General features: G+C 39.4%; 8 protein-coding genes across 8 annotated transcripts in view; 5 read left to right on the forward strand and 3 right to left on the reverse strand.

The window, feature by feature from the left end:
* Positions 1 to 30395, forward strand: part of LOC139717663 (calsyntenin-1-like) — a 79502-nt gene extending 49107 nt beyond the window's left edge. Inside the window, exons 3-14 of the mRNA XM_071629169.1 lie at positions 5759 to 6100; positions 7301 to 7558; positions 16557 to 16723; positions 17468 to 17579; positions 18231 to 18421; positions 19019 to 19128; positions 20239 to 20438; positions 21341 to 21520; positions 22080 to 22225; positions 22960 to 23107; positions 23902 to 24071; positions 25385 to 30395. Of these exons, the coding sequence (XP_071485270.1) occupies positions 5759 to 6100; positions 7301 to 7558; positions 16557 to 16723; positions 17468 to 17579; positions 18231 to 18421; positions 19019 to 19128; positions 20239 to 20438; positions 21341 to 21520; positions 22080 to 22225; positions 22960 to 23107; positions 23902 to 24071; positions 25385 to 25540 (2180 nt within the window). The 3' untranslated portion in view covers positions 25541 to 30395. The remainder of the gene's footprint in view (positions 1 to 5758; positions 6101 to 7300; positions 7559 to 16556; positions 16724 to 17467; positions 17580 to 18230; positions 18422 to 19018; positions 19129 to 20238; positions 20439 to 21340; positions 21521 to 22079; positions 22226 to 22959; positions 23108 to 23901; positions 24072 to 25384) is intronic.
* Positions 30396 to 37390: 6995 nt separating this feature from the next.
* Positions 37391 to 40529, reverse strand: LOC139717655 (2-phosphoxylose phosphatase 1-like). The gene is made up of 2 exons (XM_071629162.1): positions 40439 to 40529; positions 37391 to 38774 (listed from the first exon to the last, which is right to left on the reverse strand). Exons 1-2 carry the CDS (start codon positions 40527 to 40529, stop codon positions 37528 to 37530), a joined length of 1338 nt encoding a protein of 445 aa, XP_071485263.1. The 3' UTR covers positions 37391 to 37527.
* A 37063-nt stretch (positions 40530 to 77592) lies between these two features.
* On the forward strand, positions 77593 to 90645 carry LOC139717656 (solute carrier family 25 member 36-A-like). The gene is made up of 7 exons (XM_071629163.1): positions 77593 to 77717; positions 81664 to 81843; positions 82679 to 82756; positions 87386 to 87486; positions 88839 to 88905; positions 89349 to 89614; positions 90017 to 90645. The coding sequence occupies exons 1-7, from the start codon at positions 77668 to 77670 to the stop codon at positions 90211 to 90213; spliced, it is 939 nt and encodes a 312-aa protein (XP_071485264.1). The 5' UTR covers positions 77593 to 77667; the 3' UTR covers positions 90214 to 90645.
* A 16065-nt stretch (positions 90646 to 106710) lies between these two features.
* Positions 106711 to 118927, forward strand: LOC139717658 (OTU domain-containing protein 3-like). The gene is made up of 9 exons (XM_071629164.1): positions 106711 to 106804; positions 109287 to 109620; positions 110720 to 110868; positions 112612 to 112724; positions 113705 to 113830; positions 115611 to 115754; positions 116388 to 116487; positions 117386 to 117570; positions 118345 to 118927. The coding sequence occupies exons 2-9, from the start codon at positions 109304 to 109306 to the stop codon at positions 118513 to 118515; spliced, it is 1305 nt and encodes a 434-aa protein (XP_071485265.1). The 5' UTR covers positions 106711 to 106804; positions 109287 to 109303; the 3' UTR covers positions 118516 to 118927.
* A 7366-nt stretch (positions 118928 to 126293) lies between these two features.
* On the reverse strand, positions 126294 to 134213 carry LOC139717659 (sperm-associated antigen 7 homolog). The gene is made up of 6 exons (XM_071629165.1): positions 134095 to 134213; positions 131316 to 131472; positions 130388 to 130472; positions 129661 to 129750; positions 128916 to 129075; positions 126294 to 126805 (listed from the first exon to the last, which is right to left on the reverse strand). The coding sequence occupies exons 1-6, from the start codon at positions 134174 to 134176 to the stop codon at positions 126657 to 126659; spliced, it is 723 nt and encodes a 240-aa protein (XP_071485266.1). The 5' UTR covers positions 134177 to 134213; the 3' UTR covers positions 126294 to 126656.
* A 1770-nt stretch (positions 134214 to 135983) lies between these two features.
* Positions 135984 to 139848, forward strand: LOC139717660 (DNA-directed RNA polymerase II subunit RPB4-like). Its single transcript, XM_071629166.1, has 4 exons — positions 135984 to 136050; positions 137999 to 138179; positions 138847 to 138948; positions 139732 to 139848. The coding sequence occupies exons 1-4, from the start codon at positions 135984 to 135986 to the stop codon at positions 139808 to 139810; spliced, it is 429 nt and encodes a 142-aa protein (XP_071485267.1). The 3' UTR covers positions 139811 to 139848.
* Positions 139849 to 143923: 4075 nt separating this feature from the next.
* Positions 143924 to 193046, forward strand: LOC139717661 (nucleolar complex protein 2 homolog). The gene is made up of 17 exons (XM_071629168.1): positions 143924 to 144001; positions 146304 to 146451; positions 147004 to 147255; positions 147813 to 147929; positions 149628 to 149739; positions 150298 to 150385; positions 151301 to 151379; positions 152676 to 152786; positions 153805 to 153918; positions 154651 to 154839; positions 155772 to 155911; positions 156660 to 156771; positions 157816 to 157929; positions 159357 to 159458; positions 187039 to 187182; positions 187923 to 188036; positions 191673 to 193046. The coding sequence occupies exons 1-17, from the start codon at positions 143940 to 143942 to the stop codon at positions 192279 to 192281; spliced, it is 2607 nt and encodes an 868-aa protein (XP_071485269.1). The 5' UTR covers positions 143924 to 143939; the 3' UTR covers positions 192282 to 193046.
* A 4549-nt stretch (positions 193047 to 197595) lies between these two features.
* On the reverse strand, positions 197596 to 231754 carry LOC139717651 (uncharacterized). The gene is made up of 12 exons (XM_071629158.1): positions 231670 to 231754; positions 218116 to 218580; positions 216730 to 216741; positions 213382 to 213516; positions 212658 to 212834; positions 206363 to 206469; positions 202298 to 202593; positions 201368 to 201735; positions 201079 to 201164; positions 200060 to 200331; positions 199138 to 199283; positions 197596 to 197874 (listed from the first exon to the last, which is right to left on the reverse strand). Exons 2-12 carry the CDS (start codon positions 218515 to 218517, stop codon positions 197596 to 197598), a joined length of 2280 nt encoding a protein of 759 aa, XP_071485259.1. The 5' UTR covers positions 218518 to 218580; positions 231670 to 231754.
* Between the last annotated feature and the right edge of the window lie 39155 nt (positions 231755 to 270909).

The following is a 270909-nucleotide window of genomic DNA, read 5'->3' on the forward strand; positions in this document are numbered from 1 at the left end:
CTTGATTTTAATAGCAATCTGGACATTACACAACTTTTACAGGTTGTTTGCACCGGCTCAGAGATATTCTGGTTCAATCTTTTTTATCATAACATTTATTGTGTAAGACAGTCAACTAAATGTGAGAGCAATGTCAAAATAACTCTTCAGAATAAGAGTAGCTTTTCACTGAATAATCAAAATTTACAAGTAAGTGAAGTATGACTGCATCAACCACGAATTCGATGAGCTTGAATGGATAAAACAGCATATTAGCCTGTAAACACTGGCTGCAGCAATTGATGGATAGATCTAGATAACGATGCGATGATGAATGTCAATGTATTGTAACAGCATGGGTAGATAGGAACATAGTATACAAATATGCAGGAATAAATGAATTTTTATAGATTATGATAAATGAAGTACAAATATATGTTTTATAATGTATTTCATATAATCCTTTGGTGTTATCACAAGATTTTCAAAGAAAGAAGGTGCAGAACTGGCCAATTAAAGTATCCTGCTTTCGCGAAGGCATATGGAGAAAAAAAAAATGATGCTCTCGAGTAATTGCGCCGATCGTGGTGCAGACGATTCGTTGATTGATTGTGACACCGAGGAGCTGTGTTTCGGGGGAGAGGAGAGAGGTCGGGAACGGGGAAGGTCGGCCGTAGTGTCCTGTTCTAGTCAAGGACAGGTTCGGGGGTAGAGTCATTGATTCAGAAATTGGCTGTGACGGACAAACACTTGGGGAGGGTAGAGATTTTGGATACACACATACACACGCACACACAGACAAATATGTATATCGAGATATATGTATATAGGCCTATATATATATATATGTAGGGCCTATATATACACACACACACTCACATACTCACACATATAATGTACATACATACACACACACACACACACACACACACATAAATGCACATATATATGCACATGCATATACACATACGCATATATGCAACACACACACACACACACACACATACATGCACTTACCACACATGCATCTCTACACTTACGTATCTGCATGCAGAGTTAATATCTGCAACTCATGAAAAAAAAAAAAAAATTGGAAAGGTCGTGCGTGGCAGAGCATGTGAGTCTGACAGTTAAAATTGTTATGCAGGGAATAAACGGAAGAAGGAAGTATGGTGGTAGAAAAACATAATAACAACTGGAAATTCAAGTACAGCAATCCAGCTATGAAGGTGAAGCTATGATAGAGCAAGTTCCTTGTGACAAAATTTGTTTGTGTGCTTTAGTAGAGGAACAAATAAAAGAGGCAAAAGAAACTGCTGTCATTGAAATCTTACTTTGATGTGTTGAGGGAAGTATTTGTGGAAGCATTGTTTGTATAAAAGTATATCTTGGATTTGACTTCCATATATGTGAGTATATATATACCAATAGCATATATATATATATATATATATATATATATATATATATATGCACACTCACATATATACACATACACATACACATAGTACAGTGTTTTATGCATCTATCAAGAGAGAATGCATAAGATCAAACACCAACTTCCTAACACTCCTCTCTTTATTTTCTAATGCGAGCATATCATCAGATTATATAGAGATAGAAGAGTTTGAAGATTGACAAGTAAATGGACGCTGGAGGGGGGAAGATGCAGTAATGAAGAAAAAAAAAAAAAAATATCGAAGGAGAAAATCGTCTAGCCACCGGACTTGAAGTGGGAGCGTGATATTTACTTAGTGGCTGATACGCAAAGAGACGTTGGGGTACTTGGACAGAAAGTGGGTCTTTGCCCAAACAATGTGTCTTTAGATGTATGGCGAGTTTGTTCCTACCCTTCCCCTCCCATCCCCTCCCCCCACCCCTCTTCGTGGCTTGTTGTCGTGGCGATGTTTGCATCCTCCTTGTAGGTTGAACTTGTTGCTTTTAGGTCCGGTAAGAGGACCGTATCTTCCCCATCAGATGAAGTTGAGATGGAAATTGTGTTGACTAAGTCTGTTCTTGTGAATAGTCTTTATTATGCAGACCCTTTTAGTGCTCCAGTGTCACTCAAGTCCTGTATATTGTTGCTTTTAATGGCAGAGCACTGAATTTGTCTGTGTTATTACTGTTTGACAAGATTATATCAAGATATTTACTTTGACTGTATTTGATGATTTGTAATGATAACTTGAAAGGAAACAAAATTGTGTGTGAGGAAGTGTAAAAGTAGGAGCAGAAGTGGGTACAATGTGACATTTTTTTCTAAAAATTCATGGAAGTGGATTTGTCATGGTTAGTTCCAGTTGAGGTAAAAATGCTTGTGGGATACCTTCCAGTTCACATGCCAAGTAGTTTCTCTCTCAATAAACATCCTAGTTAATCTCGCGGTGCATTAATGCATCTAGTTTGTCAAGACTAACTGTCAGATGCTTCACCCTCCTTCCACTTGGCAATGTATACCAGGCATTGCCAAAGAGTTGTAATTTGTTAATGACTGCTACTAGAGAGATAATGGGTGGATTCGACATGTACGAGAGATTACAGACTTGCCCTGTCAAGGTGCCAGTTGATTGGGCCTTTGGCATAAAGCAGCTGTACCCTTGCCAGAACAGTCGTGAGAATGATACCTTGATAACTCACTGACAGTCCAAAGTGTGTTGGAGGAGCATTAGCAGTACATAGAACTTAGATTAAGAGATTAGCCAGGAAGGTTCCATCTGTGGAAGGATGTGTAATTACAGTTATAAGTAGCATCCATGTATATTTGTCAGAGGCAAAAAGTCACATGTACATCGTGAAGCAATTCTGTGCATTCCTTTGGTATGTATGACACATGATTTATCCACATTCATTTGTGTGGAGATACTAACAGTACTTACCCCCCCCCCCCCCTCCCCAGGCAGCCTCCAGTGTCAGTCCTTTTTTCACCCTGCAGGAGTTTTCTCTCTTTTTCAGTAATTACTATCAAAATATTGAACAGTTCTTTGAATTCTTCTTGGATAATATTTGTAACTAGAGAAGAAGAAATAAGAGAGAAGTAATTGTAACTTTTACATCAGCCTAGTAGAGAGTTACAGTGATATGGATGATGACTTAGTGAGGATAAATGGTTAATACAGTCATTGATCTAAAATGTGAACTCTATTGGTTTCACAAACCCATGACAGAATTATTAACATATGACATCACACCCTTATCTAATTTGCATATGTGGTTATACCCATTATTGCGTTTCATGAAAATATGTTAAATGGTACTGATCCACTGATTTTTTCTTTTTATCATCCAAGCTAAATTCTGCCTTTCTGTTTTCTTGCTTGCTTATCAAATTACATTCTCCAGTGTCACTTTAACTGTGAAGTGGCTCTTTACTTTAATTTCCCTTTCACCTTCTAGTGACCAGACTGTTTTGGTTCAGAATTATGAGTGTATATTAAATGGATCATCCAAAATTTGTATATCAATCAGATTATGAGTTGGAATATGTCCCATTGCATTAAAGGTGTCATCTGAATCCACATTGTTGTCATGACAAGTAGTCTTAGTCATAGCCTGTGTGTTGTGTATTGTCTTTTTTTTTATTCATCTCATTTGCCAGCTGCCATTTAGTAATTTCATAATAAAGTCAATCCCAATCAATTATTTTCAGTTAGATCAGTATCAACCCAATATTGCATCAGACTAAATTTGGATATTAGCTGCTTTATCTGAAATGCAAACAATTATTTTTTTTTTAATTTTATTTGAACTATTCCAGGCTCTTTTTAACAACTGCAACAATAAGCTTAGGTCTGAATGTTGAGACTGTGTTGAAGTATGCCCAAAGTCAGTTTTCATTAGCTGCATACTGTGTGGAGGCTTGACCTAAGGCTAATCTAAATTAGTCTGTGATGAAAAGAGCTGTGGAGAACTTGAGCTGTATTTTATTGGAAGAATTCAATTTCTTAAACCTGTTAGGGTTAATTCTCCCGGGCCCTTTTAGAGAGGTGGTTGAAGAACTATCAAATACCACAATTGATTGAATTGTTTGATTAATCGCTGGGATTTATGCCATTGATGGTATCTTTTGGAAGATGGAAAAAAGAGATGCGTTCACCAGCTGCAAGAATATGCCTGTAAGAATATGCAAAAAAAAAAAAAAAAGAAGGGCAACTATTTAAACAAAGTCATTGCAAAAAATTGAAAACAGACAACTTGTAGTATGAAACATTTTAGTGCATTTGTGCAGTGAGAGTTTCTGACTTGAAATAGAAAATGTGTGAATATTTTCTCTACTAGGTTTTATGGATATAGACGTATCATATTGCTGGTGATGAATCACTGCATAGCAAGTTGAAAACCATAGGAGCTTCGGTGAATTGATTTATCGTGAAAAATTGAATATGTAAAAAATTCTCCCTTTTATGTGAAGTTACAGCACAAAGGAAAAGACATGAATCTATGTTAGTGTATATCAATGATATATACAGGCCTCTAAATCATTCAGAGAGGTCTTTAGTCATTCCACATGAAACTAGTTTTAATATGTATTTCTCTGTGCATTAAAAAGGAAGAAACATTTACATTTTTGGATTAAAAGCACAGGCATGAATTAGCATCAATATCCAGGGCACTGATGTGCATTAACTTAGAGCAGTCTCATGTGAGAGACCATGGTGATTTGGTAAGGATGATGTTTTGTTCAAAGGCAGAGTCCTAGATAAAGCGTGATGAAGAACAAAAAATGTATTCATGCTGAACAAGGAGGAGTCAAAATAATGTAATATACTCATCTATTTGTTTGCCATCTTATAATATATATATTTTTCTGGGCTCATGAGAGAATATTCTGTACTTTGAAAGGTATGGTATGAGTTGTCATGGATGAGTTACTTAAATGATACATGAGAAAGATTTCTCTACCCCCAAACCACCATCATCCATCTTCATCTTGGCTCATCAAGGGAGAGCATTCTCTTTCCGAGATCAAGTTTGTCCGCATCCTCGGAGCAAAATTTGCTCTCAGAATCATCTCACTAATGATGATGCTGTATATATAGAGCTCTGCTACAATGTCTAAAAATTGCCTTGTCAGTGCTACCCTTCCTGAGATAGAGGGGGGGGGGGGATGTCATTTTGATGTGCTGTCATGGAGATGGGGACATCACCTTGGTCAATTCCTGGCCACCCTCAGGTGTCGAAATCCATCCAAAAAAAAAAAAGTTTGTCACCGTTTTTTATTTGATAGTCGGTGCGCTTAATGTGTCAACCCACGCTGTCAACCGAATGAGGTGGAAACATGTGTATTCATCTCAATTATGCAAACATGGTGAAAAAAAGAAGAAGAAGAAGAATTAAGCCTCTTCCTGGCTTTCTGAAATATTTCCTCCAGTTATGTAGTCGATACTGTGTTTTTGTAACCATCTTTTCCAACCTGATAAGCCGACTAGCAAGACATTTCTTAGTTTGCATGGATGATTCGCTCTTTTGCTGATGTCTAGGAATTTGAAGGAGTGACTGGCATATTTTTCTTTTATAACAATGAATCTCTCCTTCCCTTCACTCATGGTCTAGAAACCTCTGAATCCTTCTGCTACACTGATTAGATACCTCTCAGGCAGGGTAACACTCAAACATTTTGAAGACGTGTGTATGAATTCACAAATAGTTGTTACAAATGTGAACATGGCCTTTACACTGTAACTTATTTTTTTTCTGAGGTCAGAAAATGCTTGTGATTATGAAATTCAGTTTTGCTTGGTAAGAAGAGTTAATCAGCGTGATGTTTTTGTCGTTCTTGCAGGTCGTCTTTCTGCCGTTGAGCCACTGACATCAGAGGGCGGCCCCACCTACACCCTCCACGTTCAGTCATGCGACTGCAGCGGCCTGTGCAGCGACACGGTGCCCGTCAACATCCACGTGTCGCAAGAGTGCCAGCCCGGATGGAAGGGGGTGCCCAAGCGCATGGAGTACCCGCCAGGCTCGCGGTCCGTCCAGCTGGCACCCAGGGCCTACCTGGACATGTGCGGCCGCCTCGCCTGCAACAGCTCCTCGCTGATGACCACCGTGGCGCTGCAGACTGACCACATCGGGTTTGGCTGCGACCGAGAGACGTACTCCACCCAGTCCCAGCGCACATTATGCAGTGAGTACTGAAAAATGAAAATGAAAATTGTGGCAGACATTTTCAAGTAGCCATTGATATGCAAGTAAGATAAGTGACAAAGGAATTTTTCTTTCAATTTTGAATACAACTCTTAGTGATTTTTTTTTTTTTGGAAATTGAATAAAACTTAATGGGAAAATCAGTGGCATACCTTATTTTTTTTTATTATTTTGTAAAACATCACCCCACCCCCTATTGAAATGACACATATATGTTTTTGTGTGTAACTTTTTGAAAGCTATTTTTATATGAATCAAACTCATGGAAATATGTGTACAAACAGGTGAATGACTAGAAGAGGGCAGATTGAGATGTTGTTAAATTGAGATGGATTTTTCTTTTCGAAATTTTGTCAGTGAGACTCGAACAGTAAAGAAATCTTTATCAGATGTGCATTTTCCTGACGGACGAATCCGCAGGTTGTTGAACGTTGTCTGGCCATAACCTCGCTGACCATGAATGACTGTTTCAACTTTGTGGAAGTGAAGGGATTTGGCAAGCCAGACACTGATAAGCTCTTGAAAAGGCCATTCCCATTTGCAGATGAAATTTGATTTATTATGATGATAATGATTCTTCCTTTTTTTATGTGTAGAAGTGCAATTCTTGTAACTGGTATCAAGTTGGCTGTGGCATGTCTGAATGTTGGCATGGACTCAGTTGCATTAATGCATCAATATGTCATGACTATTTGATAAAAGTCAAAGAAGATTGAGTTACAAGGGAAGAATGAATCTTCTTTTTTTCATCACATTGTATTGCTCAGTTAGACAGGCTATTAATTGTCAATTGGACAGTTTTTGGACACTGGCTAGAAGTTCTGACAGATGAGATGAGATGTGATATGAACAAAGTCCAACAAATTACATTAAGATTGCTGTGTGTCTCATATAACACCTCATTTCGTAAAAGGTTTTTGATGATTCCGTGATGATTCTAATGCATGACTGTCATGATCAGATTGAAAGTGAGCAACAGTAGCAAATGTTAGAAGTGGCCAGACACCAGCAGGTCACTTTGAAATTGGACAAGTGACTGTAAAACAAATGCAAAGAAACAACATTAAATGCTTGTCATCATTCAAACATTAAGATTTTGATGAAAAAGAAACAACAACTATGTCCTTGTTTTTGACCTCTGACCTTTCATTGTATGAAATGAATCATTTTTGATACCCAGATGCCGAGGCGGGTAGCTACGATCTTCTTCCCCGCCCCAACGCTGGCGAGCAGTGGACCAAGAAGCTGACCACGGACACAGGCAATGAGAGCGACCAAATCTACCAGTTTGACGGGGTGCAGGATGCGGTCATCGTTCCCTCCCAGTTTGCCCCGCCCGACAACCTGACGGAGCGCTTCTCCATCTCCTTCTGGATGAAACACCACAACGTGGTCGGCGGCGAGCAGGAGTACATCCTCTGCAAGACAGACAGCAAAGGTGAGAAAGTAGACTGGCTCCCAACATCAGGCAGCATCAAATGGGACTATCAGAATTGGAAAGGGGTGTATTTGGGGGGATTGGAGAGAATGTGGCCAGCAATTGTGGTCCCTCATAATGATAAATGTCTTTTGGGATGCTTTGAAGTGGAGTTGGTCTTCAAAAGTCTTAGATTTTCAACTTTCCAAACTCTCTCCAATTTTACAATACACCAAAGTAGCAAACACATAACACACTCACACACATACCCAAATAGAAAACAAAATCCACTCCTATGCCTGTAGTACGAAATTCCAAGCCATAGCAAAATTTGAATTAGGACTTTAAAAAGATAAACCAAACAGCTCCTTTTATTTAATTGTACATTACAGGTTAAATTAGGAGCTCTTGCAGCACAGCAGTATAAATGCACATAGATTTTGTGATTCATAGATTGATATAAGTTGATATAAGTGGATGAAAGGGCAATACGGTATTGCTGACTCCTGCCCCTCGGGTAGGCATGCTATGCCGCAAAGTTTGGTTCAAACGTGACTCTCAAGTTACGCACGTCCAACGTGACTTTGCCCAGCTGTCAACTCGGCGGCCCTCCACTATTTTTGGCAACGTCGGTGTCTGGGTGTGGACATCCCCAAATCTCCCCTGAAAATGTCGGAAACATGGAGTGCGCAAAGTGGTCGGGGAGGGGGGTTGAATTGTAATAAGGATCTTTTGGGGGGGGGGGCCCTTTTGAATAAGAAATTGACTCGTCTGCCGTACAGCAGGGGTAAAGCTACCAATGCAAACGAATCACTTCCTAGACTTGTGTCTGTCTACAGGTGACATTTACCGAATCAATGCAGCGGGCAATTAAGCTGTAAAACTTTCGAGCACATTCGAGTGCCGATGAAATCTCTGTTGTGATTTACAGCTAGTGAGATCCTGCCACGTCGGAGGGGGGGGGGGGTGTGGGGTGAGGCCATACTGATTTGTGCATTACTTCACAGGGTGTTGCTCTCTTGGAGGGGAGCTGTAAATCAGCCGGATATCGACAAGAAAAACGTGTTCGTGCTTTTAGCTTTTAGCTCTAAAGGGATTCCCGCAATCTGCCCACCGTGCATCGTGGCAATTTGTCACTTCCTGAAACACGTTGGGTCGTCCTCTGAATCAGATCATATTTGGTTTGTGCAGAAACATGTCTCCCATGTTGAAAACTTGATGAATAGAAGGGATATAAATTGTCTACACAAACATGCATGACACACACATAAACACACACACACAAATGTTCACATGTGTGTTGTCTTTTCAGTTGCATGTTTGGTGTAGTGTGTTTTTTGTTTAATGAGATGGGCGACACAGTTTTGGCATTAAAAAAAGCCAGTCATTTCCCCCACAAGCTTCCGCCCAATGAAAGACCGATGTCTGTCAGGTGTGGAATAGTCTGACATCAAGGCTCATATAATTTTTTTTTTTTTGTGCACTACCCATTACCCACTCTTATGGTTTTATTTTTGTATCTTTTTTTAATTCCTCTCATTTGTTTCTTTATGCCCAGAGATTTAAAATAATCCAGTATTCTCTGTCTCGCTTGATTTCATTCTTTTTCTTTTTACTATTTTTTTTCGTGTGTGTGCATATTTTACCCACATGTGGAGTGTTTCCATTAACATTGTCTTCTAAAGACTGACTGCAATTGAAAAGATGTGAATATACTTCTTTCTTGCTCTAATCATTTTCCGTCAGCTGTCATGCAATTGAAAGGTAGTGAATAGATACGTCTTTCTTGTTCTAATCATTTTTCATCAGCTGTCAGGCTTTAAGGCCATCTTGACCCGAGTTGCCACTTTGAGAAACATCCCAACTTCCTGCATTGTTTTGCTCCCGTGACACTGACGAAACCTGGCTCTGTATGTTAGGTCGTTTTCAGGAGTGTTGTTTTTTTTTGTTACAGTCAAACCACAGAGTAAGCCTCAACATATGGTGCTCACCTGGACCAAATGAAGTTCTTAGACTCTTTGTTCTACTTTTCCTTAATTGGGAGGGGGGGGGGGGGGGGGAGGGGGAAGGGAAAGGGAAGGGAAGGGGAGATGAACCCCCACCCAACCAGAGCTTTGTCACACATGTTAGCCAGCATATAATCACATCTGGTTGGCCCACTTTTCAGTTGCATAAAACTGTTTTATAATTCCTCCCCCACTCCTCCTCCTCCCCTCTTCCCCTCCTCCACCACCTCCCCTCCTCCTCCTCCTCCTACTCATTATCCTCTTCTTTCTCCTTTCTTTTCACGCTCGCCTCTTTCTAAGCACCAGCTCCCAAAATGGGGGATGGGTAAGCGCGCAGATGGGAAGAATTTACCATGGTCTGTTGACTTCACATTCACCGGGGAGGGGATGTTGTGTCCATGGGAACGGGATTGCCGAGGATTCCGACCAGACGCAGAGTGCCTGTAATCTTGTAATCCCCCCTCCCTACGCTGCCAACATGATAGTGTCATCGGCAGAAGGCCCTTAAAAACATTTACATGCCCCAACGGAGCAAACAAACAACCCCTTTTGGCATTACACCCACAATATTTGCCCTACAATTTTCCTGCCATTTCTTCTCTAATCTTATAGGGCCAAAAAAAAAAAAAAGTCTTCTGGTGGATGCGTTTTTGAGAGAGATTACTGTTGGAGGTAATACACACACTGCTTCACCTCACACCACTCATGATATTTAGCTACCGACAGTTCGTGTCACAATAGGTAGTGAAGTACACCGACCCCAATATACAAGTTTATCATTTGGCAGTAAACATTGTGGTTTGCACCAACAACAGTGCCAGTTAAATGTTCCGTGCTCTTCATCTGCCATGTTTGATTTCCTGTATTTTCATCACGGTGACTCAGGACCATCCGCAACGTCAGAAAAATTTGCAACAATGCGACAAGGAAGTTTTTAAGTTGTCACTTTTCTTCTCTCTAGAATGCAGTTGGAGAAGTGTGTGAAATAGATTCGTACGTTGGCACAGTGACGTTTCACTTTCACTTTGACTTCAAAAATTATAGAAAAAAAATCTCAACACGGCTGTATATTTGGCAAAAATATGCAGTATACTCTCTGACCAATTCTTGAATAACACAGGAGAACGTTCCTTCTTGACTTATGTCAGGAGTTCTTCATACTACAGTGAGTGCCCACAGTGTTCAACTGACATTTTACTGTACTCTGAACTCAACACTCAGATCTTGATACTTGACTCCCAGTAATCAAATATCAACAGTAAATCTCAGTTCACATTTTTTTCTTCCCGAGAACTGAAGTTCCAACACGTCATCTCAAAGGTTTACTGCCGTGACAAACCTTCAGAATTCATCAATCTGCAATGAACAATGTGTTGGAACGAATAAAGACTAATCTCCTTCTAACTTGCTCAGTCCTGGCCTCACCAAGAGGCTGTACAGTACTAAAGCAGTTGCAGTGAAATTTCATGGAAATTGAAACGGTTTATCCTAAAAAGAAAGAATTGAGCTACTTCAATATTTTTCTGATTCAGGCGTATCGTAAAATTGCAAGCGAAATCTGTAATGCTTGCTCTTATTCTTTTTCTAGTTGTAAAGAAGGTATGGTGTAGGATTTGTGATGAAAAGTGTATACACCGTAGAAAGAAGAGGTGGTTTGTTTTTATTTCCTGGGATAAATTCGGTGCTGTAGAACAACAAAACAAAGCAAAGCACATTTTCAACCTGCCAGACTTTTCATCTTCTTTGATTCTCTGAATATCTGCGAGGTATTCACATGACCCAAAAGTGCCTCAACCTCGTATTACGTAACCAGCATACCAGCAGGCTGGTTTCTGTCACTTTTAAGGAAGTGATGCGTTTAGCTGGGAGAGTTCGTCCGGCGGTGATGGGCGAGTGCCAGTCTCTTTTTTTGTATTGTGTAGAAAAGTCTGTCAATAGCTTGTCTCGTGCCTCCTAGTTGTTGTTTTTATTCCCTTGTTTCCTTATTTGTGGAAGAATTTATGAGAGACAGTTATTTGCGTCGATCTCAACAATTGGAATCACAGTATATTCACAAGACAGGCTCTGCTTCAATGCACAGGTTTTGTTGTTGTTGTTGCGGGGTTTTTTTTTCTTTACCTCTTCTGAAATTTCTTGCTTGGTAGAAATGGCAGTCCTGAATGTATCTTTCCTGAGTTTCTTTGGGTCTTCCAACCATCTACTGCCGCCTTCTGCAATTATCTGTAGTCATGTGATCATCAATTAAGCCCATGTGTTTGATGAATTCATCCATTTTGCCTGCAGCGTGTGATTTCGCCGTCGACATCCATTTCACATTGTTTCGTGATGCTAACCTCACTTCACAAGCATTAACCTTATCACTTTCCATCAGTTTTGCTGGCAATGCTGTATCGACAAGCTGTTTGCCGCATTCGAGAACGATGTTGTTTTGACGCTTTGCTGTAATAGAGCAATAACACTTAAACAAATCGTTGCAACGATAGACGTTTAATCACACCTTCTCTATGTAATTGTTCTCTCAGGGAGAAAGTTTGGTTTAAAAAAAAAGGTAATGACATGAATAAATCTGGCTGTACTGTGGGTGATGGGAGATAAAAATGCAGCATATTTCTGAACACTTTAGATTATAGATTATATTTCAGACATGTAGATCAGCATGCTATGTGCTGCTATGGAAAAGTCATCTATGTTACATGTTGGATATAACTCTTGTGCAGCAAGCATCACAACAACAACAACAACAAAAGACTTAAAATAAGTAACAGTCTCTAGCCAATGATATGTCTTATGTAGGTAATAAAAATATAGCACATACTGTAAAATGAAGATGGTCAGAACTTTGACCAGTATCTGTGTCTAATTTTGCTACAGTTTTCCATGTCAGCTGCTCAAGCCCCCTATTTCTGCTACAGCTATTCAAAATGACTGATGCTCACGGGGTGAATTCTCCTTTAATGATGTCACCCTTGACCTCTATTTCTGTGTGTGTGTGTTTTAAGTCACCAACCATCTGCTTCCAAAATCCTTAGAGTGTGTTCTTCCATCATAGCTACCAACCCCAGCATCCACTCAGCATCTCAAGTACATCTTGATGCGATCAGCGCCGATGACGGAGCAGCTGTTCTGAAATATTAACAAGCTTCCCCATTACAAGATGTCGAAGCTTTGCAGCCTTTTCTCACACCAAGTGCTCTGCTTTTTTTTTTTCTTTTACTGTCGTTAAGTTCCATCCAGTAGATCTCAACAGGAAGTAGATCTCATTGGTAGATCATTATTCACGTTATTTGTATCTCCTGGGGTCTTGAGTAGGTATTTTATAATTGTCATGGAAAGGCAGAGGGTCGTAGTGAGGGTAACAACTTTTATATGTCAGGAACGGACCAGTGAGAGTGGTCAGAGAAGAATGTGTAGCTAATCGATTATCTATGAACTTTAACTATATGTTCACTGTAGGCATGTGGGATTTTTAGCCATGGACATATAGGGGCCTTATTAACTTTGCTCTGTGTTGAGTTGTCAAAACTTGAGATCAACAACGTGAAGGGATCTCTGCGGTTTAAATGTTATTTTCTGTTACCAGTAAACCTGCAGGTTGTCTACAAGATTTTATCCAGAGAAAGAAATATCAAACAAGAAAACAACAACAAACTTGACAAGTGTCATTTTAATCTTGTTTTCCTATTGGTAGATGAGAAAGCTTACCACGTTTGGGGGGAATGCACTCTACAAAGCTTTGCTTCTTCAGCATTCTTCCCTATCTCCTGCATTTTCTAAACTTCTGAATGTTTTTTGTGGTTTTTTTTCTCACCCTATCATTTGTTTATCCATAAATATAATTTAATATTTTGTAATGTTGATACTTACATGTACTTATGTTTTATGTGGAAAAAGATGTATAATTTACAAGTTCTGTTGGACATGGAAAATAAATGAATGAATGAAAGCTTGTCAACAAGATTTTCTTTTAGAAAAATCCAAGCTAGCAAACAAACAGAACAAACTTCACAAATGCCATTTCCATCTCATTTCCCTAGTTGAAGATGAAAAGTCATGAAGTGTGGGAATCTATCATTAATGAATGCACTTTCTGCTTTGTTGCAACTCTAAAAGGAGTGGATTTTAGGTTCGAGGAAATCAGCAATGTGTAATCATGCCCTAAAGACTAATGTGACGTAAATGAATGCTTGGAATTCCCCATACACAGAAACACTTCCACAGACAGAAAAGCTTTCAATTTCAATTCAAGCACAACTAAAATCAGTGCATTGTCTCATACCTTGGTATTCTGTAAATAGAAAGGGGGGTGGTAGAGTAACGATCTGTATTCATGAGGGTGCATTAACGTTTGATTTCCCCGTCTGTATTTTTCTTGCCAGAACGAAAGTAAAAAGTGCTTGATTTGTAACGCTTCCTTTGCACATGGGAGCCGTTTGCAGATTAAATGTTTTTGTGTGCGGCAATATCAAATCTGTTCCGAGCCATTTGCACGCCCACTTAGGATTTTCGTAATACACAGACTTTCGCGTTGCCACCGTCCTAATTCTTTTGACGTGTGTCAAGGGAAGGGGATATACTGGAAGGGGGAAGGGGATAGTTAAGAGCCTATAGCATCAGCCCAAAGTTACATGCACGGTAGTCATGCAAGAAATTTTTGTGCGGTTATCCACTGTCCTTCAGACTTGATCTTACAGTGTTTCAGCTGCCCACTCAGCTTCTCCCCCCCCCCCCCCAACTGCAGTCCAAGGAAAAACTAGCGGCCTCCATGTGTCACAGTGGCTAGATTCTTAGACCTAGTGTGGAAAGTTGTTTTCCCACGTAAGACAAGTGTATAATCAAGCTTACACTCACATTCATGCACTCAACACACCCACTGCAAATGTGGTTGATAGATTTTACTACATGACAAAGTGAAGAGGGACAGCAACAGAAGCAGACGTATCATGTGACAAGCACCATTGACCTCATAGATAAAATGATGTTTGAGTTCGTCGCAGTCAGCTGTCCGCACATCCCTGTGCAGAGAGATTAGCAGCCGCGATGATGCGTCTTCTGAACATATGCAGCATTCGATAATACAACGCAGCTCTTCTAGACACGGATGACATGATTGTCAGTGTTGAAGGTCGAAAGCGATGCGATAACCGTCTCTTAACGACAGCAAAATTTTTTTCCCTCCCTCAAAGGCAGCGATAAAGACACAGTAGCTGCTTCCACGTTGCACTGTAATTAACCTTCTCCCCGTCAATTAATTGAGCGATAATGACAAAGACCTGACGGTTTGCCAAGCAAATGAGCTTCTTCTCCCATCTCTCGATTTCTTAAAGGAAAAATCCAACCTTTCAGGCTTCTGCCCTTCACCAACCTAACCCCCCCCCCCCCACTCCATCATCATTTCTGCTAAATCTTACCTGTATACATGGCAGACGGTATCTAGAAAAGATACATCAAGTTCTGATGACAAACTCTGTGTGGTTTTAGGGGAGTTGATAGAATTCATATTGAGTAAACTGATAGATTTGTCACTTGAGGTATACAATCCAGTACCATGTATTGAATCTTGTAATATTTTTTACCTCATATTCATTGTTTTTGGACTTGAAGCCATATGAAGCTAAAGAAAAGCAATACCTTTCTTCCAGACACAAAGTCCTCCCATACCCCCCCCCCCATGATATGCAAATGAAGGCAACTGTATGAAGAAACAAGAAGAAAAATTATGAGAACCCAGCTGAGGCCAAGATAGACTGATACATCGAGAAATTTACAAGTTGTGTTATAGTATTTTGCAGTAGTTTGCACTCTGTCCCTCTGGTGGTAAAGACAGTGTAAATGATGATTGGGCATTAAACATACCATACAAGCAGCATGCGCGGTTATGATAATGTTGCCCTACGTCCGACATGTGGGATGAAACAAACCCACTTCAACAAGACATACTGGCCTTGTTGGAAATTCTAACACTTAGTAACAGCAGCAGAAACCATTTTTTTTTTTTTTTGTCATTGTAAATTGGCTCTTTATATTTCTCATTGGAATCTCGCTGCCAGCGTTTCTCTATATGCAATTACTGCAAACACCTGTCTGACACAGTTACTAGCCACAGACTCTGCATTAACATGAGGAATCAAATGCCTCCACTCTTCAGAGCACTGACCACAAGAAAAAAATGCCCTGGGCATGGATAGGAAATGAGAACAGAATGACAATCATGTTTCAATTTCACAAAACTTATTTGGCCCTTCCCCCTCCCCCCCCCCCCCCCAAAAAAAAAAAAAAAAGAATGTAGACATACTTGCCTCATATCCAATAAAATTACATTTGTATATTTTTGTGGAAACTGAAAGATTACATGCTGAAGAGAGCTTCTCGTCCTGTTATTGTCATTAACAATGTATGGATCCGTTGCCATCAAATCTTAGTTTCCGTATGTCTGCAGAACTTGTCAATTTTTGTCCTATGATGGACACGTTTGCACAAGAAACATCTTAAATAAGGCTTTGATGGCATGACTGCAGTTGGCTGTTGACAAAAATCTGGAATATAAGCCAAAAAGGTACACCAGCAGTATTGCAAATCTGAGAACATATTTGATTGTGGTTGCTTGTTTTATAATCAATTATTGAATAATAATCAACAAATCAGGCCATAGCAGTATCTATCCATCTTCTGTGGGAGAATGAATCGCGTGCAATGGGAAATATAAATGCTAGGGCATGATAAATCATCATGTAACATTCTACTTAACCGCTACTAAACTGGGAGGGCTTTTGAGGAATAAAAGTTGGGTACTCTGGTCTAAATAATTTTTCACTTTTGAGCTAAAAATACTCCAAAACAACTCATTATCCTGGCAGACTGTGTCAGACAGACATGTTTCATGATAGACCTGTTCGATATATTGCAAGCCAATTCCAAATGATGGGAGATGAATTTTGAGGAGTTCTGAGAATCACAGTTTTACCTTTAAAGCAACTCCTTTTTTCCATCTCCTGCAATCAATGTCCTCCTTCCAGGGTCAAACCGACACCATTATGGCATCTACATCCACAACTGCCGGCTGGTCTTCACTTACCACCAGGAGGGGGGCGATGGATTCTTCCCCTCCCAGTACCGCTGGAAGCTGAGACAGGTGTGCGACCAGGAGTGGCATCGCTATACCCTCAACATGGACTCATTCCAGGTAAAGGAGGGTTGGGCGTGGCTGTGTACCCCTTGTGGTGTCCCTCTGGGGGTTTTCCAAAATACTCTTCCAGCTTACTTGTATAGATCTCCTTTTGTTATATATTTTTCTTTCTTTCTTATTTTTCAAATTTTTATTACAGTTTAGGAATTTGAAATAAAAGGATAAAGAACCACACAAAATATGATACTGCGATTTTTTTTTTGGGGGGGGGGGGGCATGACATTGATATTTGTTCTTTTTTTTACGGGGTTGGACATTGGGTGGGTGGTTGCCCCCTTTTTTTTTTCATGTGATTAAGATATTTTCTTACAGATCTTGTAGATGTGGAGACTTTGCACAAAGTGACTGTGTTTTACAAAATTGTGATATTTGAACAATTCTGATCCAAAAAGAAGCCTCACCTCTTTTACAGATTGTTGCAATATGAATATATGTGTATGATCACTTTGAAGAATTCATAAAGAATTAAAATTACCTTGAGAGCTACTGTTAAATTATGCTACGTTTTCAATGATAAACTTGCAGATATTTTTTAACATTGTCTCTGATTATTGATTAAGCATGCCAGCAAGTACATGTAAACAGCATAAAACTTATTCTCAACACAGAAAAAGAGCTTTTGGTCTTGCATACTAGAGTATAACTGCATTATGACAGCCTAATTTTAGAATATGCATGTACACATACAGTCTATCATATCAGAAGAAGCCGACTGAACTTTGACCATTTTCCGACCTACAGGCAACCCTTTACATTGACGGTGAGGCCCAGGTCGATCCACGGGTCAGTGAGGACTGGCCACTCCACCATTCAAACAACCCTACAGCCATCACCGTTGGAGCATGCTATAAAGGTGAGAATCGATTAGAATGTATCCTGCTCATTGAGTAAAATGAAATGCAAGGAAATGGAGATAAATATGGAGGCAAGCATTCTTTATCCAGTGGAAAATTATTGGCTACCTTTTGCAGGTGAAGGTGCTTTGTTGTATCTCAGAGGAATGCCACCACTAGATGAATATAATAACTTTCTCTTCTTCAGAAGAAAACCTAAGTGAAAAAAAAAGTGAATGATGTTTTTCATCTAATTTACTTGTAGGCTGGATCAAATTTGTATTGATTCTTTCAATATTCTCAGCATATTTCCCCCTCTGTCGATTTGAAAATGCATTTGGTAAATTATCTGTTCCTTTCATGTGTAACATGGAGGGGATTGGGAGGGGGGAAGGGATGGGGAGACATTGAAAGTCATATGCATGTGATGTTTAACCTTGCCAAAGTTTCTCTTACAGGAGGTCAGAGAAAATTTGCTGATGTTCTATCAAGGCGTATTCAGGAATGCAAATCTATCTGTGTTTATCATCTGTGTTTTATTATTTTGTGGGCATGGGGAATCACCTCTCTCTTGTCTTAAACCTGATGGATTAAAAACACAAATACAAATAAAGAGCAGTAGCATATTATTATATTCATGTGATGATGTTTTGTCTTAATCATTCTCCCAGGAGCCCAAAGCAAGTTTGCCCAGTTTTTCACCGGCTACCTGGCGGGCCTGAGCATCCTTCCGGGCCAGGTGGAGGCCCCCGAGGTGGTCTCCTGTATGGTGCGCTGCAAGGAGGGCCTGTCCTTCCAGGTCGGCAACCTGCCCGTCAACGTCGCCAGCATCAACACCGCCCACACCAACCTCACCCTCACTGTGAGTGAATTATGTTACTTAATATCCTCTGCCCCCATCCTCCCCTGAGAGATGGGAGCCGTTGTTTGCGGGATGCTGTACGTGTACCGTCACAGCAAAAGTCGTAATCAAGCAAGGCATATAATGGCTCACAATGAGTGTGAAATGCAGATTTATTTTCTTCTATGCAATCAATATATTATCAAGTCGTGATATTCATATCAAAACATTGAATAGTTACAGAGTTTTATATTAAAGCAATGCGAAGATGACACAATATCTCGTAGAATATTATGTAAGGTAAATTCACACTTATCATAAAGAATTTAAACTTCAACAGAATTTAAACTTTGACTGATGCATATATTTATGATCCAATGGCAAGACAGCTCACCTGACTTAACGACCCCTGTGATCGAAATGTTCAGATGGATGCTTGGCAATATTTAGGTGAGAATGATAATAGCAGGGCCCTGGTAGAAGATAGAGGGGGCATTATTATGGAAGAGGCTGCCATGGGCAAACAAGTTTGTAGTAGTGCTGAGAGTCAGCCCCAGGAGACATTCTTGTTCTCGAACTGTGTATTCATTTTTCACCCCATTTTTGTCTCGTTTCCAGGGCAAGCTGACGGTAGAGTTTTCCAGCGTCCTTCAGCAGGTGGCCTACTTCAACGCCAGGACATTCCCCACCCCAGGTCGTCGACCTCTTACCATCTCATCCAAAGCAAGGTGTGTATTAACCTGTTGAACACTAGTCTTGAGTATATTCAGGCAGGTGTCTATGGGAAATGCATGTTATGGCAAAACCAGTTCATCCTTAATGGGTTAAAGCAAGACCCAAGCCAGCAGCCTAGTCTCTCACATTCAGGCTATGGAACATGCCCCTCACCCCCCTTTACCATCCCCATCAAATTTTAGAATTCATCTTACAACTTGAAATAAGTTGGGTTCTGGCTTTCCTTTTGACAGTTATCAAGTATTAAAGAGTCCTGAGTGTAATCAAAACATTATGTTTTACATCTTTTAAAGGCTGGATATTCATCTTTTCTGTTTAAGGCCTTCACTTCTGTATCAGATCCATCTGATTACAGAATGTGTTGAGGATTTCTCCCCCCCCCCCCCACAATTTTGATGCTCAGTGTCACACTCTGGTGTTGAATCATTTTCACTCTCACACTTTATCTAGCTCTACAGGAAATGGATAAGGAAGAGATAACATTCACTTTACGCAATGTGATGAACCCGATCATTGTATAACTTGTATAATGGAATTGACTACAGTCAGTTAAAATATGTTATATGGCCTCTAAAAGAGGTTATTCCACACTATCGTCACCCTCCATGTACATATGATACATGCAAGTTGTGCTACATATACATTGTATTATGAATTACTCACATTCAGTGTGTTGCTAAAAATTATTACAATACTGCAATCATTGCCTTTTCAGCCCCACCATGCATAAAACAACAACAAAAAGCGGGGTATTTTTTTCATTTCACACACCCTGTGTATAGATCAGTCTAATGAAATGCTTGATTTTGCATGCTAAAAGTTCTTCTTCTCCAGCTCTCCATCCTCCCCTGACCTCAGAAGGAAAAATCAAAATACAATGATAGTGATTATAACTGATATCAGATGGTATTTGCAATGAGATCCACATTCAAGCTGGTATGAATCATTGTGACAATTTTGTCAACACAGCTAGTCCTCCCACAAAAAACAAAACAAAAACAAAACAAAACAAAACAAAACAAAACCAAAAACTGAAAAGGAACACAGCAATTTGCATTAAAAATTTCTGCCTCACTGTCTCCGTCATCCCCTGCATCCATCAGCTGCAACGGTGTCGACATCAGCATCCCGGACGTCTCCTCCTACGTCATGGTCCTCCAGCCCCACGAGCCCACCATCAGCATCACCGGCTCCCAGGCCACATCCCAGACGGCCGCCACCCTCAGCGCTGGCATCCAGCCCTTCAAGACGGTCACCATCGTCAGCGTCATGTCAGAGGAGGAGGAGGAGGAGCTCGGAGCAGGTAAAGAGGGGATTACCGGTACTTGGGACTATGATGATAATGATGATGATAATAATGCCAGTGTAAAAGTAATATAAAAGTAATGATGATTGTTGTCGTAGTGATGATGATGAGGATGAGGATGAGGATGAGGATGAGGATGATGATGATGAGGATGATGAGGATGAGGAGGAGGATGAGGAGGAGGATGATGAGGATGATGATGAGGAGGAGGAGGAGGATGATGAGGATGATGATGAGAATGATGGTGATGATGATGATGATGATGTGATGACGATGATAATAATAATAATAATCATAATCATAATATTGATAACAGTAGTGATTAAAATGATGACAGTGACATTATTGCTACTAGTTATGATAGTGGCAATGATGGCGATATTGATGGAGATGATGATAATAAAAGCAATGATGGTGATGAAAATGATGATTATAATAACACCAACAACAGCAACCATATTGATGATATTGGTAGTGCTCATAATGATGACAATAATTATTATGATGACAACAGTAATGATAGCAATATACTGAAATGAAAAGATTCCTCACAAATTCCTCTTTTGTCAGTGCTTTTATACCATTAAATTCTTTTATCTGAGATCTACTACCCATAGAATCGGCCACCTGTCTGTCTAAAGTACTGTATGCTATTGTAACCCACTACACTCAAATTTCTTATAATAGCATACTTCAGGCAGACAGGCGTCAGGTTGTATCTCGTGAATGAGAATCAGTTATGATTCTCATGATCAAACTTGTGTATGAACATGAACCAACATACAATGTATACTGTATGTGATGCATAATGGATCTGCAGTGGGATATATGAGATTGGCAATTGTCATTTTTTGTTTGTTTTAACTTAATTTGAAAAAAAAAAAACACAACAACAACAGAGCAACAGGAAATGACTGGTGAAGATGCCCCCACCCTGCTGACCCACAACCTGGACTCCTGCAGCTTGCTGAGTAAGAACGGCCCACTGGCTTCTGGGGAACTGCTGACCATTCCTCAGGCCATCCTTGACCAGTACCAGCTCACTGTCGTACACTCACCGAAGGGAATGGTCATCAAAGGTATAGACTGACTGCTTTGTACGAGGTCATTTATCAATTTTTTTCTTGAATGATTAAATGATTTGCATAGTATTTATTAGTGTGAAGTGACGCAGTCAGGTCATGATAGTACCTGCACCTGTTGAAACTTTTCATCAATGCGAGTTAGAACATTTGGAAACATGAGATTCAGTATGTGAGACCAACTACGGGACTAAATAATTATGTGGGGCCAAGCAATGCAATATGTGATATAGAAATGAAACCAAAGCAACAAAAAAAAAAAGATAAAAAGGAGAATAATGATACTCAATTAATTTTAAAAAAAAATCTGTATTGAATTATGGTGTACTTGTTGACCTCCGCAATGTGTGAATGTTGAGGTTGAGGTTCAGAGTGATTGAGCGCAATTTGCTCGGAAATTGTGAATTCCAGCAAATGTTGACGGAAACAGATTTGGGTGGGGTAGGGTGGGATAAGGCAGGGAAGGGCGGGGAAGAGTGGAACAGGGCATTGGATTGGGAACTACCTGGCACATGTAATGCGAGTCTTTACTCTATTCCTCTCTCTCTCTGTACAGGTATTGGGGAATTAAAGACATACGAGTCGATTCTACACCAGGTGACATACATCAGACCCAGTAACAGCAAGTTCACCGAGCAGACCCTCACACTGCACTGCACAGAGCTCAACGGAAGATTTGTTAGCAACGACTTTGACTTCAGGGTAAGATGCCTGTGGGGTAGGGATGGTCACAAACATTGAGGGCGCTCTTCATATCATGGTTGTACAGGGTCAAAAGGTTATCCCAAGTTTTCAGCTCATATTTTCAGATTTTCTAATCTGATCCTTCTGCACTTGTTCCTGCTCATTGATTTGAAATGGTTTTGAGTTTCAAATGGCAATGTTTCCCGGTTTTCTTATTTCTTTCATCTATTATGTAACAGCTGTTTCAACTTCCATTGAAGTAGCCATTTATGCAACAGATTTGGAGTGAAATTATTACTTACGTATGTATTCTCTGTTTCATGATGGTTACATGATGGTTTCTTACATGGAATTTTTCTTTTTTGATAAAGACTGAATCTTTACTGCGTTTCATTAACATCCCACATTATTGCTTCAAAGGTTAGGGACTATACTTTATGTCATGCATTGCATATCTAAATGGATGGAATGCTACGTGTCACTGTGTCTTGTAAAAAGAATGACTGAAATTTCCACACTCCTTTTAGTTACGAATTAGATAAACTTCATTGAATATGGGAATGATTCTTACTTCTACTTGGCCGCTTTTTGCTGTACTATTCTTATATGAGTCTGATTCAGTATGTATTCCGTAGTTTTAAACTAGTTCAACATGAATGGATAAATGTTCTAGTTTGCCGAGCCAACTGTGTGTTCAGTCTAAATACTTAATGTAACCTTTTATCTGGATTGGGATGAATTTGCCATTGCAGATTCAAGTCCTTCACCAGGCCGTACGAGCTCCAAACAAGCCGAGCCACGCCAAGCAGTCAGTCGTTTTCAGTCACAGCAACGTCAGAGTGCACGACAAACTGAAGGAGAATTCGCCCAAGCACATCGCGTCGAAGAGCGCAGTTTCAAGTAAGGGCATTACATGTGTATATAGCTCCGCATCAGGTGTTTGATGTGACCACATATCAGCGGTGTATCTATCCATAGTCCTATGATTTATCTGTTACAATTGACCACTTGTTTGTCGATGGTCAATGGTTTCAGCAGTTGAGATTTCTTCAGCTTTATGTATTGAATTGAATTGAATTGTTGAATTGAATTGAATTGAATTGAATTGAATTGAATTGTTGAATTGAATTGAATTGAATTGAAGCCATTTTTTCAGAGATTTATAAACAATATATGTGTTCTCAAATAAAAGCTCGCTGTCCAGAAATTTGAGCTCCTGTGGTTAACCTTGTCTGTACCATTGGCAACCTTGTCTGCATACAGTGTTGCTAGAATGTAAAGCTGACAAGACATTAATTTAGTGATGTACCAGACCTTCTTACCTCAGTGAGTGGAAAATGTTGTATTGAACCATTCCAACAAAGTGGTGCAAAATGTTTGAGAAATGCTAATCTCGTTAAAGACCTTTGCCGTGTTGCATGAAAGTTGAGATCAAGCGTAAGTCAGAAAATCAAACATTTGTCTCTGAATACTCAGTTCTGATCGGCTGATGCCTGACTTATGCTTGACTTCATCTTTTTCATGCAGCAGGGCCCTGACCAGATTTAGCTCATGACATTAACATTATGGCTGAGTTTGGGGGTTCAATTTGAAAAAACAGAGGAAAACTGGTCTGTAAGTTAAGGTGTACATTCATCAGTATGGAAGAGGTCACTGATGACGTTTTCAATTACCTGTCTTCGCCCCACCCTTAGGTACTGCCATGGCCATCGTGGTCGTGCTCTGTGTCGGCTTCCTCCTCTTCATGATCGTGCTCGGCGTCTTCCGCATCTACGCAGCGCACAAAGCCAGCCGGAACTTCGATGGGCAGGACATGGACTGGGACGACTCCGCCCTAAACATCACAGTCAATCCTATGGAAGGGGTGAGTTCATGGAGGGTGACAGATTGGGGAGGGGGTAGTTTTGGGGTGTAGGGGGTGACCTTGTAGGAGGCATGGGAGAATGGATGATGGATGAATGGCACATAACATTACAGTCATTCCTATGGAAGGGGTGAGTTAGTGGAGGGTGACAAATGAGGGAGGGATTGTTTTGGGGTGCATGGGGTGATCTTAATGGGGGAATGGATGATGGACGAATGGCCCTAAACATCACAGTTATTCCCATGGAAGGGTTGATTTTTTGTTTGTTTTTTTGTAGGTGAAGGGTGAAGTGAGGGACTGGTTTGGGTTGGGGGTGTAGGGGGTGACCTTGTTGGAGGAATAAGGAGGAATGTTCAGTGAATAGCCCTTAATATCACAGTTAATCCCTTAGAAGGGGTGAGTGGTGGAGGGTGACAGGTGGTGTGGGGGAATTAGTTTGATTGGTGGTGTAGGGGTAACTTGAATGATTTTGCAGGTGATCCTGTAGAAGGAAGGGGCGAGTGGTAGAGGTTGACCTTGTTTGAAGATTTGGGTTGGGGAGGGGGGGATGGGGTGGATGGGGGATTGGTTTAGTTTGGGGGGTTTTGGGTTTGGGGTGACTGAATGATCATTTAGTTTGCAGGTGATTCTGCAGAAGGAAGGGGTGAGGTGGTAGATGGTGGCCTTGTTAGAAGGGGGATGATAAATTAATGGCCCTTAACATCATGATCAATCCTGTGGAAGGGGTGAGTGGTGGGGATGACAAGTAGGGATTGATGTGGTTTGGGGTTGTAGGGGGTTAATGAATGACCCTTGAGTTTGCAGCAGGTGTTTTTGCAGAAGAAGGGTTTAGTTGTTGAGGGTGACCTTGTTGGAAGATTGGGGGGGGGGGGGGGGAGAGTCGAGGTGGGGATGGATGAATATCCCCTAACATCACAGTCAATCCTATGGAAGAGGTGAATGAAGATGATCAAAGTGGTGCTGTGCTAAGTGTTTTACTTTGTATTGTTTGTTTTTAATCATGGAGCATCAGTCATTTGAGAAAAACAAAAGAATCCAAATTTCTGGCTCTATGGACGTATATGTGAGTGATTCATGTCTTAATGGACTGACTTATGCGATGTCATAGGTGGCCTGTCGGCAGAGAATACAAATTGACTTAAGACAGACTCATGCAAACCATTAGCATGTAGTTCTTACATTTCATGTGCATTCAGTTTGTGAGAATGTGTGAGTGAAATTGTAAATTTGCCATAACAGTTCAGATACCATTGTAACTGACTAATCTTGATGTTTCTCCATCTTGCTCTTTTTTTTTTAAAATCTACCTGCAGCCTGTTGCCACGGGCGATACAGACGAATCTAGCGAAGACGACGACGAGGATAGTCTGGAAGACGAAAGCTCGAGTTCAGAAGAGGAGGAGGAGGAGGTGGAGGTGGAAGTTAAAGGAACACCGCTAGAATGGGACGATTCCACCCTGAAATTCTGAGATTAACTTTCTTTCTGTGTGTATTCCCCAATCCCAACCCCACCACTCTATTTCCTTGCCCCTCCCCTCCAATCCACTCATACAATCAGAAAATTGTCTCTCTTCTTTCTTTTTTTTTGAAGATATTCTTGATTCTTTCCTTTCCTTCTTTTCAAGTCTGCCTGATATCTGTTACCCCTTTTATGGTGACAGTCCACTTGAATTATGAAAACTTTTTCGAATCTGCGTGTGTCCAGTTCATAAATTATGTATGTAAGTTGATGTGGATGTGGTGAAATCTACATTTTTTTTTTTGCACATTAAAAAAAAAGGCATTCAAAAGAGCTCAGTATATCTTTGTAAGATAAAATTGCTACTTATCGATATTATTTTACTATTGCATAAATTTGTGTGTGTGTGTGTGTGTGTTTCATGTTCTCGAGTACACGCAGTGATTTTTGCAGAGACGAGTGATTTCTGTGTTTTAAATAAAAAACAACAACTCTGACTGTGCTACGAGTTTTTTGAAATGTGTTTTTATAACAATATTGGAGCTGCTGTACTGGCTGAATAGAGGTTTTATCCAAAGAAGAAATCAGCTATACCACGTTAACTGACTGAAGTTAGATGTGATTTTCCTTCATTAGACCCCTTTTTGCTAGTTTTCATTCTGGGGCAAATAATATGTTTAGCGATGGTGGTGATTTCTATGACCTGTTATCTTTTCAGTATACCTCATATGTGGCTAGCGAGAAGTAGCTACTTTTTTTTCCCCGTGCATCTCAGACAATTTTGTTCACGTTTTAAACCTATGTCTAGGCAGCCATGTACCAATGCCATGAAATTCGATTCTTTGGCGATTTTTTAAAGACTGTAAATCAATTTTTGACCGATTCTTCTGTATCAACATTATTTTCTTTTGTTTTTCTTCAAAGAAGAGTATGGATGAGATGATGTTGTTTTATTTTATCTTATTCTCTTTGTAAATTATGCTGTACTACAAACATGTAAGGGAGAGAAAAAAAAAAAAGCATTTCTATTGTTATATGATAAAAGTGTATGATATTCCGTAGCTAAGGGTCTTACAAAATATAATGCAATAAGAAGGAATTAAAATGATGAAGCGATCAGAAGCCAGAGTAAGAGAGCTGGTGCAGTGTATGTTCTTACCGTATTAAAAAAGAAAGAAAAGCTGTTAGCGTAATATATTGACATAGTGACTGGTCTACTGTAGTAGTGCAGAGATGTTGATTTGTCGAAACTAATGTTGCATACTTGATTCAGCTGTGGTAGCCAGCTCGTAAACAGTCTCAAAATATCAATCGTATCCACCTCTGAAGGGACACTTAATCTTTTTTTTTTTTTAAATTCTGTGTAGGTCGTTTGAGTGAAATGGACGTGAAGATATATAGGGTATATGTTTAAAATTGTACGATGCATACAGACCCTCCCGTGACCGTTTATCTGCGATTTGCGAAACGTGATGGAAGGCGGCAAAAAAAATCAATTTGCTGTGTCTTGTGTTTAACCCAGTAGAGACCGCTACACTGGTCTGTCTGTCTGTCTGTCTGTCTGTCCCTTCATTTCGTGTTCACTCATCGTTCAGACTTGTGATTAGTCGTCATTGCCGCCGCTTTGTTTGTTTGTTTCTGGTGCAGTCTGTGGTGAATTTTTTTTTTTCATGCCCACCCTCCATCCTGTTGTATTGTCACCCACTGTTCATGGTTTGGTCTTTACACATTCTCCGGAGAATAAATGAGTGGAATATATTTGGAAAGTTGAACAGAAAGTATTATTATTATTACGTGGAGAATTTGCTATAAAAAGAAAGAAATAACTGTTCTGGATTACATTTTGTGTTGATCCTATTTTTCCAGCTATCTTAGCCATTTTGTTTGTGTGTTCAAAGATGAAAAGAGTTGATAGAGCTATTGTAGATGAATAGCCAAGTTTGTCTATATATGCCGTTTGGGAGTTTGCTTGGTTTTGTGTATTGTTTTGATGTTCTGATGGGTTTCACACGTGTTGATATTTTTCACTATTCCGACTCTGTGTGGGAAAAAATGTGGCAGATTGTTATTAAGTGACACCTCCTGTCGTTTATTTTTTAGCACACGATAGAACACTTGTGTAGCCCTGATGGCACGAGAGAGATTTTAGCCATAATCCAAATCACTCATTGATAGTCAAATGTGTGAAATTAAATCACGCAGGTAACACACTTCATAGCCAAATTCGACGAAATTCTGACTCGTCATTTCAGAGCGATGACACTCGCATCTTGTTTCCGTACCACGTGTCTGCCACCATCTTGTATGAGTAAACCAATGCAGGCATTTTTTTAGAAAAGTACTGTACTGCAAAACATTTCGAAGAATCTGTTGGTGTCGACAGACGTTGAGTTTCAAACAACCAGATTAGGAAAGAATTTTGTCACTTTTCTTCCATGCTGCATCTGAGTTGGGCATCAAGTTTTGGATTGTAATGTTTTTGAGGGTTGGGGGTTGTTGTGTTGTTGGGTTTGTTTATTTATTTATTTTTTTTTTGGGGGGGGGGGGTATTGAGATCGAACAGTCCAGTCCAATGTACTTTGGATAACTACCAATATCAAGAGTGAAAGATTGTGGGAAAAATAGTCTGGTCGAGTCAAGGTGGGAAAGTGATGAAAGAGGGAGCAGGGTTCCTACGCAGATTCACAGAGCTACAAGTTAACAGTATAGACCAAACAATGTCTAAAAGACAATACGAATGCATTGAGAATCCACTTTAATTCTCAACTCTACGGAATTCTGATCCTTGTCAAAGGGACTCAACTTTTTTTATTGTTTGTTTGTTTTTTGCAGCATTTCACAGCACATGTTTCTATGTAAAGTATCTATGATTATGTATATGAATGAATATTCACTGTGTAAATTTGGTTTAAGAAAAAAAAAAAAGAGGAAGAGTGCTAAAATTGTGATATTGGTCAATTGTACATAAGAAAAAAACAAACATATTCAGTATGTGTCCATAGATAGTTGTCTGTAGGTTGCACAGAAAATTCTCACTATAAAATCAGATCTAGAGAAACATAAAAGAGCAGGATATCTGCCGTTGGAATGCAGTCACTATTTTGAGATTTGTGGAGAGTGAAAAGGGGCAAATGTATTTTTCATGCAGCCAGTGTAAACTAGCGGGCGAAGAGGGAAAAATTCGGTTGAGGTGCAAACAGTCTGTGCAAGGCAGGGATAGTTACGGGAGGTTGGGGGTTCAGATGCCTGATTCACATTTGATGCACATAGCAAAATGGTTTTTCAGTTTTGTGTTTATTTCTACTTTGTTGTGGATGGTTTTATCAGTGCTTTTGTGATTATTCAGTGCTTTCATAAGAAAAAAACAAAAACAAAAAAGAGGATTAACACGTCACAGCGATTTGCTTTAGTATGGGATCAGAATGATAAAACAGTAAAAGCGTAACATCTGTACTCCTTCCCTTGGTCCAAATACAGCATTAATATAATCAATTGCAGTAAAATGATGTCACTGGCTGTGATTCCTCTTCAAATTCATAGTCAAGCTCATCCATTTATTGTTATGTGTTTTTTTTCACCACTCATGCATTTTATAACCACCTCACAAATAATAAAAATCTGCATTTCATCAGGCATTGTCAATATGGTCATACACAGAATTAACCACTTTTGGAACATCTTGAATCGCTATCATCATTTAAATAGAAAAATCTCCAATGAAAGAAATATCAATGTAGTTTATGACATCAATAAATTTGTTTAGTCGTGCATAGGCTACTTTCTCTGACTGAAAGAGAAATGTAAAAGTATGAAGATAAACTTTGAAATATTTGTACTCGTGCCAGAGAACACTACAATTGGTGCAATGTTAAGGGGGATTAAACACAGGCAAAAGTTGATATCAATTTACATAAGTGCTCCCATTAAAATCTTCATCCCGTACGCTCTCTTTTTCATTCAAATTTTCATGTACATGTTCTTACGCAGTGGAAAAGAAGAGAAAAAAATGGAAGGTGAAAACGAATGGGACTGCATATTAAAATGTTTTATGCGAGTGGGATCGTAAACTGGTAACTGTCATTGGAAAGGATGCTGTACAGATTTTGTTGCTATGGTTTCACAGCGGGTGATGATGAATCTGTTTTGGAATATGAACATTTAGAAGTAAAATGAGAGAGAAAACAATAGATGTGTATTCAATATGTCCGAGTTAGTTCAGCCAGGATTATACTGCCAAATTATCCTGCCCTCAATTTGCAATGGACAGAAATCACACATATCTCTGAATTTATGGAAAACTAATATATATGAAACCGATTCACATCCAGAATTATTCGTCACCTCTCTTTCCCTCCCTCGTGAAGAGATTCAGGTGCTTTATAGATGATTTATTGGGAAAGAATTTAGCTTGTACAATTCCAGACTACCTTGTGTATGACAATCAAAAGTAAAAAGAAGTTTGCAAAAAGTGTAAGCATTGCTTTATATGATGGAGAACAAGGTTGGATTTGTAGGTAGCGAGCGAAAAAAAAAAGAAGTTCGGTAGAAAGATTTCGATGTTGAAAGAAAGGGTAGGACGTGAAGCCTTTGTTATCAGAGTGTCCATGTACATGTAAATATGAAAAGATTTTTAGCATATTAATATGATTCTCGACAAAAAAAAAAATTGAACGTTGAGTAATTTTCGTACGTTTGGAAAACCTATCATTTATTTGACTGCATATGGAGTATATATCAGGGTCAATATTGTACAGTACATCTCAACAAAAAAAGAATCTGGGATTGAAGATAATGCATTTTGCCGCAGTAGTCAAATAAAATCTAAACTTATCTACACCAACATAATGTAAATCCGCAAAGTTTGTAAGTATTTGATTTGTCGAAGGAATGACTGAATGACTTGTGAGCGTGATCATTTGACAGAATGTGGTGTGGTTTGAGATCTTTGAAAGTGGACACGATGGCACACCTGACAGAGAAAAATAGAAAACATTTGTTTCCTGGAATCCCTTTGATATCACAAAGACACACTATCATATACGCATTCATACACACTCAGAAGCCAACTACCATAGGAATTCACTCAATGAGAGTCTTAATTATACAAGACTCCCACTCAAAACTTTTACAATTCAAATCCTAAGTTTGCTGTCTGTATGTCAAATACTACTGTCTTTGGAGCAAGTAGTTCCCATTCAAGATCCTATGTCTGTGCAGTGTTATATTTTCTATGGGTTTTGGGGGGTTGCTGTTGTTGTTGCTGTTGTTGTTTTCTACACTTTAGATGTAACACAAACTTATGAATAATCTTCTACAGCTCTCTTTACAAAGAAGACAGCCTGCATATTTGATCCACCGACATTACCAATCATAGGTGTGATATAAGGCATAGAAACACACTGTACCACAATGGAACAAACTTGTTACAAATCAAATTTGCATCTTTCAATACACCCCATTCTCAGATGATGCTGGGCACTGGATGAAGACATGTCAAGATGAAAACACGATAGATAGCAGCTCTTTACAACGGCTTTTTTCCAACTCGTAAGAAGCAATGGGAAATTAACAAAATACTCTGGGAATATCAATTTATATTCTTCAGTTGTTGCTGGACACTGCAACTTTCTCAGGATGGTTTTCCTGATGAAATCCTATCTGTAGATGTCCAATCACTACCATCAATTCAAATCTTGTGTTATATCAGTTTTCTCATATATCATTTGTTGCACGTACGTTGGAACCTCTTTATGAACACAGAGGTCAAATGAAACAAAACCCTCCAATAACAAGGTCAAATTTTGCAGGCCCCAACTCTTTACATTTCTTGTGCGTGTGTGTGTGTGGGTGTGTGCGTGTGTGTCAAAGAGCTTTTCCCCAGTAAGTACTAGAGTGAGGACTCTTCATACTATTGTATTATTACTGTACTATTGTTTTGTGAGCGCAAGGGGAGCACTGAATGACGAGGCGGTAGGCTCACCCCTTGTGCTAAAACGCTAGCAAACGAGCAACCAAGGAGCAGCCAAATCTAGAAGTGCATACTCGCGTAAAAGTTCAAATACGCGCTGTAAAATGTTACTTCAGTACGCAAAGTCCGCCATTACTAAGTGGGTAATGGCAGCCCCCATGAAATCTCAGACACCATTATATAGTTCGCCCTCTAGTGGTGGAGAGGAGAAAAGTCTCTTTGGTGTGTGTGTACCCTTGATATAGTGAGAAACCTGGTACAAGATGATTGTCATGGCTCTAAGGTCCTTGTTATAACAAGGTTCTGTTTACATCACTCATTTTCTGTTGAGTTTTGTTATGTTTTGTTTGTTTGTTTGTTTGTTTGTTTGTTTGTTTGTTTGTTTGTTTGGTTTTTTTTTTTTGGGGGGGGGGGGTAGACCCCCGCCCTCCAAGACTTGCCTTAGTATGGCTAATACCTGAGCTGGATTGGACGCAATATGGCCTACATACACACCAGAAAACTCATCACTGGACAAATGAACAGTTGTCACATTACTATTCACTTTATTGCAGGAAAAACAAAATGATTTAGAATCATACAAAAGCATTTCATCATTGTGTGAAGGCAAGTAAATTCGTCAAAGATGAGCGGTTTCAGAATTTCACAAATGAGCATATAAATACATACAGACACATTGTACGCGATACTTCTCAACTACTGTACACTATGCATACACTTGTGGTCATACACAATAGAGAATGTTGATTTTCAGTATATTCAGGATGTCACAAGCCATTTCATTCATATCCACCAAACGTGTATTACTGCAAAAGTGGAAATTTCCGCTGTGTTGAAATTTTCATGCATTTCGCACTACCAGAAACTAGCGCAAAAGTACAAGCACACGAATATTTTTGCTTGCTGTTTGTTCCAGTAGTTGATGTCTTGATTCTGCGGAATTAAAACATGTGAAACTTCTTGCCCGGCCAAGGGCGAAATTTTAGTCGCGCGAAAATATCCACTTTTACAGTATGATGGTTTGGTTTGGTCTGTGTTTTGAAGAAAGCAATAAATACTGGTAAGCATGCAACCAAAGGACAAACAGCTTGAAGATCCTTACAAAGGACTTTGGTCATTTGTTGAAGACCTGCCTTTTTTATCATTTGCTAGCACCGTGAGTATGTTCTAAATTTCTCTCAATACAGTTATAGTTTATTCGAGAATTTGTCAAAATAAACCCATAAGAGTATTTGAAGTAGAAAGATGGCCACTAATGCAAACATTTGTGTCGCACGATACAATACTGTATTCATATTCAGCTATCCCTGGCAATGATAATTATACTGTTGGATTTTTTTTGGCAGATTTCAATTTCTGTTTTACAATTGATAACAGACAAAGCCCTGGACCACCCCCAGTCTACAATGACAGGCAGTAATAATGAGCATTTGGAATTGGCAAGCATGTACACCCCAAACATTTCTTACTTTACGGTAAATGGAAGCCAAGCAAGTCGCACATATGTGTCGGTCCTAACAATGCAATCACAGTGAAATCTCTTCACATCAATGTTAACCATTTCACTACAAACAGCAGCTACACCGCACAATGCGTAAAAAGTGTATCAAAGTTTATGATCCTGAGGGATTTGATTCATCAATTCAGTCTCCATGGAAACATGGACGAATTTCTATGATTCATATCTCCATTTTTCAACTGCTCTCAATATATACATATCCCAGATATGTATACATACATCTATCAACAACATCTCATACTGGTTTTTTTTTTCTGCTACTTCAGTCACGCGTGAAATTTGTAAAAATGTCCACACTGTGATATATTCTGCAAATACAGTATTAACAGCTCTTTGGGGGACAGTTGGCAGTCATTTTGCTGAAAATATTCGATAAAAATCAGCACTCCATCAAAATGTATAGGCAGGAATTATGCACAAGAATTGCACAGTGCTAATCCATGTTGACAATACAAAACAAAGTTTGGATACTTGAAAGTCCATTCAGTATGTTCAAGAAATGTTACAGTCTGAAAGCATGCAGGGGACCAATTAACTCTTTGAGGAAGACAAAGAGAGCCAATTCACATCTTCCAAGTAAAAATCATTATACATGTACTGCTACAGTACCAGACTTAACGACCTGTTTCATAAAGAGTTGCAATTGATCTTACACTTGATTTATTGAGCGTAACTCATTGAACCAAGCGCAAGTTCAATATTGAGTCTAAGTCCTGTTTTATACAGACATTTATGCTTGATTTCAAGAAAAATCAAACATAACTTTCAGTAGATCGAGCGTTACTTGTGATCGATCGGAAAGCTGTTTGTGAAACGCAATTTGAGATTGATTACAACTTTTGCTCAATCTTTGTGAAACAGGCCCTAGGATAGGATAGGCATCTTAACATAAAAGTAGGGTGTGAAACACAACAACATCAGGCAGCGTTCTGCATGAATATTCCTCAGCACTGTGTAAGGGGTGTTGGGCCAGCAGAAAATATAATTCGGTTCCAAGTCAGCAAAGCGGGGCAAAATGCTATATGGAGCGGCCCCTGGCTGTGAGATCAAATGCTCTTTCGCAATGTAGCAGATGAAAGGGTTCTGAAATGGATTTCAAACTCAAAAAGTTGGCAAGCATTCCCATGGCAACAAGCCAATCTTGGATCCATCAACTAAAGTTGAGAGAGATGCAGAGATTTAGATGGCAAAGTCTATGGATGGAGCATATATATATTTTTATAGGTCTCTTTATCTCTCTCTGTTTCTCAGACTATGCTATTATTTCACTCATGTGAACGGGGTCTAATTCTAATTCTAAATCACAAAAGCAGAGCACCACACAAAAACATGTAAGCAGCAGACTTAACACAACAATCAATCTTCATCTTCTGGCATGCACAAGCAAGAAACACAAGTAGTACTAATGCATCGATGCCTATTTCAGATATAGTCATTATGGCAAATTTGCAATTAAATAACACCCCAATCATATTTCTATTCAATTATGGATAGAGAAAAGACAAAAAAAAAAAACTCTTTCAAGCAAATTTCACAAACAATACACTTAATCCCAGCTGGCAATATCATTTACAGGCACCCTTCATTCATTCCTGAACATGAATCATTCTATGCTTAGTTGAAAAGAAGGCAATGAATTATGAGAAGAACCTCTTCCCCCCTCCGATCCACCTCTGGCCTGCCACCCTAGACAAATGTTCAATGGCCCCTGGTAGCCACTAGACTACCGAGCTTCCACCTGATGGCCAGTGATGTTTCTGATCCCTCGTAGCCATGGGTACTGCATATTTTTTCAAACTAATGTTTCTTGTGTCAATTCAGTACAAGAATAATTGATTTAAATAACTTAGTGTAAGAATGGCAGTAAAGGCTGACTGGATTGCACTTAATATGAAACACCATCCCCACCCCGAAAAAAAAAATTAAAACATGGAAAAGGACAGAAAATAAGTTATTCAAGGAATTTCTAAATAATAAACTGCATCATTAAACCACTAGGCCACATACAAAATTGTAACACAGATTGTTCCCTTACCTATATTTAGTGTCAGTGTTAACTTCATGAATTATTCACGAATGCTATTACCTCATAATCCTTGCTTGTCTGTTTGTAAAAGATATTCAACAAAAAACAAATAAACAAACAAACATACAAACAAGTGATTTCTTACGTCACAATGTTACACATGTACACCTTTCTTGAGATCATTTTTGTCTCTCTGGATTTCAATGAATTTCATATCATTTGAAGTGCAGCACACTGTAATAAGAAATTACCTTCACCGTGAAAACTGTTTGTTCCAAATTGACAGAAATGGTACTATTGAGAGGAAGAAGGCACAAATAGCACCAAACAAAACAAACTTCTGACCTCACTAAACCATAAAAGTACCAGAACACACACACAAATGTCAAAATTGTAACAGTACTCTATATCGAACTCCTTCCCCCCTCTGATAACCCCCCCCCCCAAAAAAAAAACAAACGAACAAACAAACAAACAAACACACACACAAACAGGGGGGGGGGGACACAACAAAAGCAAGTTGGAATTGTAGGCATAAATACTGTCATCATGGCATCAAATTTTGAGCTGTTTCGACCTAGGAAAAAACTAACAAACAAGCACACAAAATCAAAAACACCACAAATCGCAGATTAACTGAAGTGCAGGGTTTGGGCCTTTTGTTTCAGATTACAATGATTTTGTGGACAAGCCAGGAAATATACGAGCTTGTAAAGCAGAATATGAGATGTTCATATAAGATTATTGCTCACAGGAAAACCCTGTTGGAATTTCAGATTATGCCATAAATATTTGTAGAGACATAAGGAATACATCTCCACTAATGTGGGTAAATTCAAACTATTCTCAATACTGTAAAAGCAGAAATTTTTGGACAGGTACAATTTTTCATGCACAGCCAGGTGAGATGAATTTTGCATATTTTATATTCCACCAAATCAAATCATAAAATAGTGTTACATATAAAAAGCACCATAAAAAATGCATGCTTTTATTTTTGCGCTAGTTTCTTGCGCAAAATGCATGAAATTTTCCACTTTACAGTAGTTTTAGGTACAGTTGAGAACTGGCAAAAACATCCCATCACACCCATGTATGGGACTGGAATTTCATTAAAGCACATGAAAACTAACTCACGGTCAGGAAACAAAGCTGTTTGTGCAGGTGCAATGCTCTATGTCTATCTTACAATTGGCAGGAAGCATGTTTGTATTTACAGTACATCTGAAATCTTTGCCCTCGAGCACCTCAAAATTTTTGGAAGGAGAATGAAATGTGGCGAATAACTCCTTTCCACACTACAGATGAGTTTACCCTGTGATATCGATTCAATATTTACACGAGCAAAAAAAGCACAAAGCGGCTCATTTGTGCGGATGCTTAATGTGTTCAAGACATGAACTACCAAGTGAATAGTACTCCGTCAGCCTTGAGATTCACTCATCAGCCAATTTGTGACAAGATAAACAGCATTTTGTTCCAACACTACACAGAGTTGTTTATCAAGACAAACATGGCTGTCAGTTGCTGGAGTTTTAGAAATATCTAAAAGCTTTTAATAAAAAGCACCATATAATTACGAATCTGCGTTCTCTTTTAAAAAGCTTATGTCCGGACGTCAAGACACACCTTGTACAAAGTTATTTCCACAATATTTAGGTATGCTTTTTGGCAAGAATTACATTAATGACAGAAAGTCATGAACATTACATGCAGGACCATATTTGCTTGCTTGTTCTCTAGTCCAGGCATGAAGAGACATCCAAGTTTTAAGGGAGCCTCCTTGTGAATCAGAGACTTGGTAGCTCTACAATGGTTTGAAATGTGGGCTGCAACTTTTTACTAACCCACAGGACATCACCCCCCCCCCCCCCATCCCCACATCAAATACTCTAGCGAAGTGCTGACCCTGTTTAGATGCACATAACTTTAGTCTCCAACAAGCAGACAAAACTGTCCTCACAAATAAGCTTTCACTGGTTGATGCATGCGTACATGTGTGTGCGTGTGTGTGTGATGTGCAGTCTTGTACTTGACATTTAAACAGAAATGAACGCGCGCACACACACACACACACACACACACACACACACACACACACAAACAGAGCCACATATACTAATTTCCCAGTTACCTGCACACACAGCTTGGTTGATTGTATGAGCAGAGTCGCCAGAAATAGATAACAATCACACACAACATTAACATCTGATGTGAAACACTGCCATTGCACATCCTAAGAGATTTCAAATGTTCGACTTTTCCTCCTCCACTCTCTCTTTCTTGACAAGGTATCAGAAGATTATCATGTTCGTGCAGCACAGACCAAATCTGAGATGTTCATTGTGATGTGCCATACACCAATTTGTGCACTAGTTTAACAAGCAAACTCCGGTAGGAATGTAGGAATGCGCATTTCTGCAATCTAGTTGTCCCCTCTTTGATGGCCTGTTCCGGGATGCAGACGGAAACTATGATGACAGGCTACTTGGTGGACGGATGTTGCCTGCACGCCTCCTGGAAGGAGGAGGCATAGAAGTGCTCCATGTTCTCCGTCTCAACAAACTTCAGCAGAGCGTCCAGTGGACAGAGGCCGTCTTCGTCCAGCTTGTCCCGGCAGAACCGCACACGCTCAGTCTGGTCATGACCGTAGGCCAGAACCCTGACCACGTGCTCCTTGAAGGACGGCTGCTCCCACATCTCGAAGACGACGCGGCCGGCGTAGCTGGGCCAGCCGGGGCCAGCGAGCCCCAGGGCGTCCATAAGGGGGCGTATTGTGATGTCGTGGCCTGAATTAAAGACGAAGAGTGGCTTGCTCTGACCCCGGCTGACCCTGTACATGGCTTTGGTCATTTCTGTGAGAAACGGTTCGCTGAACATCCGTCCCAGCTTCTCATACATGCCGTCCACCACTTGGGATTGTGCTACCAGCACCTCGTCAATGTGCTTAGCATAGGCAGCATGCTGGATGGAAGTGACACAGCCACCTGAACCGCATGGATACGGCTTTTCGTGGCACACCAGCGTGGCAAGAATCTCTGCAACGGCATTTATGCCCGGCAGAAGAGCGGTCTTTGATGACCCGTAGAGCGTCTCTGCGATGCTTTGCATGGCCCGCATGAAGCCTGCGTTACCCCGCATGATCTTGGAGTGCTGCGCCTCTTTCGCTTTCACCAGACGCTCCAGGGCGGGACAGGCGCACATGTCCAGGGGGCAGAAATTGACATTGGGCACGGACTTGATTCTCGCTGTGTCGCGGAGCCCTATCGTCTTGAGGAAGCCGAACATGAAGGCGAGGGCGCTCTGCTGGGTGCGGGAGTTGACCGTACTGCGAAAGGTGCTGACGTTGGTGAGAAGCTCCACCTGGGATACCAACGTTCGTCCGTACGCACCCCGCAAGAACTTCCCCAGCCTCATGTGTTGCAGCCAGCCCACAGGAGTCAGCTGAGACTTTGAGCATCTCCCGCTCCGCCCAATGGGGAGCGTCCTAAAGTTTGGCGACATGCCCGCCATGTTGCCTCGCCGCGACTCCAGCTCCTCCTCCATCACTTGGATAAAGTCCCGCAGCATCGTCGACTTCCACATCGTGTTGCTCATCTCGCGGAGGTCGCAGTTCCACTGGGGGTGCCACGTGCTGTTTGGAATGTTTACAAATTCGGTCATGGGTGTGCGATCTCCATGTCGAGCCACAACATACACTGCTTTCAATTCATAGCCTGGTCTAAATTTTCCTGCAAGAGAAACATATGAAATGCTACATATTATCATGAATAGTTCCCACACATTAGCACAAGTAAGCTTTCAACTACTCATTTCCTTTGGTTTTTTACATTTTGAGGGATGTTTCTACCAGTTTGGTGAGATCTTTTTTTTTTTAGCTATGGTCAAAATCACAATATCGCTATTTTGACAGGGCAAATCATTAAGATAAACTTGACTGACCAACACTATTCATTTGATAAACAGCTATACACTCAAGTAGGGTTCGCATCAAAAGCCTGATAATGCTTGTTTGAAACCTGGGGGGTGTTTCATAAAACTATTCTTAAAGTCACAAAGGATTTTAAGAACGACTGGTGATCAGTTCTGATGTGCTATACTTATCAGAATGTCAATAATTCAGCACAAGAACTGATAACTGGTCATTCTTAAGTCTTTTGTAACTTTAAGAACAGCTTTATGAAACGCCACCCCCCCCCCCCCCCCCCGATTCAATATCACAGACTTACTGATCTCCAAGCAATTAGAAGGAAAAAGTCTAATCATGAGTTTTCTGATTCTTACAATCAAAAGATACATTGAACAGGTCATCGTGCATGAAGCAGTGAATGGGGTGGAGTTTTGATGCAAAAGATATATTTTCAATTGGGTAAAACTTCCGCTGTTACAGAAACAAAAGAAAGATTAATTGTAGGGGGTCATACTAAACATCAATTCCATGTAATGGATGGGGGGGGGGGGTTCATCGATAGGTTGAGACAGGATGTTGTCTCAACCTTGTGATAAATAGTGGTTTGATCGTACTAGGGCCTACTTAAAGATTGGAAGTGGGGGCTGGATGTTGTCTGATACAGTTGGGGAACAATGAGATCATTCTAACGTTCTAGTGGTTTACTCGAGGGATGATAGAGGTCAGTGACTAGCTGGGGGGGGGGGGGGGGGGGATTCAATGGATTGAGGTCAATGACTGGCCAGAGGTAGGAAGGTAGATAATGGTCATCATAGTGGAATGGAAAAGGGTAGTAATAATGTAGACTTGGGTATCATTACACATCAGTAGATGTCCATGGGAAGTAAGTGTTATAGCAAAATCTGCTCATCCTCAATGGGTTAAAATCCACCAAAACTGGCAAGGGCAGTACTTTTAGCATTCTATATTGTGTGCATGCTCACATTCACTGGTGTTCACCCCTGAAAAATCGGTTGTCCACAGTAATATGTTCATGGACCCAATCTAGTTTGGCACTGACAGGGGAGGCCTATTGGCTTTCTCCTTGAGTTTCCAAGTGGAGTAAAAAGAAAAAAAAACCATCGCAATAGGGTTCTCTTTACACTACCTTCAATATCTTGCCAAGCACTTTTGTGGCAGCCTGTATTTAGAGCTCCTTGTACTTCCTTCATTTGATAGTGTTACACTTCTGCATTTTTCAAGATTTTTCTACTAAATGAATTGTCATTCAGGCTTCTACTAGATCTTTGGCACAACATTTTATGGAGTGATACCTGCCTCACTTGGTGATTTCATATTTGTGTTGTTGTTTTTTTTTTCTGTCTACTTTGCTATGGCACATGGACCACCACCACCACCACTGCAGCCCACCGGGTTCTGCATACACCTTCTGTGATTTTGTGAAACTAAGCTCTAGCCTGTCATGTTTTGGTATACCCCATTCACCTTCCTCCCCAGATATCCTTTTGTCTGGTGGATTGCAGTACTCCTGCTTGATCTTCTCCTGGATCCAGCGCTCCGCCTCCTGCTGCGTCATTCCCAGATCCCCCGCGCCCTGCTTCTCCCCGGCCTTCCCCACCTTCCTCCGTCTCTCCTCCCCTTTCTTCTTCTTAATCGGCTTCTTCTTCTTCTTCTTCCCTTCTCCATTGCCCTGGCGATCATGCTCTTTGTGGTCTTGGGAATCTGCTGTGGGGAAAAGGGTTAACATCCATGATTTACCAATAGCAGACGAAACAAAAGCCCAGCATTAGTACTTTAAAATAGTTCTAAAATGTGAGTAAGGGATAGACACAACCACCGTATGAATTTGAATCCATACAATCGATGTTAAGTATTGTTAAATACACAAACTGTGAACTAAAAGTTATGATAAGAATGCTTCCAGATTAAACCGTCTACAGTTATGGTTTATTGAGAAAAATACCTACTGATGTTTTGTGATACAACAGACCTATACATATGCATCTTATGCCATATCTTGAACATTTTTTAAAGCACTGCTCCCAAAGGTAAACTGGACCTTTAATATACATCCTGCATAAATCTTGTTGTTGTTGTTGTGGTTGTTGTAAATGACATTGTCATCTAATTTGAATATTCAAGCCAAGGACTTATGCTTGCTGAATACTTGCAACAATTCATCTTTTTTTTTTGAAAATCTTGTATAAATAGATATATCTTATTTTAATGGAATAGTATCTGGTGAAGACGATGACAGGTTTTCTTTCCTGGGTTTTTAATGTGAAGAGAAACGTTACAACATTAAAAAAAAAAAATACTGAGGAAAAGATCAGAAACAACATATGCACACATACAAAGCTAAATGATATTTGCGGATGCTCAAACAGACACTTTGTAAGTTATTTTTACTGCTGCTACTCTACAGAGGACCAAAGTGATGATGTCACAGTCTTTTTGACAGAGCTTAGTGCTGGTTCCACTCAAAATACCCTTGCACGAGGGTTTGGGCCACGGGTTGGAACCAGACACTAGCATGGTTAGCGAACATTGCATTCACAGATATTTGGGTTTGTTTGCTTGTTTGTTTGTTTGACAACATGAGGTTGTCTAGAATCAGTCTCTATGGAGATGAATGGCTATGATGTCATACTTCAGTACTCTACAGAGATATTTTTAAATACCACAAGAAACTAGAGAAGCACTCCGTGAGCACATACCGCCGCCAAGCCAACAGCTTATTTCCACCCATGCATGCATGCAATGTCCCATTATAGAAGTCTCTAATTTACTCAGTATGTCATCAGCTTCCAGCTGCACAGTACCTTGACCGAGCAGAGCATGTGCTTTAGTGCGCATATGTAAACCTCCAGTACGCGAAGCTTAAAATCCCAAGTTCATTGACACTTTATGCCAAAAGATTACAATATCCTTCAAAAATCCACAAAAATTCCCAGATTTCTACCAAAATTTAATCACCTCTTCCTTGTGACATTATTGACTTTTTTGCAAGTTTCATTCAGATTGATTGACAACTTTTTGAGTTATTTTGCACACAGACAAGCAAACAAGCCAACATCGATGAAAGCATAACCTCCTTCCTTGGTAATAATGGTATACCTTTCTTCCTTGTGGCAACAGGGTCTCCACCGGCCTGGGGGCCCTGCCTTTGCCTTAAGCCATCTTGGGGCTCCCAGGATTCCTCTTGCTTGACGACGACCTCGCCCGAGTGGTGCTGCCCTCTTGGGTTGACCTCTGGGGGGACGTTCGGGAGGCGCTGTCTGGTCTCAGCGGAGTCTCGGTCGGCTCTGCCCTGCTCGTAGGTCAGCCCTGGTTAGCAGGAGAAATGTAATTCAAAAAACAATTCTGTGGACCTGTTCACATCTTAAAGTTTGTGTGTCTTTCTGCAGCCCTGAAAATTAGATTCCTTTTGTAAGCTAGTATATTATACAGGTAAGTAATTCAGACATTTCCTCAGAATAATACAAGTGCAAACTTCTTTATGATGGAGGGGGAAACAATACTATAGATTTCCAGGAAATTTATTCAGACCCCCCCCCCCCCAAAAAAAAAAAAAAATAAATAAATAAATAAATAAATAAAATAAAATATAAAATAAATAAAAAAATAAAAATAAATAAATAAATAAATAAAACAAAAAATTGATCCATTATTCTCGAGTGACATGTGGTTAGTTTTTAATATCTTTGTTCTTTTAAAAGTCTGAGGTGTATTCCCGAAAGATTTCACACATGATGTTGGGAGACATTATTCAACCATGCAAAATTGTGCAACATTTGCATAAGGTATATGACCTTTAACAATCACTGACAGAGAAAATCATATAGAAATCATGCTTTATGATGGAGGGGGAAACAATACTATAGATTTCCAGGAAATTTATTCAGACCCCCCCCCAAAAAAAAAAAATAATAATAATAAATAAATAAATAAAATAAAATATAAAATAAATAAAAAAATAAAAATAAATGAATAAATAAATAAAACAAAAAATTGATCCATTATTCTCGAGTGACATGTGGTTAGTTTTTAATATCTTTGTTCTTTTAAAAGTCTGAGGTGTATTCCCGAAAGATTTCACACATGATGTTGGGAGACATTATTCAACCATGCAAAATTGTGCAACATTTGCATAAGGTATATGACCTTTAACAATCACTGACAGAGAAAATCATATAGAAATCATGCTTAGATTGGCAGAGTGAATGCAATAATTAAGTCTGCATAAATCTGATATTTTCAACAAATTACTAGTTACTTATCTTTAGTGGACATATTTATTAGAGACAGGACATATGATGGCAGCACATACTTCTCAGACGAATTTGAACAGAAACTTTGGTTCTATTCCACGTAAACATTAACAAATTTCACTGCAGTTGATATTGCCAAGGTACACTACGGAATCCTTTTCAAAGTACATTGTAAAGTGAAAGATCTCTATTGCTCAGGATGCTATGAGATAAAGATGACTTTAGGGTATTTAAGTCAAAACCTGTGGTCACACACACACACACACATGAGAAATTCCACTTCCACAATTAACATCTATTCATATGAGGACCCTTTCCAGTAGATTCCTCCATTTCCCACAGAACACATTTATTCTGTCAGACTGATATACAAATTGTGTGCATGTGTGTGTGTGTGTGTACATATGGATGTCATCATATTTGGTGCTCGGTTGAGAATTGAAATAGAAAACTTGAGAATTGAATACAAGAGTATGTCCATGAAACCACAGAGCAGCTATAAACATTTACAGGCTACCTGCATCTTACACAGCAAAACTTTAAACACGATCATGATCTGTGAATGCCTGAAGACACACGGTCCTCCTTTCAAAACTCACACGCCAAGACACCCAGGCAGCACAGCAGGAGGAGGCTGCAGATGATGCGTTTCCGTAGCAACACCCTCATGATGGCGGCCGTTGGGCCAGAGTACCGCTGTGCCTGCTTCTGCTGGGTCTGCACCGATGACATGTCATCGCCGGCGGCGATTTTCTCCCAAACAGCGCCCTCTGGATTACTCAGTCATGATGCTGTAGCCTTCCAATCAATGTTACTGTCCCAGAGAATGGACCTACATGAGAAACAGAGTGGAAATATAATGAGAGATGACAATAACAGAGCTGCCAACCTCTTCAGAAAAATAAACAAACAAAAGATATTGATGCACAATTAAAAAACAACAATAATTCTGTGGGCAAAAGGTCATAAGGTCATGTGTTTTTGTTCAAAAATGGGAAAATGGTACACACAAAGCATGCTACATGCTACATTAAACAGGATCTGTCAAATATTTCAGAAAAATCATATTTTTCATTTAAAAAAGATATAAATACCCTTTCCAAGTGAAAAAAAAAGGTATTTGTAAAGATCACAACTGCTAATCTATGTTTTTAACAAACATGTTGGAAAAAGGAACCAGTGAGATTAAAAACTGTCTTACACTGCTTTATGGACTATTCAACAACAATGTCAGAATTTCAGAGCTCAGGGATTTGTTCCAAGTTCATCATGCCACTGCTGGCAACCAGGGATAGCCTGGTGGTAGTGTCACTGCCCAGAAAGCAGTAGATAACAGGTTCAATTCCTACTGGTTCCTTTTCGGCGACATGTTTGTTGAAAATATAGATCAGCAGAGCTCTGCGATCTTAAAAATATGTTTGTGAAGAGGGATACAACTGGTAAAAATCTTTCATAGCACAATTTTAAGATATTTATCAAGTTGCCATGGAAACAGATAAGGCCACTACCGGGAATGACACAAGCTGTTTCCCAACATTTTGAAAATTACATTGCAGTTATGTAAAAAGAAAAAAAGAAAAGATGCATTCTTATCTGATGAAAACACTTAAATCTCACGATAGAGCTCAAACCTACATGATATAGAATTTTACCCTCTCTGAACTTCATGGGAATTTCAGTGCATCGAACTCACAATTTTTTTTCTCTCTCTCTCTCTTTCTCTTTGAGGTAACCACATTTTAGTGTCTGGTAACCACCATACGGTCACATCTCTCACGAGAATTGATGCAATGTTAATGTCAAACTGAATGAGTACTCCATTAGAAACAAACGGTGTGAAGTTGTACACTGTCTGGACATCACAATATGTTGGAGAGATTAATCATGTTTGAGACAGATGCTGGGAGGGGAATCTGTGGACTGCTCAATTTGGCCGCTGTTTTTTAATGTTATTGTCTACTGTTAACGTCCATATTTTTGCAAGATTTATTTTTCGCGCTGAGCTGCTCAAAGACATATTCGTGGATTCTTGAATTTGCAGTGCGCAATTGTCAACCCGTTCAAAAAGTGCAGAGAAAATTGTAAAGATATTTTTGCAGGTTTTAGAATTTGTGCTAGCCAGATGTAAAGCAAAATATGCCAAAAGTTCTGCACTCTACAGTATTCCATCCATACTGGGGTGGGTTTCAGTATGTCTAACAATGGTTACTTCATGTACTGCTCATGTCATAACTCAAGGAATCATCTTTTCTTCTTACTTGGTAATTTGGAATCCCCCCAGTTATGGCTGGCATAAGTTTACAGTGTTATGAAACCAAATAGATTGATTACAATACTAGTAACTACTGTGGTCTAGTGTGTTAATGTGTGGGACTTATTTCTGCTTCTGCCCAAGGGACTGATACAATGTGGTATTTCCTTCACTTGTATAGAATCTACATTATTTCAACATTTCAAATTTTTACCCAGATTTTTTCCCCCAGATTCTTTCTGTGAGCATGCAGCAGCCAGTTTATCATATTACTGTAAAAGTGGATATTTTCGCGCGAGTAATTTTTTGCGCTAGGCCGGGTGAGAAGAGTTTCGCGTGTTTTTAAATCCGCGGAATCAAGACTTCACGCACAGGATTATATGGCAAGCAAAAATATTCGTGTGCTTTTATTTTCACGCTAGTTTCTGGTTGCGCGAAATGCGCGAAAATTTCAACACCGCAAAAATTTCCACTTTTACAGTACTCTTTTTTTGTCTCATGCAGTATAAACACATCAATTGAAAGACAAGATACATTGATGCGCAGCTTTGCATGCTCCCACAATCACACCTCGCATGGGTGTGAATCAATTGTAAACCATTTACCACTCATTACAATGTTTCACATTCTGTGCTGGCTATAATTTTGTCAGATTGTTTGTTTATTTGTCTCTGTTTTTATGTTTGAGGACCAGCAAACATCTAGATCGGTAATCATCTAGATCAGGCTAGTGACCTGTGAAGACTGTAGAAGTTCACCTGCACAAGCATTAGGCCTACATTCCTGGCAGTTATTCACGGCTTTTCCAAAAATGTGAATGAGGTCACAAAAACAATGTAGGGTTCAGCCATTCCCAAACACAGTAAACAAGGTGATTCACCTCAGTGAGTAGCTCCTCGCACAAGGCAGTAATGTAATGTAGGCCAAGGGAGCTCGCACTGAACTTTACCAGCAATGCGACCAGTGGCCATCATCCACATTTCACGACTGTTCCCGCTTCCCTTCACGTGTTCTCTGTCTGATAATGGTAGTCGGGTCAAGCATTGAACTCGGCCATGCAACACAATATGATCCACTGGTGCAAGTGATTTTAAAGAGAGACGATCCTCTTCATTGGCTTGAATTCAACAGTGAAATGAAACATACAGAACAGATGTTGTTTCACTACAAATCAGCCCATTAAGTTCAAAGATCTATGTTCTCATGCAGCAGTATGAAACAATGTTTATGTTTATGATCACATACTACATTGTATATGTCAATTAGATGACATAATGTTACTGTCTCACAACTTCCTCATTAGTTCATTATAAACATTATACTGGTACTTAATCACAGATTCAGCATCTATAACTCCCCAATTTGAAACCGCTACAGTATCATTGCTCAATCACTTCAACTCTAGACAGTTTTGATGTTTAGGATACTATTTCTTTCTTTTGATATTTTCTTTTAAAAATACCCAAACAAACAAATTAGCTAGGACTTGTGTGTCATGTGATAGAGAAATGATAGATAAATCTGATTTGCATATAAGTGATCATATACGATGTAGAACTATATAGTAAATTGTTGTTTTCTGGGAAACATTTGAGACTTCTGCCAATCAGTTCTTTTGGAATATAGATCTAGTGCGTCTAGACCAATCAATATTATTTCATTCCAGCACCTTCTTCCAAACGGACAGCATTTCTTGAATAGATCTGTAAAACTAACTCAAGAAATATAAGAATTTTGGTCTTCTAACATGCAAAACAAATTAGGATAATCCTAAACATGAAGTCTGGGTCACATACATGACATTGGAGATCTTGCAACTGATTGACAAATTGTCCTACATCAACGTAAATAAGCACTGCATTGATCAGTGTTTTAGTAGTACCGGTAGCCATGATAAAAAATCATCATGGGCGTACATACTCGAGCACCATGGCTACTACTAAAACACTGATCAATTCTGTGCTTACTTACATTGATGTAGGGCAATTTGTCAATCAGTTGTAATGAAAACATCTTGACGAAAGAATTTCATGAATTTGAATAATTGGAGATCCTACAGTGAGGTTTCATTGATCAGCATACTCTCTTGGATGGCCTATAGCCATGCTCATTGTCATAAGCATGCTTTATACCTTGTCTCTCATTTTATCCAAACTGTGCTGAGCTGTACCTTTAATGTCACCTGTGCCTCCTAAATAAACTTATCATCAAGGCACTTTGCTATTTCACAAGGGACTTGCACTCCAAGTATGACATCAGTAGCATATCAATAGATGTAAATATTAGCATATGGTGCAAAGCTGATGTGCACACTCTCCTAAACCGGGCCAGGTACGTAACTTTTTCATATATTTCCTGAAACAATTACACAGTCATTGATCAAGATATTCCTTTATGAGTAACAATTATATCTTGATATGCATGCAATTAAGATAATGTACAACAAATATTTGATTTCTCATCACTTCAATTCCACAATGTCTCATAAATTCCATCCTGATTCTTAAGATAGTGCACCAAGGACCAGAAAGACATTATGAATGAGACTTTATGCAAAGTTATTGCCTTTCTGTTCCTACACATATCATGTGATAATGGATTTAGAAGCAGAAGGTTGCAGGTTGACACTGCAGGCTTTATGTAGGTGGTAGTTTAGAGGGGATCTCAGGCACACAATATGATCCTTCAGGAAGAAAAAAGGCATATGTTGATATAGGGAGGTGAGGACCTCCCTGGTTGATACCACAGTCTCGGTTAACTGTTAGTGCCTTTCTGATTCTAAAGGTTGTGATTCATGACTGACAAGCAGAAGGGCGTTAAATGAGACAAATGATTCTCTGCTGTGTAATAGACTACTGAAAAAGTGGATATTTTCGCACAACTAATTATTTGCGCTTGGCCAGGTGAGTTTCGCGTGTTTTTAATTCTGCGGAATCAGGACATCGTACACAGGAACATATGGCAAGCAAAAATATTCGCGTGCTATTATTTTCGCATTAGTTTCTGGTTGCGCGAAATGCGCAAAAATTTCAACACCGCGAAAATTTCCACTTTTACAGTACCTTGGTAACAGACACTAAAAAGATATTGACATAGGGCAAGATGAACAATGATGATGGTATTGCGAACTGCTTTGCCGTCATCCACCCCTTTAATGCAGTACAGCACATTGCAACATAAGGGATCGATGTCAGCACTATGGATTCCAGTTCCACGTACACTGCGAGTGTAAGTCACGTGCTGAGAACTCATCAGCTGAAGAAGTTTTGCACCCATGACCTAGGCAGACCCAAAGGTCAGCACTAAATTGTGGCTGCATGATGCCAATGCCATACCTGGTAACATGCATGACACCATGCTGAGTCCTCTTGGGTGAAAACCGAGTGGGATATGATGTCTCGTTGAACATGCTTTAATACAGAGATGACACAAAATAAATACTGCCCTCGTTGAATTCTGCACATGGATGTTATGCCATACTGTCTGAAATGGTGTATGCAATCATTGCTACTGATTTGCAAACAATCAGAAGCTTTAATAGGGAATGCAAGACCTTGTCATATCTAACTTCTAAAGATTAATAGAAGCACTCAAGATCTTCACATGAATGACATACTGTAAAACAAGAAATGTTAGTGTGCATTTTAATTTTGTGAATTTCGCAAGCCAAGATTTGCACAATTAAAATGTATGTGAAATTTCTTGTCTACACTATACACATATTGAATGTTAGAGGCAACTCGCGAAAATTTCAGGCCGTGAAAAAGGCCGTCGGCTCCAATTCACGAAAATTTCATGCAGCGAAAATATTGTGTTTTACAGTAGGAGAAAGCCACAAATATCACTATCACTTCTTCTAACGTGGCAATTGTGACAATTGATCAGAGCACTCAATTTCATAGCTGAAATAGATTAAGAGGGTTTTGACCTTGCTCTGTAATTAATTTACCTGTCTCAATTAGCATGACACACCCTGTAGCTAAACAATCTATGGACTTGACAGGTTCAATTTCTGTCCACTAAAGCCAGTAAATATCATCTGCATTTTTTTTTTTTTTTGGGGGGGGGGGAGGGGGTTAACACTTTAGATCCAATCTAGCCAATGGCCTGCTAAAAATTACAAAATTTTGTATTTCAGGAGTCGAGTAGCACAAGTTACTTACAGGTTACACACAGATATTTGTGGACATCTTGAAATATGTAGGCATCCTGGAGAGCTCTACAGATTTACTCTCATTGAGGAAATTGTACATTGCTGCAGAGGAAGAGGAGTTCACTGAAATCGGACAAGTACGAAAAATTTTTCATGCAATTTTATAGTAGTCCAGTGCTCTGGAAGATTTCATGTAACATTCTACCCCTAATCCTCAAGGTCAAGCTGTTAACCGACTGCAGAAACTAACTAGATCATGCCTGCCTTGGGTGAGGGACATCCAAATACAATCAGGATCGAAGGCATTGAGTGGGCTTGAGCTAAGGCTAAATCACATTGGTGCGAGAGACAAAACGTGATCCCGGGATCACGTGTAGCTCCCCAGGAAAACGGGAGGTAGGGGGGGTTGGTGGTAGGGGTACGTCAGAGTAGATGTGACCATGTGATAGAACACTGATGGCTTGCCCTTTGCCTTGACTCTCTTTCTTACACACACACACACACACACTGAAGGAAGCCTCGAGGAAGCTGAGGAACTTGCCCTTTGCCCACAGCCTTCGGTTGGAGCTCACGTGCCATTGGCCGTCATCTACTTCCAGCTTGTACCAGTGTGAACAAACACTTAAGGATTGCACGTTTAACTCAAACAATGGCTTATCTCAGCTTTCTTCCCGTTAATATTGTTTTGTTTGTTTGTTCCCCCCCCCCCCCCCCAAGCAAATCTCCATGAATTGAATTACCAATGCACAGATCAAGTGTGCACTGGACTTGAACTGGCATAAAGTGACTGCCACAAAGTCAGTTTTGTTCAAAACTTTTTGCATCAGAATAGGGGACATTAAATGCTAGTCTGTGAGGTCTGAATATCTCTCCCCTATCATCATCTTTTTCTTTTTGAGGACAAAATAAAAATCATTTAAAGGGATTGTACAGTACTGGTTGAGGGGAGGATTCTCGTTTACAACATTCCTAAGTGAGATAATGAGAAACCTCTTATGAAATATAAAAGAGCATATAATTTTTAAAGGGATTCAATGTTTATTTGATGAAAATTGGTTTTCAAATGGCAGAGATATCAAAAAAGCGATAATGATAAAAGGCAACAGGTCACACCTTTTATTAGGATCTCTTTGTTTTACCTTGTTTTTGGATATCTCAGTCATTTCAAAACCAATTTTCATCAAATAAACTTTTTATTCCCCTTGGAATTGTATGCTCTTTGACATCTCATAGGGTGGTTTCTGAATAATAGAATATTGTGCAAAACATTAAAAGCTAAATCCTCACCTCAACCAGAACCATACAGTCCCTTTAAAGACTCTGAACACTCAACAAATTGCAGTTGCCCTTCAGTGGTAGTGTTTATCTTCATCCTTGAGGTTATAGGAAAGATAAATATTTTCTTCAAGTCACCAAAGGGTCTTGAGAAGTAGATCATTGCCTTTATTGTCCATTTGAATGTTGCTAGTTAACTCAGGTGTTATCTGTATTCAGCCTAGTGTGATACCAATCACATGACTAACATCAAGTTAGAGGAGTCATCTGTTTTATAAATCACACTCAAGGAAGGCAATACTGACAGTCATTAATTAATACACTGCACTCCCGTTACAACAAACACGGTTATAACGAAATTTTGTTATAACGAAGTAAATCCTCTGGTCCCAAAATTATCACCATTAAAGTCTATGGTAGAAAATTCGCTTATAACGAACACGGTTATAGCGAAATTTCCGTTATAACGAAGTCTTTTCCGAGCACCACCAACAAAGAAAAACAAAGGAAATGTGCTCCGTTATAACGAAATGCGAATTGCTTTCGAAAATACGTAGCGGAACAAGCATTTATAGCGTCTCTGTATATGTGAACACTTCACACCACTGTGTGTTCGCTCCTTGTGTCACGCACAATTTCTGAGGGGAACTTGCGTTTATGATTGTAATACAGTTATCTCATCACATTTCACATAGCTTTCCAGTGTATGATGAGTATTCAGCAAACATATCATGATATATATACGTGGTTCCTCGTTTTTGTTATATATTGTATTTGTTCGGTTATAACGAAATTTCGTTATAACGAAAGAAAACTGCCGGACCCGAGCATTTCGTTATAACGGGAGTGCACTGTATCAAGTGTACCTAAGTGGATTTTCCCTTCAAGGAAATTTGCATGGCAGTGAAAAATGAAAGTGAATGTTGGCGGGCCAATCTGATACTACCTCCAGGAAGTCTTGGGCTGGCCCAAGGCCCACTTTTTTTAAAACGTCAATGCAAACTGGATCCCAATACTTCTTCTTCTTCTTCCGTTAAGTGCAGCTTCATGCCTGAAGATTACGCACTGTAGTGTGTGAGAGTGTGCAGCCGTATGTGTGCTCCACCAGTCAAATTCCACAAGTAGTGTATTTACAAAATATATACATGGAGTGCAAGTAAAAATCCATAATTTCATACGTGAGCTGCAGTTACGTCTCCCTCAAGAAGGACTTGAATGCCTCGAGGGAGGGTGAGTCAGCTGGGTCTGCTGGTAGGTGGTTCCAGTCTCTGGCAGTTCTGGGGAAGAAGGATGAGCTATACAAAACAGTACGCCTGCAAAAATTGTCAAATGCTCCCCAAATGTATATGTTTGCCTAAGAAATGTGTAGAATAACACTGTAATAATAAGATATTCGTTGAATAATGATGAAAACGCAAAATATTAGCCAAAAAGGGTTAACGGGGTTGCAATCTCAGAACTTATCCGATCGAGGTCATGCTAACTCGGACTTGGGGACAACTTGACGGCAGAGCCAAGTTGTCCCTTTGGATTGTACAGTGTTGTACTATGGGAGCGCTTGGCGTTATGAGCCGAGTTGATACAATGCATGCATCAAAGAACCTCTTTGGCATGCATGCAAAATTAATGCGCGCCTACGGGCACCTATGTATAGAATATGGCGATCTTGAACTGCATGTAAATTGTCTGAAATAGGGTAGAGTTTTCCCTGAGACCAAGTTAGTCTGGATCCTTCTGGAATAAAAGTTGGTATACCAACTACACTTTCGATCTCAAAATACTCCAAAACAACCCATCATCCCAGCAAATATTGTCAGCCAGGTAAGTTTCTTGGTAGACTCTTTCGATATATTGCAAGCATCATAGGAAATGGTGACAGATGGGTTCTCAAACCCTTACGAGAACTTCCTAGTATGTTTTCATTTTAACCCAATCAGCTGTGTTGTACATAGTGATCACATCTAAAAAAGAAAAAAAATGTTGAAATGTATTTAGAGTGCCAACACACCCTTCCCCCCCCCAAAAAAAAACAAGGCAATCGCCAAATTGTGTCTCGCCCATTCGCGTACAAGAAATTAATATTTTTTATAACTCCCACAAGTTAATTGACCTGCTTATGACCTTTGACCTTGTGGTGACCTTCAACACCCTAAGGGACATTTAAGATCCAAGTTTGGTCACAAATGGACAAAGGGATCAAAAGTAATGAGCCATAATCGAAACGCGCCATAAAAACTTAACATTGGGCCCTACAAATTTGTTGACCCCTTTCTGTGACCTTTGACCTTGTGATGACCTTTAACTCCCCAAGGGACATCTACCATCCAAGTTTGGTCACAAACGGACATAGGGATCAAAAGTTATGAGCCACAATCAAAACGCGCCCTAAAAACATAACATTGGGCCCTAAAAGTTTGTTGATCCCTGTATGTGACCTTTGACCTTGTGACGACCTTCACCTCCCCAAGGGACGTCTTCCATCCAAGTTTGGTCACAAACGGACAAAGAGATCAAAAGTTATGAGCCATAAACGAAATGCGCCCTAAAAACTTAACATTGGGCCCTAAAAGTTTGTTGACCCGTCTGTAACCTTTGACCTTGTGGTTACCTTCGTCTTCCCAAGAGACATCTACCATCACCAAAGTTTGATTGCCATTGTAGCAACATGTGCTGAGTTATGTGTGATAAGAGAGTCTTGCAAGTATAAAACTTTAACGTATGACCACAAATGACCTTTGACCCTATCATGTGACCTCCTACGGCACCATAGCATGAAGGTACCCCCAGTGCATCTATGACCCAAGTTTGATTGCCATTGTAGCAACATGTGTCGAGTTACATGTGATAAGAGAGTCTTACAAGTAAACTTTAACGTATGACCTCAAATGACCTTTGACCTTATCCTGTGACCTCCAATGGCACCATAACATGAAGGTACCCCTAGTGCATCTATGACCCACGTTAGGTTGTAATCCAAGCAACTTATGTGAAGTTATTTGTCAAAAGAGAGTCTTGCAGGTAAACTTTAACATAGAAAAGAGAGTCTTGCACATACTCTTTAATATATGACCTCAAATGACCTTTGACATCATCACATGACCTCTGACAACACCATAACATGAAGATACCCCTAGTGCTTCTATCACCCAAGTGTGGCTGCCATTGCTGTAACAGTTGCCAAGTTATGCATCATAAGAGAGTCTTGCAGGTAAACTTTAACATTTGTGACGGACGACGGACGACGGACGACGGACGGACGCCATTTGGATCCCTTAGTCTCGCCTTCACCTCCGGTGGGCGAGACAAAAAGGAAAAGAAAGAAATAAGAAGACACAAAAACACACTTCACTTGCAGGTGCAGCTCATCAAAGAAGCATAAATGCACAAAAATGCAGGGTAGGGTACCACAATGTAGGTGAGCCCCGGGGTAGCCCACCACTGTAAATGGGCTTTTTGATGTTGTTAGTATTGTACCAAATGAAGGAAAATACTGTAGGGTCAAACACAAAACTTGATTGAAAATTTTAGGATGTGGCTTCATATTTCTTGAAAATGTGAGAGAATTTAATAATATTAGTTCATCTGTTTATCAGATAGCAATTATTGCATTGAAAACTCAACAAATCACAGTTATTGTTGGCACACCTACAATTATTGTGCTCCCACATAGTGATATCCATGTGACTGATATTCAAGAGTAGGAGACCTACAGCAAGGGTTTGTGAGTTTTGCATTGGTTTTAAATGTCAGGCAAATGGTTTGAATGATATTTGAAATAATGCTACTATTCTTTGAAGGGCTTTTCTTCAAAAATGAAGTTCCACTGCAGCAGCAATTTTGAACACAATTTGAGTTAATTTCAATGTAAAATGTAAACCCACTGGGGATCAGCAAATATTGTTAAAGCATTCATTTCCTTTGGACACCTGCCCAGGTACACTCCGGACTTGTCTTCAATGGGTAAAGTCAATTTACAGTGTTTTTTCCTTTCACACTGATTACAATGTATCAAATTTGAACCTAAACAACAATTTTGAATTCCAATGTGACTGAGGCCACTTTCTCCATTCTCAGGGTTTATATCAGACATCTTAACTCCACAACCTTTGTTTCTTCTAGTTCTGTTGTACAGCTTTCACTGCTCTGGTTGTTTGGATTCACTATTCTTATTACAGTCAGCTTAGACCTGAATTCCATTTTTATTTTTACTCCAATGAGTCACCTGCAATGAGTCAACTATGCAGTCATAGAGAGTATATACTTGCTTTTGCTATGCATCACCAACAATGCTTAGCAGATGATACCTACCATCTATAATAAAGCCTAAAGGGCATGAAATATTTTAGTGTCGGCTTGGGAAGAACACCTGTAGAGATACTGTCTGAAATAGTAGCATCACTGCTGAAGCTGCAGAAAATACATTGTATCTCTCATAATTGTCAACATTACTGTCTGTATTTACAGGCAAAAGATAAGCAGAACACATCTGCTCTTGATTTGTTTCGCTTTGTTTTGTTCTAAGTATAGCTCAGTAACTGGTTTGTATAGTTAACTTCTTTCCTATCTCACCATCTTTGAGACTTTCTACAGAATTATCAAGAAGAGACAAATGTAGGGAAAACAAAACCCACAAGAACAAATCACATTGGACTCTCTGCACAGTTGATGAGTGATTATCCCCCAAACTTTACATATCAATACAAGGCTTCCTAGAGTCACACATAGTACCTGGTATATTGCATCAGGCCAGAGATTGCTGGTTGGCAAGATTTACATTCCCTTCAATTCAATGAGGAGAGCACAAAACCATCTTTTTTCTTCTTTAAATTTCAAAAGACGCCAGCGAGCCGTGCATGACACAGCTCCAGGAAGCGGTTGATAAATGAAAGATGGGGGGGGGGCACTTTTCAACCACCTTTTGTGTTTGCTTGGCACAGCGTATCTATACATTGGAAAATGTCTTGACTTCTCAATTGTGCTGCACAATCTTCCCATGACAGGCATTTTGTTAGCCCCTCATTGGTATTCTTTCCTTTAATGTTTTATTCACTCTAAAATCAGTTCCACAGACATGTCCTACAAATTTGTAGATAAAGAATTCTATGCATGTGATACTATTATGCCACCATAGACGAAAACCCCTTGCCTGTAATAATCTCACCTTAGAATATCTTGAATCCATGATACTCGAATTAACAAAGCTCTGAAAATTGCTAAAACATGGTATCATCTCTCCAATCAGTTCTTACCCTATCACCATAAAAGAAGGGTTTATGGTAAGATTCTTATCAGAGAAAAATGAAAGATGAGCAATGATATATCTACCCCTTTTTTTTGTCATTTTTATACAATATTTTGAACATTGTTTTATGAAATACATTGTAGCACTACATGTATTATCTACACCCATTCAGATTTGCACTACAAAATTATATACCGGTACCTGGTACATGTTTCCAAGGTTCTAACTAGCTATGAGATTAAAGTTACAATGAAATAATTTCCACTTTTACAGTTCAATTTAATGGAGGAGTATACGGTACAATGTTTACTGATGGGAGGGACTTTTAGACTTGGCACTAATGGCAGGGAGAGGGTGATGTTGTGTGTATGTGAATATGTGAATGACTCATTCTCATACCATCGACACTGACGCATAGAAAGTTGTCTTCTACTATGAGATATAATTTGCAGATGTTTCTTTTTTTTTTCTTGTTGCACCGTAGCTCTACTTCAGTGTCAACAGACTTTGGGACGTGCTGAATTGTTGTAGTGTGTTATCACAAGATGAGGTGAGGTGAAGGATGACTCACTCAGTATGTCTGATGTGTGGCTGCAGGCACTGAGTCTGTGGTTTTATTTCACTCTGGTTATACCCCTCAGCAGGGTGCTACATAATTTTTTTTTCTTTACCATTTGCCCAGTCGGGCAAGCAGATTTTCACATTTTTGTAGAACACTTGCCCAAACATGAATTATACTTGCCAAAAAAGGAAGTCCAAAGGGATGAGAAAATGATATAGAAATTCCCATGTAAATCAAGGGCTTAATATTCACACAATCATTTGAATAAACAGCACACACTGATTCACATGCTTTAAACACATTAGAGTAACAAACTTGGTATGATCAAGTGTTTGTGTTGCATTGCATCAATTGGTATTTCTTCGATTAAGTATTTAAATGAAAGTTGCTGAAATGAAGTTAAAGTGCATTGCATCACTGAAGAGTCATTATCTTTGGGCTTCTGTAATTGAATGTATGGTTGCAGGTTGACTTCATGAGTTTGAAGAGGGGAGAGGGGAATGAAAAACGGGTGGCTTCAAAACGTTTTGCTTGCCCAAATTTGAAAACCCTTTGTAGAATCAAAGTTTAACAGTTGGAGTGGCACACCTGCACTCTACTTATTGAGATATGTGTCCCCTGGGTGCCTTGGTGATCAATACACATGTCAAAATGGGAAAAGTCCTATGCTCCTCTGATTCTAGTTGATGTACAAAGTAAGGCCGTTGACTATAACTGGCATTTTAAAAGTAAAATATAATGAGTTCTTTGGCATTCCGTTTCAGCCTTCAAAAGTGCGGTAAGACTTTGTAAAGGTATCAGAAGAAAGAGCATCATGTTTTTTGCTCAGTATTGTTCAGCAGGTTAAATAGTGACAGTTGATGTACTGTTTATGTGCAATTTCAAAATAAGACAAGTGGCAAATAAGCAACACCAGGGCTAGACTTCCGTATGTACCCCCTGCTAAAATTTAAAAAAAGAAGAAAATATATACTCATGATATAAATTTATATCTATGTCTATAGGTAGAAATAGTGGCAGAAATTAATAAAAACCTATAAAAATGTGATAATAGAGAACATTTACTCACCAACTTTATTTCACGTACGTGGAACTAATATTACGCTGCTAGCGATTAATCCTAATTTCTGTGCGTACTTTACAGCGAATTGTTTGCCGTGACATTTGAGCGATAATGCCGCATCATTTCGTTCCGAACTAAGCTCCTGGTGTAGTTGTAAAAAAGATGAATTCTGATGTTACTAGATATACTAATTGATAGCGAAATGTACAGTTCAAAGACTGATGCGATGGATGGACACCACACTTTGCTGTGTGTACACATTTGCACGTCCGTCGCTCGGTTGAAGGTAACTTGCCCTTATTTAGCTAGCCACAATTAGTAGACAATGCGGGCATGACCAAAATGGAAATGAACACGAAGAATGCCAGTACAAATTGTAGTCAAGATACACATGTACAGGTCAAAAGTCAGGATGTAAAAATTTTATTTTGATGGTTATGTTAACATTACAGCTCACGATTAGGGTTAGGGTATAGGGTTAGGGTCAGGGTTAGTGTTGGGGTAACGTTGATCCTGCAGTCCTAGGGATATGCGGACCCGGTGTCCTACGATTAGGGACAGGGTTAGTTAGGGTAACGTTGACCCTGGTGTCCTTGGGCGACATGGACCCCAGTGTCCTCGGGTGACGCGGACCCAGGCATCCTACACCTAGGGTGACGTGGACCCTGGTGTCCTAGGGTGACGCAGACCCCTGGGTTATGCAATTCCCTGTGATATAGACTTTTATACACCTATAAAACTTCTATTATGGTATTCAAATGCACATACTGCTACAACTGCCTGAAAAAAACAGTAAAAACTACAAGAAGTCTGAGGTCAGTCTGTTCTGGGGTGAAACTTCATTTGCCGAGGCTGCACTTATTTTGCAAAGCATTACAGGGCAGACGACTCGGAGGAAAGTATGTAAATAGAGCCATCTATGACGAGCATAGATAGTACAGTTGATGTATTGTATATTTATATTTCAATATGAATTACCTCTGCCTTGCTACTCATCATGCAGCACGATCATGATAAGCGCACTGGGCTCAGATACTCATGATTGATAGTGAGTTCGAGACCCGGACCCGACAGTACGTTTCATCAAAATGTTTCCTTATCTACTATTAAAGTATAATGTCATGTTTGTCTTTACAGGTACATTGCCGGAATTTCACTGGAGATGGCGACCTTCAAAAGGAGAGACAGAAAGAAGGAGAAAGGGAAAGAGAGAGAGAGAGGGAAGGAGAGAGAGAGAAGGAAGGGCCCACAAGAGGAAAGAAAACATTCTATTCTTTGTTGTTGTTTTTAGAAATACCCCCCCCCAAAAAAAAAAAAAAAAATGCCACGCCCCATTTTTTAAACAACCCTCACGAAAATTATCGCCATCTTTTTGAAAGTCAACTTGGAGCTTTTTTCATGCAATTTTAGAGGGGGTCTTTCCAAAACCAGGAAAATCTATAGAGTAGTTAAGACATTTACCTTATTAACTTAGAATAAATTTACCAAACATTGATGGATTTGGAAATAACTATCTAAATTTTAATCAAATTTAGTAAATTTATATTTCATTTGTTGAGTAAGTTTACAAACGCTTTTCTTCACTTCAGTGGCAAACATCTCCCAGGATCCGGATCGAGACAATACATTCAGGGGAAGCCTTGCCCTTGCGCAAATCGCCATATACAACCTGAAGACGTATAGACCTAGTACCGGTAGCGTTTTTTTTAAGACGGCACAGATTGGGGCATGGCGCGTGTTAAACCTATGGGAAAAACGTTGGGTTAGGGTTTTTGGTTATGGTTATGGTTAGGGTTAGGGTTAGGGTTGGGGTTACGGTAGTAGTAGAGTCTAAATTAATTTCACAGGTGGGGTAAACAATGCAATGAATGGCAATCCAACGCCGTGGGAATGTAACACAAAGTCAATATTGCAAAACATGAAATACAGTACATGGGACTACACGTGAAACTTGCATATCGCTGGTTCAAAAAGGGTTAAAAATTGAATGGAAGATGGATCTGATCACATGAATGAAAGTGTACGAATAGCTTACCGTCACTTCTTAAAGACGAAGAGTCTTCAAATTTAGCGTGAGAATATCAGCAGAGAGCAATTTCCGATTTTTCTGACAACAAAGACAACTGACGTGACGCTTCCGGTCCCACCACTGCAGCCGAAAAATTCTGACAAAGGGCGAAACAGCGCCATCTAAACACTACAGTTCACAGCAAACTTGCTTAGCGAAGGATTGGGCCAGGGCACCTTCTTATTGATTCAAATCAATCACAACTTTACGATTGAATGCAAATCCATCTTACAAAAAAGTTATGATTGAAATTCCAATCACAGGTTGCGATTGATTGCAGCTTTCAAGAGATTTGTGATTGATTGATTTCTATCACAAGTTTTATAAGACAGGGCCCAGGTGTCGAGAATCAACAATAACACCGATCTCTATGATTTGATATGGCAAGTGTCATTTTGGAAGAATCTTTAGATGAATGTGATTTTCTCATTCACTTTCGTGATTTTGCATACTATTCAGAGGAAGTTTTTGTGATTCTAAGATCTCGAAACTATAATACAGCCAATCATGTCAGGGTTTGATAAAAATGGTAGAATTATGGTTCGTACGATTTTACGCTAATAGGAAAATCATCCCAATGCAGGGGCATTCGTATAGAGCGGCATGGTAATAATGGTTCTGTGACCTTTATAATTTACTCCTACCAAAGGCTGCATGTCTTCAAATGTCTTTCAAAGAATGTCGGTAAAAGAAATGTGAAAGTTAAATTTTCTTTTAGGAGGAGGTTCAGCACTCACCGCCCGTGCTATGAAGAGTGTATTCTGAAAGCAGCTATAAGGGAAGGGACAAAAACAGAATTATTTCTGTAGACCTTGCCGGCTACAAGAGCCTATTCTTAGACCTTCATGCAGAAATAATTGAAAGCAGTACAAGGGGGCAATTCAATGAATCAGGCAAACATTCTCTCTTACAGGTATATCATAAATAATATGCATGCATGTTTATGTGCATGCACCCCGTATCAGTGGATTTATAAGAGGTCATAAGAATCGTGTCAGCTCGACGCATTACGCATGTATAGACATCCAATGTTATTAGGGCCTACAGATAATTTGATAAAACAAATCAGAGGGTACTCTTCCGCTGTCAATAGTAGGCATGTTGATGCAAAAAAAAAAAATAAGGGTTGGTACTTCTATGCCATGTCACTGATGGCAACGATCGCAAATAATACGTTCTCAAAATACAGCGTGAAAACTGAAAACGAAAGTCAGATATATTGACATAATTATATATATATACATATACACTTGGTGATTCTATCCTTCTATGAAGAGTGCTCGATATCCTCAAAGGAAGAGCTTTAGACAGAAGTATTGCAACAAGTTCACTCGGTTGACAGCAGGTTCATCCGTATTTTATTGCTACTCGGAGTTTCATGCCACCTTCATTTAGGGGCAATCATCAGGCAATCCTGATGATGCCTGATGATTGCCCCTAAATGAAGGTGGCATGAAACTCCGAGTAGCAATAAAATACGGATGAACCTGCTGTCAACCGAGTGAACTTGTTGCAATACTTCTACATATATATATATATATATATATATATATATATATATATATATATATATATATATATATATATATATATATACATATATTTGTATTTCGTTGGATTGTTGAAGGTCTAAACCGTCATTCTTTCGCCCACCGCTGCGATTATTGTTGAAAACAAAACAGATCAACCAAAAACAATGTTAAGAGTATTATGGAAGCTGTTCATCATCGTGGTAGTAACTAAAGGAAATTAGACAGAAGATCGGCTTTATTTCCTAAAAAAAAACAACAATGTTGTTAATTTGGGACATCAGGTGTGTGGCGATATTTTTAATGAGTATATTTTTTTGTTCATATTCTTTTAATTCAAATCACGACCTCACTGAAAATGCTTTCATCCTTTGCTGGGTGAATGGAGGAGAGAAAAAAAAAAACTAAAACAATTCTTTTCGTTGGATTGTTGTTTACCGTCATGCTTTTCTCATACACGTTGTTGGGATTATCGTCGCAAGAACCCATTATGTGTTCTGGGTTATCACCTTCACGCAGCTCACGAGATGTCCACATGATGAGCATTGGATGACCATTCAAACTGTTCTTTTTTATTTTTATTGTTTTTGCGAAGAATTGCACGATGTCGGGACTCAAAGATCACACGAGTGCTGCATGATCGTGAACAACATTGTACCTTTGCTATATTATCTACTGCGCTATTCATAATGCGAAGTTCCAGAGACATTGAAACCCCTGTCAGTTTTTTTTTAAAATTCACAAAATCTGCACAGGTGCATGCATTCATTTCATTCATTCATTTATTTTTCATTTCCAACAAAAACATATAAATATATTACAAAAATTGAATACAGTGCATAACTTTCATCCCAAAGAAAAGGATAAATTTACAGAAAACTTGTAGGTATAGGAAAATGTTGGAAATGGGGAGGAATGCTAAAAAGCTGAGCTTGTTATAGGCTACATTCCCCCCACACGTAATACAAGAAATTATATGATCGATTGACTGATAAACATTGAAAATGGATGAAACAAAGAGACTAAGACAATAAGACCTATAACCTATAACTTATCCGAAACAAAACCCTGAACAAGCATTTTAGTACCTATGATGATGAACGGGGTTTGCTGTGCAATCTGATTATAGTGCATGTCTGGCATATATTGTGTAGGGAATGATGAAATAAAACAAAACACGAGTTAATCCGGAAACACCTTACAAAATGGAAAGGTAAACCAGAGATGCATGTTTATGAAATTATAACCGCCCCCAAACCGATTTTGTTTTTTCTCCCTGAGATTTTTCCATTAATTCCTACCAATAAAACTAATGTGGTATAAACTGTAAGTATCCTTCTTTCGATTATTTTAGTGCTCATTAGACAATAAATCATGTCCAGTTGTTTCTTGCGCAGTTATTACATTGTGCATCCACATTATGTCATGTCCTCACCATTAAAGGGATCGTCTAGTTGTGGTTGAGCCTTAACTTCAGGTTTTTATCATTTTTTGGTGAGATAGTGAGAAACCTTTTATGAAATATGAAAGAGCATGTAATTCCAAGAGGGATTCAATGTTTATTTGATGAAAATTGGTTTTGAAATGGCCGAGATATCCAAAACAGAGCGATCCTAATAGTGTGGGACCCACACTTTATTACGATCGTTTTGTTTTACCTTGTTTTTGGATGTTTCAGATATTCAAAACCCGATTTTTATCAAATAAACTTTGAATTCCTCTTAAAATGGTATGCTCCATACTATTTCATAAGTGTTTTCTTAGTATCTCGTCTCCACCAATAGTGTACTAACCCTTTAAGCTCCGCTCATCTTTTCATGCATGTATAAGTGTATCAGATCAGATGGCGAAAAGTAAGTATTATCATACAAATACATTATCTTCCTTGACGATAGATTTGCATGTCATTTTGAAAGATGAATTGATAATTGAATATTGTCTTCCTAGTTTGTACGATAAACATTATCTTGGCACACACTTCAAATACATTGGAGTGGTAATCAATGCAGCGATGTTCCAGTTTAGAGGCTCGATCCTGTGTCACTCTTGGGAGTACATGGGATTGTATACAGTTAGCGACTGAACAGTCCAGATGTTAAAGACAATATTTGCCATATGCAGATGAAACAAAATCCCAGGTTTAGTGCTTCAATAGTTCTAAAATGTGAGTTAGAGACAGAAACAACAATGTAAAAATTTTAATCAGTATACTTACTAACCAATTTTAAGAATTGTTGAATAGGCCCTATACAAAATGTCATCAATAGTTGTGATAAAATGGTTGAAAGTTGTTAGGCCCCGTTACTAGAATAATCTGTCTACTGTTATGGTTTGTTGAGAAAAATTGTATAGTGATAACTCCTAATATTTTGGGCTTTAATGCGAAATGTATTATATTGTAGGGTGTTTTGTGATACAGCTGACCTACACATTATACATCAAAACACCAATGTGATAACTCGAACATTTTTAAATCACTGCTCCAAAGTACAGACAAGAGCATCACAGCCTATCAGTTTAGGAGATACTGATATGGAATAGGAATACCGGTAATCATCCGGAAGGGATCCCCTGCGTCACTGACAATAATGTTCAGAAAGAAGAGCCATCAGTGCGGCCTTCACACTACAGGCCTTTGTCCAGAGGGAGAATTTACAGAGAATTCATGCAGTGTATTTCATTCACGAGTTCCTGCGATATGATGGTGACGATGTGGTAAAACAGGGAGGTGATCACCTCCCTGGGTATAATTACAGCCAAAATAAACAAAGTGTAATACTTTTGGTCTTTGTAACTATAGATGGCGGTGACTCACGTAAATCGAAAGGCTTTTATTATCATAGTCATTGACAGTATCCGCGAATATTAAAACGTATAAGCTAAATACATTTGGGACCCGAAATTCAGTCCAAATTGGGCCCAAGACCACGCCCAAACCTGAGCCTGACCCCCCCCCCCCCCCCCCCCCGTGCCCCGGTCGTATAGTATACGTTCCCAGGCGACCTATACTCAAGGCCAGACTCCCTTCTTGGGATTCCGCAATTCAATGGGATGCTATCTCGAGCTCACACAGACGCGCAGTTGCAACAGACGCAAAAAGTGAAAGTTGAACGGCCAGATATAGGGTCCCGTCCCGCTATTGATTACTGCCGCGTCCCACTTCTCCCGCCCGTATAAACCTGTCTCACGTGCACTGGTCCACACGTGAGCTCAAACTTTCCATTGTGTTCCTTGTGCAGGAGGGTGCTATAAGGATGCACGCACTGATGAATTCGAGACTGTCTCCGCATCGAACGAACACAGCTTGGAGCAGAGAGGTGGTTGGAGACAAAGGGATTCTATATATATCATCTCTCTGTCTATAGAACGAACATAGCTTGAGACAAAGATATTATATAATCCCTGTGGCTAGGGATTACTTCGTGGTATAGGCTCCTTTTCACCTCCCTGGTCCAACACCACTAAACGACTCCACTTTAGTCGTTCTATTGTCTAATGTCCGTTGGGTCCAATTCCCACTTAGTCTAATGCCCAGTTTGACTTAATATTATGGTTTCGACTAATGACCAGATGGTAATTATACACTGCAAAAAGTCCGGTGTTAAATAGTGAACACCGAGCTGGTGTTAAATTTTCGGTGCTCATTTATGGTGTTAAATTAACACCTCTGGGTGTCACTTCCAAATTTTAAACTGTTTTTTGAAGAGTTTCTTAGTATCTGCACTTCTTGTTGATTTTTAATTTAAACAAGACGATCAAGAATTTTACATTAAAATACTAGATTTTTGAAAAAATGGGAAAATAAATTTACACCAAAGTAACATCAGCTGGTGTGGTCTCTTATTGAAGCTGGACGGGTGTTAAACCATTGATATTAACACCAACAAATATCAAATCAACACTATGTGGTGTCATTTTTGAATTAACACCAGTACAGTGTCAAAATAACACCAGGTGCAGTGTCAAATTAACACCACGAAGTGTCAGGTGAACACTTTTCAACACCATCACAGTGCATTTTTAACACCTGTGGGTGTGGTCCTATATTGAAGTTTGATCGGTGTTAGATTTAACACCCGTGGTGTTAAATCTAACACCGATGTTTTTACAGTGTAAACTGCAGTTTTACCTCCTTGGATTTTTCCCCATTTTGTCTGATAAACTGTTGGTATTAGACGAAATGGACATAAAAATAGGCCTTATAGCCCATCTGGAAGTAGACCAGCTGGTTAATGCGGCTAAGTGGCAACTGGACAAAAAATTGATGATCATTATTTTTATAGACGAACATGGTTGTATAGACAAAACGGGATCAGACCATGTGGGTTGAGATCCAATGACTATTAGATGAAGTGGAGTAGACCATCACTCTAAATGCATGTATATAGGCCTACATGTATACGGGGGGGGGGGTTCAAACGGGCAAAAACACAAACACACGCACTTTTGGCTTTAAAAAAAAAAAAAAAAAAAGAATTGTGAGAAACATGCATGCACGCAAGCAAACCATGGCTCCGGATAGGAGGACTTCACCCCGAGATTCTTCCCATCACAATATGTATCTTGGAGATCACTATAATCACGTCAAGTTCTATACAGTAGTAATAGTATATGTAGCAGTATGTTAGTAGTAGTGGTAGCATAGGCTTTCGTGAATTTTTATAGTATAATGTATCATAGGCTATTATACAGATATCAATATTTCACTGATGTGTGCATGTGCGCCCAGACAAACATTAGTCAGATGATGTAAACCTGGATTATTCAATGTTGAATAATATTGATGTATCTTGAATGCATAGTCCTCTCTGTGTATCCTTTATGAAATAATAATGTGGGCCTATAATAACGGTTGTATGAGGTGATATCATTACATATTGCTAGATAGCAAACTGAAATTGAGATCAATACTACGTAATATAATGGGTATGATATCGTGTGATGCAATAATGGACATTACTTTAACCTGTTGCAGGCGCCCATTACGATGACCAGTCAATATTTTACGTATATTGATGACGTGACATGGTGTGACATACCACAACCATCAGACCGAATGATCATGTCTCTTGCAGTAATTATTCATTGAGAAAGTTAATGTATTCTTGACGGCAAGGTCGATCTGTGCTGATGATTTCCACCTGTGGATGTGCATCCATTTTCTTTCTTTTTTTTTTCTTGTTGTCGATGAATGGATGATTGATACACAGGGTTATCCCACGTGCTCTATTTCCCGGTTGTATTGCAATAAACTTAATCTGCCCATGATCTCTCTTTCATATTTTTGTTTTCCTGTATTAGAGTCTTGAAACAACATTTTCTCGCCTGCTGTCATAATATAATATGTATATACACGTGTTTATATATATATATATATATATATGATAATTATATGAATATACTCTAAAATGAAATGGTATATCAACGTTTTAATGTTGTCACTCCTCAACCCCATTTTTTTAAAATGTTAAATTTTACACTCAAAACGTTGGATTTATACCATTTCTGACTAATGGTAGTTCACCACATTTTAACAAATGGTTTGAGGAGTGACGTTTAAAGGGTTGATTTTTTTTTTTAGAGTGTATACACTCTAAAAAAAAAATCAACATATACAATGTATATCAAAGCTGAATACTGAGTGTCTAGCTGAAGATTGTAAAAACACACTGTGATGGATGTGCATGTGTGATCACCATGTTTGTCATGCTTATATACACGTTGCTATAATAGTTATCTATACCGAAACCACGTGGGAGGCACTGTAGAGTGGATCCACATAAAGATAACCCCCACGCCGAAAAGAATTGTAATTCACCATTAGAATGTCAAGGAGACCACTTTTCCGATTACCCAAGGGCATTTGCCAAGGAGCTAAATCGTTCACAAACAGATAATATCACAGCAAGTCGCTGATTAGAGCTGTCGTCATTGTTTGCAAGACACTGTCCAACCACGGAGCTCTAAAATGGTCAGACGGAACCCTGCTCACGTACATTATCTTGACTTGAAGGTTCTGAAGGTACTAATTGCCATTGGGAACAATGATTTAAAAATGTCCGAGACATCACATTCATTAAATTGATGCATGTGTAGGTCAGTTGTATCACAAAACATCCTGAGATATAAAAATTTCGCTATAAAGCCTAAAATATCTGTCTTCTTTTTCTAAAATACTTGAGAAGGTGGTTTATAATCGTTTACTTAAATTCTTAAATGAATGTGATATTTTAGCTGATAATCAATTCGGATTCCGGAAAAAACATGCAACCACTCATGCTATATTATTATTAGTAGAGAAAGTTGCGAAAGCTATAGACTCAAAGTCGCATACAGTCGGCTTGTTTCTGGACTACTCCAAGGCCTTTGACACAATTGACCACGAAATACTTTTGTACAAATTAAATCATTACGGCATTCGTGGAAAGGCCTTGGAGTGGTTCAGAAGTTATCTTACCGAAAGAACTCAGTTTGTTACTGTGAATAACCACGACTCAGAAATAGGTTCGATTTGCTGTGGCGTTCCACAGGGCTCCCTCTTAGGTCCTCTTTTATTTATTCTTTATATTAATGACTTCCGCAACTCATCCTCTCTGCTGTCTTTTCTTTTATTTGCGGATGACACGAGTCTTTTTTATTCTCACTCAGATCCTTATGTGTTGCTTGATTCTGTGAATAACGAACTGCAACTGGTATTTGAATGGATACAGGCGAATAAATTATCGCTCAATATAAACAAGACTAATTATATGGTTTTTAGTAATACAATAAAGTTTCTTCCAGGTTCAGTTTTAGTGAATGGTTTGCAGTTAAATCAAATAGATTCAACAAAATTTTTAGGTATTTATATTGATAGTAATCTTTCTTGGAAGGTTCATGTTGATTATTTATGTAAGTTGTTGTGTAAAAACGTTGGAGTTATTCACAAATTGAAGTACCTCTTCCCCAAGCCAATATTGCATTCCCTCTATTCAACTCTATTATTACCTTACTTAAATTACGGAATATTGGCCTGGGGTAATTGCTCTAAGACTAAAATCGATTCGTTATTTTTGATTCAGAAAAAGGCCTTGCGGATTATAAATCGTGCACATTTTTTGGGTCATACAGATGAATTGTTTGTTTCCAGTAAATTACTAAAAGTTTCTGATTTGTATTTGTATCACGTTGGAATTTTTATGTATAAGTTGAGTATTGGCGATCTTCCTAGTTTATTTTCCTCAATGTTTGTTAAAAACAGTGATATTCATAATTACCCTACAAGACAAAGTGGATCATATCACTTTTCCCCCGTTCGTACAGTTCTAGCCCTTAAGACAATTACTTCTACCGGTCCTTCTTTCTGGAATGAGTTAGATTCTGTTCGGCTGCAATCAAGTTCTCTAAGTTCCTTTAAGCAAAATCTAAAAGCCAATTTTTTAAAATCTTATGTATAGTTACTTGCTGTGACCATTTTGATATATCTGTTCTTATTCTCAATGATGTCTCGCTCGGGTGTCTTTATTTGACTTCATTTGATCACATTTCTTTGACTAATAGTGCAATTTTATGTAGCATTGAATCCCTGAGTTTTACCTTGACCATCATAAACTATTTCGTACATTCTGTAGAGTTTATTATTATCTCGACATACCGATTTTCGCTTGTGTTTCGTCATCTTTCGTAATTAGCATGTTGTACTAAACGCTTATATTGTTTCTTTGGAACCTACATTCTACAAGCATTGCTTTTTAGTAGGTTCCTCATATTTACACATCATTTTATCACATGTCCTTATACATTTGTGAAATTATGTCTAAAATTGAATGTTGTGTTATACATATTTTACTCCGAAATCAAATGGAATATGATGCCTGAATATGGAATGTGGAATATGGAACTTGAATAAAAAAAAAAAAAAAAAAAAAAAAAAAAAAAAAAAAAATATATATATATATATATATATATATATATGAGATATAGGCCTATTCTCAATAAACCACATAGCTGTAGACGGTTCAGTCTAGAAACATGTTCATCACAACTATTGTTCACATTTGCAATTTATCAATGTTGAACGTTAATGATACTTTTTATACATTGGTTGTTTCTATCCCTATATAATAACTCACCTTTTATAACTATTTTGAAGCACTGTTGTGCTTTTGTTACTCCTGCAAATGGTAAATTGTGCCCAGAAAGGGATGAAACAGTTTCGGTTGAGACTGGGTTTGAGGTTTCCAACGGTTTTTGATGAAGATTCTTTTTTTTTAAAGATTATAGAAACCTCTTGCATAAAATACGAAAGAGCATAATATTATTCAAAAAGGAATTCAAGTTTATTTGATGAAATTGTTTTTGAAATGACTGAAATATCTAAAAACAAAGCAATTCTGATAAAGATGTTTATGATCCACCTTTTATTGGGATTGCTTTGTTTTACTTTGGTTTTTTTTTTTGGATATCTCAGCCATTTCAAAACCGATTTTCATCAAATAAACTTTGAATTCCTCTAAGAATTATTGTAGACTTCGTAAAGGCATATTATGGGACAGTTTTAGTTGAGATGGGGCTTGAGGTTTCCGACGTTTTTTTTATGATTATTTTTTTAGATAATAAGAAACCTCTTATCAAACCTGAAAGAGCGTATAGATTCTTAGTGGAATTCAAAGTTTATTAAAATGAAACTTGGTTTTGAAACGACTGAGATATAAAAAACAATGCAATTCTGATAAAAGACATATAGGACCCACATTTTATTGGCATCGCTTTGTTTTACTTTGGTTTTATTTTTGTGGATATCTCGATATAGCGTATAATTCTAAGAGGAATACAAAGTTTATGACTTTATGAGATGAAAATTGTTTTTGAACTGGCAGAGATATCAAAAACAAAGAGATCATATTAAAAGGTGGGACCCACCTTTTTAATGGATCGCTTCGTTTCACCTTTTTTTTTGATATATATCTCCGCCATTTTAACTCTGATTTTCATCAAATAAGTTGAATTCCTCTTAGAATTGCGCTGCTTGTAGACATTCCATATCAGTGAAAAAAAAAAGTTGAAAGCTGAATTCTCACCTCAACCAATACTCTACCATCCCTTTGATACTAAAAGTAGTTTCTAGATACCCATCATTCCCAAATCAACCGATACTATGTGTAAATCATCCCTTTATATTTATTGTTTGCAGTCTAGTCAAAGTGGTGCTGTTATACCTCTTCGGGTCTAGTCGGAAAGGTTTTCGTCTCACCTCCCTGCTTTACTCAAACGCATTCTGATCATACTTTGGATCAAAAGGAAATTTATGATATCCTCAAAATAATGTGATCGGTTGAAAGAGCTTCACACGATAGGTTATAGGGCTATGCATATTTTTGACTATATCAGAATGTTGGCATGTTTGACACTCCGGAGTTAGGTACACCATTTCCGAAATGACGCCACAAAACAACATGTGACATCGCTCACTGCTGCATAAGATAATTTTTTTAAACAAAAATATACGAGCAATATATAGATATCGTGACAATAACGCAGCCTGCTTTGGGTACGATCCCTCCACAATATCGCATCTTTATTTTTCTATCATTTTTCTAAAGTCATTTACCCCTTCTCTTGTTAAAAAATACACAAATATAACACAAATATATTCAGCCCAATGTCAAGTTTTCTGGTTCAAACTTTTGGCCTCGTGTGCCTCCTGAAGTAATCTCTGCCCAAAGATTTAACAAGAAACTGTCAAGGCAAACATTGTTTAATATAACAAAGGATATCTTAATTATATTACCTGAGAGACCAGTTTGTAGAGACCCTACTATTCACGTATATAGCTAGCTGTTTCTTACAGTTTCTTTTTTAATTGCAGATCAAGATGAGAGGAAATGTAGCCCTGAACTAAAAAACGCAAAAGAATAATAACATTTATATCAACTTTAGTCTGTGGGGATCTTCGCATTTCATGTTGTCTGCACATGGCAGAGATCAGCAGCTGTCCTACCGTTCTTTATAGGTCTGCTCCGATCCTCCTATGCGTTACGTCAGCAGAAAATGTTCCAAGGTCAAGGGCAGGGTCTCTAAATGATCATTCACAGCGGGAGTTATTTCATAAAGTAGGCCCATAGACCTATACAGAGTATATGTGTAATGATATTGTGAGCTCTGTGAATTTTGATCGGTGGATATCATCCATATTTTTGTAACTCACTTGTGGGAAATATTATAAATATTACAGCGGGCATCGAAAATATCTTGACGAACAAGGTCCAGGTGTTCCGCAAATGCTGTGCAAATTGTAGAAGTGCAGGGATAAGCACCATTTTTTGTATGGTATCACCAGGGAGGTGGACCTGACCTCTGTTTCCACGATTACCAGGTATCACGCTTGTCTCGCACGTGTCCACATCGATTCGATCCACGTGATGTTAAAAAAAAGGTCCGATAACCTTACTCCAAGGAGCGGGTATTAGTTTTTTGGTTTTTTTTTCTTCAGAGCATGTTACACGCGTTTCGACAAGATGAAATGTGTGCATATAATATTGATGGCCAAAGGTGCACATTTTTATGACCCTTACGGATTTAAACAACACAATATACGTATTTATTATGTTCATATAATTGTATACATATATTTTTTTTTTCTGAGTTCAACGTATACTGTATTAGACGTTGAATTTGTTTCATGACGGCTGTCAATTCATATTCACTCGCAGGTTCAGTTGAGACCCAATATCTTTGCATTGATAAACTTAATTATGTAGATTGAAATATAGATACATAGATAGATAGATTAAGATAGATAGATAGATAGATGGATACTTATAGGTTGGATAGATCGTGTTTTACATAAAGAGGATTTGAATAATACAGGATACAAACCATGGTATGCAGCATTCACCTGACGTTACAGCGACATCGATAAGGATAGGATACTCTCTATAAAAAAAAAAAAATCGAGTGAAATATTCACACCGCCTGGAAGGAGTGAATACAAAAAAAAAGAGTGAATTTGGAGTGAAACTGGAGTGAATTTTTGAGTGAAAATGTTCATTTTTACTCGTTTTAGAGTGACCTCAGGGGCAATCACTCCAAAATCTTCGAGTGATCCCTGAGGTCACTTCAAAATGAGTGAAAATGAACATTTTCACTCAAAATTCACTCCAATTTCACTCTAAATTCACTCTTTTTAGGTTTTGTATTCACTCCTTCAGGAGTGAATATTTTCACTCGATTTTGTTTAGAGAGTATATCAGTACAGATAGACAGACAGAAAGACAGACTGACAGACAGAATATACTATAGATGTAGATAGGAATCGTCAAGATAGAGAGACTATTACTAATGACTAAACAGGGAATTTGAAATAAGAGGAAGAACAGCAGACCAATGCTCACTCTTCTGCTCTTTCTTTCTAACCATGACGCAACTTGGAGCATTGGAAATCGATATAGGCATTGCATCGTTTATCCGTCGTTGAGTTTCAGTTTGTCCAGGGAGCAACTTTACACAAAGGAGTAATGCGAAAGAACTTACTCAAGAGAGCATACACCGTAAATGGACCCAACGAACAAAAACCAGTTAACGGGAATCAGTCTACGGAGAATTCGGCGTGAATTAGGAATTAATCCGTTTCCCAGTGAGTGAAAACAAGATAGGAATAGAGATGACTTTATCCAGAATTTTAGATCTGTCCGGAAATGCAGCATTTCCCTGAAGTGAAAAGATCTTTATCATTTTTAAAGCTAACCCTCCAGTTAAGACGGTTGAACTGTTTAAAGACAAACAAGCAAACAAATTGACTTGCTTCTGGGTAACCCCCTGTATGATGAATGAGGCATCCACCGCGGTACTTCCAATCATTGAAATCGTTAAATCGTGGAATTCCTTCCTCATTGGTCTCATCAATTTCAAAAGAAAAAATCAATGGAGAACAGTGCAAAAATGATCAAAATCGGATAAGAAATATGAAAGTTATAACATTCTCAATTGTCTGTAAGTTTCGAAAAAAAAACACTTCTAGACCATTCGATATGGAAGTTCGCAAGTTGTAGATGTCATGCTCTCGCAATGTCTTATTCATTTCAAATAGAAATTACAAAAACTTCATATTATTCCAATTATCAAAATTGCCCGGTGAAACCATAAAATAACTAGAGAGGGGCCGTCAAAGGCGGCAGACCCAAAGTCGGGGTAAACATAATGTGCATTCGGTCAGCTACCAGAATTCGGTCACTTAATTGCCAGTGTGCTTTATCACCAGCCAGTGAGTTGTACCAAAGATCGTACACTTCAGTGTACGATCTTTGGTTCTACAGTCATATCACACGCAAATCACATCATTTCACATATGGTAACACTCATTCACAACAGAATTTTAGTCCTTTAGTCTCCTCCCAAAATCCATCGAAAATCCCAAATTCCACCGTCAAGTGCAGAATCTGAACTTTTCAAGCGCGCGCGAATTAAGTCCAGTTTTAAGAGTATTGTCTACGCGACGGGTCGCCGAAAAACGCTAAAAATCGAGAAATACGCCGTTTTCTGATATTTTGATTATAGCAAGCCGAGAGTGTGATGATATCAAAGGTCGTATGAGTGTACGATCTTTGATGGTATCCACAAAAGCGCAAAAGAAAAACAAAATTTACGTACCCCCTAGGCAATTACCCCTATTTTTAGTGTCTACGGGAATTATTCAATGCATGGGTTGAATGCAAATATCTACTGCACCAGTATGCGGTCACCAACGAGCGCCGCAACGTCCCCGATGCAATTTTGCACCAACAGTGTAGAGCGCGATGCATTTTCAGCGGCCTTGCACACGCATTGACATTGAGCGCGCATATCGTGCAGTGTGACTGCGACCGAGCAAATGCTCCTCCAACGAAAAAAATAATCAATGTTTATTTGAAAAATCATCAAAATACGGGCCAGTTTGTGACGACGGAGAACGAACTTTCATAAATCTAGAAGGACATAGTCCCTCAAACAGGCCTAAACGTAAATTTCGGAATTCTTACGAACATTTGAGCAGCGAAGTCGGATCGTTCGGGAGTTTATGTTTTCGTATGGTAGCGGAAAATCGCAAAGTGAGAAACGGGAAATTTTCGGAGTGGTCACTATACCATAGGGTCAAAACTTCAAGGTCACACAGAATTTGCAAGGGTCAACCGATTGTCACCAAAATCTAATCGATTCTTTCCTGCCATTATCCAAACATCCCCTGAACATTTCGTGCAAATCCGTTTACCCGTTCTCTTGTTATCTTGTACACAAACAAACAAACAAACAAACAAACAAACAACTAGAGAGGGGCCGTCAAAGGCGGCAGACCCACGCCTAAGTACAAAGTCGGGGTAAACATAATGTGCATTCGGTCATCTACCAGAATTCGGCCACTTAATTGCCAGTGTGCTTTATCACCAGCCAGTGAGTTCTACCAAAGATCGTACACTGAAGTGTACGATCTTTGGTTCTACAGTCACATCACACGCAAATCACATAATTACACATACGGTATTAACACTCATTCACGTACAGGAAAGTCCTTAAGTCTCCTCCAAAAATCCATCGAAAATCCCAAATTCCACCGTCAAAAGTGCAGAATCGGAACTTTTCCAAGCGCGCGCGAATTAAGTCCAGTTTTAAGAGTATTGTCTACGCGACAGGTCGCGGAAAAAGCGCTAAAAATCGAGAAATACGCCGTTTTCTTGCGGGATATTTTGATTATAGCAAGCCGAGAGTGTGATGATATCAAAGGTCGTATGAGTGTACGATCTCTGATGGTATCCACAAAAGCAAAAAAGAAAAACAAAATTTACGTACCCCCTAGGCAATTACCCCTATGATTAGTGTCTACGGGAATTATTCAATGCAAGGGTTGAATGCAAATGTCTACTGCACCAGTATTCGGCCACCAACGAGCGCCGCAACGTCCCCGGTGCAATTTTGCACCAACAGTGTAGAGCGCGATGCATTTTCAGCGGCCTTGCACACGCATTGACATTGAGCACGCATATCGTGCAGTGTAACTGCGACCGAGCAAAATGCTCCTCCAACGAAAAAAACAATCAATGTTAATTTGAAAAATCATCAAATATCAAAGGTCGTATGAGTGTACGATCTTTGATGGTATCCACAAAAGCAAAAAAGAAAAACAAAATTTACGTACCCCCTAGGCAATTACCCCTATGATTAGTGTCTACGGGAATTATTCAATGCAAGGGTTGAATGCAAATGTCTACTGCACCAGTATTCGGCCACCAACGAGCGCCGCAACGTCCCCGGTGCAATTTTGCACCAACAGTGTAGAGCGCGATGCATTTTCAGCGGCCTTGCACACGCATTGACATTGAGCGCGCATATCGTGCAGTGTGACTGCGACCGAGCAAAATGCTCCTCCAACGAAAAAAACAATCAATGTTGATTTGAAAAATCACCAAAATACGGGCCAGTTTGTGATGACGGAGAACGAACTTTCATAAATCTAGAAGGACATAGTCCCTCAAATAGGCCTAAACGTAAATTTCGGAATTCTTACGAACATTTGAGCAGCGAAGTCGGATCGTTGGGGAGTTTATGTCTTCGTATGGTAGCGGAAAATCGCAAAGTGAGAAACGGGAAATTTTCGGAATGGTCACTATACCATGGGGTCAAAACTTCAAGGTCACACAGAATTTGCAAGGGTCAACCGATTATCACCAAAATCTAATCGATTCTTTCCTGTCATTATCCAAACATTCCCTGAACATTTCGTGCAAATCCGTTTACCCGTTCTCTTGTTATCTTGTACACAAACAAACAAACAAACAAACAAACAAACAAACATACAAACAAACAAACAAACAAACAAACAAACAAACAAACAAAAAAACAAACAAACAAACAAACAAACAAACAAACAAACATACGGAACCCTTTACATAACCCCCTGCCGATTTTCATCGGCGTGGGTAAACATACGGAACCCTTTACATAACCCCCTGCCGATTTTCATCGGCGTGGGTAAAAAAGAGCAATGTCATCTTTGATATGTTTTGTTACGGGAATATGTACCCGTAGCTGAAATATATATATTTTTAATATTTTATACAACATTTTGAGGGCATGACATCAACTCTCTCATTTGAATATCCATAAGGACTGGTTTGTTTCCCGAGAAAATAAAAATAAGAGATTCCAACATTTAAAACATTTCAAAAAGTCCTGAGGTTTTGTGAATTTTCTCCTCCCTTTTTTTGAACAAAAAGTATGTCTGTGTGTGTGTGTGTTTTTGTTTGTTGTTTTTTTAAGTACGCCTCATTAACATTTTTCATGCCAGATCCTCAAGAGGATAGACTGAAAAAAAAAATAAATACATACATGCGCTGCTGCCTATGTGTTCTTTTTTTCTGTGCGAAAAAAAAAAAAAAAAACCTTTTAGCTTTAACTTGGACGTCGGGAATGTAAAGATGCAAAACTACACCCCAAGATTTCAGGTAATGAGCCCCCAACGAGGTACGAAATACTGTATCACTCCCAAATAATAAAGTACCTCCGAAATGGTGTGCCCACCGTCGCTAATTGTTTGTACCACATTATATAGTAGTATACTTGTACGCAAGTTACAAAACAATACTGTACTCGTAAAACCAACAGTCCGATCCAACACAACAGTTTTATTACAGCGATTCTTCGAAATGAAAATGTATCAATTTTTCCTCCCCATCATAATTTCCCACAAGTTTATTTAGAAAGTTCGTTGATGTTTGTAAACATGACCTAAATTTGCCCGTAATAGCGTAGCGCGCACAATATTTGTTTGCTTTTGTCAATCAACCAATCAAAGAACAGCGAGCACGTGAAACTCTCGACCTTCTGCATGCTGGTCAATGTCTTCTCACATTGACCAATCAAGGCATTGCATTATTTTCCACGTTGTACACGTGCTCCCAGCCTTACCATAACACACAAAAAAAGCACTCATGCATAGACACTGCGCAAGCGGGTGCGCCGTTGCGTTGCATGGCTGGCTGGCTTGTGTGTATGTGTGTGCCTGCGCTTGTGCAAACGGCATACTGAAATTTCACACGAGTAATTTCCATTCATGTAAATCGTGCGTGGAGCGCGAACGGAAATCCTAATGCTCTTCACTTGTGCTGTGTTGTTGGGACTATCGACTAGCTAGCGCCTTCTTTCACCACATTTAAAATATATTTTGGTTCTTCGACGTCGAGACCCGAGACCGATTTGAGCACACTTTGATGTCTACATATGCGTTTGGATACATCGGAATAGTGAACTGGAGAATACTGAGGATAATACTGGAGAGCCAATCCACAGAGCAATGCATCGACCAACATTATCACCGCACATGACTCACGTAGTCGCAGGCGGGTAAGTCTTCCACACACAGGGTAGGGTTCCCAAGCCTTGAGTGAGTACAGTTGCTATACCCAAGGCTGAGCGGTTGGTTGCATACGAGATCAGTGGCTACATGAAAATCTCCGAAAGCTTCATTTTCATTAGAAAGTTGGTCAAAATTAAAGACACACAGCAATAAATGTTAAATTCGACTGAATTGAAAATAAAAAGTTCTTTGTGAAACACCTTCTGGTGGACCTGGTCGGCCTTGCATTGCCTGGCCTTGCCGCGCGCCTGTGGCCTAGCTTGCACCGACCGGGCACCTCGGTGTTGATATCGCAGGCGGGATCGGGAGCTGGGAGGATCTTGGAGCGGGAGGAGCTGGAGCTACGTACAGGGACTGGAGGCGGGAGAGAGAGGGCGAAGGGAATCCCTTTCTCATATCCAATAACTAACAATCAGACAGCGTCTGGTCGGGCTCATGCTGTTCAAACATTAATGCAAGTTGGAAGTGATGTCACTGATTAGCTTTGCAACAGCTTCAAAAGTTAAAACAAAAATTGTCACATGACATGCATGATCAGTGATAGAGTTTAAACTTAAGTTTTAACACACTGTGACTGGAGGAGGGATTAACATTTTTTTCCCCACTGGAATGGTCCTCCTTGGATGCAATTAACGTTGGGACTGTTCTATAGGAACAGTCCATGCCTGAAGGTGAAGCCAGACGTACATTGACATTTTGTACAATTGTACTCCAGAGTCCAGGGAGCATTTGATATAGATTTTCTATTTTTTTTTTTGTTTCTTCCAATTCTCTCACAAATCACTAAGACAACAAATTGTATTTAACACTTACGCTATATGTAGGGGCTAGTGTTGTTTTTTGTTTAAGTAAACCCCCCCCCCCAAAAAAAAAAAAAAAATCAACAACAAATAAGAGGTTCTCACATTGATTGTGGCTGCCTCAGGTTCTCTCCCAAAATCATGTGACAAGCCCCCCCCCCCCCCCCAAAAAAAAAAAAAAAATGAATAGGTGAATAAAACAAATAGAAAATAAATAAATTTAAGTCTTCAGTTTTTTTTTTTTTTAGCCCAGTTGATCAACAAATCAGCTGAAAAACAAACCAGAAATGTGGAGTCTATCACAGTAACACAGTAGTACATCTTAGGGTTACAGAAAAAGCTGTCTGTCTGGCAGAGTATTTTATTATTATTATTTTTTTGATACCTATCAGCTCTACTCCATGAAGCCAGATGCAGTCTCTGCGGAACATATCCCTGGCCCTGACAACCAGATACAGACCGATCTTTCGGTAAAATCTTGAGCCTACCCCAGCAGCTGCAGTAGACTCCTGACCTAGGATCTACAAACATCTGTAACAAACGTTAGACCTCAGGCTCTGCACCATTAAATGTGATGAATATTCAGCATAGGGTCTATAATGGGATGAATGCACCACTTTCATCTAGATGGCTCTCATTTGTTCTTTGTTTTTGTTCTCTTCAGTCTTTCCCTCTCTGTCTCTCTGATCGAGTGATTGAAATTATGAAGGAGAGCACAAACGAATAACAACCCACCGAAGGAAGATTACCACATTAGGCATTTCACTGTGCAGAATAAATATAATAGTATTATACTGGTTGACCGAAAGATCGGTCTGTATCTGGTCATTGGGGAATGTTCCGCGGAGACTGTGTCTGGCTTCACGGATCCCCTCCTATGTCTACGGAGGAGAGCCATAACATCAAACATATAAAAGACTCCTCCGGACAGACAGATCTTTCTGTCTAACATACTGGTAGATGCCAACTTGTCCTAACAATGACTATATAATATAATATCTTCCTCTGGAAACACACTGCGCAGTGAAAATGGTGTGAGATTCATTAGCTAGCTATAATCTACAGTGATGTATTGTGCCAGTATGGATGTCTGGGGTGAAATAAAGGGAAACAGGAAACAGTGAGGTTACACAAACTTCATTGTCTTTTAGTGAGGACATTGATGGGAATATGCCTTCAGTCTGTAGAAAATCTAGTTTGAATACTTATGTGGAGAGAAGCCCTTTGACAGTGGGTGGATTGAGCCAAGAGCTTCATTAACATGAAATGCACTCTGAGTCTGATGCCTATTGTTAAAAGCCTGTAAGATTATTGTAGGGACACCTTCCAAATCATGACTGCCAGTGCATGAACAAAAATTTTGTTTTGAAAAAAGACAAACAAGTTACATCATTAGGTACATGTAGCAACACTGAAACAAAGAAAGAAGGAATCCTTCAAACACATTGGCCTTTTCTAAATCATTCTTTGCTGAGCTGAAAAACCAAGATTTTGCATCGAGGGACCAGTTTTGAGAATATAAAGACTTGCACATGTTTTAACATTTGGGGTAATTCCTTCACAAATGACAACATCCTGGTTTGACCCAACAGCAGCTTCAAATTTTTGTCATATCTAATCCCAGTTTTCAGAGTAGAGACGAATACAGGAATAACAAAAACCAAAAACAGAACCTTACTTCTGGCCAGAAGCAGCTGGGAGTTCAAATACCAGTATGATTTTGAATTACATCCAGTGGACTGCCTTCATGTATCTAGGTAAATGATGGCAAAAAATGGTGACTGTGCATCAACACAGGGCCTGTGGCTTTGGAAATGTGGGAATTGAGGTAGTTTGTAGATTTTGTTGGGACAGTCCAACTCCTTGGACAGTCCAAGCATGTTATAGAATAAATCATACAATACAGTCAGTCTTACATGTAATGCCACTGCTTGTTGCATCAGTGTATAATGATACAGCAAGGTTCCAAAGAGTTGCTGTGCAATGTTCACCCTGTGTGACGACAGACGTATTCTGGGAGAATATTGATTGGCCATTTCTGGTGATCACCATCAGTGGAATGTTTGCAATACACTACCAGCATGCTGCAGTGCACACACTTCAGTATACCCAGGGCCCACCTCCCTGATATACAATGTACCTGTGTATCCTGACTATCTTATCAGTCAGTGTTGGATGGTGCAAACTTTGGGACTACATGTAGATCATGGACAAACTTGTGTTGCACAACAATGGTTTGCCAGATTAACTGAACTACAATTGTAACTGTATCATGCATGTGAAAGACCTAAGTGATTAACAGGATTACGGTTTAACTCAGAATGTGTATGTACAGAGTACAATATGTACATGTAGCTTTATAAAGTATTGTATGGCTCATGCACAAACCATGCATATTAAAAGCATATTCCGCTACCGTTCAAGTTTGCAGGGATACCCAAATACTGACACTGCCTTTCTGAACTGATGTCATTTTCAAAGCATTATGAAATGAAAGCACACTGTCACTAATTAACATTAGTGAAAAATAGAAAAATACATTATGTACCAACAACTTGTCATCGCATGCAGTTCTTGTACGAGCTTATAGACACGTACACATTGGACAGGATGTGGAGATACAGGATCATGATTTGTAGTACAACTGCTGTGGATCAAGTAATGATTGTCAAAGTTCATGAACTTTGTGCAGTGCCAGCAGCTGAGCCTGAATTCATGCGCCTTGGAAATTTTTGCAAGTCCTGATTTTGCAGCGTGAGAAATGATGTTACATCAGGGTTTGTTTTTGATACATTTTCAGGGCTTGACACTAATTTTTTTTCTCTAGTGGTCCATTCTGGCTTCTAAGATCTTTAAATCTGAAATTCTGATGACCTGAAAAAGGAACAATATTGTATATTGGCCTCAAACAAAAGGAAACATAACAGTCCATTTTGGATATTGGTTGCCTGATCAGGCCACCGAAAGATAACCTTTTTCGGAGATCCATGATGACCCAACATCAAATTTTAGTGGCCACTTGGCCACCGTTATAAAATGTCAAGCGCTGATTGTTTCTAATTTTGTTATAAAAATGCGCAATTTGATTTCTTTTAATCATTGTCGTTATCCATTATTCTCATATGATTTGCAGTGTGGGTGGTACAGTAGGAGCTGTGATAACATGCCCGCTGGAAATAGTCAAGACCCGCCTCCAGTCGTCGACGACGACCTTCAAGCCGCTCCAGGTCATCTCCGTCTCGTCGGGAGGAAGCACTGTGGTCCACCTGGAGGATTGTGGGAGGAGAACCCTCAGCATTGCCAAGTGTATCAAGTGAGTTGTGAGAGCAGGCTTTAGTTACCCTCACTGAACCATGTAAAGATGTCACTGGCAGCTTACTCAAAGAAGTCGCCTGCTGATACTGGATAATACAATACTTTCGCAGCATTAAATTTTCACGAATTGGAGCCGACAGTCCTTTTCACGAATTGCCTTTAACATTTAATGTGTATAGTGTAGACAAGAACTTTCATGTGCAATTTTATTTTGCGAATCTTGGCGCTCGCGAAATTAAAATGCACGCGAACATTCCTTGTTTTACAGTTAATGGTAGACTTTGAATATCTCATCAGTTTGCATGATCTGATTCTGTATCAATCAGACTCGAAGGTGTTAAGTGATGCAGGAATTTTTCCAATAAATTTCCCGGATAGCTAAGAATGCATGCACCTGGAATGAATTGAACCACTGCTTGAACCGAAACGCATTCAGCAGACTAGAAGTCGTGTGATAATGGTCTTGTTTTGCATCACTCCCCTCGAATGCACTGCAAAATTCTAAGCCAACTGACTTGAAAGTGAAAGTTTTTCTCTGCTAGTGACAGCAGTTAAATTGTAGAAATGCTGGAGAATGCATATAAAAAGTTTTCAATGTATGTTTATTTTGTGTCCCCTTATAAGTTTGTAGCCAACTGTTGCACAGTGTACATCCACAACCTAGTCTCTTTCTTTTCTTTTATGTCCCTTTTCATGTCACACTACCGAGATGAACAGGCACATTTCATGATTTAGGAAGATGTTTATTTTATAATTGGTCAGATTTTTATGATAAACTCATACAGCTATTATCTTCTTGTCATGGTTGTTATTTCCTTCTGTTTCCAACCCAGGCAAATCATTGAAGCAGAGGGAGGGACAGCACTCTTCAAAGGTCTTGGACCTACCCTTGTTGGAGTAGCCCCATCCAGGTACTAAGTTGATATCGTAGCGATTGTGCATGCATGAAATAAAACCTTACAAAACGGCATTGCAAGGTCATACATACAATTGTATGTAGTTTATTAGTTTTTCATTGCTCTGCCAGTTCAGTTTGTTGCTGTTGTTGGTTTTTTTTTTGCATCAACTGTCAAGACTGAGTTCTCCTTGTCTGAATACCTTTTGTTACTTAACTCAGTGGCAGATGTGACAAGTTCTTCTCACAAAGTTATTTCTCCCCCTTTTGTTTTGTGTTTTTTTTTTTGTTTTGAGTTGTTTATGTTTTGACCACTGCAATAGAATGTTCAGCATTAAGAAAGTAATATGAAGGAAAGAACCAAAACAGCAGGAGCCAAGACCTCACACTGAAAATATCTGTGCACATCATGATACCTTAGAACCCCACGTTTTATTTCCCAGGGATATATAGTGTTCCTGCAAAATAGCTTCCTGCGGTGGAAGTGATAGCTTGGCGCTGGCTATGTTCCAACTTGGAGTCCTACGACCATTTCCTCAGAGCATGCTCTTGCCTGCTAGTCTGTGCATTTAGGCTTTGCTTTGGCTCCTGTAATGAGACATTCTTTTATTTACAATATTCTTATCCCTGTAATGAGCAAGTGAGAAATTTTGGAAGTCATATCAACATTTGAAAAAGTGTTGTGTATGAAGAGAATCCACCTTGCATTGTCTTCTGTAGGGAAAAGGTTAAGTTTCATATTTGCGCACATCAGGTTTCAGCAGGTGTAGGGTGTGGTATAAAAAAGCTACCAACGTAGGTCTCACATACTTTTCCCTTCTGTTACGCCTGCCCTTGCACTTGGAGCGAGGAACAGCGGGCTTCGGTTTACAGCACTCTGGTCACATGACTGGTATTTTTTCCGTATCAACACAGTGCCTGGTGGCTGACAGTGAACCGACCTACAAAGCTGTTTTAATGCACGGCCAATAGAGAGGGAATGTTTGTGTATTGACCCTTGACACTGTGTGCCCCTGTGTGATCTATGGGGTGGGGGAGGGAGTCTGTATATATTTTGGGATTAATATGGATTTTTACGTAGGGCGTTCTATTCAGCTAAGTTGTGGTTTTTTTTGGGGGGGGGGGGAAGATCAATATGCAGTTCTAGTTTATTGTTTCATTGCTGTATGCACGTGCATGAATGATGTGTACAAGTGTGTACGAGGCTTCCTGCAGTACTACTGTAGTGATACGCAGCGTGGGTGTGAGTTCTTGATGTAACAAAACTGTCCAATTACCCAACATTATACATCAGGAAAAGAAAAACAAGCTAGATTCCAAATGACAGCATTGCCATCATTAGCAGGATTGCTGTCCAGTCCTAGTATCACAGGAAAGGACAGTTGAAAATTTACGTCATGCAATGGAAAGGTCAAAGGAGAGCTCATCATGTAGGCCCTATACAATGAAAGCATGACTGCTGGTCTCCTGCATGTTTATGCTTGACCCTGATAAAGGCTTGGATCCTGTTCTATTTCAGTTGGAAAGTTTATAAACAGCTGACAATGCTGAAATGCTTTCACTTCTTTGGAAGACCCAAATTTTACGGACGTATGGTTAAAGATCAAATTTATGATCTTAATGTGCAATTTGTATTCTGTGAACTGAAAATCAGCGCACAAGCTAAACATATTCTTCACATGTGGGTTCAGTATGCATTCATTTTTAGACATTTGTCGGTGCTAAGCGACCTGTTGCACACTTTTCCATTGACAAAATTTGTTTAGTCAGCAAGAGTTTAAACTGCCTTTGGGATCTTTGGCCTAAGAGAGATTACAAGTGTACACTCCCCTCCCTCTCAAGCAGGAAATTGCTTGTAAACATAGTTTACTCGTCATACGTGATTCCTACCATGGAGGTGCTGCGGCAAAGGCCTTGCGTAGTATAGTTTACTACAAAGTGCGACAAATTTAGTTTTGATGGGAGCGTTGTGGCATGCAGCATTTATTTTGCTGTGTATTCACATCAGGAGGTGACATAATAGTCTCTTTGATAGCTTTACAGGAGGCTTTGCAGCTTTACATGCTCAACACTGACCAGTGGAACTGTTCATTTTCCATGAGGGCAGTGTTAACTATCATGTTGAAGCATGATAGCACACTTTACATTGTGGAATAGCAAAAACATTTGCTGGCAAGTGCACATACAGTCAGTAGTTGTGGGATTTATGAAGACTGATGTTAACTTGAGTATGATGATCATCATTATCACCTCTACATGCACTGAAGGGGCTTAAATTTGTGTAACAACAGCTACATGTATGTACAGGTTGTACATAGGGAAGTTCAAACATCCAAATTCTTATTCGAGAGCCACATCAAAGAGAAACCTATGCACGGGTGCCTATACATGGAAAATCCAGATAAAACTGGCTCTCTTCTATGCATGTTTTCACATGATTTGTTTGGGATCGTGGTTGGCTGCCTTGGGTCACGAGAGAATAATACAATGTAGGTCTCAATGACACAAATTTTTGTGCCGAACTGCCGTTGAGTTGATGGCAGAAATACAATTGATTTGATAATCCAGTGAACACAGTGCGACGGTTGAGTAGTTGGGTCAGTTGAGTGTTATTGTCCCACGGCATGCACACTAGGCATGCTTGTGGTGGTGCCTTACCCGCCACTTCGTCAATATCACCTTGTCTGTGCCAGTAGCTGAGAATCTCAGAGGGGTATAAACAGTGCAATAGGATTTGATACAGCTGTACTTGACAAGCTGCAGTTGTGTGTGTGTGTGTGTGTGTGTGTGTGTGTGTGTGTGTGTGTGTGTGTCTGCATGTGTGCTTGTCTGTCTATCTGTCTGTCTGTCTCTCTCTGTCTTGCTTATCCTGTATTGTCTTATGATTTTCTGGTTATGTATCTAGGTTTCAGAGGGTCAGATAGTTGCTGTTAGTAACATTTCCGCAGGTACATGTATCTCTTTGCAGTTCTTCTTACAATGTAGGAGGGCGAGCTTGCATAATATTTACCTAAGTGGTACAGCTCTAACATGTGTACGAAATGCTCCATATCTTAGTGTATCAAGGTGCACCAAAGTATATCAAGATACATGTAAGACTAAGAGCACTGCTAGCCAGTTGGCCTGTGATTGCCAGGTAGGGACCCTGAACTCTTGGCCTGTGCGGTGAAGAATAGAAGCATTGCTTACTGTTTACTCTCATCGATCAGTTTTCAAAGTCGATGTGAATGTTACACTCCTTAATTGTTTTCCATGGATGCTTGTGATAAAAATGAAAAAAAAAAGTTTGCAAAACACTGGTACGATAAGATCTTTTCACAGACTAGTCCATGTACAACATACATAATGCAAACACACACGCAAGCACTCATGCACATACAAAATGTGCTTACAACAGCTTGTTTTTAAAGCTAATTGACCAAAATACCAAAAACAAAACTCAGCATGTACAGGTATTTTGTGACAGCACTATATAAGTCAGATATACAATGCATTGTGGTCTCTGTCTATAAAATTGCAAGAGATGTGTGTAGCCTTGTAATGTATTCAGTTTTTCTGTGGTAGTTAATATTGAATGGAAGTGAATTTGTTTCATCTTGTGGTCTTGTGATACATTGATGAACACAAACTGGTCTCTCGACAGAAGTTCCGCCATACCCCCATATTATAGATACAGCTGTACAATGTATCGCAAACAACAATCACAAGAACCTTTGTTGTATGATTTTTGTCCATGAAGGACAGATATTTGTTATCCTTCCATGATTACAAGATTGAAAGAGTTAGAATTGTTTTGTTGGTGGTTATCCTTATCAAGCAGTATTGGGAGTTTGGAGTGCAAAGTGAAGTGTGCCTCGCGTAGATATGAACAAACTTTTCCTGCAAACTTTGCCATGTCTTTCCTGTGTCGTAGAACAATTAGGAAGTGAATACAATGTGCTATTTTGAGATAACGCCGGCACAATGAAGTGAGGATTTTGTATCCCCTGTAGCTTGAAAAAAAAAAGAAGAAGAAAAATTAAAGTAAACCTTGATAAAAGCCACAGTAGTTGATACTGGAATTTGATTCCTAGCTACTGAGTAGATGTGGTCAGGTGTGCACATATTCATCTGTAACATAAAATTGTGGATACTACACTTATGTCTTGTCTGTTCCATGCAAAGTGAGTTCACTTGTTAGTGACAATCAAGAAATTTAAGTTTGGTTTCTGCGTGTTTTTTGTCAGATGTATTTACATGTGCATGAATTCCAGTGCTATAGTGTATGTTGACAAGCCACTCTTCATTCAGTTAATTTGAAATTTGGTTGGCAAGTTGAAGTATAACCCAGATTTCTAGGACTCTCACAGAAAAAAAAAAAAAAAATGGTGCTCCTCCAGGCAAAGTCTGTCAAATATGTAGAGCTGAATATAGTGGAACTTCAACTTTAATGGTTGATCAGAGAGTAGACTAATGGTCTACTTCTTTTACACCCCTCCCGCCTTCACACGTGACAGCAAGCCAAACTCATATTTTTTATGATTCCCCCCCCCCCCCCCCCCTGTGGCTATTGGATTTTGTATTCATGTGTGCTTTTGATGGGGCAGCAATATGACTCGTGACATTTGAATACGTCTTGTGATTTTTATAATATGTGTCGTTGCAGGGCAATCTACTTCGGCGCCTACGCCAACACAAAGAACTTCCTGAACACCAAGTTATCGCCAGAATCTTCCCTTGTTCATCTCCTCTCGGCCGGATCGGCAGGTATGGAAAGCTGGGCACAAAACTACCATTCACAGTGGTCTGCCCATCACATGATGTGCAAATAGTGATATGCCCTTGTGAGGCGCTTGTTGCAAAACCAGTACCTCTTGTCACCTATATGGCCAGTCTAAGTTATGTTGTTGTTATACCCCCACCCACACATAATGTGTATTGGGGTATATACATGTAGGAATCACTCTTAGGTCGGGTGGCCGGGCGGTCGGTTTAGCTGTCGGTTGGGTGGTCGGGCGGTCGGTCTGTCGCAAAACTTGTGGCTCAAACTACTCTTGCATTTTTTGAGCAATTGACTTAAAATTTGGCATGTATGACCGCTATCATGGGTAGATGTGCGAGACGCCTTTTTTTGTCTTTATGGAGTAATGCGTTTTTACGATAATGGCAAATTTTCATTTGGGGCAGGGAGGGGGAGGGAGGGGGGGTTGTAGGGCAAATATTGATATTTTTGGAAGCTTGCCTCTCTGTGTAAATGTTATTCTACGATGCAGTGTGAAAGTGGTTAACGTTCAAGAACTACCAGACAGTTGTAGTGAGTAAAGACCCTGGCGAGGGTAGTTGAATCATATCCTGTCAGTCATGATACACTTGGTTGGCCACAGTCCAAGTTTATGACGTTGGTGTATTTGGGGAGGGGGTAAGTATGAATGTGGTCGATGACACAGATGCCCGCATGTTCAAGATCTTGGGGTCTACCAAACCAACAACAAAGTACAAACTTGGGGGCAACTGTCTGCAGGCAAAATTGTTTGGTCCTGCATAGAGCCATGGGTATTGGTTTATCAATCTTTTAGGGTAAAGTGGACAGTGATTGATGTTTTTATATTCACCTGTTTATTATCCCTCCGCCACAATGTGTTCTGAAGGCATTATTTTTCTCTAGTGGCAGTAACTTCATGTTTTGTGAGCATATAAAGTGTAAGCCTTCAGTTGTTTGTGCTGCATCATTACTAGAGTGCATACATCGTAACTTGGTGAAGTAGTCCCCCTCCCCCCAAGTACGTACAACTGGACCCCATGGAAGACCAGGGCCCCATTTCATAAAACTTGTTACCAGTGACATTGTTATAAGCTACTGAAATCCTTGCATCTGATTGGCTAAGAGCTAATTTGTCACAGAAATGGGGCAGTTGTCACTGATAACACAAGTTTTATGAAACCGGACCCAGCTAGTGCAACTGAATGTGGGCTTTCCAGCCATCTTCTCAGATGGAAAACAAAAACAAACAAATAGGTAGAATTCATGTAGCCATGTGGTAAACAAGCCCCTTCCTAACTAGTATGGGATGATGAAATGTTGACGAACTCTCCATCTTGATCTTTCCCCCTCTCTGCAGGGTTCATCTCATGTTCCTTAACCAATCCCATCTGGATGGTGAAGACGCGCATGCAGCTCGATGACAGGTAAGGGCGCCCTCTGCCACCCTCTCTCTCCAGATGTGATGGTCACAACTTTCTTATCATGCTATGGTTGTTAAATTATCAGCTCTTTTCTCTACGGTCCATACCCCAACCTGTGTCTCTATAATTTCTGATGAGGCAGGTTTAGGTTTGCAACACTATATGGATGTGTGTGTGTGTGTGTGTGTGTTTCTGGCTGTCTGTCTGTGCTGTTTATCATTGGATGCATTGAGGAGATACTTCCTTTGTGCACGACACAAACGAACTGCTCACAATTATGCACTGTTGATGAGAGGTGTGACATGTGCATCTTGAAACATTAGAAAGGTGCCCACAAGAAGAAGAAAGTGTTTGAAACCGAATGAGCATGTGTGTGAAATGTTATCAGGATATGGTGGGTAATGTTTTCCCCTCATGTTCTTGTCTCATTCATTTGCGTATCGCAGGAAGGGGAAGAGCAGCAACATGTTCAAGTGTGCAAGGCACGTGTACAGGACGGAGGGGCTGAGGGGGTTCTACAGGGGCGTGACCGCCTCCTACGCGGGGCTGTCGGAGACCATGATCCACTTCGTCATCTACGAGAAGATCAAGCAGTCCATCCAGGAGGTCCGCTACAGCGCGCCTGATCGCAAGAGCGCCTGGGACTTCCTCGCCTTCATGGCCGCCGCAGCGACGTCGAAGAGCATCGCGTCAACTCTCGCCTACCCACATGGTGATTGTCATTTGTTATCTCTTTCCTGTCTTTATTTCTTTTTTTTTCTCTCGCTCTATCTGCTTTTGCTCAGTTATGACCCATCTTCTGTAACTTTTATGATTTTAGGATAGAGAAGGGAGGGGGAATCTTTGTTACTTGGAGATCACATTATGCTCAGAAAGAGACACTTTTGGGGTTCTCTTTGTTATTTAGGGGAAGGTTTTGTGGTAATGAACAAAAACCTCTTCTTTTATTTACAAATGAAGGTTTACTAATTATCAATTACATAACCTTACTTTTAGATTCAGCCATCATTTTTGAAAATGGTAATATGTGTTCTCAGAAGAGTGAGTGTGTAGTTATGAAAGCCTGGTATCCATCTCTGACCGTTGAAATTGTGACTCGTTTTCCACCCCACAGAGGTTGCAAGGACAAGGTTACGGCAGGAGGGCGACAAGTACCGTGGATTCTTCCAGACGCTTTTCACCATTTTCCGAGAGGAGGGCTACAGGGGCCTGTACGGGGGTCTCGGGACGCATCTTGTTCGGCAGATCCCAAACACCGCAATCATCATGGCAACGTACGAGCTGGTCGTCTACCTCTTTAACAAGTGCTGAGCAGCTGAATGGCAATTGAGGACACTTGTCCACTTTCCAAAACTGCCGGGCAACATTGCTGTGGTGGGCCGTTTCCCCACAGACGCTGTTTTTGGACATGATGGAATGGACACACTTTGGTGCTAGTGGACCCCCCATCCACCCTTGACCAGATGGGGTGTACGTCCGGATGATGACCGCCGGATGTCACATGCATCTAAAATCTGATGGAAGGGCAGCACGATCGCGCCTCTGTAAGCTCCCTTGTTGGCTGGAGGAATGACACCTACCATCAAATGTGTTTGAGAGTTTCATCATTGGCATCATTACCTTTTGTCGTCAAAGAGATAGCAGCTGTGAAGAGAGTTTTACCAAGAAGTTTAAAAGGAGCTCCAGAGAGTTCCTGACAAGAGTGCGACCACCGAGGCAGAGCTGATGTGGGACGCTGAGTCGTCAGTCTGGCGAGTGACACACGACGCCGAAGACACTTTTCATGTGGTGATCGTTTGTCGTGTGTGTGTGTCTGCGCATAGCACTCCCTGTGCTTTCGTGAGAACTCTGTCAAAGAGGGAGTCGTTACCATGACTGCCTGACTGTATTGTGACGCGGACAACCACATTGTGTAGTGATTGTATGTCTATGTGTGTACAAGAGGTGCATGCAACAGCTCCAGGGTCATTCCTGCCTCTCTGCTCAAAACGATTGCGTGAAACAGTCGATGCACCCGCCGTCGTCAAGTCAAAGCTCAAAATTGTTGTCTTCCATGTGACTTTTAAAGTGAGAGAACTGCAGTGGTGGGTGATTATGACTGATGGTACGAGAGCAACCAGTTGCATCGCCTGTTCTGCACAGCCCAAGTGCAGACAGTGCCCAAAACAAATGATGCAGTCAAACAACAGCTTGTTACCTGGGCATTTTAACACATGTGTGCACTTTATGGAAGCTATCAAGTTGAGACATCTGTCGTTTTATGTCATGAATATTAAACATGTCATCCGAATGATTAATCGTCAGTCAGAATTGTCCATATGTGTAAAGGTGGTGTGACGCAGAATTTATATCGTATCATAATACACGAGTAGTGGTTAAGATGGTATGAGCAGTACTTACTAAACAGGATATTACTAAACACCAACAACAGTAAAATCCTCTTCTTGCCCAAGTGGGTATTTGGGCAAGGTTTACATACTGTGCATAAGCAAGTGCTCATTTATTTTACTTGCCCGGCATGAAGGTTTAGTTGCCCGTGGCAAGCAGGCTAGTGGGTTGTTACACCCTGCTCAGTGACTTTTTAAACATACTCTTTGTCTGTAACAATGATAAGAACAACAACGGTGGTCATCATAGTCCGTTGGTTCTGTAGCTCTACTCTTGCACCTTACATGTTAAAAAGCAAATAAAGTTTTCTGTGCAATAGTCTGAAATAAACATATCTCCGCACGACATGCATACAGTAAACAACAGCAACAAGCACAAGCAAGAAAGCGAATGAATAACTGGCATGTTGCATGAATGATGCTTGCAAAAGTACTGGTATACAGTGTCCTTGTAGTATATTTAGTATGCTGTTCCTTAGCTACAAAATTTGTCGGTCCAGCATGGTGTATTTTGAAAGGTGTCGGGGACAGTGTAACATAGTGTACTTACTGGAGAAGCAGCAATGCAACCAAATTAGTCTTGTGATAGCAGCATAAATGTGAAAAGTACCAAAAAAATGAAAAATACAAAATATGGCAGCTGATGAAAGTGTATGATAGTTGAAAGCTCAGTTTAGCTCATGACTTTGAAGTAATAAATGTACAGTCCCTTTTGTCAGCTGTAACCCACTTTTAGGGGATTTTTGCCTGTGATCGTGATAATATAGTGATGTTTAATGGATATTGTCAACTAGGAAGATGTTTTTGATATCAAATTTGCCCTTTGATTGAAGATTAGGCTCCCCTCCATGAGACCATGGCTTCCTTTCTGAACATCAGAAGTAAATGCAGTTTTATACATGAACCACGCAGAACTTCCCACAGATACTGGCATGTAGGGAGATAAAATAGGATAGGAATTGGGGGGGGGGGGGGGGCATGCAACTTACCCTCTTCCTGCTATTATGTGATAACAGGTGGTAAAATAGGTATTAAAAGGATATAAATGTACATGGATTCACATCTTGAATATCCTACTTTGCACAAACACTTCCTGCATGGGAATGATACAAGCTCAATATCACGCCGAGAGCATCATTACAAAAGTCGCGGCAGGCTGACACGAACTTGGTGCATGTTGCGTTCCAAATTGTCAGGGTATTTGTGGCAGTGATAGTGATAGTGATAGTGATAGTGTCCTACTAACAATGACAACAGCATCAATCCCCAGTACAGTGTGTTAGCACACACAAGATCTACCTGCCCAGTATGATAACGTCATTTCCTGTATCAAAAAGTCACCCTAGCAAAAGCGATTAGGTGATTGGATGCAAGTCCCCAGCAACTGATAAACTGGGCCCAACCCATCTGATGTAATCCCATGATCCCTCAGTTTAATTCTGTGGACTTTTATGTATAACTAGCAAGTTGTATAGCCTTGCATTTATGTTTCATACAGTCTGGGTATATCTAATCTCCTGACACTCCACTTCAATCGTGCTTATCCTGATCACATCACATGGTATTGAATAACCTGAGTGCCAGGTAGCCTTTGGCTTGAGCTCAAAAATATGGCTGGAATCTTATGCGTGTTCAAGGCACAAGCTCTCCTTTGCAAGCTTACCTATCTTAACCACATATTTCTATTACAGTGCATAAAATCAAAACTGCTTTTCAAGTTGTAAAGCATTCTTGAAATTCCCTTCTCTGTTTTTGGTTCAGTACTTACCAAGTTCACTCACTTGTGCTTAAAAGGGTCTTTAAATAGCCTGGTCAATATGTACAGTAGGGTCACAATGCTAAAGTTGAAGTGTTGTGAGGTCAATATTCTGAGTTTGTTATCTCTTCAAGCAGCAGTGAGTTAAAGCCATGTGAATGACCCTTTGCAATGTAAAATTAGTGAGGGGTGCATGTACATGGATGTAAAACCCCTCAGACTCAAATAGGCTCACTGTATTGAAACTTCAAGAGCCACATGTAAACTTTACTCCCAGGCATTCATTCAAACCTTGCCCAAGATTGTGATGATTTGTACAGAGGGGATAGCACTGTTGTGGTCGATATTCTGCACTGGCTGGGATTGATCAGTTCCGAACTAACGGGAAACAGTTTGCCTGAAGCCTGGGATGCAGACCCCAGGGCTGGAATTATTATAAATCACTCATCTACACTTTTAACCTAAAACCTGTACATCATTTCCATACTTGCCAACTCTACCGCATTTGGCGGTAGACTACCGCTTTTAAAAGATTTCATTAGCATTCAAGCTAGCGCTGCTCGCATAGGCATCCTGGATTCTACCGCTTTCTCAAATGAAAATGTTGGCAAGTATGCATTTCCATTTTGTTCACATTGTGAATGATGGTAGTGGGGGAGAAACATATTGAAACTGAGGGTATGTCATGACTTTCTTCTTCGCCAAAATTGAAGTTCATCAACTGGAATATGTAAACATTCACCAAAAATGAAGGAAAACACATTGTGAAATGCTGTCTCTATACGTGATTCATATTTGACCGTTCAATCTCAATTCAATTCAGCTAACACTTTCTGATGCAAAATATTGTGTGTGTTGCATCAGAAATCTTTCAGAAGTTTCAGATTGTTGTTTTTTTTCCCACAATGAGCTTCACCAACCAGTGAGTGCTCTAGTTATTCAACCAAATTTTCCTCAGATTATAGTATTCCCTTAGGATCATTCATTAGAGAGAATATGAAATTCCTAGGTATGTTAAATAAGCAGCTTGTGCTACTTGCCAATGTGAATGTCATACCACAGTTCTACTTATTCTACACTTTCAAAGTACAAACTAGGCTTCATCGAGGGATGGGTCTGCACCTGGGTTAGATCAAGTCGGAGGGAATCTGTGTCATCTATTGGTTCACTGAAATCATTCATTGCCTGGGTGCATGTCTGCCCATCATCAGTGTCTTGAGTCATATAGAGTTGGCTCTTTGTGTACAGAACTGGCAGAATTCTCAGCAAGAATTTTTCCCAGACACCCTGATTGCCATAACACAACGATTCCTCTGCCTGGACCGCGGATATCCCCATCCAAATGTTGTTTTTTTTAAGTTATAAAATTAATCATTGGTCTTTAGTGGATGCATACTGCTGCTATATTATCAACAAGCCGTGCGCCCCATTGGGAAGAGAAATTGCGAAGGTATTTTGCGCAGATTCATCTCGATGTTTCGTACGGAATATACAGTAAGTCATATGTGCCAGTTTGTATATTTTGCAATGTGCATGTTTGTACAGAACTTCTTACGCGTAGTTTCATTAAGAGCTGAGATGTTTTCAATGTACATGTAACATGTATTCCGTAAACTACTCTGGCAATGGCTGGTGTGGTCATTTGTACAATGTATGCCTTATGTTTTTGTTTTTACAGTTTTGGCACTTGGGGAAAACTCATTGACCTTTCAAAATATTTTTGTTATGTGAATGGTGTATGGGATGTAAATGTAACATGTTGTTGTGTTTTTGTTTTTAAGAGGATCTCCCAGTACCGGTAGTTGCCACTTCATCAGAAGTTTTGCGTTGTTGTTATGCTAATGTTTGCTTGGTTTGGATTGGAGGGTATCTTTATTTGGCTGACTCTAACTGCCTTTGTTTGTTACTTACCCTATTGATGGTAAAGTAGTTTTTGTGTTACCTCACTTTGATGATTGCCAGTAGAGTGAGTAATAAAGATTCCCAATGGGTCCATTTCGAAAAGATATGGAAGGAATTTTTATCTCCATCATTAACAAGTGCAGTCATGTAAGCTGACCTGTCCATAAAATCATTCAAAGGTTTTTTTAAAGCCTCCAACCCCAAAGGTTGCAGGAGGGCGCTATTCAAATTTGCTATCCATGCGACTACCACATGAGTCCACTCTTTCTCAATCTGAATGTGTACAAATTTCATGTGTAACGAAAATTCAGAGTGGAGAAATATCAGTTTCCTAACCTGTCTTCCAAAGTCGATCAGCCTCGTTTCCTGGGACTAGCATTCGCTGGTGCCGAGAAATTTGTCTACGCACAGAATGTGTGTGGGGTTAAGCATGATTGTCGGCTTCAGCATAAATATTCAATGACAGTAATTTCTATAACGGAATGATTTCATGTGGATTCAGTATTGTATGAAAGATGTCATCATTATGAATAGCGTTTGCATCATTTGTCTGAATGCAACATTTTCATTTGCTCACATTTTTTCACACCTCACGCCACGTATTATCTTGTCCAAGGAACATATGTCTTTCTTGTGGTAGAGACTTTGGACAGTGTGTACAAAGCTTTGTTTTGTTTTGTTTTTTTGTTCTCTGTGCCAAGTGGCACTCACACCACACACAAAAGGGTTCAATTTATTGGTATGTGGTATAATATGTGACTCTATGTACTCTACTCAAAAAGCAATGCATGTATGTTACATTTAAAGCAGACTTGATGTATACTTGTTCAGAATCGTTAAGAGTTAAAAACTGAGCAAACAGCACTTCCAGGAGGGAAGTACTGCATATTTTTATGGCAATAAACGAAATGTTCTTTTATGGCATTACAGGAGAGAAAAGAACTTGTATGTGTGTGTCCTTTTTTGTCTTGACTTTCACACAACTGTGAAAGTTTTAACTGTGTGCAGGAGTTTAATGTAAGAAATGGAAGAGTTTAAAAACTCTGAATGGACTGATTGAAAGCAAAGGTAGACACATTGACATTTCGAGCTTCATCGATAACAAAGTCACTGAACATATCTTTTTGTAGTCCTGTTGTTCTGTTGATCAATCAGCCAGTCTTGGTGAAATGTTCTAGATGAATTCACTGTTCAGTCCAGTATGAGTGGTGGTTTTTGCGACGAGATGCAACATACAATGTACCAGCGAGTTGGTGGAGTCATGGACCCAAGCAGGTCCATGTATTATGGTGGAATGAAATGGTATATGAGGTCTGTTGCAATGCAAAAGAAAAGTAAGTCAAGATTTGGTGAGTGACATGGCATGTGACTAAACTTGGAAGAGCATGTAGGAATTTTTAGTTAGCAAAAATGACTGAAGACATTTTGCACAAACATCACCAATCAAGCACAGTCATGACTTTTCATAACAAACAAAAATATTCACACTTTTACGATGTCATTTCTTTTGTTAAAAAAAAAAGGTGGTTCTATTAATAGTGAATGTCTAAAGATAATAGTTCATATTTAAGAAGTTGCGTGGGCATATGGCTAGTAAACAATCTTGTGTATTTCCACATCTAATGTGTTGACAATGAAATACACAAGGTGCATTTATTATATTGGTGTTTTTTTTACACACATTGCAAGAAAATGAATATGTCATAAAGTTGTGAAGAAAGCTTACATGAAAAAGTCCTTCAGGCATGCTCAAATTTTGCACTTTTTTATTTACAAGGGTGATACGTGGGTAACAAAACACCATTAGAAATTTCATCATTGTGTCAGTGCAATTCAACGTAATGTTGACTTTTGTTTTGAAATAATAAGGAAATTGGACAAAACTTGCAAAGTTACATAGTTACAAAATTTTTACATGTTTTCATTAAACAATGATATTGCTCCCAAATAAAGAGAAATAATTACAAGAGGTAATGATGCCATTGCCTCAGAACTCCATTCTGTTACCTTTTTGGGGGGCAGTAGTTTGTACTTTACTTTTTGTCCCAAAAAAAAAATTGTCGTATTCATAAAAATTACTGTATCCACCCAAATTGTATTATTACACACATAGTTTGCAGGAAAGGGGAAATACTGTTTTCCTACCAAAATATGCATTTTCAGTCCTCAAAATAACTGCAATGTTCTTTGCAAAGTTGGCATCCCTGGGTTTGGACACAGACTAATCATAAAAAAAGCCATATTTGTAGCACCGAAAACCCCTTTCGAGCACATTATGCATTGCCGTCAGTCCCCCCCCCCCCCCCCCCCCCCCCCCCCCACCTAGCATAAATAATTAAAAAAAAATAACCAACACCAAAACCAAAACAAGCAAACAAACAAAAAACAAACACACGTTCTGCGACCCCTGGAACTACGAAACATTCTATCTCATTGACACTAGTAGCTCGATCAGTTGGGCTCAATGAGCATCAGAATCAAAGGCTTGTCACTAGATGGCGCTGTAACAAAATGTTCTTCGATATCCTTTGACCCTAGTCGTGTACAATGATTGTCCAGGTACATGTACAACCTAACTGGTACTCGGTCTCGTAGTTCGTACATGTTGTACTAGGTTATTTTCATACCAGTACTTCTTCTTTGTATACATCGTAATCACAATGTCTCATAATGAAGCACTATTCCATTATTCAGCTGTGGGTGATAGATTGTGCAATCAGACGAAGAGAACAAAGATATTATATCAAATTCTGCATAAGCAATTGAAATGGATAAAATAAATCGATGGAATTGATGCAATATTACAGAAGCTTTCATGTGATTGGATGAACAGTAAGACACATGCACGATTATTATTGTCATTATCATTATTTCGTTTTATTTATACAGGGTGACCCCGTTAGTACTCAAACACGGTTTTCCAGAGGGCACTGTAAATACATACATGCAAGATAACAATCACAGCAAATGACATTAACATAACTCAATACATCAAACAGAACAGAACAGTATTTCATGAAAATGAGAAAATTAGGAATGAGACTAAAAGTAACAGTTTGCAACCGGAATGTGAAAAAAAATCCAACTTAATGACTAAGTTTGTAAGAAATAGACCCCCCCCCCTTTGTGTAACCAACTGACCACGGTGACCATTATGTGTGTGTAATTCCTAGGCTTCCCTTCCAAGGGGGTGGGGGGGGGGGAGGAGATCGACACCTTACAGGTCTACATTGGATGTTATATACCTCATAGATTCCTCTCATCTGATTGGTTAAAAGTGGAGTCATGAAAAAAAGCTGTTCCCCATTTTTGATCAAAGTGACGTCATGATTTACTGTGCCCTGTAAATAGGTTTGGAGACAGTCGCAACCCCGTACACATAGATCACTCATAATTTATGTACGCACCAATGATACGACAGCCGCGCTGTCGATCAGCGTTGATTACGAGTGCTGTAAAAGAGACTAGAATCTATATTTTCGGTATCTATATTTCGGAATCTATATTTTCGGTATATAAAACAAATAATGACAGCTTGATATTCGGGGCACAGTTAAAATTATGTAGGCCCTCGGTGATGTGAAAACCATAACTATGCTCTCAGCTTCGCTTCGGGCATAGTTATGGTTTTGACATCACCTTGGGCCCATAATTTTAACTGTGCCCCTCATAGCAGTCATTATTTGTATACTGGCCCTTGATCCCTCCCCACCCACTTGGCCCGCAGGCCATGCAGAGGGTCGCAATTTACGCACAAGTTTACTTTCCAACATTCTCTCCACATTCAGAAGTATACATCCGAGTCATATCGTATTGGAATATGCGAAGAGGTGAAGGTGTGATCGTACGGTAAGTGTATCTTTATAGATTGAATATAAAATGGTATACAGGCTAGGCCGCAAAGCACTTAGTGGGTACTAGCTGCTCCATGATGGGACATTATAAGCGGGACAGTTACAAGTTGGGGAGGGGTCCGACTGCTAAAGTTTCTATTTTCCTATCCTCGTACAAAGAAACCCAGAAACAAAATTCTTGAATGGAATCATCCCCAGTATAGGTCGGTGGCGGATCCAGAGGGAGCACACCAGGTGCGTACCCCCTCTTTATTTGTTGTTAAAACAAAAGAAATAACAAGAAAAATGAAATAAAACCCGGAAGTAGCACCAGAATTGTTTGCCCCCACCCCCTTCATAAAATTCCTGGATCCGCCCCTGCAGGTCTGCAGGTGGTAACAGATGAAGAATTATATTGAAATTGCATATTGGTATTTAAAAGGGACCTAGCAGCAGGGACAAAATTCAATTTTTCAATTCAATTTCAATTTATTTTCATACTTCTCAATGAAGGAATGTACATCAAATATAATAAGAACATAGTGAATCATAATATCCGGCTTGGATGTACAGTAAATTAATGTAAGAATATAAAACATATAGTGGTCAATCATCGTACGTTTGGTTCTATGTATAACGCTAAAGAAATATGACGGAACCTACTTAAAAGCGAGCTTGTTAAGCGTAGGTCCCAAATTCTGAACAGAGTGTAAAGATGAGGAGCACGGATGCAACGTAGGACCAAAATAAAGAGAAACAAAAATGAAAGGCAAAAATACCTGGTGCACTAACAGAATCTTCTCAATGCATTAATAGTGATATACAGACAACCACATGCTGCAGATGTAAGAACAGTTGATTTAACAATTTTGACAATAGTGTAGTAGTATGATTTGAATAATGGTGAAAAGAGAACAACTCGACATGCGAGTCCTCGGAGGAGATACGGGAAACCTAAAGAGTGAACATACAAGTACTAACATTCAAAGAAAATTTGGAATTAATTAGAATTACCAGCCAGTATAGCACTGAGGGGAATACAACAAGCCATCATGAATAGAGTAATTTCTTTTAAACATATGCAAAAAAAAAAAAAAAAAATATCAGGAAGATCATTTTTGGATAATTTGTACATGAATATCCCTAAATTGTAATAAAACAAATCTGACAATTTCAAAATTTTGTTCTTATGGAAAAATTCATCTGTATGAGATAGATACCCAGTCTTATTAATTATTCTAATAGCTCGCTTTTGTAAGAGAAAGAGCGAGTCAAGCAAAGACTGGGTCGTGTTACCCCATGCCAGTATTCCGTAGTTGAGGTAAGGGGAAATCATAGTCGAGTATATAATTTGCAATATATTGGTGGGGAAATAATCTTTCAGTTTATTTAGAATTCCTGCATTCCTAGATAAAAATTTGGTTAAAAAGTTGATTTGAGACTTCCAAGACAAATCGCTATCAATATACAGTCCTAGAAACTTAACACTATCAACCTTCGTTAAATTAATGCCATTAATTTGGACATGACCAGGAATAAATTGCAAAGAGTTACTGAACAGCATATAATATGTTTTATCAATGTTTAGTGATAACTTGTTGGCATGAATCCAGGATTGAACAAGTTTCAATTCGCTGTTTAACATATGAATAAGCGTATTAGAATTACGATGGGAAAGAAATAAATTTGTGTGATCTGCAAAGCATATAAAAGAAAGAATCTCTGATGAATTTTGGAGGTCATTTATGTACAAGATGAATAGTAGCGGGCCGAGTAGGGAACCCTGGGGGACACCACATGTAATTGATTTCATTGAGGACTCATGACCATTAAGATAAACATACTGCTTTCTATCAGTAAGATAATCTCTAAACCATTCTAAAGCCGTCCCGCGAATGCCGTAATGGCTTAACCTATAAAGGAGAATATCATGGTCTATCGTGTCAAAAGCCTTCGAGAAATCAATAAAAACACCGATGGTGTGTGAAGCATCGTCAAGAGCATGTGCCACTTTATCAATAAAAGCCAATAAAGCATGGGTTGTGCTGTGTTGCTTTCTGAAACCGAACTGAAAATTCGAAAGAATATTACAATTAATAAGAAATCTAAGAGTTCTTTTATGAACAAGCTTTTCCAAAATTTTTGAAATTGAAGTTAAAAGAGATATCGGGCGATTTAACATGTTCTTTAGGACCCTTTTTGTATATAGGGACAACTCTAGCGACTTTCATTTTATCAGGAAATTTTCCGCTTAATAAAGATTGATTGAAAATATAAACGAGAGGAGAAACTATTTCATTTATCACATTTTTTAAAAGAAAAATTGAGATACCATCATCACCTGTACTCTTCTTATTATTCATTTTACAAACAACTTCTTTAATTTCATCATCAACAATAGGAACGAAAAAGAAAGTCAGTGCCTTCCTATCCCCTAAGAACGAATGAAAAGGTGTCCGTGAATGCGGTATTTTGCTGGCAAGATCTGGCCCGAGGCTAACAAAGAAGTCATTAAATGCATCCGCCATCGCCCCTGGTTCATCTACTAAACAACGGTCTTTAATAATGGAATTCGGGGAATTTTTATCTACAGTGGAGTTTAAAGCTGTGTTAATCACCTTCCACGTACCCTTTATATCGAACTTACATTTGTGAAACTGATTGGAGAAATACTGTTGCTTAGCTGTACGTAGAGTAGATGTAAGCGTATTTCGATAACGAATATAAAAAGATTTGTTTAAAGCATTTGGGGATTTACGGTATCTACAATATAATCTATTTTTCTTATTAATAGACTTAAGGAGAGATCTCGTGATCCATGGTTGTCTTGGTATTTTCTTATAATTTGATCTAGATCGTTTTATTAATGGTACATAACTATTACAATTTGTTGTTAAAATATTCATGAAAATTTCAAAAGACGCATTTACATTTCCAGAACAGTAAATAGGAGACCAGTCAACTGACCTCAATCCCTCCCTAAGTCTATTTAGATTACATTCAGACATATCACGAAAACCAGAGTTATGAGTTGGTGTTCTTCTCTTGAAGAACTGGGAAACAAGTGCGAATACTGGGAAATGATCTGAGAGATCTGAAACAACAATACCAGGTGTAACGTCAAAAGATAAATTATTAATAAATATATTGTCAATGAGAGAAGAAGTAGCATCAGATATACGAGTAGGTTTTCTTATAAGGGGAATATAAGATTTTGACAACATAAGGTTGAAGAAATCTTGGCAGATTGGAGTATCATTACAATTAAAAAGATTTATATTAAAGTCACCCATTATAATACATGTCTTATTGGCAAAATATTTATCAGAAAGAAGTCCGTGAACTAACTCAATAAATTCAGAAGGGTTGGAATGAGGTGGCCTGTAAATTTCCCCCAAAATAATGTTACCTTTGTGTGGAGTTATAACCTCAATGAAAATACTCTCAAGACATTCTGAAATGATACAATATTCATGTAGCAACTGACAATGCAAAGTTCGTGTGACATAGAAACCTACTCCACCACCTCTCTTACTATTCCTGCTATTAGTAAGTAATTTAAAACCACTGATCATGAATTGGGAGGAAGGTGACGTCTCCTTTAGCCATGTTTCACTGAGGCCAATAATAGTATGTGTGAATTGCAACTCGTTAACAAGTAAAAGTAATTGGTCAAAATTTTTGTTTAGACTCCTAATATTAATATGTGAAACAAAAAGATCTTTAGAATTTGAATGAGATAAGGTGATGATATCTTTTTCCAAATGATAATAGGAGGACACATTTTGAGCAGAAACATCATTAGTATCTAAGTCAAGCTTTAATTCTTGAGTTTCTGTATTTAAAGATGAGACAAAGTCGGTGCTGTCACCTTCTTCACAGTCAGAACAGTTTAAAGAAAAATTCATTGCAGCTGGCTGGTAATCACATACTTCGTTATTCATTGCGGGAGGAAGATTTACGTTAATTTGTTCAGCCATTTTTGAAAATAGGCAAACACAAGTTACATAATGACTTGTTTACTAGGAATGCATGCTCATGACTTTGGTTGCCATATGTCTCTTGGAAGCAGTGCTCGAAAATAACATTCCGCCGATGAACAGTAAGAAAAATACTAACATTCACGTGAGGTAAAGAAGGAAGAAGTGATGGTGGTAAGAATACAATGTAACTTGCTGAACTATGTACAAGGAACAAGTACAAAATATCAAAGGATGAGCGGTAGGTGTTGGAAAATTCCATGGAGCAAACAAATAACAAAAAAGCACTGCGGGCAATCTGCGTCACTAAGACGAGGTATAGCGACCATAAAAGCATTTAACAAATTTAAGCGCGAAATTCCCGGGTGTCAATGTTACGACACACCGAACTACCGTAGTTATTCTGGATATTATATGAGTTGAAAGGGACTTGAAGCATCTTCGAGAAGCAGAATTCAGTTTACGTATATATGCGAACAATAATTTGTTATCGAATAGTTTACAAATCAGAGACACCAGCAGTTTGTTATATACACTTGCAGACATGTGGTATTTTGTAAACGAGCGGGAGCACTAAAGGTCTTAACACATAGAGTATTATGGCAGTTATTGATTGTCGAACCGAAAATGCATTGAGAAGTAACAATAGATCGTAACACATTCATGGAAGAAAGTATATCCAAAATAACGTAGAACAGGAATTGCTCTAATTTCGAGCACATAAAAATGCACATGTGAACACAATCAAGAAGAGACTCCGAACGTCCATATCTTGGACACGTTCCCGGGATGTGACGGCCACACACCCTATCCCCCCCCCCCCCCAATCTTTGGGTCCTGTCAGGTGCTAAACACAAGATTGCTAACAATTGAAAATTTACGTACATTAAAGTGGAGTATAGCAAAAAAAAAAGTACAGTGTACAATCGTGAGAGGAAATAGCCTTGTCTCGTGCAGCAGAAACAATAAATGTTACAAAACCCACAGTCTGGGTGAAAAGCGTACCGGGGTGAGCATGCTTGGCTCAGTTAAGTTGACATGACCGTGACCGTTTGGTGAAAAAAGAGTGATACAACGAATATGTGGGTTTCAGATTCTAACAAGTAACGAGTCATTCGCGACTGCTTAACAAATAATACTAAGGAATAAACAACCTCTTGATAGTTGATGGCGGGCCGTGAACGACACATTTAGGCCTAATATGACTGTGCAATTCAAGAAATATCAAGTAACACGGGAGGAGTGTTGTTTGATACACACATTCAGGATAAAGTTATAACACACGGAAAAAACAGGGGTAAGATATGAACATTAAAGGTAGAATTGAACACGGAAATAAGTTAACTGTGGGGTAGCCTATAACAATCAGGTACCGTTAAACTCCCGGTTCAAAAAGTGTGTCTTATTTAACCACAGACTATATCTTGATAAACCTGCTGACAAATTTAGGCTTTATAGGATGTGAGAGCAGAAGAAAATCTAAAGCAACAGAATCACATATGCTGTAGAAACTCATTCCTGAAACAGATTCCAGCTCGTGGTGCCTTTCTCCTTCCAGTATAGAAGCACATTTGGACCTGCCAGCGAAATTTTCGTCGACACATGTTTCTCCTTGCGTGATTAAAGGCAGCCTTTGCGAGCACACTCCTTTTGGCTTTCAGGGCTGGAGGAAGGTCTGTAGAAGGGACCCCTAGAAGGGACACCTATGACTTAATGATAGAAGGGACCCCTATGACTTAATGATCCAAACGACTTTCACGAATCTCGACATTTAAAGACCTTCACCAAAGTACAATTCTGCATCCTGACTCGAACTATTTGACTCATCAAAATCAATGAAGTGGTATCGTTGAGCTGTCATCAAAAGCGGGCCTAAAATTAGAAAGTTATGATTAGCTTGAAGTTTTGACATGTTCATATAGGTGCCTACAAAACTACATTGCAATAAGTTGAGGTGGTGGTGTTATGCCCTTGCGTTCCTAATTGAACCTCTCTTTACTACATTTTACTTCTTGACATGAAATCAGTGTGACCTAAAACTTTTTGTGTGTGCGTGTGTGCGCGCGTGTGTGTGTGTTTGTGTGTGTATGTTTACGCGCATTTTTGTTTTTGTTGTTGTTGTTGTTGTTTCAACCAGCCTATAGATGACCAATTCTAGGGGGCTAAAATCATTGACGCAAAACATCACTGTTTTGTGATATAATTCTGTGCAAAATTAACGAGAAAAACCTGTGATTACACGACACGATCGATCCTTTTTAATTTCTGCATGAAGCTGCAACTCCTACTGGGACAAATTTAAACATGAGAAACTATGAAATTATGTAACTCGAACTTGATTGTTCCAATTATGTTCGATTTTGATGAAACGTCTATTAGGCCCTATTCTGTTTGTTTGTTTGTTTATAAAGGGCCTATCACTGACCTCTACCAGAATTATACTCCTAAGTCCCAGAACCTTTCTGTGTTTTGGTACATGAATCGGTTCTTGATACGAAGAACTGGCAAGTTGCAAAAGTTTATAAAAAGGCAGGCTGAGATGGGGGACCTGATTCTTAATTGGGCAACACTCAGAAGATCAAAATACCTGCATATGTTTCTCTCACCTTTTTCGTTTTAATTTCTGCCTGATTTTGCGCAGATATTACAGATATAGTTGAATTCAAGTTCCACGTAAGATATAGGCCTATACAGTGATGCTGTGATACGCCATAATATTTCGCGAGTCTAAATTTTCGAGAATCGGCCGGGGATTCCCGACGATTTCGCGAGTGGTTAAAGGGTGTACTGTGTACAGTTCTGGTCGAGGTGAGGATTTAGCATTTACCGTTTTGCGAGATATTCAGAAATCACTCTATGAGATGTCAAAGAGCATGTGATTTAAGGGGTATCAAAAGTTTAATTGATGAAAATCGGTTTTGAATTGGCTGAGATATCTAAAAACAAGGCGAAACAAAGAGGTCCTAATAAGAGGCGTGCGTGGCCTGTCGCCTTTTCACTTTTTTGGATATCTCAGCCATTTGAAAACCTATTTTCATCAAATAAATGTTGAATCCTTCATAAAATTACATGCTCTTTCATATTTCATTAGATATTTCTCATTATCTCACTTAGGAATGTCCAAAACATGAATCCCTACCTCAACCAGTACTGTGACAGTCCTTTTAAATTTTCGATCGTGGAGTCTTGTCCTGAACACACGTACGTCACATATTCACATCGGGATCAGAGTCAATAATTATTTTCGCGTGTCTTTAATTTCGCGAATGGCACCTGACTCGCGAAATTCACAAAAATAAATACCTCGCGAAGTATTCGGCGTATGCAGTGTTCAGATTAAGTGTCAGTTCAATGATAATAAGAAAATGATAAAGAAACTGATCCTCAATTTGAAACGGGTGCACAAACGAGTGAGTAAGCCTGATATAATTATCTCAGAACTCAACGTGCGTGTTGGTTTATTATGATGAGCGAAGCGTGTAATTTGTTCCGTTTGGCATTTGGCATTTGGTATTTCCAATAGCAATGGAAAGAGGAAAACCCCCTTATCTTCCTCAAAATATTCGATTAGATTAACCGAAATTAATCTTGTTGGCACAATCTCTTGCTTCAATTACTCTCATAGTCATGCCATGGATTAGGGACGACTGATTTAAGATCATCTGTAGATGCGTAGACCCTATATGTTGCAGCCACTTGATGGCAGAAAACAGACGAATGAATAAAATCATGTTTTTTCCCCTTATTTTCCTTAATCTCTTCCTTTTCTATTTCTCCTGCTTCTTTTCAAATCGTAGTATGTACTAGTACATGCAGAACAATCGCATAGATTGTCCATTGAGTATTGCAACATTTTTCATGGTCGATTGTACGTCATGTTGTAACGAAGTTCCAATGACGTCATCACAGTTTTTGTGTACGTTTTCCCTTCAGATTCAGTGCCACTGAAAATACAAGCGAATCTGACGATAAGGAAATAAGGCCTCTGGATATTCGGTCGAATGAAATAGAAGGATCGTAGCTCCGAAGTCTGAAACGTTTCATGTAAGTAGAAGAAGAATTCTTGATAACAATTTCTTCGGGGTGTAGGCGAATTGATGGGGCAAAATGGTGTTATGTCATTGCGTCTTTTCGCGATCTTGGTCTTGATATGGCAACGGCGGCAGTACAAGTAGTCCCATATATCCAATTGCATGTTAGCAAATTTGCTTGCCTGCCTATTAAATATTGTACCGTGACTACCGGCGCCCACCGGGATAACTTAGCTTAGTTAGGTGGTCTAGTCTAGTCTAGTATTTGTCCGAAAGATCGGTCTGTATCTATTTGGTCGTCGGCGGGGATATGTTCCGCGGAGACTGCCTCTGGCTTCACGGAATCCCCTCCTAGTATAATAGGCCTACCCTTACAGACCAAAGTCTCGACTATACCTACTGCAAGTGAAGTGGTTCCTGTATTTTTTATTGATGCTTTGCCACTGCACTGCCAATGCAGAGTGGGTGGTCGAGCATACAGACCAAATAAAAAATGGTCCAAATGTAAAACGATAAACCCAATTTCATACAGCTTTTTTACATTCAAACAAATTTGACATGTCATGACACATCATGCAGCAATATTTGGGGTGACTTTCTCACATTGTGCAATCGAACTTTACGGAGGAGAGGGATAACGTAAAAAAAAAAGAGGGTAAATTACAGAATACCGGCAGCCAATCACGGAGAGCGCAAATCGCTCTGAAAAGAGCGTAATTACGCTTGCCGATAGCAACCATCTGAAATATTAATCCGATCTGCGATACGGTCCGTGATTCGGCTGTCGACGATTGCATTTGTTTACGTGTGTTTTCTTTGCTCTGTGCGATGAGAAGTGTGGTATCTTACGTTGTTCTCGGGGGTTTCGGGGGTGTCCCCCGAATAATGTAGTTCTACTTCTAGATCCTGACGATGCTAGTCTAGACTAGCCGTTAAAATTTACCCGAATTTACGATGAACACTCACGTTTTTAGGAGTTGAGGATAGTCTGTATCCTAGAAATCGATAACAATTTAGGTGAGACTAGAAAACAATCACTTATCTAATTGCTGGTGCTAGCTTACAGTAGAGCTTACGCACTGTGTGGGTGCTCTTGACAGCCCACCATGTTGACTCTATGCAGTCGTACAACAGTACCTACACACAACAGCTTATGATGCGTACGTGTGCAGTGGTAGCGCGTATTGAGTCTGCAGAACGCGCGCATGTTTACTAGTACAGTGTACAATACGTATAGCAGTTGAGTGCGCACATGTCTCTTGACAATACGCGTATACGCGCTGCCTTGCCACTAGTGTGTAGTGTGATTGATCATGAATGACTTGTGTCGAAAAGAGTGAAAGGAAGAAGAGCTGCCAGCTGTGATGACGTCATCACGTTTAAAATAGTTCCGTCAAAATCGGCTCAGTTTTCTTTATCGACGATTTACTCGAGTTATCTTGATTTAGAGCAGTTTTCCTCCGAAACCACTCAATTTTCATAAAAATTGTGTGGTCAACCTACTTTTTGACGGCCGTTCCGTTCCCGGGCTTTTTGGGGGCCCCAGACGACGGGAAAGACGAATTTCAGCCCTTCGGGCTGAAATTCATCTCTAAGGGAGAGCCGCCGGAGGCGGGGCCGAAGGCCCCGCCTCCGGCAGCTCTTATACGCACCAATATGCTAATTTATATGACGCAAAACCGGTATTCTGTAATTTCCCAAAAAAAGATAAATAAAACTAAAACTCAAAAAGACTCCTCGGGACAGACCGATACTCTAGTGCTAACTGGTCTAACTGCAACTGTTTGTTAGAAGTAGAATCTAGAACTAAGATAAAAGAATCCTAGGTTAATAGAGGAGTGGTAGGACTCTGTTTGTGATGTGTCTACCCTCTATTAAAATTGTTGGCAATACGTGCGACATGCGTATATTGCTTTTTCAGCATGAGTTATCTATTTATAATGTATAGTAATTGGTATCATCGTTTTGTTGTTGCTATTGTTTATCATCAGGTTTTCAATAATATTAGGACAAATTCCAGTGAAGAACAGAAAACCGCAGCGCGTAGGCTCAAGCGTGCATTTTCGTTCTTTATGCACAACGCTATAATAGAGGGGTGGTGGTTTTGGTGTACAGTGTCAATGTGTTGGACATCTACCAGACAGTGCATTTATCATTTTTATTGCAATGATAACCAGACTATTTATACACAGCCCTTTCGGTGTACAGAAATCGTGACAGGGCATGGCGTCTGGTCAAGCTATATGACAACGAGAGAATGACCCTAGTGTGAATTAAGAAACTTTATGGCAGATATAAAGCATACTAGGACCTCGGGGTCGAATCTACTTCACCTACATTTGTACTTGGCATACTCTCATTGGAATGCACTGAGCTGGATGAATCGGGTTCCTGGTGAGGTGTGCTATTTAAAGAAAAGCTTTGTCGATAACTGGAAAAGTTCACAGATTAATGGTTGTATTTCAATATTTTGTTTTGCTATTTCCATCTTGCAGTCTGACCTCTGTCAGCCATGGCACGCTCCGCCCAGAATCAGCAGCGTCAGCGCCAGGCCAAAGGCCAGGCCCAGGGCCAGGCCCAAGCCCACAACAGCCAGGGCCAAGGGCAGGGACAGGGGCAGGTCCAGGGCCAGGGACAGGGGCCGAATAAGCCCACCAAGAGCCAGCGCCGGGACGCGCTGGAGAGGAAGCGGGACGAGAGGGCAGTGAGGAGCGCCTACAGGAAGATGAGGAAGGACGAGTCGTACCTGGCGGAAGACCAGAACTTCCTCAGCTTCACCACGCAGCTGCAGGCCATCGGTCTCCAACTCAGGGACATTCCGGGTGATGGGTGAGTAGCGTCACAAACAAATAAACAAAGTGACAATCAAAACATACAAATACGCAAGCAACAAACAACAAGCAGGACCCTCCCCCCCCAAAAAAAACAACAACAACAAACAAACAAACACAACAACAACGACAACAAACAAACAAACACAATCAACAAATTACAACAAATGAACAAGCTGACGAGTTAACAAATGAGGTTTGGAAATGGATGTAGTGTAAAATCCATCCCTAGTTTTGTGATAAAAATTTCAATCATATGTTCACACTTAACTAAAGAGCATTAGCATGAAATTTACACAAGAGACCTCTTGCAGCATACACATGTAAGATTATCAATGAATATGTACAAAGGAGTGCTTTGAGATTTTGCTTTTGTGTTTCAGGGGATTGATTTCAGAGGGCTGGAAGCCTTAAAAGCTCTCAACACATATTGTGTGTGTGTGTGTGTGGGGGGGGGGGGGAATAGGAGAAAAGATAACAAAGTGTGTACATTGTCTGAAAATATAGTACACTCCCGTTATAACAAACATGGATTTTAATGATGTTTTTATTACAACAACAACAACAAAATTCACCTCCTGAAATTATTGTCTACAGATGTACAGTATATAAATGTTTATACACTATACTGTTCAGTTAAAAACAAGGAGGTACATGTACAACTGTACCTACTTGGTAAAAATGAAATTTCGATACAATGTAAGAAAATCACTGGTCTTGAGGACTTCATTATAATCATACGCTGGAAAAGATGATAATAGAAACACCAGACAAACCTGTCTCTTTCACCATGCTTGCATTGATTTCTCAATATAGCCACTTGCAACCTTTTTCCTCTTTTTATATTTTTTTAATATATGCCAGAATGACAACTATTACATCACTTTGTTAATTTCTGAATTCATTATTTGTTTATGTTGAGATATATGTAAGTGTAAATTCACAAATCTCGTTGTAAAAGTTTCAGTAGAGCTATGTTCCCTATGGATTTAAGATTGTCCTCTTAATAGTGTTGTACCGTGAATGTTCTGTGTAATGGAGTTTTTCTTTCATTTTTCTCTCTCTCCTTGTCATTTTTGTGAATCCTTGCTGTGCAGAAATTGTCTCTTTCGGGCGCTAGGGGACCAGCTGGAGGGGCATGGACGAAATCACATGGCCTATCGACTGGAGGTTGTCCAGTACATGAAAGACCACAAGAATGACTTTGAACCTTTCATGGAGGATGACACTCCATTTGACAGACACTGTGAGTAAATCACTGTGAAACAAGCTACTTCTCGGTCAGAAATTTATCCCACTGATATACTGGTGTAACTGTGGTGTTTTGCAAACAGTGATATGGTCGCATAGATTAATGGAGAAAAGCTTGCATTCTCTCTGTAAAAGAATCCTTTTAGTTCTGTGCAATATTGTGTACATCAAAGGAATTATTTCTGGAACCTCCACTTTGTTATGGACTTTGCTCATAACAACAATATTTTTCTATTGTTATGGTACTAGGTCTTTATCTTTTCATGCATCCACATGTATAGGGATTACCAGTTTACCTGTACAACTTATTTGTTGATGCACCTCTCTTAGTCCTATCCATTCATCCATCCATCCATTTATCTATTTGTCTGTCTGTCTGTCTATCTATCTATCTATCTATCTATCTATCTGTCTGTCTGTCTATCTATCTATCTATCTATCTATCTATCTATCTATCTATCTATCTATATATCTATCTATCTGTATCTACAGTCTATACATCTATCTAGCTGTCTATCTTTCTGTATAGCCATCTGTCAATCAATCTGTTAATCTATCATACAAGGATGCAACAAGGATACCAGGAAATTTATTGTCTGTTTAAAAATGAACACAGAAACTTGCCTTCAAGTGGCATACTGTATACGCTGAATATTTTGCGAGGCTTTTATTTGCGCGAATTTCACCAGTTGGATGCTATTCGCGAATTTAAAAACGCATGAAAATATGAACTCTCATTCTGACATAGGTTTGACACGCATGCATACATTTCTTTTTACGGTGCTGTACTCCATGATCACGGATTTAACCACTTGCGAAATTGTGGGGGTGTCCCAGTTCGCTTGAAATATATGGCGTATGCAGTATTAGATAACAAGGAAGAAAGAAAGAAAAAAAAACAACATACATTATACTCATACATTGCTCACACATATATTACTATCTACTAGATCTGTATTTATCGATCAATCTGTCTTCAGATTTGTGAGAAGACAGATAATCTCTCAGAGATACCTTACTATAAAGCAACAAACAGCCAGCTCAGATATTATTCATGCTTTCTTCAAAATACAGACAAATTTGTAGGAGTGGGAGGTCATGACCTCTGATGTCTGTGACAGACATGTCAGTGTAGGAGATGAAGTTAAAGGCACATGGATCCGGTGGTTTAGTCAAATGCGTACGCGGGCGCATGGCGCAAGTTTCCTATAGAGACCTATGCTATCGACTCCTCTTTAGCGCTTCTGCTGTGACCCATTTCCATAAGTCCGAAGAATTCCGATCCACTGTAGTCAGTAGTCCAATCACAGTTTGGCTCATGATTCGGCTTAGGGGGATGACAGCTTTAGCAAACTTTTGTGACGTCATACTAAGAAGCACATACTGTAAGCACGCACCCTGGCATCACTACAGACTGCATGATGTGCAGAGAAGACAACGAAGGCACTGTTACCTAGCAACACCTATGTGCTTTACTCTTGATGACAGCTCAACTTCGGCCAATCTTCGTATCAATGCTAACGGTGATCGGCAGTGTCCTCTAACAGTGCCCCGCGTCCGTGTGCCTTTAATCAATAAAAGAACCATCTGTGATTGACTCAAGAAAGTTGTCCTGTACAACCCTTCACTTGTCTTTAATCTTCAGATGTGTCTCGGCAGCAACCTTCATGTTACTACTAAGACCCTCTGTCCTTTTGATTGTGATGATACCATGTGCTTTGTTACTTCCTCTTTTCAGTGTCCAACCTGAGCAAGCCAGGGACGTACGCCGGAAATGACAGTATCGTGGCGTTCGCTCGTAATCATGGCGTCAATGTCATAATTCATCAACTCAATCTTCCTGTCTGGAAGGTAAGTTTCCTCACCACTTCCTGCAAAACAAAACTACACAGAACAGTACCTACAATTGTGCAGTAACAGATTTGATAGTAGGCAGCCAACACAGCAGGAGTATCTTTGTTTGTGTGTATGTGACTACAGTGTAGCATAGTGTAGTATAGGAACAGTTACATGCATGTATTTCAAGAGCAGAAGACCTACACAAATGATGACAAGTAGATGGTAGTGTGATGTTCAATCAAATAGTAAAAAAAAGAATACACATAAGTAAGGTAATTAGTAAGAATTACAGGGTACCCACACAAGGTACCGTTACCTTTGGAGCAATCTAACATGCCCAAGCTTAAGGCAATGGCGTAGGGTGTTTGGACTGTTTTGAAGGTATCAAGTAGAATTGATTATGCTAGTGCCTAAGCAAAATGATGTGCATTATTTGTTTTATAAGATGATGAAGCAGAGACACTTGAGACATAGTGGGAAGCTGAGGTATAGACACTCTACTAGAAAGGATTCTTTGTCATTGGCAAACAGGACTATTCTTTAATAGCATATGTGTATAAGGGTAGAAATGAGCTGCTTGGTGGAGGTCTGTGCTCTCTGAGTGTTTTTTCTAGTTAATAGAAGTGATGTACTTGTATTTAGGGTAGTAATGGGGCTCAGTCTGCCATGTAATCAGATTTTGGGAGGTTAGAGTCCCAGTCAGTTTAACATGAATAAGAGCTGAGTGCACAGAATGTTACACTTAGGTTTAATATGAACAGATGAAGGTTTAAGAGTATGCTGCAGCGACCCCATGACTTGCAGGTCACAACAACTTGTGTACCTTTCTTAGATGTTAATTAATCTGTAAATATCATTATCAATGTTATTATGAGTGTTGAGTTTTACAAATGATGTCTAAATAACTGGCAGTGAGTACAAACACAAAAACATGTGCACACAAGAAGACTCAGTATGAATGCTGGACTTGATAAATCTGCTTTGCCCCACAGATTGTGGGTGATGACAGCCCAACCAGTCGAGAGCTGCATATATCTTACCACAACGGGGATCACTACTCTAGCGTGCGCAGACGTGGGGATAGCTCCGAGAAGGCTACAAACTTCAGGTCTAGTGAGGTGAGTGCCGGTCTCTGTCCCATATTATATACAATGCCTGAAGAGATGCCTGCTATCTAATTGGTCGACTGCTCATCATGTGACATGCCGCTAAATAAGTACCACTGTACACTGTCACTATTGAACGTGCAATGTTTTATTTTTTACCTGTTGAAGATGGGTTTATTTTGCTACAACACGCATTTTCCATAGACCTTTGCCCGAGTATACTCAGGACTCATCCTCAACGGCTTCATTCTATTCAACTTATTCAGGATTTTCTGCATTGAGCATGCATTACAAATGAAACACTGTCATTTATTTTGAAAACAATAAGGGATACTCTCGGCACATAGCTGAACATAACTGAAATTCATGTGTGCAATAGACTGCCAACAAGGCAAATAAAATGTAATAAAACACATTGATTTTGGAGCCATTCAGTGTAATGGAACAATCAATGATCTGACTGGATTATGGTACAGTGTATTGTGGGATATGAATGCAGACGGCTGTCATCATTTAAACATGGGGAAGCAAATATCGACCATATGCAAGTCTGCTTTATATGTTGCATAACTTGCGTCACATTCGTAGATATTTGAGCCAGGAAGACGCTGAAACTCTCGTTCACGCATTCATTAGCAGTAGGATTGATTATTGTAATGGGCTATTGTTTGGCTTGCCAGATTCACAAATAACCAAGCTCCAGCATGTTCAGAATGCATGTGCGAGACTTGTGTCCAGTTCGTCAAAATTTTCACATATTACACTCGTTTTGATTAAGTTCCATTGGTTGCCAGTAAGGCAGAGAATTGCATTTAAGATTTTATTACTTATTTATAAAGTACTGCGTGGTCAAGCACCTGGTTATTTATCAGAATTAATATCAATAAAATCACATCTATATTCGCATAATTTACGAAGTACATAGGATAAGTTGCTTCTAAAGCAACCTCACTTAAAAACAAAATGTAACTTTGGGGGATTGTGCCTTCAGTTGTGCTGCTCCAAAACTTTGGAATAAATTACCTGAGAAAATGAGGAAGGCCTCGTCACTTGCCGTCTTCAAATCTTTGTTGAAGACTTACCTTTTTTCAGAAGCCTTTGACTAATTTTTTATTTTTTGTGTGTCTAATCAGTAGCAATGTTGGGAGCTCTGTTACATCACAGCGCAGTAGAGTATATTTACCTAGTAGCTGCGCTAGTATACAAATGATGCACAGGATAGTTGTTTTATAAAATGGGTCGAAAACTAACAGCATTTTTCATGTACCTTTGTGGGTCAATACCAGTCGGCTACATGTAGCACTCACTCGAGAGAGTCGAGTCAAGCACGTCACACATGTAAGTACTGTACGTATAAGAGTACTGTATACATACGCCACATAATATGTTATGCACACAAGAAAGGCCGGCCGGCAGCCCGAACTAGAAGTTGTTTACAGGATTGACAGCGCGTATAGTAGCGCGCGACGCACTTGTAACAACTGATTGAGTGCGCACTGGTATTGACTGCAGTGCAATGGTACTAAAGTAATCAAAGCCCACGTGACTCATTTCAGCGCTTCCTATTGGCTACGTTCTTGAACCCATTTTATAAACAAATTTGTCTAATTATCAAAGCAAATAGCCTGAAGATGTGACAGCCTGAAAAGAATTTTGGGAATCCTACGCTGATGTAAAAATATGCAGTGTGTATTGATAACAAAGATGTTGGCTGTTCTGTGTACATGTACTCGAGAAGTGTCATAAAAGAAATGCTTGTTATTATGTTTGTTTGTTTGTTTTTATTTTGTAGACGTCATGGTCCAGTATCAAAGGAAAAGCTGGAAACAACTCCAAGACCAAGTCCAGTGATGCAATGAGTTCACAGTACGCCAACGGTGCAGAAGATGTCTTGTCAGATATAGAGTTGAATATTATGGATGAAACAGGCTGTCAGGTGAGACTAGATGCAAAATGTCAGTGATTGGGTCATGACCTCTGTATAATTTGTGCTGTTCAGGTCAAGGTAAAAAAGAATCTTTGTTTTTTACCAGGGGGGTGTTTCATAAAGCTGTTCATAAAGTTACGAGGGACTTAAGAACGACTGGTGATCAGGTCTTATGTGCTGTACTTATCAGAATTTCAATAATTCAGCACAAGAACTGATCACCAGTCTTTCTTAAGTCCTTTGTAACTTTACGAACAGCTTTAGTTTATAATGTTTTCCAGTCATAGCTTCAGCTAGGATTGCCCAGTGGTGATATATTCTGTTAAGAACAAACAGTTGGTTGCCTGAATTGTCGGTTCAATCAACAAAAGTTGTGAAAATTTAGTTTAATGCCATAAAGTTCACTAGATGTAATGTTATTGTGAAGAGGAAATAAATAAATTGGAGAATACTTCCTTTGTTCAGAAGGGGTGAGAGGTCAATCCTTGGTCAGTAGTCAAGAACAGTGGGGTTCATCAAAATGTAAATGAAAGGTGATGTGCTTATGGCAAATATAGTGATTAACTAAGAAGCGGAGGCTTTCTAGTTGACTCTTTCTTTCTTTTTTTATTCCTTTGCTCTAATTACAATTTGTAACGTTAGGATGTGCAATTGATACGAGAGACACTGGAGGATTGTGATTACGATGTTGACGCCACCGTCGGAGTACTTCTGCAGATCATCGAGAGTCAGTGGGACCATGGTGAGCCATTGTCCAATATATTCATCTCTTTGCTTGTATTTCTCAGTTGTCTGTCCCTTTTTATATTTAGTGAAACATTCTTCCTATCTATCTTTTTTTGACATTCCTCTGTTCTTAAGATTCCTAAGAATATAACTGACTCTTTGCTTTCATTGTTTAATTTCCTTAAAATTCTGTACTTCATTGCTTAAATCTGTTATATTTTTGCCAAACATTCCTTCTATCTGTCCTTTTACAATTATTTTGTTCTCAGATTTTTAAGATGTGATATGTTAAGCATGCCATGTTGAGTATAACTGATTAGGAGTTTTACAGAAACACCATGAGGTACTATTGTATGTTTGGGAATGACTTTGTCATATGATGAGAAAATAAATGGAAGGGATGTACTTATCAATATATTGAAAATAAAAGAAGAAAAATGACAGAGGATTATCAGCAGAACAACAGATATTTTTTTTAAAATCTATACTGTGTCAAAGATTCCTTTTTCATTTTGTGATTCCCGTACACTTTACAAAAATATATTGTGCCTGAAATTTAGCACGTCATATCAATATCATATCATAAAAAAAGACTGTGAAAACATCAGGTTGTACTTGTGTTCTACATTTTGTAATGAGCATTATCACAGTTGCCAGGAAATTTTTGTGGAAAGTGAAGTCCATGATTTGTAATGAAAGTGGGTCAAACAGTTAAACCAAGAGTTATATGAACAGGTTTCAAACTTTGCCCCAAAGTTTGCTATATACATTGTATGTTTCCTTCACTGAATGCAAAGGAAAGAAAGAAAAAAATCTTTGTGCGATCTAGCTAGTTCTCAAAAGGGTATAAATGCAAGTTTCATAATAGACTCCTCAAAGTGACTCTGTTGTATCCGTTCTGCTGCACTGTCCAGAATCTAACGACGTTGACTCTGGGGAACGCTCACCTCAAGGAGCCGCGGGAATCTGGTCTTCCAACGGGTCAGGCACGAGGATATTCGGTTTTCCCGATGAGGCCGATGGTAGCAGTAGTAGTAGTAGTAACAGCAAGACACAGCCAAACAGGACGGAAGGTGGAAAAGGCGGAAAACACGTCCAGGTATGTACAAGAATTTCAGCCTTTCACACCCAAGGATAGTGATGCATGACAAACCTGTTTCCCAGTCATTTCCAGAATTTTAGCCTCTGGCTTTTATAGCCATAAGCCACTGGATGCTACCACTTTGTTCGAAAAAAAACCAAAAAAAAAAACCAAAAAAAACCCAAAAAAACAAAACAAAACAGAAGATGTGCCATTGTTAGCCTGCACTACTGAATGGTATTCATATGACAGACTTCTGTGTACTGTTTGGAATATTTTGTAATATGCTTATGTAAGTACTTATTTCAAGTAGCAATTCCCCCCCCCCCAAAAAAAAAACCAAACAAACAAACAAAAACAAACAAAAAACAAAAAACAAAAAACAAAAACAAAAAACAAAACACACATAACAAAGACAAACAAACAAGCCATACAACAACAACTAATGCCCCAAACCAACAAAACAAAACAAAACAAAACATGAATTTTCTTTCGATCCAAATACAGGGAGATTACTGATAGAAGCATTATGTGCAAAATACTAAAACATAACCATTCTGGCACAAATCATTATGACATATCGATATTTAAATCTCCCAAGGGCTATTGGAAAGATCTTTTGCATTAACTTATTGGGACATTATAGTCAGTTGACATGCTTACATCACATGCAAGATTTTCCCTGTTATGATTCAAACGACAAATCTAAGGAAGATATGAGGACATCATTGCCTGAGTAGAGTCCTTCTTGCTCTGATTATTGTGTGCTGTCTCGCTTTATGTCATCCACAGAATGGGAGGAAATCGAAATCGCTGAAGAAGCAGGAAAAGAAGCAGCGGCAGATGGAGCGGCATCGACAGCGGCTGCAGGGAGACAGTTACCATAGCAACACCACCAACAGCAGCGATGAGGAGAGCGGCGGCGTGGTACTCGTCGGACAGATGGGCGCCCTGTCGATATAGCGCACTCTCTCGCTCGCTGGACTGAGTTCAACCTTGTCTCTTCAGGGAAAACTGATATTTTCAGAACCTCTGCCAGGTCGAGTTTAGCGATGCTTCTTCACCTTCTTCAACACCGGAGCTGTTCCCCTTCTCCCCGTAGCCGGCTTACAGCCTAGCCTTCCTAATTTTTGGAGCTCTTTGTGTTTGGGCGTTCGAGAGGAGAATTTGATCTCAAAGAGATGCAGACATTCATTATATGCTTTTCAGTAGGTAATGCTACAAAACTTGTGTTTTGAACGCTTCGTCAGTTTATTTCAAGTGTGAATCTCAGCGATTTGCCGTAAAGATGTCTCACACACATTTAAACCTTATTGTGCTCTGTTCGCCGATTGCTTACGTTTTGGAGTGCTTTCTTCGTCGACTTGCGCAGATGTCTGGAAACTGATTGTCAGTGAATAGAAATTACCTTATCCCCCAATCTCTGTTGTGTCACCACGGCCTTTCTCTTGGACTGAGGCACATTGTTAAACCTGAGAGGGTTTGCTTCTCTACAACTTGGTCGAGTTTGGGATGGATTAATGAATGCTGATGTGACAGCTTAGCAAGTTAAAGCCAGGACTTACATCCTTGGACAAGACATTTTACCTATAATCTCCTTCTAAACCCAGGAATGAAAGTGACGGCTTGGCAATGCTGGGACAACGATTATTGCTGGGCCATCAGGATGAGCGGTACAGGGAAATAACAAGCTGCCTGGGACCAGAAGAATATCCTTGTTATATTGAGTATCTTGTTATATCAGGGATAAAAGCAAAATAATAATTATAAGAGGGATGAGAACTGTAAAAAAAACAAAACAAAAAAAACCCAACACCTTGTTATATTAGGTATTTTGCTGTATCCAACCTTATTATAACAAGGTTCAATTATAGTAACACTGAAAAGGCTACTCTAGGTTAACAAGATCTTATTATTCTCATGATGTTATCTACTTTTGAATAATTTGCCTCAACCGCTTAGCTGCTTGTCGCAGGCCATGCAGTTAAGTGTGATGGAAACTTAGGACCGTGTGCAGGTGAACTGAGAAATGTAGAATTTTATGTTATGGCTTCTCTTTTAGGCTGTTCCTGCTTGTATTATTTCATGGTGAAAGTGCAAATATAAGTAGTGTCCTGTCGAATGCCAAATACAGGACTTGAGATTAGCAGTGGACCAGGGCCACTAAAATTTGATGTTGGGCCACCAAATTTCCAAACAGGTTATCTTTTGGGGGCCTGATCAGGCAGCTTAAATCAAAAATGGGTTTTTATATTTCCTTTTATTTTGGGCCACTACATTTCTTTGTTGTGCCACCCAAATTTCGTACCTGTATCAAAATATTTTAGTAGCCCAATTGGGCCACCAGAGAGAAAAAAAAGGAAGTGTTAAACCCTGCAAACGATGTGCAGAATGAAATTAACTTCTTTTATCCTTCGTGTCAAGTTTGTCACGGCCCACACAGTGAACATTTATGCTTTATGATAAACATTTGTGTGAATTCAGCATCGTAAAAGAAAACAAGTTTTAAGTTTTAGTTCAACAGGGGAACAAAAAGATACAAATAAAAGAATTGCAAATGTGTGGGCACAGTATGACACCAGCTACAGATTGAAATGGTGTCTTTTATTCTGTGGTCTGCATCACAACCAACATTAGTATTAAAAGTTCACTCTGTACCTAAACCAAGACCGCAAGTTTCAAGTGTGACCAATTGCCTACAGTCTAGGGATGCATTTGAGTCTGTCTTCATTTATTGGGTAATGGTTTGTTGGTAGTCTATGACCTGTTCAATGGAATATGCAATCAGTTGTAAATTCCTTGTGTTATAGACCGCAAAATAGCCTCAATGATGGCTATTCCGCCAAACTCAGAAATGTGACTTAATGGTCGTGCTCCTTTTAAAGCTATTTATTGCACCAGAAATGCTGCAAAGATTATGTCATTGTGTTTCCTCTCCATTGCCTGGGTATTTGAATGCTTCAGTTTTGTGATTGTTTCACCACCAAAAAAAAAAAGGTCTATTCCCACTGCTTTTGTGCAAGACAAATTCACAACTGTACAATGGGCTCCTCCATGAATACAATATTCAATATTTAAGTGGTTACTTAAGCATTATGATGATTTTGCAAGGCCTACGAATGAACATCAGTTTGGCACAGGGAGGGGGGAGGGATCCCGTTACAATGAGGACAAATATTGAGAAGATGCATTTCAGTATCTACCGATACTTCTTCAACTTTATACTGTGTTTGGAAGTGATGAATGTAGAATGACATAAGTTGTCATTTCCAGAGTGATTGTCTACCAGTCTTGACAATTGAACCTTTTTCTTTTGCATTCTACCCACTACACAGAACCACAGTCAATACTTACATCACGAATAACAAAGGTGTTTATAGAATGATGACGGAGATCTTCATCAAATCATTGGTTGGGAGGGCACACATGACCAGGCATTTATTTTGCCTCACATGTAATGTCTGGTCATTGAGTACTTTCACGTCCAGATTGTGACCGGGCAAGATTTCACTGTTTTATTTGCTCACAAAAATGGCTGTGAATGCCTCCATTGTGAAATTCTTCTGACTGAAGAAAGGCAAGAGCTGTTAAAGTGGGACTGATCATATGAGACGTGTCCACTCCATAATTTTTTTTAAACAAATAATATGCATCATTTGTTTCAATGGGCGTTAGTATACCGGTGATTACCCACACTCGGTTCTGTCAAAACAATTCAAACACCCTCAATTATCACATTGGGCATGTTAGAATGTTCCAAAGGTACATTGTATCTTATGTGGATAATTCTTACTAATTCCCTCGCAGATGTGTATTATTTGTATAATAGTAACAACTAACCCTGCTTTCCCCTTCATATGTATTAGGAAAGCTGACAAAATGAGGATCCATGTAGATTGAAAAAAAAAAAAAATACAGCAGGGTTAAAGACTCGTCGTGACTGGATTCCCCTTATGCGTATGAACTTTGCAACCCGACTACATGTATGTGTGCGTGTTTATTGAATGTGGCGCATCAGGGGTTGACGAAAAACATTGTTAGTATCCCCACAGACATGCAGTACGTCGTCGTTTCATTTTGTTTCATTGTGTCTCATTTCCTTTCAGTAACTTTGAAGAGTGATAGACAAGTTTTCTGAGAATACTTGTGATTTCAGTTGCTTGCTAATTGTTGTTTTTTCCTTTTTCCCATTCAGTAATAGTTAGACAGTTAGACACTGTCATTTGATATGATAGCATTGATTTACACATCTTTGACCGAGTTCTGTAATCAGACATCTGTTCTCAGTTGGGAATGTGGCGAATAGGAGGTAGGGAAATCTACGAAGTGTTGAAATACTGAAGCAAACGACTCAGTTATGGCAAGACTTACTCATGTTTTTTAAAGTGGAAAATATACCTGATGATTATTTAGCCAATTGTGCATAGCCGTTATCATATGTTTTCATTGAACTCGAAAACTATACTGTGTTTTACAACGCTTATCACTATGACTGTCAGGATTTCAATACAGATATATTAAATATATATATATTATGTAAATGACAACCGACTATATTATGTATTGTACTTTCTTGTTATTACGTGTATGTTCTTCAGCTTTCTACAATAAGTACAATGTATATACACATGGATACCCATGATGTATATTTCTTGGAGCAAAACTTGTATGGATAGATACACAGCTGAACTGATGTATTTTGGCTGACCATAGTGACATACAGGTATAATAATTCCAATAACACCCAAAATAACAATGCTAATTATCATCGCTACCACTCCCACTATCCACACCTGTACCACCGTCATCATCATCATCACCAGCATCCATACCATCATTATTATCAGCATCATAACCACCATCACCATCATTGCTAGCATCATCAACGTCATCGTCATCAACATCAACATCGTCATCATCATCATCAACATTAACATCAACATCATCATCATCGTCATCAACATCGTCATCATCATCAACATCGTCGTCATCATCAACATCATCACCGTCACCATTAACCACTGCAATGCTCACAGACTGTTACGTTTACGAAGTTGGTGGAGTCAACCGTGCCAACTACCGAATACTCCTCCTCTGAATAATTTCAACCATAATATGGAGAAGAAGAAGTCACACCAACCTTCAATAATGCTCAGGGTACCCACACTCCATGATGGAGGGTGGTTGTTGATTAGGTGTCTTAATGACAAATCCCTTGACCTTCTTAATTAGGAAATTACTTTCTTAGTTAGGAAATTACCCATACACGTAGTGCAATGCTTGATTCACACAACCACGGCTCCCTCTTGACACCATGTCTACAGTTAGGAAAGAGTATCTCTGGAAAATACACAAACAAAATCAACATGATACCAGAGGATCCACGGGTGCATGGAATGAAGTGAAAAAATTTAGATCGAGCATCTTACTCGAAAACCCTAGTGTCATTACACGGCTTGCAACCCTGACCTTCATTAAAGTACAATCATTGATTCACAAGACCCAAACAGTACTGTATACGCTGTTATTTTCACGTACAGACATTTTCGCAAGATATTTTTTCGCGAATCGACGCCGCACTTACATTAATGCTGTATTATCAAAGAGCATGGAGACATTTTGGAGTGTTGTTAAATTCTCGATCCAACTGTGACTCGCAAAATTGGCAAAAATTAAACCCTCACAAAAATAAGAGCTTATACTGCATACCTCAAACTAAAATCTCCTGTGTGTATATACTGTATACGCCTTTATTTTCGCGTACAGATATTTTCGCGAATGACGAGGTCATAGACATTTTCGCGGGGTGTTGTTTTCGCGAATTGACGCCGACGCTTACGTTAATGCTCTAACAACATAGCGCATGGAGACAATTTCGCGTGTTGTTAAATTCGCGATCCAACTGCAATTCGCGAAATTCGTGAAAATTAAACCCTCGCGAAAATAACGGCGTATACAGTAGCAAAATGTCACTTGTTGTTGGATCTGTGAAAAATAGACAACTATTTTATTCGTTTCTTTTAATCAGTTTGTTCACAATCTGGTGGGCTCTAAGAAAAGGCCACTATGCGAGATGCAGAAACTCTGGCAGAAATAATAGCTAATTACCAGTTTAGCAACAAAGATTAAACCATTCAAACCTTTGGCATACATACTTTCACTTATACATACCAAACATTCATATTGACAGGTCTTGCTTGCACAATTTTTTAATGCACACAATAAGCTGGGGTACAAAGTATTTACAAACATTACCAAGAATCACTTTGACAAGCAACAGAATTTCACTGCATAGGATACTACACATGCGTCCATCACGATTTCAAATTTGACTTTCACTCATTACATGCTACTGCATAAAAGGATGTCGCTTACTACCGGTATTGAATAGGTTTCAATAATAAAACCAAAACGAATGTCACCAAGAATCACCTCTGTAACTGACAGAATTTCACCGCATAGGATACTACAAGTGTATCCATCATGGTTCTTAATGTGACATTCACTCATTACATGCTATTGCATAAAAGGATGTCGCTTACTACCGGTAACTGAATAGGTTTCAATACTAAAACCAAACCAAATGTCACCAAGAATCACTTCTGTAACCGACAGAATTTCACCCCATTTAAAGGATACTACAAGTGTATCCATTACGGGCCCTAAGTTTTAAATTTGACAGGCACTCATACCATGCCACTGCATAAAAGCCAATACCACTGTCTGACTTAATAGGTTTCATCAACAAAACAAAACCAAAAAAGAGTCTACTTCCACTGTTTGATGAAGGACTGAAGATTTACACAAACATTCATAACGTGCTCACTGCAGTTCATACTAGATGTAATCACAACAAAAAATGGCAACATGTTTTGCGGTCATATGTGATGCCAATAGATACTAGAAAATTCAAACAACGTATGGGATCAAATGATTATTTTTAGCCATCAATGCAAAAATGTTCATATATTACATGTACTACACAGAAAAATCTGTCTGTCCGGAGGAGTTTTATAACATTTTTTTGTCTTTAACGGTCCTCCTGTATAAGAGGGGATTCCGTGAAGCCGGAAATAGTCTCCCAGGAAAATATCAGCGACAACAAAATATCTGATCTTTCAGTCATATACATTACATGCATGTTGATTGTCACAGCATGAGTCAGTATATCATTACACTATTTTTTATCACAGTATTCCACATTTGAAGAAAGATACAACGCCAGCAACCTGCTAGAAAAAAAAAAAGTTAGAAAAAAAAGGTGTCTGTTTATTAAAAACATTGACAGGGGCTTGCATATCTTTAAAAGCAACTGCATTGCGTAAATGTGTCAAAGGACATTCAATGCTGCATCAAAGCATAGAGATGGCTTAAACAGATACAATACACTTTTGGAAATTTCCATGTGATCATTACCACAGTCAAATAAATTCACTGATCATGAATTTCCACACAAAATACAAAGGGGGAAAAAAATGCTCGTGCAACTTTATGTTGCACAATTTAGGATAACAACACATATTTAACCCGTAGAGGACAGGCTGATTTTACTACAACATGCATTTCCCATAGACACGCTGCCTGAGTATACTCGGGACTAGTCTTCAGCAGGTTTAAAGCAATGTGATAAATGTCCAAAGACCGATGAAAAACATTCTCAATGATCAAATATCTTCACAAACATAAGAGACCTGCTTGCATAAAAGTGACAGATGTATTTCTTTTTTCTGAACCTGACAATATTCCTTGATACATTGTATGAATATGTGTAAAGAAGAATGGCAGGTTTAAAAAAAAAATAATCACTCAATTGGCGCTTCTTAACTTTCAGAGACGCGCAATCCCTTCAGCAGCATCTCGTTACGCTGGCAATAAACAGTCTTGCAGCTGCACTCTCTAGTCATTCAACTCATGGGATGGACAATCAATTTGTGAAAATCCAATACTTTGAAGAGCAAATTTTGGAGCTCAGTTTGTGGGTAAACTGGGGGACGTTTCATCAACGAGTTCGTCGGAGGTTTTCACCGACAAATTTGCTATCAGCCAATCAGACACAAGGATTTCAGTAGCTTTTAACAGTTGTCAGTGTAAATCACTGACAAAAAGTTTCATGAAACGGTCCCCAGGTGTTCTTCCTTTCAAAGTGAACCAGTATTCAAAACTCTGACACAATAGTATACCACAAAACCAGAAAATTTTTGCATGTATTTTGATTTCACATGAGCCAAGATTTGGGAAATGAAAATACATGGGCAAGTTCTTGTCTACACTAAAAATGCATTGGATGCCAGTGGCAATTCACTAAAATTTCATGCTGTGAATCTTTCTTGCTTTACAGGATCGCCTAATACCACAGGTGCTTCATTAATTCTTGGTGGTGCTATACTCCACATAAAGTCACACAACATGATTGCACAACTGCCTCTATTTTTGGGGTGAATAGTTCATGATTCATTCACAGATAAGATACAGACATAACTTCTTCCACAGGACCACGGGGTTTAAGAATGAAACATGTGGGACTTTGTTCTAGACATAGTAAGCTTCATCTTTCATGAGTGAATGTTGTCAAAACTCAAATCCTGACCTTCTACGGATTTGCTTTTGACAGCTAAAGGGGCATTCCAGACGATTTTCATAATTTCACATCATGTAGTACATATATCAACAGCTCCATACAATGTATTGATTTGTGGAATTTATTGTGGTCTTTGAGTGCTCAGAGAACCAATAGTCTGAAAAATCTAAACAAATTACACTGAACAGGGTTGATGACATAGGAGCCTCACATATTTCAGAAATGTAGCAGTGTAATTCCATTACAATACCGCTTGATTGACAGGTTCACCTGTGTAGAATGTATGCATACCTTCTTCTTTTGTTGTGTTTTTTTGGAGCATTCTTATGGTGAGACAGCCATGTCATCATCCTTGTTCATTGCAATTTGTTATAAATTTTGAAAACATTCTTGCTCCTCAACCTAATCACTATAAATTCTGAAACTCTGTACTTACCAGTAGTATGAGTAATTTATCATTGCTTAAACACAAAAATCTGAAAATCATCCGGAGGTCTCCTTTAAGGTTATCCTTACACACAGTAGACTATGTCTCTTCTGCTGTACTAGTACTAGTGCTTGATGTCTCAGCTTCCCCAGCTACTTCTCCCGGCGTGGCTTTCCTCTGTTTCTTGGCACGAATTGCGTCGAGAGTTTCTTCCACCGACCTCTTGTCACGTTTGTTTTCACTTGGGACTGGAAAATAAAAAAATAAGACTCAAGCATTGCAAGCAATTCTTTAAATCTCATTTTTCATGTTCATTACATATACAGTGGAAACTCAATATAACGAGATGGTCGGGACCGAGTCGTTTTCCTCGTTATAGCCGATATCTCGTTATTTATCAGTAGGCATAAAAGAAAGCATAACATAAAGACATTAATTTGCACATGTGGGACTACCCATGATCTTTCAATCAATACTGACAACTTGATAATGTGTGTGAGGGAATTACTCACCTTTATGGGTAAGAAGATGTTTTTCGCCAGTGAAATCCAATATCAAGAATGTGTTTCTTAATAATTGTGGATGTTTGAATTTGTAAATTTGTCAAGATCGTCAGTGGATTGGTATGGTTATGGTATGGGTGTGTGTTGTGTGTGGAAAGCTTGAATACTAGTATGGTCTGCACAATGATGTGTGTATATGTGACACATTCTGTATGTACACTATGACTGCGTGTGTGTGAAGATGGGGAATTCCCTACGTAGAAAGCCAATCACAGCATCAGATTGCCTCACACCCTGCCAAACGTCATGATGATGTCATGTATACAAAGTGTACATACGGCCGTCCCACCACATTTTCTGCATGTATCAGTGCACACACACACACATACAAGTACAACATGCCGTGCTAGCTGGAGTGCACTGAAGAAAATATGTGTGTACAAGACAGTTTTTGGCGCATCGCGAGCTTTACAATATCGGAACATGATAGCACAGGCGAAGTAAAGCTTTACCCGAAGACATTTTGCTTTACCTCGCTATAACAGGTTTGATTGGCTATGTTTTTCTTTGTTTGGAAATCACAAAATTTATCTTGTTATAGCAGTTATTTCGTTATAGCCGATCTCGCTATAAGAGTAGCATTTTACATAGATTTGTGTGGAAGGAAATTTGGGACCGGGAAAATTTCCTTGTAATAAGCGATATCTCGTTATAGCAGTGTTCGTTATACCGAGTTTCCCCTGTATTTCCATTTCCCACAAGAGTGACATTGCAGTAAAACCTTTAAATATATACCTAGCTATACAAAAATCAATACAACAAGATGATTAAGGAAAATACTGTGAATGAAAATACCTTTTTATCAAAAAGCAAGTGATATTCTCATGCTATACATTTTCTGTTAACATAATAACACATTCCTAGGAATGTGTGGCATGTTTTTGGTGAAATCCAAACTCAAGCCATAAGAATTACAAGTGAAATTCCTTACTTCACAATCAAACTGTGATTATGAACAAAGGAAATTTGCTTGTAATAGAGAGATTTACCAACCAGATGAACTCTTAAAAACATGTCACTAAAAAGCCAAGGGAGTGCATACTTTTTGTTAGAAATATAATTCAATGGAATTCTTAACTTAACCAACATGTTCTTCTAATTTTTCTACATTCACCATATTCACTCAAATGTTTTGGGGGTAAAGTCCCCTGTAAATGGGCCGTGTGTTGAAGTTTTGAGCAAGATTGTGTGGATGGACACGGCAATTGAGCATATCAGTGAGTGAGAAAGAGAAAGATAAAGAAAGAAAAAGAGAGAAGAGAACTCACAGAATGCAACAGGGGGGGGTTAGAGAAAGGGTGCGTTTGAGCGCTCTCCTAAAGCGAACTGTACCGTACCGTACCCGCACCAGAGGAGCGTTCCAACGCTCCTAAAGTGTACCGTACTGTACTGTACCGAGCAAGAAGTGGACCGCTTCCTGATGTGCTCCAAAAGCGTACCAAAGCATATCAAAAGTTCGTTGTAAAGCATGCGCGTATCATGCGCATACGTCACAACGCATAAACATCATTCTCTTTGTTCGGGACAGGTGTAAGTATTTCAAGCACCAGGTGAATGACATTCTTGCTACAAACAAGCGTGACCTTTTCTAAAAATAACTTGTGAGGTACGCTTTCTCCACAGAGCGCTCGAACGTTACAAAAGTGGCACAGTTCGGTACGGTACGCTTTAGTTCAGTTCGCTTTGGTTTGCTATAGAGCGTTCGAACACACCCATTGAGGGAGAGAGATAGAGTAAGAGTGAGAGATGTGTTGGGGGGGGGGGAGAAAAGAGAAAGAGGGACGGAGAAACTCACCGAATCCAAACTGCTTGTTTGGTGTCAGGTGCTTGGCTGCCTCCTTGGCACTCTCTTCCCCTATTAGACCTTTGTATTTGTCCATGTAGTCTGACGATGGGACGACCTTGGTGGGCTTTCTGGTTTCCTCTATTCGCCTGGCCTCTTCTGCTTCTTGTGCCTTGGAAGAAAATCAGAATCTCGGTTAGAATAACTGATTTATAGCTGCTTGGTTAAAAAGAAATGCTTTGCTAGAAATACACTCAACCTTGACTAAAGTCAAATCTATTTGGACTGAAAAAATAGCTTAATCTATTTGGACTGAAGAAATAGCTTCGACTTTGAGAAAATTCGACTTATGAGGCATTAAAAGCAGTAGAATACAAAGAGAAGATGATTTGAAAAGACCTTCGTCTTAGGCAATTATTCGATTTATGTGAGGTTAACTTAAGCAAGGTTGGCTTTATCTGCTTGGTTGGAAATAATTGCTTGCTATCTGCCTAGTTTCACATTTTTGTTACTTTAATTACTGTAAAAAAGAAGAAGATATAAACACTAAATTACTTTAAAAAATATATAAACACTTTATCACAGGGAGTACTACAATACACGAATGAACACATTCAAAAGCAATATTACAATAGCACATTAGACATACACTATCCTTCCCTTAAAGTCAAATTGCATTTTACATCCTACATTCACAGTAAAGAAGTATCTGGTAAAGTGAGTGACTACAGATGTATGTTTGAGTTGGGGTACTTACCACTTTTTTAGCCAGCACTCTAGCTTCCTCTGGATCCCACTTTTCTCGCCTCCTGTATGCATCAAGCTCTTCATCACTTGGTGGAAATTCCTGGAGTGAAACGAATACGACGTGACAGCAGGAAAGAGTCCATGTGTGAGTTCAGATCAAAGAGAAGATGGCAAGTATGAAAACCACAACTCAACCAGCTTCAATCACTATAATCTCTATAATACTGATATTGACCTAATCACAGTTCGGCTCATGATTCGGCTGAGGGGGATGACAGCTTTAGCAAACTTCTTTTAAGATGTCATACTAAGAAGCACATATGCATGCACCCTGGCATCACTGCAGACCACGTGATGCGCAGAGAAGACAACGAAGGCAATGTTACCTAGCAACACCTACGCCCTTTACTCTTGATGACAGCTCAACTTTGGCAATCTTCATACCAATGCTAATGGTGATTGGCAGTATCATCAATAGCACCCCTGCACCCACCGGGACTATGTGCCTTTAAGAGGTTGCAAAAATATTGTCTCCTTTCACATGAATGTGTTGCATACTGTTGCATACAACAAGGTAGGAAATCAGTGATCTTTCTCTTGAAAAGTGATGATACTTCTTCCTCTTCTCATCACTGTGGTTCTTGCCCACACATTCAACCACTTGTGAAATTGTCTTACAAATCCCACTCTGCAAAATACTACATTCAAGAAATCATATGGTGTATACTGTGCAGTACCTTTTTGAAAATGATAATGTAGCGCTCTGCATCCGTTTCTCCAAAAGAAAATGAAGTCATTCCAGCCACCTCTGCCACATCATGTCTGAAAATAATAAAAAATACATGAAAAGTAATAAACCCTGTCAGGTTACTCAAAGTCTGATAAGACAAAATGGAGGATGCAAAGGTTGCAGTGATTTTTTTCTAACTACACATAGACTAATAGAGTCAATAGTGGTTCCATAAACACAGCAAAATAGTATGTTACTCTAATCATTTTTTCCTCTTCAATACATCATGACATGAGTGAAATGTAACTTCTGTAAACCCAGAAATTTTGGCATGCATGGAACTTTTGAGGATTTCGCAAAGAGCAAGGATTCCCCAAAGTAAACTGCATGTGAAAGTTTTTGTCTACACAGTGCAACTGCATCAATGACAGTATAATGCTGTACATGGTACGAGTGTTCAGTAAGTTGATTTGTACTGCTGCTGTAACATTTAGATGTAGCGCGCAGCGTGCCAATTGCAACTGCACTCCCAAATTTAAAGCAACTGTGTTGAACAGGCATCGGAACAAATACCGGTGCTCCCTGATGCTGTCATAATATTTAACTTCAGAAAAGCTATCAAATACTGAGTACTAGATACTGTATACTCACTATCTTTTTTTTTCATGGTTAGCAATTCACAAAATGTTACCTGGCAAATGTTGATCTGCTTTTACAGTACTTGCATCATAAGGAGGACAACACTCGCATATACTCATGAGACAAAACATATAATTTTACACATGAACAAGACTGTTCACTTGTTCACACCATATACAATTTGTAGCAAGTGAACTCACTTTCTGAATTTACATGTAACTCAAAGGCACAGAAGTAATTTAGAGTTTATCCTTCATTATTGGCACTGAAATGTGACAAAACCATAGCAAACTCACAGTATACTTCTGTAGACTTTGTCCATGGGGGGATACTTGAGCCTTGTACGTGTGCTGTCATTGATGAATTCATTGATTTCTTTCTCAACCTTTGACCTGAAGTCCGTTTTCCGCTTCCTGTCTTCCTGCTTCATTTTTTCCATCTGCTTTTTCCGCTCTGCAACAAGAAAGGTAAATTCAAGATGTGTATGTATGAAAGTCAAAGTAACATCCAAGACTCATCACTTTTAAAGCTGGCTGTATCAATAAGTATCGGTAACTATTATCGTTTTTCATATTTTGACTGGGCTGAAATATTCTGATTATTTTATATTCAACTATGTTGCTGTTGTTTTACTTAGAACAGCATTTCATTGCCACATACAGCTGTATCAAAAATCTAAATAAAATCAAAACACAACATGATAATTCATGATATTCAAGTACGTCTGCAGATATCATCTGCAGATATCATCAGGATGGTGAATTGGCTCAGTCGGTAGGTAGCACGTCTGCCTCACGATCACACTGCCTGGGTTCGAACCCGAGTCTGCACTGAGCAATGTTGTGTGTAAGCATACCGTCCCCTCTAGCAAGAGGCAAAACACTCTGTCCCTCGGATAGAACATAAAATGGAGGTCCTGTGTATGAGAGAGTAATAACTCATGCATGTAAAAGATCCCGCTTCATTCATTCATCAAAAAGAGCAGGGTGTATCACATAAATGCCAAGTTCAAAAAAGATTTATGAGTGAGATTTTCATGACTCAGCATCTCGGCGCATGTGCATGAGCGAGGGAGAGAAGCGACTGAGAGAGGGAAGGGGGGTGTCCGCCCTTCCACCGGAGGGAGCTTTTTCAATCTTTAGCTCTTAATGGTGCAAGGTGGTGCATACTTTTTAAGTGACTATTTTTTTTTTTTTTAGACAAAAGGGAAATATGCCTTCAATTGCAACTCTCACTTTAATCCTTTCAGCTATGGTCCTGATGCATGAGAAAAACGGGTGCCTTGCGCGAGATCGTGAGACAGACCCTAAATGCTTGAGTCTCACTTACAATGCGTGAGACTTGGTAGCTCTGTATGGGCTATCCAGCCATCTTCTCAGATGGAAATGAACAAACAAAATCATGGAGTCTGGACTCTTTGAGTCGTCTGAGTCTTGTCTGTCTTGCTCTTGTTTAGTTTAGAAGTAAACTTACAGAACAGCACTGGTGCTGGCACATACAGCTGTAGCTAACACAATCAAGTAGGCCTAAATAATAGCGAAATCAGCGCTTGTAATTGCATCGTTTGTACCAAGTCTATGGGCAATCAAAGCGCCATTGCATGATGCAATTACAATTGATCTGGCTAGTGATGTAGTGACCTATTCTAAATCTGAATTCTGACCGAGGTGCGGTGCATGACGTGCAGAGACATCACCATATCACAGACACAGCACAGGTAGTCCACCAAGATCTCATTGCACATAAACTTCAGCCCATATTGTGGGGGCCGGGCTGGGGAATCTTCGTCTGAAATAGACTAACTAGACCTATGAAGATATCCTTTTCGCAAGAGAGTAAGGAAGTTTACCGCGTTGGTATAATCGTGATATAGTCCCCACCATAGGCCCCACGACAGTGCGCGTGCACCCGTAGGTTTAGGGTTAGGGTAAAGTAAGTGGCCCTTGATTCGACAGGGTTCCATGAATAGACCACCCTTACAAATAAAAATTCACTGAAATTCATGAATAAAAACTGGCGTATATCAAGTGCAAAATTCAAACTATGCAATGACCTCCACACATGTTCCGAAGAGCACATAAGTGGGCCACGTCGCTGGACCCCCGAAATCATTGTCGCGACCCTCCCGGGTCAACTCGCATAAGCAGTTCAACGGGTAAGGAACGCCTGGTTAACGGGTAAGTAAAGCTGCACAGCAACACATATAGACTCATTTCATTCCAAGTTTCGAAGTTACTAGTCCGTTTATTTGCAATGAATCTGTACAGCGTGTATACCTACAGCCATGATGGCAGCCATTTCTGAGATAAATTGAGCGTTTACGCGATATTTATATTTTGCATTCAACCCGTGCAAGAATTTGCGGTATCACCATGGTTCGTCAACGTGTTGTGTATGCGTTGAATCTCTCGCACAGCGTGTGGAGTACATGGAGTGGTACCGTGCTCTTGTAGTGCGATACCGTGCGATGTACTATGTATACAGTTTCACCCGCTCGTGGCATGCGCGCTAATAGTGTAATACATTCACAATTATAGGCAGGGTGAGCGCACGGTCACGGGGCCGTACGTCGCGAATGTCGAACCACGGTCACCCGGTGCCAAACACTAGTCACAGGCTGTCGAACGATGGTCGCAGCGCAAGCGTTCGGATCATGCATGCTATTTTGATTCCGCAACTTAAGATGTCAAATCAAGGGCCACTTGCGGAACCACTTGCTTTAAATCATAATAAATATAGGGTTAGAATCTACCGTACAATACTAGCGTTAGGTAGGGTTGTCTATTTACTAATTAGTACGGACACACAGGGCCTAGGGCCAGGGGTGGGGACTATATCACGATTATGCCATACCGTTAAGATTCTAAGCAACCATACAGTGCTACTAGCATATAATTCAGACATAGACATCCCTAGACACTATTCTTTATCATTGAATATAGACCTAGATACTATTGCATTTCCAATCATTCACGGGTCTTTCACGTCCCACATGAAAGTGAATATATGGGACTTACTGCTGGTGGGGAAAACCAACAACACACATCATCATCACATTAATCGTTCTAAACAAACCTTGCGCCAGCTTCTTCTCTTTTTCTCCGACTGATGGAGGCTTCTCCATAGAACTTAAAATGCTGCCAAGTAAATCAGCCATGTCCACTGATCAAGTCCAAGATGTGCGAAAACTTTCTAAAAATACACTCAGATACAAACAACAGCCAGTCAGCCTGTCTTGCGCTCCGCGGTCGAGTCGGATCGTAATAAATCGCACGCGCATCACAGAAACAACCTCTCCGATCTACATGGCATTGTAACGCCCCGCGACATCCGCGCGATCGCGAACGACGGCATCAAGAGAGCTGTATAATAAAAGCCAAAGATTGGATGGAGGTCCGCGTCGATCCAGGGGGTCCGTGTCATGAATGTCATCATCCATATATAAAAGTGTTTACATAAATCTCAGGATGGCCAAAGACTTTCAAATCCATTTCATATCATGAACTGGAAGTCTCTCTTATAAGTGTGCCTTATGCATGAGCAACAAGTCTCTCATAAGACTTTCATGAAGCGGACCCCAGGACGACCTCCCTGGTAGCTAGCCTACAACAGGAGGAAATTATTATTATTTTTTTTTTTTATTTCTAAGGGACTATGGTCATAACTTCATGATTATGATATCAACTAACATTTGGTAGGCCCTAAACAACAGGATGATATTAGATAATGAGAAATGAGCATTGTTTATTTATCTACCACACTATCTATACTTCATAAATACATATTATCTAAATGAATTTCATTCATTTCATTTAATTTCACAAAAATCATACAGTGCTGTGTTTACAACATTCATCCATGACAATATAAAGCAACACATACATTATAAAGTTTAAGTTTAGTCATGATATACAAACAGCATTTACGTAACATAAAATCAATTGAAGTAATTCTCTATTATCTATTTATAGATAAATGATTATCTATATTAAAAAAAATGTCCACATATCATAAATCAAGTTGTACTATAGTTTATATGAGAACAATAAAAAATGCTATATCTTCAGCAAATAAAAAAAGATTACCATTAAGACAGTTCTGACCTTACTGCTCCCCAAAACCTGTTGTAAGCTGCTCGTTTAAAATTATTATTTCTCCTTTTATGTAAAGGTCATCATAAAGGTAATTTTTGTTAATTGTTGACACATGTAGCACATAGGTCCTATAGGACATGCACGCTTTTCTTAGTTCCAAAGGGTAAGGCATGTCCAGGGTGATGTTACTTTGAATGTGATTTGCATCGTCATGACAATGTTGTATTCATAATAAATAATTTCTTTGTGAACATTTCTCTGTTTATGACTTGTAAATAATTCAGGGCATATCCAAAAGTTTTGCAACAAGCGAAATAAATACAAAGAAATAAATTCAGTAAAGCCATTGGCTCCGATTGATACATATGGGGAAGTGAATCGTTCCAATCTCCAGGTTGAAATAACAGATTTGAGATGGACTTCCTACAAAGATATACATGTCAGGGCCGGCGCAGCCGTGGGGGCCGTTGGGGCTCGGGCCCCCACACTTTTTGTGCACCATACAAAGGAATACATAAGGTGTCATCACTTTGTTAGCTCATGAAAACCGGAAGTGGGCCCCCACACTTTTGGAAACACAGCGCCGTTCCTGCATGTATTATGACATGTTTTTACGACAATTCTAAAACTACAGGCTGAGACAGATCGAGACATTCAGACAATATTTCTTTGATGCTTCGCAAGCACATAGACATAGAGGGCGCTGTATCAAAACGGGCAAATTTACTTTACAGCAACGTTTACACAACAAGCGTAGCACCACATGTAGGCTTTTGTGTACTGACTGCACCGTGTGAACCGAAAATCTACTCATTGCATCGTGCTGTGCTGTGTTTTATGCTATAACCTGTGTCTTGTGTCAGCGGAAGAATGGCTGCGTTTGTTCCCGGTCAAGAGGAACAGGAGGAAGACGCCTCTGAACTCAAATTTCCCAAAGGTAAGAACAATCTCCCCACTCGCTGGATCTGGATTCACGTCGTCCTGAGCACAGGCGACAGGCAGGGCCAGCATGGCCAGCACTCAGCAGGGCTAGCACTCAGCAGGGTTTTGGATGTAAATATGGACATGGTACATGTAACGTTAGTTGTTGAATCTGGACATTTTTTTCTCCTTCGGAAATTGTGTATGACTACATGAGTGCCGTGTAGATTGTCTACCGGTATAGCCTACTGCTTGAGGCTAAATGCAGAAACAGTCTACACTAACGTACAGTAACAGTCGTGTTGTTGATGTTTTTCTTGTGTCCATGGCCTAGCCTCATGCAATGTAACAGCTTACAGCCAGCTGTTTAGTGACACTGATCGACTGACAGTGCAGTATGTAGACGTATTAAAGTAGAAATTATAGATAACAATCCGCAGCTTTAACCTAACTATGACCTTGGTCTACAGTATGATGGGATGTTTCTAATTTTTATGATGATTTCTGTTGTTATTGCAGTGTCAATGTGGATAGACCCTGTCTGGCAGCGTACAAATCCAAATCCAGAGACCCTGAAACAAGAAATATTTGAACAAAAAGAGGAAATTACTGGAGCATTTAAAGACTTCCATTTACAGGCACAGTGCAGTGCAGTGTTGGGCATAATCGTGATATAGTCCCCACCGCTGCCTGTCCGTATTAAATACAACCCTACTTAACCCTATACCCTAACCCTAGTCCACGGGTGCACGCGCACTGTGGTGGGGCCTATGGTGGGGACTATATTATGATTACAGTGTTGCTCATACCTACCTACATAGACAGAAAGATCCGTCTGTCCGGAGGAGTCTTTTATATTTTTCACGTTATCGCTCTCCTCCGTAGACAGACGGAAGGTATTAGTACCCATCGCTGTGTGGATGTTCTTAACCACTGTCTCTATGGAAAATTGGGTGAGGTACCTCGCCCTTCTCGATTGCGTCTTATTCACGGCCCTAGGTCGGCAAATTTAAGCTTGTATAGCAAAATCAACATTTCAAGAATGCACTACACTCACCAGATCAATGAATAATCCAACATTTTGGTAGAATTTTCAACGTAAAACACACATCAACCAGCCCGTCACGTTCAAACAGCAGAAACATACAGTATGAATCTATTAGCCAATCACATGCGAGGTAGTTTCTACGTGTTTTTTTACTAAAGCACGTACCTCGCATGTGATTGGCTTACAGATTTAAAATGGCGACTTACAGCTAGCGAATGGCGATGTTGCGATATGGATAAAATTTCTGCGTTATAACCTAGTTACTGTATTTCGATTGCACAATGTGAGAAATTTACCCCAAATATTGCTACATAATGTGTCATGTCATGTCAAACTTGTTTGAATGTAAACAAGCTGTCTGAAATTTGGTTTATCGTAACGTTTGATCTGTGTGCGACCGCTCCACACAGGAGCCGGAATCATTGACTTCGGTCTGTATACGGAGGGGATCCGTGAAGCCAGACGCAGTCTCCGCGGAACATTCCCCGACGGCCAGATACAGACTGATCTTTCGGTCAAATACCTACCTATATTTGTACCTATGCATACCGAGTCAATGGAAGATTCTGAATGCAGGCTAAGCCTCTGTATTCAGATCCAGGTTTAGTCCTTAAGATGAGCTGGGTCATGACCAGGTGGCATGGCGTCGAACTTAAATTTTATGGGTTCATTGTCCCATGATTTATCCAAAACAACTTCAAAACTGAAGACACTGGGTGCTCATGAGTCATAGACATCATAGTACTAGTAGTGAAGAAGACGTGCTTCTGACAATTGCTTTTTATGTTGCAGCTGTTATCTTTGGATTGATCTACCGAAGTATGATTTCCTCAAAGCATAAATAAAAGATTGTGCAGTTACTCTCTTTATGAAACATTGGTGTGGTAACTTCCATTTGATTTCATGTCCTGTGCAGAGTTTGAGCAGGCGGAAACGCTCCTCATCTCCGAGGTGCGGATGTTGCTGGAGCATCGCAAGCAGCAGAATGAGAGCCAGGAGGAGGAGCAGGAGCTGAGTGAACTCTTCATGAAGACCCTGAGCTACACAGAGCGCTTCTCCAGGTTCAAGAACAGGGAGACCATTGCAGACGTCAGAGGGTAATCAGTCGTTTTCCATCTTCTAAACAAGTTGGACGGCTAATTCTTTCTTTTGCTGTTGCAATGCCTATCACTCTCTGGAATAGGTTGCCAGACAGACTTAGGGCTGAAATTGACACGGACACGGACACTAAGCATTTTCTAAAATTGTTTAAAACTTTAACCTCTTTTCTGATGCATAACCAAAAAGTTATGTAAAGTGCATTATAATCTTTTAGATTATTATGCGCTATATAAATGCAAATTATTGTATCTCTTGTTCTGCAACAACTATGAAAAAGAAATAGCCTAATCTAAACAATCAGTGAAACCATGGAGACAATTGAGTCTTGGGAAGGGGAAAGGAAATATCAAGAGTTCTCCTGCACTTTTTTTTTTCTGAGTAGGTGATTCTTTACTTTAAATGCTCATTAGAATACAGCTGTATAATTATCTGTTGTGATTGCAAGTGCATTTTCTTTTTAGTTCTCTTTACCACTCATGCATAAGGGATCTAGTGATTTTCTTCGCCATCCCAAAGTAGAGACCATATTCCAGTATAAAGTTTGGTTGTTTCACAGGTCTAAGAAACAAAAATAGAGTACAACTTAATCATTTTTTTCTCACATTTTTAGTTCTCAGTTGATATATGCATGCAACGTGTAATTAATTTTTCTTTACTGTTTAGGTTACTACAACAGCAGCAGCCGAAACTTCACAAGTTTGAATTAGCGCTGCTCGCCAACCTGTGTCCGGAGACAGCTGAAGAAGCGAAGGCACTTATACCAAGGTAAAGCAGATTGATTCATGTGATGTGATAAAGACAGACTATGGTGTGTGGTATAAAGATGTTGTATCAATACCAGAGTTGCCAAGTCACCCTGATTCTGCAGGAGGCTCTCTGAAACAAAATAAAATATCTCTTCATTTTATGATAACACAATATAAAAGCTTGCCCAATTTTGGGATTATTATTTTTTTTTTTCACCAATGGACATGCATGTAATACAAAAATATCTTCCCAATTGCTGTGTGGAACCTTCTTTGATTTGATGTGTGAATGTTGGCAGCCCTGTAACATGGGGAGTGATATCATGTGGCATAGATGTGAATATGTGTCTAGATATTCTTAAAAATATCATGTTTTTTAACATGTAATTGTCATCTAAGACTTTGCTCTAAATATTCTTACAAATATCATATTTTCAAATGAAATACAGTAGATGTGCATTTACTGGACAAACAAGGTTACCATGGTGCATGTACTACTAAAAAAACCCACCACATTATGAATTCATTTTTCATCACAGCAGCGTTTGATATACTGGAAACTTCATACAAGTCACTTTCATTTATAAATGAAAGTGTTGTGTGGATATGAAGGACAGAGTCTGACTCATTGTTTGGCTCTATTGCGCTCATTATGTAGCCAATCTGCAAGTGACAAATGAAGGTGATCTGATTGCGTTTTGAAATCAATACTTTAACAGTGCGATAGGAACATTTAATATATGGTTGATGGAAGATATATTAAAAAAGTAGACACTGTTGTTTGTTTTTGCCCCACTTTCAGCTTGGAAGGAAGGTTTGAGGATGAGGAACTTCAAGAAGTGTTGGAAAACATGCAGACCAAGAGGAGTTTCCAGCCTTAGGAGAGAATATCCCCATCACTCATAAAGAACACAACAAAGAAACAAACTTTGTGATGTGCCTGGCTATAGCAGTCATACCTGGTTACTAAGAGCGCACCTCTGTGGCTGTTGTGATCCGGGCAGAACCACCAATTGGTGCTTGATGTTGCACCGGCAGTAGAGACCCGTAGGCTTGAAGTTGGAAACCCATGGTTTTGGAGATTGAGAGCAGCAATGACCCAGATACAGACCAAGGATTTGTGAGATGGAGCATATGATGTGATAGCAAGATATTAGGCAGCTGCATTTCAAGGAAGTGGCGCCCTCAGTATTCCTTCTTTCCTCCAATATTTAGCAGGCAGAAGTTCATCAAAAGGGGAGGAAGGATGGGGGTTGGGGAATGGGGCCATGAGAAGTTCATGGTTCTCTGCCATCTGAAATTGCATTTTGTGTCATTTGTATATCCATATCCAAGTCTAGACACTAACATTTTTCTGTGTTGGCCCATTCGAGCCACTAAAATCTTTGATTTTGACATTTTTGGTGGCACAGAAAAGAAATCTAGGAGCCCAAAATAAAAAGAAATACAAAATTTCATTTTGAATTTATTTGCCCGATCGGGCCACCAAAGGATAACCTTTTTGGAAATTTGGTGGCCCAACATCACTTTTAGTGGCCCGGGGTCGAAATTAATGTAGCCTTGCATATCTCACTCAAATCATTATGTGGGAATTATGTCTGTTGGACATTTCATCTTTTTACTGCAGTGATGGAAGAATTCCTGAAACATTTGTGGAAAATAAGGAAGGAATTCAAAAAGTATAATTCTTTCTTAATGGTAGGATTGGGATTATTTCTTGTTAACTTTGAAGCATGTCCCTCTGATATCGACTTTATTTGCAGATTAAATTTGCTGGAAATGTATTTTCTTGAAAATGAGGACCAATATGTTTAAATGGCATAATGATAATGCATGTCCTATACTGGAGTGAGTGGTATTCACACAATTTACATATAGTAACTTGCCTTATCTCAATATTCTAGAATGGCAACCAAATATCACATTTGCCCTTGCAGTTTTCTGAATGTTTGCATTATTATCACAATATGTGCGGCATCTTACTCTGTAGATTCTAATCATGTCTTAAAGACACTTAATTGTGTTTTTGCATGAAGAAGCAATGCACATTAAAGCTCAAATTTTCTTCATGTGAAGTCTCTTCACACATTGACAAATTTGGGATTGATTAACCTGTGTATATACAGGGAAAACTCCGTATAACGAACACTGCTATAACGAGATATCGGTTATTGCGAGGAAATTTTCCCGGTCCCAAATTTCCTTGCACACAAGTCTATGTAAAATGCTACTCTTATAGCGAGATCGGCTATAACGAAATAACTGCTATAACGGGATAAATTTTGTGATTTCCAAACAAAGAAAAACATAGCCAATCAAACCTGTTATAGCGAGGTAAAGCAAAATGTCTTCGGGTAAAGCTATACTTCGCCTGTGCTGTCATGTTCCAAGATTGTAAAGCTCGATGCGCCAAAAACTGTCTTGTACACACATACATGTACATGTATTTTCTTCATTTCACTCTACAGCTAGCACCACATGTTGTACGTGTATGTGTGTGTGTGTGTGCGCACTGATACATGCAGAAAATGTGGTGGGACGGCCAAATACATGACATCATCATGACGTTTAACAAGTGTGAGGCAATCTGATGCTGTGATCGGCTTTCTACGTAGGGAATTCCCCATCTTCACACACACAAGCAGTCCTAATGTACATACAGAATGTGTCACACACACACACACAGCATTGTGCAGACCATTATTCAAGCTTTCCACACACGACACACACCATACCATAACCACATACCAATCCACAGACGATCTTCACACAATCGCAAGCTTTATAGATTTACAAATTCAAACATCTACAATTAATAAGATAAACATTCTTGATATCGGATTTCATTGGCAAAAAAAAAATATCTTCTTACCCATAAAGGTGAATAATTACCTCACACACATTACCAAGTTATCAGTATTGATTGAAAGATGATGGGTAGTCCCACGTGTGCGAATCAATGTCTTTGTGTTATGCTTTCTTTTATGCCTACTGATATAACGAGATATCGGCTATAACGAGGAAAACGACTCGGTCCCGACTATCTCGTTATATCGAGTTTCCACTGTACTACTAAACTGTAGACAGCATTCAATCTGTGAACACTTTGGTTGGTGTCATAATTGTCAGCAGTAAGAGAACTATTCAGAAGCAATTTATTTTGATGCCTTGTTTTTTGCTGATGCTAGTGACCACTCCTTTTCCATATTTCAATTTTACATCTCTTTTTTGCCAAAGTACTTCCTGCTTCCAAAGTAGAAATTTTTACACAGAAGAAGATGTCTCGATCCCCATTGAGTTCATTAACAGTAGGTGGTTGGATGCTTCTGAACCAAACATGACGTACACTGCACTGCACACCATTGTATGACCTCATGAAAAATGTTAATTCAAAATGTGAGCATCATACTCATATTTTTTGATAATATCTCCTTTTTTTACATATTGAAGTTTTACTTTTTGTAACAGATTCAAAAGGCACATGTGAACACGATAGCCATCTCCAGCAAGCCATTTGAATTTATCCACCTCCCATCTCCCTCTCCCTACTTCAGTGCATTCAAGATAATTTTTGTATGAAATGTGTATGTAGTATTGTACGTATAATCTTCTTCAGGTGTTGAAATAAAACCATGTTTTGTACATACAGTGGACAGTGTACAGACCAAAATATGAATCTATAGTGAAATGGATGATCAGACAGAATTTGTCAAGTATATTTGTTCTGGTGACTGAAGTGAATGTTTCATGAATGGATAATGTCTTAAAACTGTGAACACAATGTACATGTATACATGTATTGCTGATCTGACAGCAATTGATGACAGTTCAAAGCAGTTAGATCTAAAGAATTTATGCATTTCACTTCAGCAACTTCATTTTGTTGCAAGACTGTCGAGTGCTAATAAAAAAGCTTGGCAAGTTAAGCCCAGTGGCTAGGCACAAAAAGAGTTGATAAGATTAGGTTTGATACCGGTACTTTTAGATTTCACGTTCATCCTTCAAGTGTCTAGCTCTATATGTGTTATGAATGAGAAGGTATGTGCTGTGAATTGTATGTTTCTTCCTATCCTTGTGTGTGCATTGGCATGTACATGCTAATGCATTTTTTGTTTTGTTTTGTTTTTGTTTGGGGATGGGGGAGGGGGTAAGAGAGGTGATTGCCCTCATTTGCTTGTTAAACATTGTGTCCAATTTTGCAGAGGGTGGTCAAAGCATATCAATGGAGGTGCAGGGGGTTGGAGGGACGAGGAGACAATTTCAACTTGTATCAAATGTGTCAAGATTAATTGCTATTTGGCTGATATTTAATACATGTCATAACAACATTTACATACCTACACCTCCCACAAGGTCTGAATATTGATAATTTTCTGAGACATTGTCAACCTTACATTATTAGTAAGGAGAAACAGATGGTATCCAGTGTATCACAAACAGTTTTCAGTAGTCTTTTAGTGATTCCACATATCCTCAATGCATAATGATCAAACAAAATGAACAAAAAATCAGCAATATGAGTAATTAGGTAAACAACATCAGATCATGCTACACTGTCATCAACCAATGATTCCATGAAAAAAAAAAAAAACTCAAATAAAAGGACCCTGACAAATGTAAACCACTCAATGATTGGAACCTTTTAGCGAGTGGGTTCTAACCACGCAGTGGTTTTATCATCATTACGGTTTATTACAAAAAGAAAAAGTAATCCCTTTTCTTTATACACTTATTCTCCTTCCCCCTTCCCATCCCCCCCAAAGAAAACAAAAACAAACAAACAAACAAATAAACAAACAAAAAACTGGGCTACTTATGCAGGCACTAATAAAACAAACAGCCAAACAGCCTGCCAAATGCCACATGATCGATTAAGGTTTAGAATGATCGATTATCTTGAAGAATCGATTATACAAAAAGGCACGTGTGTTACGTATTTTCTACACACGCACGCTTTTCAAAGAAAGAAGATCTAACAGTTAGGCCAGGGTTTCCTATATCACATTGATCATGGCGCGTGGAAGTGGAAAGAAGACGAATAAGATGAAGACAGCTGGGAAAACCAAGAAAAGGTAAAGTATTCATATTCTTGAATTAGAAAGTCTGTACCCAATGACTTATTTTTGACCGTCATCATGCCTGGTAATCATGAATTTCGGGTGAGGGTTAGGAAAGACACACACGAATTCCAATACCTGGGACTATACAGACTCTTGGTATGGTAATGCTGCAGCTGGCTGGTAATGTTTAACCAGACCATGATGTTAGTTAGAATTTCTAGAACAAGTGAAGTGGAGTGCAATTGTAGAAACTAAGTCTGTGACTCAAAAAGTTTTTAGATGGAGTGGTGTGCGAGTTGGTAGTGGAGATATGACATGGGTCATTGATTGTTAATGTTATTTGTTAATACTAAATATTCAGTAAATAATAGTAATACTAGAGTAAAATATCCCGTTTGCGGCAGTTTAAGCATTGTTAAGAGTTTTTCCAACTTGTAAACAAATCAGGCAAATTATTTTCAACCATGTCATATATCATAGACAAGATTATTCATTAACGCAATTGTTTTCATGAAAGAAATTTACCATTGACCAACGTAGTTTTCATGATTTACCAGGGCAAAACCCGGCACAATTTTCGCCGATAAGGCGATAGGCCATAGGCGATATGCGACGTAGTATTTCTGCTTGCGGCACGATGTACAATCCCTAATATGCAATACGCGCGTGCTCCGCGATCTTCAGCTGAACGCCTTCACATGTCTCGCGAACATTGCGTAAGCGCCAATTCCCATTGCGAAAGCACGTGAAAATAGCGTGCGCACATGCATTGGCCGCAAACAAGATCGCAATTCTGGCGGTGTTGTTGATGTCTTTCTCGTGTTTTTCTCATTTTTTTTCGATGGTAACATCCACTTTCCGAAAAAAATGGCGGCCCACATCGGCTCGCGAAAATTCTATTTTACGTGAGGATATGTTTTCAAAATCCATGAACATCGAGAAAACGACAAAAAATCCAGTTTCTTGGACCATTGTTTCTTAACTGTCATGTTAAGAAGTACCGAAAATTTCATTTTGGATGCGATATGTTGTCATTTAGGTGAGAAAATTTCACTTTCGTCAGAGATCGTGCTCATTTTATCGGTTGGTTTTTGTTGATTGCTAGTATGTTAGTATATGTGTAGTGTGCATGTAACAGTGCAATGCTGTGTTTAGCTGTATATTACCGTGTATGTTGTACCTGCCGCGAACGGCTGCACGGCCGCTTACTGACGCAGTTACTCTAGTGACCGTAGTGTAGAAAAGGGTCTAGGAAGTACATGTAGTATGTATCTATATCTACTGACTGGTCTGTTGACTGTAGGCCTACTAGCGGGATTTCCAAGTTCTGAGCTTATCAACAAAATTATGTCCATTTTGATTTAACTTTGTGTTTTTTTAACAGTTGAGTTAGGTCCCATAAATTAATATTAACAGGGAGTGACAAAGCTTGAATGATGTGCACTGCACAATTCAATTGGAATGTAAAGTCAGACTAAAGTTTATCCTTTTCATTTAGCCTCTATTGTTTTCTTTTTTCTTCAGCTTCTTCTGTAATTTTCAAACTATCAAATTAAATTTAAAGGGCTATCTGCTAACCTGATGCAGCCTATCGTGAAGATAAATTTGACTTGTGTTTTTTTTAATGTTTGCGGGGGGGGGGGGGGGGGTGTCTCTAAATGGAGTAAAATCAGCTCAGGACAGGAGAAGCAGAGAGATGAAGATTCAATTCTATATTAATTGATAACACATTTACCACGCTCCAATTTGGATGATTATTTATCCACATGGATTACGATAAGAAGAGTCAGAGTATCAAGGCTGTACTAAGTTAAGGCCTAGAAGCACTTATGTTTAGTGTAACCGTTCTCTGCAATTCAATTTTATATATTTCCCGTGTAAACTTTATTTGTGCATCGTCTATCCAAAGATCTGTTGTTTTCTGTTGTTAGATAACATTTCTTTGATGGCTATTTGAGTCACCTTGTTTATTTGTGAAGTGTATCCCTTGAGGCTTGACATTGTTTAACATAGTCTATATATATTAGAAACCCATGCAATGCTTAAAGTAACCTACACAACCTGGTCCCTGTTGGATCTTTCACAGGGCGGAGATCCACAATCCGCATCCCATCTTTTTAAAATCTGTAATATGTAACGAAATAATCAGTAAATGAATAGTTTTACATCGAAACAAAAAGAGTGTAATTTCTCTAATATTCTTATGGATGCCTTGCTCTGTTCTGGTGTACCTTTACTAATTATTTTCATCCATTTCAAGACATCTTTTTAATATCTCTATGTAATCTCTTTCCATGATTATCCATATTTTCAGTAATCTGGCGGATATGTCAGTTGAAGAGTTGATGGCTGCAGACTTTGACTCCGAAGATGAGCCAGCAGAGAATGGGGAGAAGGATGAAGAAGAGAATGAAGACGGGAAAAGTCAGAAAAATCAGCCCAAGCTTGGATTTCAAGGAAGAGCAGCAAAGCGTCAAGCCCAGGGGAAAAGGTGTGATGCTAATTATAATCACTTAATTGTAATTTGTTTGATGAAATATTTTTTGTTTAGTTAATTATTATCTGGTAACTGAAATTAGCAGTGAAGAAAAATTGAGACCACTGTTGTTGTTTTTTAATTTTGATGACTGAAATGAGTAGGCATCGATCAGTGTGAATTACTTTATGAGGAATTGTCCTTTTGAATGAGGTTGATCAATTATCACTCTTTACAACCAAGAACCACTTGCCTTAACAACAGCAACATGAAATTCTTCTATACATACATAGAACAAATATTGATATCTGTTGAAGTGCAGGACCTTTAATACTAGGTCAGTGCAAAATGTTAAACTCTGAATGAAACTACAATCATACTTCGGGATATTGAAAATCCGTAAGCACATGATTTCATGGCTATTTTAATAGTTCATACCATTAATCTAAAAAGTGTTATTTTTCTCACTATCGTTTCTTATTTATACTTTATTATTAGGTGAATTATTAAAACATTGATTCATATTTGTAGTGAAAAGTCTTCGAGCATTGGGAAGCACAAGCAGTCGCTGGAAAAGCTGAAAGACACAGATCCAGAGTTCTACGAGTTCCTCCAGGAAAATGAGGGAGGCCTCTTGGATTTCAACGAGTCCGACGAGTCAGAGCTGGAAAGTGACGATGAAGAGAATGAGGGGACAGATGATGACATTGATGATGATGATGAGGAGGAGGAGGAGGAGGATGATGATGACAGTGACGATGAAGAATTGGAGACAAGCAAACAGGCCGAGGTGAGAAGCCATTCCTGTTGAAATTGATTGAGCTACTTGTAATAGCATACATTCAAACAAGCAAAACAAAGCTAAAGCTTGAGAGCAATGTTGTAGATGCTTGGAACAATTGAATCAATACAAGTTGATCTTTTATTCTCACATTTGTGGAACTGCCTGAAATGGGGCAGTCAAGGAATATACGCAGGGCTCGATGTTAGCGGTGATGCAAACAAGCCACTATAGAAAAAAGGAAGTGTCGAGCCGTGGCATTTGCTGCACGAAAATTATTGAATAGTTTGCCCCTGTGGCATTTTGAGCCTTGGATTCTCACCATGACCCTTGTAGAGAATTCAGCCATGAAACTGAAAACCCAATGCCAAGAGGTGAATTTCCTCCCTGAGGAAACTATTCCAGACAACAAGTAGCAAGTTCTGTATTTCACAAGACAAAAACAGAGAGTCCAAGGACATATTTTTGCAGAGAAAGAGATGTTAAAACTTGCAAAAGTCCCCATAAATCTGCCCAAATCCTGTCAAATACAACAGTGTTTTCCCCCTTTTGTGTGTTTCTATCAGCTGGACAGTGATGAGGAGGACTACGTGGATGAAGACGATGAGGGGAAGAAGAGGAAGGGAAGAGCTGGGATTTCTGTCTCTCTGGCTCTGGTGGACAAATGGAGGCAACAGCTAGAGGTGAGTGACAGCACTCATAGATCGTTGTGAAGTGTAATCGAATCAGATCCGGAACATGCTGAAATTTTCACTGTTCTATTTTTGTGAATTTAGCAACTGCCTTTGAATCACAAAAATAGAAACACACAAATACGAAAACATGCAAAAACAATTATGACACATGAATATGTCATTGAAAAAATATTAAGCCATGCCAGTGCTGGCTTGCACACAACTAGTAGCTACCGTAGGTCTAGCATGCTATGTGGGCCATGATGTAATGATGTCTGGGGAATTACAACATGCTAGTGCAGTAGGATCCCTACTCCGATTGCAGAACTCACTATGGACAGGGAATCTATAAGTAAATGCATTCAGTACTAGTATTGTCACTTGTCACCTTATTCTCATTTATTTTGTGAAAGGTGAAATAACAATTACTAGACTCTGCAAAATTGATAACATGCGAAAATGTCCAGCACGTAGCAATCCCCAAAAATATCTGTACGTGAAAGTTTCAGCTTGCTGAGTAGGCTGCACAGCACAGTAATTTAAGGGTGACTGTCTGTGCAAGGCTTTTGTGATGAGGTAGCTCTGCTTTGACCCTAACTAGGCCGGGCTATTTAGGAAGATGATATGGCCGGGGGGGGGGGGGGGGGGGGGGGGGCTCCCAGGCCCCCACTCCAGATCTCGGCCGTCGACCGCGTGATCGCTACGAAAATTAGCACACACATAGCCTATGACGTATTCTAAAGTACCGTGAAATTGATTTTTTGAAGAATTATCATTTATGCTAAATTATGCTAATTTATGCATAATGATGCATGAAATCAGACAATTTGGTATTTATAAATCACTAGATAAAGCTCAAAACAGGCGCATTTTTTGTGTAGATATTCATTTTAATGTCCTTAGCAAATGTATGCAAATGTAATGTGTTTCATTGTTTTTTGGATGAAATTTGTCTGCGACATTGTTCCGAAGAAGAAAATATGTTATTTATTGATTTTACTCAATAAAACCCCAAAATAATCATGCTTTTATGAAATTTGCCTGTAAACACAGTTTGCATTGAAATTGTACATGAATTCACGTTTTTGAGCAATTTTTGGTCTGACATGCACGTACATATTTATGCGCAACTTTGGAACTGCGCACCCGGGCATCGCAAAATTTGGTGTCAAAAGATGCAGGAGACTCGAAAGAAAAAAGTCATGAAATGTCGCGGCGATAGCTTTTCGTGATAGCGATACATCGCGCGAAACGTCGAGGGGGGGGGGGGCCTCGGAGGCCCCCCCCCCCCCGGCCTAGTTAGGGTTAAGGGTCATTTGATTAAGCATTTGGTTTTTTTTTTTAATCATTTAATATCAACTGCTAATGTTATTTGATCCATTTATTTGATAGTGTACAATATCATATGGACAGGTTTCTTTGGACAGAGTGGAAGATATACAGGAATAGAGAAGGAGAAAGATAAGGAGAACTGTTCAATTTGCATTTTCAGTATAATTGGCATACAGATGTCAGAGTAAGACGGAAATATACATTTGTACAGGTTTTCGGTGTAAGATATTCACACTATCCAACTCGTTTGCCTCATTGAACAAAGCACCTCATCTTTTACCTTTTGTGAAATCTTGTACCATCGCACTCATGACCATTCAAATATGTGCATATTGGCTTAATCTTTGTCCAATTTCCATCAATATGTCTTTCAAGGGTCATTCAGTGAAAGCGTTGAGAGAACTGATGAAGGCGTTTCGGGCTGCCGTCCAGCAAGCTGGTTCGGGGGAAAATGTCAGGACAAAGTATACAGTGGAGGGATCTGCAGGTTAGTGTAATTTTCATTTTTCATAGTTTTCATATTTTTCATATTTCTTGCATACTCAAAGATTTCTTGGCTTGCCTCTTTCAGAAGGCAATTGAAGTAATATTACTCTTCACATATGTCAGTAATAAGTTAAGGAAATATATACCTTTCATACACAAGAAAGTTTTTTGAATTCTCTTCATATTTTCATTACATGGTTCCTATGCTAAAAACATTGTTGCAGCATTCTTATCCAGTGATGGTGGAATATGCATTTGATAAAGACTTTGAAATTTCCTAAATTTTAAACACATTGTCAGAATTTCTGCCAATTATGCTTATATGTTCTACTATTCTGCATTTACTTACTCCACATATATGTCTTGGAATCAATTACCCTTGAAAGTAAGCTTTAACTGAAAAAAAAAAATGGTAATAATTTGCTATCAGTTGTATTAGTTGCTGACATGAATATCTATCTTTGGCAGTTGAAATCTGTTGACTGTGCAATGAATAAGTTCTTTTAGTGACTGAACTAAAAAAGAAAAAAAATGTTTTTCATTTGTTTCTTTCTTTCAGCATTCAATGCTGTGGTTTCACTGTGTCTGAAGCAAGTCTACCCAGTCTTACAACATGCATTGGAACTAGAAGACAAGGCAGGCAAAACGTGAGTTTGATTACTATTTTTAAAGTTCGCTTCTCGTATCGCGTATGGCCACAGCACTTTACTTTGTGTGCTGGGGAAAGGGTGACTGGGAAACAAGGTGCATATCGGGTAGTAACCCTTTCTGTGCCAGGGACTTTGGACAGCATGTAAAATGCTGTGGGTTTTTTTCCGACAATCAGTACTCAAAGCACACAAAGGGTCTAAGAGTTCCTCTTTGTGTAGAAAGGTGAACTTGAACAGTTAGATGTGAAGATCTCAGGCCCATGTCACAATTGCTGCTCCCATAGTAATAACGGAAATGCTTCCTATTGATTGGTTGTTTCCTGGTTGTTACCATGGTGATGGCAATTATTATATTTTATATTGTTTGCAAAGTTTGTTGGTTTTCTTCTGAATGTAATGACCTGTTGATGTATTGATAATACAGGAATTAAATGCTTAGTACATCACTTATCCAGTTCTCGCAACATGTTTGGTTCAGTGGAGAGCCTAGTACAGTTTGTTGTGGTGTTATAAGGAATTAGCATGCTACAATAGGTTATGTGATACTATGTAACTTCTAGAATATGAGATGTAGCAATACATATTGTCTATTCATGGAGTGACACAAATTTAGTGGGGAAAGTGATTCTAGGCAGACATGAAACTTTTGCATCATCATCATCATCATCAGTTGGCACAAATATGTGCTGCTGTAACGTGAATGAGCTCGCACCAACCATCCCTTCTTATCTGGTGCCTGATGGGATGCAGCCGAGATGTTTGTGAATGTATTCATGCTGATTGGCAGAAGAGTGAAAATGGCAGATTTTTAAGATTATTTACCTAAGGCACAGAGCTCATGTTTTTAAGCTGTGATGAGTGGCATTTTCTCTCTCCCTTTATGTATTAAAAATGATTTTACTTTTCTCATAGCCCCAAAGCACCATCATCATCTCCAAAATGGAAGCAGTTCCATGTGGACATCAAAGCCTATCTTGCTGATGTTATTCAGGTATGAATACATTTTCATTATTTACTTCATCACTGGGACTTCTGTATACTGTATATTTCACACAAGTCTAATTTTTAATGAAACAGGGCTGCCGGATAATTTTCCAGTGGCTTTATTCGTGATCGTTGAGTACATTAATGGATGGAGAAATTGGTATCACCCACTCATTTTCAGGAAGAAGTACTGTAAAACATGATATATTCGCGGCATGAATTTTTTCGCGAATTGGAGCCGACGGCTTTTTTTGCGGCATGAAATTTTCGCAAAATGTCACTGGCATTCAATGCATATAGTGTAGACAAGAATTTTCGCGTGCATTTTAATTTCGGGAATCTTGGCGGTCGCGAAATTCGCGAAATTAAAATGCACGTGAACATTTCTCGTTTTACAGTATACGCATTCATTATTGGTGCGATAGGCTTGTCATGACTTGGAGTACTAAACTGTATTATTATGTACCTTGTTCACGTGCTGTGTACTGTTTGCTAGTCCGCGTATTCATGCACATTCATGTCGAGATCAGTTAATATATTCACCTGTTAAATTTGTTGATAGCAGTCGGCTCACAAAATTAGCAAACATAAAAACACCATAAAATATATGCTGTATGCAGTACTTCTGTATGAGATGTGGATTTCAGATTAACACTGTTGATACCAATAGAAATGTGTTTGTGTACAATGCCAATGGCATTTTAAGATGGTGGATGCAGAGAGGGGTAATTTGTATTGAATAAAGTGGGATGTCATCAATCAGAGCTCTTCCATTTGTATGCATTATGCTGTTGATGGACTTGCTGTTACACGTTTGTGTTCTTGGCTGGGGTCAATGTAGCATTTTTGTGTAAGCTGGTGTGCGTATCAGCCTTGAAGACTAGAATGTCTTTTTTTATTTGCTACTATTTTTAAAAACATTTTCTATACTGCATATGCATAAATTAATAGATATGATCATTGTGCATATGAGTACATTATATATTTTGCAGTGTTAACTATTTTTGTGAGTTGACAAATACTTGCAAAACTAACTCCTAGGCAAAATTTCCTTAATGCATGGTGTACTGTTTCTTAGGGTATTTGATAACTATTTTCTTTTTCTCATTCTGTCACTGTGGTTCTCAATTATGATTTCAACCACTCACAATTGTCCTACAAGTTCCTGTTTGTGAAATATACTTGCAAAATTTTATTGTGTATGATTATAAAGGTAGAAAAACTACAGTACGTAATAATGGAAGTATAATGTGATATCACAGGTTTATGTTTGATAATTGGTTGTCTTTTATCATTCCTGCAGTTGATGAGCAATGTAGCAGAGCCAAGCATCGTCAGTGTCGTGTTACGTCATGTCAGGAGCCTCATTCCATACTTCACATGTTTCCCCAAACTCGTCAAGGTCATCATCAAGGTCAGTTCTTCTGGTACTATGCCCAGGCCAGTCTGCATTCATTCCAAAGTCTAAGCTATAAAATTGTTCATTCTGCCCATGTGGAATGGTCAAAATTCTTTGAATCAATTTGAATTAGTTGTGTTAATCCCCACCTTGCATTGCTTTCCACTTCTATATCGGACACACCTGTCATGTTTTTATTCCAAATTTGATCAATTTTATGTATTTGTTCTGTTCTACATTTGAAAGTAATGAAGTGTTAAAGGTATTAGACACTAGCAAAAAGTATTACATTAGTGTGCATAACAATAACAACAGCAACAATAACAGCAAACAAACAAAATTTTGCAAAATAAGATTGCATTGTGTTGGTACCTTAATGAGACAGAGTGTGGCGCAATGGAGTCTGACGAAAACTAGTGCTTGTTGGAACAAAGATCCTGGGGGGGGGGAGGGGGGGAGTTTTGGGACTTACAGATTACAGGATTCATATTTGTGTATGGCAGTAACTGAGAAATAGAGCGAGAGAATTTTGGGTTGTAAGTCATTTTCCTCACTTCACAATCTTTCACTATCCAAAATGGTCAAGTGCATAATCAGGGCCATCCCTCAAAATCATGCTTCCCAACTCAGAACTGGTCAAAGGCATAATGATTATGTATGGTCAAAGTCTTATTCTCATTTGTAACTCTTTGCTTTACCTGGATCTTTTCTAATTGATGTTGGTGAGGTCATTATACAGCTAAAGATTTGTCAAGTTTATCAATTCCATCCCTATTCCATTGAAAAGGAAAATCTGAATGCATTCATGAAACTCTCTTTTCAGCAGAATTTTTACTAAAAATGAAGAGTAAGAGAAAACAGGGAATGCTAATAATGGGAGAGGAAGTGGTATAAATGTAAATATGATATATTTTTATAATAAAGTACATAACGTAGAAATGTAAAAGAAACGTAGATGTTGTGTATAAAGGTGAATTATCCATGCCATGATAAATATCCTTAAGAAAATATGTTTCTGTGTTTTTATTTGCAGAAATTGGTGAATTTCTGGAGCACTGGAGAGGAGACGGTGCGAGTCCTGGCCTTCCTCTGTCTCTTCTCCATCATCAGATGCACCAAGGAATCTCGCCTCGACTTCATACTCAAGGTAAGAGAGCATCTTTCTTTAACCCTTTGGAGACTAGTCCCAAGTATTCTCGGGCTGGGGTAAATGAGAAATGCGTGTTATAGGAAAATTGGTCCGTCTTCAACGGGTTCAGTGACAGGAGATGCTGTGGTAGTGTTATACCCGCTGTGAGGATTGTTATGATTATTAGCATTTATATTCTCAGTAGAGTTGAAGTTGCAAACAGTTAATAAGTTTGTCAAGACACATTGCTGCGAAAATGTAGTCAATGTTTATTATTTATTTGGGGGGGGGGATAGAGTAATTGCATTAATGAGTTTGAGTACTTATTGTATGGATGATGGTTTGCAAATGTATATACAAACTAGTTTTTATTTTCTTTTTTACTTTGTTGGTATTGGTAATAGCATGAATTACAACTGGACAGTACAATGTCACTATTGCAGCTAGTAGGGCATTAACTGCATAGGTTATTTCCAGTGTTAAATCCTAATTCAAAATAGACTATCTGATAGTTTCTTTATTTATACATGTACTATAAAAAAAAAAGAAATTATCATGTTACCAGCTAATTTATTCAGTATGGAATCATTGTCTTGAATTGCCAGTGCCCATGTATGTACATGTTCATAGTGCCTTGTTTTTCTGCTTAAATACACCGCCTTCTTTTTTTATAAAGCACACCCAAGAGACATCAATTTTTCCATTTCAACTCTCACATTATCATCTCTATGCTTCCCCTCGTTCCATTAGCAAATGTACCTGGCCTACGTGCGCAACACCAAGTTCACGTCGCCGAGCACCCTGCCTGTCATCAACTTCATGCAGCGCTCGCTGACCGAGATGTTTGCCCTGAACACGCAGGTCACTTACCAGCACGCCTTCGTCTACATCCGCCAGCTGGCCATACACCTACGGAATGCAATCACTGTCAAGAAGAAGGTCAGTCTAATTCACGCGGAGTTTACTGGTATCGCAGCAACTGTTTCCTAGGAATTGGTTTTGATGCTGATACTAAAATCTAATTCTTTGTTATTGATGATTAATTTTGATTTGACAAGAGGTTAAAGGGATTGTATAGTTTTGGTTGAGACCTAACTTCAGGTTTCTAACATTTTTTTTTTTGTGAGGTAATGAGAAATCTCATTAGAAATATGACAGAGCATGTAATTCCAAGAAGGATTCAATGTTTATTTGCTGAAAATTCGTCTTGAAATGGCTGAGATATCCAAAACAGAGCAATCCTAATAAAAGATGGGACCCACCTTTTATTAGGATTGCTTTGTTTTACCGTGTTTTTTGATGTCTGCGCCATTCCAAAACCGATTTTCATCTAATAAACTTTGAATTCCTTTTAGAATGGTATGCTCTGTATTATTTCATAAGTAGTTTTGTGGTATCTTGCAAAAAGTTATAAGCCCAATCCTTATCTCCACCAATACTATACCATCCCTTTAATCTTCATTGGTTTGACCTTTCATACCTCCAAGAATTTGACTGGTGGAAAGATCTGCATCCTGAATGGAAAAAAGAAATGTACATGTAAGCCATACGATGCTTCAACTGCAGCCTTTTCATATTTGTTGCAAAGTTAACATTATTGATGAAGCTTCAAGAGTATAATTTATCATTCTCCTTTTTCTCAAGTCATAGTTGGTGTATTTTTTTGTATATTGGTATTAAGCTGAAGAGGTTTTTGCCCTATATTCCTGATGAAATGGAAGAAAAGTGTGTTCGAGGGAATCTTCACATGTTATCACAACAAATTTAAGCTTCAGCCAGCCTTTATATTTGACCGTATCATTTGTGTTACATGTTTGCTTCTTTTATGTAGAACTCTTACACTTTTTTATGATCCCATTCATATGTTTTAGGACATGTACCAGTCTGTGTATAACTGGCAATACATTCACTGTGTATACCTTTGGTGTCGGGTGTTGGCTACACTACACTCGGATGAAACACTCAAGCCACTGGTGTATCCCCTCGTGCAAACCTCCATTGGTGTTATCAAGTAAGTTTTCAAGCGCTGTACAGAATACAAATGTGATATCAATGTCCTTTTTGCACATTCTTGGGAAGAATGACAAATACAAGAGGTATGAAATTGCTTTTCTTTCCATTTTAATAGTATATCTCAGAGATTATATACATTAATTTACTCTTGAATTTGAGTATGTCTTTTGATTGGTATCAAAGTATTCATACACATATATCTAGAAATATCTACCCGTACACATGTGCCAAAGTCACCATATTTTCCCATGATAAAGAAGCCTTTCTAGTGTTTTAGGGTCTACTCAACTTTCTGCTGCGTCTCAAGCACACGCTCAGTGCAGGTATGCACACCTCAACTACATACAGCTTGAACTCCCTTGTTTGTTGGCGCTATTTGCCAATGATAAAGAGTCCTTCAAAAAATGATGATAATATAATAACAAAAAAAAAAACAACTCCTGGATCCAGACGGTGGTCTGGATCACTTCAAAATGTAATCATGTGTTCCTTGTGTCATTATCAACTTTTCCTGTAAGTTTCGTCCAAATCCGTTCACGGTATTTTGAGTTATTTGCAAAAAGACAGTTAGACAGTCAGACAAACAGACAAACAAACCAACACTGGCAAAAACACAACCTCCTTGGCGAAGGTAATAAAATCCCCCTTCCGTCCACCCCCCCCCCCCCCCAAATAAAAAGATCAACTTACTAGAGAGAACAGCATGTCATGGTTATGTGCAATTTTTTTTTTTTTGTCTCCCCTAGACTTATACCAGCCGCTAGGTACTACCCACTGAGGTTCCATGTGGTGCGTGCCTTAAACCTCCTGTCTGAAGCCACAGGAACCTTCATCCCCCTCCTACCATTCATCCTGGAGGTAAGTTCAAAACTCTTGCGACTCCTCTGTGCCTTCCATGGAGACAAGATCGATAAAAAGATTGATGTTTGGAGTTGTCTTTTTGTCTGAGCCCTAAATATTCAATAGCTGCCAAGTCTCACTGAATCTGCTGGAGACTCCCTGAAAAACGTTGATGAAAAACGTTGATTATTTCTTCAAATCCTGATCTTGGAATTGTTATCACAAATTGCGATGTATCAGGTATTTTGATGTTTGAATATTGGCAGAACTGAAATGAGCCGATATACTTTTTGTGTACATTTGGTCTGAGACACCCTCAGCGCGGGCCCTTTTCAGGTCGTCTTTCAGTGAGACCTGTGTTATGGTTTTAGGATTCCTGTTGGGAATTGCAGTGAAGATCTCAACCAGGCTGTGAAAATATTGAGTCGTTGATCTTTGGTAATCAGTGTAAGCATCACCATTTTTTTAAAAATCATAATCATAATCATCATCATCATCATCATCATCATCATCATCATCATCATCATCATCATCATCATTTACTGTACAGTTTTGACTCTCAGGCCTTTGTGTAGTGCTTTTGGTCTTGGATCACCCTAGGCACTGGACATTGTGTCTTGTAATACTTTATGCTGTCCGCTATCTGAGAACATACTGATATTCCTCTTTAAACTGATATGCATTCAATGTAGTGTACTTCAGTGAAACCTCAGAAACTATAGGTCAAACATCCTTCAACTTTGACCAATAAAGAAGGGAAATGAAAATCACCATTATGTTATTTTCTCTTAAGATCTGTAGTATTGGTCAGCCTACAATTGTATGTAACATAGAGTGCATGTCATTTAATAACATACCCCATCCATGAGTTGAATGCTCTCTATGGTAAAGCTACTATTCAAAATTGAAGATTACCATATTGTCACACAATGTTCTTAATTGCATTCTAAGTAAGATGTTTTGCCTCTGATCAAAAAAGAAAAAATTTCTTCTGATATTTCCAGACATTGAATCTCAACTTATCTCCAATGATTTTGCTAATGTGATCTCCACGTGTTGTAGGTTCTGCAAATGACAGACTTCAACAAGAAGCATGCTTCGTCCAGCTTCAAGCCGCTGAACTTTGCCGTCATGCTGAGGCTGTCCAACTCTCAGCTGAAGGAGAGAGCTTTTAAGGTTAGATGACCAACTTAGGAAATCCATTGACAACTGTTGCATGTACACCGCAAAGTGACAAGACTGAAGATTTGAAGTGTAGCAATGTAGCAACTGATTGGCAACTGTAAAACACAATATTTTCGCGGCATCACATTTTTGTGAATTGGAGCCGACGGCCTTTTTCGCAGCATGATATTTTCACAAGTTGCCTCTAACATTCAATGCATGTAGTGTAGACAAGAACTTTTGCTTGCATTTCAATTTTGTGAATCTTGGTTCTCACGAAATTCGCGAAATTATAATGCACGCAAATATTCCTTGATTTACAGAATTTGCCCTTCATCAATGTAAATAAACACTAGATTATTCAGTGTTTGAGTAGTAGCCGTGCTAAAAATCATGGGCCATACATATTTGAGTGGGAGTATGGCCTATTTTTTTAGTTGCTACTACTCATAACACCACAGAAATTGGTGTTCTTTTGTGATAATAAAGGGCACTTTGTCAAACAGTCGCAGTAGAAACAACTTGATGCAAGAATCACTGAAGCCAACGCATAGCTCTGAGATTTTAGTACTTTCGGCGAACCTTTTTGGCTAATATTTTGCATTTTCGTCATTACCCAATTGAAATTGTGTCATGACAGCAATTTTTCACACATTTCCTATGCATAGATTAGAGCAGTGATCGACCATTCTGCAGGCATATGAGAGCTACGATTTCACTTTAATTTTAACGTAGTGATATTTTTGTCGGGGGTTCCTTCAGAGATGTCAGGAACCGACAGGATAATGTGCCTCATGGATGTATATTCATAGTGCAAATAATTCCATTTGCGATGATTTGCAGTTTGTAGCCTGACAAACCAAATATTCACAGCTGGTCAGTTAATGTGTATTAAATGCTGTCAGAGTAGTTTCAATTAGTGTTTGTTTAATACAGTTGTTGTAAATAGCCTCATAAAGTAAGAGACAGGTGAACTAACAATACTCCCTCATAGATGGGGGGGGGGGGGGGAGGAACAAGAAAAATCTTGGGATCCCCTTTCTGGGGTGTTCATTAATTTTGAGAGCTTTGTCACTCAGTCATGTTTTTGTTTTGTTTTTTAACTTTGAGAATATGACAAAACATTGTTGTGGCCTCTTTAATGGTGAGGCAATGTTGCCATACCGATGTTCCATTTTGCTTTATGTGATTCTTTATTTTTGTAATTTTTATCTCCTCAAAATCTTCAGTACCAAATTTGCTCCTCATATTGTACACTTTCGTACGAGGAAAATTTACTGTTACCCGAAAGAAAGTTTCTAGAAGTAATGATTCACACAACATGTCACGAATGGCAAAGCAAACCATAAGGATAAAGGAGTAGATATTGCTGATAACCTGCCTGCAATGGTAAACAAACTTGAGCAGTCCTGACCTCTCACCTTTGACCTCCCACACAGGATGGGGTCATCGACCAGGTGTACGACCTGTTGGTGGAACACCTCCAGGTTCACTCCCATCGCATCGGTTTCCCAGAGCTGGCCCTTCCCGTCATCTTGGAGGTAAGGGGGTCAGAGTTCAGCTCGGTGTGAATCCATCGGGTTGTATCAGATACTGTATGCGCCATATATTTAGCGAGTCTTTTGATTTTTCACGGATCGGGATTTCCCGACGATTTCGCAAGTGGTTGAATTTGCGATCGTGAGGTACAGCAGTAGAGGGAGAAATTGGAAAGTGCATGCATCCATCCACACAGTATGTGCACTGAGGCCGAGGGTTACTAAATTGTTTTAGTACACACCTTGTTCACATACCGTGTACTGCGTACCAGTGCATGTAGTCGTGCACATTGCATTCATGTCAGAATCAGAGTTAATATTTTTGTATGTTATTAAATTTGTGAATTGCGCCAACTGATAAAATTGTTGAAAATATGGACCATGTTGAATATATGGCGTATACATTATATGGATGTGATACCTGCCCATTTTTCTTTTTTTTTTCTTTTATTTTCCTGGAATGTGAAAAACACCCCATGAAGAACATTCTGTGTAGATGTTTTGAGAAGAAGTTTGTGGTGGTTTAATTCTGTTTCCCTATCCTTTCCTGCAAGTTGCAGTGTCATCACTGAACAAAGAGTGGAGAAGAGGTGTGTACGTACATAGCCAGTCAGAGCTGGAAATTATTTTGTGGATATTGCTTTGTGAGTGCTGAAGTGAGAATGTTCTAATCAAGTTGGTGATCCCACTGAGCAGAGGGCAAAGGGAGCATGGTTAACATTTTTGAACTTACCTGAGCGAAAGGTTTAACCGTTGAGGATGAGTCCCGAGTATACTTGGGCAAGTGTTCTATGGGAAGTGCGTGTTGTAGCAAAATCAGCCCGTCCTCAGCGGGTTAAGGTAGCCTTTGCAGTCATTGGTCATGTGTCATCCATCATCCATCATCCATTGTGCATATTGTGTAGTGCGTCATGCTAAGCTTTTTACATTTTCAACTTCTTCTTGGAAACCCCAGGACGGATTTTCACCATAATTTAGGTATTTGTAAAAATCTTGTCCCACCCGGGCCCTGTGGAGGATATGAGATGGACCAAATTAAGTCCCATTTTCACAGTTTCATTTTCTTCATGAAAATGCATGGTCAAATTTTCACCAAACTTGGGAGGTAGCATCCCTGGGGTGATCTACAGAATGTCACTTTGTTCAAATATGCACCCATGATGAATCAACAGACTGCTTTCCTAGGATTACTTTAAAACGTGTGGCACAGCATGCTTTACAAAATCACCCTTACATATTAAAGGGACTGTACAGTACTGGTTGAGGTGACGATTCAGCTTGTAATGTTTTGCGAGATATTTAGAAACCACTCTATGAAATGTTGAAGAGCATACAATTCTAAAGGCCGTGTCACACCTTTGCGGGCAAGCCTTGTGTGCGACTTGCAAAGAACAATTTTGACTACCCGGAGGTCCCCGTGGATGATCCGCACATGACAGTACCTTGCATGTATCTCAACCGTAGTCGCCCGGAGGTGCGCGCGCATATTTTTTTACCCGCAACCATGTTTAGGCCCTGTCACACCTTTCCGGGCAAGCTACTCGGGCTTGTTACTTGTAGGGATTTTCTAGCATACCGGACATTCCTGAGGGCGGAAAAGGATTTGAGCGAGTCAGCGCATGTGTCTTACTTGCTGGACGTGTTCTACTTAAATTATACTTGCGAGTATACTGTGTGACCTTTGTACCAGTCGCGTGGGGGCTGACAACTCAGTGAAGGAATTCCTCTGATGGAATGGCTGAAATCCCAAAGAATTTCATTATCTTTGCTGCATACGGGACTGCAAAGTACCTGCATGGGAGTTGCCTGGGAAGTGCTGCCGCTAAGGGCCTCCTACTGGCGTTCTGCGTGGACCTCTCTGGGCATTCCCGCGACTCACCCGGAAAAAGTTTTGGTCATGCTCAAATTTGGCTGTGGTTAAATCGGACTTGCGTGAGCACCTCCGGGCAACTACAGGCGAGATACGCGCTAGATACTGTCAGATGCGGACCAACTGCGGAGAGCCCCGGGGAGTAAATTTGTTTCCCCGCAAGTCAAGCTGCAAAACTTCCCCAGATACGGTATGACAAGGCATGAATGAAAATTGCAAACATTCTTGTTAGCCCGCTGAAAATCTTCTACACGGCCTTTAGGGGAATCAAAAGTTTATTTTATTAGGATCGCTTTTTTGGATATCTCAGCCAGTTCAACGCCAATTTTCATCAAATAAACATTGAATCCTTCTTGAAATTACATAGTCTTTCATATTTCATAAGAGGTTTCTCATTATTTCACCAAAAATTGTTATAAACCTGAATCCTCACCTCAGCCAGTACTGTTCAGTCCCTTTAAAACAAAATTTGTGGAATATGTCATCTTATTTTACTATTCAAACTACACTTGAATACTTAAACCATCTTGACTAATTGCTTTTGCTCTGAAATCATACAGCAAACTGCACACTTAAGTTTTCATCATCGAATGATAAGATGTGGCAACAATTATTATGGTAAGTCCCTTGTAGTAGCCACACTCCATCCTTATGACACTGCGGCACATGACATAGTGCTTGCTAGCGAAGTATTTCAAATCCATTTTATCATTTGATCATGTTACCCTTGCTACAGGTCAGATTATTTGTAGGAATGGATTATTCCAGTTTCCGAAAGACCCACAAACACAATCCTTCAGGGCAATACATTAATGACCCAGGTTGAGTGAATGGAAAGTTATATGCAGATTTATATCCTGTTAGCAACAAAATGTAACATCCGAAACAGATGGCCAAGCACTGATACCATTGAGGTTTACAGCCAGAGAAAAGTCAAAGCAAGTTAAGCATCAAAGTTTTCATACTCTATGAGTTTATTTGTTTATACAAGTGAAGACATGAACTAAAGTGCAAGTTGATGTACAGTTTTTGTTCTATGCCAGAGATCATGTTACGAAATGAACTAGAATCACAAAATAGCTTGCTTTTTTGTCTTAGCATACCATCAGAATGTGTTATTGATGTCATACTGACAAACTTCTGCTTACATTTAGCCTCCTAGACAAATATACAGTGTACTAGTATCATTAAGCTACAGAAACTAACCCAAGGTGAGTCATGTGCTCAGGTAAAAACATGTGCTGATACAGGTGGCCACAGTGCTATTAAACTTTTGGTCCATTCAAAAAAAAATCAGAGCCATTTAAAATATGTACAGATTATCTGAATCATTTTTAAAGCAAGTTGCTTCTTAAGAATTATGTCACTTGCACACACACACCTGCTTAAAAGTAGTCATCTCATTAGATAAAGGAGTACATTTGTTTTAAAACTTTGAGTCATTTTTTGTGTTAATCTTAACACTAATTTTGATGTTATTACATTTAGTTCCTCATGTGGCTAAGAGGAAATTATGTAAAGGAAGATACAATTTCTCTTCAACACTATCCAAGTACAGCCTGTCTTTCATAGACCGTATATGACCACCCAGCTCAAAACCCACAAAAAGTCACAGAATAGGATTTTATGTAATGGCCTGAAATATGTCATTTGGACTGACTGACTCAAATTTCTAGAGTTTTGCTAATACCTGGAACAGTAATCTTTAACTGTCAAACTTTGGTGGCTTGTAACAAAACCAAAATCAAGTTATTAGCAGTTTTTCTTGCCCCCTTTTTTTTTTTAATTGACAGGCACTACTTTCACTGGAAAATAGACTGTTTTCATTGATACTTCTGCATAACATGTTTGAGTGACCCTAATCTTTGAATTTGCATCTCTCCCTTTTCTATAAAAACTGCACCTCCTAAAGTTTTTTTTTTCTTATTTCAATCACTTTTTGAATAGATTAGGATGGTCCAAATTTTATCAAGTTGTATATTATTTTAAAGCTTAGAGATAAATACGTTTTGAGCTGGGCCATTACATCTTGGTGTGGAAAAAAGGGGTGGACTTGTTTGGCTACCTGTCACAGCCATGTCCCTATGAGGACACTTGATCTTTGTCTGCCATGATGCCTGAACTACTGTTGTTGTTGTTGTTGTTGTTGTTGTTACTGTTGCTGCTGCTGCTGCTGCTATTGTTTAGGATAGTGAAGTCAATGGACTAATTTTCAACAAGTGGAGAAATGTACATGGTGGATGTTATTTATATAATATTGACTGGCCTCGAGGGAGATACCAGAAAATATTGGCCAAACTGAAAGAATATTGCCGGAGTCGAAGACGAGGGCAATATTCTTTCAGTGTGGGCAATATTTATCTGGTATCTCCCACAAGGCCAGTCAATATCATAATTATTACCTATCCCCTAGGTAAATTAAGAAAATATGTGAATACCGCTATACACTATGATATAGATCAAGCCACATTTGACTACCTGTACATCATCAACATGTCGAATAATTGAAAAATTGTACTTGTCATTGAACTCCAACTTCAAAGATACATATGTAGTTGTAACAGGCGAACTTCAAACATCTGAACGCTTTTACACTTTATTTTCATGCCTCCGCCACGAAGTGGTGCCAGAGGCATTATGTTTTCGGGTTGTCCGTCCGTCCTTCCGTCCGTCCGTAATGAATTTTGTGGCAAGCGTAACTAAAAAACCTTTTGAGGTATCCCAATGAAACTTGGCATGTATGTGTATTAGGGGGTGAAGTTGTGCCTATCAACCTTTGGGTGCACATGCTCAAGGTCAAAGGTCAAAAGGTCAAGGTCAAATATGTGAAATTTCACTATTTCCTCCATATCTATGCATTGCCTGAAGATTTTTTCTTGAAACTTAGTGTATACACGTATTACCCAATTAAAATTCTCTGGTGAAAGTTTGGGTCATGAGGTCAAAGGTCAAAGGTCAAAAGGTCAAGTAAAAATATCAAAATTTCACTTTTTTCTCTGTACCTTGGAAATTGTTCCAGGTATCTTCATGGAACATAGTATATAATACATGTACTGACTGGCAGTGATTATCTAGAGAATTTAGGGTTCATGGGGTCAACGGTCAGGGGTCAAAGGTCAAGGGCAACACTTCAAAATTTTACTATTTCCCTCATATTTATGCAATGCCAGCAGGATTATTTTTTTTTGAACACTTGGTGTATGGTCTTGTTTCAGATCAATGGTGTAACTTTGAAAATGACTACTTTATGAACTCTAAAAAATAAGTACAAAGTCGTATTCCCTTTTCCGTTGGTGGTTTGAAAGGGCACCAAAAGTGTTACCTCCCGTAGCATAATAAACTTGTGTGGTCAATTCATCTCCTTGCCAGGGAGGCATATGTGGTCCAAAAGTGCCATTCTTCAGGGACAAATTTTACAAGGTTTTAGGGTAATCAATATTATGTTATGAAGCTTTCCAAAATTAAAATCTTATTATTGCTGTTGTAGAAGAGGAGGAGTCATACTAAATACCTATCACCATTGGAACACTACAACATCTCATATGTGCATGTGACACTACCTTTAAAGGGGTGTTTCGGACGTGACATTTTCCGTTCACAAATTAGGGTCTAGTAGAATTAGTGCTTGGAATAAGTAAATTCAAAAAGAGAGCATCAAATCATTATTTAATGCATGGCCAGTGATGTGTAGATGTACATGTAGCAGTATGAAGGCATCACCCATGCTTGAATAGAAAACATTCAAAAATACATTTTTGTTAACAATTTTCCGTTAACTTTTTGTCACGTCCGAAGCAAATTTCAAATTGAGATAATCAATACCAAAAAACATAACTAAACAGTTTTCACCATTTCTAAATCACCACTGCTACTCTCATAAGAGTCTGTGAATATTAGGAAAGTATTCATTTTTTAATAAAGATTTTCTGGGAATTTTACGTTTTCCATTAACATGTCACGTCCGAAACACCGTGTCACATCTGAAACATACACATGATAACTTTCAAGTCAGGTTCTCCACTAAAAGACTTACCAGGTAATTAGTTGCTTGTCTGACTTTCATAACAACACACTGGTTATATGTATGCATGAATTATGTCAGCTCAGGTTCATTTGTACATTTTGGAGTAATGAATGGAAACAAAGGGTGTTTCGGACGTGACGTGTTAACAACCATTTAGACAAATGGACCAGACACAGCAATATACATTTGTTCACTCATTCTTCTTGTATCATTATCATTTACAGGGTACAAGATGTATTATGAACTACAACTAACATTATTTAACGGCACCTACTTGCCCAGAGACACAAGTATGCCTAAATTTAATCTAGGATTGGGATAACTGAGTGTCTTTCATTTCCTCATCCACAGAGGGAAAATGGGGAGTAGAGTTTCAAAATATGTGTAATATCTTCAGTATGTAACTCATATTTGATATCTCTTACATAGTCTCTCTGCAGTTTATTTAAATTCTTGGTAGTTTGAAAAGCAACAAATGTTTGCATTATAGTAAACACTGTTTCGGACGTGACACATTAGTGTTAACATTACTTTTTACTTGAATTCTATACAATTTTACTCATATCCATTTGTGTTTTAAGTCAGTTTCATTGAAATACCAATGCAAGGCAAACTATTAAGAAAAAAAATTAACTTACCATTACTTATTTTTCTTTCTTTTTCACCTTCATTTGTCAAGAATATCCGATACATGTATGGACATGTATATTGCATAATGTTCTCATTGGACATTCACATGTTATATGTCTGTACAATACATTGCACAGCGACTCATAAGTGTGCTGCAGCAGTACATGTATGTTATTAAATTGGTGTCATGCTAAAGTGCTGTAAATAGTGAATCAGTTTCATTAATAATTCATTGATATTTTGTTTATACATCAACTTCTGTAAACACACAAACTGTAGTACTGAGAATACTGTGAAAATCAAAATGTCAGATTTCTCTCCCTACTTGTACAGTGTATGAGTAGGGTCAATCCTGATTTCAGATAAACTGCACCCCATTAATAAACATTTTTGTTAGGAATAATCACATGATCTGGAAATGTAACTATCCAGACAAGTTACCCTTAGTCAACTATCCCCCCCCCCCCCCCCATATGAAGTTCCACCTTAGTGCACTGCGCAGTTGAACTGTTATATTATTAAAGGTGTATGAAACTAGAGTGTGAGTACTAATAACTGGGAGAGGGCTATGAGTAGTAAGATACTTTTACAACTCCCCTTCTCAATTCTATAAGGGTCATTCTTTTGTGCCTCTCAATCTGCTCTACCAAAATATGACAAGTCAAGTTTTACAGGTTGTGCATATGGACATATAATACAATGTATATGGAGAACAATCAAAACTCAAAATTGAATGAAAGAGATGTAAACTTGAAATCACATCATATACCATCCACTCCCAACCAGAAGCTGATTTAGCATTAGAATAGCCGATAAAAATGAATGTTTAAAGGACATGTACACACATTGTAAGAACTGTACTTGTACATCCCCGAGTGAGCTAGTTATATGATGTCCCAACACATACAGTAAAGGGCATTGCATCATAGACAGACAGGGTAGTGCAATATATTTGAACAAGCAATGCACTTGTAAATAGATAAATTTAAGTGAATGAAAATGCAAAACGAAACTTGAATTTAATGATTACATAGGCACATACAAAAAACAAACAAACTGGCAACTAAAAAGTGGTATAAGGGGATGTAATTATGATCTTGCCTGCTAAAGTTCCCTATAAATATATTTAAATTTGATGGTACATACAGCCGTATGTGTATGCATAATGTTACCTAACTTGTGTTCCTAGTGTCACAAATATCTAACATTTTTTTTTTACGTGTTACTGATGGTACAGTGCAGGACCAATTGATTCCAGTACAGTTCTACAAAATTTGGAGGCCATGATTCGATCTTTGTCACAGGTATCAAAAATACAAAGAACAGCATTCCTCACTTTGAATATGCATAAATGCACAGAATAATTGAGCATGTTTGCATGTGCAGGAGTTAACTGGACAGATGTTCTAAAGGTATGTAACTACTGTAGTAATCTATCTAGCTAGTAACCAATTTCAGCAGACAAGTGAGCTCTACTTCAATTGAAGGATGTGTTTGAATTCACCAGGAGAATGTTGTTGCAATTTATCAAATGCGTATGCACTGATTCTTGAATATTTGCGTAAGAAATCATAAATAGGAGATTATAAATCCTGGTGATACCATAACTTGGTTGTTATGTACAAAGCACAGGTCATTCACTAGGACATAAAACTACCTACGGGTACATCCTGTATTCTTCATGACTCTTGGAAACTTATAATCTGGGTCGATTGAGTTTTTGGCAGCATAGAATGCACATGTATCTATATTACGTACTTCAAGCTCTTTATTTCACTCTGTGTCATGTAAACTTTTAAAAGTCACGTCCGAAACAACATTATGGATTTTACTGATCTATAAAGCTTAGTGGTCTTCAATCATTATTCCTGACTTGTAAAACTGACCTTTTTCAAATTTGTGTAGGTGACATGAATCACTATTATAAAATCCTTCTGTATCTCAACATTACCTGTAACCGACTTGTGTAATGGCAGGCTTCTTGATAACTGAATACTTTGCATGAATTGGCTATTACAGCTTTTTCCAACAAGTTAATAGGACATTTGGTAATAGATTTGCTTTTCCTCACCACTTTAATGTGGCAAGCAAGCTTGAGGGATACAGTGCGTTGCGTTGCCAGGGCAATAGTTAAGGCTTTGTGAAAGGCTTTGTATCAAACATTAGAGACACAAATTTGTGTAAACATTGTGTGTCACGTCTGAAACGAATGTCCTGCATGTATACTATTAATATGTTGAATGCATTTTAACAGGGTAATTATGCATAAACTGTGGCTTGGCCACCATTAAGATTTGAATTCTAATGAAATTGATTTTGTTATTCCACTTAAATTGTATGTTAACTACTGTGTCACGTCCGAAACAATAGCATTTTGTTAACAGTCACGTCCGAAACACCCGAGTCAGAAAAATATCACCACAAGTTAAAATGACTGAAATCTGGTGATACCTATATCATTGTGTTACTTCCTAAGCATGTTTTGTATACACCACTAGTGATTCATTTTCTCTCATTTTTAATAAAGAAATTAAAAAAAGAAACGGTCATTTTGTAAAAAATGACATATTTTAAGTTTTCCTCCTCAAATATGAAAAAATTACATCTCCTTATCAAAAAATGTTGACTAAAATTTGGAGTCTATATTTAAAGCATGAAATATTGATAATGATGGAAAGAGAAGTTGAATATTTTTATGCTTCTATGTCAAAAAATGGAAAAATGAATTTTTCATGAAATTACACTTGTAGCTCCATGCTTCCGTTTGCCTCCCTGTAATTTCCTTTTCATTGAAACGGGGGCTCTGAAACTTTTTTTCCCATTAAATACCAACCCTAAGTGAAATGTCCAACAACATTTCGAAGCATGAAAAGCAATTCTAAATTTTAGCCATTTTGTCCATCAGTTACACCATTGATCTGAAACAAGACCGTATGCATGTATAACCCAATAGAGATTCTCTGGGAAGTTTTCTTTTTCTTTTTCTTTTTCTTTTTTTTTTGCCTCCAAGGTCAAAAGGACAAAGATCAAGTGAAAGTGCTGAACTAACTGTTTCCTCCATATCTAGGAAATTATTCAAGTACTCTTGAAACTTACTACATATTTATGCATGTTCTGCATGACAGGGATTATGTTAATATGAATTTTAGGGTCAAAGGCCACATGAAAATGGCAACGATTTACTATTCAATACAGAAATTGCACTTTTTCTCCATACCTTGAAAATTACTCAGTGCATAAACTTATGAATTGATCACAGTCAAGTTAAAGTTCTTAAAACTCCAAATACATGCTCTCCTATTGATCCAATTAAACCTAGGTCAAGGAAGGTGAACATGTGACAAACTTGTCATATTAATATTTTGCCAATTTTATGAAAATGTAATCACACATTGTCCACATATACTATAGACCTATTAGGAGAACCATGCATAATGGCGGAGGCATACCAGTCGCCATAGCGGCATTTCTAGTTACTTCTGTTTAAATTTGGAGAGTTGTAAAACTGATGGTCACTGTGCAATTATTGAGCACAAATGGACTAGTCATTCTTTGACGCGTAGTGCTACTGTAAGTGGTCGACCTTGTATGAGTTGATTTATCAGCGTTCTTGGTGCGTGTAACCGACACCCAGCGACGGCCTGGAATGTTTTCTTTTCGTGGTCGATCGGAATGTTTACATTTAAAGCAGGGAGGTGGGGACAGATATTCCACTCTTTCTCTTCCCACCTCCCTGTGTAAAGTGAATGGCGAAAACCGGAAGATTGCAGGCTGTTTGCACACATTGTTTTGTGTACGGTACGGTGTGTGTAACCGACACGCAGCGAGGTGGCGAAACGAATATTGACTGCTGACCTTTGACCCTGCAAAATAAGAACTGCTGACCTTTAACCCTGCGAAATAACAACTGCAATTGCCCCGCAAAACTACCTCGTATAGGTAATAATCCATGATATTCATACTTTAAACACATGAGCATACATGTGAAAAACTAAGTAGTCAACAGGAAATGCATGTCAAACAGCTGTAAACAGTCAAGATATACAATATGAGAAAATTTACGAAATCAAATCTAAGTCTTGTTTAGTAAAAATGATGCTAGCAAAATCTCTGTAAATATGAAATTACAAATGTATTGAAGCATTATATCATACAAAATACAGGGAAGAACATGTAAATGTCTAGAAAACACATATTAGCCAGATAATAGAGGTCGATCTGTACAGGTAGCAACTGTGAAGTGACAAGAAACCAAAAGAGTTTGACTCTGTGGTCCCAATTAGATTGGAAGAGCATGATTGATCTGTGGATTTGACCGGATGCACTTCTTAAAATAGGCCCAGAACAAGTTCTGGCCATCGTGGTCCTCAGTCCAGAGCAGGTTAGGCCTGTCTCTGCTCAGAAAGAGTCTTACCAGGTATGGCAGCCGCTCATCTGGTATGTCCTCCAAAAACACCAGGATGACTTTGTCAAGTCCTGTTTCATTCACATGCTCCAGAGCCACTCTGACCTTGGTGTTGAACCAGGCATCATCAGCACAGTGGTTGCTAAGCAACAGGACAGTCTTGTAGCTGTTCTCGATGATGTGGTGGACAGCATTGATGTAGTACATTGAAACCCTGAGAGCTTCGTCGCCATAGGCAACCCGTTGGAGATGGGGCATCCTCTCTTCCAGTGCAGGCCTGAGGACACCATGAAGCCAGTCATCATCATCATCCTGGCACATGATGTTAAGCTGATACTCATAGTCATCAGCCCCTAGGTCTCCCTCTTGCTGCTTATAACCTAAGACCAAAAGTTTCAGCATGAAGATCTTGTAGTTCAGCCACCAGCGTTTCCTGTAAATCAAAAGTCCTAGAAGGATAACCATGACACCGCCCAGGATGAGGCCAGAGGTGAGGGGTGTGTTGATTCCACAGAAGTTGCCTGGATGGAATGCCTCGAGCGGCAGGTTCACAAATTGTTTGAAGGAGGTCTGGGAACACAGGGTTTCATTCCTAGGAGAGGTATTAATGTTGGTAGTGTGGAACCAGTTTCGGAACCATGCCAAGCTGCAGTCGCAAGTGAAAGGATTGCGGGAGATAGCAAGGCGATCAAGAGTCTCTGGAAAGTATGTGTTTGCAGAAATTGTAGTGAGATGATTTGTGTGAAGGTACAACTTTGTGAGATTCGGCGTGTCAACGAGTAGATTTTTGTCAAACAGAGTTATCAAATTGTTCAGCAAAAGCAATGTTTGTAACATTCCCAGTCCGCTGAAAGCATGTGGGGAGATTTTCTTGATCTGGTTTGACTTTAGTGATAGTACTGTTAGGGATGATAAATTAGAGAACATCCCTGGTGTCAAAGTGGTAATTTGGCATTGGCCTAGGTCAAGTTTTTCAAGTTTGTTTAATGGTTGGAACACCCAAGGGAACTCGTGCCAGTTTGCCAAGTTATTTCCCCATAGAGTTAGGATTACGAGTGATTCCAATCCATCAAAGACAGATAAACCTTGATGCTCACCGACCAGGTCCCTGATATTCAACTTCGCTTTTGGCATGTTTAATATTCTCAGAGATCTGGCATTTGTAAACTGATCCAGTGATTGGAGGAAAATCGTTGTCATGTTCAGGTCCAGGCGATTGAGGTTTCCTAATCTTGCAAAGGCACCATTTAGTGTGAGGTGCCCTTGAAAGGACAGATTGATATATTCCAGAGAAGTGAACCTGAGAAATGTGTCTTCAGAAATGGTATGGATTAGGTTTCCTATCAAGAAGATGTTATGCAAGTGGTGTATTCCTGCAAATGTCTTCCCATTCAAAGATGGTAACCGGTTGTGTTCCATTTTCAGCGTGTGCAAGGAACCCAGATCCCATGTTCCTGTGATCTTGTCTATGTTGTTTGAGACAAGATTCAAGACCTCTAGAGAGGGAATGCCATTGAATACAAGAGGGTCTAAAACTGCAATGCCATTTTTGGACAGAAGAAGAGTTTTCAAGTTCTTGGTACAGGCAAATGCATGAAGAGGCAAGTGTGAAAGTTGGTTCTTTGCCAGATCTAAGTAATTGAGTGAGTTCAATCCACAAAATGAGGCATTTGTGATTGACACTATACCGTTGCTCGTGAGGTCCAAATAATGCAGGTTGCTAAACCCCCAAAATGCGTCACTCTGTATTTGAGACAGTTTGTTTAGCCTGAGACTAATTCCAGTGACATTAGGAAAGTCTAGCTTTTGGCCTTTATGTGTGAGGGGGAGTATCTCATGAATATTTGCATTGCTGATCCACATTTGACTGATAGTGTAATTCCCCATGAAAGCTCGCATGTCGAACGTGAGGAGGTCTGTATTGTTCAGATTGAGGTCTTGCAGGTGGCACAGGTGGGAGAAGATTTTGTGAGTAAGTTCAGAGAGGTTGTTAAAGGCCAGGTTGAGGCGGTCGATGGAGCAGTGCCCAATAGCAGCAAAACTCCCTAGGTGAAGATGCGTGATCTTGTTGTAGCTGAGATCAATCTGCGCAAGTTGTTGACAGGAAGAGAACTGTGTGAAACTGATGTTCGCGATCAGGTTGTGGTTGAGGAAGATGTTCTGCAAGGCTCGAATGGACCCAAGAGCGTTGTTTGGGATCTCGGTCAGTCTGTTGTGGGATAGATCAAGGATTGCGAGATGGATATTCTTCTGAAAGAGGGCATCTGGAAGTTGGCTGATGTTGTTGGAACTCAGATCGAGAACTTGCAAGGCCCGGAGTGACTCGAACGATTTCCCTTCTATCAGATTCAGCACATTCCATTGCAAGAGCAGGATCTTGATTTTCCAATACGTAGCCAGCGAATCCTTTTTGATGGTCGCAATGCTGTTGTATGATAAGTCGAGCTTGTTGAGGTTGTCTGGAAGGTTCCGAGGGACAGCGGAGAGGTTGAGGTGAGAACAGTCTGCTTGCGGTGAGGGGCCAAGTCCAGAGATGGAGCACGTGAGAGGAGATGGAGATGGTGATTGTTCCCAGTGGCCCGCACACCATGATAAAGTCATCAGCGCACTCCAAACCATGACAGCAGTACCTCCAGCCATCTTGGCTAAATTTATAGCACTATGTGCACTCATTTTGTGTCTGTTGGAGCAGTCTGTGTCCCTTCACAAGCAGGGGCAATCAGTTTCCTTTGTGTATGTCTCTCAGTTTCGTTCTTTTGTGCTGCATTGTTTCAAAATGAATGTGTATGTTGCACTTTATCCAGTATTCATTACCAACAGTAACAATAGAGACATGCCACTAAATTGAGATGTCTGGTGACTAAGGTGACAGGCGAACACTAAATATGATTTACTGAACCAAAGTGGGGGCAATTTTCACATGTTCATATTCTTCTAAAAAATACCCTGATCCCTCAGAGGCCTCCAAGGAATCAAAGTTTGCTATGTCCTTCTTAGCATAATCTGCAAGAATGCACAGAAGGTGAATGTGCGATACTTGGATGAGCACCAGATCCCCAGGTCTCTTGTGTGGTTTTTGTTTTTTGCAAGAATACCTAGAAGGTGAACTTGTGATACTATACTCACATGAGCGCTAGACCCCCAGGTCTCTTGTGTGTTATCTTCCGGTGTGGTTGCGGTGAGCAATAAAATACTGATTGAGGAGATGAAACCAATTAATTTATTGATAATTAAAAGTTCCACGGAAAGAAAAGAAAATGTCTACACAGTACGGTAAATGGACAATTAATAACAATAACAATGATACCAAGACTGTGCAAACGGAAATTGACATATGACTACATAGATATCATTACATTTTTACCTCAGCCAATGAAAGAGGGTAGTGATCGTCGACGTTGGTTTGTCTGTTGCAGAATAACTCAAAAACTTGTGAACAGATTTGAATGAAATTTCAGGAAAAGTCTATATGGACACAGGAACAGAATGTTTAAATTTTGGTAGTGATCCAGGAGTTTTTGTGGATTTTTAAAGGATTTTTATCTTTTGGCATAAGGTCAATGACCTTCGAGGTCAAACTGTGTGTACTAGATGTTTATATACGTGCACTAAAGCACATGCTCTGCTCGGCAATGCGCTGCACAGCTGGAAGCTGATGGCGTAAACAAAAAGGCTTCTATGTTGGGGAATTGCATACAGTGTGTATGAGTGGAAATGATTTGCTGGCTTGGTGGAGGTCTGTGCTCTCTTATACCCTTTTCATAGACTCATCCTCCAATTATCCGCCTAAGAATTATGCGGACATTTCAATAAAAAATGCATTCACAAACTCTGAAAATTATCCGCACTTTTTTTTATGAGCGCCCATCCTGAAAAAGGCAGATAATTGTCATGGTGACTGCACACGTCCCTCCTGTGAGGTTACGTTTCCAGGGCGCGGGATTCGGCACTTCCGTGTACAATTATCTGCATAACTTTGGATTTGCGTTCACAAACTCCAAATCTGGTCCCGATGCTGCTATTATGCAGATAATAGAAGTGCTGAAAAAAAAGCGGATAATTCTTGCCCCGCTCCGATTTTACGACCAAATTATGCGGATATCATCCACATAATTGAGTTTATGAAAGGGGTATGAGTGCTTTTCTAGTTAGTTTAATAGAGGAGGACCTTTTATGTGATTGCCATGTCAAAAATTCAGAACTTGAATCAAGTGGAATGACTTTTTGTCCCCGCAGAACGAGTTCGAGCAGGGGACTATGAACGGGCTCCGTACGTGTGTGTGTCTGTCCGTCCGTCTGTCTGTCTGTCTGTGCGTCCGTGTGTGATCAAAATGTTCAATTTGCTACTTCTCTGTCATTTATGAGCCAATTTTGATTCTGTTTGCTTTATATGATAGCACTACACGGGAGCTTTGAAACTTCTACACAGAATTTCAGTTGTGACCTTTGACCTTGACCTTTGACCTATATTGTGCATTTTGCTTCAAAATGCTACTCCTTCGCCATTTCTAACCCGATTTTGATTCCGTTTGCTTTATGTGATGGCACTAGGTGAGGGCTTCAAAACTTCTACACAGAATTTTGACCTTTGACTTCTTTGACCTTTGACCTTGATTTTTGACCTATATTGTACATTGGCTACAAAATGCTACTCCTTCGCCATTTCTAACCCGATTTCGATTCCGTTTGCTTTATGTGATGGCACTAGGTGAGGGCTTCAAAACTTCTACACAGAATTTTGACCTTTGACTTCTTTGACCTTTGACCTTGATTTTTGACCTACATTGTATATTGTACATTTTGCTTCAAAATACTACTCCTTCGCCATTTGTAACCCGATTTCGATTCCGTTTGCTTTATGTGATGGCACTAGGTGAGGGCTTCAAAACTTTTACACAGAATTTTGACCTTTGACTTCTCTGACCTCTGACCTTGATTTTTGACCTGTATTGTACATTTTGCTACCAAATGCTACTCCTTCGCCATTTCTAACCCGATTTCAATTCCATTTGCTTTATGTGATGGCACTAGGTGAGGGCTTCAAAACTTCTACACAGAATTTTGACCTTTGACTTCTTTGACCTTTAACCTTGATTTTTGACCTATATTGTACATTGGCTACAAAATGCTACTCCTTCGCCATTTCTAACCCGATTTTGATTCCGTTTGCTTTATGTGATGGCACTAGGTGAGGGCTTCAAAACTTCTACACAGAATTTTGACCTTTGACTTCTTTGACCTTTGACCTTGATCTTTTTATCTAGATTGTACATTTTGCTACTAAATGCTACTTCCGGCGGGGACATATATTACGCACCGCGTAATTTCTACTTTTCCTTGTTTTTATTGAGAAGCAAGATCTATGTGTGACATTACAATAATAGCGGTTTATTCTTCAGCACTACACAGTCTGTAAGGTAATGAGTTTTGATGATACAATACTACATTTATACAGTCTGTAAATAATTATGTGAGCTTCAGAAAGTGATTTAGATATCACTTGTCCAAGGGGGTGAAAAGTTAATGTAAAGTTCCATGCAACATAGAATCCTAAATGCATAGTTCATGATTTCCATATGTTTGATACTTAAAGGCTGACACTAGGTGATTTGTATGCACACTATTTGTTTGTTTGTCTGCTCTTAGCAGGACATGAGACTTTGCATCTGTGCACAGCTTTGCAGGTTACAATTAATAATTTCCAACCACCCAAAACCTGAGCCCTATTGCATAAAAGTTGCAGTCAAACATGAATCCGAAAATCAAACATAAGTCTGTGAATACTCAACTGTGATTGGCTGATACTGACTTGTGTTTGATTTTCTGACTTATGTTTTATTGCATTGGTTTATGCAAGAGGGCCCTGGTGCAGTGTTTGCTCAGCTGGATGCTGAGCATTGTAATGTGTTTGTCGATCACATTATCATCATAGTCCCCTCTAACAAATTGGGTTAGGGTACCACTTTACACGCAACACAAAAAGAGCACAAAGAATCTTGCTCAACAGGAGTTGACCTATACCAATGAGAGCAGGCATCAGCTGAAGTGAGATTGTTGTAATTGAGTTGGTGATCCCACTGACCAGAAGGCAAAGGAAAGACATGGTTAGCTTTTTTTCAGTCACCTGAGCCAAAGGCTCAGGGGAGCTTTTGCAATCATTCATTGTGCGTCGTCCATTGTCCACCATCCAATGTCTGTCATGTGTCATGCATATTGCATAGTGCATCATGCGTAAACTTTATACATATTCAACTTCTTCTCGGAAACCTATTTGTTCATGGTACACCGAACTGTGGTCCCCCCCCCCCCCCCCCCCAAATCTGGGCCTTGTGGAGAATATGAGATTGACCAAATTAAGTCACATTTTTACAGTTTCATTTTCATGCAACTTGAAAATGCATGGTCAAATTTTGATCAAACTTGGGAGGTAGCATCCCTGGGGTGATCTATAGAATAATGTCACTTTAAGTTTGTTCAAGTATGCACCCATGATGAATCAACAGACTGCTTTCCTAGGATTATTATTAAATGTGTGGCACAGCATGCTCTACAAAGTCATCCTTACAGATTAAAATAAATTTGTGGAATATGTCATATCATTTTAGTATTCAAACTACACTTGAATACTTAAAACCATCTTGACTAATTACTTTTTGCTCTGAAATCATACAGCAAACTGCACACTTAAGTTTTCATCTTCCAGTGATATGGGTACAATAATTATTGTAGGTACATGTACTTTGTAGTAGCCACACTCCACCCTTATGACATTGCAGCACATGACATACTGCTATACTAGCCAAGTATTTCATACCCATTCTTATTAGTTGATTATGTTACTTGTGGTACCGGTCGGATGATTTGCAGGGATGGATTATTCCAGTTTCCGAACCTTCAGGACAGTGCATTAATGGCCCAGGTGAAAGCAAATAGAAAGTGCATGTATTATGCAGAGTAATATCCTGTTAGCAACAAAATATAACATCAGAAACAAATGGCCAAGCACTGATGTCTTTGAGGTTTACGGCTAAAGAAAAGTCAAAGCATATTGGGCATCAAAGTTTTTAAACTTTATGAGTTTATTTGTTTGATACAAGTGAAGACATGGACTAAAGTGCGAGTTCATGTACAGTTTTTGTTCTGTGCCAAAGATGACATGAAATGAGCTAGAATGGTAAAATAGCTTTTTTCTTGTCTTAGCACATCATTAGATTGTGTTATTTCTTTCACACTGACAAATTTCTGCTAACATTTAGCCTCCTAGACAGAGATATAGTGTACTAGTTTCACTGACCTACAGAAGCTAAATCTAGTTGAGTACTATGCACTCCGGTAAAAACATTTGCTTATCCAGGTGGCCACAGTGCCATTGACCTTTTGGTCCATCTTAAAAAGAAAGAAATAAAGATCCAGAGCCGTATAAGATATTTACAGATTATCTGAATCATTTTTATAGCAACTTGCTTCTTACAGGACTATGGCACACACACACACTCCTTAAATAAAAAGTCATCGCATTTAATCTAGGCATGCATTTTGTTTTTAAACTTAAATTGAGTCATTTTTGTGTCTAAACACTGAATATGATGTATTTCAGTTGAACAATGCCATGTTGCCAAGAAGAAATGGTATAAAGAAAGATGTAATTTCTCTTCAACACTATCCAAATACTGGCTGTCTTTCATAGACCATAATTATGTGACCGCTAGCTCAAAACCCCAAAAAAGTCACAGATTAGGATTCCCTGTAAGGGCCTGAAATGTGCCATTTGGGTTGACTTACTCTAATTTCTGGAGTTTGTCTTACTTGGAACTGTAATCTTTAACTGTCCAAATTTGGCGGCTTGAAATAAAACCAAAGTAAAGTTATTAGCAGTTTTACTGGACCATATTTTTGGACAGGCACTACTTTCACTGTGAAAGTGAACATGTTTTTCATTGATACATTTGCACAATGTGTTTGAGTGACCCTAATCTTTGAATTTGCAGAGCAGGCTCTCCCTTTTCTATAAAAACTTACCTCCTAAACTCTCTCTTAATTTCAATCACGTTTTGAATGGATTTAATAGGATGGGCCAAATTTTATCAAGTCATATATCATTTTAAAGCTTAGAGCTTGCTCTTTTTAACTGTGTTGGAAAGTTGAAATTCATTCCAGCATACTTTGTGGGTTTTGAGCCGGGCCATTACATCGTGGTGTGGAAGAAAGGAGTGGACTTGCCTTGCTACCTGCCACAGCCATGTCCCTATGAGGACACTTGATCTTTGTCTGCCATGATGCCTGAACCTAGTTGTTGTTCAAGTAGTGAAGTCAATGTACTAATTTTCAAGAAGTGAAATGTACATGATTGATGTTATTCCATGAAAATCATACATTAAACACATGAGCATATATGTGAGAAACAAAGAAGTCAACAGGAAATACATGTCAAAAAGCTGTAAACAGTCAAGATATATACAATATGAGAAAATGTACAAAATCAAATCTTAGTCTTGTTGAGTAAAAATGATGCTAGCAAAATCTCTGTAAATATAAAAATTACAAATGTATTGAAGCATTATATCATACAAAATACAGTACAGGAACATGTAAATGTACAGAAAACACATATATTAACATTCTTCTCTAGTCAGCATATCTTGTTGTTTCATTGGCAATTTCTCTTTTTAGCTCACCTGAGCCGAAGGCTCAAGTGAGCTATTGCGATCGCCCTTTGTCCATCGTGCGTCGTGCGTAAACTTTTTACATTTTCATCTTCTTCTTGAGAACCCCATGACCGATTTTCACCAAACTTGGCAGGTAGCATCCCTAGGGGGATAGGATCTCAATTTGTTCAAATGGGCACCATGGCCCACCTGGGGGGCTCCCAGGGGGGGGGGGGGGCCCAAACCCCCTAAAATTAAGGAATCTTTAAAAATCTTCTAGAACCAGAAGTGATAGGGCTTAGATAATACTATGAGGTAGTACATTGATGACTGTAGTTTCAAGTTTGTTCATGGGATTGGCGGAATCAGGGGTACCCCCCCCCCCCCTTGGGACCCAGGAGAGGGGATGGAGAGAAGTCCTACAGTTGTAATGGGGCCTGAATTGTACATATTCATCGTCTTCTTGAAAACCTCATGATGAATTTTGACCAAACTTAGCAGGTAGGGGGCCCTAGGCCCCCCCCCCCACATTAAAGAATATTTAAAATCTTCTACTCTAGAACCAGAAATGATAAAGCATAGTTAATACCATGAGTTTGTACATTGATGACTTTAGTTCCAAGTTTGTTCATTGTAGATCCAGGGCTGCCTGTCCCCCACCCTGGAGTGGGGGGGGGGGGGGGATCCATATGCAGACCTAAGTTTCCAATGTTCTCAGGTAAGAGTGTGCAAGAATGCGTGGAAGGTGAAATTGCGATACTCAGGTGAGCGCGTGACCCCCGGGTCTCTTGTGTTGTCAATGTTTACATTTGATTACTACAAAGGATCTTTTTGTTGTACTGTTCAAATCAATATACGTGTAGCAACTGTGAAGTGACAAGAGACCAAAAGAGTTTGATTCTGTGGTCCCAATTAGATTGGAAGAGCATGATTGATCTGTGGATTTGACCGGATGCACTTCTTAAAATAGGCCCAGAACAAGTTCTGGCCATCGTGATCCTCAGTCCAGAGCAGGTTAGGCCTGTCTCTGCTCAAAAAGAGTCTTACCAGGTATGGCAGCCGCTCATCTGGTATGTCCTCCAAAAATATCAGGATGACTTTGTCAAGTCCTGTTTCATTCACATGCTCCAGAGCCACTCTGACCTTGGTGTTGAACCAGGCATCATCAGCACAGTGGTTGCTAAGCAACAGGACAGTCTTGTAGCTGTTCTCGATGATGTGGTGGACAGCATTGATGTAGTACATTGAAACCCTGAGAGCTTCGTCGCCATAGGCAACCCGTTGGAGATGGGGCATCCTCTCTTCCAGTGCAGGCCTGAGGACACCATGAAGCCAGTCATCATCATCATCCTGACACATGATGTTAAGCTGATACTCGTAGTCATCTGCCCCTAGGTCTCCCTCTTGCTGCTTATAACCCAAGACCAAAAGTTTCAGCATGAAGATCTTGTAGTTCAGCCACCAGCGTTTCCTGTAAATCAAAAGTCCCAGCAGGATAACCACGACACCGCCCAGGATGAGTCCAGACGTGAGTGGTGCGTTGATTCCGCAGAAGTCGCCTGGATGGAATGCCTCGAGCGGCAGGTTCACAAATTGTTTGAAGGAAGTCTGCGAACACAGGGTCTGATTCCCGGGGGAGGCGTTAACGTTGATAGTGTGGAGCCAGTTTTCGAACCAGGCCAAGCTGCAGTCGCAAGTGAAAGGATTGTGGGAGATAGCGAGGCGCACAAGAGTCTCTGGAAAGTATGTGTTTGGAGAAATTGTAGTAAGATGATTTGTGTGAAGGTACAACTTTGTGAGATTCGGCGTGTCAACAAGTAGATTTTTGTCAAACAGAGTTATCAAATTCACCTGCAGAAGCAATATCTGTAACATTCCCAGTCCATTGAAAGCATGTGGGCAGATTTTCTTGATCTGGTTTGACTTAAGTTTTAGAACTGAAAGGGATGATAAATTAGAGAACATCCCTGGTTTCAAAGTGGTAATTTGGCATTGGCGTAGGTCAAGTTCTAGAAGTTTGTTTAATGGTTGGAACACCCAAGGGAACTTGTGCCAATTTGCCAAGTTATTTCCCCATAGTGTGAGGTTTACGAGTGATTCCAATCCATCAAAGACAGATAAACCTTGATCCTCACTGACCAGGTCCCTGATATTCAACTTCGCTTTTGGCATGTTTAATATTCTCAGAGATCTGGCATTTGTAAACTGATCCAGTGATTGGAGGAAAATCGTTGTCATGTTCAGGTCCAGGCGATTGAGGTTTCCTAATCTTGCAAAGGCACCATTTAGTGTGAGGTGCCCTTGAAAGGACAGATCAATATATTCCAGAGATGTGAACCTGACAAATGCGTCTTCAGATATGGTATGGATCAGGTTTCCTGTCAAGACGATGTTATGCAAGTGGTGCATTCCTGCAAATGTCTTCCCATTCAAAGATAGTAACCGGTTGTGTTCCATTTTCAGCGTGTGCAAGGAACCCAGATCCCATGTTCCTGTGATCTTGTCTATGTTGTTTGAGACAAGATTCAAGACTTCTAGAGAGGGAATGCCATTGAATACAAGAGGGTCTAGAACTGCAATGCCATTTTTGGACAGAAGAAGAGTTTTTAAGTTCTTGGTACAGGCAAATGCATGAAGAGGCAAGTGTGAAAGTTGGTTCTTTGCCAGATCCAAGTAAGTGAGTGAATTCAATCCACAAAACGAGGCATTTGTGATTGACACTATTCCATTGCTCATGAGGTCCAAATAATTCAGGTTGCTAAACCCCCAAAATGCGTCACTCTGTATTTGAGACAGTTTGTTTAGCCTGAGACTAATTCCAGTGACATTAGGAAAGTCTAGCTGTTGGCCTTTGTGTGTGAGGGGGAGTATCTTGTGGATACTTGCATTGTTGATCCACATTTGAGTGATAGTGTAATTCCCCATGAAAGCTCGCATGTCGAACGTGAGGAGGTCTGTATTGTTCAGATTGAGGTCTTGCAGGTGGCACAAGTGGGAGAAGATTTCGTGCGGAAGTTCAGAGAGGTTGTTAAAGGCCAGGTTGAGACTGTCGATGGAGCAGCGCCCAATAGCAGCAAAACTCTCTTGGTGAAGATGCGTGATCTTGTTGTAGCTGAGATCCATCTGCGAAAGTTGTCGACAGGAAGAGAACTGTGTTAAACTGATGTTCGCAATCAGGTTGTGGTCGAGGAGGATGTTCTGCAAGGCTCGAATGGACCCAAGAGCGTTGTTTGGGATCTCGGTCAGTCTGTTGTGGGATAGATCAAGAATTGCGAGATGGAGATTCTTCTGAAAGAGGACATCTGGAAGACGGCTGATGTTGTTGGAACTCAGATCAAGCACTCGCAAGGCCCGGAGTGACTCAAACGATTTTCCTTCGATCCGATTCAGCACATTCCAGTGCAAGAGCAGGATCTTGATTTTCCAATACGTAGCCAGTGAATCCTTTGTGATGGTTGCAATGCTGTTGTATGATAAGTCGAGCTTGTTGAGGTTGTCTGGGAGGTTCTGAGGGACAGTGGAGAGGTTGAGGTGAGAGCAGTCTGCTTGCAGTGAGGGGCCAAGTCCAGAGATGGAGCACGGGAGAGGTGATGGAGATGGTGCTTGTTCCCAGTGGCCCGCACACCATGATAAAGTCGTCAGCGCACTCCAAACCATGACAGCAGTACCTCCAGCCATTTTTGTTTACTGCAAAATGATTCACAATGAATTTGCAGCTCTGTGTACACACATTTTGTGTCTTTAGAAGCGGTCTGTGTCCCGTCACGAGCAAGTGCAATCAGTTTCCTTTGTGCATTTCTCTCAATTACATTCTTTTGTGCTGCATTTCTCTCAATTCCGTTCCTTTGTGCTGCATTGTTTCAAAATGTGTTTATTGTGCACTTTATCCAGTATTCATTACCAATAGTAACAGAGAAGTGCCATTAAATTGAGGTGTCTGATGACTAAGGTGACAAGATAATGCTAAATATGATTTATTGCATTATGTGTTTACAGATGAATAGTCTTAAATATATAATACTAAGACATTATGAATGCGGGAAATGTCAGCCTGAAGACATTTCAGATTTCATACCAGTGAACATGTCAATGCAATGAATCAAATGACAAATGAGAAAAACCAAACCAAAACAAAACTATGAAATAAGGCAGTCGGTTAAAAACATTTCACTCTTTAAAGTGTATAGTACACAAAACTCCAAACAAATTAGCTGATAGAATTCCTCATAGAACAGTCTAAAATGTTCCAGTACTCTGGCCAGCAATTATGCAAGTGTACAGACTGTATGTGCTATCCTAGACTGGGTTCTACATTACTGATGGTTTACAATAGAAGGTGTCTGTTAGCAGAGGATTTAAAAAAAAAAAATGTGTATTTGGTTATTCTTTACAAAAAAAAAGAATGCACTTGCCATTGGTATATCACCCTTCTGAAAGTAATAAAGCAGACATCCCAGACTGAACAGAGATGGAGTCTATATAATTATTATTTGTATACATGAGCACAAAGCCCCACTTGTTGGCCTCCAGGGGGTCCATAGACCCCAACTCCAAAGGAATCTTCTATAAAACTAGAAATGATGGAGCTATAATGGTATAGTACAACTGTTTGTAAGTGCATTTTCAAGTTTGTTTAAATGTCAAATCCAATTTTGCCCCCATTAGTGCTCAGGGGAGTGGGGATGGGGGTGGGGGGGGGGGAGAACCAAAGTGGGGGCAATTTTTCACATGTTCATATTCTTTTTGAAAATACCCTGCTCCCTCAGAAGCACCTAAAGCCCCCCAAGTTTGCTATGTACTTCTTAGAATAGAATATGTCAAAGGTGAACTTGCGATACTCAGATGAGCGCGAGACCCCCACGTTTCTTGTTTGTTTGTTTGTTTGTTTGTTGTTGTTTTTTATGCCTCCGCCACGAAGTGGTGCCGGAGGCATTATGTTTTCGGGTTGTCCGTCCGTCCGTCCGTCCGTCCGTCCTTCCGTCCGTCCGTCCGTCTTTCCGTCCGTCCGTAATGACTTTTGTGGACAAGGTAACTATCAAAACCTGTTGAGGTATCCTAATGAAACTTGGCATGTATGTGAATTAGGGGGTGAAGTTGTGCCTATCAACTTTTGGGTGCATGTGCTCAAGGTCAAAGGTCAAAAGGTCAAGGTCAAATACATAAAATTTCACTATTTCCACCATATCTATGCAATGCCAGAAGATATTTTCTTGAAACTTAGTGTATACATGTATTACCCAATTTAGATTCTCTGGTGAAAGTTTGGGTCATGAGGTCAAAGGTCAAAGGTCAAAAGGTCGAGTAAAAGTATTAAAACTTCTTTTTTTTTTCTCTGTAAATTGGAAAATTGTTCAAGGTATCTTCATGGAACATAGTATATACATGTACTGACTGGCAGTGATTATCTAGAGAATGTAGGGTTCATGGGGTCAAAGGTCAGGGGTCAAAGGTCAAGTGCAGCACTTCAAAATTTTACTATTTCCCTCATGTTCATGCAATGCCAGCAGGATTATTATCTTTTTTTTTTACACTTGGTGTATGCATGTGTAACCTAATAGAAATTCTCTGGAGAGTTTTTTTTTTCTTTTTCTTTTTTTTTGCCTCAAAGGTCAAAGATCAAGTGAAAGTGCTGAACTAACTTTTCCTCCATATCTCAGAAGTGGCTCAATTTATTGTGAAACTTACTGCATATTTATGCATGTTCTACCTGAAAGTGATTACTAGTATCGTATGAATTTTAGGGTCAAAGGCCAGATGAACATGGTAACAATTTACTATCCAGCACAGAAATTGCACTTTTTCTCCATACCGGTACCATGAAAATTACTCAATGCATAAATGTATGAATGGGTCAAAGTCAAGTTAAAGTCCTAAATCCCCAAATACATGCTCTCCTATTCATCCAATTAAACCAAAGTCAAGGAAGGTGAACATTCAACACATTTGTGACAAAGTTGTCATTTCAATATTTTGCCAGTTTTGTGAAAATGTAATCACACATTGTCCACATGTACTATCTAGACCTATTAGGAAAATCATGCATTATGGCGGAGGCATACCAGTCGCCATAGCGACATTTCTAGTTTTGCAAGAATGCGTGGAAGGTGAACTTGCGATACTCAGGTGAGCGCCAGACCCCCAGGTCTCTGTTTGTTTGTTTTATATGTGGTTGTGAGAAATAAATACTGATTTAAGAACACCATCATTTGGACCTTGGTAATGAGGAACTGAAACCAATTTATTGACAATTAAAAGTTTTATGAAAGGGAAATGAAAAGTCCACAGAGTGAGGGGGAAAAAATAGACAATAACAATGATGATGATAGCAAGACTGCAAACAGAAATAGGCATGTACCAAGACTACACCGTATGTCCCCCAAAAGACTGTAATTGGATTTTCTGCAATGATGACTTTAAAAATGGCGAGTCAATAAAAATGCAATTTCAAGGTGTGAAACTATAACTTATTACATACATCTTACAGAAAACCCTGTCCGATTTGCTTCAGTGGTCACAGAGAAATTCTGATCTTTGTAGAGCACGTCAGGAATTCCTTCCCTCTAAGTTTTGTCTATTGTGCTCATACCTTACAAAATGGCAAGAGCATCCTAGTGCTGAACTTGGAAGAACGGACCCATGACATGCTTTACAACGATCCACATTTTCCGTGACTATATAACCAAATTGAATGGGGTTTTCTGCAAGGTAATGAAAGTAAGAATTTATACTTGTAGTTCAATACCCTTTCATTTTGAAAGTTATCAATGCTGAAATTGGGTTGTATTTAATTTTTTTTTTGACATAAAATGTACTCTAGATATCACTACATATTAAGCTTAATAGAGGAGGACCTTGTAAGTGATTACCAAAAATTCACAACTTGAATCAAATCAAACGACCTTTTTAAAGTTTAAGAAGCAAAATCTCTGTGTGAAATTACACTAATGGTAGTTTATTCTTCAGCATTACACATTTCGTAGGAATTTTGAGTTCTGATAATACAATGAATACTATGTGTATATAACAGTCTGTGGTTCATCATGTAAGCTTTAGAACTGAAAAGCTATATTACGTGTCCAAGGGGGTGGAAAGTTTATTACATAAAGTTCCATCCCACATAGAATCTTTAATGCATAGTGAATGATTTCCATATGTTTGACACTTAAGGCTGACAGTCGTTGATATGTATGCACACTATTTGTTTGTTTGTCTGCTCTTAGAAGGACATGGGACTTCACATCTGTGCAAAGCTTGTGGGGAACAATGAATAAATTATTGTCAGTTTCCAACCGCCCAAAACCTGGGCCCTGTTGCATAAAAGTTGTAGTCAAGCATAAATCAGAAAATCAAGCATAAGTCTGTGAATACTCAACTCTAATGGGCTGATAATGACTTATGTGTGATTTTCTGACTTACGTTTGATTGCATCTTTTTATGCAACAGGGCCCTGATGTAGTGATTGCTCAGCCAGATGCCGAGCATTGCAAAGTAATGTAATTGCGCTTTAATTTTTTGCTCATAATCCCTGTAACAAATTGGGTTAGGTTACCACTTTACATGCAACACTAAGAGAGCACAAAGAATCTTGCTAGACTGGAGTTGACCTTTACCAGTGATTGTACGCTTCAGTGCACATATTCACTGATGGATAATTCTATATTTAATAGCAGGCTTGCGCTAGTTGTAGTTTTCGAATGTACCACAGAGGGCAGCAAACAAAGATTGATTTACTTGCAGAATCATAATGTAAAAGTGGTTATTTTTGCATGAAGAGTTTTTCACGCTATGCCAAGTAAGATGAATTTCATGTGTTTTTTCTTTCTGTGGAATCAAGACGTTACATAGTGGCACATTTAACAAACAAAAATATTTGTGGGCTCTTATTTTTGCGCTAGTTTCTGGTCACGCGTAATGAGCTAAAAATTTCCACACTGCAACAATTTCCACGTTTACGGTAATATCTGATGACTGATACCCTATAAACAAGTCTGTTTCTGCCTCTCTTGCAGCTGAGGTCTTTTCTGAAGAAGTGCAAGGTGGCCAACTTCACCCGTCAGATGAAGCAACTCCTGGACAAGGTCCTGGAGAACTGCCTAGAGGTCACCAGGAGGCGAGAGAAGGTCACCTTTGGCCTGGCAGACGACAAGGCCGTGGTAGGTGTCATGTGATCCCCTATTGCCTGCCCCCCCCCCCCCCCCATTTTTTTGGGTTTATGTCTGTGTCTGTTAGAGCAAGAAGAAGACATCAATGAATAATCCATGTGCGTCTGGTTGCGCAAGTACTTTCAGTGGAGCTTTCTTAGTTGCAGTGTAGATCAGTTGGTTTAGAGACTTCTTCTCATGTGTCATTATCAATTCCATTGAATTCAATTGAAATTTAGTACAAGTTTTGATTTTTTTTTTTTTCAACAGAATATACAACATACTGATTGAGATTGGACATGCATTTGGATGATATAAAAAACAAAAATGACAATTTGTTCACGTCTTTAATCATCTTAAAAAAACACAAAACTAATCAAAACAAAACGAAATATGCAACGCACATTTGGCTTTTTCTTATTTTGCTTCTTATTTTGACAGGGGTTATCATTGACCCTTGACCCCTCCCCCCCAAAAAAAAAACACAAACAAACAAAAACAAAACACACACACACACACACACACACCCTAAAAGTGTTCCACGGCCCCTGTTGCTGCCTTGGTCAATGTGCCTATAGAGCACTAACTCTACTCTGTAAACAGCAAGTATATGCACTATAGGCTTTCATAACTGTGCAGGAAAGGACCAGGTACATTTACTGAAAATAAGATCGGTATTCTTTGTGTATTTTTCATAACCGTGTGCTTATCTGTCCTTTAAGTTGCTGGGTTTCTTTTCGTTGATCTCACAGAGAGCGTGGGAAATGAAGAACAAGGAGCAGGGCACACCGATCCTGAAGTTCTACCAGACCTACAAGAAGCTGAGGGAGCGAGAGCTCAAGCATGAGGAAGCTGGCAAAGAAAGGGTGAGAATACTTCCCTGGCGCTTTGGTGTTGCACCTCTCATGCCCACATTTCACGTTTGGAAAAGAAAACGGAGAATATTTCATACTAGAGTTTAGTTTGATTAATGATATCTTGTCCTGTCATGATTACACACCAAAAAAGCAAAAAACAAACATAAACAAAAACAAAAACCAAAAAAAAAAAATCAAAAGCACTGTGAAACGTAGTCACCCAGAATGTACTTATACATATGATAGATACTGTATAAGTGATATATTTCATGTATTGGTTTTAATTTAGTAAATTTGGAAAAAATTTGGAAAATTGATAGCACACTAAATTGTTGCTTCCCATTTGACATAAATGCAAGGAATATTGTCTCTAATGTTGGAAACTGCTATCTTAAATAAGTAGAAACGATGCTGCTTTTTTTTTCCTCACTCTGTTGCAGTGGTTCATGATCTGTAATTAAACCACAGTCTCATACATCCTGATTCATGAAGTAAAATGCAAGTAGAATATGTGGCATGTGCAATAAGGGTGTATCGTAAAGTGTATGTGTGTGTATGCAAATTTTTGCAATGTTTAGTTGATGTTGTAACATTAACCCTTTGTGTGTTTTCAGTGCCAACTGGCACAGAATGCCCCCATAGCCTATTATAGACCGATTCGAGCGACTGCTCATGGAAGTGCGCCCTCTTAAGGTGACGCCATAACTAGGGTCCATCCAGGCCAGGCTGGCAAGCGCCCTGCGTGCGTGGCAAGGGTGCCAGCAGCAGCCAGTGCTTTCACCACCCGGTGCCAGCCGGCCAGCTATCTCTGGCAGTGAACTACACGTCTGGCTTTGTGACAACTGCATTTTTTCGCTCGCTAATTGTAAAATTCGCGGTCCAACGGTGATTAGCGAAATTCGTGAAAATTAAACAACTTATACTAAGTATGAGCGAATGGGTAGATGACATACGGCTATAGCCAAAACTTGAATTTCAAGGTAAATATCGGTACGATCCGCGAGTGTTTGTTGACTCTATTTCTGTGGCGATGACGTAGGTACTTGCATGTATGCCCCATATATTCACATTTGTGTAAGAGAATGAAAACCGTTGGGGAAAGTATGGCTAGGCGCTGGCAGACGTCTTGCGAGTAAGCCTAGACTGTTGAGAAGTTAACTGATATGATTAAATACAAATAATGAATCAGAGTCTTGACCTACATATGGCGCTATAAATTGCAACTTATTGGTTAACTTAAACCTTTTTAGGCTTTACTCTGGCCAGTGGGGTAGAATCTGTTCAACATTAGATCTTGTCTAGAATTCTATAGTATAGGCAAGAGTCCAGACTATGCCTATTACTACTAGACTTCTAGAACCCTACATCCTTTATCTTTTTCTGTTGTCGCTAACTTCAGGCAAGCCTAACTAAGTAAACCAAATGGAATACAGATCTAGGCGTTTCTAAACCGTAAACTAAATATATGTTGCCTGACAATGATATGTCACAACCAAAATCTAGGGCTAAATAACATTTCGCTAACGCCTAATAATAATATTGTAATCTACAAAAGTGATTTTCAGATTAAACTTTCTTAATATGAAGCGGATGTTTGCCCCCATCCATGGTTTAATGTTTATATAAAAGTATCAATATCAAAATTCAAATTCAGAGTTTCAGGCCAAAATTTAATAGGCATGCTATGGTCAATGCATTGCTGAACATTGAAGAAGTGAAAACAATATAAGAATTTAGCCCATCCTGAGACATTTATTTGCCTGCAGTGTAGGCTGTAGAATGTTTGTCATGATAATGTAATATAGCCAAGAAGTGTATTTAAACTTAGGAAAGTAGTGTACCAAGCACAAAAAAACAGTGAATTAGGACCTATCAAAATCTTCTGAAATGAACAACATATTTTACGAATATGCAGTGATAGCCTAATTAATAGAGGATCTAGAATCGCTTCTAGTAGGCGTAGGCCTAACTCTGTTTGGAGATCTGTGCATTTTGTGATACCGTTGTATTTCACTTGTCCCTAATTGTATATTCATCATGCGTCGGTGGTGAATGAATTTCACACGCTGCTATGCAGCTTCCATTTCCGTTTTTTTTTTTTTGGTTATTTTTGCACCCAACAACTGCACAATATGTTTTCATGATCCTTTCTTTGAAGTTTTAATTGTAGATCAATATGTGTGAATCACTCAATTTGTCAAGACTTTCGCACAATGAGTAAACAATCACAACATTAGCGCGGCGGGCGGCGCTGCGGCGGCCGGCTAATTTTGCGCGATGGGTGCGCTTAGGCTGCTGAGCTGACTGTACTGGGTACACTAGTACAGCAGTGCAACTTGCTAGCTAGCTAGCTCACTGGAAGCTCCCCAGCTATGGCGACCGATATAGCGCCGCTAGCGGCGGTAGGTGAACAGGTCATCGAAATCGAATCGGTCTATACACCGTTCAAAATCCCAGGCACAGAAAGGGTCAACAGACATTGAGTGTTAAGTTAAAGATTCTTGCGTCAAGTTATTTTTATTGCAACTGATTGAGAGATTGCCCTTCATAGGCATAAATAAGCAATGATTATTCAGTGTTTTTGAGTTATAGTCATGATAAAAATCATTGGCATACATGCTCTGGTGGGATTTGAACCCATGACCTCCTGATTGTTAGACAGGCGTCATATCCACAAGACTACCAAACTTCTGCCTGATAGCCTGTGATGGCTCTCATCCCTCATGGCAGCAGGTCAATCAGTTGCAGTCAGTTGCAATAGACATTGATTGTGATAGACATTAAAGCCCAAACAAAGTTCTGGTACGCCTGCAAAAGTTGTCAAATTTCGCTCCCAAATGTGAACGTATGCTTAGGAAATGTGCAGGATAATGATGTTATTACAAGATATTCGATGGGTAACGACGAAAATGCGAAATATTAACCAAAAAGGTTCAGTCTCAGTCTTACCCGAACGGGGTCAGGCTAAACTCGGACTCGGGGATAACTCGGCTTCGCTTTGACGGCGGGATGAGTTGTAATGGTTGTCCCTCTGATTGTACAGTGTTGTCCTATGGGAGCGGCCTGTATAAACTAGCGCTTCGTATTCTGGCTACTCGCAGTAATGGTCCGAGTTGTTACAACGCGCGCATCAAAAACCTCTTTTGCGCGCATGCAAAATTAGTGTGCGCCTATCAAGCACCTCTAAAACAATCAAAGGCGCTTGATAAACAACAACAAAAACTCCAAAGACCGCGCGTCTCAGCGACTGAGGACCGCGCGCTGTCATTTTTGTTTTGTTTTGTACAGGATTACGTTAGCACGCACTTTCCTGTCCATTCAGTTAGGCCTCATTTGGTATTATGCAGTGGCCAGTAGAATGTGGCGATCACTTACTGCGTGTGAATTAGGGTCGAGTTAGTCTGGAGCCTTCTGGAATAAAAGTCGGTTTTCCTACTATTACTATTTTTCTCAAAATACTCCAAACTGACTCATCTTTCCGGCAAACAGCGTCAGCCAGGTAAGGTTCTTAGTGGACTCTTTTGATATATTGCAAGCAAAAATGAAATGGTGCTAGACGGGTTCTCAAGCACTTACCGAAACTTAGTTTTCACTTTAAGTGATTACGCGTTTCACTCTTGCCTGTCTTCAAATCTCCTCCCTCAGCTTATCGATGACAAGATCCCCACCATCAGCCAGAGCAAGAAGCGGAAGCTCGAGAGCAAGATGGAGCTCAAGGACCTCTTCAAGAAGGATGTCGGGTCGGACGACGAGGAGGACCTCTTCAAGCGGGTGGAGCGGAAGCAGACGAGGATGAAGGAGAAGAGATCGAGAAAAGGAGGCAAGGACGACGATGATGATGACGACGACGACGGATTGGAATCTTTGGACGAGGATGAGCTGGCGGCCCTGAGCGAGGGTAGCGGAAGTGGCACAGACGAGGATGATGTTGAGGATGACGATGATGATGATGATGAGGGAGTTGGTGGTTCGCATCCGACATCGAGGAAGATAGTAGGCAAGGGAGGGAAAAGTTACGAGATGGAGCAAAGCTTAGGTGATGCGGATGAGAGAGAAGATGTTGTCGAGGACTTCAAGATGTGGTCTGACGAGGAGGAGGAAGAGGAAAAGCCCAAGAAAGCGAAGAGGAGAAAGATGGTGGGTGCTCAGAAGAAGCAACTCAAGAGTAAGAAGGCAATGAAGGCACCGGTTTCTAAACAAAGTAGGCCTAATGGCGCAGCAAAAGGAAAGAAAAAGAAACAGGTTAAAACATGACCACCCTTTTGTGATGAACTCAGGAGTTATTTATGAGAAATGTAGTGAGAGTACACAAATACACCCATCCATTGCTCTTCTGGGCCCCATTTCATAAAAAAGTTGCTGTGATAGCAACTCTTGCTGGAATGGCAATTGTCATGGTAACGACAAGAATCAAGCTTCCTGATTGGCTGTTGCAACGGGGATTTACTATTCTAGCAAGAGTTGCTATCCTGACATCTTTTATGAAACGGGGCTCTGGAGTGACGATTATTTCACAAAGGCTATGACCATAGATGAAAGGTAACTCTTACTCATGAAGTCACCAATACACTTAGATCTTATTTGACTCACAGAAATGATTGTGGCTTGGACTTGCTTGATTTTGAGCTCTTTGTATACTCTTACTCTCACTGGTTAGTCTTGCTCGACGGCATACATGTCTCATTTGTTGCTGGTGTTCATCTCTTAAAGGGGCACATGACTGTCAAAGAGTCTCTCAATTCCCTCTAATGCTATTGGGCATAACAATGACTACATCTACAAATTGTGTCTTGGTTTAATTAAATGCCTAATTTTTGTACAGGGAGAACTCAATATCACGAACACTGCTATAACAGGATATCAGTTACTACGAGGAAACTTTCAGTCTCGACTTCCCTTCCACACAAGTCTGTGTAGTGCTACTCTTATAGCAAGATTGGCTGTTTCAAAATAACTGCTATAGCAAGATAAACTTCGTGACTTCCAAATAAAGGAAAGCAGTTAATGAAACCTGTTGTAGTGAGGTAAAGTGAAATTTCTTTGGGTAAAGCTTTACTTCGCCTGTGCGATCATGTTTGAAGATTCTACAGGTCAATGGGATGCAAACTGTGTCTTGCATATACTGCATTGTATTCCACTTAGTGCAGCATGTTATATATGTGTGTGTGTGTGTGCACATATGTATGTATGCCTGCATAGGGTGTGCTAAAGTATTTACAGCAAGCACATAAACACCAAATTTGCCACGCATATTATACAAATGATGCACAGGACAGAGTGAATCGGTGAGAATTGGATGCGCGAGTTTAACTTTGGAACTGTTTAAACCCACAAACGCAACGAGTGGGTTTTAGACTGTTCCAAAGTTAAACGAGAGCATCCAATTCTCACTGATCCACAAAATAGGCCTGTGCATCATTTGTGTTGTAAAATGGGCCTGTAAATTAATGAAATACAACCATTTTCCCCATCATGCGTCCGGTACACCTACTACACTATACAAGACTTGAGACATGCGTTCATATTTTACGGGACGCATGGCTCAGTGTGGATCAGTGTGGATCAGTAAAATCAATGCATGACAATTGACCTATCAGATTGCAGAGATTCTAAAGCCCATTTTGTAACTACTGATACATGTACTACATCAGGGCTGCACACTAACCCATTTTTTCCACTCATCCAACCTGTCCCTGTCGGACTGGTAGGTACCCAGTTTTGTAATTTTTTTATTGGTCTGAACCTGCAATTTACTGGTCCTGTTCTTTTCTTTTCTTTTTCTTTTTTGTTCGACTGGCCCTGACAATATTAGTTTTTGCTGTTGTTGTTGGGTTTTTTTTTTCAGTGGTCATGGTGGACCAGTAAATATGTCAATTCCTGAAAAGTTACTTGCCCGACAGTGAATTTTACTGGTCTGGGACCGTAGGACCAGTGTCACTGTTAAGTGTTGACTACATCATCTGGTACAGTGTACTGCTATTGCAAGGTAAAGACATTCCACCATCACAGCCTCCTGTGGTATCAGGGTGCATGTATTGACCCGTTACGTGCTGGTTGTGAGTGATGGTAAAATAGAAATGGCCTGCATTCATGCCATTGGTACAGTAAATGTTTTTATAAGTCCACTTCACGTCTGTCAATAAACCATGTTAATCGATGTACTAAAAAAGTCCTCAATTTGTTCTTCTCTTTTCTTATTGTGTTGAAATTTATGAGCTTCTCCATAATTGTACACCAATGTAGCACACTTGTTCTATTGCATCTATCCATATATCTATCAATCTATCTATATTGTTCTATCCAAGAGATATTCCCAAGACCCTTGTGCATTAACTCACTGGAGTTTCGCTGCATTTCTTTCCGTAAGGTGAAACAAAAAGGCGTGCTAGCAAAGGACATATCCAATTACACTGACACATGTACAAATTGTGCATTTATTTATTTTTCTTTCTCTCCTATTTGTCTCTGAACCCTCATGTCAGGGAAGTAGGGCGACTGTATACGCCATGTATTTAGTGAGCCTAGATTTTCGCGAAATCGGAACTTCCCAACGAGATTTCGTTAGTGGTTAAATTTCTGATCATGGAGTCCTGTACGGAATGGAGAAACGTATACGCGTACGTCACATTCATAGCTTGATTAGAGAAATATTTTCGCATGTCTTTAATTTCGTGAATAGCACCTGACTCCCCAAATCCCGAAAATAAAAACCTCGCGAAATATTCGGCGTATACAGTATTGGTCAACCCTGCAAGACTTAGCTTCGCTCTTTGTTCTGTTTTGTTTCTGTCTTTTGCAGTCCCCCAATCGTGATAATGTGAATGAAGACTTTCATGGACAGCATGAAATCAGCAAAGTATTTAACCATTTCATTTAAGATGTGCCGCGCAAAATTTCAGACATATCAGCTTTCAGATATGTCCTCATTAATCTCTTAAGTACAGAATACAAATTTCTAGTGCATGTATGAATACCAGTATTGTACATTTTTCTTGTGCTCTGTTCTTTTACAGTACCGCGTGTTTAAAAAAAAAAGAACAAATTTGTTGATGGATATCAATTTTGTGTCTGTCCATTTCTATCAAGTGCAGCTGAATGTTATGTGTGTCAATGAGGCTCTTGTAATGAACATACATTTGGGCACTACATCAGAAGATCACTACATAATAATCACAAAGACATGACAGGCCGACTTCAAAGTGTTGCTGAAGTATTAAAGATCCAACGCCAAACATCAAAGTCCAACCAGAATAATGTAGGCAGAGACCAGGCGACATTTCATGTGTATCAAAATTAAACTCTTTTATTTGGCTGCGTTGTGAGCTTTTACATAAATGTACACCAATGTAGCACACACATTCTATTGCATCATTGTATGTATGTTTTCTTTTCATTTTTTTCCCCTTGTTTGCTTCTTTCTTTCCTTGTTTGGCTCTTATTTGAGCCAAGCATCTCAACAGGGTTCTAAAACAATAGGGCTCTTTTGGTCCATTTTGAAACTCAATTGTACAGACTGAAACTTGTAAAACTTATTAGTCAAATACACACAAATGGCAAACTTTTGAACATACTGAAATAAATATCTGATCAATTTATGAAACATCTTTCCAAACTATGGAGAAACAAATTTGTATTTGATCCTAGTATTGTTAACAGTCTTATGGCCAAATTATACAAAAAAAAAAAAAAAAAATAGAGAGAAAGAAAGAAAAATTGCTTGGTAGTTTTCCTGGTACATGTAACCTAAAAAAAATGTATTTTTCGCCCAAGATCCTCGGAAGCTCTTCAGTGAGGGAACATGAGCCATGTGTGTCATGAAAGCATGAAAAAAATGAAAGAAAAATTTTTTAAAATCCAAACTTTAAGGCACTGTGTTTCATGCACTGCATTCAGACATGTCTGTTGATTTCAGCCAGAGAGAAACATATTCAAAGCTTCACTGTACAGAGACATAAATAAATATCTTCAAACACACATTTTTATGTACATACTTACATACATTCATACATACAAAATACAGGGTGCACTCAGATCTGAAACAAAGTTTACAGCACGTTGTCATTGTGCAAGAAACTAGTGTTTGTGCCAAAGACAATCTGCCATGAATATTTGGTGAATTTGTATCATGTATACATACCTCCATGCACACCCCACCACTTATACTGTGTTGGCTATTGCCTTCCTGAGTTTGAGAAAACTACCATCAAAAGAGATATTAACAATCTGATATTTTATGATCTCGGCACAAAGGTAGACCATCTTTTGTATATGTAAAAAAAAAAAAAAAGCATTAGGACAGATAAGGCACAAATGAAATCTCAAATATATTTTTGTAACTAAATCCGAGGTACATCTACGCATCTACCAATTTTGTTGAAACTTAAATGGAATTGAACTAACTTCTAGTGTATTGAGGTCCATTTGTGATTGCATGAATTTGGCAAGAGTCAACATATGGAAATAAGGGAAAAAAAAAAACCAATAACAAATGAACAATGTAAATGACAACTTTAAAGCCCTATGGTCAGTGATACGACCTGAATTATTCTGTTCATATTTGTCTAAACGTCTCTTGTATTGACTCATGCGGGACTGTTATGATAGTATTGCGCCGTTGTCGCAAACCCCGTGTTAGAGTACAACTTCAAAGTAACACTTTTCAGAGGAGAAATTATTTAGCCATACCTACTGCATCAGCCCGTCCTCTGTCGAACGAATACGAGAGTGAAATTACCACCGAGTTTTGAGTCTAGCCGTAGAGGGCAGCAGATTCACCCCACTTTTTGCATTCATCATCTCACACGATGGACGAGAATGTAAACCTACATACTGTCGGTCTGTGACTGTGAGAGTAGTACAACTGAAAATTTCCAAAAAATATACATGGCTCTTCCCACGAGGCCGACACCCACGAGTCATACAGCCCATGAGTTCGACACTAGACAAATAAGGCCCATGAGTTTGACACTAGGTAAAAACAGCCCACGAGTTCGACATTAATTACAACAGGGGGCTTAGTGTATCGGTCTCATGGGCCTTGTTTGCTTTAATGTCGAACTCATGGGCTGTACGACTGTGGACTGTGTGATTCGTGGGTGTCAAACTCGTGACGTGCACCCAAATACATAGCAAACGAGACAATCCCAAACTAAATCAGTGAACCCGCCCGTCGAAGTCCATGACTCCATGAGTTGTCCGCGGCGGAGGCGATGTGTGTTACCCACTTAAAGTGCTACCCGTTGACAAACAATTATTTTACGGCAGTAGGGCCTACTTTTCAGCTCACGATCAGTAGACAGACGATGGAACAACAGCTGTCATCTTTCCATACTCGTCATTATTTATTGTACGCAAATGTGTATGAGGAGGAGATTGAACGAATAAGATTTTTACGACCATGCCCGTCCCTCCGTTTGGAGTTGAAAGCTGATCGGAACAGAATTCGTTTTTTTCTAAGCACGCATGTTTTTAAATGGAAGCATCTGTGGTACAATCCACGATGAAAATGTTTAGTGTTCACGCGTGGTAATCGACTTTTCTTTTTGCTGGGAAGTCGAGGTCGAAGCGGTCAATGTACCGGTACGTCATCCGCGAAGACTTCTGTCGACTTCTGCCCGGCGAGGGGCGCGGCCGGGGCGGGTGGTGGGCCGGTCGAAGGAGGGGCGGCGGGCTGCGGAGGCGGAACCGTGCTGCTGCAGTACTGACCGTCGAGCGTGAAACCCAGGCGGCGGGCCACGTGGAGGCGGATCTTGAGGGCGGGGCCAAGCTTGAGGCCCATATTGTGTAGGAGGTGGTCCTCGGTCAGCACGGGTAGAATTTCACCGTCGATGGCTTGCTCGCAGAATACCTGACGCAAAGAAGTCGACATAGGCACCATGAGTGATTTCAAGTGACATGCAATGTATCCACAACCAACTGCAGTAAGAGAGTCTTGTTGAATAACATTTTCCAGCGTTGATATAAATGTGTGACCATTATACGCCAGTGCTTCCGCGTCGAAAGACGCATTCATCCTGGATGAGAAACTATGGCCCGAATTCACGAAGGTGGTTTAAACTTGTTTAAACCTAGACCTTGGTACAAATTTAGACCATGGTTTAACACAAGCGTGAAATAGGCGTTCCTTTGACATGCGTCTATTAATGCGCGTTTGTGACTCGACGTCTGTGGGCGTACGCAATCTGTCATTCGTATTTACGCAGAAGAAATTTGCATAAACCATGGTTTATTTTTATTTTTTTAACCACCTTCGTGAATTCGGGCCTATGAGTTTATGTGCCTCAATTTACGGTAGTAAAGCTTTTTGAATTTGAAAGAAAATCAATAACATTTTACAAGGATGTTTTGTCGTCATTGCCGCTGTAATGGATTTCGGTAATTTGTGTAAAGTGATTGTGATTAAAAGCAGAAAGCAAACATCGGATTTGGCACCCAATCAGCGGAGTTGGTTCGAGGACATGGAAGTTTCCTTGTTGCTTGATTGGCCACGCGCAGTGCCAAGAGAAAATAATTGCATATAATATTTCTCGTACGACCCAGGTTAGTGTGAAAACGGGAACAATGTATTTGTAAATAAAGGTCTGGGAAAACGTGGATTTCGTTGACGGACTTGATCATCACGGTAGAACACACTTCAGCGTAGATTCAGATACAGATTTTAGCTTTAGACGTATGATAAATATTTTCATTTTTTTGAACTGATCCTCCTTTAAAAGATCACCACCTCGGATGGACGTTGACATTATGCACGAACGGGCTACCTAAAGATAATGACATGATTAAACCTTTGTGTTCTTTGGGTACCGATTTACACTGAACACCCCATAGCATTGTACACATTGTCCAGAGTCTCTGGCACAGAAAGTGTTAATGTAATGCGATGAGTCAAGGACGAAAATACCCGGCAGCGCACCCTCCCGGAGTACAATGCGACATATGACGTCAGCTTCACCAGTGACTCTACGGGGTGCTGTTGTTGAGAATACGGTACATTTGTATTTCCAGGGAGGTGAGTCTCACTTCCCTGGTATTTCCAAGGGGTTTAAAACATGCACTTCCTGGTAATTCACGTATTTTCGTGTCGCGGCGATATGAGTGCACGTAGGCCTACCTGGCTGTACTCCTCGCACCCCTTCAGCGATTGGACGAAATGTGTGACGTCAGAGACGGACCAGGAGGCCATGTCTGCGGGGAGGAAGACCGTGTCGCCGTGGCCAGACGAAGGGTGTGACGAGGATGGCGCGTTGCCGTCGTCACCTGCTCCAGGGTGGGACAAATGCAAATGCACTGATTACGTCACCGACTATGACCACTCTTTTGAACAACGTAGAACGGGCGTTGTTCTTTTAGTGGAGGCAACATACGAATTATGTTGCACAGGAGAGCCATGTTTATATTTTGAGGCCCCAGAAAATATCATGTATCACATCGCCTGATAAAACATGGTCAAAGAAGGAGAGGGCAATATACGAATGTATGGCTCAACTTGTAACACTTAGAATTACATGGCAGGAGTGATGTACAGATGTACATATAAACAGATATGGACTGCTTTTCAAGGCATTGTTGATATCATTGCCTCGAGAGATCTCACTCAATGCCATGACCCGCGAGAAGCTTGCTCCGAGGGTCATGGCATGTAGTTGAGATCCTGGGGGACTACGATGTCAACAATGCCCGGAATAAAAGTAGCCCATATCTGTTATATGTACCAAATAAGATTACATGATATTCTACTTGGTCGATCGTAATCGCGCTATCCAATGACACTACTATGGCAAACAGTCGTCTGCGCCACCATAGACTTTTGCATTACGATGGTATTGGACAAGGGTCACTTCTCGCGCTATTTAATGGAAGTCAAGCCTTTACATCGCAAGGCTCGATATTAGTGGAACCAAAAGAGGGCAGTTTAGCACTAAAGGGGCAGTTTTGGTACTATGGGGCTGAAGGCAATTGTCGAATTTACGCCCCCAATTTTAACGAATCAGAATGGATGCTTCGTCAGATAAACTATAGCAGCTGACACTTACCGGGATGGTTGCTACTGTGCGTGCTGCTCGGTCGGCTGCTGCTGTACCCGCTGCTGGAAGACGCCACGATCTCGGGCCGCGTCAGCTCGATCATCTTTACGGGGGTACCGGGCTGCCGCAAGGACGAGCCCGCCGCGGAATGCGATCGCCTGGACGACGAGCTCCCGTTCGTGGATAGGTTGAGTTCCCCCGAGCTTCCGTGATGCGCGCTCGCTATGCCGTTGGTGGTGGTCGTAGTGCTTCGGGCGCCGTACCCTGGTGTCGACTGGTATCTGCGGAAGATGTAGAAATGTTAGCCTTTAGATATGTGAAGATTATGTTTTACGTGGAACGCGCGCATTCAAATCAGGATCAAGGGTAAACCAAGAGTAAAAGGCTGATTTTAATACTAGTGGATGCAAATTTATGGGTATTTTCCTCTCAGGGCATAGTAACGAGCTATTTCACCTACTTGAATATTCCCAGTGCATTTCAGTACTTTGGATATCCACTTTGTTTGCATTAGTTGCTGCTACGCTATGCAAGCATCTGGCAGGTTTTCTAGTTGTAACGAACAGCCGTTGTTACAGCAGCATGCATACACTTTTAAAGTGTTAGCAAACCGGTCCATATCCAGAAGATTATACTTGATAAAAGACCGGCGAATATCGACATTTCATCACAATGGGAAGAACGGCGTTACAGCTATGAGCATTTGTGTATTCCTTATTTGTTAAGCTCATCTTCACATAGCTAGTGCGTATGAGATATGTCACAATACTCACAGAAGTTTTACGAGTTAAACATATTGTTAGGATCCATCTCATTTAAATCAGAAGAGGGGTAAAACAGTTTCCTTGGAGACCTGACGGGACACCATTTGATAATATTGTAGTGTATCTTCAGCCAGATACGGAATGCTGCAACATTTGTTGTGATATTTGCACTCTAAATGCAAGGTACGGAAATTTGCTTCCATGCGTTATTATCTCATTGGTTCCTAACTTATATAGCAATCTGTGGTTGACTAACTAACTTACCTTGGTCTAATCGCCGCATTGACCTTGGTGTAGGACTGAGATGGGTGGGAGGAGAGGACGATATGGGGTGCTCTCTGAGGGTGAGCCTGGATGAGGTGAATGAAGGTTATTGACATCACTCAGGATTACTATCAGTCTAGTGTTGGGATATACACATGTAGCGGGTTTTCAGTTAAAGGTAAAGTACACAGGGCGACGTTAAATAAAATCGTTACATATTAATAATAACGTTACATAAGAAGATGTATAAAATACTATTATCATTATGTCATATCTGTATTGAGGTTACCTCTTCTCTTGCGCCCCCGACGTCGAGGTGCTGAGGGGCGGTTTGCTTGCGCGACTTCGTCTGGTGCTTGGCAATCATCAGAGGCGGCTGCGACATCAGCACTACGCCCGACGACCCCACGGCGGCCCCGCTGGGCGGAGACGCGGACGAGTTGCGGCTGAGATCGGCCGGAACTGACGCCGCGTTGGCTGTCGACGTGCCATTGGCGATGGACGCGCTCGCCATGACGGCAGCTTGAGCAGCACGGACCAGCCCGCCGCTGCCGCCGCCGTAAAACGACTGGATGTTGCTACCACCTGGTGAGGAGCTTCGTCCGAGAGGGGAGCTGGACCGACTGGTGCTCAGGTTAAGCGAGCGACGGAGGTTTTCTACGATATTGGGGTGTCGGAGAAATTAGGTGGAGAGCGGTAATATGCATTAAGCAAAATTGAGATCACGATTCAAATTTAACCATTACATGCTGAATTTGAAGTAGACACCTTTCGCTGTATATCGTATAAAAAAGTTTAGTAGTACACTATCAATTTTCTGAAGTTAATCAAACAGCAAAGGAAAACATTGAAAGACGTACCAGCACAATAAAAATAACAATATCACTACAGCCATACATTTTCTAGAACAAGAGTATAAATGAACATGCAGGGCAAATGAGAATTAGTCATAGAACAGATAGGAAGCCTGAATAATAATAATGTACCACATTAAAGTTCGATTTGGATTTTAATTTAGAATAGCTCCCTCCCCCCCCCCCCCCCTTCACCCCTCACCCTCCCGACCAAGAAAAAAATAAATGAATGAAAAACTTAACCTCAAGATTCTTCAAGTAATATCTTGTCGGTTGCCTCATTACATCCACATCCACACACACACGAGCCCACACCAACACCACTTTATTTGGCATATTTCCTAAACACTATCAACCACGCATACCGATATTTTGTGGCTCTGGAGAGTTCGCCGCTTCAAAGATCCTCCTCTGCTGCTCGTCGTAGATGTCGTCCTCCCGAGGCGAGATGCTCCGAGCTCGCTTCACCAAGGCCAGCCCCGATGTCGACGACGACGCGGAGGCCGACGGCGGACTCGTCGTGGTGGGGCTTCCATTGTCGACGTTCAGCGGGCGCTTACGACTCCCGTCGTAGGAGTGGTGGCCGTTCTGGTTGTAGCCGTTTTCTCGATGCTGAAGCTGGTCGATGATCTCGTTTAGATGGCCCCCGTCGTTGTCATGTCTTTGCAAAAAGGGAAAAAAAAGTAGAGCAATATTGTCAATATCGTCAAAGCGCAAAAATACTTCTGCGCAGGCTGCAGAGCTCTATCACAATTGCACTGTGGGATTCCTCGGGAGCATTGTCACTTCCGGTTGTCCTGCACCTCTCAGTTCCCATTCGATTTGAGCAATTTTCGTCTGCTTTTCTTTCGTTGCTGCTTTCTGCTTCAGCTAGAATTAAGCTACAACGCTTCTAAATTTTACTGACTTGCGGTCGCTAGAGTCAGCATAGTTCTTTACTGCGAGGCTTCAATATGCAGGTCACATGCTAGAAAGCGAAGAAATCTTCAACGAAAAAAAAAAAATGCCCCTGGACAAAGACGGAACGTGACCTGAGTGCAGCCAAGGCTGGATGCAAGTTTGTCCCTTGAGCTATCCCATAATGCATCTAAAGCCATACTCGCTGAGCGTCACCCAGGTATTGGCGATACAGAGAATTGAGATAATATAACAATTATATACGTTTTAGATCCGTTGGCTGGAATTCACAAAGGCAGTTTAAGTCTAGTCCATGGACTATGCAATGTGCGATTGCCCAGATTGTGAGACGTATCGCGTAATAGTATACGCCAAAGGATATCACATAATCGTGAACTTAACTTAATACGGTCCCTTTTTCAATAACTACATGGATGTACTTATGTATAATTGTAATCAGTCATGGAACCTTGGATATAAACTTCTGTCTTCTAATACTCAACTCTGATTGGTCAGTTCTGGGAAAGCCATGATGTATAGCGTGTGCACGTGTACGCGTGCGCGCGCGTGACGAGGCTCTGATCATTGTCACTCAAACAATCAGCAACCTTATCGTCACGTCGACTATGACGTCAAGATTTATATCAATTGCTCTTTCAACAACCTGTACTTACATTCCAACCAACAGACCCCCCCCCCCACCACCACCACAAAAAAGGAGAAATTATTAAAATGGTTGTCAAGCAAGTATGGATGTACTATCTTCCGTCTTCAAACAAATTGCACTTATTTTTTTTTCTACCGAAAGTGCACGTTTGCTGTTATCAATTCAAGACTATAGGATATCTCGAATCCTGCCTGCCTTCCCCCTCCCTAAGATAGTTAACTCGGTGTGAGATATTTTCGATGTACCGAGATAGGCTGCTATTCTCTCCCTGACAGAAGAGATTTTTATTATTTCCTGGGACGGTAATAGAATCTTCCTTTTCGCTGATGTACATATTTAGGAATACCCCCAGCAAATCATACGCGCTGCCAAGTATTGTTGTACTATAGAGAAAGGCATAACTTGACACATTGGCAGGAGCTAACCCGTAGCGTCGATCCATGCAGGCAAACAAGGCACCAAGCAAGGAAACAAACAAACAAAACATCAGCAACAGTTACTATGCGTAGTAGATGCATTAGTGCTTCTAGCTTTAGCTCTCTCGTTTTATCAGTCAAGCTTAATCCGTCTATTCCACGTCACAGTATCATCCAGCAGGGGCAGTCTTTTTGTCTTTCATTTTTTTTTTGCCTTTGTTATGTTTTGTCATGTTGCTTTTGCGAATGCCCCTCCCCCCCCCCAAAAAAAAAAATCGTTTATCAAATTAAGTGACTTTGTGATAGACGTTAGAGGAAGTATTTCTAAACATGAGGGAAAATAGGGAAAGCTCTGAATGTTCCCCCTCCCTTCCGCTAGAAGGGTGAAACCAGGCAGTAAAAACATTAGTCATTTTGTTACGATCGCACACTGTGACGAGGGCACACACAAAGAATACTCGGGAGACTTTTCTTCTTCTTTTGGGTCATAAACAGCTGGGCAGAAGGGTAAAATGGCAGTGAAACATCGACGTTAACGAACAATTAGACTAAAATGAAATAGACGAAAAGTAACGGGAAAGACACAACATAACATTAATTTTCCATTATGGCGAACAATTTGAGTTGCAAACGCAAATCTCAGGATGGACCTGGGAGCATCTTGGAGGAAGACTGAAAAGCACACCTGTCTATAAAGTTCTGAATTTTCATAGACGCAAAGGTGAATATAAACACTGGGTGCTGTGTGTGTGTGTGTGCTTGCGTGTGTGAGCGCTTGACGTCAGAGTACAATACGTCATGTTTTATAAACTTCTCGAGGGAATTATAATGAGCTGACGAAAACGAGTATAAAACTAGAAATGTCGCTATGGCGACTGGTATGCCTCCGCCATAATGCACGATTCTCCTAATAGGTCTATAGTACATGTGGACAATGTGTGATTACATTTTCACAAAATTGGCAAAATATTAAAATGACATGTTTGTCACAAATGCATCGAATGTTTACCTTCCTTGACCTATGTTTAATTGGATGAATAGGAGAGCATGTACTTTAACTTCGACTTTGACCCTTTCATAAGTTTACGCACTTGAGTAATTTTCAAGGTATGGAGAAAAAGTGCAATTTCTGAATTGAACAGTAAATTGTTATCATTTTCATCTGGCCTTTGATTCATAAGAGAATCACTGTCAGGCAGAACATACATAAATATGTACTAAGTTTAAAGATTACTTGAGCCGCTTCCGAGATATGGAAAAAGTAGTAAGTTCAGCACTTTCACTTGATCTTTGACCTTTTGACCTTTGACCTTCTTGGCAAAAAAAAATCCCAGAGAATCTCTAGTGGGTAATATACAACTGTACACGCATACATTAAGTTTTAAAAAAATAATCCTGCTGGCATTGCATAAATATAAGGAAAATAGTAAAATTTCGAAGTATTGCCCTTGACCTTTGACCCCTGACCTTTGACCCCATAAACCCCAAATTCCCTAGCTAACTACTGACAGTCAGTACATGCATGTATACTTTGTTCCATAAAGATACTTTGAACAATTTCCAAGATACAGAGAAAAAAGTGAAATTTTAACATTTTACTTGACCTTTTGACCTTTGACCTTTTGACCTCATGACCCCAAACTTTCACCAAAGAATCTTAATTGGGTAATACATGTATACACTAATTTTCAAGAAAATATCTTCAGGCATTGCATAGATATGGGGGAAATAGTGCAATTTTGAGCATTTGACCTTGACCTTTTGACCTTTGACCTTGAGCATGTGCACCCAAAAGTTGATAGGCACAACTTCACCCCCTAATACACATACATGCCAAGTTTCATTAAAAAAGAATGGGGTCATCCCACGAGACCGACACCCACGAGTCGTACGGCCCACGAGTTCCACAATGAAAAAGGGTCCACGAGTCATACCGCCCATGTGAGTTCGACACGAAGCAAATAAGGCCCATGAGTCCGACAGTAGAGACAAACAAGGTCCACGAATTCGACACTAGACAAAAACGACCCACGATCGGAGACCAACATACATGTATTGCATCATGGTGATTACTAATAGCATGTCGGTCTCGTGGGCATTTTTTTTTTTTTTTTTTTTTTTGCTTTTTGCTTTTTGTCGACCTCGTGGGCCTTATTTGCTTACTGTCGAGCTCATGGGGTGTATGACTCGTGGGTGTCGAACTCGCCACGTGCACCCAAAAGAACAAGCTAACAAGTAAGCGAGAAAACAAGCAAATAAACTCAGTGGGAATTGATGTGTGTGTGTGTGTGTGTGTCTGTGTGTGTGTGCGTGTGTATGGCTGCATGTGTGTGCCCAAGCCATGTATTATAACACCCTCGTAAGTTGCCCTAAGCAAGGGAATTCATTTACACACTAATGTTAGGCCCATGCTACCATATAAAACAGCACGAGATCCCATTCTTTCTCACCCGTTACTGCGACGAAGTCTAGACCGATCCATGACGGCGAGAGACCCGGTGTTGTTGGCTCCGGCCGTCGGCAAGGCAACACGTCGATCTCCGAGCCGCAGTCCTTTCTGTAGCAGCGAAAAGTGACAGCGAAAAGAACGAAAGTCAGTCTTTCGATGCGTGACACGTTGATGGGTTGTTGATCGAGGAGTTTAACTTCCAAATTCCTGACAAAATGCTAATGATCTTGGAGATACTTTTTTCTGAACAAAAGCGATTTCCTGCTCCAATTGCGTATACATAATGTTACTTGCTGACTATATCAAATATTGTAAAGGCCTTTAAGCAATCGCTTGCTTGGATAATGAAGTATTACTTAGCAATCGTTGATAATCAGCTCAAAGGGCGACGTTAATGCATTCCTAGAGAATGGGTTAACATGATAATGAAACTATTGAGGGAATGACAAGCATATTCTAGACGTTTCGATAATTAGGAAGTGTAAAATTAAAAGACTGCTTTGACGTAGTCACCGAATAGGGTATAACAATGCTCGTCAATGATGGAAGCATGATCGTGATCGACTCAAGTTACGTTGAATAGCATGTTGTCGGCGTGTCCCGAAAAGCCTTAGAAAATTGTTGTGGAATCTTTTCCTACAGACTGCTTCTATTCCGGATGAGAGAAAAAGACTATGCTTATGTCATTCATACGATGTATTCACGAACAAACGCCAGAGGAGACACATATTTTTTTTTTTTATTACAGCATAATAATGCATTCGCACGCACGCACCTACGCGCGCATTCTTTTGCCTCACAATAATAGCCGGCCGCCGATGAAGGAGGCGCTATATCAATATTTTTTTTTCATCGTTCCTACTCCGCCTCTTGGATGGAGTTATCTTCCTATATATATCATATATAAATTGTGTGTGTGTGTGTGTAAGTGTGTGTATCTACCATCAATCATTAAACACACACGGACGTGCACTAAACACACAGAAATATAAATGCTGGCGCGAAACACAAGACCTACAAAAGATAAGTGCACGGACTCTTCTTTGTGCTATGGTGAAGTTGTGGGAATTATCAATGATATAGCGACCCGTCCCGTTTGAAATTGAATCAAATTCAGGAAATAAACACGAGGTGAAATTTCACTCGAGCCAAAATGCTCACAGCTTAAATGACAAGAGGAAACATGAAAATATTGTGTTTTCCCGTCGCCGGAAATAGCTTAAGTAGAAAGAAAAGCGGCCATGGAGGAAACGAAACCGGAGAGCAATGTGCTTTCCACAGACGCATCGCAAAATATTCAAATGAGTTACAAAATGAGAGTATGAGTGAATCGGGACAATGAGGTTTGCAGAGCAAGACTCCTACTTACTGTGTAGACACGTTATATCTTTGGCGCAACAGCCGGTAAACAACAACTGAGATTTTTTCCCCCGTAAAGATGCAATGGTACATGCCTATTTGAGACGAATTCGCCTTTGTTTCTGCAAGTATTTCTTTGGGCAATATAATTATCGTGAGACCATACAGCAATCATCAATAAAGACTGAAAGTAGTTTCGTTAACATGCAGAGGGTAAACAAAAACGACAAGGCCATAGAGCCCCTGTACCATGTGTACTAAAGTTAATAACAACCGTGACAACAGACAATGCAGTGGTGATTATGCTTTCTAAGATGTAATGTAATGAATATTGCCTCATACTAACGATAACTGAACGAGAAACAAGCAAAGAACACCAATAACAAAGAATTGATGCATTTTTACGCGCCCATGCGTGTTACTTCTGACACGTCCTAAAGAATCTCCGGCGACGTAGGCGAAGTACGGTTGAAATGGTATGCGTCATGATGGCGTGCGCCATACTGTCTTTCCTGTGGACACAGATGCGAAACCGGTGCCTTCACACATTTTCAACAAAACAAAACACACCTACATACAACCTGTAACCAGGAAAGAAAACAAAAACAAAAACAAACAAGAATACATGGGACGAACACTTTACGGCATAAACATCAATCCAACACACAATTACTCTCACCAACACCGTGCGAGTTACCGCAAATTTTCGTTTGAACAAATAGAGCTAATAATGAGTAATGGTGCGCACGAGCAAAAAACAGTTAACGTAACATAAGTCAAAACAACTGACCACTTTCGTCTCTATAATGCTCGGGAATGGCGGCTGATCACAGGCAGTATATAGGTGTTGGTATAGTGACAAGAATTCGGCGATTAGATGGGAAATATGGCGACTGTCAAAATGGCGTCGGATCGAGCAGCAAAGACAAAAAGCCACCCAGAAGCGTCATTCGTCAGACGACATAATGTTGTCTGCTCCCTCGTGGTCAGCTCCCTCGTATCCTGGCGCCAAAATCAGGGCTCTTCTCCTCTTCCTATTGTATCTCACGCGGGCCGCCCTCCGAGCGCACAAAGACAGCACACTCTCGTTTTTATTCCCCGACAGGAACCCGCGTCAAAATGTATTTACAATTTATCCTGCGCAAATGCAACAAGGCTTTCGATAATTTACTTCGAATTAGACGGATTTTCCTCTCCCCCTTTTCTGGAGAGGAGAAACCGAGTTGGACTGCCCTACCCCGGCAATTTCCTTCCTGAACGTTCTTCCGCGAGCATATTCACTTACAGATGGCCGCGACTCAGCGGATATCCCCGGGAGAGTTGCGGGGATAGGATGTGAGACTGTATCGCCTGTTTTTTAAGGGGCGATGGTGATGATGTCGATGTTTGTGTGTTTGGCTGGATCATAACATAAAAGGAAAAGTGAAAGAGAGAAGGGGGAGGGGAGGAGAATGAGAAAGAGAGGGAGAGAAAGGGAGAGAGGGATAGAGAGGGAGGGATAGGGAGGGGGCCTGGCGCGTTCTCTTACAGGGGGCTAAGATGGTGAGTTACCGGAGCGGTAGTGATCTCAGGAACATGGGATGCGCCGAGTTGAGGGACGGATACCCTCGTGACAGGGGCCACTTTCCTTTTCTCGGCAAAGACTCAGGCCAGGTCGCCTTTAGATTGCCAGAACAGATTGATCGTGATCCCAGCGCGTCCAAAGAGACTGTTATTACGTCATCATATGTTTTCCTTTTTGTTTTTATTTTTTTCCTTTCCTATCGCAGAAGTCGATTAAGTTTCCATATATCACCTTATACAGTTGCTAGATTTTGATACGCTGCAAAGATATAGGTGTACACTCTTTACGGGAAAAGGGGTTCGTCTTCTGAAGTCCTCTGCGGTTTTGGTTATGTTTCATTCTGTATCTCTCACAACTGATGGCTGGAAAGATCTAATCTTACTGTTCTTTCTCTGTGATGTTATCATCCTTGCGCGTTTCGTAACTGCTGCATCTGCTCGGCGAGATCTCCCAAACCACCTTTCCTGTTGCAGTCTACAGAGGATTTCTCACGAATTACTCAGAACGATTTTTTTTTTCACTTCCTAGATTCAGGATGAGAAAAACCGCAAGGCTTCATAGTTTGTGCATATTTAGTTTCGCAAATTGATTCTTGATATGCGCTGATCTATTTTGATTTAGTTTTGCATCATATATATATGGAAGTGCCTTTTGTATTCCTCGGGCATGATGGATCTTTGCAAAGCATTCCTAGAAAAACAAAACAAAACAACAATTATTATAAATCTTAAAACTCATAGAGATGATTTATGACTAGATTGGCCATCCCGGCTAGACAACATCTCATCGCCAGGTACGTGTTAACGAAGAAATGATATCTTACAGGACAAACACACCTTTCAGCAGTGGACATGCACAATCTATTTTTGACTCTTTAACCGCTCTGCGTTGCGACCACAACTGCAGTGGCACCTGCGAAACCTGTCGTTCATGCAACTAAAGCTGGCGCTACAACCAAAATCACCGCCAAAGGGACCCGTGAAACTACCCAACTAAAATTGTCTGTAAGACCAAGGACGTCTCTTTCCAACTCCTTGGTAAGAAAGACTGCACATCCTCCTTTCCGTATTCCAATATGATGCAAATTTAAGACTGGAATACAGTATAAGAGAATCAAAATAATTAGCACCTTACATCTCCAAAGATCGCAGTATAGTTTCACCAGAACAAAATGGGTTAACACTTTTATCTGATACTGTGCTGTTACCATTGGAGGCCAACTTAGGATGTAGCTTTAATGTTACATTTCATTTTGCCGTTTGCATCATCCATAACCTTCCTGTTTATGATTTTTTTTTTTTTAAAGCACGATTTCCCCTCGACAGCGTTGTGCATTAATGACAACGTACGCATTTGAAAATCAGCGCATAAATTGTCGGTTCAGCAGTTTGCTGCATACTAGTATACTAGTCGAGACGAAGTCATCAAATTGTCGTCCATAACTATATAGGAATTCAATACTAGCAATGTAACATGAGCATGAGCACGCATATTTATTTTCATTTGTGAAATGTGAGAAAGAGCAATCAAGGCAATCTAAACAGTTTATGCGTGCCTCGTGCCAACATCTCTCTCTCCCTCTCTCTCTCACACACACACTTTCTCTCCCTTTCTTTCTTTCTTTCTTTCTTTCTTTCTTTCTTTTTTTTTTTCTCTCTACCGTTGCTCAGCTCTACGCCTGATATTAAAATCAGGAAATCGCGCCGTTTCCGCCATATTAGCGGTCCGGACGCGGGGCAGAGGGCGCAATCACAGTGCAGGGTATCCGTTAGAGGTTAGGGCAGTTTCCTGCTGTGTCATCCTTCTATCGCTTCACCGGCTCTCACTTCCGGTTTACTCCCCCCCCCCCCCACCCTCCCCCTACCCTCCAACTAAGGGCCAGGGGGCGACGGTTAGGGGCGGGGAAGAGGCCGTTTTTACTTCTCGTCCGTTTTACATGACCATCCTTTTCCCCTTGGACGCCTATATATCGACCATGAGTTGACGGGGATGTTATGCAAATTTGTTTCATATCATTTCAAGTCAAACGACTGGCAAATAGTCTAGACCTCCGAGGACAAACTTCGTGCCTTCTGAGAACAGCGTGTCTCGACGGAAAAACAAAGAAGAAGAGAAATATCGTCTCTCTCTGTTAGATCTACAGTTGTAGTGCCAAGACTGTACCATCTTTCCCTTCGGGCATGGCACGCACGGGAGGCAAACATCGTCACAAAACAGTCTGTTAGTCATCCTCGCCTTCCTTTTGGGTGGGGGATTCACTATTTGGGAAGATCCTCTCAGATCAGAGATAGCCTTCGAGTTTTGTTTCATCAGCAAGCTTCGCTCCTTTCCCTCCCAGTCCGCTTCTGATCTGTGTTTCCCTCCAGTCTTTCACTTTCTACGTTTTCTTCGGATGTAAAACTATGATAAACAATATCACTCGGTTTTGTGCGCAGTGTTTGTTTGCGCAGCCCAGCTTATCTTATGTGTTGATATTTTGAAAGTCCCCTTTTGGGGATTTTCCCTATAGACAGTGGTGGCGCGTGTCATCTTGTATCAGACAATCACGTCCGTTAATCGATGTGTCTCAGAACCGTATCGACACCATCACGTCCTAGCTGAAGTGATGGTCTGTATTGCACTTAAAGTGATACATAAATGTGAAAAAAAAAATCACGAAGGTACTAATCGTGCATAATTATGCATACATTCTCATCCAGGGTGCAGTAAATGCTGGATCTTTTTAAAAGATAATATGACAACCACAACAAAAACAAAGAAAAATACCAACAACTGAAATAGAGGGCGCACTTCATATACTATAGTACACCAACTTTTGCGGAAGCTCGTGATCGGATAAACTTACCATTCGGATGCCATTTTGCCCCCTTGAGAAACTGCATCAAGAGCCGAACGCCAAGTATAAGATATAACTATCGGCAGTGGCATATCGCATGCGTCCAACATTGTCAACGGCAGGTGGGGCTCTTTCTTTGCCCCCCTCTCCCCCTCGCCCTTCCTATTGACCGATTCGGGTTCGTTGAGGGCAGCAGACATTTTACGGCACAGGGCGCAGCCATGGTGTGTATCAGCCGACCCCCCCTGCTCTCCCCCACCCCGGGGCAACATGTTTATCACGCACTTGTAACAAAGGTTCGCGCACTAAGCAAGCATTCGCGCACTCAGTACGAGACGCCCATTGGCTAAAGCAGTTTTTCATTCTGCGCGCGTGCTAATGTAGGGAGAGGGGTGGGGGAGTGCGGAGGGGGGGTCGGCTGATACACCCAGTATGGCTGCGCCTATGCTAAAAATACACATAGCGCGTCACAGAATCGGTCAATATCCCTCCCCCTCTCTCCCCGCGAGGTGGTACAGTATGGTGGGAGGCACTTACCGACGCAAAGTTGAGTCTGCATGTGTCGCACTCGCACATGAGCGGATGGGCGCGCAGGAGGCCACGCCCCATGAGGATCTTCAGACTTTTGCCCCGGTGTCTGATGCTTCGTTTCCAGTCCTTGGCCGTCTCGCGCCCGCTGATGAACTGAAACTCGTTCGGCGTGTACCAGCGATCCTGGATACAAAAAGGAGGGAGTTTGATTAAGTCAGTGTAAACGACATAACGCTAAAAAAATATAACAAGTAGCGATATAATACGTGCCACCGTGGAATAAAAGTAGCCCACATAGATTGTATGGCTGATTACCCCTTACCTTAGCCCGTAAAATCCTAGAAACTACATTTCTGTCGTTTGGTGCTGAATCACTATTATATGATTTCTTACCATTCATTGTCGGTGTTTTAACAAGGTAGAGTGAAAACTCTTTCATTTTACAAATCTGATGTTCATATAGATTTGTCTGTCTCTTCACAGAATACATTTTCAAAAGTCACTTTATTTCTGACTTCATACCAATTTCAAAATTGGCAACAAGTTCTAGAAGATGAAGTTCCTGTATATTCAACCGAACTTCTTGGGCGGGGCCTATAAACACAACTTGGAACTTTTTCTTTCTGTCACGTTTGTTATCTACTGACAGGGGAGAGACAACACAATTTCGTTTCGAGAGCAAACACTGTATTCGTCCCTGCCCCTTTTTTTCTGCACACAGTTCGCTCACCTCGAAGAAAATGCACTGCCCCTTGGATCCCTGGCAGAGCTTGTTGACGTAGAGGAGGGCGCTATTTGCCCCGCAGTCCACTTCAAGAACCACGTTGCCGTCACGGTCCTGGATGGGCGTGAAATCGTCACACTCCTTTTCGCTCTGCACACGGTACCAGGAAATTTCAGAAAAAGGGGCGTGGTCAGTTTAAAACGTGGAGTCATTACAAAACTTATTATTAACACATGTTTGACGGCATTGTCTTTCACTCGTCTCTTTTGATTCCGGGTTGTTCTCTCTCTCTCTCTCTTTCTTCTTTTTCTTGTTCTTCTTATTGTTATTCTTCTTCTACTTTTTCTTCTTCTATCTTTCTTCCTTTTCACTCTCTTCACCTTTTAAATGTGTCCGAAAGGACAAAATGCATACCATAAAAGATAATTTATAAAAACGTACAGAATGCAGAACACCATAACTTAATCAAAACATTAATCTCTTCGTGCTCTCTATCTCTCCATAGTAACCGGGTACTCTCTTTTATTTCATTTCTCTCTCTCTCTCTCTCTCCCTGTCTTATCTGGCTTCCAACACTTTCTGTTGCTGAAAGTCATGTGTTGTCAGAGTGTTATTTCGTGCCATCGAAGTAATTTGAAATCTACCTAAGACAGGCCAATGAGATTACGTTTCCTTCTCCGTGTGTGAGGATTGCCTCGGACTTTGGGTCGTGAGATCGAAGACTGCATGTCAGGGTTAAATGTTCCGCTGTCACAACTAAACTATTTTGGTCCCGTTTACAACATGTTTGTTTATCAAATGGTCTACATACTAATCGGTGATTTCTCATGAAGCAACCGAGTGACTAATCCATCACTGATCGAAATCGTTCCATTGCCTGCTGACGTCACGTCAAGTAAGGTAATTCAAAAATTTGATCGCCTACAATTATATGATGTGGATATATTGTAGACCATCTCTAATATAACAAAATATTGCTTTTATTCGTTGTAATAAAACACTTGACAGTTCCTTGGAGAGTTATATTTTCCTCTCGAAACAATATTTTCCCTGAGCGATGCGCACTCATGGGAAATATAACTCCCGCAGGGATGTCCAGTGTTATATTACATAAATAGGCGATATCTGTTCAATATGGCACTGTCAATATCACTCTGAAATTATGGTCCTGAAAGGACGAAACTTGGTCAACCTCATGCGAAATACTTTTGAGGGCAATCTACGATGTAATGTTGGGTATAAATCAACTGCAAGGCTAAGGTCAAAGGTTATATGTCAAGGTCAGACTCTGCAACCCACGGATATTCACCCATTTTTAAAGAATCATGTTACGAAATAATGAATTGACATTTGGCATAAGAACAAATTATTGCAAATCAGATTATCGATATAATTCCTTGCAAGGTGCTACGAAGTTTAGAGATGTGTCGAAACGAAAAGAAAAGGGATTTTTTATTTTCATCATTTGACAACTTTCAGCTCAGACGGTCATTGGGCCATCGCTCTCCTTAATATTACATAACATTGCAGAACACAAAAGAGAACAATTTTGTTTTGTTTTTGTTTTTGCTCGGATTTTTTTTTCTTTTTTTTTTCTTTTTTTTTTTACAGACGACGAGGGCACAATGGATTTTCTTTCTTTTTTTTTTACTAATAAGTTGCGGAAGGACACGACAAAACTCGGCTGCGGAATGCGATGCAGATTTACATCGTGCCGAGAATTACATATGATTTTCACCGAGTAGACGCGCGGAGAGCAAGTGCTATATCAAAGTCTTCTAAAAATAGCAGGATCGAGATGAAGCAAGTATCGCGCGTGTCTTCATCAGTCTCCTTTTTCGGAACCACAACTCTGATATCTCTATAGCAACTATATGCATACGCCGAAAAAGACCGAGAAAAAACAGGTCACGTGTTTATGTAAAGCGCAACGCTCATAGCAACTGTTCATTCGCTAGTAGGGCGAAGAGCAAAATCTAATTGATGGGGGGGGGGGGGGGGGGCACAGAAATACTTACAACAAACTTGAAAATTATCACTCACAACAGTGTAGAGTCGGGCCTAGTATTTAACAACACGCACGATTTTCCTTTATTGATCCCCAAGTAGGGCCTTAGGCAGGGCTCCACACTAAATCATCAATTTCAAATTTTTGGTGGCCCGAGAGAAAAATTTGGTGGCCCGAAAAAAAACAATAAAAACATTAAAAGTCCTTTTTGTTTATGAGTCAAATATTCAAGTTTTATCATAGTAAGAATTGGAAGCTGGGCATAATCTTATCTACTCATAAATAAACCTCAACAAACTCGCAACACAGCTCTCAAGCACTCATTCAGTCCTTTACATCCATGCATCCTTTAAACAAATTTAACTGCTAATTTCCGGTGCAAAAAGTTACGAATTTATTTACATACTTTTCAATAAGTTTTGGCGGCCCCAGGCGGGCCACCAAATTTGACCTTTTTTGAAATTTGGTGGCCCGACTTTCATTTTTGGTGGCCCCGGGCCACCGGGCCACCGTTAGTGTCGAGCCTTGCTAGGTCATGTGCAAGGTAGCATAACTGCGACAGAACGGGCAAATCTCCGTCCAGACAGAACGGTCTAGTCATATACTGTAATGAGTATCACGATCAGGATTAAGGAGCCAAACGCAAACAAGCAAATTAAGAGCCCTTTTAAACTTTTAATAAAAATCTTGTTTCAGTCATAGCCTTTTGTTAGGTAAATTGACAGTTTTCCTTTTTGGACATGGCTGTGACTCCCGAATGGGACGACAACTGTAACAAAATTCACACACACACACACACACACACACACATACATATCTTCTGTATCGCTTTTAAAAACAGCACACACACACGCAAAAGTGATTATTTGAATGACTTCAATCAATGAATTTATCAGCACTGAAGTTTACTTCACAAGCGAACTTGGAATAAGATATTATTTGAGCCCTACCATCATCAATCATTTTCAAGCGACGTGTTTTACTTTTTAGTCATGGTCTACACAACCACTTGAACCTACCTTCATGATTTCAACTGTGTAATACGCAACGGAAGTGTTTGAGGTTTGTTCGTGCGGCGGCTCCGGTGCGGGTTCCGGCGGCGGGCCCTGCATGGCTAACGGCATGGCTAACGGCATCGGGATAGGACCGATCGGTCCAAGTCCCGGAGCTGACCCCGATGCCATCATCACGTTCACGCCCATGCCGCCCGCCTCCATCAAGGGGGCTGGTACCATCATCATTCTGTTTTCAGTAATGGCGCTAGCACCTGGAATGTGCTGTAAAAGCACACAGATACGTGCTTGCGATGAGCGGAAGAAAGAAGCAATTTTCGTCTTCAAGTTCACTGACAATTCGCACTTTGCCGGGCCGTAGACTCCAGCTGCTTCTTGGCACGATCGACGTCGAGCGCTGCTAGTGTTTTTGTGTGCTATGCGTATGCGATATGCATACCAAAGAAACCGCAGTGGTGGACTTTTAAACACGACGCGCATACGCAATCATCGAATTCTCGCGCGAGACTTGGTACGCGCACGCGTGCGTATTTGCAAAATTGCGCACACCGTAATTCGGGTCGCGTCGCCATAGCGGTAGAGCACTTCTTGCCTTATTGTGACGAAGTTCTTCGTGGTTCAAACCAAAGGCGTGTTCTGTATCCTAGTGAAGAGGGCGTGGCTAGTATGTGCTGGAATGACAATGAATGGTCGATCGTATTTTCAATCAATCATGGTGTAGTCACATCAAAATGGTCATACCATTTTTAAGCGATCACGAGCTCGTATTTTTGTATGTTTTCTCCGGCAATATAGAAATAAATGAAAACTTTTAACGTCTTAATGTTTAAAACTGTGCACAGAACCACATTGTTTGGCGACGTGAATTTAGATTACTTCAGCTGAACCAAAATATGGCTGACCGAAACTTCTGGATGATAATTATTGTGGATTGTGTGTTGTCCCAGTTTTGTTTTTTGTTTTCAAACCACGTTGTTGAGAATGTTTGAAACCCCCGCCTTTACTGTGTTTGCTGCCGTATTCGATCCAAACGATCAGTGTACTATTACCCACAGACTTTACCCCCCCCCCCCCCCTCCAGCACATATAGGGGAACGTCCCTGAGTAGCTTGTCGTAAACGCTTTGAATGTGAAGATCACATTCGATTTCTTCAGAGGGTTTAGAGAAGCTACCAAATGTTCATTCGTCAACTTTACGAACACCCTTCGTATGGGAGTCGACGAGTGTGTTGTTGTATTCAAGATCAATAATTCAGCGTTGAAAAGATTGGGATAAAATTTCGATATTTAATCGTGGACATTGTTTATTGGAGGAGGTTGATTCAATTGCGCTTTAAAGTACCGACATTGTGGTTATCGCTTGGCCGTCAACTTGCAATGTGTGATTGTTTTGGTTAAACCAGTTACATTTCATGAAAAAGGTGTTGATATTAAATCAAGCGTCTCGTGTATTTTTGTCTGCTACAGTCACGTACACATTCCAGGGAAAAATCGAGTCTCCCAATTAAGAGTCAGCTGTTGTCTTGCTTATAAACGCAGAAACACAGAGCAGCAATTATTTAAGGGCAAAAAAAAAAACAAGTGCAAGGCGCAGGAGTTCCAGGAGTTCACATACATCGACTTTGACGAACTCACTCCCCCTCGTAGGCCCCTATATCTTCGGATTTTGGTACAACATGATAAAAGGACGCGAATGGGGATCGACCCTGTAACACCTACCATTCCGTCAAAGGGTGAATATCGGTCTTGTTGGTTGAAGTCATCCGAGGCGCCGTCGTCGTGATCGAGCTGCGGTGAGTGGAAGTCGTCAAGATCGTCCATGGTTTCGGAAGGTGGTCGATTCGACGCTTTCTTCTCTCCAGCACGCTCGTCATCGCTACCGAAGGGCCGGGAAGAATGCTGGTCGGACGACGAGGACAATGCCTTCGCCTCGTTGTCGATCGCCTCATCGCACTCCCTGTCAAAGTCCTCCTCGTCCTCGGGGACGACCTCGACCTTGATCTTGACCGGCTTCGTGACTGCCGACTTCGTGGTTGATGACGACTGATCCGAGCCTTCTTTTTTGGTAGTGGGTTCTTCGACTTCGTTGTTAACGCTCCCCATGCCTGGTCGTTCTCCCATTCTATCCACTGCTGTCTGTCTTTATTCCTCGAGAACTTTCCTTCCTTTGCCTTGGTCCAGTTTCTGTGTGTATATAAATAGGAATAAAAAGAAAACCCCACACGATCGTCAAAGAGCACCGTTTATTAAGAAGGTTTTCCGGATATGCTCTTCATAATCTTTATACATATATCAACTTAAGATTTAAATGATAAGCGCTTAGAAACTACTGTAATAAGCGCTATATAATATCATAATGTATACATTATTATTATTATTATTATTATTATTATTATTATTATTATTATTATTATTATTATTATTATTATATAGGACTTTAACTGACTGCTAGAAATATAATGAAGATGATAACAATATCAGCAATAATGATAAGGATGATGCAGTGATTTTAATGATACCCAGGGTGGCTCTTTTTGCAGAGGCAGCATGGCTGTTATCCCGGAGGGCCTCGCCATTATATTTACATTGTACAGCACTGTCAAGTATCAAATCTTACACCTGGGATAAAGAGAACAGCATCTCTCTTAAGATTGGTTATGATATACTTTTCTGCGAATGAGATTTACCTATAGACTTACCAAAACGAAGTCATTGCTCCATCTGTACCCCTTCCTACCAAAAACGACATTGATGACATTTTTAAAACAAAATTCAAATGTTTTAGTTCTTAATATCAGGGACAAGGTCTGATTTTGAGACTTTGTTGTGCTGTTATATAGTGATACCATGGCTATATACTGTGTTCGGTTCCAGATTGTTCATTCTGTTTATCCGACAAGCTTCGTAGAAATTCACTCTGATTTGATTTTTACAGAGAACATTAACTCTGTGATCAAGGGCCATACTCTCCACCCTTACCATGTGTAGAAATTTCAAGAAAGAAATCGCATTTATTTGAAAAGAAATCTATTTGTTGTTGGAATCCGATTATTTATTTCTAAGATGATCCAATCATAGAAAACAAAAGAACGAAATGAAGGGAATTGTAAAAAATGCTTTTGATTCAGTTTTTTTTTTTTAAATTTAAACAGTCACGTCTACTTCATTCAACAATAAATAGACTGGAGTTTAGCTCCTTTTTATTTTTCTTCATCTTTGTTCATTGCCTGAGAGTTTTATACGGTGAATAAGGTCATCCGTGCAAGGTCATTCGACGGTGTCTTATTGTTCACTGAAGCTCCGAAAGACAAATTGGAGGGTTTGTTTGCAAAAACCGATAAGTCCGTTTTTGAAGATTTTGAATTACGATCTCTGTCATTAAGTACAAAATAATACCTTTTAAATGATATATTGGTCACTACATATAAAGGTATGTTTTTGAAGTTATGGTCAAAAGAAGCAAAAATTTTCTTATTATTCTCTCTAGTTTTCTTAACCTTTAATCGCAAATATCTCCATTTGGCAAATATGGACTTATCGGTTTTTGCAAACAAACTCTTCGATTGTACTCAGTTTCGAGAACGGGTACTTTCACTCACGCGGCTACGTTTGCCATTCATTGGTTGCCTCTAAAGGAAAAGTGAATATTCATGACCTACATCAAAAGTGCAGGTGGGGTGTGTATATATACGCTATTGACAAAACTTTTCTGCTTCAAAAGGACGTGCCTAGGAATATAGTGGTGGAATGGCTACAGAGGGCGCTACTACAGTTTCGCCAAACTAAATTCATGACTTGCACTGCGGCCACTGTTTGACGCTGCTGGACAGTATAACAGGCGATTAATTTCTGAGTCTCCCATAGTAATCTGTTATTCTGTTCGACGGAATAACTAACACGTTGCTAGTACAATGTATCTCCAGTTGCAGTGATCACGGTTTCAGAGAACCCACTGTGTTCTATGGAAATGAGTCATCATTTTAATGATGAAAGTATAGTTCTTTGAACCTTCCGATATCATACGAAACTTGTATCATTATGCAGCAAGACAGGCTTCCTGAAACACATCACGGTCTGAGGTATTGTGGGGGAGATCCGTTTGTTCATCTATGAACTATCATTACAACGCATTCTGTCGGAAAATAATTGAGACGCGTGTCCCCGCGCATCACCTTGACTTAATAATATGTCCACTTTTTTTTTCTCTCTATTTTTTTTTCTCTCTCTTGTACCATTAAAATTTCTTCGTAGCGCTGCGATAAACGAGCCACGTGTCTGACTGTCGCCTGTATTATACTATGGCAGCGATTCCACCATATAAAGGAGGAAGTTACAACCAGGAAATACCGGAAATTGACGGAAATTTGGTTTGACCGATATTACCAGGTCATAGGTCGTACAGAAAGCGCGTGCATGCTCTCCTTATTCTCTCACCCTCTCTCGCCCGGGTTTTACACGCCGAGCGTGCGGAGACAAAAGCGTACGACTCGGAGTGAAACTGCAAGTAAGTTGCGCGCCGAATCTGCAACGGTTTAACAAAAGCATTCGTTTAAAAATTATCGGTATTTCATTAGTAAATGACAAGTTGATCAGGAACTGATTAAGAGATAAAAAATCTGGCATCTTACAGGCTGGATACCAAATTTGTCGGGGAAAGCCTAAAAACAACAATTTCAAAACTATTATAATCATAAAGATATTCGAGAACTTATATAGCGCTTAAGACAAACATGTTTCGAAGTGCTTTGCAATTATCATCAGGAAACAAACATAAAATCGACTACGAATACAAATAATCTGTATCTGTTCATTCTAAATTTTTGTTTTATGTTTCAGGTAGAAATGCTAAAATTTAAGCAATTTTATAGTCTACTTCATCTCGTCAATCTTTCTGTTTTAATTGTTGTTGATTCTTTTGTGAGTGTCTCTTTTGTTGGCTTGAAGTGAAAAAAAACTTAAAAATTATAAATCGTACATTGTAATGCTGTCCGTGTTCAGGTCATAATTATTTGCGTTTTCCGTGTGTCTTTGTGTATATAGGCCCTACTGTCTCAGTCTTAGTTGTTTTTGTTTTTGTTTTTGTTTTTGTTTTTGTTTTTGTTTTTGTTTTTTTTTTTTGGGGGGGGGGTGCATGAATCAACCCAAAACATGTTTTTGTGTGTGTGTGTGTGTGTGTGTTCACTAGAAAATAATTGAAGTACGAATCGCACAATGTACATAAATATTCGTTCATAGAATTATGCAATATCTAGCCTCAAGATAACTACATACCCACCTACATAATGATGCATATAGTTTTGATTCCTTTAGCGCTGTTCGTTATTCGCATACATCGCTAACAGTCATCTATACTTTCAGCTCTTATACCCAATATGTACTCTTAGCATTATTGTGTGCCATCGACTATAGTGATATAACTTAATATGCAACAAAAAAAATACTAAAGATATGCGAAGCAAGGAAGGTATCGCTATGAAGGACCACTCTTAGCTTTATATACGAAACCACAGAAAAGCCGTTAGCAACTCCCTCCAAACAAAAGAAGTTAACCATCTCTTTAATGAATATGCGAGTCTCGTAGGAAGTTGTGGTTGTCAACGGGCATTGGAACGTTTTGTCTCTTCAACATAATCGCATTGTCTTAATAACAAAGCACTAATCTCTCTATCAAATCTTATCATAAGTGTCAAGTACAAATAGTTGGTATGATAGAACAAAACATTCTGTGATAGGAAAACAAATTTTGAAGAAAACAAATAGCCAGCAAACGGTATCAACCCGACACGCTGCGCCTTACAAAAATTGAAATAATCTATGAGCAGCTTATAAGGTTGCCACGAATATACTGATATGGGTGTTCTTCAACATCTGGATCACCATGTCGTAGTGTGTCATTGATCCCAACACCGCTGAAATCACGAATATAAAAGTGTATTTATCAGGCATTTTCGAGGAAGGAAGTTGACATGCTGCGTTGTAACTACTCCTCCCATAAAACGTGATTCGAATTATCAGCTTAGCTGGTTTGAATCTGCCTCGTGTGTAGTTTAGATTCTGGAAAAGTATATGTCTTAGAGATAAAAGGTAGCTATTGGAGACAAAATCCCAAACAAACTTTGAAATGGCTTGTTTGAAAGATAGGCCCATGCTATCGAAGCGAATGGATATCAAGTTTAGCGGTGGAGTGTAACTGAAGGAAAAGCAATTATCATTGGCGCGGCGTCGATCATTTGCCCAAAATGAAGCACTGATTCGCGACCACGATCGTGAGAGGTACCATCATTGAGTATTCATTTTCGATAACGTGAGTCCATCGCAGTCGACGCATTGAGTGAATTTGATATGCAAGCTGAAAAATAGATATGATTTTTATCTACTTTAATACCCGTAGACACCGCTTCAAATGGGGTTTCCAATACTTTGTACTTTAATGGTATTGTTCCTCAAGTAGAATAGTAATGGACGAATTAGGTAGACGATGTTCCACATTGCGAAAGCCGAAAAACAACACAAACGATGTTGATTGTGATTTACGTTCATCAGTTGCCTCTCTGATGCTCCAAAAGTTGCTAATCTACAAGTTGGTAGTCTGCATTATTCTTGTATTCCGCAAACCTCAGATCCTCTGAAATAAAGCTTATAATTGCACGTGATATTATAATACAGTCCAGCTATTAAGAGTTAACTGCTCGCTGAGTAATGCGAACGCGCTCACCAAGGAAAGGGCAGAAGCATGCAGGCATGGTTGGCGTCGGTATATCATACTGGAGCAGCGTTCCGCAGTTGGTGCAACAAACGGGAGCCATACAAGAGCAAACGTTTCAACGTATAGGAATTGACAACAAAAACAACAATAACACGGTAAAAATTACAAACTTACCGATATTTTTTACCAAGGCACAACCAGTGGGATTTTTATGCCGTTGTTGATGTTGTCGTGGAATAAACACAATCAGAAGAAACGATCAGAAATCATCAGAGTTTTGAAATGAGATACTTTCCCCCTTGGAGAAATAATTATTGATATGGGTTTTATACGAAGCGTGTCGCCCTTTCGTCTGTTCGGTCGCGCCACTCGCAGTCTGACTAATGTGGTCGCTACTGGCCTTCGCTACCGGCCCCCGTAACCGTCGCGTTGCCCGAGAGCAGGCGGAGCGGGCTGTCAGACCTACGCCGGAAGTCGAGTCGTGCCGCGAAGCGCTACGCGGTTGTGATACATTTGCGGCTTGCGATATATAGAAAGGCCTAACGCGAGGGGAAGGAAAAAAAACACCCCCAAAATGTTTAATACACAGGGTCGAAGGGGATAACGAGAGAATCAGCGGCGGTGAGGATATTATGAGGTGTGAAGTGTGAGTTCCTTTAATCGCATAAACTCGAGGAAGGCGTACGTAGAAAAGAGACTGCAGCGGAAACGAGATTGGCGACCTTACACGCGACTCGGTGGATGACGAGAAACCCAACAAACAAACACACTGACAAAAACACATCACATGAAAGCATGACGATATCATCGACCTGTCGTGATTACTGTATGCATTATGTTTTGATAAAAAGGGGAACGTTGGTTGATTAAAGTAAAAAGAAGCCCCAAAACAAACAAGCAAGCAAGCAAACAAACAAGCAAACAAAAATATCATCTGGGAACCATGCCTTGCAATGTACTGGCCGACAACCCTGACGATTTACCTCGCCTCTCATGATCTAGTTTCCTGGTATCATCCTATTACATCAGTCTCTCAATTGCTAATTAGCTGCGTGAAAGTAGTATTGATATGATATTCAGAACTTAGAAACTCATCAGTTATATAATATAACAAGAAATGTGTATGAAAAAAGGCTATATATTTATATATTACTAGCATAATCAACAATCGAATTCAGATTTATCAAAACATGTATTGCATCTTATATTTAGGGGAAGATTACTCCACAATGATGGTGCCATTTTTCCAAAAGCCCTATTTATCAAAAATGTCTTGGATTTATCACTTATTTCAGAGAGGAGATTATTAATTTAGACATCAGATGTCTGCATAGTGGCACATTAATGTTTAAAGGAAGGGATATCAGGAGGGAGATCTATCATACTAGCACTACTCTCTAAACAAAAATTGAGTGAAAATATTCACTCCTAAAAGAGTGAATACAAAAAAGAGTGAATTTAGAGTGAAATTGGAGTGAATTTTGAGTGAAAATGTTCATTTTCACTCGTTTTAAAGTGACCTCAGGGATCACTCCAAAATCTTCGAGTGATCCCTGAGGTCACTCCAAAATGAGTGAAAATGTTCATTTTCACTCAAAATTCACTCCAATTTCACTCTAAATTAACTCTTTTTTGTATTCACTCTTTTAAGAGTGAATATTTTCACTCGAATTTTTTTTTAGAGAGTAAGTTATCAGAGAGGCGAAAGAATCAATAGCGAATGGGAGTAATCAGTAGCACAGAAAAAGAATCAGTATAGTCCAGGAAGACAGAACTCCAAAAGAAGAATTCAGGAGTACACGATTGCAGTTTTCTCCTTCTCCAGACCTCGTCCTCCTCTTCCATTTTCTCTTCTTTCTCTTCTTGTTTTTGTCCTTTTATACAACGAAGCCTTGTTATTACCCCTTATAGCTGGCGACTATCGTGAAATTATAGGGCATCTCAGGGGAAACTGTGCGACTTCGGGTGTATTTGGAAAAAGAGAAAAACCCAGAAATGGCAAAATACTTTGAAAGAACAGATCCGTTGTAAGACTAAACTTAATCTAGCGGTATTTTCTTTCATTGCTTTTATATAATATGAAGAACATGATGGCTTAACGAGTAAATCGCAATTTTTTTTACACATTCTAAAGGAAGTCCATCATCAGATAGAGCAAAATAAAACCTTTCCAGTGATAATTTACTACTCTTGTCACAATAGTCAAACAAGGGATATTGTTGCAGTTATGATTAAAAACATGGCATATTTTTCATCATTGTCTTTGATTTGTTTTAGCAGCTTTTATTGCAAATATCTCAAATTAAAAAGAATGGAATGAGTTTTTTGGGGGATCAAATTTTCCATAAATATTCACATGCCTTGGACAAATTTCGAATAGTCATTTCCGAGAACGAGGGCTAAGCATACCTATACGACGACAGGGCTTAACGTTGGCAGGTAAACTCATGGACTAACAGAGGGCGGAGGGAGGCTGATGAGAGTTTACGGAGCGATAGGGAAGACTCTCGCCGCCCCGTCGGGGCGTGCAGGCTCTCGATAAGGCCGTCTAGATAATGCCAGGTTTCCGCTGCCAGCGCTACGGTTGACGTCAAGCCGGCGAGGCCGCCTTCCGGCAAAGGGGAAAACTTCGCAAAAGATTTTTTTTTCTCTCTCTCTCCCTCTCTCTCTCTCTCTCGAAAAGAAGCAGAGCTAGTCTCTCTCGTATATCATAATTTGGCGATCGAGCTATCGAATTCAAAGAAAAGTGAAAGACAGGAAAACGTCGTGATAACAATTAAGAGGGAGAAAATGTCTTTAATCAGACGAAAAAAAAAAACAACACACACACATGAACATTGACGGTGTATATTTCAGGATGATAGTTCATTGACCTTTATGAAAGCAAACGAGAAAAGACAGTTGCAAAAAGTCGGTGAGTACTAGTACGAGTAAACCAACGTTCGCTCATCTTCACATGACTGTTTCGGCTCCGAAAAAAAAAAATTCAACGACGAAGTATATGTCCAGTTTAAAATATATAACACAAGTGCTCGTTTGAAAGGCCGAGCTATTTTATTGGCGTTTTTTAGCAGCTAGAACCACGACTGACGCAAAGAACGCAAAATGGTCGGGGGAAGCTGAAGATCAGTGAGCATGTAGCGTGATGCGAATAGGAAGGATTATTATTATCTTGGTATAATAGTAAGTGGTGACCATGTGAGATCTTGCGAAGTATATATTTTACAGCAATTCCACACCTCGCTAAAGTTGGCTATCACAAAGATGGTAGAATTGTTATCAAAATCGGAAACTAACTTGCTGAAGTTTTTCATCCTTCTCGAAACAGGAAAGCCAGACAGCATAATTATCAAAATTAGTCTCAAACGACATCGCTTAGAGTCTGCAATATTGATTTCAATAAACACTCATTAAATATTATGTCTTCTGCATGCATGTCTTTCATAAAGTTAAGAAGAGTGCGTGCGTGCGCTCCTGCGCTACAGGGTCGAGAATCAAAACGAGGAAACATGCCATGGTAAGCAACCAGATGAAACACAATAATAAAGTAGGCTGCGTTCAAAATAATTCCCACGCCATCAAATTACTATCTGTAGAAACCAATGCGAGATGGTACTCTCTACAGAAAGCCAGCAACTGACGCTTATATAAAGACCAAGACAAATACTGAATATTGATATTGATCTTGACTAGGCAGACGTGATGAATATACCGAGAAGACGACACAATCTGGCGCACTGAAAAGAAAAAAAAAATAGCAAAACGGAAGTAAAATAACGGCACTTAAACCAGAGCGAAAAAATACTAATTATTCCAAGTCTTCACTTGATGGAGTTGCATTAATTGCACATCAGACTTAAGAATATACTAATAAAAGATCAAGGTCTGCTATGTGCGGTATATATATTCTTTCCCTTCCCTTTTTCTTTAAATCAATTCTAGGAAGTCAAAGCAAATATCGATGATAACGGGTTTTTTAGTGTGACTCTATTCATTCGAGGGGTCTCGAGAGCAGAGACGGAAATCCAAAGTCATTAATCTGATTACTAGAAAATAAGATGATTGATTTGATTAATGGTATTGTATACATAAGATGGCACACATATAATCATATTTTAGATATAATTACATCATAAACATTTCTTTTGAATTTTTCAGAAAAAGTGTGTACAAAATACTCAAAAAGAGATTTTTTTCCTTCAAATATTCAGAGTGTTGAACATTCTTTTACAACTTAAGGCGACGAAATTGTAGGCCTACTCATCACTATTATCTTAGCGTCATATGTGTTTTGCATATTAGTTTCTCTCATTTCCCGTATCTCCGGGGATCAAGAGTATTACGTTATTTCAACTTTCCACCTTTTTTTTTAATTTTTTCAAAGCAAAGCAAAGAAAACAGAAAACACTTATGGAATACGCCGGTCATATTGCCACGCCATGGAAGCCAGACTTACACTGCTGAATGTTATTTCGCCAGGTTTTATTCAAGCATAAGAGTGCCAATTAGCGCTTGCTGATTAGTATTATATTCTTCATATTTCAATCGGATAGCAGAGTTTTCATTTTGACGAACCCTACAGGTTTCTTTCCGTTTTCACTGTGTGTATAGCCTCACCAGTACTGTTGTATCAAATTAAGGTATTTAAGTAATTAAGCATGTGTGTATACATAATAATGTGAATATAATTATATAGCATGATGGGTGTATAAAAGGTGTAATAAGCGTTGTGAGAAGTTACGCACAGACCGAACGAGATATAACATAGTTAAAAACGATAGTAACACATAAAGAGGCTTCCTAAGGTGCCATCAAAGAACAAAAAAGAATATTCTATTTTTGTGTGTGTCTGTGTGTGTCTGTGTGCGTGCTATGGGTGCGCGTGTGAATATTCATTTTGCCAGGAAATACACGCTAATGTGGCTTTACAATAGATTATCGCAGTATAAGTACAAAGTGCTCTCATGTTAAATTGATTATCACCATGGCTGAAGAGACCAAAAAAAAAAAATCTTTCAGGACTTCAGTCCATGGCATGTCATTGTGTTCATCTCATCTCATTGAAGAAAAGGGAAAAGCGGTAAATCTTTCCTTTCCGCCCAAAACTCCGAAAGGTTGGGTGTGACGTCATCGGTGATCTCATCCGACGACGAACGCGAGTGGCGCAAAAATGTCAGCTTTTAATATGATCCGTTGCTAACGCTCAATAGAACCTGCGGTTCGTCTCGAAAATATGAAATATTTACGTGGCACATTACGACACAACAACTCAAAAAAGAAAAAAGAAAAAAAAAAAGGGATAAACGCGCAGCCGCCGAATCGTGCTCGCTAACGAAAATTTAATTAAAGACGATTTGCCGGTCGGCCAGAGAGCAGGACGAAGTTTTATCGCGCAATGACTGACGGGAAGGACTCCAGTGCGGTGGCAATGTAACGTATCCTGCTCGTAATTCATGTTAAAAATCCTGTCGCCAACCAAGGACTTTCGTGCAGCGATTTAGAGGGCGCTGTTGCAGACTTTGCAATGAATCTTTGTCTGCACTCTGCTGTGTACGCGCGTTGCCTCAATCAATCAATCAATTAATCAATCAATCAATCAATCAATCAATCAATCAATCAATCAATCAATCAATCAATCAATCGATCGATCGATCGATCGATCAATCAATCATTGCATAAATTACATAGATGAATAGGTCAATACATAAGAAAAATACAATAAAAAGAAGATTTTGCCAAGATCGTTTTAGGCAAGGTGAAACAATGTGGTCAAACTTTTGACACGAACCAGTGCATGCAGTTTAGAAGTCGTTGTCTTTTAAGCTGAATTTTACTTTCTGGTGTTATGTAATCGACGCACATGCACATTCAACCCAACACCCAAAATAAAGTCGTACACATTTATCTTACAAGGGATGCCATTTGCTAAGTATTTTGAGGCTCCGTAAAATATGGGTGAAATACTTCGATTTTAAGACCTCCTGAAAATCGTAAAGTATCAAGACAAGTCGATACTTCACACAACATTTTCAGTAGTATGACTTGTGGTAACGTGCGTAATGCTGCTTAAGGTTTTTTTATTTTTTTGTACATGATAGAAGACATCGCTTTATCAGTTTTCTTCTCACTAACTTACATGAATGACTTCGATGTAATTATGAGAACTTGATGTCCTTGGTGTAGCATTCGACGAAGTTTTACCAACTAAAATGGTTCTGTCGAAAAAAGAATATTTACGTGATAAAATCTTATCGATACAATGAAGAAACGTCATACTTGAATGACGTCACGTTTGCGTGAAAAGTGATTGACATTCAGCCATAGGATCATATTTATATCCGTTATCAAAGAACATTCTTACTGTTCTACCGTTATGTCTGCCCGATTTCAACCAATCATTGACTAGTCTGTCACTGGTACTTCATTTACTTCGCTGATGAGACCTCACTGTTTTGAAATGACTTTCCTTTGACATGCAACGAAAGCGAGTGACGCTATCATACCCAGCCATGTGCAGCTATAAACCCTTCGCGCCAACCAACGGCGTTCGAAACTTCAATCGAAACCACGTGACGACCTTTAAGGTGAATGTTCTATGATACGTTTGGATGCTGCGTGCCGAGGCGATGGACCCCTTGCGAAAGGGTGACTGCTAGGCCATTAAGTCTTTCAATATACCACCGACAACTACATCGCATGTAACGTCATACGGCACTGTGAAGTGGTGGTCCTGGGAAGGTTAAGAGTGTATAACGCTGATTCGCCAGTGAACGAGCCAGACATGGGTGCGGGACGACCCTGGGAGGCGGGTTTTTAAAGCGCTGCAGACCGCCTGACTCTCTCACAGGACACGCGCGCGTCTTCCGCGGCTTCCGCCCGACGGTCTCTTCGCGACTAAATTCGCCACGTCCGCCGGCGACGTATGCGTCAACCATGACTCAAAGCATAGGTAGGGGACGGAGGGGCGAGAAAAAGGGATAGGAGTTGAAGAAGATGAAGAAGGGGGCATGGGGCAGGGTTGGGACAGGCCAGGGTGGGGTGGGGTGGAACAAACGGAAGTGGTCAGTATGGATTTGAAAAGACGACGCGACGGGGTGATCAAGACCTCTTGGGTCTGTCGAGGATGAAAAGTTAGATGTAAAGGCGAGAAACTGTTTTGAATGAAAATACACACGACTTTCCGCATACACACCATACTTGACGGCGCACTCATTACTTGTCTTTCTTTCTTTTCTTTTCAGGTTAACCGGTAGTTTGGGCAGACACTTCGGGGGCTTTTGACCAAGTTTAAACTCCTCCCCCCCCCCCCCCACATAATATTTTGTCTTTTGCAAGACGCGATATTGTGTCAGATGACTGTATCGAGTCTCACATTTTATTTGGGGTAAATTTTCCATCAAGAAACCAATGGTTGGTTCGTTTACTTCAATATTTACTTCTCTACTTAAATCAAAAGTGTAGCAATTTTAAAAAGGAATCCATAACTATAAATATTCCTCCGCGAAGGAAGGGGGAGGGCGTGTCCTGTGCATGGGGCAGAATGAAGCTATTCACAAACATAGACCTGGCAGACTATAAATACACTGTATCGCGATTGTTACTACAAAAAGCTAAAGGAAGCGAATTAATTGATACAAATTCAAACAATCACACCCAAACACTGCACGAGTACCTGAAGACGACATACTTATCCACCAGCCATATCACTAAGTGAATAATTTCATTCTTTTTCCTCCAACAAAATTTGTGCAATTCTCTGTTGACTTTTATTATCTTCAGAGACAGTCAAGTCTTCTTTTACTAAACTTAAACTAATGGTATATCCGGACTGAGTATGTGGCACAATCAATGAAAGCTATAAAGATCAACAGCTTACTTTGAAATTAGAAAAGCATGATTCAAATAATATTTGCCCTCAAGTTTTCGTTCGACCACTACTGTGCTTTTATCATGTATGTATACCTCGTAGAGAAACAGCAGCCAGGATATAAAACGAATTAAACTTGAGATGACAAAGTGAGTGATTGCCGATATGCCATCAGCATTTTAGTTTCAATGTCTGATCACAATACATACTACGTTTTCGGACTCCCACTATAGAACGCGTTTGAAGGAGGGTATGACTTCCTTTAAAGCGACGCCCACAACAGCGATGTCTAGATCTAGATACCAAACACACTGATAGCCACCGACGAGACAAACATGAGACCTGGTCATGACGTCATACACGCACATCTACACATAATACTATTTATTCGCAGTGAGATGTGCTTTCAGTCTTAAAACTATAGGTGGCCTCCTCAAAATACGAAGGAAAGAACCGCCGACCGATCTACAACACCAACAGGCCTAACCGCTATGTCATCTTATCTTTGCCGAGATATTTTTGGTCGAGCTCATTGGTCGAGCTCATTGAATGAAAAAAAAAAAACAGTTTAAGAATCATAATTGCAGAGTAACCGAAGGTATGTACACAACTGGTCTATTTACAAGTAATTAATAATCTATTGTCGTAATCGAGAGTGTTTAAGACACCAGTTCTTGTGGCAACGGAGCACGGCACTCACCTTAAAGCGCGAAGGCGTCCGACCTGGACAAGTTTGTTCCTGAAGTTCACACGTGCTGGCTGATCAGCGGTGGACCGACGTTAACTCGCTACGATCGTCTGTCGAACACAGTCTATATCATTTAGCAAGCAGTCACGGCTCGCGCCATATGTCGTGCGAACTTGGGAATGGGTTTTATCTACTTAAGCACGGTTTCCGGTGCGGAAGAATGGCGGCGGGCGGAAGCGAGCAGCCGAGACCTTTAAACCATACTCTCTCGTGTGTTTTGATAGGCGTGTTGCACATCATGAATTTGGCGCTGAACAAAGCGCTGGCTCGTGCCGAACATTTCCGCCTATGGACAAGTTTGGGCGAATCGCCATCTTTATCTCTCTATCGGCAAAAGCATTCGTAAGACTATAATGACATGCGAGGATGGAAGATTCCTCGCCTTTTGTCTGACTGACGAACGTTGCGAAGAAATACGCGCGACGTGACAAAATGAGTAACCCACTCGCTCAACAGGTGTGGATTCTTTCGCACTTCACATACATTAAGCACGCTGACATCTCCTTACGACGCCATGCATTCAGCCTCACAATAGTGTAAGGAATCAATCGATGCGTGATTGATTCAAGCACATCCCACATTCACAATGTCAAGAGTTGTCTTTAAATCAAAATTTTGATTTTTCGCTTCTGATGATATGACTTAGGTATTTTACAAAGTGAAATGATAACGAAAGAATGATATACCAGGCGACCGTCAACATCCTACTGCCCCCCCCCCCCCGCACCGTCGACTTCCAAAGAAATACGTTCACATGACACGTTACAAATCGTGCATCCCTGTGAATGTCTATCATGTAAAACATAAGTGTGTGTGTGTGTGTGTGTGTGTAAAGAAAGAGAGGAAATGACGCGTACAATCCGCATGCATCCCATTGAAACCAGTAAAAAACATTACGACACTATTATACAGTAGCCATGACAAAGTCTATTAATTCCGTTGTTGATGAGGTCACACTATCATGATTCATGGTTGCCTAGCAACGAAACCGAGTCGAACTGGAACTCACGTCCAATGCCCCATTGGCAGAACATTTGATTAGTTTGACACAGTATGGATTGAAATCGATACGGATGTCACGTCCGGGTCGATGTGTTAGAATTTTGCTGTCGCCACATTGATAGAGATTACGTAGGTCCCTACTTCTACACAGATCAACAGCATCACAGCACAACGCACACCTCCGCACAACACTGCACTCCTATCTGCGAACAGTATCCAGTGGGTGACGATGTCAGCTTTAGTCAAAATGTACTTTATGACAGTTTACTTTATGGTCATAAGTTCGCCTGAGACCATCTTCAAAGTCAAGCTCTGCTTATGACGGTGGTCCCCTGTATTTCCAAACATCTCTTGTGTTTTCTTCAAAATTTCATATTTGAAGTGTTCCCTCTGTTCAGTGTACCTTTAATATGACTTGTAGACTGCTATAATAAACCTTCAATTAGGTTGTACCACATAATGTGTATTGGTGCAAAGAAATGATTTGGGTGTATACATTGTATGCTGTCACTTTGTTAAATGTTGTACTATTGTAACGAAAACAGAATGCAGAAATAGAACTGAATTGAACAAGCTTTGGAAATCCTCGTAAAACTCTACTCTAACCAACGTAGCTTGATGTAATTGAGATTTCGCATCACAGAAGTCATGGCGCCAAAATGAGAAATTCGGACAAAAATAACTCTCCGTGTCGCAACATTCGTGATAAATGCTAGCAAATTTTAGAAATGCGACGCGAACGTTAAGACGACGCAGCCTCCCGGGTTGGATAATGGAAACAACTGTTTGCGCATTATGCAGAACACCATTTTTTCCTAATTAGCGTCGTCTTGGCGTTCGTATAGCTCTAAAGCTCGCTTTAGTCTTCTTTGGGAAATTAGAAAAGTGGAAATGTGATACTCACCCACGCAAGGATAATGATATGCAAGAACACAATAACAAATCGACAAAGTGCTACTGACATCGATGCTGTAGATAGGAGTCCTTTTCTTTCTTTACTGTCTGAGTAATAAATTTGAAATTTCTTGACATTATAACCATCAAAAAGTACTGTTTGATAAGAAAAGTCAACATTGAAGTATTAAAATATATTATATTACATATGCATCTGACATTTTCAGCACATACAGTAAATAAAATCCATAATATTATGTATATACCATACAACTTTTCGAGCTATGCTTCGAACACAATTTCGATAACAATATCTTTCAATCGTTTAATCACTGGGTAAATATTGCGCGACATTCAATGTTTGGTTAAAATTTACAATCAACATAAGAAATGTATTTGTCGTAAGATAAGTGGAATGCTGTGTTGTAGGACCCCTAAACACTTAAAGAAGCTGAGAGGAAAACGAATCAAATCCTTAATATTTTCACCACAAAAACTTGTACATAAATCAAACTTTAACCTCAGAGATCATTTCTAATCATCAACAAAATTATCATATTTTGTTTGATTACCTGATTTCGTTTACTTTGTCTTCTCATTTGAGCTTTCAATAACTAATAACTGCTGAATAGAGCATTATAGTTGCATTATAGCATCTCCCACTGCTCATAACCAGAAGACACAAATTATCACAATTCATTTTCGGTATCATCTTTTTTTCAGTTGTTGTTGTTGTTAGAGTGTAGAACCTATGAGATTGAAAATTCAGTCACCTTAAACTATTTGGTGATTGCTTGAGAATGACAAATATTCATAAGATTGATTTTTCTATTTATAGTACGTAATCTGGGCCATGGTTATCATGGCTACCTCTAAACGTGGTAGCAAAAGTATATATAAATATTTCAATTTCAATTCCAATGTATTTTCATATTTCTCACAAATAGCACAGAATAGAAATAGGCAATACATTGTACAAGACATAAATTAGGTGCAACTTCACCGGAATGTGCAATAGTTTGTCTCGTTATAAACACAAAGGTCTGTATACATTAGAGTAGAGCTATGGCATAATGCGAGAAATATGATTGGGCCTACGTATAAGCAAGCTTTTACAGTCGCAGGTCCCGTGATAAATCAGATTAGGGGAATTATGAAAAACAGATATTTTTCAATATACACTATGACTATGTGACAACCCTGTTCTGCAGTCGTGCCTTGTATAATCCTAGAAGATTTGTCAATTCTCTGCTTCGTCAGAATTATCAAATTAAAAAAATGATAATTTTGTTTTTCAAGTTGGTCATTAAACTAATATATTTTAAGACTTTACCACGCTTTTTTTTTGGGGGGGGGGGAGAAAAACACGCAAAACAGTGATATTCATGTGTACACTTAAAATAATAGGAAAATATAATATTTCATGTCGTTTTGGCACCGGCACGACTTATAAAAGCTAGCGATTTTCATTGCAGTAGCTGTGACACGAAAAAAGTATAATATTATGTATGCTACACGCATATGGTTTAAAGGGACTATGCAATGCAAATGCATGTTGACTTGACAGTGTTTGTTCGTGATACCAGTACCCTCAACATCACTTATGTAGCTATTTGAATGTCTAAATACGTGTTATTTATTTTATAATTATTTTTTCTACTATCTATCTTCAAATTACTTTGATGCGACCCCTCAAAACAACAACAACACACCTACAAGCAAGCAAACAAACAAACAAACAAACAAACAAAAATCCTATCGACCCAAGATTCTGTCAGTGACATCATCTGTTAATCTTTGCTAAACTACTAATATGATTAACAAACGGCGTTACAGGAAACATGCAAATTATGATCAGTGAGGGGAAATGTGCATTTCATTGCATTTTGTTTAAGCATAACACAATGCATGTAGCATACAGGACCAATGGCTGACAGATGATGTCACTGACGTAATCTTGGTTTGGAAGGGTTTTTTTTTGTGGGCGTATCCAAGTAATCTGAAAATAAAAATGTAAAAAAAAATTATCATAAAACATAATGGCACATATCTTGATAGTTTTTTAGGCACAGAAGTTACTATTAGTGTAGTAAGATTCCTTTAATGAAAGTGAAACTAGACGCCGCGTCCAACTTGACTTTGATAAATGGAGTTATAATGATGACATCATCATCGCCTAATGAGGTCAATAAATGCAGCGTTTGATCGCAAAACGAGCTAAGTCAGTTGTTGTCAGTTTTAGATAATTATTTGCGATTATAGCAGCTAGAAAGCGATAACGGTGAGAGAATATTGGAAATTCGTAATCATAACTTCAAGAATATTTTCTCTTATGTAGTAAGTGAGGTATCGGTGGAGACTGAGGTTTTGCTCTATCTGATGATGGACGTACATTAAAATGCTTACAACTGGCACCTAACCAGTTTTGAAATCAAACTCTTTAGATACAGATGTATATTTGATAAACGATACCCCAACTGTAAGATAAACAAACGTGGGGGAAAACCCACCAAGTAATCCACTACGTTCTTATCCACGACCGGTATAACAGGACTTTCACTGTCTGTTTGCGCTCTGTTTAAGCAGTCAAATGAATTATGTGGCTTTGTTTCTCTCGATGAAATACGCACCGACGAACATTTTTTGTGTGTGGATATTACAGGGTAAGGGGACTCTTTTGACCATAAACAAATTGGAGATGGTTCTCTGTAGATTATTTTTGCAAGACAGTGGTCGTGCTTTATCCCGACATAATGATTAATTCAGTCGAGAAAGAGCACGCCGAGAGCCGAGAATGAGCCCGTGGTTTAGAGGGCTCACACCTGTAATGGAATGTCCCTGACCCCTTCACAAAATCGTACCAAAGATACTAAAATAAATGAAGAAAAAAATAATTAAAAAAAATCAGAAATGCAGTTTGGCAAAAAACTGAATAGCTGCAGATATTGAGTATGAATTCCTCTACAAACTGCATCTTGGCTGGAAGATGAAAGCTTTTCTCATGGAATTTGAAGGGACTATATCTTATTGGGTGCACATACAGAAAATAGGTGATTTTTGAGTGACAAGAACTCGTAGTCTGGCTTTGCGAACCAATGGACAGAGTTTGAGCAGAAGAACCCCCCTTGGAAATTTGATGGATGAAAGGGTATATGTCTCTTATCCAGGTTAGTGAAGATGAAACACTTCATTTCTCCCAGCTATTTTACATAATTTTTTGAATTTTAACACACGTCTCTATATGGGGAAATATTTACTCGTGTGAGCCCTAGACAGTAACGATATTAATAGCGCCCTCTTCAATCTCTGACAAAACAGACTCGTCTGGACCGAGGCTCACTCCTGAGTCACCATCTCTCGGTGAATCGTGAGCGAGGTCAGGTTTGGTCGCATCCACAAAATGCAGTACACGCAGGTTCACGTCATTTTTTGTGGCTTCTTCTTCTTCTTCTTTTTCTTCTTCTTCGCTGTCATGTCTGCTCTCTCGATTACTGATATGACCGTTCGGACGATGCTTGCTTGGTGATATTGCATTCACAGACGTTTCCGCTGTTTCCGAGGCATCACTTCCGATGTTAGTCACGCCATACTCAAGAGTTGTGTCTCCAGAATCAGATATATTGCTTCTTTCATCCTCTCCACTTTGCCAACCCCGTTGCTCTTCGGGCTGAGTCTTGCGTGTCGGAGAGGCCTCTTCTTCCAAGCGGTCGTAAGACTCGTGGAGATCGACCACAGCTACGATATTCCTTGCGGCCGGTTCGACTTTATGGGTGGGGTTGGGGGAGACCGGGTTGTCATGGTCACCGTTACTCAGAGACGCGTCATCATCGGAGCCCAGTCGACACGACAGTGACGATTCTTGGAAGAAGAGCGGATTTGTATCAGTCTCCCACTCCAGCCGCCCCTCGAGATGGTCGGACGTCGCCACCACGCCCCGCCCTCGTCTCCCGGGGGGCATAGACATAGTCCAAGTACCCCGCTTTCTCACCCTATACCGTAGCACGAGTACGATGACCACTGCAATGCTGATGAAAAGCAACAAACCGATGACGAGGCCCACGATGACGGTCGTAAAGTTCATCGGGCGGCCGGAGTTAGGATCGAAGTACGGAGGAGTCGATGTCATTTCTTTGGTTGCTTGGCCAGGATCAAAGATCGGTAAAGTTGGCTTGGATTCTATGTTCGTTGTCGTTGAAATTGATCGGAACGAAGTCTCGAATATTTCCACCGTCGTATTGGATGCCTCTCCGGGCGGGGTCCCTGTGATTGTCCTTTGAGATGGAGGGGAAGATGTAACGACGTCCTCTGCTGGCAAGACTAGAACAGACCCTGTGGCACTGACGACGGGCTCCTGCAAATATGTAAGCGTGCATTCGACGATGGGTTCCGAATAGTTCTGCGTCAGGTTTAAGAACGAGATTTCACTAACACCACCCAGTGTGAAGGAAATAAACTCTAGCGATGGTATTAAAGAAGTGAGCACTATCATTGCCCCGGGTAGAGTGTCAGAGCACGTGTATGTAGCTGTCTGCCCCTGTGTGATGACATTCACAGACGGTGTCAGTGATAAGTAAGATTCAAGCGGCTCGTCGACAACCACGAGGCGCGCGCTGCAGGATTTCGAAACAGAAGGACATGCGCTTATCGTAGGTGTCGATACTCTACATATGAGCGATGAAATTAAAGATGACGTCACAGAAAGAAGATCCAACCTAGACGCAAAGGGACCCACGTCGGTGGTATAAGATATAGTTGGAGGTCCCACATCTTGCCATGTTGGCTTCCCTCTGTCACTTATACAAACTAAGGAGGCATTTTGTCCTTCCTGTACAACGTATCCCATCGGAACTTCTATCGTACAACTATCGATCTCAGGGTCGACGATCAACGATCGCTCGTCTGACAACGACGTGTTAGTTCGACACGAATAATTCCCGGCGTCCGTCAGTCCGGCTGAAGGAATGTTTATGAATACGATGAAGCAAGACGGGCTTATCTCGGAGTAAGGAAACGTGACGGTCGACGAAATATCGTCCGACGGCGCGCTTCCGTTGAAAATCATGACGCCATCTTTGAAGACCTGCGCCGTCTCACCGTGACTGGTACAAGAAATGAGCCAACGCTCACCGGCGCACAAACGAGTCGTCCTTTGTCCAGAAACCACCACTTCTCCATCGGCGCTGCACTGCGCGTAGACTCCACTTTGCCTCGCCACGCATGCGCAGAAGATGACGACGTAGTAGAAGAGGTCGGTGACGTGACGATACATGACGTTTGTGTTGACTTTGCGACTCCGAGTCGTGTTATTCATGTCTGGAGAAAAAGAAAGAAACGTACAAAGAGAAATAATGGAACGACGATGTAGGCGACAGTGGACAATAAAGTTTCACCATAGACAGCAGTGCTAGAACAAAAACATTACAATTTTCACTGTTTGTTAACTCGTTGATTTGTTCAGAGATATCTTGATAGTTACAGCGTAATTTTCTACACTTTTGAATAGTTTATACCAGGACTGTGCATTTTTCTTCCGTTTGAACTACATCGTGTACCTCATGTAGCAAAGTTTGAATAGAGCCACCACTATGTTTAAAAATGCCCTTATCTAAGGAACAGAAATTGTAAGCGATATTTCTTGTCAAACGTCACGAATCATCGGACTCATCTTTAATGTGATCCTCGTCGCCTCTAAACCTCTCTCAGTGTTATCAATATGACGCTCGGGTATCATTGTCTTAGTGAGGCGCAACACAATCAGACTTGCTTCGGGATCGTTGGACAGATGGTGTGGCATACAATTTAGCAAGTTGCGCCTTCTGTTTAATTCATATTTTGAACAAAGAATTCCTCTTTACACTGAAAACTCGAACCTCTTGTGTTATTAAATGTCACCAGCCACTCAACTATACTATTATTAGAATACATGAATCTGTATCGGCGTCAGCGTGCCTGAATAACCACACACGGAGGGGGACGTTCCTATGAGCCATAGAACCATTTTGAAGTTCAAAACCCATGAACTTGTTGAACTTGCAACTTATTGACAAATTGCCCTACATCGACGTAAATGAGCACTGAGTTGATCAATTTTTTAGCATATAGGAAATCATGGGCATACATACTCGAGCAGGATTCGAACCTACGACCTATTGATCATCGGACAGGCGTCTTGTCCACGATACCAGAGAGCTTTCACCCCACAGACAGTGCTGCTTCTAATCCTTAAAGCATGCAGCTGGAACTGCGTAATTATTTAAATTCATTCTTGCGTCGAGTTGTTCTTCTCGAAACCGATGATCAAGAGGTCGTATGTTCGAATCCTGCGTGCTCGAGTATATATGCCGATGATTTTATATCTTGTCATGACTATATAGTGATACTGTTAAAAGACTTACCAATTCTGTGCTTATTTGCATCGATGTCAAGAATGGATGTAGGACAATTTGTCAAACAGAGTTTCGAATCCTGCATGCTCGAGCATGTATGCCCATGATTTTATATCTTGTCATGACTACTGCTAAAAGACTTATCAATTCTGTGCTTATTTGCATCGATGTAGGGCAATTTGTCAATCAGTTGCAATAAAAACAACTCGAACGCAAGAATTTCATTAACATGTTGATCTTGTTCAAATTCAGGGAAGCCCGTTCAAACCATTTGAAAGGAATTTACAAAATACAATTAGTCTTTGTTTTCTTTTGGTCTAAAAACTGTATAAAGACTCTTTACTCTAAAAGGCAGGTGATCAATACTAAATTACCCAGGAAAAATTGCAGTACAATGCATTGTTTACAGCAAAACACAATACAGAAAAAGCACGTACACACTCCTAAAAACAACATAAAAAACAAAGAAAGAAAGAGAATAAAGAATAATTCTTCACTTTTTTTGCGGTTGATTACAGAAGCAGCTTGTTTCGTCTTCTGATATATAAAAAAGTCTATTAACTCTGTCATTCCCATTGGTAATCTGCCTGCAGTGACTAGTATCTTGAGATTGAGGTGCTGAGAAGTTTAATTTCATTCTATGATAACCACACACGCATAGACCAAAATTGTTAAACGGGACACTCTACAAAGAGAAATGAGCCTGAAATACCATTCATGTATGGATTGAATGAATATAGAAATACTAGCTGAACACCTCAGTGAAGTTTGTGGAATATTAGACAATCCGTTCAAATCTTATGAGTTTTAAGAAAATTCGGTATCACCGCCATCGCTTGATAAGAAGACTATATAGCAGGACAATGATAAAAAGAAAAAATAGATTGAATACCGCAAAATTTCATTTTTGTAATAAAAAGTAATCATTCCTTCAATATTGATGGTAATGTAATTCGCTTACCTTCTGAAATAAGTATAAAGGCCAAGTGCTCTCTCATTGTGTTATAAAATCAAATGAATAAATGAATGAATGATTATGAAAATGTGATTAATTCTCTGTATACTTCCTTATGTGATTGTCCTAGTGCGCCATCATCGTTGATGTATGGAGTGTTCCCATATACAGGGCTCACACCTGTAAATAAACTGGAATGGCCCAGACCCCTTCACAAATTCGTACCAAAGATACCAAAATAAATGAAGAAAAAAAATAATTAAAAATCAATAATGCAGTTTGGTAAAAAACTGAATAGCTGCAGATATTGAGTATGAATTCCTCTATAAACTGCATTTTGGTTTGAAGATGAAAGCTTTTCTCATGGAATTTGAAAGGACTATATTTCATTGGGTGCATGTACGGAAAATAGGTGATTTTTTGAGTGAACAGAACTCGTAGTCTGGCTTTGCGGACCTTGGACAGAGTTTGAGCTGAAGAACCCGCCATGGGAATTTGATGGATGAAAGGGTACTGTATGTCTCACTTATCCAGGTTAGTGAAGATGAAACACCTCATTTCTCTCAGCTATTTTAGAGATTTTTTTGAATTTTGAATTTTAACGCACGTTTCTATGGGGAATTATTTACCCTTGTGAGCCCTACAGCAATGGCAGCACCGAATTATTCATGAGTTTGTTGAACGGATTTCTGATCTTCCTCAAACTTCACTGATGTGCTCTAGTAACATTTTTTTTTTCGTTCAAGCAACGTATTTTTTTTTGTTTCATTCTCCTTTAATTCCATTCTTAGATCACTTGATCCACACAAGCATAGACTAGAGACTGTGAAAATTCAATACTCTTCTTCAGTCTCGTGCATTTTCTTTATTTTGTTGGAATATAGACATCTTTGAAGCAACGTTTGAAGTTAAAATACACTCACTCACACATCAAGATAACTTTGATGAATTTTAAAATATGTTTAGGAAAGAAATTTGTTTTATGAAAATTGAAGACTAAATGAGAAATTTGTGCAACTTTGTATTTCCTTGCACCTTCCTAGAACACTGTCGGTTACATTCACATGTACATGCAAACTAGATAAAGTGACGATTTCGCGGCTTCACAAGTTTCCCGTTTGCTTGTATTCAGAATCTTGGCTATATTTTTTCTCTTATCACCTGAATTCAAGAAGAAGAAGTAATATCCTTCCCATCAAATTGTTCTAGAGTTGTCTGATTTCATACCTGATTTTGATGAAACTTCAGCCGTGCTATTTGTTTGCTTTTATTTTTTTTTGTGATAAAGTCAGTTTGAACATGAAATGGATTTGCACTTCATTGCCGACGGAATGACGATATATTAATCGCGCATGCAATGGAAACATCTAGGCCTATATAGCAATGGGACTTTCCCCGCTACCACAGCACCGTGAGAACAACCCTCTGCAACACACACTTCAGGAGTTTCAAGACTTGAAGAAAGGAACTTTACTCCTGTAGGAGTGTTGCTTAAATCCTTATTCTTGTTTGAAGGCAAGTATCTCTCACCCGATCTCGAAGAGTTGACCCGATAACAAACACCCCTCGTTTTGAAGGCAAAGGGTTTGTAAGGAATATACGCAAATACAAACTATTTATAGTGTGTTGCATTGCCATGCAATTCGGATGGATATTACAGACATCATTCTCGTTTGCACGTCGACTCTATTCAAATCCAGCCGAGCGTTCCCCAACAAAAGAGTGTTCCGTTCAAAGTGTTATTGCCTACATGGTGTCACACAATTCTATCTTGCTAAATCTATTCAAAATGGCCAGCATCGACTTGAAAGATGGGGAAGGGATCACGGAAGACTTCACTCAGCCTCCAGCAGAGTAGTGTTATAGTCTCTTGACGAGAATACATTGGTAAAACAGGCAAAGCGGAAAAAACACTCACGCAGACACAAACGTTTTTCAGGCCTTGTGACGACAATCTTGAAAGGTATAGAGTTGATAATATGACGACCATAATCTTAATTTGTGTGTCCGCAAACTAGAATACAAAAACAATTGTACTTGTCCTCATCAGAAAATCAGGTTACCTATAAACCGTAATTATGTGATTATATGAATATAAGAGTCAAGAACGTATCATATGTCCAAAATGTCTCAACCCTATAAACATAAAAAACTATTACTCGCTTATGAAAGTAATACAACTTTTCCACTACCCTTATTTTCACTCTTTCTTTTTCTTAAGTACGAGGTCACTCCATGTATTTTGAAGGATTGTATTCTAATGCATACTTTATTGATATACAGAACTATAGGACCTACTATTTTGGTATCATGTTTTTATGCTGTATATATGATAACAGATAGATTATGTTTATGTGGTATATATATATATATATATATATATATATATATTATATACTTCCATATAGTTTTTATAGATGTCACAATCAAATGTCATTGATACAGGCACGAAAGTCTGCATCCATGGGAGGTAAACAGAAATTTTTGTAAAACCATATAACGGCAATCACATTTTAGGATGTTCCGTGAAGTCCGGATGGTACATTGTGTATAACGGAGTTAAGTTATGCGGTAATGACTTGCGATAACACAAAGTTTCATATACGCACACACCCCAATCTATTTGACTATTCGGCTACCTATAGCCATAAAGATGACGACAAGATCTGTCATGGATATACGACACTACTTGTCGAACTTTCGAGTGTGTATCACTCACTTACCTGCACGTTGTTGCGACATCAAGTATAGGCCTGCACTTATCTACCCATGTGGATCAAACCAACCGGCGCATTTTGATGGCACCATGATTCTCCCGTCTTTTCCCTGTTTATATGGCGTCTTATAAAGAGTTCTAGAATAGCAAAGTCTCGTTCAGTCAACTGCAGTGATCAGCACTAGTTACGGGGCTTGGTCTATTTAGGGGAGTGCTGGTCTATTATAGTTCTCTCTGTGTGTGTATGTGGATGTGTGAGTGTAATTGTGTGCATGTGAATGGGTGAGGCGAACACGGGGTTCTTGTACCGGAAAGTTCAACGATAACTGAATTTCATGCTTCAAAAAGCACGGCCATGATCTTTTTCTTTTAACTAAAAATAATAGAACTGAGTACGCCCACGCTTGGGTACAGGGTATCCATCAGTTAGTCTCTTTTCAGACACGATTATACTGACTCAGAATATTAATAACACGATGTTCGAAAAAACCCCACAAAAACAAACCAATCTCGGCGCTCAAAATTACAAGGTTTTTCAGTTTCGCAATATTGTCTGATAACTTGATACAATATAGGCTGGTAGGCCCTATCTTGCCATAATGACAACAAAGATTTATGATGGAAATTCCGATTTCAACATTGAGATTTGAGCAACTTGTAACTGCACGTTTGGGTGGTATTAATATGGCAAGATTTTTAGAGAGCAAGAATGGACGACTTGACCGAAACCTATATCACTTGCAAAAGCTCGAAATCCTTCTTAAACAATGATCATGGTTACTTGCAGAAGAGTAGAATACCAAGTAAATACGTGAATCCACGCTGAGAATACCTCACTGACATTCCAATCCTGATATTTCTGAAAAGGGTGGTACGTGATAGTCAAGTCGTTCACTAAAGTTTGTTTTTTGTGTGTGTGTGTGTGAGTGTTTTTTTTTTTTTTTTTTTTTTGGGGGGGGGGGTTGTTTGTTTGTTTGTTTTTTTTTTTTAATTGGTTTCAATCTCACGATAAAAGTACGCTGAGCGTTCTTCAAAATTGTATTTTTTATTTCCGGCATGTTGTTCATCGCGCGGAAAAAAAACCCCGGGGAGTTCGTGCTAATCACACCGACAGTACCTCACATTGTCGCATTCCTGTTCTTTCAAATACTGTTGAGCACTGTTGTAAAATGAAAACAGAATGTGAATAAGTCTTTTACTGCATGGTTGTATGATACCGCACACTAGCGTCCTCATAAAATGTCGTTGTCTGCGCTTCACAAAAGAAGGCCAATTTTATGTTCTTGAATCCATTTTTGTCTTTCACTTTCCAGCTCTGCAATAATTGCAATCGTAATCGTTCATCTTACGTCACTACTCAAGGCATAGTTTACAATACTAGGCATACTAAAAGAGGAGCACTGACATAATTGATGTCAAGATTACCTTTTACTGATATTTTCATCTAAGGAAACGTCTTTGTTTTCCACAGCTCAATATCAAAACTTGCGAAGCATATTACTCCGATTACTATATACAGCACAAGATACGATCTCCTTTCATTTCCGTTTTGAGAATAGATTTTACGCAAACGAAGAGGAGATATCAGCCCTTTCTTGAACGAAATTGAATCAAAAACAAGTCAGATACTCATGAGGTGTCTTTGCTTCCGCTTTCACCCAATGAATATAATATGCTCATCATGTACTATGGACCCCCTATTATGTTAAAGTTTATACATTATAATATATATATATATATATATATATATATATATATATATAATACATACGTATGTATATATACATATATATATTATATGTATATGTATATTTACCATACATATACATATATCATACATGTATATACGTATGTATATATATATATATCTGTATATATATATATATATGTATATATATATACTGTATAATTAGATATTGAAAATCTTGACATCAGTCCCTTTTGTCGTTCTACTTTGTATACTGTAAATGCTCAAGGCGAAATATTATCTACTGCTATTTCATTTTGACCTCCCCTACACCGGCCTCCGTATCAGGATCTGGATGGCCATTATTTATGCAGACAAACCTATATTAAATTTTCTTAGGGAGGGGACACGCCTTCTGTGATTTCAGGATCAAGAAGAGAATTCAAAAGTTACGATATCTCACAACCATTAATAATTGAAACCGTATGAATATTGCCAAGTGAGCCCTGTAGTCCACTTTGAAACGTTCTTAGATATAAGCTTCATGGCAATGTAAGTCTGGACTCCTTTTCGTGGCAACAGGAAGAAACCTGAAGATGAAAGTTGTGGTTCAGACACATCTTATCTCTTTGTTTCTCTCTCTCTCTGTTCTAGTAAAATATCATGTTCACTTTATATCAAAAGATGTTTCGTCTCTCCGTGTATTTGATAATAATCTGTCAATGTGTTTGGATCTTACAATTCTATAACTTTTTATAACGCTTTCATTATCATGATCCACCATGTTCCTGCTGCTTTCGCTTAATTGCTTTATTACCAATATTCACATGAAATTCTTACATTAAATTGTCATACTTTTCATGACTTTCTTTTCTTTTGAATATACCAAGTAATGTCATGATAAAAATTGTATGCTTATTACATTGTTGCAAATATTTTTGTTCTATTTTTTATGAATATGAGAAACAATAACTTTAATTGAATGGACCAAAAGAAAACTTAAATTTGATCGGTATTGTACTTTGCAAAGACATAAAATAGAAATTAGTGACAATTTAGTGGAAATGCATAAAAGCAAGCATGATCATACAGATCGTCTTCATTAACGCCAGAGCTATTCTGAGAATTAAGTCATTAATGGACGCACTCATTTACCGACCTTTTAAACTTTTTTTTTTTTAAGGAGTCAACATTATGTTGCGCAAAATTAACATTATTCAAAGAATTTTGTAAAGGTATAAAATCATGTGTAACTGAATAACGAAAATGTATTGTGCGAAAGGGAACAATGCCATATTGTAAAACAAAATATGCACGACTATAGTCCTTTGAAAAGAATAGATCCATCCTATTGACATTGTGGCTGGTGTCTGTCGTGGGATGAACTAGATAGTCTTTATAGAATGATCCATAATGAAGGTCTGATAATAGCTGCTATTTACGCAGTGTTATTTTACAGGGAGGTCCAATATCACGTGACCTTGATTGTCCAATCGCTAGCCGGTGTTTGGCTATAGTAATCCATGTAGTATCACACGATGAAACATATAAAGCTCCGATTTATTTTGTGGTATTTTAAAGAGACTTGTTCTGTGCCTTTTTGACAGGCGCCATCTGAAAACCGTGACTGTAACTACTTGTCGCTTCTTCCAGAGTATTAACGCCAATCATATTTTCAATTGCTCCAGCTACATCTGAAATGAATTTACACCCCAATTTATTCATTTCTATCATCAATAATTGTCATACGTTCCTCTGACGTATACGTGAGACCGATAATCACGAACGCCTGGAATATCGGTGCCCTATAATCTCCGGCTTCTATCGGAGCCAATCTTAGCCTCCAGGCGTACAGTGTGCCATCACTTCTGACGTTCTTTTGTTCACCTTAATAAACATAAGGTTTGAGAGAAAGTAGCAATATTAGTAGAACACATCATTGAAAGTTTGAGGAAAATCAGACAATCCGTTCAAAAGTTATGAATTTTTGAAGTTTTTGTGCAGTAACCGCTGGATGAGAAGACTACTACAGTGTACGATGTCACATGCGTACAACAATATAAGGAAAATATAAAGAGAATTTCACAAAATTCCATCTTTTGAAAAAAGTACACATTCCCCTGACTCGTTACCGACAAATGTTATGGGTAATATTATTCCCCCTGCCTTTAGAAAGAGGCAAGTCAAGTACTCTTTTATTATGCGAAAAAAGTGAAAATATGTTGAATTTTCTTATACATTTTCTTTATACTGTTGTACGCAAATGACTCACAAGGTGTAGTAGTCTCCTCATCCAGCGGTTCCAACACAAAAATTTTAAAAATTCATAACTTTTGCATCGATTGTCCAATTTTCCTCAAACTTTCACTGATGTGTTCTACTAATATTGTTGCATTCTCTCAATCCTTATGTTTATGAAGGTGAACTTGTCCTTTAAGCTGACATTCCGAATCTCATTTTTCACACTCAGAATCGTCTGCGTCATTTTTATCGTCTCTGAATAAAGAAGGTTTGTTTGGTTGCTTTTTTGTTTGTTTTATTTCAATACGGTGAAAAAAAATCAGTTTCAGGGCTGTTTTTCAGTGAGTTCATATATGAGTTTACAGCATATAAAACAATGCAACATGATACAGAACAAAGATAATATTCACGCCATGAGAAAGAACATATTGGCAAATAAAAAAAATCAACAACAGAGGCTGACTAAAGCAGAAAAAAGTCATAAAGATAGAAAAAAACATAATCATTTACAATATTATAAATCATGTTACACACAGAGAAATTACGGTTCTAATTTGCACCCTAGAGGGTGCATATCGTTGTAACACCAGCGGCTCCATTTAGGGTTCTATTTTTGGGGGTGCTTATTTAGCACCCTATATTTAACACCATATATGGTGCATATTTGCACCCCTCCATTGGGTTCCCTTTCTGCACCCAATAGGGTTCATATCGTTGTAACACCAGCGGCTCCATTTAGGGTTCTATTTTTTGGGGTGCTTATTTAGCACCCTATATTTAACACCATATATGGTGCATATTTGCACCCCTCCATTGGGTTCCCTTTCTGCACCCCATAGGGTGAACAAAAATTCAGGTGCAAATTTGCACCCTTTCTGGTTCATATCGTTGTAACACCAGCGGCTCCATTTAGGGTTCTATTTTTGGGGGTTCTTATCTAGCACCCTATATTCAACACCCTATAAGGTGCAAATATGGACCTCTATACAGGGTTCCCCTTCTGCACCTCATACCTGCACCCATTATGGTTCATATTGTTATTGTTGTAATTTTGCACCCTATGGGGTGATAAAGTCACCGCAATATAGGATGCAATACAATTTGCACACGTCTCTATATAGGGTTACCTTTCTGCACCCCATATGGTGAAAATTATAACCTTTTTTTTTTTAAACCAAAATAATTATATACTGGATGCCTTCACTGACTTCACAAACAATTACCTAAGGTAACACTCCAGACATGAAGCAAAATAGCATGCATAGATTTACACACAGTTTCTCAGTCAATTAAATCCACAATCTTTCGAAAACTGAAGTCAGAGACTTCAATTCAACAACAAATAGAACATAAACATGATGAATACAGTGTATACTTACATATAAATTATTAACATTTTAATATATGTCTCATGGAAGAGGGACAAGTCAACAGCGATTTTCTTTTTTATGGTTTACTTTAAAGTGAACATCAAATATACATTGTATTTCTACAAATTCTAATACGAGATGCATATTTGTCATAAAAAGGGCAATGTAAATCAAAAATGTATGAAATTTGGTCAGTACATTGAATAAGAAAAAAAATCATTCTTTCTATCAAATTATTACTTTTTCTTCTTTTAAAGGAAGTTACCACATTGACAAAAAGCACTAATTCTTTTTATTTAAAAAATCCCTGAAGCTTAATGCAGAGTAATAGTAAACTATGTGACAAATATCTTTCACATTGTCCTTCTACTTCTAGAATGGATCATAGATATGTACCTTGAATTTACCGGTACATCTTACGTTAATCAAAAGCACCTTTATGACGCTCTTAGACATTAACAGCGATATGTCAACTCTGATTTCTCGTACACAAGTTATTGCCAAAACAATGAAGGGTATGGCAAAGTTCTGTCATATACATAATATGTATAGTTGAAACTCACGACTTGTACTGACATATTCCATCCAATTCCAAGCTTGAGAGCTTGCGAATGTGCCCCATTATACAATTAGTATACTTCACATTTTGTTTTTCATATACGATTACACCAATGATAAGAAAGGTGAAAAAAAAATTAAAAAATGAAGAATGCACATCTAAATTTGGTTACTTTTTTATGCACACAGCTAAAGATATGTCCCAGTTATAAATCTCGGGCAGAATAGCACATCTGAAAACACTTTTCATTGCATCAAATTAACATTAACAATTCCACAGAAAATGTTACCTCAGAAAGGGGAAAATAAGGTTAACCAATCAGTGGTATGACAAACTGGACATAAAGAGGAAGGAATATGTCTTGTGAGACAAGTTTAAAAACAATTTTTTTTGATACATTGTTGTTGTTTTTTCAAGCGATGGAAACAAGAAGCACATTGTACTCAGTAGACCATAAATATAATTACACAATGTATGCAGTTTATCCCCAACATTCAAAATATTGTAAAGAGCAGTCAATTTTTCACATTTATAAAGCAGGTATTGGTATTGGCACCATCACAAGCATAATGATCAGGAGCAAAATATATCATTATTACTATTATTATCATTATCATTATTATTATTATCATCATCATCATAATCATTATTACTATTACCATCAATATTTTACAGAGATTTATGATCATGCCTGAGAAATACCTCAAGTGTTGATGTTACGGTCTCACAACTCTTCCAATCATTTTAACACTTAATTTTCACCAAACCTTACACAAATATATCAGCACTTTATACAACCTACTTAAAGAAAGCTCAAAATTATAATCAGAGTTAGAGGGCAAGTCCACCTTCATATAGACCTACTGTACATGTGGATTGAGTGAATGCGCAGCAATAACCCAGTCCGGATATAGCTCATGTGCACATAGGTACAAAATATGTTAACAAACTTTTTTTTTTGTGTGTTAACATTGCCAAATACTAGTACCAGGCTTGCTGTCAAGTGGATGTACTGGCAGGCACCATTTATAAGGATTCCAGGAATAATCCTAGCATTACAGATGCTTATCTCAGTGAAATTAAAAAACCAACCTGTCTCTCGGTACAAATAACCTTTTTCTGCACATGCTCAAACTGGTACCCTGAACTGGCTTATACTATTAGAACACATCAGTAAAAAAATTGAAGAGCGGACATTCAGTTCAAAAGTTAATAATCTTTAAATTATTTGTGCAGTCGCAGCAGAGTGAGAAGAGTACTACAGTTTATGATGTCACATGTGTAGAACAATTCAAGGAAAACCTAAAGAGAATTTCACTTTTTTTTTCTTTTAGGAAAAACATGCACATTTCCTCGACAAGTCACTGGCGTATGTAAGGGCAATGATAATAGTTTCTGCCTTCTTAAAGAGTGAAGTCCAGTGTTCTTTTATATGCAAAAAAAAAAAAAAAATAGATACGATATGTTGAGTTTTCTCAGGTTTTGGAACAAACTCTATTTTTCAATCCTTATATACATAAAGGGTTTGTGAGAAAAACCTGCTTTTGTCAAGTGTCACAAAGCTACTCCCCTTATGACATTGCATTGCCAGAGATTGCCCAAAATTGACATACATTGTGTTGCTGTCTACTACAAAAACCAGCAGGCGACTTATTTTTTTTTTGTTCCCTACTTAAACAATCAATTCAAAGTGTGCATGTGTTGTTGAAGCACTGAGGCTATCGATGGTGAAGAAATATCTAAAATATGAACAGTACAAACTAACCCCATCTAGTATGAAATATAATGGAAAGCATACTTTGAGTATTTCATATCCATTAGCAGATTCATATTTTCATCCATAATCCACACTCCCCCCCCCCCCCCAAAAAAAAGATAAAAGTGAATAGAAGTCAAGTTCTCTTTAGGTTGTGTTTAAATTTGTAATTTGCAAGTTTGTTCTCTTGTATTTTTCTATTATATATTTCTTCAGAGTAGTCTTGTAAATATTCAAGGCCAGTGCATTCTAAGAAAGGGAATAACCTGACAACAGTTTAGAAGACAGAATAAATAGTTATCGTTATCTATGAAATTAGACATTTTCACATATATTTTGCAAAAAAAAAAATGCTAATCTTCATTTCATGGAGTGGCTTCATGCTCACCCTCGGCTAAAAACAGGGAGGTGATTACTTTCTGGATTAAAATGGAAAGATGTTTCCAGAGCCGTGGTGTTTAGCAATTCTAATGGGGGGGGGGGGGGGATTCAATGTGACCCGTCTCAAATTTTATATGGTTTAAACATACATGACATATAGGAGTCTCATTATTATGCCTCCGCCCTGAATGGTGCCGGAGGCATATGTTTTCAAGTTGCCTGTCTGTCTCCCGGTCTGTACGGATGTATCTACGGACAAATTGATGGGCTTTCATCAAACCTGGTTCAGGGATACTACATGATGCTGATGATCTTATTGGCTTTTGGACTATACCTGCTAAAAGTCAAAGAAAATTTGAAAATAACTTTTTTGCTACTTCTCTAGTCAGGGAAATCGGTGTACTCGTGTGTACTGGTTGGTTGGCGCATTCAGTTGGGTACAGCAAGGTTTCATCCTCTGCTTTCACAGGAAAGCCGCCTCCCAACTTCTCGTTCTCGTAGTCAAGGTATATCTGCTCCTCTGCTTCAGCAACCTGCAGCTTGGTCTTCATAGCTAATCTCATCTTACGCTGCATAAGTCGAAACTCCTCAAGCTCTAGTTTTTGATGCGTTTCTATAGCTGCCAAATAGTATGCCCTTCTGGCCATCACTCTCAGAAGAACTGGCATGGCTTCCACACTGACTCAACGAGGAACCAGGATTGACATCCTGAACATCTTCCATCTCCAGCTCTGGCATCCTATATGGCTCACCAGTCTCTCGAGGTTGACCTGCATCTCTCATCCTGAAGACCATTATTGAACTTGATGCATAGTGAACTCGATGATAAATAATCAATCAAACACAGGTCCCTTTGGCCCAGTATGAGACCAAGCTAACACCATGCATCAGCATGGATCAGCACGGTTCAACCTGTAATTGAATAGAACAAAGTTCAACACACAATCAATATTGGAATATCTACCTGCTAAAGTATGGGATCAAGTAGTTGTACTTCTGAAGTGATTTACCGTTTACATACCTTGTTTGTGTGACTTATTTTCATGTCTAGCACATGCAACTTCTCCAGTGGATATCATCTAAATTCACATATCGTGTATCATTGCTTATGCTCTGTGACTATGGCATTGCTAATTTATAACACACATTCTATTTTCATTGATAGACAACAAGGAGTCAAGGCCAACCTAAATTTTCTGACTTCAATCTTCATATATGTCTTAAATTCTCCTAAATGAACTAGGAACACTATTTTTTCTTCATTAGGCACATCATACATGCCTACATCGTTCTTTCCGTCAACTTCACAGAAACCAATATCCAAACTGAGCCTCAACTCGGCTCAAACGTAATAATTCCCATTAACGAAAATGATGCGACTATATCCGGTCACCTATTTACGTACGTACCTTGGTAACTGCGTCCAGCAGCCCCATACGCTCAGCGTAATTACGCTATGCGTATGGGGCTGCTGGTCGTAGTTAGTACCTTGGTAGAGGCTTTCCGTGTTACCGTGCACTTTCATTGACTTATTCGCTATGCTTTACTGTATGTATGATCGCACTTCTGACATGTTAGTACACATGTACCTCGATACAACTCTTTCGCATCAGTTTTCACCACTCAGCATTCTATGAGCATAATTCACACATATCATAATCGATTACTGTGAAATATTTTCAACGGAATTACAGTACAATTATCTACTCACAACGTTTGGCTCATCAAAAAGATTAATTCATCATCCCAACCTCACGGTCGTCTGTCCATTCAAAAGGGGAACGTCAGTAGTATGCACGTACGTATACCGCGCGACCTACGGCGTGGCGTGCGCATGCGATTTTAGCTTTGCCATTGACCAAGTGCTCAACGGTCCACGCGTGCACGCATAATACGTGTACTTGTACTCGTTTGCTTTCTCTCTATGATAACGTCATTGAAATGATATTCTTGATCCCGGTGCGAGAAGAAAAAACAAATGTTTAATTCAAGTAGTAATTTTTGTAGTACAGTATTACTGATGACACTGTTACTCTTTAACAACGTGTAGTTATATTTTCAAATAAAAATATACGATAATATCCCAAAATAGTGTGGCATTTTAAGCAAACACCATTCAACAACCACATGTCAGCTTTCGGGAAAGACTATGGAATGGTTCCAAATTAGAACCCTTAAGACTTGGCTCCCTTTAGGGTTCGGATTTGCATCCCTACATCCATCCCGAACCCTATAAGGTGCCACTTAGTTAGATTTGCTCGTAGGGTGCAAATAAGAACCCTAATAGAACCCTAATTTCTCTGTGTGTATGCTGAATCATATAAATGGACAGAGCAGGAAAAAAAAAAGAATCTAAGACTATTCAAGTGAAAAAAAATAATGGATTATACAAAATCTGAAATCATCAGCATCAAATCACTAACTTAGAAGACGAGGTTTTGATAAGTATAGGGAACTCGTACAGCCTAGCTCGTACTGGATGTGGCTCGCACCATACCCGCGAATCAGCGTCCAGGGCCCTGTTGCATAAAAGTTATGATCAAACGCAAGTCAAGAAAATCATTATATACGTAACTTGATTTTCAACCAATCAGAATGGAGCATTTGGGGCTTACGTTTGATCTTCTTGACTTGTGTTTGATCGTAACTTTATGCAACGGGGCCCAGGTTTCCTTTCCGCCCATCGGAGTGTTGTTTTTTCTTTCTCTTGTTTTTTTTCCCTAACTGAAATGGAACATTTATTTTGTCTTGAGTTTGATTTTAAAAATTTTACCGGCTTAAATCATCAGGCATTTTTTTTTAATTCAACTACAAGAGGTATGCTCCAGTGAGAAGAGAAGTATTTTTTCTTTCCTTTCTTTTTTTTTTCATCAAACCAAGGCATCTTATAAAATGTGCAGCTTTGTTGAAATTACTTTCTACGACCACCTTAGAGTTTTTCAGATTCAGTGATGATTTGCGAGAGACATAAATATTTGATCAGAACGCACATCAGGACTTCGCCGTAAGATTTTAATCAATTGAAATCAATTAAACAGGACAGGGTTTTAAGCTATATGGAGAGAGCATCCATCGTTTCAGCGGAGAAAACGGATTTCTGATTTGTGCTGTTAATCAATGGCCCATCATTCAGCGCCATGCCAATTGCGTTTGACGTCTCCCAAATGCTCGAAGAAGATTTGATAACTCACGTATATTTTGTATTCTTACCACGATTTTAGGACATAAAGAGACCATCAAGACACATGACGGGTTCTTGGTAGGAAACAAAAAACCAAGAACAACAAAACAAAAAACAAAGCAAAAACAAAAACAAAATCAGAAGATTCTATACCACAAACGCCCCACCATGAGGTATAGTGCAAACAAGGCTTCTGTTACTTGTATCAGTGTTGCACAATATAAATCTTACAGTCTGACTGTTATACATATATCATTATGTTCTTCTCTGTCTTCATACACATGACAAAGAACAATTTTGTTGACTTTGTACCGATCATCAGGATATCATATTGAAATGACTGAGAGAGTCAGCGTGTGAGGACTCGCTTTGGTAGCCAAGCGATACATTGTTTGCGTGATGACATCGCCATAATTATTGTAACGCGAATGTAATCCAGGAACATTTTCCAATTTTCACAGGCGTACGGACTTGTAATGTTCATATACCCAATTTGAAAATGCACACACACACACACACACACACACACACACACACACACACACACACACACACATACACACATGCGCGCGCACACACACTTCGTAATTACTCTGCATGCATAAAAAATATTTCAAAGTACCATGTGTTTGTACCCATGGGCTCCGATTTCGTCATTGGCCGCATTAAAATTTCATAACCAATTGCAGCCGGCCGAAGCTATAGGCCTACTTGCACAAAATTTGAGCACATTGTAAGGAAGTAGGGTCTACAATTTTAACTCATCGCGTAGGGGCTCATGCACGTGGTCTCAGGTTTCGTCAAACATTACAATCTCATAATGAATCAACATCACATTAACCATAATAAGCCTTTGATGAACTACTGTATAATGAATTTGTGCATTTGTCTCCAATATGTTGTTTTGACAGAGCATCTTTCTCTCCGAAATTCAGTGTCATTGTGACTGATTATCCTCAAACGGATTTCATTCACGATACCAAGGCGGTGTACTTCCTTGACAATATACCAACACTGATCCCCTAGAGATCATTGAATACAAAGTTTTAAAGAGGGTTGTACAATAAAATTAGCAGTAGATGGCGCAATTCAAGTATTTTGTGCACGGCGTTTACGTCTACGTGTACGGCACAGACTTCGCAGTGAGCTCACGCACTGCCATTTCTGTGCATGAAATACGCACAGAATACCCTATGTGTATGATAATAATAAACAAGAGTGGCCCCTTATAAAACGCTGAAGTCCGTCAAAAAGGACGCTCATGGCACTGGTACATGGATAATACATTGTACAGCCATAGGAAAATTGAATACAATAACAATTATTATCTGATGAAATACAAAGCAAACAAAAAACTATCATATTACACAGATATTAACGTAAGAGGTTAAGAGAAGCACTGCATATACTAGTGATGTAATAGTGGGTACAAAACAAATTAAATTCAAAGTGATAAACATATTTAGAGGAAGTCAGACGTAGAAGAAGGGAAAGGTTGTACCATAGAGAGAAGGTCCTGCGTGGGAAATGGGCGAAGAGTGCGAGGATCGAGGAACCTGGAGAAGTTAAGAACTTGGCTTGATGAACGGAGTCTACGAGGGGGTTGAACTGATATAAATGTATGGAGCTCTGGAGGTAGAGTGGCGAGGATCCATGGACTGTGTGGTAGACCAGTAAGAGAACTTTGAAGATGGTGCGCTCTTCGATTTGCAACCAGTGAAGGGACTGCAGAAGAACGGGAGTTTTGTGACAGAATATACTATTACATTAAAGGGTGGCAAGTCGCTGAGTCGCCAAGTGGTGCAGAGTTTTTAAAAGTTTGGATAGCTCGTGTTCGGAAAGGCCGAAAGAAGAGAGTTAAGAGTCAAGGCGAGTAGAGATGAGGGCGTGGACAAGTTGCTCTGGTGCACAATTCATTCTGGTCAGGTACCTGCTGTTAAAGCTAAAGTTGCGAGGTTGGTATCTTATGGATCTTGATATATCAGAAAAATGAGCATTGAAGATAACGCCTAGATTGCGACTCTGGGGAATAGGTAGACGACATTAACGCCAATTTGGATACAAAAGTCCTTCATAATAACTAATTATCTACTTTGCTGAGCAATCGCTTTGAGCCCAGAACACACCTCTATGACTTCTGCCGATATATTTTCAAACCAGAATGGATGCACTCATTCATGATTTTGATGTAAGCCTAAAGGCGTTTTACAACCGATGGCATCGCCGTGAAGGTTGGAGGAAATGACACATAGAGCTGTATCATCAGCATATAGCAGTGGTATCTGCTGCCATGACTCTTGATGATGGGACCAACAGGCTGCAGGTTACAGGGAGAACAGGAGGGGACCTCCTACCGAACCCTGGAGGACGCCATAGATCAGTTTACTTGCTTGAGACGAGGCTTCACCAAGGATCACACTTTGACAACGATTTTTTTTGTCAGGTATGATGTAATTGAATTAACGCAGGGCTGTCCAACTGACTCAAGAGAACAATGTTGGTCAAGGAGAATGTGGTGGTCGACACTATCAAACACTGACGACAATATGATGAGGAGAACTGAGAGTTGTCACGTTTCCCTACCCACGGCACCTGCTGCGGTATATCGTCTGCTAAGTTGGTCAGGAATGTTTCCACGCTGTTGTGGGTCGATATTTCGACTGATGGATATCAAATAGCATGTTGTCATGCAGATTATTATTTTATAAAGACGAGAGAAAGCCACACGCTTCAAGACTTTGGAGAGGTAGGAGAAGAGAAGTTGAACAGGCGGAAACTCTGAAGGGATTCCGTATTCATTTCTGATAGTGTCGGACGAACAATAAACTCTCTTCAGATCCGCAGGAACGACTCCACAGGCAAGGCTGGTTGGAATTGATAATGTTTGTCAAGGGAGGAACGATGCCATACATGCATTTCTTAAGGAGAGACGCTGTGATAGGAATCAGTTTGCTAGATTTTGCTGACGACCTTGACAAGAATTCGCAAACTTCATCTTCAGTATAGTAGCGGTAATAGTGTCAAGACTGCACAGCAGTTTCAGCGTTAACCCAATTAGTCCATGGGCCAAGACCCGAAAAATGGGTTATTGGTACCACCTGAGGTGGCAAAACCATTTTGGTGTCATTTTGATTGTTGGACATGCTTATCAAGCTATGATAGCATTTCCAAATGAGTAGCTTAGCCATAATAAATGAATTTCTAACCAATTTGGTCTCGTTTTTATATCCCTATACTTCTGAATCGAAACTAACCGCTATCCAAAGAAGAGCACTGTCTGCTGTATGTCCACAGGTGTTCTGTTGTAAACGCGGTGCTCTTAGTCTTTGTTCAAGGAAGCGAAGGGAATATCCAAAGAGTTATGATGTCCACAGCTGCCACGCGGTGCTCTTAGTCTTTATCTAGAACAATGTACCATTATCATATCTAAAGTTCCTATTCAAAGGGATTATCTATACGGTTTTTATACTACCCTCTCAACAAATACATCAGTTTTAAACAAAAATCACTCTGTTTATTTATGATATTATTCATTATAATGTATTGTAGTGTACCGGTACGTTGTTTTTGCATTATCTTCATTGTTGGATGGAAATAAAGCGACACTGGCGTGGTATTAGCGTTTTCACCGTAGCGTTTTCACCGGGAAATGATAGACAATTGAAAAATACGGTAAAATTCACGAGGAATTGCTCTTTTTGTTGTTGTTGTTTTAATTAAAGGGATATACACTGTATTATAAGCTTTGGATATTCCCTTTGCCGTCTTGAATAAAGACTAAGCGCTGTGGACATCATGCGAGCTTTCGAGAGGCCGGTACAGCGCGAGGACCCGCCGAGAGCTGCCGCACCCAGAGCTGCTGCACCTGGCGCCACCAAAGTCTCCAACGAACGGATCACGATCCGTTCTGATCTACCCCCAAGTATGAAGCGAGAAAGAGGAAGGCTCGCAGCCATCGCATACAAACTTCGACAGCAGCAGAAAGTCTCCGCCAGAATCATCATTAACAAAACCAAGGTCATCCTGCAAACTAGGAAAAAGCAAGACGAGGGACGTCCAGATCCTTGGTCGACCTACAGTGAGTCAGGAAAGTAAAAAGAAAATGAATTAATATTGCAAGGGAAAAGAACAGGTTAGCACTTTTGCATCTATTGTCAATGTCAAGCTCTCGTCTTCTTTTACTATATTTATAGATACAACTTTGTTGTCTTGTATCATTAATTGAATCTGTGAGATTATAATAATTTTGAATTTGATTATCAAGGGACAAAAAAAAGTTCCTAGCATTAATAACAAACAATTAGATGTAATTGTAGAGATTGATGAACTGTTCTCTGTAAGTATATATGCTAACTTACAACTACCATTTTTATTTTTTTTCTTTTCTGACAAAAAAAAATTGAATCCCTTGTTTCTCCGAAACTGTGCATGACAAGGGTTAATTGCACAGTAAATTATCATTAAGTTCATAAATAATATTACTTTAATAGATATATATTGGAATAGAACAGTCATTAAGTGTTATGATATAAAGCTGAGTATCATTTTGCTATTTTTGCTCATTGACTGTATCGATGTATACATTGGCCAAAAAAGAAAGAAAACAACAACAAAACAAAAAAAAAACATCTCCATGAAGCGGAGTATCATTTTGCCGAGTGCCGCATATTAGTCGGTTATATCTTTAAACGACTTTCCCTTTATCAGATCATTCAATCTGCGGCTTATTACAGGGGTCATATAATTCTACATTTCTACAGCGTTGCAAGTTACTGCCCTAAAACATGGCAAAGTCCTACACTCAATGATTTGCTGTCAATTCACTCCTCAGTCCATATCCCTATACAACCCTTCGATTTTCTCCTGATTTTATTTGCAGAAATACTTTTCTGTCAACACCATCAATAATATGTTCGTATGGACCACATCACTCCGCTAATACTAGGTGTTTCAAAAAACATTTCCCACTTTTGATTCTTAATAATTCAAAAACTATATATTAGATAACACTGTCATTAATATGAGTGATAGCTGAATAGTGTACAATTTTGTTGAAGGTGGTTTAAATATGAAAGCATAAATCAGTTTCATGAAATCCATGATTAATTTCACAGTTAGGTTCCAGACTTTGCTCTATTTTCAACCCTCTGTACAAAATTTCACTTTGCACAGGGGTCAATGGGTGTGTATGGGAGTGTGTGGTTAACACCCTGACAATGGTCCTGAACAATGGCCAGGGTTTGAATGCTTCATTATTCATTCATGAGAAATTCCACTATCACTGCTAGTCTTTATTCAGCCTCTGGCAGTATCTGTGTAAAGTCAAATGCCTGTCGATACTGTCGTTGAGTCGAGTCAGTGCTCTCCCTACTTCTGAAAAACAAAATTACAATGAATACTTCTGTTCTATTGTAAACGTGGTGACAGGAAGTAAAGAAAATCAATTAGAGTATATATACACTTGTGTATATGGAGCCTTAAATAAATCTACTCTGAAATAAATCGCCCCAATGATAAATGCTGCTGAACTCTTTACCAAAAATGATCTCTTTTTATCGAAAAAGCAAAAAATTTGTCAGACTATTTAATTAGTAGACAGTTGTATTAAAATGAGGAACTTTAGATCATTCATGTTTATTTATATCCCAAATTTAGTGATATGTCAGAAGCAAATTTGAAAATGATTGCCAGCTGGAATGAAATGTGGTGTTTGCAAGCACTTTACCGTGCATGAATTCAGACTAGCAGTGCCCAGGGCAATCCACATGAATTATTGATTAAGCATTCATGTGCCAGGGAGCGCCAGACTGACGCCTACTCAACAGGTGGTTCAGGCATGTCCATTGTTCAGGGCATTGTCAGCACACACTCACATACACATCATTGGTTCCTGTGCGAAGTTCAATTTTTGTACAGAGGGTTAAAATTTGACCAAAATCTGAAACCTTACTTCAAAATCAATCTTAGATTTAATGAAACTGATTTATGCTTTCACATGCAAATTACCTTCTACCAAATTGTACACTATCCAGCTATTACTCATATCAATGACATTTTTATCGAATGAATAGTTTTTGAAATATTTATGATCAAAAGTGGGAAATGTTTTTTGAAACACATAGTAGCTACGAGCCTTTCCTTATTTTTTCAATACTGAGTGTGGTCATTGTAGTACATGTAGCATCATACCAATGGGATGTTGTGTGATCTACGTCTTTGTTTTGCATATTATGCATATCCGCATACCTTTTATACGCTCCTACGCTTCTACTTCAGTCAACAAACTTTCATTTTTTAGGTGGCATTGCCATATTTGTTTCTTTTTCTGATGTGTGGCAAATTGCAACGTTCATACTGCACTGAACTGTGACAAAACATGTATAAATACATGCAGGTCACATATTCTTTGTAATTATTGTGTGCTTCATAATTACATAAAGAATCTCCTCCCCCTCCCCCCCCCCCCTCCAAAAAACAAAAACAAATATATATATATATATATATATATATATATATATATATATCTACCCGAAATTGAGGTAACCTACATTTCTTTTTATTTTTATTTTTTATTTTTGCAAACCGGATATTTCAAATAATAGTGCTTTCGGCTCAGGCTACCAGCCAGCCTGACCTATTATTCAATATTACGGTCTTGACGTATATGCTAAACTGTGCATTAAGCATGCTGTTTGTTCACGTTCTGATAAAGTTACAAATATTTCTTTCGCAAATGAGCATACACCTGCCCACATACCGGTTTTGACCGACTATAAACTCCCCTATGCAGTCTGTGACCTAAGACAGTAAGATGGCTGCTCAGCTCGCTGAGTTGACATACAGTCTATCATTATCATTTTGGCGCCACTTGCAGCGAGATTTAGTCTCATGAACTTGTTTTATGCCTATATGCATGTACACTAATGATTGGAAAGTTTTTTTTCTTTTTTTTTTCTTTTTTTTTTAAATGAAACTACTGAAATGTTGTTCCCCCTTCTTATTGCTTGCTTTTTTTTTTCTTCTTCTTCTTCATGCTTTCGAACTGACGTTTAAAAGCTCACGCTTTTACGATACGGCATATTTTTTTTTCTTTTCTGTCTCTGCATGCTCGTATATAAATGTACTGGTTTGCACCTGTTGTATTCCTAATACCCTGGTAACGAATTGGCCGCTCAGCTCACTGAGCTGACATACAAAGACCTATAGTCGTTGCCATTTTGACACCACTTACTTTTGTCACACGATTCGTGGTTGGTCAAATACATTAACGTTGGAAAATGCTTTAAGCGCAATTAAAGATGTTATCCGCCGCTATATGCAATAGCGGCACGGGTTCTGTTAATTTTTCTTTAAAGTAATTTAAAAAGGATATAAAATTGTGTATTATAACTTTCTTTTCTGTGATATGACCACATGCCCAAATATTGGATTTCACTGTATATATAAGTGCCAGATACATGGTACTAACTGATTTTGTAATTTAAATTGGCTGCTCTGCCTACTGAGTTGACAGTTAGTCTGTGTTGTTTTCTCTTCGGAGCCGCTTGTGGCGCAATATTGTCACATACTAAGTAGTTTGTAACTGGTCATGCACTGCTATATGGTTGATAACGTTTCATACGCTTTATTCATCATCAATTTGCCAGAGCGGCAAAGACTCTGCTGAAATTATTCAAAAACTTTTTTTTTGGAATATCAAAGTTATTAAAGAAAAGATGGTACATGTATTGGCCGCCGTGCCGCTTGCCTTTAATGCCGTAAAAAGATATGTTTAAGACAACACTCTTGCGTTCTCTGAACCATTATTGGTCATTGTCAGTGTTGAAAGTTTATTTCTAAGTTTAATTTTTAGAAAAAAAAAACAACTATGATTTGTATATAAGGTATTCCACTGATGGTTCATTAGCAGTAACCACCCTACTGGATAGGTTCACCGACCAATCATACTATCCAATCTCAACATTCACTCTTTATTTATGCTTCATGCACCTTGAAATGCTATTGTCTACATTTTATGCTGTTATGATCTTCTGTTCGAATCAGGAGCACCTGCTTCGTCATGTAAATGTATACTGGTTTTGGCCGGCTACTTGCCTGACATGCCTGAATTGGTCGCTCAGCTCAGACGACCGGTATTCAGTAATCAGCTGTTATTTTTGGCGCCCTTTTAATACAATATATCACATTGTTTGGGGAGGGTTAACAACACTTAGAAAATCTGTTTGAGCTTACATGAGCAGTAACCATTTAACAGGCTAGGTTCACCGACCTGACACATTATCCAATCTTTTCATTTACTGCTTATCTGCGCTTCATGCATTTGAACTGCTGTTTGCCCACATTTTTATGCTGCTATGATTCTCTGTCGCATTGCGAGCACCTGCTCACATAATTATTAACGCACATACTGGTCTAACCGGCCATGCCGGCTACTCACCTTAAATGCCTGAATTGTTGCTCAGTCCACTGAGACGACCGGTACTTAGTAGTCAGCTGTTATTTTGTCGCCTTTTTTAGTGCAATTATATTATGCAATTTATCACGTTGTTAGTGGATGGTCAACAATAATTAGAAGATGTGTCTAAGCTATCTGGCACTATTTATTATAATCTGTTGTTGTTTTCATTTTGGAGCCACTCGTGGCGCTATTTCATCACAATCGGTCATGGTCTGATACCGGCCATGTGTTGCTATGAAAGGAAATGTAAAATACGCATCACCCATTATTTATCATCTGAGCGGCGAGGACTCTGCTAAATCCATTAGAATTTTGCTGTTTTTTCCTAGTTTTTCAAGTAAAAGATGGTATTGGCCAACTTATCGCATCCTCTTAAGTTTATTAAGAAGAAAAAATAAACATTGTAGATAACACTCTTGCGTTCTGTGAACTATTATGTTATTTGAGTGTAAAGTTTATTTCCAAGTTCAACAATAACATAAAAAAGAAAATGACTGTGACTTGCCACAAGGCATTGCAATGATAATTCATTATGCAGTAACCACCCTATAACACATAGGTTCACCGACCTAACATATTATCCAATCTCAACTTGGTAATGCTAATCTATGCTCATGCATTTGAACTGTTGTTTGTCCACATTCTATGCTGTTATGATATCTCTATAGCACTACGAGCACCTGCTTACATTTAAATGTACTTGTTTTGTCCGACTATTGTACTCGCCTGACATGCCTGATGGCCGCACAGCTCGCCAAGTCGACATACTTATTATTAGTCAGATGTTATTTTGGCGCCCTTGTAGCGCTACCTTGTCATATTGTTCGTTAATAGTCACATCTCCCTGATCATGTACATTAATGGTTGAATGAGTTTCCTTCAATAGCCATGCATTATCTGATGTCCATACAACAGCGATACAGACTCTGTCTGAACTATTTTTACACTGGTTCCGTTCCTTTTGACTTTCTTCTTCCTATATTGTCGAACAAAAGTATACCAAAAGGTGTATATATAATTTGATATCTTCTACAAACTCGTCATTAGAGTAAACGCCATGATTATGTATTATGTTACTCTTCTGCCATTTGCTTCCGCCATTTGCTTCTGTGTATTTTTGCCTCGGAAGCCCACAGAGACACTTGATTTGTTCTTGTTATTGTGTTGTGTGTGTTCTATGTCACTCTCTGTTAATGCCTCTGTACATTCTCACTTACCTTATTCTGCTTTTTCTCGTCTCACTTTCTTCTTCTCCGCAGCGATCTTCTGCTTATCGTGATTTTGACGTCGTTTATGCTTATAGATTACTCCAGTGTTTTGCCTCTTTCTGGCGACTGGTCATTTTCTTGTACCATCTACTTATCTACGATATCCTAGTTTTGCTGATATCGCAGACTTTTGTAATCTCGTCTTGTATCTTTAATGATGGCTAATTTTCTTAATGCTCCTTTTAATTCCGTATCGAATGATGACTTTTTTGAATTGTTTAGGAACACCAGTTTAGACTCTGACCCTGTTAGCGGGCTAACCAACACACGACCCACCCTTTATGATGATTTTGTTACCGAAAGCCTGAATACAGCAGCTAGTGAATTGAATCATGATTTTAGTAATGATCCCACTCAAAATATGTTGTGCAATTATATCACAGTGAATCAATACAAAGATATCATTCACAACTTCTCTGAGGATATGTTTTCTTTATTACACTTAAATATAAGGAGTTTGAATAAACATTTTGATGATTTAAAGTTTTTATTAGAATCTGATGAAAGTCAGTCGTTATCGGTTATCGGATTAAGTGAGACATGGTTGACTTCCAATGCAGGAAATTCTTTTGCAATCGATGGTTACGATTTATTTGTTAATAATAGGCCTGATAAGAATGGTGGGGGTGTTGCATTGTATATATCATGTTGCTTTGAAACTATTGTCCATGAAGGTATTTCTAGAATGGACAATGTTGTTGAATCTTTGTTCATAGAAATTCTCATCCCAGGATGTAGAAATCTTATGGTAGGCATTGTATACAGACCTCCTAACTCAAACGCCAATGATTTTTTTTAACGTATTACTCAGATTTGGTAAATTCACATGTTTTCCGAAATAAGGATTGCTTTTTGCTCGGCGATTTTAATATTGATTTGCTGAAGTCTGAGCATGACAATATCTCTAGTGATTTTATTCACACACTTCTATCCTCATCCTTTCTCCCGCTTATCTCCAAACCCACACGTATTCAGATCGTTCTGCCACCCTCATTGACAACTTTTTTTGTAATATTTTACCCCTCCCCGATTCTTTCATAATTCTTTCAGATGTGACTGATCATTTTCCAATAATGACTTATTTTACTCTTAAAACATCATCTTATATTAAACCTCTGTCATTTTTTTTTTGTTTAGTCGTAGAGTTTCACCCGAAAAGCTAGCTAGTTTTGATGTGGCTCTCGAGAATGCTGACTGGTCAGGAATGTTTGGCAGCGATGATATCAATATATCTTTTCATAATTTCATGGAAATATTTAATCATCATTTAGATGATGTAATTCCAAAACAAAAAAATAGAACAGACTATAAAAAAACACCCAGATTACCTTGGATCTCAAAATCAATCCTTCGTTCAATTAATAGGAAAAATCGTTTGTATTATAAGTATAAGTTGGAAAAAACTGAGCGATCGAAAAATAGATATACATCATACAAAAATACTCTGACAATGATTTTACGTTCTGAAAAGAAAAGATATTACTTCAAGCAATTCTCGAGATATAGGTTTGATATGAAAAATACTTGGAAAATTCTGAAACAGGCCATGAATGTTCCGAGTAAACACTCTGACATTGATAAAATTAAAGTGAATGATGAAGTGATTAATGATTCTCTTCATATTGCAAATATTTTCAATTCCTATTTTTCAAAAATAGGTGAAAATTATGCTCAAATTATTCCTGCAACAGAAACTCATTTTACTGAATTTTTAGGTCAGCGCAACTCTGATTCCATATTTTTTACACCAACTAATAGATTTGAAATTATTGATATAGTTTCCTGTTTTGAGAACAAACGAAGTTCTGGTTATGATGAGATAGATAATTTCATACTTAAGGGTGTTATTTCCTCGATTGCTGATCCACTTGTTCATATATTTAATTTGTCAATCCTCAACGGTGTGTTTCCGGATAAAATGAAATTGGCTAAAGTAATACCAATATTTAAGAAAGGTGATAAACTTGACGTCAGTAATTATCGCCCAATTTCATTATTGTCTTCACTTTCTAAGGTTTTAGAAAAACTTATTTATAAGAGAATGTGCAATTTTTTGAAGGTACATGAAGTTTTTACGAACTATCAGTTTGGTTTTCGTGAGAAACATAGTACTTCGCATGCTCTTTTATATTTCGTTGATAGAGTAGTTCATGCCATCGATAATCATTCTCATTTAGTTAGTATTTTCTTGGACTTCTCCAAGGCCTTCGACACCATCAATCATGACATTTTACTTTATAAATTATCGCATTATGGAGTACGTGGGAAGGCCTTGGAGTGGTTCAAGAGTTATGTTCGATAGAAAACAATTTGTTACAATTAAAAACAATGATTCAGTTATCAGAGAAGTCAAATGTGGCGTCCCACAGGGAAGTCTTTTAGGGCCGTTATTGTTCATTATTTATATCAATGGTTTTTGTCGTATATCTGATGATCTCTCCTTTATTCATTTTGCAGATGATACTAACGTATTTTTTGCCCATAACGATATTGATTTTCTTGTTCACAAAATTAACATTGAATTGAATAAAGTGACAAATTGGGTCAGAGCTAATAAGTTATCACTTAATGCTCAAAAAACGAAATATATGATTTTCAGCAATACTGTTGATAGTTTAAACACTAATATAGTTTTAGATGATTCTCATCTACAAAGAGTATCAAATATTAAATTCTTGGGGGTCATTGTAGATGATAAACTTTCCTGGAAATCACATGTTGATAATATTTGTAATACAATATCGCGTAATACAGGTGTTATTAATAGATTGAAATTTCATATTCCTCAAAAAACATTACTTATGTTATATTCGTCGTTAATATTGCCTCATTTGAATTATGGAGTTTTAGTATGGGGCAACACGCATCAGAATTTACTTGAAAGAGTGTCCCTCTTGCAAAAGAAAGCCCTCCGCATTATCTGCCATTCCCCTGTACGTTCTCATACAAACACGTTGTTTACCTCCAATAAGTTCTTAAAAATTAAAGACTTATTTTTGTATAACTTAGGCCAATTTATGTATAAGTATTGTAACAATTTGCCTCCGTCTATTTTTAATTCCATGTTCCTAAAAAACCAATCATTTCATGAATATCCCACTAGGCGTTCCAGTGAATTCCACTTACCCCTCTTACGCACGATTCTTGCTAAAAGTACACTTATTTATATCGGCCCAAATTATTGGAATTCTCTGAATCATGATATAAAAAACGCCCCATCCATACATTCTTTCAAGAGGAGACTGAAGTCCTTTCTATTGCAGTCGTATGACTTTCCAGGACTCAACTAGCCATTTGGCCTTCTTACTCACATACAGACTTACTTTTTCCTCTTTGAAGAATAAATTCTAATCTTTTGGATGTCTGCTGCCATCTACGCTTTCGCCAAAAGAGTCAAAGACATGAATGTCTGTCTTATTCCTGTTCTCACGTCCCTTCATTTCCTTGCTTTTCTCCTTTCAGACGCTACAATCACTTTTTTCCCCTCCACAACCATTTTCTGTTTCTCTTGATACGCTTCTGTCGAAGATCGCTGTCTCCGTTGTGCATTTTCGTTTGCTATTTTGTCTTCTATTTGTTCATCGTTTCCATTCCGTTTTGTCCCGTACAGCCTTTTCTTCAGTAGTTGTTTTGCTGTCTAGTCTTGTTTCATGTTTTTTCGCGTCTGTTAGTCTTGTCCATCCCGTTTTGTCCCGTACAGCCTTTTCTCCAGCAGTTGTTTTGTTGTCTAGTCTTGTCCTATGTTGTTCACGTCTGTAATAGTAAGTGTATTTATCTGTGACTCTAGTTCTCAGTGGGCTTCCAGACTTCTTCCTCTTTTTTTCCTCTCCTATTGTATTTATAATGCTTTAATTAATTTTTCCATTGATGTTATTATTCCAGAGGGGCCCACATTCTACAAGCTCTGTCTTTTTAGTGGGTCTCTCCATTTTTCGCACTTTAAGCAAAGTTATACATGTACTATATTTCGATCACTTCTGTTTTTTTTTTACTACAATGTATAATTACTATGTGGTCCTCCTCAATTGTTTTATATTCTTTTCGATACATAATGTTCTGTTTACCTTATTCTCTGTTGTCAAAAGAAGTGTAACTTATATGTTTTGTCGAAAAATGAAATAAACTTTGAATTGAATTGAATTGAATAACCTTTGGATATTCCCTCCGCTGCCTTGATTAAAAACTAAGCGCACAGCGTTTACAACAGCACACCTGTGAACATGACAGAAGTCAGTGCTCTACTTATGTATAGCGGTTAGTCTCAATTCAGAAGTATAGGGATATAACAACGAGACCTAATTGGTTAAAAATTAATTTATTATGACTAAGCTATACTCATTTGGAAAATGCTATCATATTATCTTGATAAGCATATCTATTCCCGACAAACAAAATGACACCAAAAAGGTTTTGCCACCTCAGGTGGTACCAATATCTGGCCTGGCCCATGGACTAAATACAGGCAGTGGCGTATCTAGGGAAAACGGCGCCCGGGGCAAGCGCGAAAATTGCGCCCCTAATTTCTGAAAAAGTGTTCAACCCCAACCCCATCCCGGTAGGGACTTAAAAAAAGTCTACATGATATGCTTTTTCAAGCACTTAAAAGGGGTCTTTTGAGGGTGATTAATAAATTTAGATAAATTTTGGCGAGCGAGCCGAAAAATTGTATATATTTCCGCGTCATCATCACGTTTTGTTCTTATCTCTTTTTTTTAATGATAAATTTTGGCGAGCGAGCGCCGCAAGCGAGCCGAAAATTTTTGTATTTCAGCTTACAAAACATGGAATTCTTGTCATTTTTTGCTTAGTAAATCTTACAATTCTAATCAAGATATAGTGACGGCCTTATAGATAACGATTTGTATCAACAAACTGAGGACTTGAAAAAATACTCCAAATTAGTACGCACGAGTGCAGTGAGCCGAAATTTGTATATTTCCGCGCCATCATCACGTTTTGTTCTTATTTTTTTTTTTGGGGGGGGGGAGGATAGATTTTAGCGAGCGAGCCGAAAATTTCTGTATTTCAGCTTACAAAACATGGAATTCTTGTCATTTTTTGCTTATTAAATCTTACAATTCTAATCAAGATGTAGTGACGGCCTTATAGATAACGATTCATACCAACAAACTGAGGACTTGAAAAAATTACTCTAAGTTAGTTACGCGCGAGTGAGCCGAAATTTGTATATTTCCGCGTCATCGTTACGTTTTGTTCTTATCTTGTTTGATTTGTTTTTTTGCCCCCCCCCCCCGTATATTATGTTCGACACCTTTGGCTCCCTCATTTGATCCAATGAGCGATCGCTTCAGAACGAAAGAAATAAAATTGCAGCCGCTGCTCCGTGTAACATTTTGCCTTGTAACGATGGCATGTATGAATACATATATATACATTGTTATTTTGCCCGCGTCATCATCACGTTTTGTTCTTATCTTCTTTTATATATATAAATTTTGGCGAGCGAGCGCAACGAGCGAGCCGAAATTTCAGCTTACAAAACATGGAATTCTTGTGTGAACACAATAAACATTGTCATTGTTTGTTTTTATCTTGTTTGATTTGGTTATCTCACCCCCCCCCCATTCTCCCTCCCTCCCCCACCCTTCCCTTCCTTCTTTTTATCCTTTTCTTCTTCGAGTGGCGCCCGGGGCACGTGCCCCCCCCCCCCTAGATACGCCACTAAATACAGGAACATGGCGGCCTGTGTATCAAATCTATGGGAATTTCAGAATTCGGCACGGAACGGGTTAATTGGCTCAGGTTTCATGAAGGGGAAACTGTCGCTTTCTTTCCATATGAAGAGTTTGTTTGCAAAAACCGATAAGTCCATTTTTGAAGATTTTGAAGTACGGTCTCTGTCATAAAGTACAAAATAATACCTTTCAAATGATATATTGGTCACTACATACAAAGGTATATTTTTGAAGTTATGGTCAAAAGAAGCAAACATTTTCTTATTATTCTCTCTATTTTTCTTGACCTTTAATCGCAAATATCTCCATTTGACAAATATGGACTTATTGGTTTTTGCAAACAAACTCTTCATATTATGTTTTTCTTGCTAATTTGGCCAAAAGTATATTCGTTGCCCCCTTTTTTGTTTTGAATTCTAAGGTCGACGGTCCTCAATGGGTCCGATACACCATACGTCTTCCAGGATCATGTTGTCCTCAAGAAAGACTAGTACTGCATTTTGATGTTCCACATTTTGGTTGAATCTATTATATACATGGTACATAACAATAAAGATTTTCAACAGAATAATGAATTTTCACTGTACTTTATGAGTGTCGAAATCTTCAATTGTTATCATGAATAAGATAAAGTGTAAGAAC

This window comes from Diadema antillarum, unplaced genomic scaffold (genome assembly GCF_040938485.1).
Source record: "Diadema antillarum isolate AM-2024a unplaced genomic scaffold, OU_Dant_1.0 scf00000079, whole genome shotgun sequence".
NCBI classification, from domain to species: Eukaryota; Metazoa; Echinodermata; class Echinoidea; order Diadematoida; family Diadematidae; genus Diadema; species Diadema antillarum.

Bases quoted from the DNA above. Each gene is read 5' to 3' on its own strand.
- LOC139717655 (XM_071629162.1), bottom strand. From the start codon at position 40,529: ATGACGCAGCAGGAGGCGGAGCGCTGGATCCAGGAGAAGATCAAGCAG. The intron at 38,775-40,438 runs GTGAATGGGGTA...TTTCTCTTGCAG, and splicing joins AAGGATATCTGGGGAGGAAG to GAAAATTTAGACCAGGCTAT.
- LOC139717656 (XM_071629163.1), top strand. From the start codon at position 77,668: ATGCATCGACCAACATTATCACCGCACATGACTCACGTAGTCGCAGGC. The intron at 77,718-81,663 runs GTAAGTCTTCCA...TATGATTTGCAG, and splicing joins ACTCACGTAGTCGCAGGCGG to TGTGGGTGGTACAGTAGGAG. The intron at 89,615-90,016 runs GTGATTGTCATT...TCCACCCCACAG, and splicing joins AACTCTCGCCTACCCACATG to AGGTTGCAAGGACAAGGTTA.
- LOC139717658 (XM_071629164.1), top strand. From the start codon at position 109,304: ATGGCACGCTCCGCCCAGAATCAGCAGCGTCAGCGCCAGGCCAAAGGC. The intron at 115,755-116,387 runs GTGAGACTAGAT...TTGTAACGTTAG, and splicing joins TGGATGAAACAGGCTGTCAG to GATGTGCAATTGATACGAGA. The intron at 116,488-117,385 runs GTGAGCCATTGT...TGCACTGTCCAG, and splicing joins CGAGAGTCAGTGGGACCATG to AATCTAACGACGTTGACTCT.
- LOC139717659 (XM_071629165.1), bottom strand. From the start codon at position 134,176: ATGGCTGATTTACTTGGCAGCATTTTAAGTTCTATGGAGAAGCCTCCA. The intron at 129,751-130,387 runs GTACTGCACAGT...GTTTCACTCCAG, and splicing joins ACATTATCATTTTCAAAAAG to GAATTTCCACCAAGTGATGA. The intron at 129,076-129,660 runs GTAAGTACCCCA...TTTTCTTCCAAG, and splicing joins GAGTGCTGGCTAAAAAAGTG to GCACAAGAAGCAGAAGAGGC.
- LOC139717660 (XM_071629166.1), top strand. From the start codon at position 135,984: ATGGCTGCGTTTGTTCCCGGTCAAGAGGAACAGGAGGAAGACGCCTCT. The intron at 138,180-138,846 runs GTAATCAGTCGT...TTTACTGTTTAG, and splicing joins ACCATTGCAGACGTCAGAGG to GTTACTACAACAGCAGCAGC. The intron at 138,949-139,731 runs GTAAAGCAGATT...CCCCACTTTCAG, and splicing joins GCGAAGGCACTTATACCAAG to CTTGGAAGGAAGGTTTGAGG.
- LOC139717661 (XM_071629168.1), top strand. From the start codon at position 143,940: ATGGCGCGTGGAAGTGGAAAGAAGACGAATAAGATGAAGACAGCTGGG. The intron at 147,930-149,627 runs GTGAGTGACAGC...ATGTCTTTCAAG, and splicing joins AATGGAGGCAACAGCTAGAG to GGTCATTCAGTGAAAGCGTT. The intron at 155,912-156,659 runs GTAAGTTTTCAA...TGTCTCCCCTAG, and splicing joins ACCTCCATTGGTGTTATCAA to ACTTATACCAGCCGCTAGGT.
- LOC139717651 (XM_071629158.1), bottom strand. From the start codon at position 218,517: ATGGGAGAACGACCAGGCATGGGGAGCGTTAACAACGAAGTCGAAGAA. The intron at 206,470-212,657 runs GTAAGTGCCTCC...TCGCTGCTACAG, and splicing joins GCAGACTCAACTTTGCGTCG to AAAGGACTGCGGCTCGGAGA. The intron at 201,736-202,297 runs GTATGCGTGGTT...CCAATATCGTAG, and splicing joins TCCAGAGCCACAAAATATCG to AAAACCTCCGTCGCTCGCTT.